Source organism: Peromyscus maniculatus, chromosome 1, assembly GCF_049852395.1.
Source record: "Peromyscus maniculatus bairdii isolate BWxNUB_F1_BW_parent chromosome 1, HU_Pman_BW_mat_3.1, whole genome shotgun sequence".
Taxonomy (NCBI): Eukaryota; Metazoa; Chordata; class Mammalia; order Rodentia; family Cricetidae; genus Peromyscus; species Peromyscus maniculatus.
In genome coordinates this window covers 29,902,865-30,155,683 of record NC_134852.1, presented here as the reverse complement: position 1 = coordinate 30,155,683, position 252,819 = coordinate 29,902,865, and the positions used below count along the sequence as shown (strand labels likewise).

General features: G+C 55.1%; 13 protein-coding genes and 1 long non-coding RNA gene across 34 annotated transcripts; 6 read left to right on the top strand and 8 right to left on the bottom strand.

Annotated features, from left to right (window-relative positions):
• The first annotated feature begins 3,121 nt into the window (after window positions 1-3,121).
• Window positions 3,122-6,174, top strand: Gemin7 (gem nuclear organelle associated protein 7). The gene is made up of 2 exons (XM_006994863.4): window positions 3,122-3,273; window positions 5,634-6,174. The coding sequence occupies exon 2, from the start codon at window positions 5,642-5,644 to the stop codon at window positions 6,038-6,040; it is 399 nt and encodes a 132-aa protein (XP_006994925.3). The 5' UTR covers window positions 3,122-3,273; window positions 5,634-5,641; the 3' UTR covers window positions 6,041-6,174.
• Window positions 6,175-9,189: 3,015 nt separating this feature from the next.
• On the top strand, window positions 9,190-40,528 carry Ppp1r37 (protein phosphatase 1 regulatory subunit 37). Its single transcript, XM_006994862.4, has 13 exons — window positions 9,190-9,717; window positions 33,753-33,850; window positions 35,425-35,470; window positions 35,579-35,679; window positions 36,077-36,196; window positions 36,486-36,636; window positions 36,716-36,871; window positions 37,024-37,136; window positions 38,251-38,392; window positions 38,497-38,663; window positions 38,787-39,525; window positions 39,743-39,829; window positions 39,907-40,528. The coding sequence occupies exons 1-12, from the start codon at window positions 9,504-9,506 to the stop codon at window positions 39,823-39,825; spliced, it is 2,130 nt and encodes a 709-aa protein (XP_006994924.1). The 5' UTR covers window positions 9,190-9,503; the 3' UTR covers window positions 39,826-39,829; window positions 39,907-40,528.
• A 7,011-nt stretch (window positions 40,529-47,539) lies between these two features.
• Window positions 47,540-54,800, bottom strand: Nkpd1 (NTPase KAP family P-loop domain containing 1). Of its 3 annotated transcripts, XM_006994861.4 has the most exons (5): window positions 54,182-54,800; window positions 53,421-53,539; window positions 52,040-52,486; window positions 50,297-50,428; window positions 47,540-49,678 (listed from the first exon to the last, which is right to left on the bottom strand). In XM_006994861.4, the coding sequence occupies exons 2-5, from the start codon at window positions 53,509-53,511 to the stop codon at window positions 47,877-47,879; spliced, it is 2,472 nt and encodes an 823-aa protein (XP_006994923.1). In that variant the 5' UTR covers window positions 53,512-53,539; window positions 54,182-54,800; the 3' UTR covers window positions 47,540-47,876. The 3 variants fall into 3 exon arrangements, with proteins under 3 accessions (XP_006994923.1, XP_076429056.1, XP_042128023.1); XM_076572941.1 differs by lacking the exon at window positions 52,040-52,486; XM_042272089.2 differs by lacking the exon at window positions 52,040-52,486 and having other exon boundaries at window positions 53,421-54,800.
• A 1,254-nt stretch (window positions 54,801-56,054) lies between these two features.
• Trappc6a (trafficking protein particle complex subunit 6A) lies at window positions 56,055-68,349 on the bottom strand. The gene is made up of 6 exons (XM_006994860.3): window positions 68,203-68,349; window positions 57,987-58,054; window positions 57,718-57,835; window positions 57,175-57,258; window positions 56,971-57,064; window positions 56,055-56,345 (listed from the first exon to the last, which is right to left on the bottom strand). The coding sequence occupies exons 1-6, from the start codon at window positions 68,284-68,286 to the stop codon at window positions 56,314-56,316; spliced, it is 480 nt and encodes a 159-aa protein (XP_006994922.1). The 5' UTR covers window positions 68,287-68,349; the 3' UTR covers window positions 56,055-56,313.
• A 169-nt stretch (window positions 68,350-68,518) lies between these two features.
• Window positions 68,519-71,587, top strand: Bloc1s3 (biogenesis of lysosomal organelles complex 1 subunit 3). The gene is made up of 2 exons (XM_006994859.4): window positions 68,519-68,787; window positions 69,700-71,587. The coding sequence occupies exon 2, from the start codon at window positions 69,709-69,711 to the stop codon at window positions 70,297-70,299; it is 591 nt and encodes a 196-aa protein (XP_006994921.3). The 5' UTR covers window positions 68,519-68,787; window positions 69,700-69,708; the 3' UTR covers window positions 70,300-71,587.
• A 12,137-nt stretch (window positions 71,588-83,724) lies between these two features.
• On the bottom strand, window positions 83,725-115,833 carry Exoc3l2 (exocyst complex component 3 like 2). Of its 2 annotated transcripts, none has more exons than XM_076572932.1 (12): window positions 115,627-115,833; window positions 109,508-110,043; window positions 104,582-105,173; window positions 100,764-100,875; window positions 98,231-98,332; window positions 98,030-98,130; window positions 97,269-97,379; window positions 94,319-94,454; window positions 90,478-90,600; window positions 89,895-90,050; window positions 87,521-87,642; window positions 83,725-85,288 (listed from the first exon to the last, which is right to left on the bottom strand). In XM_076572932.1, exons 2-12 carry the CDS (start codon window positions 110,025-110,027, stop codon window positions 84,997-84,999), a joined length of 2,367 nt encoding a protein of 788 aa, XP_076429047.1. In that variant the 5' UTR covers window positions 110,028-110,043; window positions 115,627-115,833; the 3' UTR covers window positions 83,725-84,996. The 2 variants fall into 2 exon arrangements, with proteins under 2 accessions (XP_076429047.1, XP_076429049.1); XM_076572934.1 differs by lacking the exon at window positions 115,627-115,833 and adding an exon at window positions 111,431-111,916.
• A 4,258-nt stretch (window positions 115,834-120,091) lies between these two features.
• Window positions 120,092-155,376, top strand: Mark4 (microtubule affinity regulating kinase 4). Of its 2 annotated transcripts, XM_042272115.2 has the most exons (18): window positions 120,285-120,476; window positions 127,299-127,499; window positions 130,441-130,494; window positions 130,628-130,676; window positions 131,225-131,290; window positions 132,062-132,132; window positions 133,980-134,036; window positions 136,242-136,478; window positions 141,717-141,836; window positions 142,207-142,306; window positions 143,828-143,937; window positions 144,034-144,193; window positions 146,154-146,371; window positions 148,036-148,139; window positions 150,140-150,418; window positions 150,552-150,631; window positions 152,236-152,280; window positions 154,096-155,376. In XM_042272115.2, exons 1-18 carry the CDS (start codon window positions 120,426-120,428, stop codon window positions 154,158-154,160), a joined length of 2,067 nt encoding a protein of 688 aa, XP_042128049.2. In that variant the 5' UTR covers window positions 120,285-120,425; the 3' UTR covers window positions 154,161-155,376. The 2 variants fall into 2 exon arrangements, with proteins under 2 accessions (XP_042128042.2, XP_042128049.2); XM_042272108.2 differs by lacking the exon at window positions 150,552-150,631 and having other exon boundaries at window positions 120,092-120,476.
• A 3,262-nt stretch (window positions 155,377-158,638) lies between these two features.
• On the bottom strand, window positions 158,639-168,002 carry Ckm (creatine kinase, M-type). Its single transcript, XM_076572918.1, has 8 exons — window positions 167,844-168,002; window positions 164,687-164,898; window positions 163,777-163,931; window positions 163,244-163,376; window positions 161,606-161,777; window positions 160,646-160,769; window positions 159,797-159,986; window positions 158,639-159,035 (listed from the first exon to the last, which is right to left on the bottom strand). The coding sequence occupies exons 2-8, from the start codon at window positions 164,877-164,879 to the stop codon at window positions 158,857-158,859; spliced, it is 1,146 nt and encodes a 381-aa protein (XP_076429033.1). The 5' UTR covers window positions 164,880-164,898; window positions 167,844-168,002; the 3' UTR covers window positions 158,639-158,856.
• Window positions 168,003-172,136: 4,134 nt separating this feature from the next.
• On the bottom strand, window positions 172,137-173,895 carry LOC121827422 (uncharacterized). The gene is made up of 3 exons (XR_013051486.1): window positions 173,773-173,895; window positions 173,550-173,603; window positions 172,137-172,275 (listed from the first exon to the last, which is right to left on the bottom strand). It is a non-coding gene; the product is annotated as an uncharacterized LOC121827422 (long non-coding RNA).
• A 108-nt stretch (window positions 173,896-174,003) lies between these two features.
• Klc3 (kinesin light chain 3) lies at window positions 174,004-184,239 on the top strand. Of its 7 annotated transcripts, none has more exons than XM_076572887.1 (13): window positions 174,004-174,091; window positions 178,641-178,906; window positions 179,971-180,201; window positions 180,690-180,759; window positions 181,743-181,962; window positions 182,265-182,352; window positions 182,435-182,536; window positions 182,814-182,987; window positions 183,305-183,395; window positions 183,468-183,508; window positions 183,613-183,713; window positions 183,829-183,892; window positions 184,055-184,239. In XM_076572887.1, exons 2-13 carry the CDS (start codon window positions 178,649-178,651, stop codon window positions 184,124-184,126), a joined length of 1,512 nt encoding a protein of 503 aa, XP_076429002.1. In that variant the 5' UTR covers window positions 174,004-174,091; window positions 178,641-178,648; the 3' UTR covers window positions 184,127-184,239. The 7 variants fall into 7 exon arrangements, with proteins under 7 accessions (XP_076429002.1, XP_076428988.1, XP_076428998.1 ...); XM_076572883.1 differs by lacking the exon at window positions 174,004-174,091 and adding an exon at window positions 174,245-174,336; XM_042272158.2 differs by lacking the exon at window positions 174,004-174,091 and adding an exon at window positions 178,371-178,492.
• Window positions 183,083-197,489, bottom strand: Ercc2 (ERCC excision repair 2, TFIIH core complex helicase subunit). Of its 2 annotated transcripts, none has more exons than XM_006993760.4 (23): window positions 197,370-197,489; window positions 197,049-197,148; window positions 194,982-195,059; window positions 194,844-194,906; window positions 194,590-194,703; window positions 192,550-192,666; window positions 192,346-192,462; window positions 191,863-191,986; window positions 191,669-191,765; window positions 191,445-191,578; window positions 191,206-191,374; window positions 190,550-190,668; window positions 188,541-188,610; window positions 188,397-188,466; window positions 188,213-188,314; window positions 187,075-187,138; window positions 186,549-186,670; window positions 185,518-185,610; window positions 185,359-185,431; window positions 185,125-185,195; window positions 184,887-185,030; window positions 184,632-184,775; window positions 183,083-184,407 (listed from the first exon to the last, which is right to left on the bottom strand). In XM_006993760.4, exons 1-23 carry the CDS (start codon window positions 197,462-197,464, stop codon window positions 184,315-184,317), a joined length of 2,373 nt encoding a protein of 790 aa, XP_006993822.2. In that variant the 5' UTR covers window positions 197,465-197,489; the 3' UTR covers window positions 183,083-184,314. The 2 variants fall into 2 exon arrangements, with proteins under 2 accessions (XP_006993822.2, XP_076428982.1); XM_076572867.1 differs by having other exon boundaries at window positions 197,249-197,379.
• Window positions 197,490-202,655: 5,166 nt separating this feature from the next.
• On the bottom strand, window positions 202,656-221,915 carry Ppp1r13l (protein phosphatase 1 regulatory subunit 13 like). Of its 7 annotated transcripts, XM_042272195.2 has the most exons (15): window positions 221,507-221,723; window positions 220,242-220,547; window positions 219,278-219,367; window positions 212,499-212,579; window positions 212,262-212,404; window positions 210,486-210,996; window positions 210,307-210,405; window positions 210,145-210,236; window positions 209,436-209,865; window positions 208,060-208,520; window positions 205,896-206,027; window positions 205,671-205,804; window positions 205,375-205,541; window positions 203,738-203,937; window positions 202,656-203,246 (listed from the first exon to the last, which is right to left on the bottom strand). In XM_042272195.2, the coding sequence occupies exons 4-15, from the start codon at window positions 212,551-212,553 to the stop codon at window positions 203,208-203,210; spliced, it is 2,463 nt and encodes an 820-aa protein (XP_042128129.1). In that variant the 5' UTR covers window positions 212,554-212,579; window positions 219,278-219,367; window positions 220,242-220,547; window positions 221,507-221,723; the 3' UTR covers window positions 202,656-203,207. The 7 variants fall into 7 exon arrangements, with proteins under 7 accessions (XP_042128129.1, XP_015842735.1, XP_042128114.1 ...); XM_015987249.3 differs by lacking the exon at window positions 219,278-219,367 and having other exon boundaries at window positions 212,499-212,575; window positions 221,507-221,715; XM_042272180.2 differs by lacking the exon at window positions 221,507-221,723 and having other exon boundaries at window positions 219,238-219,367.
• On the top strand, window positions 221,795-225,087 carry Polr1g (RNA polymerase I subunit G). Its single transcript, XM_006993753.4, has 3 exons — window positions 221,795-222,091; window positions 222,238-222,379; window positions 223,559-225,087. The coding sequence occupies exons 1-3, from the start codon at window positions 222,070-222,072 to the stop codon at window positions 224,754-224,756; spliced, it is 1,362 nt and encodes a 453-aa protein (XP_006993815.1). The 5' UTR covers window positions 221,795-222,069; the 3' UTR covers window positions 224,757-225,087.
• Ercc1 (ERCC excision repair 1, endonuclease non-catalytic subunit) lies at window positions 224,925-238,976 on the bottom strand. 4 transcript variants are annotated; one of them, XM_076572854.1, is made up of 10 exons: window positions 238,837-238,976; window positions 238,274-238,451; window positions 235,046-235,258; window positions 232,979-233,082; window positions 231,846-231,945; window positions 229,434-229,510; window positions 227,428-227,527; window positions 226,351-226,422; window positions 226,148-226,216; window positions 224,925-225,029 (listed from the first exon to the last, which is right to left on the bottom strand). In XM_076572854.1, the coding sequence occupies exons 2-10, from the start codon at window positions 238,442-238,444 to the stop codon at window positions 224,976-224,978; spliced, it is 960 nt and encodes a 319-aa protein (XP_076428969.1). In that variant the 5' UTR covers window positions 238,445-238,451; window positions 238,837-238,976; the 3' UTR covers window positions 224,925-224,975. The 4 variants fall into 4 exon arrangements, with proteins under 4 accessions (XP_076428969.1, XP_076428974.1, XP_076428975.1 ...); XM_076572859.1 differs by having other exon boundaries at window positions 238,340-238,451; XM_076572860.1 differs by lacking the exon at window positions 238,837-238,976 and having other exon boundaries at window positions 238,274-238,570.
• Between the last annotated feature and the right edge of the window lie 13,843 nt (window positions 238,977-252,819).

Genomic DNA, 252,819 nt, shown 5'->3' with positions numbered 1-252,819 from the left:
GGCCAGCAGCCCTCTCTGCCTCTCTCTCAAAGGGGGGGGGGGCTCTGAAATTTCCCTCAGATAAGAATTTTCTCTGAGCACTGTTGGAGGTGGCATTGACACCCTGACTGCCCCGCCTCAATCATTTATGAGTTTCTCTTTTCTTCCCGGCACCCACCACAGCCTCACAGCAGGAGAACTGCTTGTTGACTGTCCCCTCTGTCCGTCCATCCGTCCGTCGTCCCCCTCCCTCCACCCACCCACCCAAGCTCCTGTAGGTTAAGGCCACTACGTAGTGTCCTGCTGAGTGAATTCAGAGGCTGAGCTCCGGAGTCCCTCATATTGTTATTCAGGCATGGACTCAAGTGAACTCCTGAAGGCCCAGGGCCTCCCAGGCTAGCTATGTAAAGTACCCACACCCTGCTGAAAGCCTTGCAAATCACTCCGATGACCTCCATCTGTTCCCAATTCCCTCTCAGCCTCAGTTCCCCAAACTCTTGAAAGAATTAGGAGATGCTGGACCTAGAGAGTCATCCAAGGTGGCTTTTATTTTATGAGACAGGGTTTCTTCCTGTAGCCCTGGCTGTCCTGGAGCTCGCTCTGTAGACCAGGCTGGCCTAGAGCACAGAGATCCGCCTGCTTCTGGCTCCTGAGTGCTGGGATTAAAGGTGTACGGCCACAATGCCTGGCCCAAAGGTGGATTTTTAAATGGACTTTTTAAAATCATTAAATGAACTTGTTTATTATTAATCTATTTTTTAAAACCATTAGATGAACTTGTTTATTATTAATCTATTTTTTAAATGTATCTATTCCCCCCTCCCACAGAGAGCTCTGTATTTGCATATGCTGCAGCATGCAAGTGGGGGGGGGGGATCACAGGACAATTTTCAGGAGTCAGGTCTCTCCTTCCTTCCACTATGTGGGTCTAGGGAATTGAACTCATGGCCTTAGGTTTGGCAGCAAGCTCTCTAATTCACCAGTGTTTCCTTCCTTCCTTCCTTCCTTCCTTCCTTCCTTCCTTCCTTCCTTCCTTCCTTCCTTCCTTCCTTCTTTCCTCTCCTTTTTTTTTTTTTTTTTGTTTTGAGGCGTGAGGGTTAGGGTGGGTTTGCTGTTGTTGGTTTTTTGTTTGTTTGTTTTTGAGACAAGATTTCTCTATGTAGCCCTGGCTGTCCGAAGATTTGCTCTGTAGACCAGGCTAGCCTGGAACTCACAGGGATCCACCTGCCTCTGCCTCTCCAGTGCTGGGATTAAAGGCGTGCACCACCATGCCTGGCATTTCCTTCCCTCCCTCCCTTCTTTCCCTCTTTTCCTCTCTCCCAGGCTGGCCCCAAATTCACACCAATTCTCCTCCCTCTGGGATGCCCAATTTGATCAGTGAGTTTTAAACCCTTTTAACTTGCTAACATTATACCCCTTGTCCTTATTGTCTCCTGTTCTGGGGACATAAGAGACCGGAACCCAGGGCCCAGCTCTATCACTGAATGACATGCCCAGCCCCATGTCCTTCAGCCTTTGTCTTTGGTAACAGGGCCATGCTCTGGAGCACAGACTAGCCTTCAACCTGAAACCGGTTTGCTTTAGCCTCACCAAGTACCAGGTACAATTGTAGCTTTTTTTTCTTATGCTAAGGATGGAACCGAGGGTCTTGTCATGCTAAGTAAGCCAAACTGAGCCTTGTCCCCAGTCTTGGAAAGATCTTGATGTATTTTACTTATTTTTTTTGAGAAAGAGTTTTTCTGTGTAACAGTCCTGGATCTCGCTCTGTAGACCAGGCTGGCCTCAAGCTCACAGATCCACCTGTCTCTGCCTCCTGTGTGCTGGGATTAAAGGTGTGCGCCACCACTGCCCAGCAATCTTGGTTTGTCTATCTATTCACTCACCTTTAGCTTATTTTACTCCCCCAAAACAAAAGAGAATGCAGGTTTTGAGAGAGCAAGATTGGAGTGTCCAGTTCCTAAATAGAGCGACCATTCTTTCATTGCTTTTTCTCAGCGAGATAGAACTCTCTGTGTCTGGTTTGGAAATCCTCTGCCTTGGTCTCCCTGGTAACTAGGACAGGGACGTACCCCAGCACCTAGCTTCTACTTTCCTGATTCAGTCAACAAATCTGTGGGGGGCACCACTCTTTCCAGAGATTTTTGCAGAGCACCTGTGTACAAGGCAGTAAGGGGAAAGCCACAGTCCTCCCTCTGCCTAAGTGGAACTCTGGGCATAAAACCAATTCTATCTGGGCTGATCAGTGAGGTCTCACATTTTCACATGGCCCCATGCAGGGCCTCAGTTATTTTTTGAGACAGGCTTTCTCTGTGTAACAGCCCTGGCTGTCCTGGATCTCACTCTGTAGGCCAGGCTGGCCTGGAATTCATAGAGAGCTGTCTGCCTCTGCCTCCCAAGTGCTGGGATTAAAGGCGTGTGTCACCACCGCCTGGCAGTTTTTCTCACCTTGTAACCTTGGGTTGCAGGAAGGGCTGAAGGATGAATGACCTCTGTCCATCCAAGTTGCAGCACACTGTAAACCCTCTTCTTGGTATGTGAAGACTGAGAGAATAATGGGGTGGGGGCAGCTTCCTGCTAGAGGGGAGGGGTGGGGATAGGGGTACTTTCCAAGTGCCTGAGAGAAAATCGCTTGTCTCTGTGCCTTGGCTTCTTTTTTTCCTTTTCATTTCTGCCCGAACTTGCTGCCACCTTCTCCTTTTCTTTCCTTCTCTTTTTTCTTTCTTTCATTTTTTTTTTGGGGGGGGGCACTCCCTTGCTGTATTTATTTATTTTTTTTTGCCCAGACTGATCTTGAACTTTTGAAATCTTCCCGCCTCTGGCTCCCAAGTGCTGAGATTACAGCCGTGAGGCACTACTCGTTTCTCCTTCCTTTCCTTTCCTTTCCTTCTCCCTTTTTCAGACAAGGCCTTAACTCTGCAGCCCAGGCTGTCAGGCCTGGAACTTTGACAATCCTCCTGCCGCACCTCCTGAGAGCGCTGGGGATGCCAAGCCTGGGGGCCACCGTGCCCGACTTTCTGAGGCTCAGTTTCGTGCTTCCTAAAGTGGGCATCCAAGACGTCCCTAGCTCGCAGGCTGGCAGAGCTCAGCGCCGCTCCGGCGACCCCCAAGTGGCCCTCGAGCACGTGGGGGAAGCGGCGGCGGCGCGGGCGGAACGCAGGCGCGCGGGGCTCGGTGCCCGCCCGGACCCGTGTGGCGACTGCGCTGGCGGAACCCAGGCGCTCCGGGCTAGGTGCCTGCCGGGACCTGTGCGGCCGCGGCGCGGGCGGAAGTGGGGCCCCTGCAGCGGCGACCTGGGTGAGTGCGCAGCGGGCCGTCCGCCCTGGCGGCCACGTGCGGTGGGGTTGGAGCTGCGGGGAGGGGACGACCTTCGGGGGACTGTGGTCCGACGACGGGCGGGGTGGGCGGTGGCTGCCCTGGGGCGGGAGGACGCGCTTAGAATGTGAAAAGGAGGACGCTTGGCGGCCGGCGGGAATGGAAAGGAAGCTGGCCTGCCCACGGGCGCCGGGGAGAGCGGCTCCTGCCCTCCGGCTGCTGGTTCTCCGAAACGGCACCCTTTGTCGAATTTGCATGGGGGACGCGGGCGGGGTGGGGGACGGGAGTGGACAGTCATCTTACGGTGTGTGTGGACAAACACGGACCTGACTCCTCTCCTGGAAGCTCAGCCAGTTACTGTCCTGATAACGTGAGGCGGACCGAGTGCCCTCCAAGAGGACCCGTTCCTCTTTACCTTTTTTCCCCTTTGGTTTCTTTTTTTTTGAGACTAGGAGACTGGCTGGTCTTGAACTCACTGTGTGGCCCAGGATAACTTTGAAAATTCCGCCCCACCTTTCACCTGCCAAGTACTGGGGATGACAAGCCTGCTTACCACAAACAAGTTATGCTAAACTGGCGATGGAACTCCACTTTATGCTTGCCGTGCAAATACTCGACCAATTGAGCCGTATCTCCAGCCTTCCCCGCCCCCATCCCCCGTCCCCTTCCCTTGTAAGTCAGGCTGTTTGTAGCAGCGACTGGCCTTGGTCAGTTCCCGGTCTCCATTGCCCAAGTGCTGGAATTACAGGTGTTGGCCACCACGCCCAGCTCTGCTCTCCTCGAGGCCCCAAGGAAAGCCCGGGAAACTGTTGCCTCTTCACTGACCAAAGCCACGGGCTTTGGGCTAACAGATTAGCCAGGCATTGGGATGGATGGGTTTGGACTTTAACCTCTGGGCAGGGAACCTGTGGATCAAGGGCCAGCAGGGAAGATGGGTAATTCTAGCTGTCCTTGCCTTGTAGACAATAGAACGTACTCTTCCTCACTTTTCTCAAATCTTTTTGTTTTGTTTTGTTTTTGTTTTTCGAGACAGGGTTTCTCTGTAGCTTTGGAGTCTGTCCTGGACTAGCTCTGTAGACCAGGCTGACCTCGAACTCACAGAGCTCGACCTGCCTCTGCCTCCCGAGTGCTGGGATTACAGGCATGCACCACCACTGCCTGGCCTGAAATCTTTTTGTTGCCTTTTTTTTTTTTTTTTTTTGGTTTTTGGAGACAGGGTTTTTCTGTGTAGCATTGCACCTTTCCTGGAACTCATTCTGTAGCCCAGGCTGGCCTCATCCACCTGCCTCTGCCTCCTGAGTGCTGGGGTTAATATTAAGTCAGTTTTGTTTCTTAAATCAAGTCCCATGCTGTCTCCAGAATGTCCAGGGCCCACTTTGTGTTGACAGAAAGGCGGAGGAGAAAGCTCCTGCTGGCTGCCTTTCTCTGACATCTGACAGTCCTGGCCAAGTGACATCTAGCCTCATTTCTGCAGCGAGATGGCTCAGTGGGTAAAGGTGCTCACCGCCAGGCTGGCGAGCTTCACTGTGGTCCTCTCCTTGGTACCCATGTCCTCCTCTGACCTCACATGTGCACCATGACACACAAATAAATACATTCAGAAACCAAAAACCCAAGACACTGCAAACTCTTAAAAACTTTTTTGACAGGGTTTCTTTAAGCCCAGGCTGCTTTCCCTCAGTAGCTGCAGTGTGTAACTATTACTCGGGATCATCCTGGATCTGGCTGGCAGGACTGTGAGGCTAGACTGGAGAGGCTGGAATCTCAGAGTGATTCTTCTTAATGGCAGCTACTTATCCCCAGAATCACATAAAGCTGTGATAGAAGCAGACTGAAGCGGGGCTGGGGATGCGGTTCAGTCGGCAGAGAGCTTGCCTGTCATGCAGGAGGCCCTGACTTCCATCCCCAGCACGCCCGAAACTGAATGTGGTGAAGCAAACCTGTAATCCTGGCACGTGGGAGGTCGGGGTAGGAGGGTCAGAAGTTCAAGGTCATCCTTGGCTACACAGAGTTCAAGGTCAGTGTGCACTAGGGACCCTGTCTCACAAAGAAAAAAAAAAAGACCAAAAAAAAAAAAGGGCAAAGGAGTCCCATATGGTGTCACACACCTGTCCAGCACCTAGGAGATAGGGTGGGTGCCTGTATGTTCAGGGTCAGCCTGAGCTACACAGGGAGACACTGTCTCTAAAACCATCTAACCACAACAGACAAAGTCCCCTCCCTGGGGTGGGGGTGGGGGTTGGCACTGGTTTTGAACGGGAGAGCTGCAGTGTGGCCGTGAGACCTGGCCTGTTCTCTATTGGAGCTGTGTGTGGCTTTAACCCCTCTGCATTCTCCCTTAGCCTGGGCCATGCAGACCCCGCTGACCATTCCTGTGCCTGTGCCCGTCCTGCGCCTCCCTCGGGGCCCCGACGGCTTCAGCCGAGGCTTCGCCCCTGATGCACGCAGGACCCTCCCGAGGCCAAAGGCCCCCGAAGCCGAGGAAGGTCAGAGTCAAGACCCCCCCGAGTTGCGGGAGCAGCGGGCACGAGCCACTCTCCGAGAGCGCTACCTCCGGAGCCTCCTGGCCATGGTGGGGCACCCTGTGAGCTTCACGCTGCATGAAGGCGTGCATGTGACTGCGCAGTTCGGAGCCACGGACCTGGACGTAGCCAACTTCTACGTGTCCCAGCTGCAGACTCCCCTGGGCGTGCAGGCTGAAGCCCTGCTTCGGTGCAGTGACGTCATCTCCTATTCCTTCAAGCCGTAGGACGGCTGCCGTCTGCCCTGGGGGTACCGCCACAGTAGCCCAGGCTGTCCCCGGCCGCAGAGCTCTCCGCACCTTCTTAGACTCCCGAATCAAGCTCCAAGGACCTCTGGCTTTGAACTCGGGGGAACTCCAAACCCGAGACCACCCCGTGCTGTGTTCTGTCAACCCCAGCTCTCAAGAGGCTGGCTGGGGCGATGGTAAATTCAAGACCAGCCCATACGACAGTGGGAGACCACAACAGACATTCTCGATCTCCTTTATTAAAAGGAATGTTCTACCTCATAAAACTGAACTTCACAGAAATAGGGCCCCCGAGGCTAGTCCCTGAAGGCTGGGGTGTGGAGGGGGGTTCCAAGACAAACAGCCGAGGTGGGCACTGAAGAGCTTGCAAAGTTGAACCTCCTGCCCAAGAAACGATTGTCCAAGGAAATCTGGCTCTTGTTTCTTTTCTTTCTTTCTTTCTTTTTCCTTTCTTTTCTTCTTCTTTTTTTTTTTTTTTTTTTTGGTTTTTCGAGACAGGGTTTCTCTGTGTAGCTCTGGCTGTCCTGGAACTCGCTTTGTAGATCAGGCTGGCCTTGAACTCAGAGATCCACCTGCCTCTGCCTCCTGAGTGCTGGGATTAAAGGTGTGAGCCACCACTGCCAGGCTCTTGTTTCTTTTAAATTTCATTATATGTTCGTGGTATTTTGCCTACCTGGATGTCTGTGTGCCACATACATGCAGTGCCGGCTGAGGCCAGAAGGGGGCGCTAGGTTCAATGGAACTGGAGTTAGGGACAGCTGGGGATTGAATCTTCTGCAAGACCAGCCAGTGCTCTTAACTGCTGAGCTATCTTTCCCTCCCGCCCCCAATCTTTTTTAAAGACAGAATCTGGCTATGTTGCCTAAACTGGCTTGTAATTCACAATCTTTCTGTCTCAGCCTCCCAAGTGCCGGGATTTCGGGTCAGGCTACCACACTTGACTTTTCTGTTTATCCTTTTAGCTGTGCCCCATGGAGGATGGTGCCATATTAAACATTTTTGTTTTGTTTTAAATTTTAAGCATTTAGGTGCTTCGTGAGTATGGGTGCCTGTGGAGGTCAGATGAGGGTGTTCACTCAGCAGGAGCTGGGGTTACAAAAGCTTGTGAGCTGCATCAGGCTCTGTGGATCAGAGTAGCAAGTGCTCTTAACTGCTGAGCTGTTTTTCCAGCCCCTGGAGTAGTGTTTAAAAGTTAGTGGGTTAAGGAGGGGGCGGGGGAACAGGGGTTAGTATGTAAAAATGAAAAAAAAAATTAAAAATAAAGTTTGTAGGGTAGCTGGCAATGGTAGCACACGCCTTTAATCCCAGCACTCAGGAGGCAGAGGCAGATGGATCTGAGTTTGAGGCTAGCCTGAGATACACGTAGATCGAGTTCCAGGGCAGCCAGGGCTACATAGAGAAACCCTATCTCAAATCACTGCCCCGCTCCCCACCCCCAATGTAGTAATATTTGGCAATTGCTGGGAAAAAAAAAAAAAGTTAGTAGGGCAGTTATCTCAGGCGGGAACCTCTGGGGCTAAGCTGTGATGGTGAGCGGTCCAGCTAAAAGTAGGGGATTGTACTGCTCCTGGTTCCCTCCCCAGACGGCTGCTGTTCTCCGGACAAGAGGTCGGTCATCAAGTTTATTTTGTGGTAGGCAAGGATGGCCTTTTAGCAGGAAGAGGCCTTCCCTTCCCTTCCCAGGTTGTGATCTCGGGTTCCCGGGCCTCTGGGTGATGGGGCCCACTGCAGCCAGCAGCAGGTTTGATTTCCCAGGGTTAGGGACAGGGGGGTGGTGGTGGTGTTCACACGTCGCTGTGTGACAGAGCTGCCCATTGGCAGTTAGCATGAAGCTTCACCTCCTCGGTTTGCTCCGGCCTCCCGGTGGTACAGTCTGTGTGTGTCTGTCACCTGTTGCAGTCCCTTGTCCCTAGAAATCTTTCAGTAGATGGTATCCAAAAGCAGTTCCCAGCTGGGCATACAGGCACAAACCTGTAATCCACAGGGGCGAAGAAGCACGAGGAGGAGCCAGAGTTAAGGACAGCCCTCTCTGCATAGCAAGCCTGAGGGTAACCTGGGTTACGTGAGAACCTGTCAACAAGCAAAAACCAGCTAACGCATTTTAGTTCAAGTAAATGAAGAGTCACTAATTACAGGGGCTTTGGGTGCTTCTCAGGCTCCCAAGTGCCGCCACCCACAACTGTGAACAGGAGTTACCTTTAGCAGTAGCCTCCTGCCAGTACCTGCCTAACTCTCTAGTTGTCTTGGCAACGTTGTACTCGCCCCTCCCTGAGTCCCCTCTATGGCTTCAGTCCCTTGACTGGTCCGCGATGGCCTGGGAAGGCGAAGCGAAAGTCCTGAGCCGAATCCTGAGCTGTGGAATCGATTCCTTGGAGGCATGGCTCCGGCCGCTCAGGTTCGGGTCCCCTGACGCCTCTCTTTCCTTGGGAACGTCTTCCAGTTTTGTTGTTTTAAAGTCAGGTTCATGACCCCGCCCCCAAACCCGTTTGTTTTAATATTGTGATTTGCATCGGATGCGAGTCTGACGAGACACAGTGAAGCTGAAGTCTGCAAATGGAAAGCAGGGGGCAGAGAGCTCATCTGTCAGCTGCTGTCGCTTGTTTGTACTCACCCTAGAGAATCCAGCCTGGCCCCGAACTCGCAGCCTCCTGCTTCAGCTTCTCCAAGGCTAGGATTACACCAGGCGTGCCGCTACCGTGCCCAGCAGGTAGTTGTTTTATTTTTTAACCAGTGCCTCTGGTCCTTTATTTGTATTTTCCATTTTCCTTGCGGGTGCGTGTGTGGAGATCAGATCATTTTGTGGAGGCGGTTCTTTCCTGCCACTTTTCCATGGGTCTCGGGTGTCGAACTCAGAGAGCTTTAACAGCTGACAGCCGTTTCGCAGGCCCTGGTGAGAGGATTTCTACCGAATTCAGTCCCGAGTTACTTGGGATCCTGACGAATGTGCGGGAGCCCGAGTGTTGACAGCTGGGTCGAAAGACGGGCGGCGGAGCCTCGCGCATGCGCGCTGCTCCGGGAGACGGCGTCCATCTGGCCCCGCCCCCAGCGTCCTGCAGTTCTGGCGCTGCAGATTCGTCGCTCACGTTTCTCTTTCCCGTAGCCCCTGCTTCTCTTTGTCTCTGTCTCCGTGTCGCGCTCGAAACGATTCTTCCAGAACAAGAGCCCGAGTCGGTGTTGTGCTTTTTCTCGGTACGCAGCGGGCGCCTCGGCCCGTCACGAAAGTGTGGCTGCGGACGAGCAGGCAACCCGCGGAGCTAGGCAGAGGCGCGTTGGGGCTCCCGGCGGCGGCGGCGACGACGACGACGACGAACGGAGCGGACGGAGGCGGCGCCTGAGGCAGCGGCGAAGCCCATGCCCCGGGACGGCGGGCGGGCCCGGAGAGACGAGTCCGGGGCCCGGGGCATGTCCCCGGGGCCCCCGTGAAGAGGAGGAGGCGGCGGCGATGGAGATCCCGCCGCAGGAGGCTCCGCCCGGGCCGGGCGCCGACGCCGACGCGGACGCGGACGCCGAGGAGGCCCCAGCCGGAGCCGGGTCTCCTGGCGCGGCCTCGCCCCCGGCCGACGGGCGCCTCAAGGCTGCAGCCAAGCGCGTCACGTTCCCGTCGGACGAGGACATCGTGTCCGGAGCGGTGGAGCCCAAAGACCCCTGGAGACACGGTAGCTACGGCGAGGGTCGGCCGCGGGGACGAGCCGGGGGGCGGGGGGAACCGGCGGCGGCGGCGCGCGGCAGGCGGCACCTCCTGGGGACCCGAGGCGGCGGCGCCTAGGTCAGAGCCGGGGCCGGGGAGGCCGTGGAGGGAGAGTTGGGGCGATGCGAAGGACTGGGTCCTCGAACCCCGGCCGCCTGGGGCCTTGGGGGGCCGGCAGCCAGCCTTGGCGATCGCAGGAGGTCCAGCGTTAGACGGAGAGCCGGTCCCCAGTCCTGGGGGGAAAGGTAAGTGTCTGGGCCCACGGCGTGGCGACAGTGAAGCTGCTGGTCTGCACACCGCCAGGCAGAGGGTGGCATGACCATTGCTCTCCTGGCTGGAAGGAGGAAGGGGAATAAACGCGGACTGCGGAGAGAGAGAGAGAAGTCGGCAACCCCTCGGACTGGGAAAAGAGGGTCGGAGGCAGTAGGCAGAAAAGCTTAGGACGTGGTGTCCAGTTCGCTTGTGGGCCGAGGAATTAATTCCACAGCCAAGTTCAGCAGCAGCAGCAGCAGCAGAACGTAGAGCCTTCTTTTGTTTGGCAGGGCCTTCCTGGAGCAGGACTTAGGGATTTTACCTATTCGGGCGTCTCTGGTCAACAGAAGGTGAAAGCCAGGTGGCCTGTGTTGTGTGTTGGGAGATGGGAAGATCTATGAGTCTGGGCCTCTTGGAGAAGGTTGGTGGCGGGGGTGGAACCCACAGGGCACTTGGAGGAGTGCATTGGCGTCAGTGGCCAGGGCAGGTGAAAGGTTGCCGGGGAGACAGGTGGACCCCGTTGCTGTGCCGAGAAATTGTTTTGCTGGGGTGGATCCTGTGAAGCGAGGCCGTGTTCTTCAGGAGCTAACCTGCTTGTCCCGGAACAGACAGACACTATTGCCAGGCTGTGGGCAGCACAGTGGGCAGCTGGTGGCTTTGATGTGTGTGGGGGCTGGGAACTTGGTGGCAGGAAATGATACACTGGGAGCCCGCCGTAAATGCCAGTTTGACTAGTAATTATCAAAGAGCCAAGATTAATTTAGCCCGGGCCTGGGGAGCCAGCCAGGGGCCGGGTGGTCTGTTTGGGGTCCTGAACTTCTGGGAACTGGTGCTGAGGACAGGGAGAGTCAGTTGGGCCCTGGCAGAAGCCTGGTGTCCATTGTGGAGAGATCAGAGCAGGAAGGGGAGCGGTGTAGCAGTGTGGCTATTCAGAAGTGGTTAAGAAACCCAGTGTGGCCGTGGGCAGCCGTGAACCCAGCGGAGGCTGAGGCTGGAGGCAGTTGTAGGAGGGCTTGAGCACACGGTGAGACTGTTCCACTCTAAGAAAGCAAAAGGAAAGAAGGGCAGCTGGATCATTCTGTCTCCCATTTACTCTCTCAGCATCTGCAGAGAGGTTACCTAGCTCCCCTGAGCCTCAGCCCCACTCCCTAAAGTGAGTGGCAGAAGCAATGGCCTAGGTTTACTGGAGACTGAGTGAAGTCATACATGAACAGTGCCTGGTGAGGTCCAGCCCTCCTAAATCTGTGATGATGACCAAGGCAGCCTTGAGGCCTGGAGAGAGGTTGCTCTTTGCATGGGGCCACAAGGGACTGTGTCAGGCCCTTCCAGAATGAGGGTTCAGATGGTGGTCTTGGAGGTGTGGGCACTTGGAGAGCTGGGCATAGTTCTGGGCAAAGTTTCTGGCCCACAGTTTTCCTGAAAAGGCCAAGCCTTTATTATGTTTTTTAATTACAGTTTTTTGAGACTTACAGCATAGACTATGTGTAGCTAAGGGGGACTTTCACCTCCTGACCCCGCTGCCTCTATCTCCTGAATGATGGGATTACAGGTAGGTGCTGACACTCATTTTATGCAGGGCTGGGAATGGAGCTCAGGGCTTCCTTAATGCTAGGCAAGCACTCTACTTGTAGCCTCTCCATAGTTTTTTGTTTGTTTTGTTTTTGAGGCAGGATAGAATTTGGTAGTACAGGCCATCCTGGAGCTCACTGTATAGTCCAGGCTGGCCTCAAATGCATAACAGTCCTGCATCAGCCCTGTCTCTAAGACCTAGGATGGCAGGCACAACCCACCATGCCCTGCAAGCTTGACAATTGAGAAAGCTTTTTCCCTCCTGCCTCTGGTTTCTTTGTCTCCAGATGGAGGTGCTAATATTTTAGTTGTAAGCATTAAACAAGACAGCTCTTGTAAATTCCTGTCCCATAAAGCAGCTAATTGGATTGCTACTGGTAAGGGTGACAGTACAGGTGATGATGTCTGCAGGCCGGGAAGGCTGCCATCCCCCAGCTTCCCAGAGACAGCGGGGACTACTCAGGGCTCACTTCTGGAGGAGACGCTAGAGAGGCAGCCATGACTGCTGACTGGGAATGCACAGGGGAAGGAGTGTGACGGTGGCCAGTCTGGACAGAGCTCTGCAGAGCCGTCAAGCTCCTAGGGACAGGTGCCCAGGAAGACAGCAGGGTTGTCCGTGCCTGGGACCGAAGGGGTGGGAAGGGTGGTGGGCTCAGAAGGTTGGTGAGAGCCCAGTTGAGAGACAGGGGTCTCTGAGGGAGTGGTCTGGCCTGGGTCAGGGGCTTCAGAGGGTGTGTTACCGTCTCACCCCAAACAGTGCCCCGAGTGACAGGCATCGGAGGGTCTGAAGTGAGCCTCAGTTGTCTCAGATCCATTCTTCTCAGGGAGACAGGGGAGAGCTGACTGGGCCTGGGGTGCTGGGAAGTAAGGGAAGCCTGGGGCAGGGGAGCAGCTCTGAAGGAGCCTGCCAGCACCAGCTCCCACTCAGCCTCGTTCGAGGGGTGTGCTAGGCTGGGGGTAGGGATGGGGTTTGTTTGGGGGCCCCTTGACGTGAGCTGATCTAAGGACCCATCTGTTTTCTCCTTGGTGCCCCCAACAGGAATGGGAGCTGACTCTTGTCTTTTAGTCCCACTTTCCCCAGCCCCACCTGAAGCCCCGTCGCAGTGGGACCAGCCTGAGAGGGAGGTTTCGGGGGGCCCTGGCAGTGTGTGCTGTGCCTGCTCTGTGGCTTCCTCTCTAAAGCAGGGCCAGTGGGCTTAGCCCTGTGGTAAGCCAGCCAGGAGGAGGATGTCTGGAAGGATGGGGTGGCCATGGCTTGGGAGCTGGAGCCAGGTGTGGGGGTGGGAAGTGAGACTTGGGGAATAGGGAGGTGGTGGAAGTCGTGAGTGGAAGAGGCATAGTGGGCATGTGGGTACTGGGAGAGGGAGCTGGCCAGGCCTCCTCTGATGAGAGGCAGCTCTTGGGCCCTAGCTTATCCCAGGAACCCGTAGCCCTTCCAGACCAAACCACAGGGAAGTGCCCAGCCGTCCCCAGCAGGCGCTGTAGACTCGGGGCTTTCAGGCTTGTGAGAAGGACTTGTGATCCAAGCACATGACACCCTTGAGCCTGCCCGCCCTGCTCTTCCCACCCTGCAGCCCTGACTTCCCCCGAAGCTCCATGTGACGTCCCTAGCCACCTGGGACCCAGGGGAGAGGCTGGCGGGGCAGTAGCCATGCCGAGCACAGCCATACTGTTTGTTCTCTGCACTCTGCTCCTGGAACTGGTTTGGCAGGTAGAAGCACGGCTCCCGGACAACAGCACATGGGGAGTAGGGCAGAGCCACGGCCCTCCATCTGTGTGGGGAGTGCAGCTAGGTGACGTGGGACCCACAGTCTACACCTGCTGCTGCCACCTCTCCTCGCCCTGCCCGCAGTCGCCTTTCAGCCCTATACTCTTCACTCCCCAGTGCTTGCCACTGACCATGGTCCACTTCCCGTCAGACTCCCCCCTCAAGATAGTGCCCTGACTCGGGGGAGGGCTTGGCCTCCAGGCCCGTCTGTGGGCACGTTGCTCAGTCTCTCTGAGTAAATTAAGTCGAGGGTGTGGGGGGCACTAACGTGAGTGGCTGTCGGGGTACCGGGTCCACACCAGCAGCATTGCCAGCCTGCCCACAGCCTGCTGAAGACTTGGGGCCAGTTGCTGCTCCAGTCACACGCCTCCAGCTGCCGCTCTCAGGCCTGTGGACCCAGGCGGGGCCAGCTTCTTAACCCTTCAGTTCTTTTCATTTTGTTTGTTTTCTGTTGTGTTTTAGACAGGGTTTCTCTGTGCAGCCCTGGCTATCCTGAAACTCACTCTGTAGACCAGGCTGGCCCCGAACTCACAGAGATCTGCCTGCTTCTGCCTCTAGGATGCTGGGATTAAAGGTGTACTCCATCACCGCCTCGCCCTAACTGTCAGTTTTTGATATGTGTTCCCATGCTAGCCCCACTTAAAGGTGAAACAGGTCATTGCTTTGATTCCAGTCTGGTTCTGAGTACAGATGTGGGAAGGCATGAGGGGTTTTGATCTAATGCCCTGTGGTGGCGCTTGGGAGGAAGTTCTGGAGCACTTAATCCAGTTTGTGCCAGGATGGGGCTCTTTCCCCAAGGTGCCAGGCAGGTGTTGGCAGCACTCCTGAGCTGGCACTGGGCACAGCCCCTGAGCAGACAGTGCCTCCAGGGCATTGCTCCAAAAGGATTAAGATCTGGGAGCCACAGGCCTGGGCTGGACCTGCTGCAGGACTCAGGGGCGGCTTGGTTTTGCGCAACAGACCTTCCCAGGCTGTTCTGCCCCGGGTTTAGCTCCCCTGTGCTCTGCCCTCCTGAGCAGTCTGCAGGCTAGCAGGGTGACCTTGGGAGCGCTGACTTGTCTGACCCAGGTGACTGAAAGAACTCAGGTGATAGCAGCATCCTTCTGCAGTAGAGCCTGGGGCCGGGGCTGTAGGAGCTGTTTTCCATGTGACCTCGGGGCTCCCAGGTCCCTGCCTGCTCTCCAGGACAGGGTGCCCACAGTGTGTTAACCTTCTTCCTTCAGTCACACAGCTCCCCAGTGGCTAGGCAGGCGTCTGGCGGTGAGGACTAGAGACACTGAGAGGTGAAGTGACTCCCCTGCCTTTGGCTGGGACTCAGACCCAGGTGGTCCCCGCTCCTAGAGCCTGTTCTTGTGTCCCCTGTCCTGTCTGCAGGACCAAAGGCAAGTGCATTTAGGCCAGGAGGCAGTGTCGCTTCATCTAAACCAGAGGGGACAGTTGTGGCCTTGCAGGGCTGTAGCAGGACTAAGAAACAGTCAAGGGCCTTGACTTCTGGCACTCGGGGAAGCTGGCTCCTGGATGGCGTCAAAGTCCCAAGAGGGTTGGGCTGCTGCTCTGCCTCTGCTGGTGGCTTGTCCCCACCCTTGGCCCACAGGACATGCTTTTATAGTGCTGCTGCTACGTGCTCGCGTTGTCCAAGCGTCTTGGTGGCGGTCACCCCTGCCTGGTCCGTTCAGGTGCTGTTTGCTGGGAAGAAGATGACAGGAGGTCCCAGAGGGACCGGTAGACACTTAGATGGGTGCTGCGGCCTGGGGTCGGGGGTCGGGATGGGACAGGACAGGGATGTCTGCTAAGAAGTTCTCGGAGTCTGCTTGGTATGGAGCAGCTGCAGGTGTGTGGGGACTAATGACACAGTCAGCTAGACAGACAGACAGACGTGTGCAAGGACAGGGAAAACCCTGGGAGGCTATGGGCGAGGCTGCACAAACACCCTAGTAAACGGAAGAGGATGGGCGCAGGGGTGTGGGTGTGTGTCTATACAAATGGTTGTTGTTGGTTTGGTTTGTTGTTGTGGTGGTGGTGGTTTTGTGTGTGTGTGTGTGTGTGTGTGTGTGTGTGTGTGTGTGTGTGTGTGTGACAGGGTTTCCTCTATGTAGCCCTGGCTGTCCTGGAACTCACTTTGTAGACCAGGCTGGCCTCGAACTCACAGCGATCCACCTGCCTTCTTCATCTTTTCAGTGCTGGGATTAAAGGTGTGCAATGCTATACCTGCCCTCTTGTGTTTGAGCATGCTATTGTTGTAGCCCAGGCGGAGCTCAGGCTCACTGTGAACCTGCCTCATCCTCCAGTGCCACCATGCCTGGGACTTTTGTGTTTTTATTGATCTCAGGGCCTCCTGAATGCTAGGAAGTACTGTACTCCTCTTCCAAGCTGCCTCCTCAGCCAGCAAAGATTGGCTCTGATCAGAGCCATTACTGGTGAGGTGACTAGCGTACATCCACCCCCACCTCCAGGATCTCTGTGGCTCTCCTGTCTCTTCCATTCCTTCACTCTTGATCTCCAGTACAGCCCACTGAAGCCTGGGGGGGGGGGGGCTTTTTTGCTTTAGAATACTACCATATGACCTCTTCAAGTAACTCCACACTCCCTTCAGGTTACTTATAACCCTGTGTAATATTGATATCTTGTCACTCATTATCCAGAAAATTTCTTTTTTCATTTCTGCTTTTTTTGAGACAGGGTTTCTCTGTGTAACGACCCTGGCTGTTCTGGAACTTGTTTTATAGGCCAAGCTGGCCTCGAACTCACAGAGATCCACCTCCCTCTGCCTCCCGAGAGTGCTGGGATTAAAGGCATACACCACCACCGCCTTGCCAGAAAAGTTCTGGTTCAAGAATCCCTAGTAGGAAAATATGGGGGGTGGGGGTTCCTTCTGCATCTGAAAAATATCAACAGCACCAGAGGTAGCATGGGACCCAGTGAGCATCACTCTGTTGTGGCCATAGCATGTGAGCTTCTTCCCTCAGGAGCTGATTTGTTTGTGGGCTGAGGATGACATTGATCTGCACTAGAACAAACAATCATGCTGTAGGGACTAAGCTGGCCACCTGTCAGCTTGTGTGGCTCCATTTCTGAAAGTGAAATGACATCTTTGCCTCCCCTTGCTGTGAGGAAAGCAGGTGACTTGTGGTCAGGTGCAGTCTGCCTGAGGGTGACGTCAGCTCCTCCACACCCAGGCTGCATGACCTTGGACAGGTACTCTTGTGCCTCCGTTTCTCTGGTTGGCAGAGAGTCTTGGAGTTTTCTGTCAAATTCTTTTGACTTTGGGAGGGAGGAGGGCTAAGGGAAGCATGCAGCTGGTCACAGCCCACAAGTGCTGTGGGTGCCCTTCTGTGGGGTGGCTCATAGTGCCTTTAGATGCCACTGTAGGTCCAGGTCTGTCCCTCTGAGGGCTGCGTCTGCATAGGCAGTTGGTATGGGGGGTGGTGTGCAGAGCCCCCAGTTCCAGGAAGGAACTCTGAGGCTGGGTGCCAGAGTCCTTGGAGAGATGCACAAGGCTTGGCTGGGTCCCCACATTGGGAAAGCTCCTTGAAGGCCAGTTCCTCCGAGATTCTCGCCCTTCATAGTTCCCAGCCTCCGTCACAGGCAGGGCTGAGCGAGGGTGGCACACAGTCAGCCTCACACGTTGTCTTCACCTCCCTTCCTTTCTAGGCAGCCGCACGCACTGTTGCCTGAAGCTGGGGGTGGCACTGGGAAGTGTCTGCCGCTCCTAGCTGTGCTCATGTGACTGGCACGGCACCCTCACCCTTCCCAGCAGGAGCCTGCTGGCTGCTGATTCCAGCAGGGATGGCCTCCCTGCTTGGTCTGGGTGGGTGGCCCCACCTGCAAGCTGCAGCTTGAGACCCGAGGGCTCAGACTTGTGGCCACCTTACACCCACCCTCCCTTCTTCCTTTCGGTCTCCGAGGCGCAGCTGTCAGTCAGCCTTGCGTCACAGTCGCAGGGCGCCTGTCTGGACTGCCTTCCCCTCCTGTGCTGTGCAGAGGACCACTGGGGCTGGTTCCCCGAGAGGAGAAGGGAGGAGCCAGGGAAGGCGGGGCTCCGGAGTCTGCGAGCAAGCCTCCCAAGTCTGGGCGGCTTGTCCATGGTGATGTGGTGGTGGTGGTGGTGGTGTTTGGAGAGCCAAGAGAACACTTAAAGCTCCCTTTTCCTCACCCCTTACCAGGTTTTGGCTCTGTGTACTGACTTAGGTGGTCTTCACAGTAGCAGGAAGAGGGGTATGGACTCAGTGGGGGTGCCAGGGCCATGCAGCCCTCGGGGAGGGGCTAGCTCTGCAGGAGGATCTGACACTTTGCCCTGTTGTGGGTGTCTCTAGAGTTACAGGACGAAGCCCACACCATGCCCAGCCTCCAGCCCGCCCCACTGTAGCCTGCCCGGGCATCAGCTGTCTTTATAAAATAATCACTCAGAGGTTTAATATTAATGACAAACTGTTTGGTCTGTGTCTCAGGCTTACTGCTAGCTAGCTCTGACATCTTAAATTAATCCATTTCTATTCATCTATATTTTGCCACATGGCCGTGGCATTACCTGTCTGCTGGCATCTTGTTCCTTGGGTGACTGGATGGTGTCTGCCCTGACTCCACCCTTCTTCATCCTATATCTTTGCTTGGATTTCTTGCTTGGCTATAACCTGTCTTGCCATAGGCCAAAGCAGCTTCTTTACTAACCAGTGGTAGCAACACATTCACAGCGTACAGAAAGACATCCCAAGTACCCCACCATCCCTCAGACTGAGGTGCCCCTTGCTGATCCTCCTGCTCATCCTCCCCGGTTGGCCCTGAAGGCACCACCTCCCTTGAGTCCCCAGACAGAGCCCTGCCCTCCCTTCCACACCGGGTCTTGTATCCTAAGCTGGCCTTGAACTTTTAGCAGTCTTCCTGCTCTAGCATCTGTGCTAGGATTGTAGGTGTCTGGCCACACTTGGTCCTTCCGGGTGTAGGTTTGTTTTTCAGGTAGTCCTGTAGTCCTGGGTGGTCTACACTTTAGAAAGGAACTTGAGGATGGCCGTGAACTCCCATTCTTCTAGTCTCTACCCCACAGTGATGGGATTATAGACTGCTACCACCATACTTAGCCCTTCTTTTATTTTTGAGACAGTCTAAGTGTAGCCCAGGCTGGCCTGGAATCCAGATCCTCTTGCCTGAGGCTCCCAAGTGTTGGGACTCAAGGTGTGGGCCTGGAGGTAGGCTTTGTTCCCGTCTGTCTCTGTCTGTCAGTCCTTTGGCCTACCATCCTGTGTGTAGTGTAGAAGCTAGTTGTGCCCCCAGCCTGCACCCCGGCTGGAGGAGGGAAAGCAGCCGCCTGTTCTCCCCCTTTACTTCAGACCACACTTGGACCCCTTACTGAAGCTCAGGGGCTGGTAGGACCCGTCTCTGCCGCCCTTCCTGAGGCCACTGAGAGCTCAGCTGGCTTGAGCGTGCAGGAGTGCCCCACAATGCCCCTGTGCGGCTTAGTAGTCCTGTGTACACATCTGAACATAACCAACAGACATCTTCTCTCAGCTCTTTGTAGATCTGCTGATGTGCTCTCCTGCCTGAGACGGGTCAGAAGGCCAGAGGGCGTTTTTTCTGGTACTACTGTTTCTCCAAAGTCCACACCACATGGCACCATGCGTGGCTTCAGCCAGAACTTGGTAGAGCAGTGGGGGAAGGACGTGGTGTGTGGTGCTAAACAGCAGGATGGGTCAAGAAAAGCCTGTAGACAGGACCCCTGCCCGGCCTTTTGTGGCATCTCACCGTGCTGCTGAGAATGCACTTCAGAACTGAGGAAACAAGACGCAGGCCACCTGCTCTTAATTTGCCGTGTGTTGGAGGCGGGGTTGTCCACTGCAACAGGTAGTGTTCAAGGCCCTTTGCCAATGTGTGTGGTTCCAGTCCTTCCCTAGGAGGAGGGTCTGGAACTCAACCTTCGTCTGCCCACCTGTGGGGCAGACATCCAGCTCCACTGCCCTCCACTGCACTCAAGGTGGCACTGTCCAGCTCCAGCCTCTTCCCCTCCAACCCTGGCCTCTAAGTCCCTCTCCAAGCACCTCCCCTTCCCCTCAGTGACCAGCAGTGTGCGTTCCCCCTGGTCTGAATGCCCACCTGTGGGGATCCCTGTGCTGGCTCCCCTGCGTACACAGCGCCGGGGCCAGAGCCAAGCGCCAACACTGCTCCTCCACCAAGGACTCGAGTTTTCAACTCCCCAGGAGTGGACTTGTGGGCACCTAGGCAGCCATAGAACTGCTTGAGGAATGGCCACATGGTGTCCTGCACCTGCATGGTGACCTTGCCTGGAGTGTAGGAAGGACGGCAACACTGGCTGCTATCTGCCCTTCTGATTGTGGTTCTGCCCTGGGGTAAGAAATGGGATCTCACCACCGTGTTAGGTCCTGTTCTATTGAACGGGTTTGTAGCAAAGGCTGGCTTCACTAAGTGGATCCTCCTGCCTCTGCCTCCAGAGTGCTGCTGGGATTATAAGTGTATGCCACGGCTCCCGGCTTCGCTGTGGTTTGATTTGTGTTTTCTGATGGCTCGTGGTCTTTGTGTGTAGCTTTTTAAGATACTTGACCACCTTCAGTGGAGAAATGGCTTTTTCACATCTTCACCCATTGATAAATTGTATTGTCGTCTTGCTGATTTGTCCAGGTTCTCTCTCTCTATTTTGGGTGCCAGGCCCTTGTGAGGTGGGGTTGTTTCCTCCCAGCATCTCTGGATAGTATCCAGCCACAGGGAGATGCAGATGAAACTGCCGGTCCCGGGCAGGACAGCTCAGAGCGGCACCTTCTCACGGCATCGTCCATGTTTCATTTCCCCTCTGACGCAGGGTCTCACTCTGCAGCCCTGGCTGGAGACCAGGGTAGCCTCAGGGTCAGAGAGGTCGGCCTGCCTCTTTCTCAGAAGTGCTAGAATTAAAAGCACGTGCCACCAGAGCAACCTTATCTTCCCGTTTTGTTAAAAAGCATGACTGAAAGGCCGAGCATGATAGCATATGCCTGTCATCCCAGCACTCAGGAGACCGAGGCAGGGGATTACCACAGTTTAAGGACAGCCTGGGTTACAGAGCTTGACCCCCCCCCAAAAAAAAAATAATAAAACACAGAAAAGCGTGCTTTAAAATGCATCATGGGCTGTGGTAGCTCACCCAGCTGTTTCAGACTTCCACTTCCTCACTGCTGAGCCACAGAAATGACCAGGGCTAATTGACCCTAAATCTTCCTGCTCCTGAGTGGTTTTCACACAAGTTCTTAGGTGACTTTACACGGTTGAAGGGTGGGAGCATTTGAAGCCCTGGGTTCAGTTTGTGCTTCTGGACTGAGGCCGTGGGGGCCAAGGCTCCGTAGTCCCGGTCACCAAAGCAGGAGAGTAATGCTGGATTCCGTCGCCGTGTTCGGTGAGCAGGCACACGAGTGCTGTCTGCATTTGTGTGGCTGCCGGGAGGGTGGTGCTAGGGCTTTGCTTTTGGTTTCTGGAGTCTCACTCTGTAGCCTAGGCTGGTCGTGACTTTGTAGCTCTCAGCAATCCTCCTGCCTCAACCCCCTGACCAGTTGACATTTGTGACATTTGGTTAGGAATTAAAAGACACAAACACACACTCATTCATTACTAAATGACTTGAGGTGAACAAAACAGGTCCGTCCATCCATCAGGGACCCACCGTTAGGACAGCAAATGAGTCACACAAAAATTACAAGTCATAGGAAAATAAGAGCAGGTCTGGTGGCACAGGCCTGTGGTCCTAGCTGCTTGGGAGGCTGAGACAAAAGGACCACCAGTTCATGACCTACCTTGGGCTGCAGTGAGTTCAAGGCCACCCTGAGCACCTTGGCCAGACCCTATCTCAAAAACTAGTGTAAAAATGGAATGGGGGCTGGACATAGGGATGGACAATTTTGATTGGAGCACTCAGGAGGCAGAGGCAGTCGGATCTCTGTGAGTTCAAGGCCAGCCTGGTCTACATAGTAGGTTGCAGACAGCCAGGGCTGTGTAATGGGACCCTGTCTGAAAAAAAAAAAAAAAAAAAAAAAAACTAACAAATAGGCTGGGAATATAACTTAGTGAGGGGGTGCTTGCCTGGCAAACACAAGGCCTCAGACTCAGCCCCAGCTGTTTTAAGAAAGTTACAGGAAACAGGGTTGACACAGATGTCGAGTTAAGTGAGTGATTACTGAAGACCCCTTAAAAAGAAGAAAATTTAGGGACTAGAGAGATGGCGCAACTGTTAAGGTCACCTTTTCCAGCGGGACCTGAGGTTGATTCCCAGCACTCACGTTGTTTAGCTCACAGTTGCCTGTAACTGGAGTTCCATGATGATCTGGTGCCTTCTTCTGACCTGTGATCTCCTGCACATGTGTGGGGCACATAAACTCACAGCATACACATACATTTTGTTTTTTGAAACAGGGTTTCACTGTGTAGCCCTGGTTGTCCTGGAACTTGTTCTGTAGACCAGGCTGGCCTCTAATTCAGTGATCCACCTGCCTCTGCCTCCCGAGTGCTGGGATTAAAGGCGTGAACCACCACTGCCTGGCAAGTTTTTTTGTTTGTTTGTTTGGGTTTTATTTATTTATTTATTTATTTATTTATTTATTTATTTATTTTAATTTTTCGAGACAAGGTTTCTCTGTGTAGCTTTGGTGCCTGTCCTGGATCTTGCTCTGTAGACCAGGCTGGCCTCGAACTCACAGAGATCCACCTGTCTCTGTCTCCTGAGTGCTGGGATTAAAGGCGTGAGCCACCACTGCCTGGCTTGTTTTAATATTCTGGTTTGGAGTATCACTATGTACAGAAGTGCCAGTTCTGCACAGGCGGGTGGTTTGTGTTGGAGTTGTTTTCTCTTTAATGTTTATAATTTTATTAGTACAGTTTGTGTGTGTGCATGTTTGTATGGTGTGGAGATCAGAGGACGGCTTTGTGGAGTCCATACTTTGAGTGCACCTTTACCTGGCTCCTGGAGATCCAGCTCCAGTTGTCAGGCTTTACCCTTTGAGCTCCCTTCCTGGCATGTGCCACCGTATGTTCCGTTGGAATTCTGACTCTCAGCTGCAAGTGACCCCACTCAGGCTCCAGCATGAAGAGCCCCTCTCCCTTCCGTGACCCTCCTTTCCTGTCTTTCTGTGCTGCCTCAGTCCCACCTACCTTTTCTTCAGCACGACTTAGCAGGGCAACTGCTCGCCTCCGGGCGGCTGAGATGCCAACCTCTGCCCTCTGGTGGCCTGTCCTTCCTTAACCCCAAACCCTGTTAGGTGCTTTCCCAGACTGCACTGTGGCCCATCACGGACTTGGCAGTGGTGTCATAGATACTGCCTGCAACATCACCCTGTGGGGTACGTTTTCTGGTGAGGTGTGGGATTAAGAGGAAGAAATGGGTTTCAGTGTCCTGTTCTCCTTGGAGTTGGATCTGGGTCATGGAACATGTGAGCCTCAAGTTCAGCCATTTCCTAAAGGCCCTGCTGTCAGAAGCCCAGAGGTGATGGGTCACTGTCCACTTCTCACTGCCCTACCCTGGGCAGGACTGCCATCTGGAAGTGAGAGGGCCCAGGACAGAGGCTCAAGGACTGACTGGCCCTGGTATTGTTTTGAAGAGAGGAGGACAGGTTGCTTCGCACCCCCTTACAGAAGGTGAACAGGGTCAGCATCATTGCATGGGATCCTGCAGGAGCAATTAGGGCTGTATTTGGGCTGCCATGGGCCTGTAGATGACTAGCAACAGGGATTTGGGAAGGTCGGGCCAGAGTGCAACCTTAGGTGCTGGCTACCTTTTTTGGAGAAAGAGTGTTTCATTGGCCTGAAACTTGACAAGTAGGCTAGGTTGGGTGGCCAGTGAGTCCTGTTACAGGTCTGCTTGTCTCTGCCCCGGCACTGATCTTACAAAGGCATGCTACTTACCCAACATTTGGGTTTTCCATATGGTGTGTGTGTGTGTGTGTGTGTGTGTGTGTGTGTGTGTGTGTGTGCGCGCGCGCGGAGCCTGAACTTGACTCACTGAATCAATCTCACTGACTCCAGCTAGTCTGGCTGCCAGCTGGCCCAGGGATGTCCGTCTCTGCCTCCTGAGTACAGGATCACAAGTATCCATCACACCTGTGCAGCTCTATGTGAGTGCTGTGATCCAGACTCTGGCCCTAATGCTGTGAGGCGATCCCTTTGTCCACTGAGCCATATCCCAGCCCACCCCCAACTTTTGACCTGAGTCTAAGGACTGAGCTCAGGTCCTCACGCTTGCCTAGCAAGCACTTTACTGACTGGGCCACCTCCCCAGCCCTCCCAGCCCCCACATGGGTGTGAGCTGTGCACAGCTTGGGGCTCAGCCCTCTATGTAACAGTGCTAGGCATCCACATGTATAGGGTGTGCAGTTTTTGCCCCCTTGTGCAGATGAGGGAAGGTTGTAGACATGACCTGAAGACCAAGTCCAGTCTACTCTGCTTCTGCCTCCGGGGGCAGCGCGGCTGCTTTGCTGATGGACAAACTGAGGGGTGGTTCCAGTGCCACACGGAGTGGATACGCTGGCCTGGGCTGCAGCCTCCTCCTTACACGTGCCTCCCTAGCCCTGCCCACTGGCTCCCTTAGGTAGTCTTTGCTCCTACTGCTCCTTAATCCCTAGTGCTCACCCCTTCCTTGCCTATCCCCAGGTCTTCCCCTGTGCACCCTCGGCTACCCAGCCCTGGGTAAATGTTTAAGGGTAAACAGTGGGGATGCCAGCAGTGTTTCCGGGTGCAGTTGGGTTGGGACAGGCGTAGTGAGCCTCCCTCTGCAGTCGGGAGCTGTTTGCTCTGCTCTCTCGCCACCTGGTCACCAAGGTATTTGGCCTTGGACTGTGATGGTCACTGCTGCTGTTTACAAAGCTCCAGCCCCTTGCTACCATTAGAGCTGAACTGGCTCACACACTGCTTCCAGAAGTCTCTGTGTGTCATTGGTTGTTTTCTGGGTTTGGAGACCCAAGCATGAGACAAGAAGCAGGGCCTGCACCATTGGGGTCTCCTGGTCATCAGGGATACCAGGTAAATGAGAGCAGTCCATACCTTACCTTTGGGCCACACCTCACTCGTTCTGTCTCCAGAATCTGTCTCTGCTGTTACGTCTTAGGCCACACAAGTCTGGCCGTCCTCAGTAGTCCAAGTCCCTGCCGCCTGTGCAGGACTTGACTCCCAACTCTGTGTCCTCACCAGGTCATTGTTTCCTCTGTTGTGGAGGTGCATTCCTGTCACGAGACAATGTCACTCGTGTCCTATGGCGCACACATCCCCTTGAGGAGCCTCTTCCTGCTAGAGCCATAGAGGAAAGCCTGCAGAAAGCGTTAGGTCAGTGACAATGCCATGGGGACCTTATTCTCTTCCCAGCCCTGGCCTAGATGTGCCCTCACAGTTGTCCAGACATTCCTCCAACCAGATTTAAGTTCTGTGCCCGGGCCTACGCTAAGGGCACAGGAGTGGCCAGGACAGACCTGTCCTGCCTCACTGTCCAGAAAGGGAGGTGTGAGAGACAGGAATGTGGGGGAGGGCAGGGGATCAGCAGAGCTCCACAGTCATCTGAGAGGAAGATTTGGAGGAAGCCAACACATGCCACACTGTTGAACCCACCTGTGAGGGTCTCAGTGACTTTCCCAGCCAGGTGATCATCAACGATTTCAAACTCATCATCACTAGGAACCGGATAATGACTTGGGAGCGTGGCCCAATAAGGACCTGATGTTTGCCTGTCGGCATTGTTGGTGGACATTCAAGGGCACCATTTAGGAGGACCCTTTAGGTGTCCAGGCAAGAAAGCGAACTGTGAAGAGATAAGCGTGAAAACCCGGTGCAGGTTGACTTGGGGAGTCTGATGCCAGGTCGTTCATTGTCAGTATATTTAAACACAGTACAATTTGGGGAAAAGTTTCTAGGCCACAATCATTTCCACTCCAGGTGCACAGTAAAGCTTAAGGTGTATGTAACTACTTAAAAACTCCTTTACAAAGTATATGTGACCCTGAGGTCTATATAGACATCTGTAGATCATGAGGGTTCCATAGCTAAAAGGCCTAGAATCTAGTGTCGTCTCTGATAGCATAGAGGTCAGCAGTCTATAAAGTACATGTAATAACCCCGCCCCAGCATTGGGGAGCTAGGAAGGGAGAGTCTGGGATTATCATTCTGGGGAGTTTGGGTGAGATCTTATATCAAAAGGTGGGTGAGGTCTGCCACCACAGATAGCAAAAAGGTCACTCCCAGCCGTCTGGGCAAGAAAACAGGTGTTTTATCTCCTCCATTGAGGAGAGGCCCTGCATGTTTAACATTCCTGGTTCCCTAGTGCTCTGGGAACAAGGACCTTTGTGCCTCCAACACACAATGGTGACCACTCAGAAAAGGCAAGGTTTATTTTTAATTTACGTATAGATGTCTGTGTGAGTGTATGCTGAACGCAAAAAAGGGGGGGCGGTGCTCATGGAGGCCAGGAGAGGGCATTGGATCCCCTGGAGCTGGCATTATAAGCAATTATGAATGCACGTGTGTGTCCTGGGCACTGAATTCCAGGCCTCTGAAAGAGCAGTAAATGTTCTTAACCACTGAGCCATCTTTCTAGCTCCTAAATTATTTTAAATAACTTGAAAAACGAAATAAACAAAGCACACTGATGGCTCAGAGGGCAAAGTCATTTGCTGCCAAGCCCATTGACTGAGTTTGATTCTCCAGATCCACACGGTAGGAGGAGGAGAAAACCAACTCTGCAGTTGACCTCTGACTTCCGAGTGTGCACACACAGGAAATAAATGTAAAGTGCTAAATTTGCCTACTGATAGGATATGTGTATTGTTTAACACAGTACGTCTATAGCTGTGCCTCCTCCGCACCGCTGGGGACGATGCCTGGGAAGGGTTAGCTTGTTGTCCGTAGTGCAGTGCTCTGTGTCTGGCTGAGTGGAAAGCCTTGCATGTACAGTAAAAGACTCCAGTTCGCACGTGACAGTCTGGAATCTGAGCTGAGGTGTGTTTCATGGGTGTTTCCATGGCGAGAGTAATGATTGCAAGGTACACGTGTGTTCAGGGCTGAGGCTGCAGGAGATAGCTCCGGAGCGTGCTGCCACACACTCATGCCATGCTTTGGCTCTTGCAAGTTCAGAAACTTTTACTGTTTTTCATAACCTCACCTACATGCTCAGCTTTGTCCTAGGACCAGAGTGAGCCATAGTCAGACCCTGACAGGCTGGATATGTGTGCCCAGGCTGTAAAACTTCCAAGAGCAGGTGCTGGGGGAGCTGAGGCCTGAGTGACAGATCTGCTGAGGGTACAGCACACAGGGTAGGAAGGAGGCCCATGTGCACACATAGAGGAGATGAAGTCCCTCCCCAGCTCGAGCCACACCTCTTTTTGGGGAGTCAGTCTATGTGTAGGGGACTTGTTACCACAGCTGGCCATGTGCCAGCATCATGTCTGAACATAGTAATGACAAGAGGAGGTAGGCTTGCCTTCTTGGGTGATGTCCTGGGGTCTCTCCTCTTCTGAAGCACCCAGTGCGGGTGGAACCTTGGGCAGGGCTGGGGAGCTTGTGGGCAGGGTGGCAGTAGTGTTCCTGACGGTCATTGTTGGGTATGCACTTTCATTCTGCACATTTACCCGGTCTCTGACATCGTTTTTGGGGGATCATTCTCCACGGCACCTCAACGTCTGTGACACAAAGTGAGCCTTGGGCCTCATTGGTGCCGGTTGATGCCAGCAGATCATGTTGTGGTGAATAACCTTTTCATTTAGCCTGGGCAAGCGAGTCTTGAGTGTGAGCATCCAAGAGTGGGATCTGGATCAGCGGCTCTGCGCCTCTGTACCTTGGACTGGCTTTGCCAAATGAAAGGGCTTCTGCTTGTTTCCCCAGTCTGCCCAGCAGCATGGCGCCCCACCCAGCTTCTCGTTAGCCCATCCTGCAAATAGAGGTGATATGGTAGCTCAGTCTACTCCGTCTAAGTATTTGTCTTATGAGATGCAATAGCCATGCATGGAGGCAGAGGATTAGGAGCCCAAGGCCAGCCTCAGAGGCAGTGGGTTCATGGTCACCTGGACAGTCAGTATTGAAGAGACCCCCTCAGAAGGCTGGGGTGGGAGTTAGAGTCTCCCCACTGAGGAGGTGCATCCTGGTCACAGCAGCCCCCACCATGCCAGGTCACTATAGACCCAGCCCCAGTGTGTGATAGAAAGGACCTTGCTCCCACTGGGGCTATAAATACCTCCCATTTCCAGTGCCACTGGCAGCAGCCATCCTGGCATCCCCAGAGGAGACCAGCTCACAAGAAAGGCAAACACCCAGAGTCAGCGATGCTGTTGGAGACCTGGGCCCACCAGCTGGGTGTGTCACCACACTGCCAGGACTCCAGCTCGGCTGGCTATCAGTCCGCCGCCACTTCCCCACCCTGTTCTCTCCTTTCACCCTGTGGTGGGGTGGAGCCCGGGCTTTCTAACTCCCACTGCAGACCCACTCAGGGAAGAGGACGTAGTGTGTGCGCTGGACGGCTAAGGGAAGCCAAGGCCGAGGGCAGAGCGCAGTCCCAGCTTGCTTAGGAACCTGGACCTCTCCACTAGCACGGTGCCTGCCCTACTGCAGCCCGCCTCCCTCCCTCCCTCCCCCTCCCCCTCCCCCCCCTCCCCTAGAGCGCCACCATGCTCCTCCCTTCCTGTATCACACTCTCAGGTGCTCTGTCCTCTTGAAGATAGCGGCTCTGGGCTGGGCACAGAAAGCTGTTTTTTCTCTTCTCCCCAATTTACTGATGTGAGGTTGTTGATCCCACCAGCTGAGATTAGACCACTACCACAGTTGTGGAGCCAAATTTGAAGCAACGTGTTAAATACTGGTCAGGTCCATAGAGGTTTATAGAGGCAAACCCCACTTTGTCCAGTGGGGTGAGCCTACATCCTGATGTACTCCCTGCCTAGGCACCTCCTGCCTGTGTGTGACCAAGCACAGCCTGTGCGTGCAGTGAGGGCACTCAAGCTTGTTCACAGCTTGTCATCTTACTTGAGCAACAGCCCAGCATTCCACAAGTGATCTGTCCTTGGGCAGGTGGGGCTCACAGGTTAGAGATCAATTAAACACAGTCATTTAAACTAAAACACAACCTTAGCCCCGCAAAGTCTCCTTACCTCTGTAGCCTAGCTAGCCATTATTCAAGTTAATCTTCCTTCCCAGCCTCCCCTGGGCTGGATTCACTGGTGTGAGCCACCCTGGGTTTCTGAGTGACTGACTGTGTGGACCCCTGCACGGGTCTCAGTGCTGAGAGCCTGGACAGCGTGGTGGTGCACACCTGGAGTCCAGGAGTCCCAGGCTGAGGTGGGGGTCACCTGTGTATTTCAGGATAGCCAGGGCCGTAGGAAAGACAGTGAGGACGTGACCACTCCCAGGTCTGGTTGAGGAGAAGGTTTAGTGTGGATATGAAGGAGCATGCAGCCCGAGGCTTCTGGAAGAGTCCAGACTGCACATGGCCAGCTGAATAGACTGGGGCCATGGGGGTGGGGGCAAGAGAGGGAGAGGAGAGAGGGCAAAGGTGGGTCCAGAACCTCTGAATTATATAGGAATCTGAGGCTGGGGGGCGGGAAGCCCGGTCCCTGGGCTGGAAGGGGTTAGGGTAGGGGCGGGGTGAGATGTGCTAGGAGGAGCCACAGGGACGGAGTGAGACTTGTCCCAGGTTTCTGTGGGGCCTGACACTACATTGTGAGACATTGTCTTTTTTCCGTCGCTCTTAAGCGTGTCTAGCTCACCTTCCTAGAAGGCAGAGCCCTGTGTGTCCTTCCAGAGCTCAGCAAACTACAGAAGTGTCCAGTTGCTGGAGTTTGTAAATAAAGTTTGGCTCCCCACCCCCCACCCCAAGACAAAGTTTCTCTGTGTAACAACTCTGGCTGTCCTGGAACTCGCTTGTAGACCAGCCTGGCCTCGAACTCACAGAGATTCATCTCATTTGAGCGTAAAACTCAGTTTTGCCTCATGTTCCTCCTCTGAAGTGGAAGTGAGATCCTCACTTCAGGAAAATATTTGAGGAGTTGACCCAAGGGTCTGCAGAGGAAGCGCTTGATAAGACAGCTTGGCATGAGTGTGTCCATGCGCACTGTTCACCTGCTGCATCCTCAGCTGTCAGCGCAGCAGCAGTGTCCTGCAGAGCCTGGCCTTGATGCAGCTGAGCCTCAAGTTCTGGACTTGCCCTCTCTGCCCTGGAAGTAGGCCTGTTGGAGCTGCCGAGGCTTCTGTGGGGTCAACCAGGCCTGCTCCCCAGCCATGCCTCAGGCCTCTTCACTACCAGAAGTGAGGCTCACATGAGGTGGCCTCCCTCTGTCCCCGCAGAAGACAGTCTCCCGGAGCCTCAGCAGTGCGGCTCCTGCCCCCCACCCCACCTCTCCACCAAGGCCTTGAGTGTGGCCTCCCGCTGCCCCTTCCCCTGCCCTCCCTCTGTGCCTTTCTGAGGACGGCTGCTGACAGTGCTGTGCTCTCCTCTGTGTCCCACTCCACAGGGCCGGGTTTGGGTGTCTGCTAAATGCTCCAGCGGGCAGACCTGCTCCCCGTTGGGGTTGCCTGGGGGACCAGCCCCTCTCCATTTGCCAGCTGGCCTCTTCCTCTTTGTTCCATAATAGCAACACAGAATCTATGTTGCCAGGTGTGGGGGCTCTTGGGGTGGTGCCCACAGATCACCTAGGGGCTCATTAGCACCCTTGCTGGGACCTCCCAAGTGAGACAGCACTCTGAGCCTGGCCCTCCAGGTCTCCTTGTCCAGGGTGGACCCCAGGGACTGGGGAGGTTGTTCCTAGTAAGGGCAGCATGGGGTTAGGGTGCAGGTTGGTGAATAGCCCTGCCTGTGGGCTGTGTGCACCCCACCCCCAATGTTGTTTTCTGGTGGGGGCCCCACAGAATGCCCACTTCCTACCAGCACCCAGCTGCCGGGGATGGCTTGAGACGCTGCTGCCCCCTTGTGCCGGCCCACCCTGCATTTCATCCACACCCGTGCACCTGTGTGCACATGTGAGGTCAAGCCTCCTGGCTGTCACCTGATGCCCGGCATCAGGTTTCTCACTGCCTCTGTGAGAGCCGCAGCAGCCTGTCCTGGAGAGAGGCGGCCCCAGGCTGAGGCCCTGCTTGCCAGCCAGGCTGCAGTGTTCTTACGGAACTCAGGTCTGTCCCTGGTGGCCCTTCCGTGAGTGACAGGCCCATACTCCCACCCACTGCCTCTTCCGCTCTGAGTAGGCAGGTGCCCCGCCCTCTAGCAGGCTTCCCAGTATAAGATGAAGATGGAAGTGTGCTGTCTCCGGATCTGGGGTCAGTCCCAGTCCTGGCTAAATGAAGTTTAGCCTTGCATGGAATCCCAGTGCTTGTGGGGCCAGGCACAAGGGTCATGAGTTCTGGGCCAGCCTGGGCTTTCTCAGGAGTTCCTGTCTTACAAGGAAAAAGCATGAGCTCTGAAGACTGACAATAAGCCACTGCTGCTGACTCTCTCCAGCCGTGTCCCTGCTGACAGAAGGCCAGCTGCTTCTCTGGTTTCCTCCTGTCACTTATCTCTGAGACCAAAGAGGCTTCTGGGGTCATTCATCCATGCTTGGCAGGGCAAGGGTCCAAATGTGGCTTTCAGTCTAATTTGTCACCTCAGTGGGTCCACACCAGCACACACAAACACGCCACTCTCCCTTCCTCTCTGAGGACCATTTCAGTCGGCAGCGGCAGCGCCTCCCTTGGTACCCAGAAGCTGAACCTGAGCTGAGCGGACACACCGCATGGCTGCTGCACTGCGCCTCCCTGACTCCCTCATCACAGCAAACACTAGCCCTAAAGATTTATTCATTGTGTATACAGAAGAGGGCGCCAGATCTCATTGCAGATGGTTGTGAGCCACCATGTGGGTGCTGGGAATTGAACTCAGGACCTCTGGAAGAGCAGTCAGGTTCTTAACCTCTGAGCCATCTGTCCAGCCCCGCAGTTGTCATTTTTATTTATTATGTATGTATATGGGTGTTACTGCCTGCATGTATGTCCGTGTATCACATGCATGCCTGGTGCTCACAGAGGCCAGAAGAAGGCATCAGATCCCCTGGGACGGGAGTTTCAGACAATGGTGAGCCACCATGTGGGTGCTGGGAATTGGACTCAGGTCCTCTGGAAGAGCAGCCAGTGCTCTCAACTGCTAAGTCATTTCTCCAGCGCAGTGTTAGTACCATTGTTACAACACTAGGAGCTGTATCTCCAGCCCTCTTTGTAATTTTGTATTTGAGTCAGGGTCTCACTACATTGCCCAGGCCGTCCTTAGCTCCTCCTGCACCAACTACCTACATACCTTGTGTCCCCATACCAGGCTGTGCGGTCAGTTTTCTTGTTGACTATACAAGGCTAAGAATTACCAGTGATGACAAAACAGCCCATATTAGCCCAGGCCCAGCTTCACCCCAGCTAATGTCACTGGCCTGGACCTATGGCCTTTGGTTGAACCAAGTGTCTATTTGGAGCCTCACTGGTGCCCTCTGGTAAACCCTGGGACACCTCAGAGTGATCTTTAGAGGCAGCATATTAAATAGACTTAGAAAAGATGCCAGTTAGATAAAGCCAGCCCATTTAAAATTGTCATCTACTACATGTGTTTCTTCTCTTCATGGTCACCTGGATAGCCCAGTGGAAGTGTCTATAATTGCTGCTGTTTTCAAAGTAGTTGTCAGTACCCCAAATCTTCAAGTATGTATGTGATATGAGAATAGTTATTGTTTTATTGTTTTGTGGGGTTCATGGGTTACTGGAGATGTAAACTAGGACTTTTTGTAAGCCACATCCCCAGAACCTCAATGGGAGAATTCTAGGTAGGTGCTCTACTAGTAAACTATCTACTCAGTTTATATATATATATATATTTACTTATTATCTATACAGAGTTCTGCCGACATGCTAAAAGAGGGCACCAGATCAAACTATAGATGGTTGTGAGTCACCATGTGGTTGCTGGGAATTGAACTCAGGACCTCTGGAAGAGCAGTCAGTGCTCTTAACCTCTGAGCCATCTCTGCAGCCCCTGTATATTTATTTTTTCAATTATAGGTTGAGACAGGCTCTCACTAAATTGCCCAAACTGGCCTTGTACTCACTCTGTAGCTCAAGCTGCTTTTAAACTTTTGATCCTTCTACCTCAGCCTCCCAAGTAACTGCAATGCCTGGCTTAAATGTCTTTTTCTAAAAAGTTCAGAAGAAGCAAATCTGGCAGACAGGAATATAGATGGAAGTTTCTGTCCCAACCACCTGTTCCCAAATAATACTCTAAGGCTTATATTAATTGTAAATGCTTGGCCAGTAGCTCAGGCTTGTTACTAACTAGCCCTTACATTTTAAATTAAACCAAACTCCCTATTTATGCTTTGCCACATGGCAGTACCTTTATCAACATGGCAATTTTATCTCCTGCTCCCTCTGCATCTGGCTGGCAACTCCAGACTCCGCCCTTCTTCCCATCATTCTCAGTTTGGCTCTCCTACCTAATTTTATCCCATTCAGCTATTGGCAAGTCAGCTACTCTATTAAATCAATCACAGCAACATATATTCACACAGTGTAAAGGAATATTCTACAGCATTTCCCCATTTTCGTCTAAATAAAAAAGGAAGGTTTTAACTTTAATATAGTAAAATTATATACAACAAAAGAATTACAATTACAACATCTCGTCTATATTTGGCAAAATTAGAAAAAATATTCTATCTTTGTGACTCTAAGGTTTTATGCCTAATTTATCATTCATCATAACAGAAGAAAACTTTAACTATGACTATCTAGTCTTCATCTCCATCAAAGACCCCAGAAGGGTGAAATGTTACCTAACGACAGGGACCTCTGGTGGCCTGGACAGTCACTAGGTTCTTCTGTGACATTGGACCATCTGACTTTGGCCCACAGGCCTAATATATCTGACAGACTTTTTTGAGAAGCAGGGAATTCTGAAGGACTGTCCTACTTTGTCTTGGCGAAATCTGGCAGTTGCTTTCTTTTGTGTCCTGCTGGTCTGTGTTGTAAGGCAGGAGAAAGCTAGCGAGTACATTCTTCCCTCTCTGCCCCGACTGTGGGTGTGGTGTGTGACTTTGCTACAGTGAGGGATTATAACCTATAATTGAGGCTGGATAACCCCCATGGGGGTGCTTTTTGTCAGGGTGTTTCTCACAAAATGAAACTAGAGTACCCTGAGCCAGATGCCTGCCTGGCCTTGTGCTGGCCTGCAGGGGACCTGGCGGCAGCCTGCCCAGCTAGGGTTCCCCGTGTGGTAGAGGAGGGAACCCGTAAGCAGCGGTCTTGAGCTGTGTGTGTTTCTGTGACTGCCTGACAGCCCAGCGCTTTGTAGAGGGCTGGGCCAGTTTTGTGTGATGCCTGTGACCTGGAGCTCTGTCATGCTGCTGTTGGGAGGGAGGGATGAAGGGCAAGGCAGCAAGCAAGGACTGTGGAGTCTGAGCCTGCTCCTTTGCCCGCAGCCCAAAACGTGACTGTGGACGAAGTGATCAATGCCTACAGGCAGGCCTGCCAGAAGCTGAACTGCCGACAGATCCCGAAGCTCCTCAGGCAGCTGCAGGTATGAGGGGTGGGAACACTGACCAACGCCTGTGCATCCATGTGTGCATGTGTGTTTGTATGAGTGTAGGGAACACAGCCTTGGCGCCTGCCCAGCCTGCCCCCAGCCAGGGCCTGCGTAAGGACAGCTGCAGAGACCCTCAGTCCAGCTGTGAAGTTAGCAATAGTCCAGGATCACAGTGAGTGGTAACTACTGACTCTGTCAGCCCCAAAGAAATCCTGTCCTCACAGAAAGATCATCCTGTCCATTCCTTCAAGTCTGAATTCCAGAATTAATTCCTAAAGTGTGATTTCTAAGGCAAGTGTCAGCCTGGGCTCCGTACTGATGCCCAACTCAACAAACAAGGACAAAACAGCAAAAACCCAAGTCTGGACCTCGAGAGAGAGACCTCCCTGCTGTTTAGGAAGTTAACGGAGAAACCAGCACTGCCTGTCATCCCAGCACCTAGTGGGTGGAGGCAGGAGGATGGAGTTCAGGGTTAGCCTCAGCTACATGATGAGTGTGAGGCCAGCCTGGGCTATATGAGACCCTATCTCCAGAATCAGAACTAAGCTGGCAAGATGGCTCAGTGGGTGAAGGTGCTTGCTGTCAGGCCTGGCCCCTGAGTGTGAGCCGCTGGAAGCCACATGGTGGATAGAGGTAGAGGACTACATTTTCACATGTGAACAGTGATGTGTGCGTGCACACTCACATGCACGTGCACGTACACACATCAAAAGTTTAAATACAGACATGGAAAGCAAATTTGACTTCTCATCTCTCCTCCCCCCCGCCCCCATCCCGGGAGGCCCCGGAATTTGTAGAAGGGGTTGCTGGCTCAGACGCGCCAGCACCAGGCGCTGTCGGAGTTAGTGTGAATGTGGGCAGACTCTGCCTGTAGCCTTCCTCTCTGTGGTCACCCCTGGGCCCCATCTCCACACAGGGTCCTTGGGGTGCCTGGGTCATTGTTGTCTCTATGTTCCTGGACTCTTGTCTGTTCTGTAGAGTTAGCAGAACAGGGGCTTGCCCCTTCCAGGAAGAGCCTCTCAGTGTGGCATCTGAGGCAAGGATGAGGGCTGACTAGACCTGCACCTCACTGGCCAAGTATGCTGTCAAGCCAGCCTTAGCCTGTCTGTCCTGGGGCTTGTTACAGCGCTCAACCCTTGGGTGACAGTGAAGCCCAGAGACTGGCACCTGGCATGTGTGTGCACTAGGTGGACCCCACAGGAAGGGGCTGGGGAAACCCCTGAGCCACGCGTGACTGTCAGCCTACCTGTCCCAGTCCCTTGGGACAGACTTGCCCGAGTCTGGAATCTCCCCAGCAATGCTGGATACCCTCAACTTCACTTCATCAGCTGGAGTGATGGGGCTGTGGCTTCTGGCTGCAGGCAAATGCATCTCATGCTCTTTGTGCTCAGAACCAGCTCCGGTTGTCCTCTGGGCCTTTGTCCAGCTGCCCTGCCCAGTCCTGTTCCAGATGCCATCTTACTGCAGGGCATGGCAGAGCCCGCTGAGCCTTGACTGCCTCACTTGCAGGCCACCCCGGTTGCTGGGGTGTCTTACCTGCCTTGACAAGCCCCATCCTGCTTTCTTAGGAGTTCACGGACCTCGAGCAGCGCATCAACTGCCTGGACCTAAAAGGTGTGTGTCCCCAGGGATGGCAGGTGTCCAAGGGTTTGGTGGTCCTGCAGGAAACAGAGACTGGTGGTGGTGTGGACTCGCCACATAAAGGTGCCCGCCCCTTCCCAGGGGAGAAGCTTGACTACAAGACCTGTGAGGCGCTGGAGGAGGTCTTTAAGAGGCTGCAGTTCAAGGTTGTGGACCTGGAGCAGACCAACTTGGATGAAGATGTGAGAATCCTGCTGCCACCAGGCTCCTAGGCCCTCTTGAGGCTTGGGCAGGGAGAGGGCAAGGGCAGGACCTCATGAAGAGCAGAAGGGGGTGTCTGATGTGACCAGGGTGGGCCTGAGGCCCTGAAGGTGAGGCCTGGGGAGCTGGGTGAGGGGCAAGTGTGGCCGCCAGGAGCCTTCCTGGTCGTCACGCTGCAGGGTGAAAGGCACCGGGGAGTCGTGGCCTCTGTGGGCTGAGTGTCCTGAGCATAGGTTGTAGAAGAGCCCACCCTCCCGGGTCACCCAGGTCACACCTGTCATTTTGAGGCTCTTGCGGGCCCAGCACCCGTCCTGGGCACAGCCCATGTTTCCCTTGGCCATCTGACCTGAGGCCAAGCCCACGTGTGCCTGTCCCCAGGGTGCCTCAGCCCTCTTCGACATGATCGAGTACTACGAGTCGGCCACACACCTCAACATTTCTTTCAACAAGCACATTGGCACCCGGGGCTGGCAGGCTGCTGCCCACATGATGCGCAAGGTGGGTACCTCACACACTGGGAGGAAACACTGGGGAGATCTACCCCAAGCCCATCTCTCCTGCCCTCCTGCAAGGTAATGCACCTCCTCCACTCCTCCCTAGATGACCCTCAGAAAGTGGCCGTGTCTCCAGCCTGCTTTACTCAGCCTTGCAAAGACTGGAGCAGGAAGGAAGTGGACCTGTCTGGGAGGAGGAGGGTCCCCAGGGACTCAGGCATAGGCCCCAGTGTGTAAAACCCAGGTGCTAGCTGTGACCACTAAATGACCTCTCCCTCACTTGTCCCCACCAGACAAGTTGCCTACAATACCTAGATGCCCGAAACACACCCCTGCTGGACCACTCTGCACCCTTTGTGGCCCGCGCCCTCCGCATCCGCAGCAGCCTGGCAGTGCTGCACCTAGAAAATGCTAGCCTGTCCGGGCGGCCCCTCATGCTGCTGGGTAAGTCTGTGTCCGTAAGGCCTGCTGCTGGACAGGTGACCCGGACATGGGCTGGCCAGTCACTGCCACCCCTCCGCAGCCACAGCTCTGAAGATGAACATGAACCTGCGGGAGCTGTACTTGGCGGACAACAAGCTCAACGGCCTGCAGGACTCAGCCCAGCTGGGCAACTTGCTCAAGTTCAACTGCTCCCTGCAGATCCTGGACCTGCGCAACAACCACGTGCTGGACTCAGGTGTGCCTGTCTGCCGCTGTGCCGCTGAGACAGCCCTGATAGGGAGTCTAGGACTGAGGGTCGGAGGTCAGGCCAGAGCCCCTGGGTCTCCCTGGTACAGGAGACCAGAGTCTCCAGGGATGGAAGAGGCACTGACCACCCGCCTCCCCTAGGTCTGGCCTACATCTGCGAGGGTCTCAAGGAGCAGAGGAAGGGTCTGGTGACCCTGGTGCTGTGGAACAACCAGCTCACGCACACAGGCATGGCCTTCTTGGGCATGGCGCTGGTGAGTCCAGGGGGCTTGCTCCTCGTCCTCACCCTGCCTGCCTGCCCCAACGCGGGGTGTGTGTGTGTGTGTGTACACGTGCTTGCACGTGGAGGTCGGAGGACAGCTTGCAGGAGTCAGTTTTCTCTTTCCACCAAGTATAAATGGCCAGGTATAGAACTCGAGTCCTTGGGCCATCAGCCGGCCCTGGGCCATGTTTCTTTCATTGGGTCTGTCTGTCTGTCTCTCTTCCTTTCTTCTTTCTCCCTCGCTCCCTCGCTCCCTCCATCCCTCCCTCCCTCTCTCCCTCCCTCCCTCCCTCCCTCCCTCCCTCCCTCCTTCCTTCCTTCCCTCCTTCCTTCCCCCTCCAAAACAAGGTTTCTTTGTGTAGTTCTGGCTGTCCTGGACTCACTCTGTAGACCAGGTTGGCCTTGAACTCAGAGATCCTCCTGCCTCTGCTCTGAATGCTGGGATTAAAGATCCAAGCTAGGCCCTATTTCTTTAGTTGCCTTTTTGTAACAGACTACATAGGACAATGCTTCCCACAAACTGAATATGTTGGCCTAAAAAAATTAATGTTTTCTAAAAGCAGTCAGTAAGCTTTTAGTCTTTTGTTTTGTTTTGGTTTTTCAAGACAGGGTTTCTCTGTGTAGTTTTGGTGCCTGTCCTGGATCTCACTCTGTAGACCAGGTTGACCTCGAACTCACAGAGATCCACCTGGCTGTGCCTCCCGAGTGCTGGGATTAAAGGTGTGCATCACCACCGCCGCGCAGTTTTTAGTCTTTTTATTATCACATAATATAGAAAGTAATTTGAGCAGGTACAAACACTCCCAGGGGAGGGAGACACTCTTGTGGGGTGCCCTTCCACAAGAAGGCTGTTTTCAGGGTCCTTAAAGCCATTCAGAGACAGGCTCGGTGAGGGGAGACTGTGGACTCTGGTGGGGAGTGGGCAGTGTGGGCTTTGGGAAGCCCCAGCATGAGAGAGACTTGGGTTTCCCAGACCTGCGGTAGAATGTGCTCTGAGAGGCAGACAGAGCAGACCGTGCCTCGGCTCCTCTTCGGCTCCTTTCCTGACACCTTTCTAGCTTTCCTCCACCATGGCTCCCCCTCCTCACCTTCCCTGTCCCTTCCAGCCGCACACACAGAGTCTGGAGACACTGAACCTGGGTCACAACCCCATTGGGAATGAGGGTGTGCGCAACCTCAAGAACGGGCTCATCAGCAACCGGAGCGTGCTGCGCCTCGGCCTGGCCTCGACCAAGCTCACATGCGAGGGTAGGATGCGGGCCAGGCGCGCAGGGGCCAGCGGGGCTCGGCAGGGCGGCCGGCCGGCGGCCAGGCGTGGGGCCCGTGGCCAGCCCCTGCCGTCCCCCTCCCAGGCGCGGTGGCCGTGGCAGAGTTCATCGCCGAGAGCCCCCGCCTCCTGAGACTGGACCTCCGGGAGAACGAGATCAAGACGGGCGGGCTCATGGCACTGTCCTTGGCCCTCAAGGTGAACCACTCCCTGCTTCGCCTGGACCTGGACCGAGAGCCCAAGAAGGAGGCGGTGAGGGCGCTCGCTTTGTACTGGTGCTGTCTCTCTTGGGCGGGGCGGGGGGGGGGGGTGAGGCTGAGGCCACACAGGGTAGGGCCGAGGCCACACAGAGCCCTAGCAGGCCGGGTCCCACAGGTGAAGAGCTTCCTCGAGACGCAGAAGGCACTACTGGCCGAGATTCAGAACGGCTGCAAGCGCAACTTCGTGCTGGCGAGAGAGCGGGAGGAGAAGCAGCAGCTGCAACTGTCGGCCTCCATGCCCGAGATCACCATCACCGCACCCCCGCCCCTGGAAGAGCCGGGGGACCTGCCAGCCATGGGGGCGCAGAATGGGGCCCCCAGCCCTGGGCCTGACCCTGACTCAGACTCGGACTCAGACTCTGACCAGGAAGAGCAGGAGGAGGAGGAGGAGCAACAGGACCAGCAGAGGGCCGAGGGCGGCGCTGAGCAGAGTCCCCCAGCCCCCTGCCCTGCCCTCATACCCTCCGCGGACTCCCTAGGCCCTGGGGACAAGAGCCCCCCAGGCAGCCCCTCCTCCCCCACTGAGCAGCGCATTTCTGTCTCCAGCCCAGGCCGAGGCCACAAGGTGTTTGTGGTGACCCGGGTGGAGAGTCCACCCGAGAGGCCAGAGCCCCCTGTTCCCCCCACCTTTGTCTCCTCTCCCCCACCCTCCCCTCCCTCCCCACCTGCCTCTCCACCACCTCAGACCATGGACATCCAGGACCCAGAGTCATCCGAGGCTCAGCCCCAGCCGGAGCCATCTCAGGCAGGGCAGCCTCTGCCCAACGGCCTGAAGCCCGAGTTTGCCCTGGCCCTGCCCCCAGAGCCACCCCCAGGGCTGGAGGCTAAGAGGGGCAGCTGCAGCCTGGAGCACGGTAAGAGGAATGAGGCAGGGGGTGAGCCGTCAAGGAAGCACCTACCCGTGGGCGGGCGTCAGCTTCCCATTCTAGAGTGCCGTAGAGGGATAGGAGAGGCCTTGGTTGTTGGTTCCTCCCCGACCCCAGAGCTCTCCCGGGGTGGGGACGGTGTGGTCTGGAGGGGCAAGGCCATGCCCTGCCTGCCTCTGAGGGAGCTGCCACCCACTGCCTACAGCTCTGCACCGCCCCCAGGGTGCCAGCAAGCTAGAGGAACTGCTTTTAGAGGCCAGTCAGGAGGCCCCGCGGGACACACTGTGACACTGTGAGTAGGTGTCATCTGGGGGGCTGGCGTGAAGAGCTGGGGGCCTGCTGACCCTCCTCCTCACCTCTGTTCCCTAGTTCCTTAGTTCCGGCCGGTCTGTGATGAGCTGAAGCCATCCCCAAGGATCTGCTGACTCCCCGCCCAGTCCCCCAGGAAGCCAGGCGGGGACCCCAGGCCTCGCTCAAACACTACAGCCACAGGGGCACGGGGCTGGGAGTGCTTCCCGGACTCGAGCACGTATTTATGTGTCTGCCGCTCCCCAGGTCGGGGCTGGCTGGACAGGAGGGAGAGGACGGCCGGGAGGAACTCTCCAGGGTCACTGGCACAAGGCTGCTCTGGTCCTGGAGGGCCAGTGACCGGCCTGCCCTGGGAGGGCTAGGAGGCAGGGCAGATGTAGGATGGCCCTGGCCCCTTTCCAAGACCTGGCTGGTGAGCGTGGTGGTGGAGTTTGCCAGCCCCTGTGGGGTGGGGCCAGCGGGAAGGACGAGAGCTTTCTTTCTTAAGTGCAATAAAATCTATCAGGGAACTGGGCACGCAGCAGTGGGGCTCTGGGACCTGCTGCCCGGGCCACTGAGGCTGCGCCCTGGCAGGCACTACAGCGGTGGGCGGTGGGCGGGCGGGTGGTGTGGGCGGGTGGGCTGGGCCACTCCTGTTGGTGCAGCCGTCACGCCTTTTCTAATAAACGGGAGTTGGGTTGACCACCTGCCTCTGCCTCGTGCTGGGCCCAGCCGCCCGAGGGCGGGGGAGGGTGAGCGGTGGCAGACCCGCCGCTGGTTTGGTGCCAGTGGTCCCCAAAGGAGACCCAGAAGGCCAGGCAGACCTCCCTGCTTCCTCCACCCTCTCATCCACCCACACCTCCAGCGGCACACTGAGGCCACTCGCGCTCCCCCACTTCAGACAGCCTGGGGTTCCCAAGGGGCCCGGCGAAGGCATTCTGCTGGCTGAGGGAGCAGGTCCAGCCTGTCCTCTCTTGGCCCCATCTGTGGAGGGAGGGGTGTGCACAGGCCCTGGGGCCCACCTGTGCCCACGCTAGCATCTGCCTGGCCTGTGGACCGGAGAGAGAAGTGCCAGGTCTGTGACACAGGCCCGCCATCCCCGCTGCCAAGGAGTCTGAGATGGGACAATCACAAGTTCCAGGCCACCCTGGGTAACAGACTGGACGTGAGGACTTAGTTGACAGGGAAGCTGGGGCAGTGGAGAGTGGGGAGCCCTGGCCTGGAAGCCGCCAGTGAGGGACAGGTGTGCTGAGTGCATTCAGTCTCAGGCTCCGCAAGAATGAAAACTAAGGAGAGCCGTCTGTAGGAAATGCCTGCCTGTGTAGACACAGCCTCAACCTCACGGTGTCCATGTCCTTTCCTGTCTTAAACCCGGGAGTCAGGCTCTACTCAGCGGCACTAAAAATAGCCAGGCCCCCGAAAAAACAAACAAACAAAAAAGGCTAGCTGGTTGCGATGGCGCACCCCTTTAATCCCAGCACTTGGGAGGCAGAGCCAGGCAGATCTCGAGTTTGACGCCAACCTGGTCTACAGAGTGAGATCCAGGACAGCCAGAGCTACACAGAGAAATTCTGTCTCAAAACGAAAAACAAAAAAACAAAACAAAAAGTCTGGGAGTCCTCTGCACCCCACCATTGTATCTGTCAGAAACTTTTTTTAAACTAACTTTTAGGCACATGGATGTGTGTGTACAAGTTAGTGTGTGAATGTGATGCATGCTTGCCATGGCACACTCGTGGAGATCAGAGAACCCAGGGTATTATTTATCCTATACCACACTGGTTTGAGTCAGGCTCTCTTACACCAGGCTAGCTGGCCCCTGAACTGGAGACTCTCCTGTCTGCTCCTGTCTCCTCATAGGACACTGGGATACGGTGGCCACAGGACACTGTCGGGCTTTTACATGGGTGCTGGGATTTGAACTCGGGTCTTCAGGCTTCTACAGCAAGCTTTTTTTTTTAATCCACCAAGCTAGTTCCCCAGCCCAGAATCCTCTTTCTTGAAACACTAGCGGCTTGTACTTGGGTCGCCTACTGCTCCAGACAAGCTCACCACACCTTAGGACACAGCAGACACTTGTGTGGGAGTGGGGTGCGGGGAAGCCACACACAGTAACCACTGCCGACCAAGTCGCCATCTGTTGCATCCCATCCCTTAAGTACCTGGGAAATGCCAGTACAGCTACCCTGCTACCAGCCCCTTCTCAGCTAGGCTGCGGGGGAGCTGAGGCATCCTGGGTTCTGGGGAAAGCCTGCCTGGTGGGGTCCTCACCACTCTCTGTGGTCAGCATATAAAGTCTCAGCAGCTCTGGCCCAGTGGACACACCCTCTGTGAGCCTGTGCGGGGCTCCTCCTGGTCTTGGCTGTGTCTCACTTGTACCAGCTCTTAACATGGCGTGAGAAATCGGTCCTTCCCAACCGCTGCTGGGACGGATGGCCACCCTCAGAGTGATGCTGAGGAGATCCAAAGTCCCAGGAGCTCTTCACCAAGATGATCATGTGAAAATGAGTCCCTTAGGATGGGCCCCAAACCAGCGTGAAAAGGGTACTTATGAAGGGGTAACTGGGGGTCGGGGTGTGGCTCGGTGGTACAGTATTTATCAAGCACGCCCTGGTTCCACCCTCAGCACCTCCAGATGTGTGTGTGTGTATAATTTATATATCCTATGGCTGCTTGAATACCTGTAGTCCCAGTTGCTCAGGAGGCTGGAACGAGAGTCACTGGAGCCCAGGAACTCCAGGCCAGGCTGGGAAATACAGCAAGAGCCTGGCTCTTACCAAAAAAGAAAAGAAAAGAAAAATGTGGACCCAGCCACAGGGCTGGCCATGTGACAACAGGGTTGGAGTGAGGAGCGACAGGCCAGGAAAGTTCTCTCTTGTTCTCAGAACCTCCACACGCAGGAGACAATGTCTGGTGGTGGCGGCAGCCACTCGTGGTTGGTTGCTTGCCACAGCCTTTCAGAGCAGATGGGTCAGCTCTGTAGAGCTCACTGGTGTCCAGGGCCGTGGGATTGCAGCTGGAGGTGGAGGCCAGCATCTGGGCACGGAATTCTTCCCCCGGAAAGCTCAGCCATTTGTCCCTCTTTGTTGCAGCTGTGTTTTGAGACAGGGCCTCTGTTACATAGGCCGTCCTGGAACTCACTCTGTAGACGGGGCTGGCCTCGAACTCACAGATTCGCCTGCCTCTGCCTCCAGAGCGCTGGGATTAAAGATGTGCGGCGCCACCCCCACCTGGTTTGGTTGTTCTGAAGCTGTACCCAGTTCTAGTGACCCCAACAGCCTGACACTGGAAATGTTCCTTGCTAGACTTCCTGGAGCTCATCATGGAGGCAGCTGATCCCCACCACATGACTCGGACACCACCCCTGCAGGCCTGCGCTGGCAGTCAACCCCCAGGGCCACAAGCATCGATGGTCCTGGGCCGACGAGGGTCTCAGCTCCTCAGCACACATAGCACTTAGAATTCCGGTTGGTGGCCGCCAGCGCCTTGGCCTGTGTGAGAGCACACAAAAGCCCTGTGGTGTACGGGCACTAAATCCTGACATCCTGTTTGGGTTTGGCAGACACACACAGTCTCAAGATAGAGCAGGCAGGATGTGGTGAGACATCCAGGAGGTGGAGGCAGGAGGATTGGGAGTCTAAGATCATCCTCCGCTACACGTCAGTCTGGGCTACATAAGGGCTACCCTGCCCTGAAAACAGCCCTGGCAGCGGCACTCGGCCAGTTCCTCAGCTTCCGGCGATTGGTCCTCCAGCTCCAGTATATGGTGGTCTTGGCTGACCGGGGATGCACCTATCCCAGCCTCAACTTAGTGAAGAAGCGTGCAGGCAGCCTGGTAGATAGAGAGGGAGACATCCGGCCCCCGCGGCCTGTGCATCCATGGGACCCGATGGAGTTCAGAGGCCCTGTCAGTACAGTCAAGTGGCTTTACCTTCCCTCTGCAAACATCCTCTGCCTGCCTGGAAATTTTTTTGTTTTGGTCTTCGAGACAGGGTTTCTCTGTGCAGCCTGGCTATCCTGGAACTCTCTCTGTAGACCAGGCTGGCCTTGAACTCACAGAGATCCCTTTGTCTCTGTCTCCCAAGGGCTGTGATTAAAGGCTTGTGCTGCCATACACCACCCCAAAAAAATTTTAAAATACTTTTATATTACTTTTTCGAGACAGGGTCTCTCTGCATGGCCCTGGCTGGAAGTCAGAGGTCTCTCTCTCTCTCTCTCTCTCTCTCTCTCTCTCTCTCTCTATCTCTCTATCTCTCTATCTCTCTATCTCTATCTCTATCCCTATCTCTCTCTCGTGCCTCGGGTCACACTCAGGTCAGCAGGCTCAACAGCCTTTACCCACAGAGCTGTCTTCCCAGCCCTCTTTACTCTGTGTGTGTGGTGGTGGTGGGGTGTCTTAAAATTACCTTTTACTTTAGTTTTATTTTATTGTTTTCAGAGCTGAGGACGGAACCCAAGGCCTTGCACTTGCTAGGCAAGCGCTGTACCACTGAGCTAAATCCCCAAACCTTTTGCTTTTTAAATTAGGTTTTTTTTTTGTTTGTTTGTTTTTAGATTTATTTATTTGTTATGTATACAGTGTTCTGTCTGCATGTCTGCAGGCCAGAAGAGGGCACCAGATCTCATTACAGATGGTTGTGAGCCACCATGTGGTTGCTGGGAATTGAACTCAGGACCTCTGGAAGAGCAGTCAGTGCTCTTAACCTCTGAGCCATCTCTCCAGCCCCTTAAATTAGGTTTTTTTTTTTTAAATTTACTTATTTATTATGTATACAGAAGAGGGTGCCAGATCTCATTACAGATGGTTGTGAGCCACCATGTGGGTGCTGGGAATTGAACTCGGGACCTCAGGAAGGGCAGTCGGTGCTCTTAACCTCTGAGCCATCTCTCCAGCCCCTTAAATTAGGTTTTTAAATTACATTTTTTTGATGATTTTGTGGGGGTGGGATTCATGTAACATGACACATTGCTGGGGTCAGTTCTCTCCTTCCACCACGTGGGTCTGGGATCACACCTAGTTTGTCAGGCTTGGCCACAGGCACCTTTACTCACTTTACAGGCCATCCTGCAGGACTGTGGGACTGTGGGAGGGGAAAAAAGGTGTAGAGTCTGCTTCAAGCCCAGGCTGGGGGCTTGGCTGGGACCCCAAAAGGTCCCCAGGAGTCCCGGTTAGAAGGTCGTTTGACCTGCAAGGACCTCATCGAGGCCTCCTAGCCGTGGCCAGAGGCACCTGCAGGCTCAGCATGTGCTCAGGACCTTGGCAGGGCGGTGAGGAGGGAGGGCCAGCAGCTTGCCATCCTGGGCGGACAGGAGCTTTTCAAGATCGCCAAGGTGCAGGCAAGGCAGTCAACCTTAGCTCAGGGTACGGCCAACTCTTTGCTGCCTCTGCTGGCAGTGACTTGGAGGACTTCCCCCATGTACCACACAATGTGCTCCTCAGAAATGGACAGTGGTAACAGCCGCACAACACTCAAGAAAGCCTTTTTTTTTTTTCTTCAGATTTTATTTTTATTATTTATCTTGTTGCGGGGTCTCTCTTTGTAGTCCTGGTTATTCTGAAACTCATTATGTAAACTAGGCTGGCCTGAACTCACAGAGATCCTCCTGCCTCTGCCTCCCGATTTTTAAAGACTTACTGGTTTATGTGTATGAGTGTTTGTCAGCATGTATGCTGGCACCATGAGCTTGCAGGAGCCCACAGAGGCCAGGAAAGGTTGTCATATCCCATGGGACTGGAGTTATAGGTGGTTGTGAGCCACCACGTAGGTGTTGGGTCAGGTTCTCTGTAAGAGCAGTAAGTGCTCATAACCACTGGGCCATCTCTTCAGCCCACCTCTGACCCTGGCCCCAATGCCGTCTTTCAGATACGATCACCTTGGTTCTCAGTGGACAGATACTGAGACTTGAGGCCACTCACTCACCAACATGGAGATCCAACAGGAGCCCCCCTTCAGACTTTTAACTGTGTGTGTGTGTGTGTGTGTGTGGTGTGTGTGTGTGTGTGTGTGTGTGTGTGTGTGTGTGTGTGTGTGTGTTTTGGGGGTATGCATGTGAGAACAATGACCACAGGGACCAAAAGAGGGCATAGGATTCTCTGGAGCTGAAGTTACAGGTGGAAGGGGTTAAGATGACCTGACATGGGTTCTGGGAAACCAAAGATGGGTCCCCTGCAAGAGCAGCAATCTTGCTGGCGGTGGTGGCGCACACCTTTAATCCCAGCACTCGGGAGGCAGAGGCAGGCAGATCTCTGTGAGTTCAAGGCCAGCCTGGTCTACAGAGCGAGATACAGAAAAGGCTCCAAAGCTACACAGAGACACCCTGTCTGGAAAAACAAAACAAAACAACCTAGCAATCTTGCCAGCTCCGAATCTATGAGTCCTAGGGGTCTAACTCTGGTTGTCAGGCAAAGGCCTTTATCGGCTGACTGGCTGCGGAGCCATCTTCTGAGATAGTTTTGTCTTTAGATAGGGTCTCACTATGCAGCCCTGGGTGGTTTGGAATTCACAGTGATCTGCCTGCCTCTGTTCCTGGAGTTTTGGGATGAAAGGTGTGCGCCACCATGCCCGGCACTGTGAAATTCCACACCAAGGCTGAAAGACATTTCCTTACAGTTAGTGACTGCCCGAACTGTGTTCGCTCAGCCAGTAATGCTGAGAGACCAAAGAAGTCAGGGATCGATTGGCTTTAGCCAGAGACCTAAGGGATGTGAAGTCAATACCACCAACTGATGAACCACATAGCCTGAGAGTGGGTGACTTTGCCAAGCTCTTGGTTCCTGGGGTGAAGGGTACTGTCCTCTTAGTCTTCAGGGACTCTGGCTCAAAAGTCACTGATTTGGTCAGTGACTGTAAGTCAGCAGTAGAGCCCCTGCCTAGAATCCCCCAGTGAGGGGCTGGGGTGTGGCTCAGTGGTAGAGCCCCTGCCTAGAATCCCCCAGTGAGGGGCTGGGGTGTGGCTCAGTGGTAGAATGCTTGTCTATCAGGCAGGAGGGTCTTTATAAATCCTCATCACCACAAAACAAAGTCATCCCCTTGATTTCAGGTGTCTTCAGAGCTGAGCTCTGCTGTTCCCTCCCCACCACACTACAGAGGATGAGGAACCCCAGCCTGAGTGTGTGGGGACATATTTGACCACTAGGGCCTCAGGAGCCACCCATAGGTGTGACGCTCATCCCTGGTCTCTGACCATGCAGGAAAGGGCCCAGCCCAGCCACAGTTCATACTGTCCCACCTGGCTTTGCTCTGACTCTACATTCCCCTCAGGTGCCAATCCCAGTTCCTCAACTTCCCTGCTGGTGATGTGGCTTCACAGTCAGCACCCTGCCCCAGCCAGTGGCCCTGGAGTGACTCGTAAAACAGGCACATCTTCAATAGTTCCTCGGGACAGTTACCTGCCTATCTGGGGAGGGCAGTGCCACACACCTAGCTGGCTGAGGCTTAATTAGCCCACATGCTGAGAGGTGGAGCCACCTGATGAGGTCACAGGCACCGCCCTGGGAAATGCCAGTTCCTGCTCTGCCCACAGAGGGCAGGCTCGGGTGTGGGGAACAAAGGCCTGGCATCCCCGCAGGCCTGGGTGCTCCCCTTTGCCTGAGTCAACTTGGCGTCTGCCCTTCATCTCCCCTGCCCCCGCAGCCTCACCCACCACCCCCGCAAGCCTCCTCCTACCCCCTGGGATGCCAACATCAGTTGCTGGGATGCAGTTCAGAGGCCTGGCTCCCTGAGGAGGAAGTAGGTGGGGGCAGGTGGCATCCTCACCTAGCCAGAAATCCAGGACATGAAGGCCAGCCCTGGCTTTCCACAGCTTCCTTTATTGCTTTTTTGACTTCCGTATTCCTCCTCACTAGACACCGGTGTGGGAGCTCCTTACTCCAGGAAGTTGCTACCTGCTGCCCTTTTGGCTTCCAAAGTCACCAGGGTGCCTTCCATCCCAAATCCCGTTGGTCTTGAGCCCAGCCCTGCCCTCACACCCTCCTGGGGCAGGCGGGATGTGGCTGCTGGTGTTCTCCATCCCAAACCCAAGTGACCTCTACACCCCTGAAATTAAAGGACTTAGGCCATCGGCCTTGGCTTGCCCCCATTGGTCCGGTCCCGGGGGTGATGCACCTCTCTACTGTGTCCTGATCCATGGGCCACCTGGGACGTCCCTGCGGCATTACTGGCTCCACGATTGGCCTGGGGATCATCCCGGGACGGGGACTTGGGCGGGCTGGGTGGCTTGAGTGCGCTAACGGCCCGGATGAGACCCATGCGGCGGCGGATGGAATGGTCCAGGTTGACCGTGCAGCGCAGCAAACTCTGTGCCTCGGACACGGTGAAGGGGAAATCAGTGCCCAGAAAGCGCTCAAAAAGCTCGGGGTCGCCATCGAGGTCCAGCACATTCTGCAAGGCCTTGGTCATGGTGTGCAGCTCGCGACTGTTGTCGCAGAAGACGTCCCAGAGGCGCGCGCGGCCCTCGGGCGCGCCCCCCGCCTGCTGCCGGTCCTCCAGGCATTGCAGCACCCAGCTGAGGCGACAAGGCCACTGGTTGGCGAGCACGACCCAAGCCACCGCGTGACGCGGGGTGGGTCCCACGCGGTCCGGCTGCTGCTGCTGCTGCTGTTGCAACAGGCGCACGGTGATGGGCACCGTGTTGACGATGCGCCGCATGGACACTACGTTGTCGGGCACGTACTCGTACAGGCAGTCGCGCTCGTCGTGCAGGCAGCAGAGCGCCTCCTGGATGCGCCGCGCCGCCTCCGAGTCCACGCGACCCTGCGCGCGCTCCCCGTCCGCCTGCGTCTCCACCGCCAGCAGCTGCGTACCCTCGCCGGCGGCCGAGCCCTGGCTCTGCGGCTGCAGCTTGAGCGTCAGCTCCCGGAACAGCAGATCGTCGCGGCTGCGCACCGCGTCGTGCAGGAACTGCAACTTGGTGCGACGGCCCATGACCGGCACCGAGAAGGGCAGCGTGACGGTGCGGTTGAGGAACAGGTAGCCGTTGTCCGCCGTGCCCTTCATGTTGCCCGCGCTCTCCAGGCACGCGGCCAGGATGCTGGGGTCCACCACCAGGATGAAGATGAAGGGTGCGTGGCTGTCGGACAGCAGCGTGTTGATGGCGTTCAGCACGCCCACCACACGCTCCGGGTAGCACGTGTCCAGCCCGGTGACCTCGAGGACCACGCGCAGCCGGCGTCGCTGGTAGATCTCCAGGAAGCACAGGAAGTCGGTGAGCAGCTCCACCTCCTTCTTCACCTCGCACATGAAGCCCAGCTGGCTGCCGAACTTCTCACGCGACACTAGGCGCTCGATCTTCTTGCGCTGGCTCACGAACAGGTGCTTGCCCACGGAGTACACGGCCATGAGCAGCCCCGAGCCCGACAGCGTGGTGGCCGCGCCGCCCAGCGCCTTGAGCACGCCACGACCCGTGTGGCCCGGCGCATGGCCCCCCAGCGACAGGTACAGCAGCCCCACGCCCAGGCACAGCGCGGCCAGCAGCGCCAGCAGCGCCAAGCACACGCGGCGTCGGCAGTGCCACTCGCGTTGACAGAGGCCGTCGCGTGGGCCACCGGGCTTGTTGCCCAGCACCGAGTACACGCTGAAGGGCAGCGCGCCGTAGTGGTGGCGGATGCCCTCGCACAGCGTGGTCACCAGCCCCGCCCACAGCTTGTCGGTGCCCGCGTACTGCCAGGCGCTAAAGCGGATGAACAGGAAGCGCACGTTCCTGCGCCGCAGGTGCAGCTCGGTGATCACCGGCTGCAGAAACACCAGGAACCACAGCAGCTGCGGGACGCCCCAGCCGCGCACGCGCCGCGGCCGCCACTGCACGCGCTGCAGCTCCTCGCTCTCGCGCTGCGCCGCCTCCTGCTGCATCAGCGCTGGGGGAGGGGAGGGGAGGTGTCAGTGGCGATGGCCCGGAGGGGCTGGGCCCAGGTGCGTGTAAGTGGAGGCGGGAGGCCTGAAGAGAGAGACTGGGAGGGTGAGGACAGAAGTAGGGACCTCCCTGCAGAGAGGTAGAAAGAGTTGGCAAGAGGGGGAGGCACCTTGGATGTCCTATCCATCCATTCCCAATTCCAACTGGGAATGAATGATAGGTGAATGAATGAATGAAATGCCCGAGTACAAGAATATGTATGCATGCATGAACAAATGAATGAAACGCCCAGGTACAAGAAGATGAATGGATGGATAAATGAATGGATGAAATGCCCTGGTACAAGATGAATGAATGGATTATGAATGAATGGGTGAGTGAAATGTGGGAAGAGGACAGGCCAGACAAGGAAGCAGGAACCCAGACTGAGTCTGTCTCTGGCTGACTGCCCCTCCTCCGGGAGCCTACCCTGATCAGGCTGCAAGGGATGTCCCTGAGCAAGGGTGGGGGAGGACCAGAGGATGTGACTTGGAGAACAGAGAAGGGACCAGAGACCCAGTTTCCTGCCCACTCCCCCACCCCACCCCACCCCTGCCTGCCCTTGAAACACGCAGATACTCACTCATGATCTTGTCCAGCATCATATGAAGACGGCAGCCGAAGGGAGCGTAGAAGCCCACCGTCACCGGGACCGGCACGTGACACAGAGTTTTAGCCAGACAGCTGCAGTAGACATCGTCCTCCGTCAGGATGTCTGGAGGTGGCAGAGGGAAACCGAGTCAGTGGCGCTGGTCGGGTGCGGCTCTCCCTCCTCCCGTGTGCCCTCCACGCCTGCAGCCAGCCCTGCTCTGCCTGCCACCAGCACCTTGGGTCCTCCTGGATCCCCATGGTGACTCAGGTCAAAGCCCTCGGCGGAAGCGCACCCACCCCCCCACCCCCCCCACCCCCGTCTAGGATCTGGGACTGACCCAGAGATTGGCAGAACCTGGCCTTCTTGGCCCTAAATCATTAGGCCTGCCCAGCCCTTTACATGCCCGTAGTTCTAGGAAAATCTCACGGGCCTTCCTTGGGGCACAAGGCCCTCGAGACAAGGACACTCTCCTGCGCCCCAAAGCTCCATACACAGGGATCTCGGAACTGTGGCGGCTTGTGAGCCCCTTGTCCCTTCTCGTGACCAGACACTAGGGAGGGTAAAGAGACTGACCTAGTCACTGGCCAGTGCCCCTGTATCCAGTGACCACTGAGGACACAAGTTCCTCATCCCAGAAGGCCTTGTGCGCAAGCACCACAGCGTCCCCTCTAGAGGGGCTGAGCATTACTTCTTGGACCTAGACTTAGGATGTCCAAAAGGTGGGGCCCACTCATGGAAGCTGACGTGGTGGGCTGCGGGGTGTGGCTGTGACTGGCAGCAGAGCCAGGAAGGGCTTAGGATAAGGTGAGCTGGGGTGACAGTGGCCTGGGCGGACCCCAGCCATGCCTAATCGATGGGTGACCTCACCACACTAATCCTCTCTTTCTCTGAGTGTGAAATGGACTTCCCGGCCCCCGGGCGCCATGGCAGGTCGTGCATGCCCAACCTTGCTGTGCGTTCTCATTACCTGTTGCTCTACTTCAGACCCAGGTCCTGACACAGCTGTGTCCCCCACCTTTGGGGCCGCCACCCTGAACCTGGCTCAGCCCCTCCCTGCTCCGGATGGACTCTGCCTCTTCCCAGTGGCCCCTTCTCTGAGCCTACGCCTGCCTCACCTTGGCTGTCCCTGCGGCAGACCACCTCAGTGCCTAATATGACCGACCCTGCCATCTGAGTGGTACCCTGACGATGGCCCCGTTCCAAGCCCGGGGTCCCCTTTCCCGTCTCTTATTTCCCCTCAAAGTGATTGATCCCGTAACTCCTCACTGAGCTGTCTTCCTGGAACCCGCTGTACCAGGTGACCGTGCCCCCCCCCAGCGCTCTCCCCTCTCCCATGCTCTTCCTACCTCTTCTTTAACCCCCACTCTCCACCTGTGCCCCCCAGCACCACAGCTGGCCAAAAAGCTGCCCCAGGTCCTCATCACCCCCTGCCCCTTGTCCTCCCTGGCCTTGTGGGCCAGTTGAGGTAGGGCTAAGAAAAGAGAAACCAGAAGCAGAGCACCCGCAGAGAGGAGGGGCAGAGGCACCCAGCGAGTGAGCGCGGGTCTGCCCCAGAAGTCAGGGACCCCAACCGTTAAGGCAGAGACCAAGGGCTTGGGATGAGCGCTCTCCGCACAGGGACCACAGTGTGTGTGGACCGAGGACAGGCCCAAGGTGCCAGCCAGGGAGCAGAAGGCCCAGGCAGAAGCAAGGCAATGGGGACGCAGCCCCAGGGGGAAAGCCTGGGCTCAGCACCGGCGCCGTAGGAGGTGAAGGAGCCGCAGGCTGGGGGCGCAGGCAGGGGCCGCGCCTCGGTGGGCTCGCTGGGCTCCAGGAGGGCACCAGATGCAGAGGGCTGGGCTGGGCTGCTGCTGGCCGTGGCTGATACAGCTGCGGGTGATGAAGTGGCAGGCTGCGGGGCGCTGGCTGGTCCCATGCGGGCAGCGGCGACCGCAGGTGACCCCTTCTGGGCCCCGCGAACTGGACAGAGCCGCTGCCGCAGCGGACTGGGAGGGAGGGGTGGGGGTTGCCGCTGTTGCTGCTGCCGCTGTCGCTGCAGAATGAGGGCCTGGGGACACCTGCGGCAGCCGCTGCCACCCCGGTGGCTGTGATAAGCCTGCTGCCAGTGAGCCTTGGGGGGCAGCTGACAGGGCCCGTGGGCGTGAGTGGCCACCGGGTCCTGGTACCACTGACGACAGCATCCTGGAAGGAAGGAAGCGGGGGTGACTGGGACTGGGTCCCGGTCCCCCTGGGGACACTGGCTTGAACCAGGTTGTGCTATTTGTTGGCCTGGAGCATCCATGGGAGCCCCAGAGGCCCCAGGAGTTAGAGGCGCACCAAGGACCCAGGGGATGTCAGGGACAGGACACACAGGGTCTGTGCTTTCCAGAGAGGACCAAGAGAGGACAATACCGGAGATTCCTGCATCTTGGCACCCCAAATCCCGAGACTAATGTCCTGCATCCCTGGGGGAGGGGGTCCTTGCTGCAGAATCTTAGGGTGAGGATGGCTGAGGATCTAGGAGCTGGCCTGGCTGGTCGGAAGTGGCCGTGGAGAGGGGACAAGCTAAGGACTGAGAAGGCCGGTGGGTCCTGAGCTATCAGACCCCGGGAGTCTGGGACGCCTTTGACAGGAAGTCAGTGCCCCCTCCCCACTCCCCTTGGTCATTGTGGGAATCTGAGCCACTACCAGAGACGCACCCACTGGGGGCCTCCCCCCCTACTCTGCCCCTCCCACCCTGTAGCTCCTCTGGAGGTTGTCCCCCACAGCCTGGAGATGTTCAAAAGGATTTCCTGCTCCCACCCCTAGTGAATGCTCCAACTTTTGGACTCTAGAGGAGACAAGCATGGTGGTTATCAGATTCCTGTGAGCCTGGGGTAGGAGGAGCGCTTGAGCCTAGGAGGTCAAGGCTAGCCTGGGCTACAGAGTGAGACCCTGTCTCAGCCCTTTTCAGTAAGAGCAATCTCACTGTGTAACCCGGGCTAGCCTGGAACTTGCAGCAGGTCCTCCTGCCTCAGCCTGGAAAATGCTGGGATGACAGGCATGTGCCACAGCAATCGGCACGTAAATTCAGCACCCCACCCCACCCCCACCCACTTCTCCTGCCACAACCCACCCCCTCAAAATGAGCTCTTACCTTTCTGGTGCCCCAACTCAGGATCCAAAAAGTATTGCTCGTCGGGGGTCCGGGCACTCTTGGTGAAGCGGACATTGTAGTTCTTCTGCATGGCGGGCCGTGATGTCAGTGGCCCGTTCCTAGATGGAGGGGTCAGTGCTCAGCTCGGTGGGGTCCCTGGGCTGTTTTAAGATGACCCCTTGTGATCTTGAACAGGCAAGAGGCACAGTCCAGATGTGGGGGAAGGGGGCTCCCCTGGGTCACTGGAGTGGGCACTGAAGTGCGGGAGAGACAATGGCCAGATGCCAGGGGGTGACTGTGGGGCCAGGTGAGGGAGTGCAGACTGACCTGGGAAGCCACCAAGCAGAGCCAGACTAGAATCTAAGAGCAGGGAACTTCCCTGGCATGGTGGCACATGCCCTGAATCCCAGCACTCAGGAGACAGAGACGGGAGGGGCAATCTCTGCCTTTGAAGCCAGAAAGAGCCACAGAGTGAGACCTCTCACAAAGCAAAAGAAGAAATAATAAATAAATAAATGTGGGGAACTCAACGCAGGGTGGAGAGAAGGGGCATCTGGGGTTAAAGCGAAGCTGGTGTCTTCTGAGGAGACACAGGGGGGCGCGGCGTGTTTAGAGGTTCGGAGGAGTCAGAGCTGAGCTGGGAAAGATACTGTCTGGCCCAGGGCGATGGGAACCTGGGTGACTGGGGTTGGGGATCAGGACAGTGGTCCAGCCTACCACCGCATGCCCCCCACATCCCAGCCTGGGCTCTCAGTACCTACCTGGTGGTGGCCCCGCGGCCCCAGCTCCCTGCCGTGGCCCCGCGCAGGCCTGGCTAGAGCCCAGTGGCGCCCGCTCGGCCGGTTCTCCGGCGTGTGTCCCCGCCCTTTGGGCAGGCGCCTGGCCTGCTGCTCTCTAGGACTGGGTGCCCCGGACAGGATGAACCCAGGAGGGGGTGGAGAGTCCGCAGCAACCCTCACACCAGGTTTCTGGACACCTCTGCCGGGAGGGAGGAGGCAGAAAAAATCCCAACCGTCTGCTGGCTCTGATGTGGCACAGCTGTGTGACCATGGGTCAGTGACTTCATCTCTCTGGGCTTCCTCGTCGATGAATAGGTCAGGTTGGCACCTGTTTCCTGAGGTTGTCAAAAGGATGAGTCCATCCAGCCCTCAGGGCCAGCACCAGCTGCCCCACTTACCGAGTGCTGCTCTGGATGCCTCGCATAGATCCCCGGCAAGCGGCTTCTGCGCCTGCTCACTCGGTAGCCCCCTTTATCACCACAACCCACAGAAGTCCTGCCCACTTCACAGAGGAGAAATCTGAGGCCCAGAGACACAGAACGCCTTCCTTGCCCCAGACCACACAGAGCCGGCAATGAAAGGAAGTGGTGGCTGCCAAGCCAAGCCTTGCCTGTGCTTGGTCGGGCCAGGGTGGTGCTGGGGAAAAGGGCACCCCACACTGTGGAATTCTTCCCTTGCGTCAGCGGGGCCTGGACGGGGCCTGGACGGCCTCACTGCCTCCTGCCGTCAGGGCCTGGCTACTTTCCTCCAGCTGTGGTTTCTTTCCTGCCAGCTGTCCTTCCGGCCCCTTCTTTGGGGAGTGTCCCCTGGTCCATCTGGGAGGCAGGGATGTATCCAGAGGTGAACCGTGGCATGCCAGTCCTGCCCACTAGGCTGTGTAGAAAAGGCTACTGGACCCATAGAGGGGACCAGGGTGGGGCTGACCAGGCAGGGGACCATGCGTGCAAAGTGGGGTGCCAAGAGTTTAGTTGTAGGGAGCTGGAGAGAGGGACAGAACAGGGAACACAGGGGACATCTGGACCACTCTACAGAGGTGGATGCTTCAACCCTAGGGACTCCGCTGAGCCTGGTGACATTGTCAGTCATCTCTTGGTAGGCTGAGGCAGGAGGACCACCTGAGTTCAAGGCCAACCTGAGCTACATGACTAGACCTTGTTTTTTTGTTTTTTGAAGACAGGGTTTCTCTGTGTAGCTTTGCGCCTTTCCTGGATCTCGCTATGTAGCTCAGGCTGGCCTCAAACTCACAGAGATCTGCCTGCCTCTGCCTCCCGAGTGCTGGGATTAAAGGTGTGTGCCACCACCGCCCGGCTCTAGATCTTGTCTTATGTGTATGAATGTTTTGCTTGCATTTATGTGTAGATACCTGGTGCCCACAGTAGTCAGAACAGGGCTTCTCAAATCCTCTGGAAGCAGAGTTATGGATGGTTGTAAGCCACTATGTGGGTGCTGGGAATCAAACCTGGGTCCTCAGCAAGAGCAACCATCTGTCCTGTCGGGTGGGAGAGACCTTGTCTTGGGGCTGGGGGCCTGAAGCGATGGCTCAGGAGTTAACAGAGCCTGCTGCCCTTGCGGAGGACTGGATTCGGCAGACGTACACATAACTAACAAAGAGCCAGTGGCCCTTGCTCCTTCCACTGGGGTCTCGGCCCCACCTCGGTCTGCAGTCCTGGGTGCAGAGTCCAGGCCCGAGTGCAGCCTCAGATGCTACAGATACAACCAGGAGGCGGCAGGGTGAGGCTGCGTTCGCCGGGCCCTGCTGGGCCGAGGGCAGCCCCAGACTTGCTGGCTGGCAGAGCCCGTGAGCGGGGCCAGGTGTTCAGGGTGGGGTGGGTGCAGAGGGACATGCACAGGTCTGTTCCCATGTAAAGAACTTTATTGAGCACTCGCCATCCGGGTGACAGAGGCCTTAATGTCCCTCCATGCCCATCCTGGAGTCACTGGATGGTTTTGCCTCCTGGGACCCTCCAGTTCCTTCCATTCCCTCATCTGAAGCACGCGATCACCTCAGAGCCTGTGAACTCCAGCTTCAAAGCCACCTGCAAAGGTGACCAGCTGGACGGGGCCAAGGTACCAGTCTCCTGAGGCTGGGGTCAGGCAGGGCAGGCCTGGGGTCCTCAGGACTTCTGGATCACCACCTGGAACTTACCTGGAAGGGAAGGGCCACCCTGAACTGGGGCTGGGACAGGAAGCCTGTCAGCAGGCTGGCTGTTCACCTGAACCAACAGCCTGGGGCGCCTTGGAGTGGGTCGCGGGGTTACCACCCCCACCCAACTGGCCTGCATCCCAGATCATGGAGGAGCCCAGAGACGGGTGGCTGAACATGTAGGAGGCAGGAGGGCTGGCCTGAGCTCCTGACATGTCCTGCTCATTCACCGCAGGTCCCCACAGTGCCAAGGAGGGGGTGGCAGCTGCTCACTGGGGGGGGGGGGGGGGGCAGGGCTCAGGCCCAGCAGTGCCCTATGGGGTCACGATAACAGCAGATGGGTGGTGAGTTGCCACTCCTCAAAGCCTTTGGGAGCTTGACCAGGGTGTCAAAGATGTCCCACTGGGTCCTCTGCTAGCCTCTACCCTTAGAGGCACCCCAGGGACACAAACTGGGTACATGGATGTGCTCACGCTAGTGGTCTCTGGGCCTCAAATTCCATGTCAGATGTGGTTTGATAATCTGGTTTCCCTTCCCAAGACTGATGAGGGACCCATCAGGGATGGGGAAGCCCCAAAGCCTACACCACAGTTAAGGGATGCAAAGCACCCCTCCCCCAGTGACTTACAGGCGGGCAGGGCAGCCACAGAGGCGGTGACCAGGCTCTGGAAGCCCAGCGTATGGAGGGCGCCGCACAGAAGGCCGCAGGTGAAGGCCAGGAACTAGGATGGGGACACAGACCACTGTGGGAAGAGGGGAGGCCAGGCCCGAGCCCCAGGAGAGGCCTAGCAGGGGGTGGGCAGATAGGCGTGTCCTGTACCGCCCCCAATACCTTGGGAGCTTCCTCCAGATACTGTGACCCCGAGCCCATGGTGACGAGGAGGGGGAAGCTGTTGTCCTGCAGCACGTAGGTCCCCTGGTGACAGAAAAGAGGGGACGGGCTGGGCACGGACCAGGGAAGGACCCCAGTCCCCAATCCTGCAGAGCTGCCGGGCCTGGGTACCCAGGAGTGCCAGGAGAGGCCGATGCCCTGGGCCAGGAAGCAGTGACAGGGAGTGGGCGTGGCGTGGGTGTTCACGGGGACTACCACAGCCTGGGACAAGAATCATCATGTCGAGGCCACCAGCTGCCTGGGGAGGGCTCACTCCTGACAGGCGGGCTGAAGTTGCAGAAATGGCCTTGACACACCCCACCGCAGCCCTGGCTTCCCCGAGGGGCTCCAAGGAGAAGGGGCAGATGATGATGATGGCAATCTACGGCTCTTGCCTCCCAAGTCCTGGGGGGGGGGCACACTGTGGCATTCTCTTGTGGGGTCGCCACTGCCCCCAACCTGGAGGCCAGGTGCTGGGGCTGAGCCAGGCCAGCTCACACCCACCTGGTGGTTGGTGCGGAGTCCGTCCATGTGCTTTTGGAACGTGGCAGCCCACAGGTCTTTGCACAGGAACTTGAGAGCGTCCAGCTCCTCTCTAAAGGCCAGCGTCTCGCGGGGCAGCCTGGATGAGGATGTGGAATGAAGCCAGGCCCATCCAGTACCTGTGTGGGCCCACGAAAGCTTCCCCACCCTCGGTCTTGACAGCAGGAACCCCAGCATCGGCCTGCCCACCCTCCCGGCAGCAGCGGAAGGCAGGTGGGGCTGCCTCTCACCTCTCGCCCAGAGCCTGGCCCACGCGGAAGCCCAGGCCCTCCAGGACCGACAGGCTCTTCTTCTTTCCCTAGAAGGCCAGGAAAGGGAGGCTCAGGGGACGCTGCGCAGGTTTCTCTCCTTGGCCAGGAAAGCTCAGCTTCCAGATCCTTCTATCTGATCCTGGTCTTCTGACCAGGTAGAGTCCCTGAGCCCAGCCCTCTTGTCTGTCCCATGTGAGGTTGGGGCCAAGTTCACCGAGATCATCAGTGGCTGGCACAAACACCCAACCGGAGAAGGGGGGTTGGGCTGAGCAGGCATGCTGTTCCAGGTGCTCAACCTTGGGGAGCCAAGGCAGGCTGCACTCCAGGGGTGGAACCGGGCTCCGAAGGGTTAAGAAGCTGCCCTAGGCCACTGTAGACCTGTCATGGAAGGCTGAGGCGGGAAGGTCAACCGTGCGCCTGAACTACAGAGTATGTTCACGGCCAGTGTGGGAAACTTGGCCGAACTCTATCTTGAGAAAAAAATTCAAGGCAGGTGTGGTGGGGTACTCCTATAGTCCCCAAACTTGGGGAGCAGAGGTGTGAGGACCAGGAGCATGGGGTCATCCTCAACCACAGTGAGCTGAAACCAGCCTGGGCTAACTGAGGCCGTCTCCCACAGTTACAGAAGAGGGTTAGGGGCGAGGCTCACCAGGAAGGGGGGCTTGAGACCTTGTATCCAATCTCACCTCAACACACCAATCACGGTGCCAGCTCAGTGCAGGGGGCCTGGGTGAAGGGCATCTACGTTTCAAATCCAGGTCTTAGCCAGGCATGGCAGTGCCACCTATGAACCCAGCACTTGGGGGGCAGAGGCACAAGAATCACAAACCTGAGGCCAGCTGGGCTATATCCCTGTCTCAGACGCCGCCCCCAAAAGCTGGGCATGAAAGTGCACACCCTTTCACCCTTTTTTTTTTTTTTTTGAGACATAGTTTCTCTGTGTAGCCCTGGCTGTCCTGGAACTCGCTCTGTAGACCAGGCTGGCCTCAAACTCCACCACCCAGCAACAGTGCACACCTTTAATCCCAGCACTCTGCAGGCAGAGGTGGGTGGATCTCTGTGAGTTCAGGGCCAGCCTGGTCCACATAGTGAGTTCCAGAATAGCCAGAGCTACATAATAGAGAGACCTTGTCTCAAAAACAAAACAAAACAAAAACAAAATATAAAGAATAAAAACAAAACGGAACATCAAAGCAAGCCAGCAGAATAGCTCAGTGGGTAAGGTGCTGGATGCCAAGACTGACGACCTGAGTTACGTCCTGGGGTCTCACAGGGAAGGAGGGAACTGACTACCTGTAGCTGTTCTCTGACCAGGTACAGTGGTGCACGCCTTTAATCCCAGCACTCGGGAGGCAGAGGCAGCCGGATCTGAGTTCAAGGCCAGCCCGGTCTGCAGAGCAAGACTGTTTCAAAACCAACAAGCTGTGTGTGAGCTTCACACTCATGCCATGGCCTGCTCCTTACAAAATAAATAAATGTAGCAGGAACACACCACTGAGCAGCCAGGCCTCACCCAAACGGGCAGAGATGACACACCTTCCCACAGGAGGGGGGGGGGCTCTGCTGGCTTCCTCCGGCACAGCCTAGGAAGAGAGGCCGTGGTGGCGGATCAGACATGCCGAAGAGAGATGCTGCTGACCTGCAGGGTGGCGTGCGGGAGATCCTGTCACATCTGTCACCCTTGGGCTGGTATTGCACCCTCACACTTCCCGAAGGTGGAGGGACCAGGGAGATGGGGTGGCACAGAATGTCTGTGCCTCAGTTTCTTTTTGCATGAAAGGAAGGTCGCCTTAGCAGCAGTCCCCTGGGATCCTTAGCGGTGAGAGAAGGGGCCAGGGGCATTCAAACCACAGATCAACCTCTTAAGCCTTACTCTGGCACCCTGCACATGGGGTGTGCATCTGTGTCCATCTGTGTCCAGGTTACCTGGAGCAGAACCCTGTAAAGGAGGTGGCTATGTTCCAAAGTTCCAGAACCTAGAATAGCCCGGTGGTTGGCCAGCCTGGGGACCCTGGTGGCCACTGTTCCCCTCAATTCCTGGAGGCAGAGCCAGCTCTACTGTTAAGGAATAAATGTGTCCCTGCTCAGGAGTCCCTAGGGTTACAAGGAACGTCCCCCCCTCTGTGGCTCAGGCTTCCTGGTTGCAGACACAGGGCGGGCCCACCAGCCGAGCTGGGATGGGGAGGGGTCAGAGGGGTCGCTAGCAAGCTCAAGTTTTCCTTTCACAAACGTCACACTCCCAGGGATGGACAGCCTGGATGTGTGACCTAGATACAGTGGCCTCAGTTACCCACATGTGCAATGAGGCTCAAGGCCATACCCACTCAGTGATGGTGACAGACACAGCTGTTGTCACTCTGGCTTCCCTCTGCCTGTCCCTGGGCAAGGGTCAATTAAGTCGCTGCTGACCTGAACAGACCGGAGTGGCTGGGTCACGGATTCAGGGGCGAGGTGTTGTGGGATAGTTGTACACTGTGTGAAGACACATTGCTGTGATTGATTTAATAAAGAGCTGATCGGCCAATAGTCAGACAGGAGGTGGAGGCGGGACTTCTGGGCAGAGAGGACATAAGGAGATAATAGAGGCGTGCGTGGAGGATGCTCGGAGACACAGAGGAAGCAGGATGGGCTGTACATGACAGAACCTAGATTAATAGAAATGGGCCCATTTAAGTGATAAGAGCTGGTTGAAAAGAAGCCTAAATTAAGCCTAAGCTTTTATAATTCATAAAAAGTCTCCATGTAGGATGGATCTCTGTGAGTTCGAGGCCAGCCTGGTCTCCAAAGCGAGTTCCAGGAAAGGCACAAAGCTACACAGAGAAACCCTGTCTTGGGGGAAAAAAAAAAGTCTCCGTGTCATTATTTGGGAGCTGGCTGATGGGACAGAGAAAGACATTTGGCGCCCACACAAAAAGAAAAGTCACAGCAGCCAGCACCGCCCCAATCGCAATCGCTGCCTGGGCCTCTCTGCTTGCGGGGACTCTGGAAAGTGGACTCCACAACTTCCCGGAGCTGGGGCCATAAATGCGCCTCTGGCAGATACCCGCTGGCACGAGGCTAGTCTCTCCGGGAACCGAGGGGGCTGGAGCCAGCGCTAGCCACCGACTAACAGTTTAGGATTGGTCTCACGGTCCAAGAAGACAACAGACCCACCGAAAGCCAGGTCCAGACACAGAAAACCGCTAAAAAGGTGTAGTATGCTTAAAACGGTGCTTAGGTGCTGGGAAAAGAAAAAAGAAAGATATAGACATATACAGTCATAGGAAAAATAGTTTAAAAATACAAAAGTAAAATCTTTAAAGAGGGAGTAAAGTAATATTTTAAAAAGCCACATAAGGATGGAAAATATTTTAAAACAGGGAGTTTGGACCTTAAATGGTGCTTTGTTAAATTTGAATTTTTTTAATGCTCATGTACACAAAATAAGAGCTGCTGAGAGACATTGGATTATGGAAACTGCTACATTAAACCAACCTATATAGTTTAAGAATGTCTTCAAAATGGAAGTAAAAAAAAATCTTATGTTGAGGGAGAGGTTATGCCTTTGTTTCCACAGGAAACAAAAAGTTATGGCTCTTCAAAATTAATAAAGATCAAATTTGATTGAGAAAGGCCCCCTGAAAATCTTGGCCACAGACATAAAAAAGAACCAAGAAAGACTCCAAGACAGGTGACAGATATGCTGATCCCTCGACAAGGGAACAGCTTTGAGACTGGATGAGACATGATAAATACTGTTGGCTACAGAGTCCTCGTGACTTATTATACATGCCATACTTTCATATGGCATGGATGGAGATTTATATTACAGTTCGGTTATGCAGGCCAAATGGACTTAGAAAGTTGACAGATGCCTTTATCTGCTCAAACATAGAACAAAAATCATCTTTTTTTTTTTTTTTTGGGGGGGGTTTTCGAGACAGGGTTTCTCTGTGTAGCTTTGCGCCTTTCCTGGAACTCACTTGGTAGCCCAGGCTGGCCTCGAACTCACAGAGATCCGCCTGGCTCTGCCTCCCGAGTGCTGGGATTAAAGGCGTGCGCCACCACCGCCCGGCACAAAAATCATCTTTAACCGACATGCACACCACACATTCCACACTTGTGCTAATGCAGACGTATGTGTTACCTTTGAAAGTTTGTGTTTTCAGAATAAAAGGACCAGACATCAGTGAAGACAAGCAGCCCAGGCGATCCAGCCTCTCAGAATGCTGGATCTCAGAATCTGTTGTAGTTTCCTCAAATCTCTACATCCACAACAACTTCAAAGCTGCTAGCTGAGATGGTCCAGCCTCACAGACTGTCCAGCCAGGACTTCAGATAAGCCCTGCACTTTCCCACCAATGCGACGGGACAACAGTTAGCTCTCCCAGGACTTGGACATTATCACCATTGTCTCAGGGTCCCATAAAGATGCCATCACCTCAAACAACAGGAAACAGTCTAGAGAACACAGTGCCCACATTCCCAAGAGGTGGAGTGGGTGGTTTTTGGTCATTTGGTGGGTTATAGATGTTTGTCATCATTTGGGGGTGTTGGTTACAAGTTGTTATTGGTAATGATCAGGAAAAAGCTGAACAAAGGAGATTAGATTCAGGGATCTCAGTCTGAAAAGAAAAAGAGGGGTTATAGAAATGATAGGATAAAAGGGTAGATTATTGAATCTACTTTCAAACTAAAAAAGCAACTACTAGTCTCAGCTATTTTACATTGGTATGAATTTTTGTATATTGATGCAAATTTAAGGTTATTATTGTTTATGTATATATGTTTCTACTTACTTTAAGGTATTGTACCTATGTAGGTCATTTAAAAATGCAACATAAAGTTCTAGTCCTTAAAAACTATTATTATAATGCTGGGTGGTAGTGGCCCATGCCTTTAATCCTAGTACTTGGAAAGCAGAGGCAGGCAGCTCTCTATGAGTTTGAGGCCAGCCTGGTCTACAGAGAGTTCCAGTACAGCCAGAGCAACAGAGAAACCCTGTCTCAAAAAACCAAAAGAAAAATATTATAAGCCATTCACGACAATTAAGAAATACAGGTTAGTAGTTAGTCATCTATAACAATCAAACTTGTAGACATGTTAAGTATGTTTTCGAGGTCAAATAGAGATATATTTTATATAGACAGATGCTCTTCAAATACTTCAGAGATGTAAAGCATATGACATTTAAAATGGTTTAGTAACATAAAGCTTTTCATGACAGTGAGACGTATCTGCTCATAGTAGCACCAATTTACGTCATAAAATGATCATGGGCATCGAAGAACCTCCATATGGAGCTTGCTTTCACTGTGGCAAAATTAGTCATTGGGCATAGAAACTGTCCTTGCCTCAACTGCTGACAGTTACTGTCCAAACTGAACAAGAAGGACACAAAGGTGACTGCAAACTTTGCCAAGACAAGGCAGGACAGTCCTTCAAAATTCCTGCTCCACAGAAGTCTGTCAGATATTCTAGGTCTGCAGGCTGAAGATGGTGCCCAATGGTGCAGAGGCAGATGTCCAGGCAGCCAGATGTCTGTCATTTCTAAAGTTATGGAACTTGTTTGCTCTGCACTTCCTGTTTACTCAGGTAATAGTATATCCTTCTTGGGCCTCTGATGGGGTTGAAGACTAGAGAGTTACAGTTTCCACTGTTAACAAATTCAGAAAAAAAAGGCTTACATAAGAGGTACAGGGCTGGAGAGATGGCTCAGTGGTTAAGAGCACTGGCTGCTCTCCCAGAGGACCCGGGTTCAATTCCCAGCAACCACATGGTGGCTCACAACCATCTGTAATGGGATCTGGTGCCCTCTTCTGGCCTGCAGGGAAACATGCAGGCAGAACACTGTATACATAATAAATAAATAAATCTTTAAAAAAAGAGATATAAAGTGTTTAAGTTTGAAAGACATAAAAGCTTAAATTGTTTATCTAAAAAATGTTTTGAGATTTAAAAGATAGTTGTAGGATGGAAAGTTATGACAGAAAATGGTTTAGGTATAAAACTTTAATTCATCAAGATAAGATAGATAATAGAGTATTTTCTCTGAATATGCAAAATATAAATGGACTGAACATCGTGAATGTAATTCTTACCTGATAATTGTTCTCACTGTATATAATTTTACTATGTTAAGAGTTAAAACCTGGGCTGGAGAGAGGGCTCAGAGATTAAGAGCACTGACTGCTCTTCCAGAGGTCCTGAGTTCAATTCCCAGCAACCACATGGTGACTCACAACCATCTGTAATGGGATCTGGTGCCCTCTTCTGGTCTGCAGATATACACGCTGTAAACATAATAAATAAATAAATCTTGGGAAAAAAAGTTAAAACCTTTCTTCTTTACTTAGACAAAAAGAGGGAAATGTTGTGGGATATTTGTACACTGTGTGAAGATATATTGCTGTGATTGGTTCAATAAAGAGCTGAATGGCCAATAGCTACACAGGAGGTATAGGTGGGACGTCCAAGCAGAGAGAGGAAGTAGGAGGAGATAATTGAGGTGCAGAGGATACTTGGGCATTGAAATTTCCTCAGGGGTCCTGCCCTGAGATTTCTCTTAGAGTCCTGGGGAAGACGCTATGAATGGCCAGAGGTAATCTGAGGGAAAAGAATCTAAGTATGCTGAGCTCTGTCATCCATCTCCTTTATTCCTCTGAGATTAAAGTCTATCTACACAGCTTCAATCCTATGCTTATATTTAGCTCCTCTGGGTCCAGTCCCTTCTCCCCTGTCCTCTCACAGCTCTCTTTTCTGCCCCAACCTCTTCATCCTCATTCTTTTCCATCTCGGTTCCTTCCCCTCCATTTCCCGGCACTGGTCTCTGTCTCACCAGCAGCCTGACTCTTCCAATACCAAGCAAAGCTTCCAAGCTCCCTACCAGAGCAGTGATAGCCAGCTTCATCTGCAACCCAAAAGGGGAGTGAATGGAGGTGAGTGGATAAGGCCTGGAATAAGTCAGAAGGGGAACTTATGTGCTCAAAATACATTCTTACAAGTGGCTAGGTGAAATGTATGAGTCTATAATAAATGTGCTCAAACTACAATCTTACAGGTGGTTAGATAAAAGATTCTATAAGTCACTAAAATAAAACCGCCATATACCTGCAGGGCGGGGTAACTTCACTGGCAGCTAGGAAACCTGTCTCAAAGCTACACTGCACCTGGTATGCAAAAAACCCTTTTGTTCTGACTCAATTGCTCTGGAATGCCATTTAGGCTGGGAGAGAGGAGGGTCTGAACTTCATTTGCACAAGACACAAAGCTGTGTGCCTGTCTCCTAGGCAGTGTCTCTGGAAGGGTGTTTACGTTATGTTAGGAGAGAGATTGTTTGCCATTTTTAACCTAGAATGCTAGGGAAGAATTTCAGGTAAAATACACTGTTAAAAGTTCTTGGGGAAGTTATGAGCGCACAAGAAATCCATAGCAGGAAACAGCTGATAAATTAAAAAGCCGAGTAACACCAAATGTTCCTTGATATTTGACTTCCCCTCCAGAAGGATTCCTTGATCCTTCTAGATATAGCTTTATCATATAGAGCTGAATCTCTATTTCATATCCCTGTGGCCCGTAGCACTCAAGGAGACAGGGAGGAAGCAGGGCAGGTGTTAATGTGGCAGAACACAGATGAATAGAAACGGGTTAACTTAAGTTATAAGAGCTGGTTAAAAACAAGCCTAAGCCGGGCGGTGGTGGTGCACACCTTTAATCCCAGCACTCAGGAGGCAGAGGCAGGAGGATCTCTGTGAGTTCAAGGCCAGCTCAGTCTACAGAGTGAGTTCCAGGACAGGCACAAAGCTACAGAGAAACCCTGTCTCAAGAAAAAAACAAAACAAACAAACAAACAAAAAACAAAAAACAAGCCTAAGCTAAGGCCAGCCTTTGTGAGCTGAGCTGATGGCCCAAAGAAAATCCGACTACAGTGAGGAGACAACAGACAGCAGGGGAAGGGCAGGAAAGATGGTCAGAGGAGAAGCCGGCACCACAGCTGTCTCACCAGACACGGAGATGGCAGAGCTTTGCCATTGTGAGTCTCTTACTCTCCTGGAGGAGACAAAGCAGGGGCTCTCTCTATTGCCCCTGTGAACAGACGGAGCCTGGCCACTCAGCAGTTAGAAAGAACAGGAGGTGCAGGACACAAAGGACGCGGGGAAAGATGTGGTCAGCACCGGGACAAGCGACACTGTACACAGCCAAGAGCAGCTGGGTCAGGCAGACCCCTACCCCACACAGTTCTGGAGCTGAGGGACTGAGTTTCTGTTTCAACTGTCCCCAGAGACTGCGCAGCTTCCCAAACAAGGACCTCCTTCCAAAACCCCAGTCCTGAAAACCAAGGTAAGTTGTCTGTCTCGGGCGCTGTTCTAAGACCTGACCACTTAACCTCCCCAGATAGACTGCAAGTCCTTCTGATGAGATGGAGTGTGTGCACAAGCCCACACACTCCTCCACAGACCTTGCTTTATTTTGTTGTGCTGAGGATGGAACCTAGACCCTCACTGGGGGGTTCTAGGCAGGGGCTCCACCACTGAGCCACACCCCCAGCCCCTCACTGGGGGATTCTAGGCAGGGGCTCTACCACTGAGCCACACCCCAGCCCCTCACTGGGGGATTCTAGGCAGGGGCTCTACCACTGAGCCACACCCCAGTCCCTCACTGGGGGATTCTAGGCAGGGGCTCTACCACTGAGCCACACCCTAGCCCCTCACTGGGGGATTCTAGGCAGGGGCTCTACCACTGAGCCACACCCCAGCCCCTCACTGGGGGATTCTAGGCAGGGGCTCTACCACTGAGCCACACCCCAGCCCCTCACTGGGGGATTCTAGGCAGGAGTTCTTCCATTGAGCTATACACCCAGCCTTCTTATAGACTGTAAATCCTTTCCAGATGATTATAATGCTAATACAATGTCACTGCTATATAGTTATACCATACTGTTTAGGAAATAAAAAGTTCGTAAATAATCATTATAGATGTAATTAAAAAGAATCTGTGCTTCCAACCCCAGCACTTGGGATGTGTAGGCAGGAGGGTCACGTGTTAGAGACTAGAATAGGTGAGAGACCCTGACTCCAGGTGCCGCACCCCGGGATGCAGAGGCTGACTGTGCCACACTGGGAGCACAGCACACAAATCAGACACAGAAGGCCCAAGTCTGATCCAGAGGCGCTTTTTCCAAGTCAGAGAAGGAATAGAGAGTGAGGAAGTTTAGTTTGGAGTCTGCACACCTATTCCAGCACTTTCCAGGCAGAGAGAAGCAGGAAGGTCACCAGAAGCCAGCCTGGGCTACACAGTGAAAACCCGCCTCAAGAATTCCATGCTTAGGGGATAGGGGGGTGGGGGGCATCGGGGACGAAAAGAGAGAAAATAATAAAGAGGGCAGTCCAGTCTCTACACCAGGCCTTGAACTCCCACAAAGAACGATCCAGAGGAAGCCATGAGAGCTGCCATGTAGTTTAAAGTCAGGGAGGTTCCTGAGCCCTGATGCTCAGGCCTCACTCCCACCAACTCTATTATGTCAGCTGTGGGACCCCAGTAGGGAAACAGGGACGGCAGGAGGGGCTGCTAGAAGAAGGAGCCGGCAAGTTCACATCTCTGCAGACTCACGGAAAGCTATCTGTGAACCCTTTATTAAGAGTCAAGGTGATACAGAGCAGAGTATCTGTCTGCAAGGACCTCAGTGCAAGCAGCCTGTTCATGACTCAGACGGAGGGTCAGGCTGACCTCCCGGGATGGGGTGGAAGACCCAGGACAGCACAAAGGGACACGTAAGTGGTAGGGACTATTATGGGTGACAATACTTCAGTGATCCCAGCAACACCCTCCACATCACCGGGTGGGGTCTTTACTAACCATTGGAACAAAGCCTTACTACAAGACCCACGGTGTGCTGGGACGCAATGCGATCTGCACAGACTTTATCCCGGCTCACACCGGGCACACAAGAGTCGGGGTGCTGCCGGGGTGCGTTTTTTCTGAGGAAACCGAAGGACAGGGAGATTAAGATGTTGAGCTGCCCACAGAGTGGTGAGGCGTGTCCTCATCCGCGCCTAATGACAGCCAATTACCCTAATTACCAACGGCTCGGGCCCGGAACCGAGCGCCTTGCTCCGGGTCATCTCACTGCACCTCAGCAATGACCGGCCAGGAAGGCTCGATCGCACCCCACTTCTCCACCGAGAAGTCACCCCCGAGGCCACGGCGTGCCGCTCACCCCCGAGCCAGGGCCTGGGTCCGGGGCCCACAGCTCCGCCACCATCTCGGTGTGCAGAAACTCGAACAGCACCGCGTCCGCCATGCGCCTCCTCGCGCCCCGCGCCCCGGGACGACGCTTCCGGCTCCCATTGGTCCGCTCAGGGGGCAGAACCGGTCCTGATTGGTGCTCTGCTCCGGCCCCGCCCCCTCAGCCGGCGCGGGGAGCGCAGAAACTGGGGAACGCGGGGGCGGGGCCACCGAGCCCCTCCGTGGGCCGCGCACCTCAGCGTCTTCCGCCCTTACTTCGCTTCCCTCGCTATTTTCCGGGTCTTCGGACCTTCCTATTGGCTGAGTCTCTGATTCAAGTGACGGTCCCAGTTTAAAAAAATAAAAGATAAACAATTCATGTGTCCTACAGAATTATCCAAAATATAACATATATAATATATATATATAACGCAACAGACAACAAAATAAGAACACGGAAGCGACGTGTCCAAACGCTTTCCCATTGGCCGGACCTCGATCATGTGACCCTACGCGGAGCCACAGCCTCACTTCCGCCAGGCGTCGGATCGCTCGGGTTCGGAGCTCCGGAGACCCGGTATGGCCCTCTGGGTGTGGACTGTGGTGTCGGTGACCCCCGTTCGTGTCCCCTAGGGCGGTCGTCCTCTCTGTGTCCGGCCTCCCTGGCGCCTGCGCTGCCCGGGAGCTGCCCCGGGGGACGGGGGAGGGCGTGGGCTGTGCCCGAGGACTCCGGGCACTCCGGTTACGGAGCTCTTTAAGTTACTTTGGCAGGTATTATGTTGAGACAGGGACTCAGTGTGCAGTTCTGGACGGCCTGGGACTGTGGGAGACCAGGCTGGCCTCGAACTCACAGAGATCCGCCTGCCTCTGCCTCCCGAGTGCTGGGATTAAAGGCGTTATTGTTACTTTATATTTACTGTGCGTGCGTGTGTGTGTGCATGTGTGCGTGCGTGTGTGTGTGTGTGCATTGTGCGTGCGTGTGTGTGCATTGTGCGTGCGTGTGTGTGTGCATGTGTGTGTGCGTGTGCATGTGTGCGTGCGTGTGTGTGTGCATTGTGCGTGCGTGTGTGTGCGCGTGCGTGTGCATGTGTGCGTGTGTGTGCATTGTGCGTGCGTGTGTGTGTGTGTGCATGTGTGTGTGCGTGTGCATGTGCGCGCGTGTGCGTGCATGTATGTGTGTGTGCGTGTGCGTGCGTGTGTGCATGTGCGTGTGCATGTGTGCGGGGGGGGGGGGGGGGCGGGTGTCGAACTCACGGCCTCGGGCTTGGCTGCAAGTGCTTTTCCTCCCCTTGAAGCCACCTCGCAGGACCTAGTTCCAAAGCTTTGCTTGGCCGGTCCTCGGTGTCCCCGATGTGCGCACGAATGATACCGAGAGGCAGAATTCCCACCCGTGCGCACACCAGGGGACACCGAGGCCGAGCCGGAATTGCCTGGGGGTGGGCGGGGCTGGTGCTCCGGACCTCACGTCCCCGCGCTCCTCTTCTCCAAGCTGCGCGCCATGGCGTCGTCCCAGGGTCGGCGGCGGAGACCGGGGACGGTGGTGCCGGGGGAAGCGGCGGAGACCGACTCGGAACTGTCTGCGTCCTCGTCGGAGGAGGAGGAGCTCTACCTGGGTCCCTCGGGCCCGACGCGCGGCCGCCCCACGGGGCTCCGTGTGGCCGGGGAGGCAGCGGAGACCGACTCGGAACCGGAGCCCGAGCCCACGGCCGCGCCGGGAGACCTGCCCCCGCTCGTGGTGCAGCGCGAGGCGGCGGAGACGTGGGGCACCGAGGAGGCCCCGGTCGCGGCGCCCGCGCGCTCGCTCCTGCAGCTGCGCCTGGCCGATAGCCAGACGCGCCTGGACCACGACGTGGCGGCCGCGGTGAGCGGCGTGTACCGCCGCGCCGGCCGCGATGTGGCCGCCCTGGCCGGGAGGCTGGCGGCTGCCCAGGCCACGGGGTTGGCGGCCGCCCACAGCGTGCGCCTGGCTCGCGGGGACCTCTGCGCGCTCGCCGAGCGCCTGGACATCGTGGCTGGCTGTCGCCTGCTGCCGGACATACGAGGGGTACCGGGCATCGAGCCGGAGCAGGACCCGGGATCGAGAGCTTAGGCTGACACTGTGTGTCCTCCCCACCCTCCCACCCCGCACCCGACTCTGTCCGTGATCCCGGATCACCGCGGGCCCCCAATGCGTGGTAGCCTTTGGTTTGTGCCGACAGGAGCCGAGTCCTGGCATTTTCTTTGGTTTGGCCTGATTTTATTCGTAGCACAATTCTGGGATTCCCCAGCCCCAAAACTCGGTCCAGGTTTTGTGGACATCAACTCTGGTCTGTTTCCTCAATCACGCTTTACTCTGGGGCTAGGCTGGGCTTTGATTTCTCTAGTGAAACCTCCGTGGGTCTGGGCTGGGGCGCAGGGTGGGGGGTGGGGATCCCTCTAGTTTACATCCTCAAAGGATGCCACTGCTGACCCAAGGAGACCTTCCCACACACCCTGCAGACCACGGTGGCCAGATGTAGGAACCAAGCTAGGCCTTGGTCGGGGGCAGCGCCCCCTGGTGTTATGGTCGCTACAAGACATTCTGACCTCTGGCACTGAGGATCAAAGTTTCATTTTTGCTTGTTTGGGTCCTGACTTCACCTCCTTTGTCTTATCGCCTGGTTCCCTTTATCCCAGTCCCAAGCTGACTTGTAGGATGGAGAGGTAGGAGAGACACTCTGACGAGGCCATGAAGTCACTTCCGGGGTCTCCCCTTCTGAGCCGAGGGTGAGTGGAATGGGGATTTCTCCAGAGAAGGGTCCCAGAGGCACCTGCCTAGCTTGTGGAAGGTGAAGCTGGGCCCTGGAGAGGTGGTCGCAGCACTGACAGCCCTTGGAGCCGTCCCTAGGTGGTTCCCAACGCCTTGTTGGCAGCTCGCAGCCAGCTGTAACCTCAGCGCCAGTTTATCCAACGCCCCCTTTGGCCTTCATGGGTGCCTGCACGCTGATGCACATATCCCCCCCCCCAACACACATAAATAAAAATCTCAAGGTAAAGCTCTTAGAAAATCAGAGCCCAGGGATGGAGAGATGGCTCAGCACTTAAGAGCACTAACTGCTCTTCCAGAGGACTGGGGTTCAACTCCCAGCACCCAAATGGCAGCTCACAACTGCCTGTTACTCCAGTTCCAGGGGATCCAACACCCTCATTCATTCATGCAGGCAAAACACCAATGCACATAAAATTAAAAAAACTAAAATAGAAAAAAAAGAGAACCAGGGCCCTTCATGTTTGCCTTGATAATACACTTAGTATATTAGTATATTGTTAAACCACTTATTTTAGGGGTGCCTTGCTGGGGTACAATAGCAGCCCCTGCCCAGTAGGAGAGACATGAATAAAATCATCTATAAATAGTTCTAGGGGTTGACTTCTTTTTTTTTTTTTTTTGTTTTTTTTTTTTTTTTTTTTTTTTTTGGTTTTTTCGAGACAGGGTTTCTCTGTGTAGCTTTGCGCCTTTCCTGGAACTCACTTGGTAGCCCAGGCTGGCCTCGAACTCACAAAGATCCGCCTGCCTCTGCCTCCCGAGTGCTGGGATTAAAGGCGTGCGCCACCAACGCCCGGCGGGGTTGACTTCTTTATAGATATATTTTTGGCACTGTGAGTAGAGTCTTTTCTTTTTAAATATAGATGCTGAAGTGCATCTCTTTTTTTTTTTTAACACTTATTTATTATGTATGCAGAAGAGGGAGCCAGATTTCATTGCAGATGGTTGTGAGCCACCATGTGGGTGCTGGGAATTGAACTCAGGTCCTCTGGAAGAGCAGTCAGTGCTCTTAACCTCTGAGCCATCTCTCCAGCCCGAGTAGAGTCTTTTTTGGGGGAGGGTTTGTTTTTTTGTTGTTGTTGTTTTTGTTGTTGTTTTGTTTTTTTTGAGATAGGGTTTCTCTGTGTAGCTTTGGATTGGAGCCTTTCCTGGAACTCACTCTGTAGCCCTGACTGGCCTCGAACTCACAGAGATCCGCCTGCCTCTGCCTCCCGAGAGCAGGGATTAAAAGCGTGCGCCGCCACCACCACCTGGCTGTGAGTAGAGTCTTAAAGAATGGCATGCACTTGGGGGAGGTGTAATGGGCCCCAGGTGGCCTGGTCTTGGGAGAGGGTGATCACATGACCTCCCCAGGGACCTGAGGTGATGGCCCTGGAGGCAGTTGAAATGGGAGTGGGCTCAGGAGAAGCTGCGGGTCCCAGAACAGCATGGGCAAAGGTCCCGGTCCACAGGACAGCATGATTTCCTTAGCTCTGGGTCGCTCTGACAAACTGTCCCTAAAAGCAACTTCTAAAGAGGAAAGGCTGCTGGGCATGGTGGTGCACACACCTTTAATCCCAGCCCTGGAGAAGCAGAGTCAGGCAGATCTCTGTGAGTTCGAGGCCAGCCTGGTCTACAGAGCGAGATCCAGGAAAGGCTCCAAAACTACACAGAGAAACCCTGTCTCGAAAAACCAAAAAAAAAAAAAAAAAAAAAAGGAAAGGTTAAGGCTGGAGAGACGGCTCATAGGATAAGGTGACTGCCACCAAGGCTGATAACTAAGAACCCATAGTGGGAGGGAACCAGCCTCCAAACTCCCCTCTGGCCTCCACACACATGCTGTGACACATGTGTGTCTAAGCCCATACACATATAAGTGTTTTCAAAGGAAAGATTATTTTAACAAATCTTATTGTGTGTGTGTATGTGTGTGTGTGTGGCTAGGGTTGGAGACAGGATTTTCTCTGTGTAGCCCTGACTATGACTATCCTGGATCTTGTTCTGTGGACCAGGCTGGCCTTGAACTCAGATTCATCTGCCTCTGCCTCCCAAGTGCTGGGATTAAAGATGCACACTACCGCGCCCAGCTGAATTTATTATCTTTAGTTGTGTCATTTGTGTGTGTCTCTGTGTGCTCGTGCACATGAGTGAAGGATGAAGGTGCCGTGGAGGCCAGAAGAGGGCATGAGATTCCCCAGAGCTGGAGTCATAGGGCCTTGTGGGCTGCCATGTGGGTGCTGAGTCCTAGAGCAGCCAGTGCTCCTAAGCACTGAGCCGTCTCTCCAGCCCCAGCTACTACTCTGAGCATCTTTCACACCACTTGAAGTTCTTTGCTATGGCGATAAGCCATGAAAAAGAAATAAGGAACAACCAGTGCACAGAGTCTGGTAAGTGCTGTCAGGTCTACATTCAAATCACCCATCGGGGGACTCGTCACCCCTGCTACTGTACCACCACCACCACCACCACCACCACACACACACACACACACACACACACACACACCCGGCCCAAACCACCACCGTCCTTGCTTGGAGTGTCCCAGAACCTCTTAGCAGATCTCGATCTTCAAGTTCACTCCCTCCTCTGTGACTCCATCTCCTGCTCAGAGCCCTCCCAAGGCCTCAGTGAACGTCACAGGCTCTGTGGTGACGCGGCCGACTCGCCAAGCTCCTCCCTGAAGTGGTATTTCTCCCCAGCACCATCACACACCTGACACAGCCAAAGTGGCATCGTGGTGGCCTTCCTCCCACCCAGCAAGCCGTGCTCCTGACCTCAGGCCACAACCTGCTCTTTACGCTGGAAATCTCTGTTCCCAGTTACCTGTGGGACTTTATTTCTCGGCTCTGGCCTTTTCTCCATGTTGTTTGTTTGTTTTTATTTCTCAAGACAGGAGTTTCTCTGTATAGCCCTGTCTGTCCTGGAACTCACTCTGTAGACCAGGCTGGCCTTGAACTCAGAGATCAGCCTGCCTCTCAAGTGCCAGTGCTGGGATTAAAGGCGTGTGCCACCACCCGGCCCTGAGTCACTCTGTCTTAATGAGGATTCTCTGACCTTGTATGGAAGGAAATTTGGGGGGGGGGTGAGACAGTAGCTCAGAGATATTGTGTATGCCTAGAGCGTGGGCAGCCCTGGGTTCAATTCCCAGTACCCATCCTGCTCCAAAAGAAAGAAAGAATCTAGCACATTCTAACATTTCTCTGCCCCCTTTCAAGATTTTTCCTCTTGCCAGGCAGTGGTGACACACGCCTTTTAACCTCAGCATTCGAGAGGCAGAGGCAGGCAGATCTCTGAGTTCTAGGACAGCCTGGTCTACAGAGTGAGTTCCAGGACAGACAGGGCTACACAGAGAAACCTGGGGCGGGGGGAGATGTATGTGTGGCTGTGTGTGTGCAGATGTGCTTGCCCATGGATGTACACGGGCAGGCTGAAGATCAACACGGAGTATCTTTCTTCTCTACATTAGTATATGTGCTGTATGCAGGGGTGCCTGTGCGTGTGCAGGGGTGCCTGTGTGTGTGCAGGGTACCTGTGTGTGTGTAGATGTGCTCGTGTGTGTGTGTGTGTGTGCTCGTGTGTGTGTGTGTGTGTGCAGGGGTGCCTGTGTGTGTGCAGGGGTGCCTGTGTGTGTGCAGGGGTGCCCATGTGTGTGTACAGGGTGCCTGTGTGTGTGTAGATGTGCTCCTGTGTGTGTGTGTGTGCAGGGTGCCTGTGTGTGGGGGTGCCCATGTGTGTGTGCAGGGTGCCTGTGTGTGTGTGCAGATGTGCTCATGTGTGCAGGGACCTGTATATGACAGGTGCTGGTGTCCAAGACTGTCCTCCAAGCCTAACTGTCCCCTCCAGAAGCTCCACTGTGGCCTGCTTGAAAAGACAACCCCAGCTGGGCTTCTTAGCCTTTGGCTTCCCCCACAGAAGGAGGAGACGAGGAGGCCATGTGCCCCTCACCTGGTGTCCAGCAACTCCTCCCAAGCAGTTGTTGGCAGCTCTGTCCTAACTGCCCTTGTGTCGAGGAGAGAGCCCAAGCATGCAAGCTGGTAAGGACTAGGGAGGGCTCCATGGACGCAGCCATGGGGAAGCTATCACCCCTCTGCTGCAGACCTTCCAGTGGGGTGACTCCTGCTCAGAAACTGAGCCCAATTAACTCTGGTTCCTCTGGGTAAACTTTGGTGGGATGGCGTCTTGGTTTGCCACTGGGACCATAGCGGAGGGGCAGACATGTCGTCTCCCAGGGGAGAGATTTGAGCATGGGGTTGACATAGGCATGGGTTGTTTTGGGCTCTTTTGGGGGGACCCCCACCCAGCTCCCACAAAAATGCACAGAGGCCTTTTCTTACTTATAAATGCCTGGCCTTAGCTTGGCTTGCTTCTTGCCAGTTTTCCTTAACTTAAATTATCCTGTCTACCTTTAGCCTCTGGGCTTTTCCTGTTCTCTTACTTCTGTAAATCTAAATGTTTATTTATTATGTATACAGTGCTCTGTCTGCATGTATCCCTGCAGGCCAGAAGAGGGCACCAGATCTCACTGCAGATGGCTGCGAGCCACCATGTGGTTGGTGGGAATTGGACTCAGGTCCTCTGGAAGAGCAGTCAGTGCTCTTAACCTCTGAGCCATCTCTCCAACCCCCACTTCTGGAAATCTTACTCTTATTCCATGGCTGGCTGTGTAGCTGGGTGGCTGGCCCCTGGAGTCCTCCTCCTTCTCTGGCTACTTCTTATTCTTCTTTTCTCCCAGATTTCTCCTTCTATATATTCTCTCTGCCTGCTCTCCCTGCCTATTTCTTTCTCCTGCCTTGCTATTGGCCATTCAGCTCTTTATTAGACCATAAGATGTTTTAGACAGGCACAGTAACACAGCTTCACAGAGTTAAACAAATGCAACATAAACAAAGTAACACATCTTAAAATAATATTCCATAACAAGCATTCCATCCTTACAATCTGCACATTATTGGTGGCGTTGTTATTAGTTGTTGTTACTATTATTACTTAAGACAGTCTCTCACCAAGCCTGGAGCTCAGGGTTTTTGCTGGATTGGCTGGGCTGGGAGCCCTGGGGAATCCTTCTCTCCCTAAACTGGGACAAGGCCAGAGGGCAGCCAGCCCTTCAGTCCACAGGATTTTGGCTATGGGAGCATGCAGCCAACCTAGGCATCTTAGTTTTTGAGACAAGATCTCTCTCTCACTGAACCTGGAATGTGCTGTTTTCGTTAGATCAGCGAGCCATTCAGCTCCTGGATTCTCCTGCTTCTGTCCCCCCAGCACCATGCTTACAGGCATGCCTTGCTGCACCGAGATTTACAATGGTGCTGGGGACTTGAACTCAGGTCCTCATCCATAGGCATCTTCCCAGTCTACTTATTAAAGGAATTTTTTTTTCCTGTTTTGGCTTTTCAAGACAGGGTTTCTCTGTGTAGCTCTGGCTGTCCTGGAACTCTCTCTGTAGATCAGGCTGGCCTCGAACTCACAGAGATCTGCCTGCCTCTGCCTCCCAAGTGCTGGGATTAAAGGTGTGCACCACCGCCGCCTGACCAAGGAATTTTAATATAGACTTTAAGCATGATGGTAAGAGAAAGACATACAGGAGCGTGCATGTGGATGTCCCTAAGAGTTGCGGTTGATTGTCAACTTGACAGAACCTGGGATCATCCAGGAGACTCACCTCTGGGCATACCTGTGGGGGTTATCTTCATTTCCTTACCTGAAGCAGGAATATCTGCCCACTGTGGGTGGCAGCATCCCCTGGCTGGGATCCTGGACCAGGTGGAGCAAGCCTTCATCCTTTTCTGCTTCCCGTTGTGTTGTGGATGCAATGTGACCAACTACTTCAAGCCCCTACAACATCAACTTTCCCTCCATGATGAACTGCACCCCAAAACCATGGGCCAGGATAAACCCCTTTATCAAGGCATTTTATCGCAGCCCCAGGACAAGGGGCTAAGACAGCTGCCTCTGCACCTTGTGTTTATTTATTTTGTTTAGAGCTGTCTTCCTACACTAGCACACATGTAAGCTTCATGGAAAGAGGTGGTGAGGGTTTGTTTTGTTTGGAGACAGGGTGCTGATACGCCACTATGTAGCCTAAGGTGGCTTTGAATGCACTGTGGAGCCCAACTGACCACAAACTCAGAGCAATCCTTCTGCCTCAGCCTCCCAAGTGCTGGGTTATAGGCGTGAACCACCACTCCAGGAGGTAGGGAAAAACTAGGGTGCTCAGCTGGTCAAGAACAGAGTTGAGAGGGACTGAGAAAAAGGACCAGTGGCTAAGAGCACTTGCTCCAGAAGCATGCATATCTGGGTTCCAATCCCCAGCACACATAGCTGCATATGCCTGTAACCCTAGCGTAGGGGGTGGGGAAGACAGTAGAGCCCGAGAGCTGGTTGGCCAGCCAGCCAAGCAGAAAGGCAAACGTCTGGTTCAGTGGGACCCGGTCTCAAAGCAGTAAGGCAAAGGGCAGTTGGGGCAGCGGGGGGGGGGGGGGGGGGGGGCACAGGAGAGGATGTCAGCAACCTACTCTGGCCTCCTCATGAGTACATATGATTACACTGTGTGCATGTACTATTTACACACACACACACACACACACACACACACACACACACACACAGAATAGAAGTTGGGGCTGGACAGTGTCTCCAACCAGGACCTGGTTGGGTCCAAGTTGGGGGTGAACCAGCCAACAGGCAGAATCTGTAGTTGATGCAGGAATGTAGCTGGGTCTAGGGGAGGGGTGGGGGGCCACGGGTAGGTAGTGGGTGGGGACAGAGGGGGGGGCTGAGGGCCTGACACCCTTCCCCTTCTATCCCTTCTCCAGAGCAAGAGTGCTAAGTGCATGCCGACCTCCCCTGATAGCTGGAGATCTATGTACAGAACTATCAGAGGCCCTGGGGTACCCCATCTATGCAGGTGACGGCCCCATGCCAATCTCCCGCGTGGGCACAGTGTCTGAGCCGGTCTTCTCCGGACGGCTCGAGTGACCAGGCATGTCTCGCTTGCACAGTGAACCCTGTATGCATGGTTAACCCAAGGCATGGTTAAGCCAGTTCCCAGTTAAACTGTCATTAAAATGGGATACTGTGCTAGCTGCCCGGGCCTCTCCCTGGCTCTCTGCCGCCCTCTGTTGGAAATCCTGAGAAGACGGGATGTTGTTGCCTGTGGGAATTAAATCGAAACAGTAACAAACTACGGACCTTAGTGAGCGTCCTTCCACAATGCGCCGCCCCAACACCTGTCTGCCCTGAGCCTGGTTCTGACCCTTCATAATCTCCGGTTCTATTTTTTCAAAAATTACTTATCTGGGGTGGGGCACAGTACTGCCACCTGGAGCTTATGGGTGATCTAAATTTTTATTTTAAATTTTTTTGTGGTCAAGGGGCTAGGTCTCAGGTAGCCCAAGCTGGCCAGGAACTCCCTGGGGATAACCTTGAGTTTCTGTTTTCTAGGATTACAGACCTGTGCCAACGCTCCATGCTGGTTTGTTTGTTTGTTTGTTTGTTTTAGGGGGTATTATATCATTTAGGGGGGTGTTATTACATTTTATTGGAGACAAAGTTTCTCTCTGTAGCCCTGGGTGTTCTGGAACTCGCTCTGTAGACCAGGCTGGCCTCGAACTCAGAGCACTTTCTGCCTCCACCTCTGAGTGCTGAGATTAGAGATGTGCTAGAATGGAGTTTCAGGCCAGCGAGGGTTACATATAATAGACCCCGTTGCCGGGCAGTGGTGGCACACGCCTTTAATCCCAGCACTCAGGGAGGCAGAGACAGGGGATCTCTATGAGTTCAAGACCAGCCTGGTCTACAGAAGTAGTTCCAGGACAGTCAGGGAAACCCTATCTCAAACAACAAACAAAAAAAAATCTGTGTGTGTGTGTGTGAGTGATTGTGCTCATCTGTGTGTGTGAGTGTGTGTGTGTTTGTGTATGTGTGTGTGTGTGTGAGTGATTGTGCTCATCTGTGTGTGTGCAGGCACACATGTACCACAGTGCCTGTGTAGAGGTCAGAGGACAGCCTTGAGTCCTTGCCATCTACCTTGTTTGAGACAGAGTCTCCGGTTCACTGTCGCCTACACCAGGTTAGCTGACCCAGAAGTTCCTGGGAATTCTCCTGTCTCTGCCTCCCGCCTTACCAAAGGAGCACTGATTACAGATGCCTCCAGTGCCTGGCTTTATTTTTTTTTTTCTGAACATAAAAACAGGTTATAATTCAAAAGTCCAGGGTTATTTGAAACTGGAAAATATTTTCTCTGTAGAAAATAGTAAAAATGATAACATTTCCCAATAAGCCCTTTTAAGCCAAATAATAGCTATATTATTCACATATAAATATTGATTAGATTCTGGGATACAGAAGAAACCTATCTTCATCTGTTCAGAGAGCTGTGTTTTTCTTAAGTTGTTTAAGTGAGATTCCTATTTCTCTTCCCCTTCACTGTTTGATTTTCCAGTGCCTGGCTTTTTGTGAGTTCCCGGGAGGATTCGAACTCAGGACCTCACACTTGTGATTCACCCACTGGGGCCCTTGGTTCTGACATCCTAGAAGCTTGTCTCCATCTACGACTGATCAGAGATGACCCACAGGGGACATAATAACACTGATTCACACGGCACGGGAACCCCAGGAGATTGAGGCCACAGTCTCCCTGCTCAGGTTCTGCGCCTCACTAATGTGCATCGTCCTCTTTCTCCCGCCTCAGCCCCTTGGTGCTGGGGTGGATGCTCCGGCACCACCATACCAGGTGCATGTTTCCCGGTAAACAGTTCATTTTGTACGAAAGAAGCTTAGATAATTCGAAGACCGAAGGCCAGCTTATGTTTTTCACTGTGCAGATCCACATTCCCATCTGGTAGCTAGCTCTCCCTCTGGCCCCAGGCCTTCCTGTGACATTCCGTGGACTGTCACGGCAGATATGTCCTGAACCTTCGGTATGTCTGAATGCCCTGCTTTGTCTCCTGCTTTGAAAAAAAATCTTTAATTGGGCCATCCAGATGGTTCAGTAAGAAAGGGCTCCTGCCAACATGCCAGACCTGAGTTCCATCTCCCGATCGATCCCACATGGCGGAAGAGAACAGACTCTGGTCCTCTGATCTCCATGTGCACCGTGGCACACACACAGACACACACACACACACACACACACACCACACACTCACACACACACACACACACACACACACACACACACACACACACAAATAAATAAATATGTAACACAAATATTTAAAGGGTAGGGTTGGCTGGGCAAAAAGGCAAGTCGTGCCTTTTTATTATTTATTATTTTTTATTTTTTTAATATTGTTTATATTGAAATATTACAAAGTATTTTCTCTGACCACAGCGGAAATCAAATTCAAGAGGATATCTCAAAACACCACAAGTATTTGGAAAGTAAATAGCCTGGAGGTCAAAAAAGGAAGTTAAGAAAATAGGAATTATATAAGACTAAAATGAGAAGAAAATCGGAAGGTGGGGGCTAGTGAGACGGCTCGTGGTGGGTAAAGGCATTTGCAGCCACACTCAAAGCTCCGAGTTCGAGTCCTGGAACCCACATGCTGAAAAGAGAGAAATTGTCTCTGACCTCAGACGTTTGCGCACAATACATAATAAATAAATGTACAGAAAGAAAAAAAGAACCAGGCATTGAGGTACATGCCTATAGTCCCCATACTTGGAAGGCTGAGTCAGGGGAATCAGAAGTTCAAGGCCAGCCTCAGCTGAGTATGGAACACCAAAGATTCTACATCCAACAATATCTAAGCTTATAGACCTGAAAAGCAGGACCCCCCCCCCATGTGTGTGCCGTGGGGCACTGTGGGCAAACCTCAGGGGCTGTCTTTAGGGTTCTGTTACATACCCAGCTCCCCACAGATAGGGAGTTTGGGGAATATTCTAGATCAGAACAGGAAGGCCACCTCCAGTCTTTTTGAAAATATGCATTTATTTGTTTATTTCTTTAATGCAAGCACACACATGGAAGTGTTTCTAAAATTTCTTCCTCCGGGGAGTTGTAAACAATGTCTACCTCCTCCCAAGGTCCCAGCAACAAACTGAGGTACATTCTGCCAAAGTTCACCTGGGGACCAGAGGCTTGGTTAGGGGTCCTCGAAGAGCAGGGGTGAGGGGCTGTGGTCAGCCGCCACACTGGAAGGTCTGCGCCCAGCCGGAGCGATGATGCCCTCACGGCTGCATAGAGGGAGCCCCCAAGCCCCTGGTCCCTCCCCGCCACCACGTGCCGCTCCCGAGGCCACGTGCATTTAGGGCAGAATTGCATACAGCTGGCTGGGGAGGGGCTGCCGTCACCCTTGTGGTGACGTTTTTGTGTCTGTCCAGCCCAGTTCCTGGATATGGTAGTTGTCTGGCTTGTTGGACGCTCCAATAGGTAGTTCAGAGGGCCAGAGGACAACTGGTGAGGGTTATCTCCTCCTGCCCTGTGAACCTGAGGATCACACTAAGGTTGTAAGACTTGGCGGCCAGTGCCTTTACATGCTGAGCCTCTCTCCAGGCCCTGGGCTCCGATCTTTAATCTCATACACAGCGTTCCTTTGGGCCACAGAAGACTGCACAATATACCCTTTGCCCATTGGGTTTTTTTTTTTTTTTTTTTTTAGTAATTCATTTATTTTTATTTTATGTGCCTTGGTGTTTGCCTGCATATATGTCTGTGTAAGGATGTCAGATCCCCTGAAACTGGAGTTACAGACAGCTGTGAGCTGTCATGTGGATGCTGGGAATTGACCCCAGGTCCTCTGGAAGAGCAGCCAATGCTCTTAACCACCAAGACATCTCTCCAGCCCCTGTCCATTGGTGTTTTGTGATTTCCTCTAACAATTTCGATGTTACCCAAGTGCTCTACCACTGAGCCACACCCCCAGCCCCTCACTGGGGGATTCTAGGCAGGGGCTCTACCACTGAGCCACACCCCAGCCCCTCACTGGGGGATTCTAGGCAGGGGCTCTACCACTGAGCCACACCCCAGCCCCTCACTGGGGGATTCTAGGCAGGGGCTCTACCACTGAGCCACACCCCCAGCCCCTCACTGGGGGATTCTAGGCAGGGGCTCTACTGCTGACCATGGCCCCAGCCCCTCACTGGAGGATTTGAGGTAAGGGTGTAGCCACTGAATTACACCCTTGACTTGCTTCTTTGAGATGGGATGTCACTACCCCCCAGGCTGGCCTTCAACTCACAGGCCTCCCATCTCAGCCTCTGGCGTGGCCCTTCATCTACCCCCGGCTGGCTTTGGATCCTGGCTCCAGTTTGTTGATGGAGTAAATGATTGTGGTCTCAAGCCCAGTCAGAGAGTCTTCTCTCTTCCATTTCTCTTCCCAGAAGTGGTTGGGCCCATCTGAGTCAAATCCCACTCTGTATCCGGCTTCGTCCATTCACGTGTGACACTCTCAAGGCTAATCTGAACTGAGTCGGGTACCGATGCTTGATGTCTCTCTCTCTTTAGAGATTTACTTACCACTCAACAAGTTTGAAGTTTGATTTATTTACGTGTTTGGCCAGCAAGTATGTCCATGCATGCCTGCTGTCTGGGGAGGTTAGAGGGCGGCGCTGGATCCCCTGGAACTGCAGTTATAGGCAGTGTGAGCAGCCATGTGGGTGCTGGAAACTGAACCCAGGTCCTCTGGAAGAGCAACGAGTTCTCTGACTGCCAAGCCATCTCTCCAGCCATGTTCATTTATTTATTTATTTGTTTGTTTGTTTGTTTATGATTACATATCTATTTGTGTGTAACTGTGTAAGTGAGTCTGGGCGTCTGAGGATGCCCAAGGCATCGGATCTCCCCGAGCTGGAATTACAGGCAGAAGGCTGCCCGATGTACGCGCTGGGAACTGGGAACATGAGGATGATCCTCTGAAAGTGTCGCAAAGGCCTTTTACCCTGGGCCACATCTCCCCAGCCAGGCCCTTTTACTGTTTTGAGACAGGGTCTAGCTTTGTAGCCCAGGCTGACTTGGAATTCATGGAGATCAGGTTGGCCCCCAACTCATGGCCCTCCTGCCGCTGCAATGTCCCCAACTGGGTAGTACGCCTGTGCCACCGTGGCTGCCACTGGCCTGTCATTCCTCTTCACGGACATATGGCACTCCGGGGCACATATATGCACCCCAGTGTCAGGTACTGCACATTTCCGGGGTTTCACCCTGGATGAAGTGGCCCAGGTGCCGTGTCAAAAACAAAAACAAAACAAAACAAAACAAAACACCAGGGCGGTTCATGTATATAATCCCAGCACTTGGGAGCCCGAGGCAGGAGAATGGAGAGCTAGACTAGCTTAGGCTACAGGCAAGATCTTGTCTCAAAATAATAGCTGGGCATGGTGGCACACACCTTTAATCCCAGCACTCAGGAGGCAGAGGCAAGTGGATCTCCGTGAGTTCAAGGCCAGCCTGGGCTACTTGGGAAGACCTTAGCCAAAAAGGGCAGTGAGAATCTACATTCCATTTGTTATTAGGTGTGTGTGTGTGTGTGTGTGTGTGTGTGTGTGTGTGTGTGTGTGTGTTTTCTTGGGTCCAGCGGCTCACACTCGGTCTGTTAAGCTTGGTGGCAGGCACCTTTACCACAATGCCATCTCACTGATCCCACACACCCCTTTTGTGTGGGGTGTGGTCTTGAGATGCAGTCCGGTCTGGCCCTATGCCTCTGTTATTTTGCCTCAGCACCCAACCTGCTTGTCACCAAGCGTGAAGAGAAGAAGGCCGCTTCTCAGTGATGGAACAGGGACTCAGAAAACGACAAAGCATGACCACGCTGAGATGAAATACATGTGTAATTGTGCAAGCGCCCACCAACGCAACAGCCTGCCCAGTCAGTTCCCCTCTCCTGTACGTCAATGACATTGAGGTGTCACTTTCAGAAGGTCAAGGAAGGAGGCGGGACATCCTCTGGGCGTCTCACGGACAGAGAGAAGTTTAGCAATTTCCCAGGAGAGACAGGAAGCACAACCCAGAGACGGACAGCTTCCCTTCTGAAGCACACAGCCGGAGACTCGTGGAGCCTAGGGCCCCCATGTTGTTGCCAATGTCCAGAGAGACGTGCGTGAGGTTCCAACCCCGGCCCCCGGGCTGACCCCTGGCTGCCTCCTCTTTCTGACTTCTCAGGGAAAAAAAAAAATAAAATAAAACACAACCCAGGCCAGGAAGCATCCATCACAAGCCGTCCAGCTGAGGCCGGAGGGGCAGAGGTCAGCAGGGAGATGACCTCAAGGACTAAGTGGGGACTCGGATCCGGCTGGGCTCCGGCTTGAGAGGCTGGAAATTTTCCCACCCTGAGACTTTTCCTGCATCAACCCAGGAGGGCGCCCTGGATGCCGCCGGCCCAACCCCCCAGCTCCTTCCTCTCTGGACAAGGCTCCCCTCGCTAAGCATGGATGGGGAGGGCCGTGCCAAGGTGGCAACAGGGAACCCAGAGCGTCAGACACCGGGATAAATAAAATAGAGGTGTCCGGCTCAGAGCGGTCGAGCGCCTGCCTCGGAGCCACACAGATCAAGGACCCGGGATCAGCGGGCAGCTGGGCAGAGTCTGGCCTGCTGCGGCTCCTGTGCACGTTCGCTGTCCTCCCTCGGAGTTGGACCCCAGCCCTGGTGGCCTTGGGTGTGTGCAAAGAGCGCTTGGCCCCGGGCCCTGTCTGCCCTCCCCTGCGCTTGGGACTCTGCCCTTCCTAGTGTTAAATAGAAACCTCTTTATTCTAAGTATCTACCATTCCTTAGTACGTTGGATGGGGGCCAGACCTTGAGGTGAGGGAAGAGGAGGTGGGGCGGGGATATTTGTGTAGAGCCTTCCAGAAGGCTCCCCGCCATGCTGGGCTATGGGGGAGGAGGGTGCCGGGAATGACCTCGGTGGCCTGGGGGGGGAGGGGGGGAGGACTCTTCACTCATCCCGGCCTCTGTTTCCCTTCTAGGGGGGACACTCCGGGCTGGGTGGGCTAGCCAAGGCACCTCCCGTCCCGGAGGCCCGCGTCTCAGGCCAGGGGTCACGTGGGAGGGAGGAGGGTGGATCAGCAGCAGCATGGGCACCAGCAGCCTCAGCGCTGGGCTCTGGCTCGAACTGACGACGGAGGCCGTGGCCGCAGGGGCAGACAAGCCAGGCTGGGCCTGGCCAGCCGGGAGACCGGGAGGCGCCCCAGGAGGAGAGGGAGGCCGAGGCAGAAGGATGAGCGGGGCACGGGGATGTCCGCAAAGAAGGCGCGGTCCCGAGCGGGTGATAGGGCACCACCTTCAGAGAGTTCCAGGTCCCGGGCCACCGCCAGAATCTCCTGACGGGCAGCTGCGTTCCGCAGTCCTCTGATGTCCAGGAGGGCTGCCACATGCTTGCGCCTGCAGGGAGAGGCGCACAGGGGTACTCACCGGAGGGTCCCGGGATCCAGGCGGCACCCAGCCCGTCCGTGCACCCCGCGTGGACTCTGGAACCCTGTCTCATCTCCAAGTGCCATCCCTTGTTCCTGTCTCCTGTGGCCATTTCCACATTTCCCAGGTGGAATCTTCCAGAACGCTCACCTCCAAGCCCAGTCGGAACGTCCTTTGGTCCGGCGTCTCTAATCCTCATTAATTTAGCTTTCAGTCTTCACCCTAACTTACCTCACCAGTCTACTCTTCAAAAGAATTTTTACGGTAATGGAGACTGAAGCAAGGATCTCACGCCTGGAGGGTTCTAGGCAGGGGCTCTACCACTGAGCCACACCCCAGCCCCTCACTGGGGGATTCTAGGCAGGGGCTCTACCACTGAGCCACACCCCCAGCCCCTCACTGGGGGATTCTAGGCAGGGGCTCTTCCTCTGAACTGTGTCTCTAGCCTTCCTTTTAGGTTTTATTTTCAGACAGTCTCACCAAATTGTCCAGGTTTGCCTTGAGCTTCTGATTCTCTCAGCCTCCTGGCCAGCAGGCTTACGCACCTGTGCTGCTACTTCCTGACCTTGGTCCAGGCGGACTCTCACTTGGTGGACACTGCGGCACACCCAGCGGTCCCACTGTCCTCACTCAGCCTAAGAGGGTCACCCCGCTACATCCCAACCCCCTCTCTGCAGGTCTGGATCTCCCCCACCTCGGACAGCCAAACCTCAACTCACTTCATTTAGATCGGTCCAGACCCATCCCCTAGAACACACCCACTTTACTCCTGACACAGTCCCCCAAAGGGGCACCTCTGGAAGTCCCAGGACAGGGTTACAATTCACGGTCGAGTCATCCTTGAGTTCAAAACCAACTGTGTTCTGCAAGACCTCATCCTAAATCCCAGCTACTGTCTCCACTCCACCTCACTCAGCCAAAACAGACCTCCAAAACTGATGTGATAGATCGGGCCTGCGATCCCAGCCCCGAGGCAGGAGGATTGCCACACATCGGAAACCAACCAACCCAGGCTGCCTCAGAACAAACCCCAAACGAGGGCTGTCAAGATGTCTCGAGGCACTGGCCGCTAAACCTGAGAGCTGGAGTTCAGAAATCCCTGGGAATCAATCACACGGTGGAAGGAGAGAAATGACCCCTTGCAAGGTGACCTTTGACCCTCACATTTGCCCAGTGGCATGAGTGCTCCCCACCCCCACAACTAAAACCTAAGAATAGTAAACAAAGATGCCGGGGTGGCACGCCTTTAATCCCAGCACTCGGGAGGCAGAGGCAGGCGGATCTCTGTGAGTTCCAGTCCAGCCTGGTCTACAGAGTGAGATCCAGGACAGCCAGGGCTACACAGAGAAACCCTGTCTTGGAAATCAAAACAAAACAAACAAGCAAATAAATAAAAATCTTACTTTTACTATTTCTACAATCCCCCTATGGTGCTGTGGATGGGACCCAGAACTTTATGTGTGCTAGGTGAATGCTCTACCACTGAGCCATATCCTCAGGCCCTCACGGGGAGATTCTAGGCAGGTGCTGCCCACTGGCGACATCCCTAGCTGTCATTTAAGCATTTAAATCTTTCAAAGTCACTTTCTTTCTTCCTTTTTTTTTGAGTCTAGTGCTCTAGATAGCTCTGGCTGTCCTGGAACTCACTCTAGCCCAGGCTGGCCTCGAACTCAGAACTCAAGAGGTCCACCTAACTCCTGCCTCCGGAGTGCTGAGATTAAAGACGTGCGCCACCACACCGGGCTGGACTGTGCTTGTTACAGTCTGACTGCCCTAGATAATGACGACGGTGAAATTCCCGCAACCAGTCCACAATCAGGGTATCACCACGCCTGGGCAGCAGATAAGAATGAGACCCAGGGAAGGTCCCAGCCAAAGGAAGTGGCCCACCTAGATTCGAACGAGCGTGCGCCCGCATGCCCGTGTGTGTCCCCCGTCCGTGTCCCCGGCGGCTCCCTGCGTGGCCAGCCCTTCCTGCCGCCGGGCGGCCTGCGCCCCCCTTGCCCTGGGCTTCCTGTGGCCGCTTGTTTGTTTGCGAGCTCTGGTGGCGGCGGCGGCGGCCGAAGGAGGGAAACCGTATTAAGAATGCCCTGGTCCCAGCAGGAAACGGCCGTCAGACACGCTCGCCGCCACCCTGCCTTGGCGCGGGCCAGGAAACGCTGGGACGGATGCCAGGGAGACCCGGGCCGGGCTGCATCTCACCTGATGTCTGGGTAGTCCCGCACAAGCACCCCGACCTCCACCTGGATGCTCGGAGTGTCCTCCAGCTGCAGGATCTCGGCCAAATGCGGTACCACCTGGTCCAGCCAGGACGCCTGGGACTCCTGCGGGGGCAAGGGCTCCAGGGTCACCCCATGCAAGCTCTCAGTACCCCTTCCGTGCTGAGCCCTGCTCTTGCCCAGGCCCTTCCCCACGTGTAAAAGGGCGCAGAAGGCAGACTCTGGCCAGCGGGTAGCTAGACCCTTTACTTATGTAAATCCGGGGGTTGGGTCACAGGATTTAAAACCCGCCAGTTGACCAGTTGGTGGTGGCACACACCTTTAATCCCAGCACTCGGGAAGCAGGTGGATCTCTATGAGTTTGAGGCCAGCCTGGTCTACAAAGCAAGTTCCAGGACAGCCAGGGCTACACAGAGAAACCATGTCTTGAAAAACAAAACAAGCCGGGCAGTGGTGGCTCACGCCTTTAATCCCAGCACTCTGGAGGCAGAGGCAGGTGGATCGTCGTGAGTTCAAGGCCAGGAAAGGCACAAAACTACACAGAGAAACCCTGTCTCGAAAAAGCAAAAAAAAAAAAAAAAAAAAAAAGCAAAAAGAAAAAGAAAGAAAGAAAGAAAGAAAGAAAAGCAAAACAAAAACCAAAAACCCTGCCAGCTAAAGCGGCACACTCCTTTAATCCCAGCATTTGGGAGGCAGAGGCAGGCGGATCTGTGTGAGTTCAAATCCAGCTTGATCCACCCTCCAGGACAGCCAAGGCTACATAGATAACCCCTGTCTCAAAACAAAACAACCCTAACCTATGCCATCCAGGTTTGGTGGCAGATGCCTATCATCCCAGCACGTGGGAGGTGGAGGCAGTGGGATCTGGAGTCCAAAGTCATCTCATCTTCAGCCATGACGAGTTTGAGTCTCAGTTGCCTGAGGCCTTATCTCCAAAACCAACCAAACAAACAAAAATGCCAACACTAGGTAGGCAGAGGCTGGGGGGTTGGGGTTTCCATATCCAGAGGTGTAGAACCATTCCAAGTCGGGGGTCGAGGGTCAGCATGTGCAAGGATTTGGGTTGCACCTTAGACCCTACCACCAAAAGCGAAAAGTGCAAAATGTTACCATGCGCAAAGCATCGCTAAGATGTCCTGAGGGGGTATTCTGTGCTCTCTCCTAGGGCTGCCCGGAAGCCCACGACAATTATCTTGAAAATGTTTCAATAAACGCAAACTCCCAAGGACACAGGCTGCTGGTGAGTATATGCCCCCCCCCCCCCCCCCCCGCGCCCGCCCACCCCACCTATGACAACTGGGGACCAGTAAATCCTTGGATTTGATGACACTTGGATTCAGAGGTGTTTTCTTTTACTTTTTTGAGACAGGGTCTCACTACATAGCCCTGGCTGGCCTGGGATTCAATATGTAGACCAGGCTTCCTGGCTCGTCCTTCACAGTGCTGTTATTACAGGATTACCATGCCCAGTATATCTTTTTTTTTTTTTTTTGGTTTTTTGAGACAGGGTTTCTCTGTGTAGCTTTGTGCCTTTCCTGGGACTCACTTGGTAGCCCAGGCTGGCCTTGAACTCACAGAGATCCTCTGGCTCTGCCTCCCGAGTGCTGGGATTAAAGGCGTGCGCCACCACCGCCCGGCAATATCTTTTTAATAATTTATTAACTTTATTTTAGGTGCTTTGGTGTGAAGGTGTCAGATTCCCAAGAACTGGAGTTACAGACAGTTGTGCGCTGCCATGTGGTTGCTGGGAATTGAACCCAGGTCCTCTGGAAGAGCAGCCAGTGCTCTTAACCTCTGAGCCATCTCTCCAGCCCTTATGGCTTTTTGCTTTAAGGAAATATTTTAGCCGGGCATAGTGGCTGCACTCACAGGGCAGAGGAAGGAGTTTGTGAGTTTGAGGCCAATTGGGTCGACAGAGCGAGTTCCAGGGCAGCCCGGAGTGCATAGAGACCATCTCAAAAACAAAACAAAAAATTATTGTATATGTATAGGTGTTCTTTCTGCACCGTGTGGATGCCTGGAGCCCCAGAAGCCGGAATACAGTGTTGGATGAGCTGCCACGGGGGTGCTGGGAATAGAACTTGAGTTCTCTGCAAGAGTAGCCAGGGCTTTTAACCCTAAACCATCTTTCCAATCCCCGCCCCCCCTTCTTTGGGGGGCTGTTTTTCGGTCTAAAACTCGCGATCCTCCTGCCCCAATCTCCCTAATGTTGGGTGGCAGGTGTGCACCATCACGAACCCAGTTTCTGTTGAAGGTCCGTTTCCAAGAGCCTTCCCTGGTTCTGCTTTGGAAGCCTAGCAGCCCACCCCCCAGCCCCACCCCCAGCCTCCGTTTCCCAAGCCCAGCCGGGCACTCACCAGCCGCCGAAACAGCCGCTGCAGCTGCGCGGCATCCTCTCGGAGCCTCCCGGCCACGCGGCTGCGGGTCCGCGCCGAGCGGCAGCGCAGGCGTCCGCGCAGCAGTGGTCGCACGTACTCCACCAGCGCCCGGCGGTGCAGTTCGGCCACCAGCACCTGGGGACAGTGGGAGGCCGGGACACTCTTTAGATCGCTCCAACCCAGCAGGTTCATGAGGAACCCAGGTTCCCCGCCCTGCGCATCCAAACCCGGCACTCACGACGCCCGACGGGAAGCCGCCCCTTCTCACCGAGTGCCCAGCTCCTCTACAGCTAGGCCCTCTACAGCTCCCTTATGCTGTCAGACCCTGAATCAGATACCACTCTCCCTAAAGCGTGCCCCACCCTAGGCTCCCCCAAAACTCTTCCTTGCAGGACACCCAACCTGGCCCTGCACCCTAGTTCCCAGGGGCACGTCTCCCAACTGCAGCCCCCAGATCCTTGAGGTGCCTCCAGACAACCGACACCCCACTTGATAGGGTCTCCCCCAGGAGGAGAGCACTCTGGGCATCTCCACCCTCGAGCCCTCCATCCGGTCAACGCACCTGGTAAGGCTCATCCTGCATCCTGCGCAGGGCCAGGGCCTGGGCGCCGAGTGTGCCCACGATGCCATCCAGAGCCTCGGAGCTGCTCAGCCACTTCCTGCGCATCAGCTTGCTGAAGTGCGGCTGGGTAGGACGGAGGGGAGGGGAGGGAGGGGAGGGGAGGGTCACAGCCTCCTCTCTCCACCCTCCCACACACCTCTTAGGAAAACCTTCATATCGGTTTTTTTTTTTTTTTTTTTTTTTTTTTATGCACACTGTAACAGGCTGGCCTTGAACTCCCGATCGCCCGGCCTCCATGTCCCAAGGACTGGGATTACAGGTGTGTGCCCCACTCCGGGCTGGGGACACTTCATTTAAACACTCCCCGAAGGGGAGAACAAAGGCTGTGTCGGGATTGAGGACACAGGAGGAGGAGGTGGTCCCTGCCCTGCTGGGACTCACAGACTGCCAGTGTCAAAAATGGCTTCCTGAGAGGGAAATCAGGATCAGAGGACTGGAGGATGCCAGACAGGGGAGTGAAGAGGGAGGGCTAAGCGCCCTCAAAGACGTAGAATTCGGACAGACAGCGCTTGTGAGAGCCGGCTAGAGAGCAACCCGGCTAGAGAGACCATTTACATGTGTCCAGGGAGCAGCGCAAAATGAAAAGTGGGAACACAAAGCTGGGTGTGGTGGCCACGTGTTTAATCCTGACATCCGAGGAGGATCTAGGCCAGCCTGGTCTACATAGGGAGTTCCATACATAGTGAACCCCTGATTGAAAACAGCAGAAATTGGGGACCCTCCTTCCAAAACCATTCGGACTTTCAGAACTGTGCTCATCGTCTTTATCATCATCATCATCATCATCATCATCATCATCATCATCATCATGTTGGTTTCTTTGAGACAAGGTTTCTTTCTGTAGCCCTGGCTGTCCTGGAACTCTCTCTGTAGACCAGGCTGGCCTGGAACTCACAGAGATCCACCTGCCTCTGCCTCCTGAGTGCTGGGACTACAGGTGTGTGCCACTGAGTCAGGCTTTATCATCATCATTATCAGTTCAATTGCTCCATCAGTGAATAATATCCTAATCATTTTCTTTTTCAGACAGAGTCTCATGTACCTCAGGCTAACCCCAAACTCCTTCCCTTCCTCTGTCGTCTACCAGCTTTCTCAGACCTTCCAGTGCCTCTGATTTTGTATCTCAAAACATACAATATGAGTAAAGATGAAGACCACAGACTTCTCTGGGCATGGAGACTCAAGCCTGGAAGCCTGGTATACGGAAGGGTGAGGCAGGAGGTCATGGGACTTTGAGGTCAGCCTGGGCTACATAGTGAGTTCCCGGCTAGCCAGGGCTACACAGAGAAACCCTGTCCCTGCCCCCTAACCACCCCCCCCAGCTTTAATCCCACTCTGAAGAAGCAGAGGCAGGGACATTTCTGTGACTTCCAAGCCAGCCTGGGCCACATAGTGAAACTGTGTCTAAAACAAACAAAAGAAGGATTCAGTGGGGGAGAGTTGGAGATCAGTGGTAGAGCCCCTGCCTAGAATCCTCCAGTGAGGGGCTGGGGTGTGGCTCAGTGGTAGAGCCCCTGCCTAGAATCCCCCAGTAAGGGGCTGGGGTGTGGCTCAGTGGTAGAGCCCCTGCTTAGAATCCCCCAGTGAGAGGCCGGGCGGTGGTGGCGCACGCCTTTAATCCCAGCACTCGGGAGGCAGAGGCAGGCGGATCTCTGTGAGTTCGAGGCCAGCCTGGGCTACCAAGTGAGTTCCAGGAAAGGCACAAAGCTACACAGAGAAACCCTGCCTCGAAAAACCAAAAAAAAAAAAAAAAAAAAAAAAAAAAAAAAAAAAGAATCCCCCAGTGAGGGGCTGGGGTGTGGCTCAGTGGTAGAGCCCCTGCCTAGAATCCCCCAGTGAGGGGCTGGGGTGTGGCTCAGTGGTAGAGCCCCTGCCTAGAGTCCCCCAGTGAGGGGCTGGGGTGTGGCTCAGTGGTAGAGCCCCTGCCTAGAATCCCCCAGTGAGGGGCTGGGGTGTGGCTCAGTGGTAGAGCCCCTGCCTAGAATCCCCCAGTGAGGGGCTGGGGTGTGGCTCAGTGGTAGAGCCCCTGCCTAGAGTCCCCCAGTGAGGGGCTGGGGTGTGGCTCAGTGGTAGAGCCCCTGCCTAGAATCCCCCAGTGAGGGGCTGGGGTGTGGCTCAGTGGTAGAGCCCCTGCCTAGAATCCCCCAGTGAGGGGCTGGGGTGTGGCTCAGTGGTAGAGCCCCTGCCTAGAATCCCCCAGTGAGGGGCTGGGGTGTGGCTCAGTGGTAGAGCCCCTGCCTAGAGTCCCCCAGTGAGGGGCTGGGGTGTGGCTCAGTGGTAGAGCCCCTGCCTAGAATCCCCCAGTGAGGGGCTGGGGTGTGGCTCAGTGGTAGAGCCCCTGCCTAGAATCCCCCAGTGAGGGGCTGGGGTGTGGCTCAGTGGTAGAGCCCTGCCCAGTGTTGGGAGCCCTGAGCTTGGTCTCCAGCTCCTAAAGGGTCAGGAAAGCAAAGCTCTGGCATATCCTGCTGCAGTGAGTGCTTTGGGAGAGAATACTGGAATTCTCCAGGACCCCTATTCTTCCTCTTCCGGCAACTGATGGGGTAGAGCTCCTTTGGACATGTTGACTCTGAACTCCTAGGCTCAAGGGATCCTCCTGCCTCAGCTTTCCTAGTAGCTGGAAGTAGAGGTGTGTACTGGCCCCCTATCTGTCTGGGTCAAGTCACTGTCCTGTTGCATTTTATTTTGTTTTATTGAGATGGGGTCTCACTCTGTGAGTCTGGCTGCCCTGGAACTCACTTTGTAGACTAGCCTGGCCTCACGCTGCCTCCAGAATGCTGGGATTAAAAGCACATGCCACCACAGCTGGCTGGCCAAAGGTACTGTATTTTTAAAAATATTTTATTTATTTATTTTTTTTTATGTGAACATTTGTTTGTGTGAGAGTGTTGGATCTCCTGGAACTGGAAAGCTGCCATGTGGGTGCTGGAAGTTGAACTCAGGTTCTCTGAACAGACAGTGCTCTAAACCACTGAGCCATCTCTCAAGCCCAAGGAATAATCAGGAACATCTCCCTAAGAATGAAAGAAGCTGGGCAGTGGTGGCGCACACCTTTAACCTCAGCACTGGGGAGGCAGAGCCAGGTGGATCTCTGTGAGTTTGAGGCCAGCCTGGGCTACAGAAAGAGTTCCAGCACAGTTAGGACTTCACAGAGAAACTCTGTCATGAAAAACCAAATGAAAAACAAACAAAAAGATTTGAAAGAAGCGAGGAGGGACCCGGGCTATTGGAGGAGGAGCATCCGAGCAGAGGAAACCGCAAGGTTGGGGCCCAGAGGCAGGAAAGCGTGTGCGGAGACTCAGAGGTTTCAGAATAGCTGACTGAGGAGCCTGGGGGCACAGCAGGGCTTCTGGCTTTTTCTGTCTGCGATCTGGGAGTCTAGGGTGGATTCTGAGCAGAGCAAGGGTACGTAGGGTCCCTTTATACTGCTACTGAATGGCTTTTTGCCTCCATGCGGTCCACACAGGACCTAACCCACTTATTACCTCACCCCCTCACGGCATTTAAGGAGGCCCGCGGTAGCTGGAGGAGGCTCTGGGGGCATGGAGGGGCATGACTTTGGGGGACCTCAGGAGGGAATAAGCCCTCTCTGGCTGGCATCTCTCTGCCCGTCCCTCTCAGCCACATCCTCCCACCTCTTCCTTCCTATGCCCCCCTTCTCCCCCTCGAAACAGTTCCAACATGGCATTCACCCCCAGCCCTCTGTTTCCCCGAACACTGAGTCATGGGGGGTGATGCCAATCCATCCTGGCACAGCCCCACCCCAGTCCCCGGTCTCACTCACCTGTAGTTCCTGGAATAACAATTCGGCAAGGACATGATGGCAGAGTCGGGTCACACGGTCCAGAGCCATGGCTGAAGCTTCCCGAGCCGGCTCACTTTCAGGGGGCCCCACCCTGGCCAGTCGCTCAGCCAAAGACCTGTGAGCATCAACGGGGTTCAGAGCCCAGCCCTTCCACCGTCTGAACGCCCCTGCGGGGGACCAGCTGGGTCTGGGGCAGCAGATCTGTGATCCCAATTACTGAGGAAGCTGAGGCAGGGAGATGTAAAGTTCAAGGCCAGCCTGGGCTACACTGTGACTTTAAGACTAGCCTGAATGGGGCTGGAGAGATGGTTCAGTGGTTAAGCGAAGCCAGGTTCAGTTCCCAGCACCCACATGGCCGCTCACAACCATCCATAACTCCAGCTCCATGGGACCTCACACCCTCTTCTGACCTCTGAGAGGACTGTATTTACGTGCAAACACACACACAGGCGCACGCAAGTGCACACACACAAAGAATAAATACTTTTTAAAAAGAAAGAGAGCCGGGCGGTGATAGCACATGCCTTTAATCCCAGTGCTCGGGAGACAGAGGCCAGCCTGGTCTACAGAGAGAGAGTTCCAGGACAGCCAGGACTACACAGAGAAACCCTGTCTCAAACAAACAAACAAACAAACAAACAAACAAACAAACAAACAAACAAAAAAAGACTAAAGGTCCATCCAATGCAAGGATAAAACTCTTGCCCAGTCTCCTAGGGCTTGGATTGGATCGCCATCAATGGGGGGGGGGGGACAGAAAAAGAGCAATATACGTGCACACAGTAAAATATTGAAATACGGATACTGTCGGAACACAGTCCAAGAATGGAGCTGTGTGAGAAGGGTCCTGAGTGCTTGTGAGAAATCTCTAAGAAGCCAAGACAAGAGTCTTGTGACCTCAGTTTATTAAAAACACAGAATTGTTCTTGGACAATGCTTTCATGGCCCTCCCAGGCATAGTGGGTAGTTTGCTTCAGATCAGTCCTCACAACTGGCTATAGACATTTGCTTACTATGTATGCCTCTATGGAAAAACATGGTTTGCCACGTGTGGCTTGTCTGGCGACTCCTCTTAAGAGTATAAACTGAGCCGGACGGTGGTGGTGCACACCTTTAATCCCAGCACTCGGGAGGCAGAGGCAGGCGGATCTTTGTGAGTTCGAGGCCAGCCTGGGCTACCAAGTGAGTTCCAGGAAAGGCGCAAAGCTACACAGAGAAACCCTGTCTCGAAAAACCAAAAAAAAAAAAAAAAAAAAAGTTGGCTCTTGCAGACTTTAGTCTGCCTCATTTATTGGCTCCATTCTCCCAGGTTCTACCTTCTTTAGGTTTTTTTTTTTTCACCAAGACAGGGTTTCTCTGTGTAGCCCTGGCTGTCCTGGATCTCGCTCTGTAGACCAGGCTGGCCTCGAACTCACAGAGCTCCGCCTGCCTCTGCTTCCCAAGTGCTGGGATTAAAGGTGAGCGCCACCATGCCCAGCTATCTTTTTGAGTGCATTGGTAAATGTGTAAACTACCAGTCAGAATATATGTGGATAATACCAATACCATTGATTTCTCCCAAACGGGCCAGAATTTGGTGGTCAGGAGGATCATCATCATCATTATTTATCATTTTATTTACGGGGGCATGCCTGCTAAGGCACACGTGTGGAGGTCAGAGGACATCTTGAGACAGAGGACAGCTCTCTCCTTCCACCATATGTCAGGGGTGAAAGTCAGGACATCAGGCTTGGCTGCCATCAGTTTTCACCACCGAGCCATCTCACCCGCTTGAACCCCCAATTTTATGAAGGCCATTTAGGGGTGCAGCTCAGTGGTAGGGTAGTAAGCAGGTGTGAGGAGCTCGGCTTCATCTCAGCAGCGATAATTAATCAACAAAGCCTGTTATGGAGGCAATTGCCTGTGCCCTCAGCCCTCGGGAGGCAGGTGCAGGAGGATCAGAAACGTTCAGTGATACATGAGACCCGGTGCCAAAAACCTAGCCAATAAGTTAAATTTAAAAATTATATGTGGCCGGGCACGTACCATTTAATCCCAGCACTCGGGAGGTGGAGGAGAGCAGACCTCTGAGAGTTCAAAGCCTGCCCAGTCCATCTCTACATAGCAAATTCCAGGACAGTCGGAGCTAGAGAGACCCTGTCTCAAAAATTAAATGCAATTTAAAGTAAGTTAATAGAAAAGAAAGGTTTCTTTGCACGCACATGTGGGGGCCACAGGTGAATATGAGGTGTCTTCATCAATGGCTTAATTTTTTTAATTATGTGTATGGGGTGTTTTGCTGCATGTCTATCAATGTTCCTCCTTTGCATGTGGTGCCTTTGGAGGCCAGAAGAGGGCGCCAGATCCCTTGGAGTTGGAGCTACACACAGTTGTGAGCCTGAAAAAGTTGGTGCTGGGAATCGAACCTAGGTCCCACAGAAGAACAGCCAGTGTCGTTTTTGTTTTTGTTTGCTTATTTGTTTGTTTTTCGAGACAGGATTTCTCTGTGTAGTTTTGGTGCCTGTCCTAAATCTCACTCTGCAGACCAGGCTGGCCTCAAACTCTGCCTCCTGAGTGCTGGGATTAAATGCGTGCGCCACCAACAGCTGGCCTAGCCAGTGTTCTTAAGCACCGAGCCATCTTTCAAGCCTCCACCTTATTTTTTGAGAAAAGAGTTTCATTATGCCTGGCGTTTACAATGGCTGCTAGGGATCCAAACTCGGGATTCCATTCTCCGAGTATAGCCTCGATATTTCTCCAGTTCTAACACAGATACTCCCCTTGGATGGATGGATGCTGCAGTCTGGACGGCCGTGGGTCACCACCCCCACCATCCCCCAGACCCGATGCCTCTGAAGTCCCGTGTCTACGCTCCCCTCCCCCAGGATCTGTTTCCTCCGTTCTGCTGTCACTCAGACTCCCACACACTGTCCCCCACGGGTGTTCTCACCTCAGGGGGGGCCCACAGTTGACCAGAGAGATAGTCCTGCTGATGTAGGTCTCAGAGGGCAGTTCACGGATCACTGGGTTCTCGTGGAATCGCTCCACTCGCTGCTGGAAGCTGACAGGAGAGGGGGCAATGGGCACAGCAGAGGGCATGAGCTGCTGGTCAGAGCCTCTGCCAGACACAGGGGCTCCACCACTGAGCCACACCCCAGCCCCTCACTGGGGATTCTAGGCAGGGGCTCTACCACTGAGCCACACCCCAGCCCCTCACTGGGGGATTCTAGGCAGGGGCTCTACCACTGAGCCACACCCCAGCCCCTCACTGGGAGATTCTAGGCAGGGGCTCTACCACTGAGCCACACCCCAGCCCCTCATTGGAAGAGTCTATGCAAGTCTTCTACTGCTGAGCCACGCCTCCAGGATTACAATTGTCTTTCTTTTTAAAGATTAATTTTATTTTTAATTATGCATATGCGTATGTCTCTGTGCACATGCATGCTGGTGCCTGGGGAGACCATGGACATGGGATCCCCCTGGAGCTGGGGGTACAGACAGTTGTGAGCCATCTCACATGGGTCCTGGGACTGAACTCAAGTCCTTCTGTGCACACTTTCAAGCAGCTGTCTTTCTGCCTTCTGCCTTTCATCCTGACTGTCTCAGTGTGAACCAGACCCTGATGGACAGCCCGCACAGACCCCACTGCCCTCACCTCTGCAGGAACTCCGGCAGCCCCCACAGACCCATCTTCCCCCCACTGGCCCTCACCTCTGCAGGAACTCCGCCAGCCCGCCCAGACAGCAGTGTGCCATTCTCTCCACGAACTCCTGACTGATGTGGGGCGCTCTCTCTGTGTGTTCTTCCAGCAGCTGTGTGCACCAGGGGGAGGAAAAGGTTCACGGTGATTGTGGGGGTTCAGTCCCCCTTCCTCCCCTCCCATGCCCCAGGCTATCCCCTTCCTCCTCCTACCTCACAAACATCTTGGGCCAGGTTGCTGGGCCTGTAGTCCATGCTGGCCCACTTTTCCTCATCTTCCTGCAGCACTCGGAGAAGGGCTGCACGGGTCTGAGCCTGAGACAGGGGGATAGACCAGCAGGAGTCAGGTGCAGCCTGGGACCTTGGGTCTCTCACCTGAGCAGCTTCACCAAGAATTTCTGGGCTCAACCCACAAACTCCGCGGTCAAGGAGATGCTTGGAGGCTCCCCCACCTCCTCCTTCCCGCCTGCTGTCTAGGACTGAATATTAAAACCGTGTGGTGTGGTGTGGATTTTTTTAAAAAATATATAAGGCAGATGTTGGTGACGCACACCTTTAATCGCAGCACTCGGAAGGCAAAGGCAGGCGGATCTCTGTGAGTTCGAGGTTCGAGGTCAGCCTGGTCTAGAGTTCCAGGACAGCCAGGGGCTACACAGAAACCCTGCCCGAGAGAGAGAGAGAGAGAGAGAGAGAGAGAGAGAGAGAGAGAGAGAGAGAGAGAGAGAGAGAGAGAGAGAAAGAGAGAGAGAGAGATTTGATAAATTTATATTTGCTTTTTTTATGTGTTTATGTGTGTATTATGTGTTTATATGTGTGTGTATGTGTATGTGATGTGTGTGTGTGTGTATGAGGTGTGTGTGTATGTGGTGCATATGTTTGTGTGTGTATATGGTGTGTGTATGTGTGTGTGTATGTGCGAATGTAAGTGCCCACAGAAGCCAGAAGAAGGTGTCAGATTCCTAGAGCTGGAATTACAGGTGGCCATGCACTGGCTGATAAGGACGCTAGAAACTGAACTTGAGTTTCACTTAGCTGCTTAGCCATCTCCAGCTCCAACACCATATGTGTGTGTATGTGTGTATGTGTGTGTATGTGTGTGTATGTGTGTGTGTGTGTGTGTGTGTGTATGTGTGTGTGTGTGTCACACACACATATATACACACACACACATATTTGTGGGTTTTGTTTGTTTGTTTGTTTTCCAGACAAGGGTTCTCCATGTAGCCCTGGCTGTCCTGAAACTCTGTAGACCAGGCTGGCCTCAAACTCAGAGATCTGTGTGCCTCTGCCCCCCAAATGCTGGAATTGAAGGGGTGAGCTACCACGTCTGACTGCAACTTGTATTTTTAAACTTTAACAGCCAAGGGGGTTAAGTGGTGTACATGTCACCGTTTGAGGGTGGTAAGGCTCTGCTACTGGGTCCTGCCGAACAACTGGTTTAAAATGCTCCTATTGTGGTTCCTGGGAAAGGAACCCAGTGGAACGGCCTTGACCTCACACGGACAAGGCTCTGGGTTATTCATGACACCGTACACAGAAAGACACACCTAAGAGTCCTGAATTCTGATTCAAGAATGCCAAAGGGTAAATGATAGGTGTTTAGCTCAGTGGTAGAGCCCCTGCCTAGAGTCCCCCAGTGAGGGGCTGGGGGTGTGGCTCAGTGGTAGAGCCCCTGCCTAGAACCCCCCAGTGAGGGGCTGGGGTGTGGCTCAGTGGTAGAGCCCCTGCCTAGAATCCCCCAGTAAGGGGCTGTAGGTGTGGCTCAGTGGTAGAGCCCCTGCCTAGAATCCCCCAGTGAGGGGCGGGGGTGTGGCTCAGTGGTGGAGCCCCTGCCTAGAATCCCCCAGTGAGGGGCTGGGGTGTGGCTCAGTGGTAGAGCCCCTGCCTAGAATCCCCCAGTGAGGGGCTGGGGTGTGGTTCAGTGGTAGAGCCCCTGCCTAGAATCCCCCAGTGAGGGGCTGGGGTGTGGATCAGTGGTAGAGCACTTTCAAAAGGCCCCTGTTCCATCTCAGCAATGTGGAAGGGCAAAAACAAAGAACTCTGGAGGTTTGCCTCTCTGGTTCCCTAGTGCTTCCATTCAATGAGTGAGGGTAGCTTCACATGTGATGACTCCAGCAGACCCATCACTAACCACTTGTTTTTGTTTTGTTTTGTGATTTTGAGACAGAATCCCACTATGCAGCCCTGGCTGGCCTGGAACTCCCTCTGTAGCCCAGGCTGGCCCGAATTCATCCGCCTGCCTCTGCTTCCCGAGGGCTGGGATTAAAGGAGTGTGCCACCAGTCCTGGTCATTCACTGCTTTCTCTTCTCAGATGTGGGAGTGTGTTGCCCAGATGCTGACACGCTGGGCTGCTGTGAGCATCAATCGGGACCTTGCGGTGAGACTCTGGGACTGGGGTCTGAACCTAGCGAACCTTTGTGTGTTGGGGGTACACTTGGGAGGTGATACAAAATGTAGAAATGGTCAGGCAGTAATTTCAACGCTGGGAGGTTGAGGCTCTGTGTCAAAAGAAAAAAGTTAAGAATAAAGAGAAAAAGAGATGGGGAAGGAAGGGAAAGGGGAGGAAAGAGAGGAAGGAAAAAGGAAGAGAGGAAGGTTTGCTTTGGATGTCTATGTCAAAAGACTTTGGACAGAACTCAGGTCACCACAGGGAAAGGGAAGTGGAAACAGTGAGCGGGGGAGGGGAGCTTGCCAAGCCCCCCTGTGACCGCCAGAGTCCCCTCCCCACCCCAAGTGGCCAAGTACCTTCACATCTGTGACACATTCATCTTCCAAACCACGCAGGGTGCCAGCGGACAGAAGGGGCCCCAGCTCCCCATTCTCCAAGGTGACCACGTCTACCAGGCCCAGGATCTCCCTGGGATGGGGAAGTAAGAGACAGAAAGGCCCGTGAGAGGTGGGGCAGGGCCCCGGGGCCCCTCCACGTGTCCCCACAGCCTCGGTGTCGCGACCCTGGGCCACTCCCTTCCTCTCCTCTCTCAAAGGAAGTGTTTAGAATTATGTTTCCCTTGGCTCCAGCACTCTGAGTCAGCTCTCCTGATGGATGGTGTCCGGGCAAGACTTAGCTGTCAAGTTCAGGCTTGACGAGCGAGCGAGCGAGCAGATTGGAGCTTCGCGGGGGCAGAGGCTCCCTTGGGCTTCTACCCTTAGGAGCTTTGCCTCACCTGGGGGGGGATGGGGGGCGGGGGGGGCTTTCCAATCCAGCTCCTTTCGGGCGGCTCTGTAACATCATCATCATTGCCCACCCCGCACCTCCCATCACCCAACCTCACAAGATTTTTCCTCGTGGGATCTGCTTGGTCAGAAATGCCATCTTCCTCTGATTCAGACTTAGCCTGTGTCTTATCGCTTCAAAGAGCTTTCCGGACCCATATCCTGCCTCCACCTGTCACAGGTCGTCTGAGACCTCACTGACATCAATTCTAATGGCTACCAGCTTCAGCCTTCCTACTATTTTGATGACAGTATTCTGACCTTTTAGATATTTTTAGGGACTGTGTAGCCCGGGCTAGCCTGGTACTCACTATATATAGCCCAGGCTCACTTTGAACTCCTGATCCTCCTGCCTCTGCCTCCCAGTTGCTTGAGAGTACAAATTTGTGTGACTACACCGAGCACCACGGTCCTGATTTTGCTACATCCGTTCCTTCTCTGATGTGTGATTTAGAGGTGGCTAACTTATTTCCTCTCAGAGAAGGCATGATGCCCAACCCAATGAGTTATCTCCACATCATGCCCTCCAACCCCCCACAAGTATAGTCCATTTGGGGATTCAGAGGCTCACAAGATGTAAGACTCTAGAATTGGGAGGAAGGGCCTGTGGTGCTGAGCTATAACAGAACTCAACAGTGTGGGGACAGTCAGGGTCAACAGTGGCCAAGTCCAATACTCCAAAGGGAGTGGAACAGAGGTGTATGCTCCCTAGCTCCAACATGCTAGGCTGGAAGAGTTATAAACCTACCAAGCCTTTTAAAAAAAATCCCAGTACTCAGGAGGCAGAGGCAGGTGGATCTCTGTGAGTTCAAGGCCAGCCTGGGCTACAGAGTGAGTTCCAGGACAGCCAAGGCTATGCAGAAAAACCCTGTCTCGGGAAAAAAAAATTCAGGGGTTGGAGAGAGGGTTCAGCTGTGAAGAGCACTTGCTGCTCCTACAGATGACCTGGGTCTGGTTTCCAGGACCCACACTGGGCCGCTCACAATCGCCTGTCAGTCCAGCTCCCCCGGATCCACCCCCACTTCCGGCTGCCATTAGCATCAATATATGCATACACGTGCATGTGCGTGTGTGTACACACACACAAATGAAGAGGAAATAAATCTTTTAAAAACATCTGTGTGGCTGGCTTGTCTCTCTAGATACTTGGAAGGCTGAGAGGGGAAATTGGAAGTTCAAGGCTTGCCTGATGTACAGAGTGAATTCAGATCCAACCTGGGGTACAGACTAAGACCCCGTCTTAACGAAAGATAAAAGGGGCTGAGGCAGATTGCTTGTCTAGAGTGTGAGAGCATGCAAGGCCAGGGTTTAATTCCCAGAACAGAGAGACAGAGAGAGACAGAGACAGAAGCTACTCTTTCCATTTGTTTGTTTATTTTGTTTTGTTTTGAGACCAGGTTTCCTTGTGTTGCCCTGGCTGCCCTGGAACTCGCTCTGTAGACCAGGCTGACCTTGAACTAAGAAATCTGCCTGCTTCTGCTTCCCAAGTGCTGGGAGGAAAGGTATGTGCCACCACTGCCCAGCAAGAGAGCTACTTTTTTTTAACTATTGCATGTATGCATGGTCAAAAGGGGCAGGCATGCCATGTGTGCGTGCAGGCCAGGAGACATCTTTGTGGGGTCTCTTTTCTCCTTCCACCCTAACATGGGTTCCAGGGTTCCACCTCACGTAACCAGGCTTGCATGGCAAGTGTCTTTACCCCTGAGACATCTCACTGGTCCCTTACAACTTTATCTCATTTTATTTTATTGAGACAGGGTCTTTCTATATAGTCCGGGCTGTCCTAGCGCTCACCACGTAGACTAGGCTGTTCTGAAACTCACAGAGATCCACCTGCCTCTACCTCCCTAGCGTCAGGAATACAGGCGTGGGGTATCACACCCCGCTGCCTTCTGGAATTCTCTCAGACCGAGGGTCAGTGGGACAGAGATTCACAATGCTAAACTCCTGGGACTGGAAGGGTGGACAGCTGGTCCTGTTCATGTTATGAACCGTTCACCATTTCCCAGAAGGTCCACAGCACTCAGCAGCTAGCCTGCTGTGGATTAAACGGCGCTGAGAACTCAGGAGGAGAACACGCAATGGTGTTTGTTCTAGGTCTGGAAGGACTGCAGTGCTAGGATTTGAAGTCTCCAAGAGGCAAGTCACAAGCGTAGGATGTTACTATGCACAGTGCTAAAGACCTGGGGGACGATGGGCTCAAAAAGAAGGAATGAGAAGGCCCGTCTGAGGACCCCCAGGCCATTGGCGCTGAGTTTACTGAGGTCCTGGGACTGGAACAATCCACAAAGCTGGTATAGGAGGTGGTCGCACATTTGCCAGGGTCTAATGAGTCACGATGTAGTGCTCACACCCACCACTAGGGACAGCTACTTAGCCTCAACTAAGGAACTCCTCAGATCAGTCTGTGGGGGAGTGTCTTGATAGTTAACGGACTCAGGAGGGTGCAGCCCACTGTGGGCGGCCGCTTCTCTAGGCAGGTGGTCCTGAGCTCTGCAAAGAAGCTAGCTGAGATGCCTGCCTGCCTGCCAGCTGCATTCCTCCGTGGTTTCTGCTGCATTTCCTTGGCTGTGAGTTCCTTGGGTCCTAGGTGCTTCTCTGTGTGTTGAACAGGTAGCCAGCCTGCATTCATTCAAGTTCCTGCTGGAGTTCCTGCCCTGATGTCTCAAAGGGAGGGACAGTGAGGACTGTGACCTGTGAGTTGAGAGTCCTTTCCTCCCATACGTTGCTTTTTTTGGTCAGAGTGGTTTTTTGTTTTTGCTTTTTAATCACAACAAAAAGGATGAAAGAATAAGGAGGTAGAGGAGGAGGATCAGAAGGTGAGCGTGGCAAGGAGTCAGTACTGCAGCCAACGAAATGTATCTGAGGCTTGATTATTGTTATGGGGGAGGGGAAGAAGAGGAGGAGGAGGAGGAGCCATGGAGCGGGGGTTAAGAGCGCTTGCTGGAATTTTTGAAAAGGACCTGTTTGATTTCCAGCACCCACATTGGGGACTTACACCCGCCTGTTACTCCAGCTCCATACAGTGCCCTTTTCTGGTTTCTTTCAGGCACCCGCATGCCTGTGGACATACATGTGCACAGATAGGCATGCATGTAAATAAAAAAAAAAAAAAAAGCTGGGTGGCGAGGTGCTCGCTTTAATCCCAGCTCTCAGGAGACACAGGCAAGCAGATCTCTGAGTTCAAGGCCAGACTGATCTACAGAGCTGGACCCTGTCTCAAAAAAAAAAAAAAAAAAAAAAAAAAAAAAAAAAAAAAAAAGCTACATGAGACCCTACCCCCTAAATCCAAGACCTCAAACAAGGTGTCTAGGGTAACGTGCGCACGGCCCGGGGCGCCCCAGGCTCACCTGGGGTACACCTGATGGTGCCAGTGCAGCAGGGCGTAGCGATCGGCCAGCGGGAGCCTGCGGCGCGCGGCCGCCCCGAGCCACTCGGCCAGCGCCTCGTGGTAGCCGCGCAGGTAGACGGCGCCGGCGCGCAGCCCCGCGGGGTAGGCGGGCGCCAGGCGGCCGCGCACCGCGGCCACGTCCTCCAGCAGGCGCGCGCGCAGCGCCTCCAGCTGCCCCGCCAGCGCCCCGCGCGCGCCCGGCGCCGCCGCCTCCTCCAGCCGCTCCCGCGCCGCGCGCGCCACCGCCTCGGCCCAGCGCGCGCGCAGCTTGCGGGCCGCCGCGGGGCCGCGCCGCGCGTCCGCCGCCTCCTCCTGCTGCAGCACGCGGCCCAGCTGCGCCACCGCGCCCGCGCCCGGCCCCGGGGCCGCCAGCGCCTCGCGCACCAGCGCCCAGAGCTCGCGCTGCAGCGCCTCGTACAGCAGCGCCACGTCCCGCGCGCGCCGCCCCGCGCCCGCCTCGGCCTCCGCCGGCGCCTCCGCCTCCAGCTCCAGGATGTGCTCGTCCGCCCGCGCCAGCTCGCGCTTCTGGATCAGGCCCAGGATCTCCAGCACTGTGGAGGGGTTCGGGAGAGAGAGGGGGGTGTTAGGAAGCGGGGCGGGTGCCCCCAGGACCCGCACAATGAGAGAGTGGGGGATGAGGGGAGAGTCAGGGAGCGGGACACCCAAAATGAGAGGGGGCAGGGATACGGAGAAGGTGTCAGGGCTCGGGACTGGACCACTAGTTTCCCCCAAATGAGAGCGTGAGTGTGGCTGTCAACCTTGGTGACACTCGCCCTTAACATCAGCAATTGCACTCAAGAGAGCAGCCTGAGCCGGGCGGTGGTGGCGCGCGCCTTTCATCCCAGCACTCGGGAGGCAGAGCCAGGCGGATCTCTGTGAGTTCGAGGAGATGGCTCCGTGGGCAAAGGTGCCTGCTGCCAAGTTGGACGACCTGAGTTCCATCCTCAGGACCCGCATGGTGCAGCTGATGACTGCAAATTGTTCTCTGTCCTCCGCGGGGTGGGGGTGGGGGAGTAGGGGGTGGGGTGCCTCGCAGCACTGCCTATAATCCCAGCACTGGGGAAGTGGATGCACAAGGATCAAGGTCTCAGGGTTGGAGGGGGATCCGATCCCCTCTTCTGGCCGCTTTAGCACACATAGTGCACAGAAATACATGCAAAGCATATACACATAATAAGTTAATTTAAAAGATAGTTCAATTTGAGGCCATTTCTGAGATACATGAGTCTCTGTCTCAAAAAATAAATAAATAAAAATAAAAAGGAGTCAGTAATGAGTCCTCAGAAAGGACCAAAAGGAGGGAAGGAATTGGGGAAGCAGCGATTGGGAAGGAAGATGGAAGACTTGGGGCCAGGAGCTTTGGAGAGGAACCTGCCCGCGGGTGGTGTGGTCTCTCATCTGCCATCCTCGCACTTGGGAGGCCGAGGCGGGAGGAGTGAGTGCCCTTGGGTTCCAGGCTATCCCGGGCTATCCTGAGCTCCAGGCGAGGCTGAGCGGCACAGAGAGGAATATAAGGAGGAAGGAAGCAGGAGATGAGAGAGTTTGGGAGCGGCTGGAGAAGGGGACAGTTAGAGAAAGCGGTGAAGGATGGATGGATGTTCAGGTACAAGAAGGTCAGAGAAAGGAAAAAACATGGGTTTGTAGGAAGGGGCTGGGACGGGGCAGGGGCCGCGGCTTGTGCGGGTGAGAGATGTGTTCAGAGCCAGGTAAGTAATTGATGGAGATAGCCGTAGAGGGGGCAAGGGGCAGGCTGGGCAGCGGCAGGTTGTGGAGAGCAGAAAAGGGTCTTTGGGGTAGGATGGCTGTGAGGGTAAGGCCACGCTCTACACAGGAGGCACCCACGGCAGAAAGGGGAGTCAGAGGCTTGAGAGGCCTGAAGTAGAGGCCAAGGGGGAGGAGGGTCCCGTTGGCCAAGAGTTACCCTCAACACCTCCCCCCCCCTCCGCTTCCTCCCTGGCAGAGAAGCTATTTCCTGAGCAGCGCTATTTCTGCCCATCCGTTTCCAGAAGGCGGGGGCTCCAGTCACCCCCTCCTCACCTCTCTGCGCTGTGCTCTCCCAGTCCCCAGGGAGACGGGGCTGAAATAGCCTCTGTCCAGGATGTGGAGGGCATCAGAGGACAGAGGAGGCTCCGGGAAGGTCCCCTGACTCTGAAGCGTGAAGTGGGGGATGGGGCTGGACTAAGAAGGGTTGGCACAGGGCTGGGGGGGGCGACAGAGTTTGGGGGGTAGGGAAGAAGGCTGAGTGGGGTGGAGGGCATTTTAGCATCGGAGGGAGCTTGGCATTGGGATTTGCCGACGGAACAAGAAAGCCAGGCCCAATGAGACAGACATAATCCTATCTACCGGGGAGGCTGACGCAGAAGGGAACCTAAATTCAAGGCTAGCCTGGACTACTTTGCAGACCTTGTCTCAAAATTAGGAGGGGAAAAGAAAGAGCCAAGTGTGGTGGCATACACCTGCAATCCCAGGACTCAGGAGGCAGAGGCAGGAGGATTGCCCTTGAGTTGGAGGCGAGCCTCATTCACACATTTCCAGGCCAGCCAGGGCTACATAGTGAGACCTTCTCAAAAACCATACAGTGGCTGGAGAGACCACTGGAAGAGCAGAGGACCCAGGTTCGGTTCCCAGGACCCACATGGTGGCTCACAACTCAAGGTCCAGGGGATCCAGTGCCCTCTTCTGGCCTCTGGGGGCACTGCACACACATGGTGCACATACATACATGCAGGCAAGCTCATAAAATAACAATAATAAATCCAAAAAAAAAAAAACCCCAAAAAAAAAAAAACCAAACAAACAAACAAAAAAACCCCAAATACGAAAGGGTAGAAAGCCATGGGTTCCTGAAAAAGGAAAGGAAAATAATTGAATTTGTCCATTTATATTTTTGGTTGTGAGCCTAGCCTTTAATGGTTGAGCTGTCTCTCCAGCCCTTATTCATTCATTATTATTGTTTGTAAGTGTGTATATGATGGGGGGGCGCACACACCCGGGTGTGAGTATGGTCGGAGGGCAGCTTTGTGGGCTGGCTTCTTCCTTTCATCTTTCCCTGGGTTCTGGGTATGGAGTTCGGGTCTCCTGGCTTTTCCGGCTAAGGTGCCCCACAGACCCCGGAATTGAGAACAGCCTGAGAACAGGTCAGGAAGAGAGGAACGCTGAGGAAGCCCTGGAGCATGGCGTGGGAGTGGGGTTGAGGATGGAGAGGGTTGGTATTACGGGTTGGCTGTGTCCCCTCAACCAAGATGTGGCTTCTAGTCTTCCAGTATTGCAAGTGTGACCTCAGGTAGAAATACAGCCTTCCTGGACACCATGGGCACATAGGTCCTAAGCCAAAGGCTGGTGTTCTTAGGAACAGAAAATCGAGGGTAGGGAGACGGCTCAGCAGGCAGAGGTGCTTGCTGCCAAGCCTGCCAAAGTGAGTTTGATCCCCTGGACCCACATGGTGGGAGGAGAGAATTGGCTCTTGCAAATTGTTGTCACACACACACACACACAGAGAGAGAGAGAGAGAGAGAGAGAGAGAGAGAGAGAGACAGAGAGAGACAGAGAGAGACAGAGAGAGACAGAGAGAGACAGAGAGAGACAGAGACAGAGACAGAGAGGGGAATGAGAAGAGCTACAGGGACAATTCCACACAGGGGTGGAAGATTAGAAGGATGAGCCCACGATTCCAAGGCGTCCAGATTCCCAGCAACCAGCCAGAGCTGGGAAGAGGCATGGAGGGGTCCCCTACAGGCACCTGTTGGGTGCAGTGCAGAACTGACTACCTCTACTCTCTAAAGTGGCGGTAGGAGGTAACCCAGGTGCTGCGGGACGGGGGTGGGGGTGGGGGTGAGCGGCTGGGGCGGGTGTTTTGGAGAAACAAGCCTGGACAGGACATTGAAGTGGAAGGTGGAGGGTGGGGGTGGGGTCCCGAAGGAATGAGGCTGCACAACCTGAGCTAGGGCTGGGGTGGGGGTGGGGCAGAGCTCAGGGCCAGGCGAGCTGGGCTGGGGTATCGGGGAACAGGGCCCGCGTGCACAGAGTTCTGGAACATGAGGCATGCAACCTGGGCTTTTATTTGGTGTCGGATGTGGACACGAGAGGTTGAAAATGGCCTTTGCAGTTGCACACATTTATTTAGTGTGTGTGTGTGTGTGTGTGTGTGTGTGTGTGTGTGTGTGTGTGTGCCCATGTCAGGGTCAGAGGTCAACCTGGAAAGTCAATGCCCCCTTCCACCATGAGACCAAACTCAGGTCATCAGGCTTGGCCGTAAGTGCTTTGGTGGGCAGAGCCATCTCACTGGCCCCTTTTCTTTCTTTTCTTCTCTCTCTCCTCCTCCTTTGCTTATGTGATTTTCTTTCTTTCTTTCTTTTTGTTTCTTTGAGACAAAGTTTCTCTGTGTAGTTTTGTGCCTGTCCTGGATCTTGCTCCAGGAAATGTAGACCAGGCTGGCCTCAAACTCACAGAGATCTACCTGGCTCTGCCCCCAAGTGCTGGGATTAAAGGCATACGCCACCACTGCCCGGCCGGCTTATGTGATTTCTTAATAATAATTTATTTATTTATGATTGTATATGTGTGTTGGGGAAGGTGCATGGGGGGGGGTCATAGGAAAACTCTGAGGACTCCATTCTCTCTACCTTTATGAGGGTTCCAGGGATCCAACTTACGCCTCAGGCTAGTGCAGTAAGCACCTGAACCTACTGAGCCATCTTGCTGACCCAAATACGGACTTCAGGGAAGGATGGCTGGGTGTGGGCTGTGTGACTTGAGATGGTGTCACAGATGAAGGCTGGCATGAGATTAGGTAGAAAGATGGGGGACGCCCCCTCTACGGTTGATGGATACAGTGAGCGCACTCCCCCCGCCCCCGGGTCTGCATCGAGGGTCCCCACTCACTCACCCGATAGTGGTTCCTTCATCTTTGGGGGCTCCGGGACTTTGGGTGGGGGCTCAGGGGCCGCCTCGCCCGCAGGTACCACTCTCTCTGCCAGGGATGCCCGCCGGGGCTTGGGCCCACGCCCGAGTCTCAGGAAAGCCAGTCTTCGAGCCGCCTCTCCAGTTGGCTCCTCATCGCCATGGGTTCGGAACCCCTGAAAGCGGGTCAGGAGGCCAAAATCGGCTGAGCTCCTCCGTATACCCGGTGCCAGCACACGGCCCAAGAAAGAGCGGGCTTGCCCGTCCCCGGGGCTGCCTGCCCGTCGGCCCGAGGTCCAGCCCAGTCGGAAGTGGGCCAGACCGGCCAGCTTCTCCAGCGTGGCCCGCCGGCCACACGATGTCCCATTGGGCAGTGTCCCCGGCTCCCCGGCCTCTTCTTCCAGCGCTGGAGCGTCTTCAAAGGGGTTGCGAGAGGACCGCAGGGGCAGAGTCCCTGCCCGCGGCACCTTGGGGTCTCCCACCCCCAGACTCTTCAGGATTGGCATTTTGACAGGCTGGCACCTGCAGAAAATAACGAACGAGGTGGTGTTGGTGACGGCGTCCCTGTGTGCTGAGGGCTTTGATTAGAAGGGGCCAGGCACAGGTCTGGATACTTGGAGGCTCCAAGCCAGGCATCCTGACCCACCTTCAATTCCAGCATATGGGGCTGAGGCAGGAGAATTGAGAGTTCCAGGGATGTCTAATGGCATCTGATCTCAGAACAGCGAAGACGAAGCCGCATGTGGCAGCCACCCTAGGTAATCCCAGCCCCGGGGAGGTGGAGGGTCGGGAGTTCAAAGCCAGTCTTAGCTACACTAAAGTTTTTAGGGCAGCTTGAACTAAACTACAGAAAACCCTCCCTCCCTCCCACTCATTCTCTCTCTCTCTCTCTCTCTCTCTCTCTCTCTCTCTCTCTCTCTCTCTCTCACACACACACACACACACACACACACACACACACAAAGCTGACGATATTAAGAAGATAAAAGAGATGGATGTGGTGACACACCCCTATAACCCCAGCACTCTGGAGACAGAAACCGGAGGATGGACACCTGTTCAGCAGCAGCAGGGTCTGTCTACATAGAGAGTTGCAGGCCAGCAAGACTAGATGAAACCCAGTCTCAAAACACACAAGCAAACAACTAGAAGCAAAACCAAACCAAGCCAAAACTATAATGGAGGTGTGGCTCAGTGGTAGAGCCCCTGCCTAGAATCCCCCAGTGAGGGGCTGGGGGTGTGGCTCAGTGGTAGAGTCCCTGCCTAGAATCCCCCAGTGAGGGCTGGGGTGTGGTTCAGTGATAGAGCCCCTGCCCAGCATTCACAAGGCTCTGGGTGTGATACTCTGCCATAAAACAAGAAACTTAGTAGGTCTTGGGATCCACTCTTGCAGGCAGTGGGACACAGCTGTGACCCAAGGTTCACACTGTCCTGAGTCCTGTCCTTCTCTAAGTCTCCATCCTTTTCCCTCCTATCCCCCCTTCGCAGCTGGAACCTATGACCTCTTCTCTGCCCCTTCTCGGGTTTTCTTCAGACTGAAGTACAGGCTGACCCGAAACTTAGTAGGTAGCTTAGGATGGCCTCAAACTTGAGGTGATCCTCCTGCCTCTGTCCCCTAAGTGTGCCTCCAGCTGTGAGCCACTGCACCAAGCTTATTTTACTTTTGAGGCCGAAATCATGTAGCACAGGTTGGCCTTGAATTCCGATCCTCCTGCCTCCGCTTCCTGGATTACAGTGGTGCACCACCATGCCCTTTCAGCTTCTTGGCAATGGCAGCTCTGCTTTGAAGACTTCCACGTAGTATAAGCCTGATCCTTCCTCTCCCGAACCTTCCACGGCTCCTCAGTGCCATGGGCACGAAGTTCAGACCTCTCATCAGAGCTGCGGGGTCTGCAGACTGCGCACTCACCGGAGCTAATAAATCTCCTGGTTCCTTGTCTCTGGGCTTGTGTCTACGTGTTCCCCCACATGGAGCCAGGTCTCCATGCTTTAGATCTCAGTCCCAAGGCTGCCTCCTCCAGGAAGTCCTCCTGACCCTTGGGTTTCTTGTTACCCCAGGACTCCCTATGGTTCCCTCTATGGTTGTCCCTGTCTGGGGACAGGTCTGCATCTGGACTGAGAGCCTGGGGACAGCGGGGCTGGGCCCGTGTCAGTCACTGCTGCGTCCCTGGCTCAGAGCATGGGCCAGGCACTCTGGAATGGGTGCTAACAGGAAGTAAAGGAAGGAAGGAGGTGGACAGTTCATTCCTTGGGGGGGAGGAGGTCATGAGGAGCAGGGCACACAGGACCTGAACTCTGTGACAAGGGACTTGGAATGTTTCCCAAGGGAACTAGCGAGCTATGGGAGGCATTTTTATTTTACCTTATTTTCAGTATTGTGCATAGGACTCAGGGGCCTGGTAAGTGCAGGGCCCCTGCTCCAGCACTGAGATATACCTCAGCCCCGAGTCATCATTTGAACTTTATGCGTATTGTGTGTGCTTGAACACGACCACCAGTGTGCCACAGCGTTTAAGAGGAAGTCAGTTCTCTCCTTCTAATGTGGGTCCTGGGGATTGAACTCAGGTCCTCAGGATTGGCTGCAAGTGCCTTTACCCGCTGAGACTTCTCAAGGGCCCCTTTTCTTTCTTTTTTCTTTTTTGGTAAAATGCACCCTTCAGGCTCAGCAAAGATGGCAGAGGCGGACAAATCTCTGTGGGCTTGAAGCCAGCCTGGACTATATTGTGGGCTATATAGTTCAAGCCAACTAGAACCTCACTACATAGACTCCATCTAAAATAAAAAAACAAGATAACGCACCCTACCAGGGCAAAGGATGTGCCTCAATGGTAGAGCACTCTCCTAGCATGCATGAGTCCCTGGATTCCATCTCTACCACCATTAAAAAAAAACCACATAATATTTAGAAAAATATTAAAAACAAAAGGAACAATCCAGTGTGACCGCTCACATGTAATCTCAGAGCTCGGAAGGCTGAGATGAACTGTCACCCTGAGTTCAAAGCCAGCCAGGGCCACACAGTGAGCTCCCAGATAGCCTGGAATGCAGAGTGAGACCCTGTCTCACGAAATAATAAAAGCTGGAGAGGCTGCCAAGGGGTTGGCTCAGTGGTCAAGAGCCCTGGCTGAGGATCTGAGTTCGATCCCCAGCACCCACATGGCAGCTCACAACCGTCTGAAACTCCATCCCTAGGGGATCCAATGCCCCTATTTTGGCCTCTGAGGGCACCAGGCACACAAGTGGTGTATTGACATGCATGTAGGCAGAACGTGAATACACATAAGATAAAATCAAAATTAAAAAAAAGAGGCGTTGCATGTCTGTGTTTTGCAACTCAGTACTTCCTTTTTCTTTTGCTGTGTCATGAACTCGTGACGTTCACTGAGGTATAGTCGCACTGCCCTGGTTCCCTTGTTTCAAGGGCTGCCTAATATTCCAGACAAGATTGGGTAAATAAACCACTGGATATTCATTTTCTTTCTCCCCACGGGCTAGACCCCAGAGGTGGTTTTGAACCGAGCAAGTGCGTGAAGGGGGAGACTGCGGAGCTGTGGACCCGTGGCCGGGACACCTTGGAGAGAGGCTGCGGCTGTGGGTAAAGTGTCCGTTCTTGTAGTAGGAGACCGAACTAACAGGCTCTAACCCTAAACAGCCCGTAACCCCCCCACTGATGCTTTGGAGCCCTCCGGTTTCCAGACAGCCTCCAGTTTCCACGGCCCCTATCCCCGAATGAGGCGGTCACCATAGCAACCCCTTGCTTGGAGCCCCCATGGTGGTGTAAAATTGATACACGCCCCCCACGGGCACACACTATTCACACATGGATTTATTAGTCTCCCCTCTTCCGGAAGGCTCCGCATGCCTCACCCAAAAGTGGTTCCAGGGCCAGTGGGGTGGCCCGGTGGGTAGAGGCACTTGCCACCAAGCCTGAATTGGACGCCTCCTATCCATGTGGTGGAAGGAGGGAATGGACCACTAAAAGTTGTCTTCTGGCCTGCACGTGCGCACGCACCGTGGCACGTGAGCGCCGGACACGCACGCACGCAAACAAGTTAATGAAAAGTGGCTCCATCCCTCCCAGTGATGGCGCTCCCATCCCCCAAAACTACTTCTATGCCCTGTAACTGCTGGTTCCAACCGAGCCTAGCAATACCCAGACTTGACTGGCCGCTCACTCCAACGGAAAGTTAAAGGAAAGTTAATCGGTCTAACGCCTCCCAGGTACCCCTCAAACTCTTCCCAGCATATTCCCAGCACATTCCCAAACTGGCAGCAGCATTTACCCCAAACCTCCCCCCTCTCCCCCGCCACCTCTTTCCCCTTCCTGGCTCCGACACCTCCCTCGGCAACCTGGCTCCGACATCCTGCCCCCTCCAACGCCCTCCGCTGCCTCCCGGTGCCCAGGCCCCTGACTCACTTCCGAGCCGCGCGCTCAAGCCCCCAGCCTCCGGGTTCTGCAGGATGTCTAGGCCACCAGCGTTTCCCCCTCCCGGCCCCTCCTCCTCTTCCTCACTGCCAGCCTTTTCCCAAACCCTCCTTAGGAATCCTGACACTATCCAGCCCTCAGCAGCGAGCTGGGTATGGTGGCCAGCGCCTGCCCGGGAGGCTGGGGCGGGAGGACCACACGCTTTTGAGACCCTGTGTACAGACAAACCCGCAAACCTGGTGTGGTAAGAGCATGCCTTTAATCTTGGCACTCGGGAGGTAGAGGCAGGAGGTCTATCTGAGGCATGTGAGGTCAAAACATCAAAAGCCAAGGCAAGGGATGTGGCTCAGTGGTGCAGCCGGCAGACTCCGGGGCTTGCACAAAATCCCAGATTCCCAGCCCAGCACAGGAGAGTATTGGCGGTGCAGGCCTATAATCCAGGCTCTCTGGCCACGGAAGCAGAGGGCCAGAGCGTCAATACCATCCTTGGGCATATAAGAGTTTGAGGCCAACCTGGGCTACATGAGACTGAGAAAAATAATTATTTATTTATTTTTGTTTCTCAAGACAGGATTTCTCTGTGTAGCCCTGACTGTCTTGGAACTCACTCTGTAGACCAGGCTGGCCTCAAACTCACAGAGATCCACCTGCCTCTGCCTTCCGAGTGCTGGGATTAAAGGCATGCACCACTGCAGCCTGGCTGAAAAGATGTTTTTTAGAAGTCCTTAAGCCTGACTCTAACTGACAGCCACATTGCAGACCTTGATCCCATCACCAGAGGGAAGCCTCCAAGTCCAATCCTGCCTCGCCTACCCCCTCTCATTTTATCTATCTATCTATCTATCTATCTATCTATCTATCTATCTAGGTTTTTTGAGACAGAGTTTCTCTGTGAAGCTTTGAAGCCTTTCCTGGAACTCACTCTGTATCCCAGGCTGGCCTCGAACTCACAGAGATCCACCTGGCTCTGCCTCCCGAGTGCTGGGATTAAAGGCATGTGCCACCACCGCCCGGCTAATTTTATTTACTAATTTATTTATTTTGTGTGTGATGCGTGCACACGTGTCATGGTCTATGTGTGTGGAGGTCTGATGTAAACTTGCGATAGTCAGCTCTCTTTAGACCTTGTGCGTCTCTGAAACGGAATCCAGTTCCTCGGGGGGCAGCAGGCACCTTTACAAGCTGAGCCGTCTCGACAGCCCTGGCCTTTTTATGTATTTATTTATTCAGACAGCCGAGATCTCTAATCCAAGCTGGCTGGAAGTCACTATGTGATCCAAACTGGCCAACCTCCTGCCTCAGCCTCCCTAATGCCGGGACTGCAGGTGTGCGGCTGTACCGGTTTTCTGGGTGCTGCGTCCCTCATCTCTTGGGAGGCAGCAAGCGCTGGATCCCCGCTGTGCCTCCCCATCAGAGTGCATCAGACGGAACATCTCCTCTCTCCCTCCTCCTCCGCCAGTGGTCCCCAGATCTCTATGGGTCCTTCGCCCTCTCTGGAACCCAGAGTCCTCCAGGCCTCGCCTGCACTCCGCCTTCTGCCTCTCCCGCAGCAGCCTCCGAACTCAGCCATAGCCTCCCTCTGCCCACCCAGCCCTCCTGCCTTCAGGGTTCTGGGTTCTGATGAGGCACCCGTCCTCGGAAGAACTTGGGGGTGTGCGCTTTTCACCCCAGACACTCACCTCCTGTCTTCTGTCCGTGCCTGTCCCTCTGTCCCCTCTTGCTGTCCAGTCACCAGACTACTTGGGCCAGGACTGCTGAGAGCTTGGATCTGAGGAGGGGGGGCTTGGAGGAGGACAATTTCCTGTCAGGAAGCCCCTCCCTCTCTGGGGCCAGGGGCTGGAAGGCCCCATTATCTGTCTGCCCTTCTGAGCGAGGCTGTGGTTGGGCCCTGCTGTGACAAGGGCCACAGCCCCCTGTCCCCACCCTTCACCCCCCCCCCTCCGAGCTTTGCTGGAATCTGCCCGCCCTTCTGCCTGCTTTTCACGCCTCCCAAGGTAACAACACCATCCTGTGTACCCGGGGGAGACACCCTGAGCTGGAGAGGGGCCCACAGCTGCGCTCTAGAGTAAAGGAGCCCTGGATGGGGTCTCAACCCCTGCTCAGAGGGCAGGGCTCAGAGGGAACCCCGCTTGTCCCAGAGGCTGGGCCTGGGGACCCAGCGGGATAGCTCTGGTGTGGCGTTAAAAATGTAGTTCTCTGCCTAACAGCGTCTGTGCAAGGCTGTGCCCTCCTCCTCTGCCCTGCTGGGGGACAGTCTCCCCGGGACCTGGCAGTGCCCTGTCAAGTCCCACCAGTACATCCCACCAGCTGATGTGTCTGTCTCCTTTTCTTCTTCTTCTTCTTCTTCTTCTTCTTCTTCTTCTTCTTCTTCTTCTTCTTCTTCTTCTTCTTCTTCTTCTTCTTCTTCTTCAGACAGGGTCTCACTGTGTAGCCCAGGCTGGCCTCAAACTCCCAGAGATCCTGCCTCCCAAGTGCTGGGGTTAAAGGCGTGTGCCACCATGCCCGACCCTTCCTTGTGTGTGCTTGGTTGGGGTGGGGGTGCTGGAGTCCAATTCAGGGCCCTGTGCAAGCTGATCATGTGCTCTCCCATGGTACTGTTTCCCAGTTCATATCTGTCTCCTTTACCGATTCCCTGACTCGCCCAATCCAGCATGGATGCAGTGAATCTGACTCCCCAAGACAGGTTCTCTCTGTGTAGAATCTGACATTTTGTAAAAGTATAATATTTATTTATAATGAGTGTGAGTAACTACATGTATGTATGTCTGTGCATGAGACGCATGCAATGCCCAAACAGGCTAGAAGGAGACAGATCCCCTGGAACTGAAGTTACAGATGGTTGTCCACCGCTGTGTGTGCGCTGGGAATTGAACCCGGGTCCTCTGCAAGAGCGGCCTGTGCTCTCAACCGCTGAGCCCTCTGTCCAGCCCCAAGTTCACCCTTTTATGTCCTGCAATTTAGTGGGTCCTGGTGCACTCACAGGGCTGTAGCGGAAGGCGCCAGCATCTGAATCCAGAACGTCTCCATCAACTTGAAGAGAACGCGCAGACTCTGACAGCCATCTCTCTGGCCCTTCCCAAAGCCCTGGGCAACCAGGAATCCCGGGCTGGTATTTCTCGGTGGAGTTCCTTCTTTTGAACATTCCGTAGAAAACAAATTGTATGATGTGACCTTTTGTGTCTTGCTCCTTTCACTAAATGTCACATTTTCAAGCTTCATCCACTTCGTAACACTCAGTCTCTGCAACGTCTAGGAGACGCTTGTAGGAGGGATTGGAAAGTGGGAACAGAGAGACAGACCCTAAGAGTGAGTAGGAAGACAACCATCTGCCCCCTGGTGGTGAGTGTGAGAACTGCAGTTGTCAGAGCTGGTCCCGGGAAGGCTGGGGTGGGGGGGAGGCTTGTTCCACGTGGGGGACCCCAACCTTCCCTGAAGAGTCTTTGGGGGCCACAAGTCTCCTAGAAAGCCACCCAGAACTCCTCCCTTAACATTCTCTAGCCCCCACTTTTGTTATTATTATTTTTTTATTATTATTTTTATTATTGGCTTTTCGAGACAGGGTTTCTCTGTGTAGCTTTGGAGACTGTCCTGGAACTCAGGCTGGCCTTGAACTCACAGAGATCCACCTGCCTCTGCCTCTCGAATGCTAGGATTAAAGGTGTGCTCATATTATATAGCCCAGGCTACCCTGGAACTCTCGGTAGACCAGGCTAGCCTTGAACTCACAGAGTCTTTCCTACCTCAGCCTACCAAGTGCTGGGATGCTGGACATGTGCTACCAACCTGGTTTGAAGCATTTTATTTATATATGCAGTTTGATTTGTAGTTACACCTTGGCTGCATTATTATTACTGAGGAAAAAATAGAAAGAAAGAAAGACAGACAGAAAGAAAGAAGGAAGAAAGAAAGAAAGAAAGAAAGAAAGAAAGAAAGAAAGAAAGAAAGAAAGAAAGAAAGAAAGAAGTCATTGCAGGTAAGAGACCAGGGTCCTGAATTCAAATTCCTAGCACTCAGGAGACTGAGGCAGGAGGATAAAAGTTGGAGGCGAGTCTGTGCTACACAGTGAGACCATGTACAAAAGGAGAGAAAAAATTAAAGTGTTTGTCTCACACGTATCATTTCAGAATTTGGGAGGCTGAGACAGGAGGATGGCCTGAAGTTCAAGGTCAGCCTGGGACCCTGTCTCAAAAAACAAACAGCATTTACCTGGGAGGGGAGTGAGCGCAACCTCAAAGGTGGATTTCATTTCTCAGGGCGAGGCTTATCCGGATGTGCTGACCCCTCAATTTCCCCAAATGTGGGAGCTGACTGCATAATTTGTGGGAGAGGAGACTGTGTTCCTGCTCCCCCCTGTTAAAACAAACCCCAACATTCCCAGTGCTATAACTGGGTGTGGTAGCTCACCCCTGCAGGCTCAGCACGCCCTGTGGTGGAGGCAGGGGGATCAAGGGTAACTTCAGGTGGCCTGGGTCATGAGACCCAGTCTCAAAATACATAAATGCATCGGGCTGGTTCCGGAGTAACCAGCATGTTACCTTGCATGTAAGACCGACAACTCAAGGTTGATCCTGCAAACCCAGAGAGTGGGAGGAGAGAAATGACTTCCAAAAGTTGTCCTCTGACCTCCACAGGCAAACCACCCCCACATTTAATAGTTTGTTCAAATGTAATAAAGCAATAATCCCCACCCTGCCGCCCACAGTTATTTGGGGCCTTTTCTTTTATACCTTATATATTTATTTTATGCGTTGGGTGTTGTGTGTGTGTGTGTGTGTGTGTGTGTGTGTGTGTGTGTGTGTGTGTGCAGCACCTGTGGAGGCCAGAAGAGGGCATCAGGTTCCCTAGAGCTGAAGTTACCGACAGTTGTGAGCCACCGTGTGGGTGCTGGGAACCGAACCCAGGTCCTCTGCAAGAGCAGCCAGTGCTCTGCACTGCTGAGCCGCCTCCCCAGCCTCCCAGCTTGAATATGAATATACTCTGCTTGCTGGCATGCCTGCACCATTTAGTTTTTAACTGTGTTCATGCTTAAGGGTAGTCAGTCCCATAATAGTTTCCAGTGGGCTAGCTCTAGCACTTTGGTCCCTTCCCCTCATTCCAGGATCCAGCTTGCGTAGCTCAGGCTAGTCTTGAACTCACTGTGTGGTTGAGAGGATGCCCTGGGTCTTCTGAACCTTCTAGGACACCGCCATGCTTGGCACCATCTAATTTCCACAAAAGGAAACTGAGGCTCAGGAGGACTTCCAAAGCCAGCGAGGCGGAGACCTTCCCCGGGGGCACCTGCCTCTGCACCGGGACTCTGCCACCCCCTGCTCCCTCCCATCGCACAGTGGCACTGTGTGACCTCAGCACAGCCCTCGCCCTCTCTGGTCCGTCTGCCCCTGCAGGCCTGTACCTGTTTGGGCTCCCTCTCCGTCATTGTAGACTGGGAACGTGAGGCCAGCACGGGCTGCCTGTCATCCACCAGGCACTGCACCGTCTACCCCGGGTCTGAAGCTCAGGATGACCTCGAACTTCTGACCCTCTTCTCTTCACCCCATGGCTTGGCTTCTATTTTGTTTTTTTGCTTTTTTCTGAGACAGGGTCTTGCTGTGTAGTCTAGGCTGGACTCGAACTCACAGCAATCTACCTGTCTCAACCTCCCGGGTGTTAGGATGACAGGCACACAGCCACCATATCTCTCTCTCTCTCTCTCTCTCTCTCTCTCTCTCTCTCTCTCTCTCTCTCTCTCTCTCTCTCTCTCTCTCTCTCTCTCTCTCTCTCTCTCTCCCTGTCCCCTTTCTGTCCTCAGTCCTTTTGTCTCTGTCCTTGGCTTCCCTGTCTCTCTCTTTGTGACTCTGCTTCTTCCCACCTCGTGTCTGTCTGTGTCTGTGTGTCTCTTCCATCCCTCAGCATCTCCCTCTGCGCCCTGCTCCTCGGCATCCCTCCGCCCTCCTCCTCCTCCTGGCCGGCGACTCCCGGTTCTCCTGTGGGAACTTGCCGGAGACCCGGCGCGCCCGGACCTGCCTCCGCCCCCAGAAGCCCCCGAGCCAGCCCGGGCCTGTACCTTTAAGAGCCGGCGGCGGGGGCGGGGTCTCCGCCAGCCCCGCCCCTCCCGCCCCTCCCCCTGACGTCCCTTCCTCCCCGGCCCCTCGGTCGCCTCCCTCTGCCGCCGCCCCGGGCCGGCTCCGCGCCCCCTCCCCGGCCCCCGCCCGTGCACCCCTCCCGCTTGCCCGTCGCCCAGATGGCGCCCCGGGTTCCCTTTGCACGGGGCCGCTAGGACCCCCGGCGCCGCCTCCCCTCCCCCGTCCTGCCCTCGCTCGCTCGCTCTCCTCTCCGCTCGCTCGCTCAGCGAGGACTCGGGCGTCCACGGCGCCCAGCTTTTCTGAGCTCGCGTCCCCAGGTCGGCTGGGGGGGGAGGGGAAGAGAGGGGACCCCGCGATCCCCACCCCCCCCCACCCGGCCGCCCCTGTCCCCTTCCCTCTTGGGACCCCCGGAGAAGATGTCTTCGAGGACGGCGCTCGCCCCGGGCAACGATCGGAACTCGGACACGGTGAGTGGGGCCCAGCCCCTCGGGGGGACCTTGCTCGGGTCCAGCCCCGGAACCCCTCACCCCGCCGGGGCAGCGGCCCGGCCGGCGCTCACCCCCTTCCCGGGCTCCGCAGCCCCCACCGACGTTGCCCATGACTTTGAGGCCTCCCGGCTCCCTCCTCCCCGCAGCCCCGGCCCAGCCCGACCCCTAGGGGCGCCCCTGTCTTTGGACCCTTCTCTTGTCCCTCTGCAGAGCGCTTCCGCCCCGTCCCTTCCCTCCAGGAAGCCCCCTCCCCTGCCCGCCGGAGCCCCTCCCTTCCCCGGCTGCCGCGTCGGTCCCCTCCTCGCTCGCCCGCGGCGGCTTCGGCTCGACCCTTGCCGGCTCGGCCCGGCCCCGGGTCCCCGAGGCGCAGCCCAGGCTCTCCACCCCTCCCCCGCCCCGAGCAAGGCCCGAGCGACCCGGCCTGGCCCTGCCGTCCTCCCTGCCTCTTGCTTGTCGGGGTGCTGGCTCCCGCTGCCACCCCTAGCCAGTCCCCAGGAGCCGCCTCCCCCAGGAAGCCGAATGCCACCTGGGCCCAGGGCCCTGCCTGGGTCCTTCAAGGTGTCTCCGCTCCCCCGCTTGGCCCTGCTCGGCCCGGCGGCCCCGTCCTTGGACCCTTGGCTCTGCTGGGCTCCCCGAGATGCGACCCAGACACGGCTGGTCTTCCTACAGGAAGTCTTGGCTTCCAAGCTGCGGGCTTCCACCCCGGGCTTGCGTTTCCAGGCGCTGGACCAGGCTGACTCCCGGCCGCCTCCTGAGCCTCTCAGCTCGCAGGCAAGCCCCAGCCGAGCCTCCCAGCCTCACGACCCCTCCGCACCCCCCTCCCCATCCTCCTGCTAACTGGAGCTCCCCCCACCCCACGCCCTCCCCCGTTTCCTTGCTAGGCTTCTAGGCTCAGCTTCCTGCCCTCAGATCTGCGCCCTCAGGCTCCTGGACTGGACCCCAGGCTCTAAGCCTCCCCCCTAGGGTTGCTCTGCCCTGGCCTTTGACCTCCCGTGCTGTGGGCCCTTAGCCCTGACTTCTGGGAGCTCACTGGGCCCGCAGCATCTGGTTCAGGGACTCCTGGCTGTACCCTGTCTCCCATCCCAGGGCTTCCTTCTCTCACAGCACGCCCCCCCCCCCTCCGCATTTCCCATAATTCTGACAGCTTTCCAGGTCCCTCAGAACCAACTCTTCAATCCATTCCCACTAGGATGTGGGTTCCTCCACCCCCCTCTCATCTCCCGAGCCAACCAGACACTTTTTGTTCAGAGACAGGGTTTCTCTGTGCAGCCCTGGCTCTCCCAGAACTCACTCTGTGGACCAGGCTGGCCTCGAACTCGCAGAGACCCACCTGCCTCTGCCTCGTGAATACAACCAGAGGCTTTTATCTCAGTCTCCAATGCATGTCACGGATACTTCCCTCTGCCCCTCTCTCCTACTGGCCCAAGTTTCAAGTTGGAGATTTCAGCCAGGCCCACCCACCTTGGTTCCCCAGTCACCCCAGAGAGGTACTCGGTTCCCGGGTCTTGGGTTCAGATGCTGCCTCCATGTGCCAGATTGCACTGTGTCTTCAGGCCACTGGCTTTCCCTCTCTGAGCCCGATTCCTGCCCTGGGAATTATGTGTGTGTTGGGGGGGGTGGGGGGTAACGACTTGAGTCCCGCGAAGAATTACCGGAGACATGTGGGTGAAGGCTGGTACATAGGCGGCACTCATGGCTGTTGGCTGCTGGCATGATTGTGGATCTGAGTCAGAAGGCGGTGCGTTCTCAGACTCCAGCTGTCATTAGTTGTCAGGCAAGCTCACGGAGCCTGCTCCAGCCTCAGTTTCCTTCTAGGTGGGTTGGTGGTGGCACCTCCCTGACAGGGACTTCCTCAGGTCACTGTGTTGTGGTTATTGCTACCTTAATTATTCACATAGACTCAGATTCACATCACATTGCTGTGTGACCTCAGGCCAGTGACCTCACCTCTCTGAGCCTCGATTTCCAAATCTGTGCCATAATTGGGCTCCTAGCGGGCTTTGCTCTTCCCTGCGTTCCTAAGATTGTTGGCGCGTAGTAGGGATCACCCTAACCCTAACCCCTGACTCCAGTCTATAAGGATGATTTTTGTCTTTCGGCAGCCTGAGGTTTCAGACCCCTCCCCTGCTACAGCCACATGCGGGGGCATTCTCTTCTACCCCAAGTTCTAGGGCACTAGACCAGGGGCCAGCGAGTGTCCCTGTTCCCTAGCAACGGGCCTGGTGTTAGGGCACTGGTCCGTCAGGAGGGATCCGGGCCAGCTGGTGGTGCTGGCCAATTTTAGCTCCTGCCTCTGACCCCTGGGGGGTTTCATCGTCCTTTGCCCCAGCTACCCCTCGCAGGGGTCCCTCCACACACAGCCCTCGCAGACGGCTTCTTGTGTTAGAGGGAGCCCCTGGCAACACCCAACAGGGATTCTTCTTCAGGCTGTTGGCTCAGCAGGGATCAGAGACCTTATCTATCTTCCCTCTCCACCACCTGCCTGCCCCTGGGGGTGGGGGGTGGGGGGTGGGGGTGAGCGCCGCCGCTGGCATCTGGGAGGATCAGCACTCAGGAGCCTGGAGCCCAGGACTCGGGCCAGAGTCCCCGGCCTGCTCATCCACACGCCCTGTGCCCTTGGGTCTGAGCCTTGGGGAAGCTCGAGTCTAGGCTTGAGCATGCTCACTGTGGCTGGACCCACAGTGGAGCTGGGGTGCAAGTGGTGTGAGCAGGGACAGTGGTGAGGGCTGCAGGGGTGGAATTCGGAACGACCCGGCCTGGGGTAGTCTGTTTCTTTTAGCAAGGACTGGACCGCAGGCCCAGGGCGCTGCCTACCACATCCACAGTACAGTACTGAGGGTTAAAGCCAGGGCCTTGTGCATGCTAGGCAGGGGCTCCACCACTGAGCCACACCCCAGCCCCTCACTGGGGGATTCTAGGCAGGGGCTCTACCACTGAGCCACACCCCAGCCCCTCACTGGGGGATTCTAGGCAGGGGCTCTACCACTGAGCCACACCCCAGCCCCTCACTGGGGGATTCTAGGCAGGGGCTCTACCACTGAGCCACACCCCCAGCCCCTCACTGGGGGATTCTAGGCAGGGGCTCTACCACTGAGCCACAACCCAGCCCCTCACTGGGGGATTCTAGGCAGGGGCTCTACCACTGAGCCACACCCCCAGCCCCTCACTGGGGGATTCTAGGGAGGGGCTCTACCACTGAGCCACACCCCTAGACCCTGATTAACAATGCTCTACTGCTGAATTATTTCTCAGCTCTTTCGCTTGTTCCTCAGGCAGGATCTCAGGAGTTGTCCAGGCTGGCCTTGAACTCCCCCCCACCCCCCAACAGATCTTGAATTTAAAACCCGATGGCCGCTGCTTCCCAAGTAGCTGGGATGACTGACAGGCCTGGTAGGCATCAATCTCTTGCCTCTTGTGAAGAAGCTGGGTGAACATGGCTGGCCCCTGTCCAGTCCCACCCTTTGTTACTCCCTGGACTGTGGGGGCGCAGGGGCCTCCCTCACTGGACTCCCTTGGGAATGGCGTGTGGGTGTGGGTGAGGTGCCTGTCTGCACAAGACTTGGCCGATGGTATCATCCACCTAGTAAAAACCACGTGGAAGCAGGCGTGGTGGAGTAAGCTAGCGAGCTCAGCTACTTGGGAAACCGAGGCAGGAGGATTTCAAGTTTGCAAGCCCTTATCTCAAAATTGAAATGAGAGTTGGAGGGTGGGATGGGGAGGTGGCTGGGTCAAGTGCTTATTGTGCAAAAATGAGGACCTGGGTTCAGATTCCAGCACCTACGTAGAAGCTGGGCATGGCAGAACACACCTGAAGCCCCAGCACTGGGTCCGGCCGTGGGGCGGGTACGGACAGGCCGATACTAGGCACTTGCTGGCCAGCTGGTCCAGCTCTAGATTCAGTGAAGAAGGCGTGTCTCAAACACTCAGGTGGAGAGTAATAGAGGAAGATACCCAAAGCTGACCTCTGACCTCCACAGGTGAGCACACCTGCACACACACACACAAAAAGAAGGGGGTACTGGGGACATAATGCACCCATGGAGCCCCTGCCTAGAATCCCCCAGTGAGAGGCTGGGGTGTGACTCAGTGGTGGAGCCCCTGCCTAGAATCCCCCAGTGAGGGGCTGGGGTGTGGCTCAGTGGTAGAGCCCCTGCCTAGAATCCCCCAGTGAGGAGGGGCTGGGGTGTGGCTCAGTGGTAGAGCCCCTGCCTAGAATCCCCCAGTGAGGGGCTGGAGTGTGGCTCAGTGGAGGAGCCCCTGCCTAGAATCCCCCAGTGAGGGGCTGGGGGTGTGGCTCAGTGGTAGAGCCCCTGCCTAGAATCCCCCAGTGAGGGGCTGGAGTGTGGCTCAGTGGAGGAGCACTCCTGTAGTATATGAGAACTGAACAAAAACAGGTGTAGAATTATGGGTCAGACTTACGTGATACCTGTAAAAAAATACCAGTTTGGCAAAATCGCTGGGTTCGGATCCCAGCTCCAGGCCTCGGTTTCCCTTACCTGTAAAATGGGGATGGTGATACATAGACTGTCCGTGCTTGTGAAATGCTGGTTGTTGCTATGGGGTGGCCTGGCAGAGCTTCCCTGACACAGGCAGCCCGGGCCTCAGCTCTCTGGCCTGTCCATCTTCTCCCTTCCTCCCTGTCCTGGGTCCTGCTTCCCCTCAGCTGTGAGGAGGACATGGGGGGAGGTCTGGCCAAGAAAGGAAGACCCTGTCCCTGGAGGTTTCCAGTCAGGACAGCGCAGCAGGGCCAGAGGAGCTGATGGCGTGGGAGATGCCTGGCCGGGCATGTCACACTTGGGCAGGGTGGTGGAGGGCGGTCAGGATGAAACAGTGTTTCGCGGAGAGGTGGACAGAGTGGCCAGCACGGGATGTTTAGGCAAAATAAAGAGCTCTGTTGTTTGCAGGAGAATCTAGGACAACAGTGGCCGTGAAACAGCCCCCCCCCCCATCTAAGACCCTCCCAGAAGCCCCGAGTCTGTACCCATTCCGAGCTTGATTTCTCTTCTCATATAGACGTGGGCTGATCAGGAGGGTCAATTATAAACTAGGTATAAGCTGGGCATGGTAACACAGACTTGTAATCCCTGCACTTGGGAGGCCGAGGCAGGAGGATCAGGAGCTCAGGGCTAGCCTGGGCTACATGAGATTGACCCTGTCTCAACTGTAACGTAAAACCCGACATGGATGTAATTCCAGCCCTTGGGAGGCAGAGGCAGGAGGATTATTATGCGTTCCAGCCCAGCTTGGGCTACAGAATGAGACCCAGTATCAAAAAAAAAAAAAAAAAAAAAAAAAAAAAAAAAAAAAAAAAAAAAAAAGAAGGAAGGAAAGGAAAAATACGTCAATAAATAGGATATCACGAAAGAGTAACATCATTTCTGTACTAGAGACATTCTAGTGATAGGGAGTTTAAGGTCATCTCCAGTTACATGGTAAGTTCAAGGCCAGCCTGGGCTACATAAGGCCCTGTCTCAAAAAACAAAAACAAAAACAAACAAACCCACCACCACCCCCCAAAAAAACAAAAAGAAAATGCTGGAGTTTTTTTTGTTGAGGGGAGTGGTGGTTGTTTGTTTGTTTGTTTGTTTGTTTTTGGTCTTTCAAAACAGGGTCTCCCTGTGTAGCCCTGACTGTCCTGGAACTCACTCTGTAGACCAGGCTGGCCTTGAACTTGAACTCATGTGCCTATGCCTCCCTTGTACTAGGATTAAAGGTGTGTCCACCACCTCCACCTGGCTGATTGCTAGAATTTTCAATGTAACATTTTCAAGCCATGGGAAGCTGGGCCTTGGGTAGCCAGGAGACTACCTTGAACATGTCTGAATGGTCAGCTAGGAATGAGGTGAGGGATGTGTTTTGGGGTACAGAAATGAGGGTCTGGAAAAGGCTGGGGTGTGGGGACTGCAGGCCTGTAATCCCAGCATTTGGTGGGCCAAAGCTGGAGTATCAGGGATTCGAGGTCAGCCTTGGCTACATAACCATTTGGGGGTAGCCTAAGCTACTTGAGACCCTCTCCCACCCTCCCCATTCCCTTAGCCCAAGAAAAATAGACTTGGGGCAGGCCCAAGCGTGTGGATGAAATAGGGTGTTTGGGATTTGTGCTGGCCGGGAAGTGAGTGTTGCGTCTGGATGGGGGTCACCATTTATGGGGGTTGAGGTTGGCAGCATTTAGAAGAGTGTAGCCCGAGGATGGTGGTGGTCCCAGGCGTGAGAAGGGGAGGGTGGGGGGTCTCAGAGGCCCCCCCATTTTGTGCATTGCTTGGCACAGAACCCTGAGCCTTGTGCCAGGGAACCAAGCGCTCCACCCACCACTGAAATACTTCCCCGGTGCTTGGTTTTTCTGGAGACCATGTGCAGCCCAGTGTGTGTGGTGGTGGTGGTTCATAGTTATCATCCCATCCATTGAGAAGTGGAGGCAGGAGGATGGACATTAAGGCTTCTCTCAGCTACATGATCTGCTGAAAGCCAACCTGGGCTTCAAAAGAGCCTGTCTTAACAAGACAAAAGGAGAATCCTGCTATGTAGTCCAGGCTAGCCTGGAACTCAGTGTGTAATGGAGGGTGACTTTGTACTCTCAATCCACCTGCCTCCACCCTCCAGAGTGCTGGGCAAGCTCGCCACCATCCGAGCACAGCCCCTGTGGGAGGGGGAGGTCCCAAAAGCATCATTTTCCTACGGCCCGCGTTCGGAAAGGGGCAGGAGGGCACAGTGGCCAGAGCTCCAGAGAGCCCCCCCCCGGCCCTCAGGTGCCTCTGGTGGGGAGGGCCTGGAATGGCTCATAGGCTTCTTCTCTCCGCTCAGCATGGCACCTTGGGCAGTGGTCGATCCTCAGACAAAGGGCCATCCTGGTCCACCCGCTCCTTGGGTGCCCGTTGCCGGAACTCTATCGCTTCCTGCCCGGAGGAACAACCCCATGTGGGCAACTACCGCCTGCTGAGGACCATCGGGAAGGGCAACTTCGCCAAAGTCAAGCTGGCCCGGCATATCCTTACGGGTCGGGAGGTGAGTGCGTGTGACCGAGGGCTGGGGTGGATGGCAGGCCTGGGGAGTTCGAGAGGTGTGAGGTCAGAACTGGTCCTGGCTGGCCTTCTAACCCTGGGGAATTCCCCGACTTGCTCAGAATTTAAAGTTGGTTTTGTTTTGTTTGGAGATAGGGGTCTCTGTACATAGCCCTGGCTGCCCTGGGACTCCCTATATAAACCAGGCTGGCCTTGAACTCATGGAGAGCCACCTGCCTCTGCCTCCTGTGTGATGCGATTAAAAGTGTGTGCCACTATGCCCAACCTAAAACCTATAGTTTGTTTTTGTTGTTGTTTGTTTGTTTTTGATTTTTTTTTTTTTTGAGACAGGGTTTCTCTGTATAATAGTCCTGGCTGTCTTGAAACTCACTCTGTAGACCAGGCTAGCCTTGAACTCACAGAGATCCACCTGCCTCTGCCTCCTGAGTGCTGGGATTAAAGGCGTGCGTCACCACCGCCCGGCAAAGGATTTTTTTTTTTTAATTTATTTTTTAATTTTTTTTGCTTTGTTTTTTGAGACAAGGTTTTTCTGTGTAATCCTGGAACTTACTCTTGAACTTGGAGCTCTGCCTACCTTTACCTCCTGAGTGCTAGAATTAAAGGCATGTGCTTGCCACACCTGACTTTAATGTTATTTTTAATTTTTAATTTGTGTGTGTGTGTGTGTGTGTTTGTGTGTGTGTGTGTGTGTGTGTGTGTGTGCATGTGAGAGCAATGCCCACAGGGGCCAGAAGAGGGCGCCAGATCTGGAGCTGGAGTCACAGGCACTTGCGGGCTGCCTGATATGGGTGCTGGGACAAATACTGCCCTGTGGAAGAGCAGCAGCAGCAGCACTCTTAAGTGCTGAGCCGGCTCTCTAGCCCCTGCTTGCTCAGATTTTTCCAGAACAGTCCTAGTAGGAAAGGAAAACCAGTTAGAAGGTTCCCTGGATTGTGAGGAAGTCTCAGGTCACAGGCGTGTTGTCCGCCTTGCTCTTTGGGTTTTGCGTTTTTTTATTGTATTGTTTGCTTGTTGTATATGTATGCATGTATGTGAGGGAGGGACCAGACAGGACATCAGGTGTCTTTGCTCCTCACCTGTTTGCCTTTTGATGGGTTCTCTGACTAAACTGGGACAAGCTCCCAGCATCCACTGTCCTGCCCCCAAGTCTGTCCCAGTGCTGGGCTGTGAGGGGCTGGGGTGTGGCTCAGTGGTAGAGCCCCTGCCTAGAATCCCCCAGTGAGGGGCTGGAGGTGTGGCTCAGTGGTAGAGCCCCTGCCTAGAATCCCCAATGAGGGGCTGGGGGTGTGGTTCAGTGGTAGACCCTCTGCCTAGAATCCCCCAGTGAGGGGCTGGGGTGTGGCTCAGTGGTGGAGCCCCTGCCTAGAATCCCCCAGTGAGGGGTGGGGTGTGGCTCAGTGGTAGAGCCCCTGCCTAGAATCCCCCAGTGAGGGTCTGGGGTGTGGCTCAGTGGTAGAGCCCCTGCCTAGAATCCCCCAGTGAGGGGCTGGGGGTGTGGCTCAGTGGTAGAGGGAGGTGCCTGGCTTTACAAGGCCTCGAGTTTGATGACCTGGACCACATAAAGCACATAACCCAGAACCCTAAGAACCAGGTGTGGTTGTTCACACCTTTAATCCCAGCACCCAGGAGGCGGAGACAGGTGGATCTCTGTGAGTTTGGAGGCCAGCCTGATCTACAGAGTGAGTTCCGGTCCATCTAGGGCTTTTTAAAAAGCAAAACAAATCCTAAGAAACAGAATGGCAGGCTGGTATTACTCATCAGTGTAAATACAAATTAAAACCCTTTTCTTTCTTGAGATACGGTTTTGCTAGATTGACCAAGGCTCAAATCAAAATCCCCTTTTATTTTTATTTTTCCATTTATTCGTTCTGTGGGTGCGCATATGTACGGAGGTCAGAGGACATCCTACAGGAATTCATTCTCTGCTTTCACCCCGTGGCTTCCCAGGCTCAAACACAGGCTGTCAGGCTGGGCGGCGGCAGCGGCGATGCCTTTACCGGCTGAGCCGTCTGCCCGCCAAACCCCCCATCTCCAACACAATATTAGGGATGGAATCGGGCAAACGAATTAGCATCAGCCATGTGACACCAGCGCTGGGCCCCTCCCAGGAAAGCAGAGTTCTTTTCTGTGCCACAATTTATTCCTGTGCTTCGTCACATTCACAGATGAAGGGAACCATATGATCGTCTCAACACTGGCATGCAAAGTGCCTGACGAATTTCTCAAAAATCCGTGTGTGAGAATCCGGCAAGGGCACAGGGCCCGCTCCCCATGGAGCGAGCACAGCCTGTTCCCCATATGTGGGGTACGGACTCCATTCCAGAGGTTGCTTTCATTTCCCCCCCCGAGATTTATTACATATTTTTTTAAATGTATATATTTTTGAGGTAGGGTCTCGCTGTGTCGTCCTGGCTGGCCTAGAACTCACAGAGATTTCCCCTGCCTCTGCCTCCCAGGTGCTCCGCCACGCCTGGTATAAAATTCATTGATTTATTTAAATTACGTGTCTGTTTCGGTGGGTGGATATGTGCACAGCGTGCAGGGGGCCACGGAGGGCAGGGGATAGTATTGGATATCTTGTCACTGGAGCTGCTGATGACTGCGAGCCCCCAGGTGGGTGCCGGGGACTGAACTCTGCAGGGCCCTCTGCAAACCCAGCCACTGAGCTTAACGTCTCTCCACCCCCTTGAGGGCCTGGAACTTGCTGTGTAGACCAGTCTGGTCTCTGCCCCCCTCGGCCTCCCCATGGGGGCATTACAGGCACAGACCACCATACTTCGCTCAATTAAGATTTAACATTCAATAAATACTGAAGAAAATTTGAGAGAACGTTTCATGTGTCTCACGTAGCCCAGGCTGGCCCCAAATTTGCTATGTGATCTGAGGTGGGGGATTTTGACCTTCCTGCCTTCTTCCACCTTTAGGTTGCTATCAAGATCATTGATAAAACGCAGCTGAACCCCAGTAGCCTGCAGAAGGTGAGGCCCAGGGGAGGGAACGTGGTGGGTCCGGTGCCGGGTGAGAGCTGGGACTTAACCAGGCCTGGCGGGAAAGAGATCCCCCAACCCATCCCCTCACTGCCTTCTCTTCTTCCTCTCTGGCCTTGCCCAGCTGTTCAGAGAAGTCCGAATCATGAAGGGACTCAACCACCCCAACATCGGTGAGGAGAGGACGGAGCCGGCCCCGACGCAGGCCGCGGGTGGATCCTCGGGCGGGGAGAGTGGGACTGCATAGGGACCCCGTCCCTGGTGCTGCTGTCCTCCTGGTGTGACTCTGGGGGAGTGACATGGCTTCTCTGAGCCTGTGTTTGGTCTTCTGTATCACGGTTGTAGCGAGCGGCTGAGATGAGCCGTGTGACCGACCACGGCACTCGGGTTCACGTGAACCGCCGCGCACGGTCGGTCGGTCACTAAGCAGAGGTGAACAGAGGGTGGCGACTGAGAGGAACGCAGCTTAGCCCCCCCGGGTGACATGTATTTGCTCCGTCACTGCCGATTGCCGGCACCTCGGGCGCGGGTCCCAGGCTTCACCGAGCTGAAACTCTGGTGTAGAGGAAGGGGGGCTGAGCGAATGGAGAACCTGGCCACGCATAGGGAGCCACCGAGGGATCTGCTGGAAGGCGGGTGCTGGTTGGCCCATGGCTGTGGGGTCTGGTGGAGAATGGCGGCTCTTCCAGTCTCACCTAACCCTCCCCTCCCGCCCTCCCAGTGAAGCTTTTTGAGGTGATAGAGACAGAGAAGACGCTGTACCTGGTGATGGAGTATGCCAGCGCAGGTGAGGCCCTGCCCCCACACCCTGCTCACACCCCCCTGCACCCCCACACCCTGCACCCCCACACCCTGCTCTCACACCCCCTGTACCCCCACACCCTGCTCTCACGCCCCCTGCACCCCCACACCCTGCTCACACCCCTGCACCCCACACCCTGCTCTCACACCCCCTGCACCCCCACACCCTGCTCTCACACCCCCTGCACCCCCATACCCCCTGTACCCCCACACCCTGCTCTCACACCCCCTGCACCCCCACACCCTGCTCTCACACCCCCTGTACCCCCACACCCTGCTCTCACGCCCCCTGCACCCCCACACCCTGCTCTCACACCCCCTGCACCCCCACACCCTGCTCTCACACCCCCTGTACCCTCACACCCTGCTCTCACACCCCCTGCACCCCCACACCCTGCTCTCACACCCCCTGCACCCCCACACCCTGCTCTCACACCCCCTGCACCCCCACACCCTGCTCTCACACCCCCTGTACCCCCACACCCTGCTCTCACGCCCCCTGCACCCCCACACCCTGCTCTCACACCCCCTGCACCCCCACACCCTGCTCTCACACCCCCTGCACCCCCACACCCTGCTCTCATACCCCCTGTACCCCCACACCCTGCTCTCACACCCCCTGTACCCCCACACCCTGCTCTCACGCCCCCTGCACCCCCACGCCCTGCTCTCACACCCCTGTACCCCCACACCCTGCTCTCACACCCCCTGCATGCCCTCTGGCTCCAGCCTTGACCCCTCTGCCTCCCGTCTGCAGGAGAAGTGTTCGACTACCTCGTGTCTCACGGCCGCATGAAGGAGAAGGAGGCCCGAGCCAAATTCCGACAGGTGAGAGACCGGTGCCCCGCCCCGGCTCCTGGGAAGATGTGCAGGGACTCGGGCGGGAGGAGGCTGTTGGGGACCTCGGGGCGCAAGTGATGGAGGTGGCCTGCGCCCATGCACACACGAGCGTGCAGAAACACACGTACACAATCTCATAGAAGATACAGAGAAAGGGATGTGGTCCTTGCTGAGGTGTGTGTGTGGGTGTGTGATAGCTGCGTGCATTGGAGTGCCAGGTGGGGGTGGGCAGGATCTCACCTCAGGGTGGCAGGATCTGTAGGCGCTGGTATGGGGTGTGCCCCGGTGTGCAGGATTCCGTGAAGGGCACAAGTTGGGGTGTGGATCTTGGTGAGTGAGAGTATATATGGAGATGAGAGGTGAGGGTATGCAGTGTGAGGCCCGGGTGTGAGGTGAGGGTATGCAGTGTGAGGTGAGGGCATGCAGGTGTGAGCCCAGGTGTGAGGTGAGGGCATGCCGTGTGAGCCCAGGTGTGAGGTGAGGACATGCAGTGTGAGGCCCGGGTGTGAGGTGAGGGCATGCAGTGTGAGGCCCGGATGTGAGGTGAGGGCATGCAGTGTGAGCCCGGGTGTGAGGTGAGGGCATGCAGTGTGAGGCCCGGGTGTGAGGTGAGGGCATGCCGTGTGAGGCTCCGGTGTGAGGTGAGGACATGCAGTATGAGGTGAGGACATGCAGTGTGAGGCCCGGGTGTGAGGTGAGGGCATGCAGTGTGAGGTGAGGGCATGCAGTGTGAGCCCAGGTGTGAGGTGAGGGCATGCCGTGTGAGGCTCCGGTGTGAGGTGAGGACATGCAGTGTGAGGCCCGGGTGTGAGGTGAAGACATGCAGTGTGAGGTGAGGACATGCAGTGTGAGGTGAGGACGTGCAGTGTGAGGCCCGGGTGTGAGGTGAAGTCATGCAGTGTGAGGTCCAGGTGTGAGGTGAGGACATGCAGTGTGAGGTGAGGACATGCAGTGTGAGGCTCGGGTGTGAGGTGAAGTCATGCAGTGTGAGGCCCGGGTGTGAGGTAAGGACATGCAGTGTGAGCCCAGGTGTGAGGTGAGGGCATGCCATGTGAGGTGAAGTCATGCAGTGTGAGGCCCGGGTGTGAGGTGAAGTCATGCAGTGTGAGGTCCAGGTGTGAGGTGAGGACGTGCAGTGTGAGCCCGGGTGTGAGGTGAGGGCGTGCAGTGTGAGCCCGGGTGTGAGGTGAGGACGTGCAGTGTGAGCCCGGGTGTGAGGTGAGGGCATACAGTGTGAGGCCCGGATGTGAGGTGAGGACATGCAGTGTGAGCCCGGGTGTGAGGTGAGGGCATGCAGTGTGAGGTGAGGACATGCAGTGTGAGCCCAGGTATGAGGTGAGGGCATGCAGTGTGAGCCCGGGTGTGAGGTGAGGACATGCAGGTGTGAAGAAGAGATTCAGGGTGAAAAGATCCATAGTTGTCGTACGGGTGTGAGAGGTGTGTTAGCATGCGTGGCCTGTGAGTGGGCGCCACTATATGTAGTATTGGTGTGAGGTGTCCTTTGTGTAGGGTAAGAACCTCCTTCAGGGACGGAGAGAACTGTAGCCCACACACCTGTTTCCAACAAGGGACACTCGAGATTCCAAACATGGGCTAGTCTCAGGTGTTAGTGCTACAGCCATGGGCGGGTGTGCGTGCGTGCGTGCGTGCGTGCGTGCGTGCGTGAGAGAGAGAGAATATGAGGTGTCAGGGTGCTGAAGCCTGCCTGGCTCCCACGTTCTCTGACCCTGCCTGAGCCCCCAGGGCCTCAGCTCGTGCCAGGCGAGGTAGTGGGTGTGGCGGTCGGCCGTGGGTGGTGGCTTCGTGGGCTGGTGACTGTCTTCTGTCCACTGTAGATTGTGTCCGCCGTGCACTACTGTCACCAGAAGAACATTGTCCACAGGGATCTAAAGGTAAGCCCCTCCCACCGTGACCCCAGGCACCCCAGCCCCTCCCACTGTGACCCCAGGCCTCACCTTCCCCAGCTGCCACCCGGTACCCAGGGTTCTCTCCCTGGTGGGAGGTGGGAGGACCTTGGGAGCAAGTGTCCCGGGGTGGCTGCTGGGAGGACAGCAGGCGGAGATATGATATCAGTGTTCGGCCTTCAGGGCCTTGCTGTATCTCTGACGTCTGCTCCCTCTGGACCTCTGGAGCCTGTGAGAACTTGGCTTTCAGGCCAAGGTCACTCCACAGAGTCTTGGAAGCCCAGGGTCTTAGGGTGATGCAGAGGCCACAGCGCCAGCACCAGGGACGGGAAATTGACCCCCTGCAGTCCAACCCAGCCACCTGCCACAGCCAAGCTCAGTGGTCTCTCTGGTGGTTTGTCCTCAGACCCCCAATTAACGAAAACACAAGTCTAAGACCCGGTAGTCTGTAGTCTGGGTCATCCTTCGTGAGCACCTGCTGTGTGCCGGGCACACCTGCTGTGTGCTGGGCTGGGCACCAGGGGCTTTGAGACAAGCTCTGTGCCTGAAGACCAGCGTTGTTTCATTGGTTTTTAGAGCCCTTGGTGGTGGTAGCGGCGGGGGTGGGGGTGGGGGGGCGTGTCACTGGGGCGACATCGTGTCCAGAGGTGGCTTAGTGGATGAGGGTGCCTGCCGTTCCAGCCCATCGACCTGTGTTCAGTTCCTGGGGACCCACTTGGTGAAGGAGAGAGAATTGACTCTCCAGTTAACCTGTGACCTCCAGGTCATGTGCACCTCCCATCCCACTTCTCAGTCACACACATATAATTAATAAAATAAATAAATAAAGGCTGCAGAGATGGCTCAGTGGTTGAGCACTGGCTGCTCTTCCAGAGGACCCAGGTTCAATTCCCAGCACCCACACGGCAGCTCACAACTGTCTGTAACTCCAGTTCTGGGGGATCTGACATCCTCACACCAATGCACATAAAATGAAAAAAGTTAAATAATTTTTTAAATTTATTTTTATTTTATTTGCATTGGTGTTTTGCCTTCATGAATGTCTGTGAGGGTGTCAAATCTTGGAGTTACAGACAGGTGTGAGCTGCCATGTGGGTGCTGGGAATTGAACCCGGGTCCTCTGGAAGTGCTCTTAACCACTGAGCCATCTCTCCAGCTCCTAAATAAATTATTTTTAAAAATTAAAAAAGAAAAAAAAGCCAAAAAACAACCACAGGAACCTGGGGCTAGCCCAGTGTGGTGCATGCCTGTAATCCCAGTACTTGGGAGGTAGAGGCAGGAGGATCAGGAGTTCAAGACCAAGGGCTACCAGTGTAGTTTGTAATAGAGTGCTTTGTTTGACGCTTACAAGGTCCTGGGTTCAGTCTCAACCACAGAGGACAAAAGAGGATCAACAGAAGCTTAAGGCTAGCCTCAGCTACACAAGACTCTGTCTCAAAATAGCAACAATCACCCCAAAACCTGGGGGAAGTTGGGTGTGGTTGGTCTCACTTGTAATTCCAGCTCTCTAGGATGAGGCAGGAGAATTACCATGAGTTGGAAGCCAGCCTGGGCTAAAATGCTTATAGCCTCATGCCAGCTATAAGCCATGGTCCCAGCACTTGGGAGGTGATTGCCATGAGTTGGAGGATAGCCTGGGCTATGTAGTGAGGTCCAAGCCACCTTGAACCACATAGACCCTGTCTCAACAAAAACAAAAAAGGAAGCCTCGATGTAGACATCTTAAGTAGTTTTCAAAGACATGACGACCACTGAGGAATGGCTGTGGAAACTTCTGGATATGTGCTCTGTCTGTGACTGGATACTTAGGAGGCAGGCACTTGGCCATCACCGCCTGCTTGGTGGATGGGGAGAATTAACCTGGAGGTTGTGCGCCATCTGGTGTAGGAGACTGGAATTGACCAGAGTGGTTTCCCAGGTCCTGGTGGCGGCTGCAGCATCCGAGACCATCAGAACTCAGGGGAAGGCTGGGCTGTGGCGCCTCAGATGTCAGGAAAGAAAATGTCACCAGGCTGCGGGCATGGCGTGTACAGAATCAAGGGCTCTATCTATTACCGAGTCCACATAAACTGGGTGTGGTGGCACATGCCTGTAACCCCCGCCCTGGGGAGGCAGAGGCAGGAGGATGGCAAGGTAGGTCAGGAAGCTATAGTGAGCCTCTGTCTTCACCCTCTGGCCTCCCTTTCCTCTCAGGCTGAGAACCTGTTACTGGATGCCGAGGCCAACATCAAAATCGCCGACTTCGGGTTCAGCAATGAGTTCACGCTGGGCTCGAAGCTAGACACGTTCTGTGGGAGCCCCCCGTACGCCGCCCCAGAGCTGTTCCAGGGCAAGAAGTACGATGGGCCGGAGGTGGACATCTGGAGCCTTGGGGTCATCCTGTACACGCTGGTCAGCGGCTCCCTGCCCTTCGATGGGCACAACCTCAAGGTACCAGAGACACAGCGGGCAGGTCAGGTGGGCTTGAGGTCACGTGGTCAGGCAAGGAGCAGGGGTCCTTGAGTGCCCACTGCCTGGGGGACAGCCCACGTGACCAGTGCTGTGGGGGCCAAGCTGTGAGCTGCACAGCTGGTGGATTTGGGTTCTAGTCTTGACCTGCTCCAGGGGGGAAAGACTCATTAGAAACTTCTGGGTCATGCCCCACTTAAGGCTTCTCAAATCTACCATGTGTAAGAGAGACAGAAACGTGGGAGGAGGGGTGAGCCTCAAAAACAGTGACAGAAGGCCGGGGCGGGGTTCCATTCCTGTGCAACGCCCAGAACAGGGAATCCACAAAAAGCAGAAGCAGACGAGTGGTCAGGATGGGGGAGGGGAGAACACCTAAAGGGCTCAGGGATTTTGCTGTGTGTGTGTGTGTGTGTGTGTGTGTGTGTGTGTGTGTGTGTGTGTGTGTGTGTGTGTGTGTAGTACTAGAGATGGAATTTAGGGCCAAACAGACTACCACTGAGCCACACCCCAGCCCCTCACTGGGGGATTCTAGGCAGGGGCTCTACCACTGAGCCACACCCCAGCCCCTCACTGGGGGATTCTAGGCAGGGGCTCTACCACTGAGCCACACCCCAGCCCCTCACTGGGGGATTCTAGGCAGGGGCTCTACCACTGAGCCACACCCCAGCCCCTCACTGGGGGATTCTAGGCAGGGGCTCTACCACTGAGCCACACCCCAGCCCCTCACTGGGGGATTCTAGGCAGGGGCTCTACCACTGAGCCACACCCCCAGCCCCTCACTGGGGGATTCTAGGCAGGGGCTCTACCACTGAGCCACACCCCAGCTTTCATAGGGCATCTTTTTTTTTTTTTTTTCCTTTTATTTTATTTTACAATACCATTCAGTTCTACATATCAGCCACGGGTTCCCCTGTTCTCCCCCCCTCCCACCCCCTCCCCTTACTCCCAGCCCAAACCCCATTCCCACCTCCTCCAGGGCAAAGCCTCCCCCGAGGACTGCGATCGACCCGGTAGACTCAGTCCAGGCAGGTCCAGTCCCCTCCTCCCAGACTGAGCCAAGTGTCCCTGCATAAGCCCCAGGTTTCAAACAGCCAACTCATGCAATGAGCACAGGACTTGGTCCCACTCATAGGGCATCTTTTAAAATGATAAAATATATTCTGAAATTAATAATGGTGGTGATTGTGCACTTACCAGACACACTAGAGCTCCTCAGAGTTGTGCATTTACAGATTGTTTTTGTTTTAAACGCTGTGTAGAATGGGACGTGACTGTCATTCTAGCACTGAAGAGGCTGAGGCAGGGGGATGTCAAATTCAAGGTCAGCTTGGGCATCTTAGTGACATACTGTCTCAGAAGCCAAAGGGAGCTGAGGTTACAGCCCGGTGTTCAGGAAGTCCTGGGTTCCACCCTTAACATCACAAAAAAACCACAAAAGGCACACAGAAAGATTCCATTCACGTTTACTGGACGTTTCTACAGTGGATCCAGGCAGAAAACAAAAGGGATGAGCAAACTAGAAAATTTTTATTACTTGCTGCCCGGCGCTAGGGAGGAGCCCAGAACCCAGATAACTGAGAGTTACTGGAAGTGTGTGGGGGGGTGTCATCAGCTTGATTTGAAGGTGGGCTTTTTGTTGTTGTTGTTTTTCTTTGAAGTTTTTGCTTTGAAACATTGCCAGTGCACAGAAAAGTTGCGAGGAGAGAATAGAGACACCCAGTACTTTTCAGGAGGTTCATGCTGGCTGACATCCAGCCCCCCAGCATACGCACGTAGCCGTGCCATTATTGATGGCCTGCTGGACAGTTTATTGTAGACACTGTGTCCCTCTGTCCTTAAAGGCTGAGGTAGTTATCTCCTGAGACCAGGGACGTTTTCCTGTGGCTGTTCACACACAGGAAATACAACATTGAAACAGTGCCGGCCTCCACCCTACAAGCCACAGTTAGACATCATTTGTCTGAGGGAGATTGAGTCGCGCCCCCAGCCCCTCACTGGGGGATTCTAGGCAGGGACTCTACCACAGAGCCATGCCCCAGCCCCTCACTGGGGGATTCTAGGCAGGGGCTCTACCACTGAGCCATGCCCCAGCCCCTCACTGGGGGATTCTAGGCAGGGACTCTACCACTGAGCCATGCCCCAGCCCCTCACTGGGGGATTCTAGGCAGGGGCTCTACCACTGAGCCACACTCCAGCCCCTCACTGGGGGACTCTAGGCAGGGGCTCTACCACTGAGCCACACCCCCCAGCCCTTCACTGGGGGATTCTAGGCAGGGGCTCTACCACTGAGCCACACCCCCAGCCCCTCACTGGGGAATTCTAGGCAGGGGCTCTACCACTGAGCCACACTCCAGCCCCTCACTGGGGGATTCTAGGCAGGGGCTCTACCACTGAGCCACACCCCAGCCCCTCACTGAGGTACTCAGCGATTTGACCTGTGGCTGGATTCAGGTCAGTTTATTTTCAGTGCCCCTCAGTCTGGATGGTCTCGTGTCCCCTGGTGGGTAGTTCCCGGAGGAATTCCTCAGCCGCTCCCTGTGCCCGGGAGGATTGGCCAATGCAGGAGAGCATGTAACGAACAGGAAATGCCTTTTACTTTTTGTCCTAGGGTAGAGGGCTGGGCCCTTTGACCCGCGGGAGCCCTCCTTTCGTCCAAGACTGTGAACAGCAGCCTTCATGCTTGTTGAGGCCAAGCTGTGAAGCAGCTGAGATGTCCCGGAGCACAGAGAGAGGGGCTCCTGGAGTGGAATAGTCTCTGGGAGTTCAGGTGTAACGCTGTGATCTGTTCAAAGGCCCGGGCTGATGGCTCAGCGGCCCCAGGCCCTTGTCATGCCGTTGTACCGGTTCCTGCCAGAGTCTGCATTCTGTTGTGTTCTCTTATTTACTTATTATTTGCATATATGTGTGTGCATGGTTATTTATTTATTTATTTATTTATTTATTTATTTGTGTGTGTGTGTGTGTTTGCCCACATTTGTGTGGGTGCCCACAGAGGCCAGAAGAGGGCTTTGGATCCCCTAGAACTGGAGTCACCTTAAGGAAGGTGTGAGCTGCCTGATGGGGGTGCCGGGAACCCACACTTAGGTCCTCTCCAAAGCAGCAATCGCTGTCAGCCCGAGCTCATCTCTCCAGCCCTGTATCGTCGTGTGTGTGTGTGTGTGTGTGTGTGTGTGTGTGTGTGTGTGTGTGCGCGCGCGCGCGCTGTGGGGGCCGAGGTTGCTGCTGGAGATCTCTCTCAGTTCTTCCGTATTGCTCGGTGAGGCTGCGTCTCTTAGTCACACCCGGAGCTCTCTGATGTGGCTGCCCTTGCTGGCCCGCTTGCTCTGGTGACCCCATCTCTGTTTCAAGGCTGGACTTACAGGCATCTGCCGTGCCCTCCTGGCGTTTAGGTGGGATTTGGGGATCCCAGTCCCTGTCCTCACGCATACATGCTTGACAAGCACTTGGCCCCTGAGCCGTCCTCCAGCCCTGCCACGTTCTTTTTGAATCCCTCAGGCAAGTCCCTGTGTGGGGGGATGTTAACAGTGTCCTCTTGGGCTGGAGAGGTGGCCCAGAGACTAAGAGCGAAAGGGATCTCACGCCCTCTTCTGGCTTCTGTGAGCACTGCACACACATGCCCAGATAACCTCATTCTCTCACACACACACACACACACACACACACACACACACACACACACACACGTTTAACTTTAAAAAATTTATTTTTAAGAAAAGTTATCTCCTTGAATGAGGCATGGTGGCACACACCTTTCGGGGCTGAGAGCTCATGGCTAGCCTCATCTATAGATCAAGATTCTTCCTCCCAAACCCCAAAATAAATAAACCCATGAAGATCGTTCTTGGAACAGCATGGCTGCTATGGAGACAGACACTAGGTGGGGGACAGTGGCAGGGTCCCTTCCCATCATAAGCCCGGTCTTTACGTGCTGGCCTCTCTGGCTGAGTGTGGCTTTCCTTGGTAGAGTGCTGGCCTAACTCATCCTAACCTCAACCCCACCATTGCACAAATGGAGTGTGGTGCCCACGGCCTGTAACCCCAGCACTCCAGAGTCAGTGGCAAGATCATCAAGAATTCAGGGTCATCCTTGGCTATACAACAGGTTCAAGGCCATCCTGGGCTACATGAGATTCTGTCTCCAAAATCTGAAGGGGAAAAAAAGTTAGCCTGTTAAAAGAAACTTCAGGCTGGGTGTAGTGACACATTGAATCCCAGTGCTTGGGAGACAGCCAGAGCTACAGGGAAACCCTGTCTCAGTTTTTTTTTTTTTTTTTTTTTTTTTTTTTTTTTTTTTTCGAGACAGGGTTTCTCTGTGTAGCTTTGCGCCTTTCCTGGAACTCACTTGGTAGACCAGGCTGGCCTCGAACTCACAGAGATCCACCTGGCTCTGCCTCCCGAGTGCTGGGATTAAAGGCGTGCGCCACCACCGCCCGGCTCCCTGTCTCAGTTTTTTGTTTTGTTTTTCCAGACAGGGTTTCTCTGTGTAGCCCTGGCTGTCCTGGAACTCACTCTGTAGCCCAGGCTGGCCTCGAACTCACAGAGATCCACCTGCCTCTGCCTCCCGGGTACTGGGATTAAAGGCGTGCGCCACCACCACCCAGCCAAAAAAGAAACTTTTTAATTAAAAAAAAAAATTAAAACCAGAAATATTAAGGGCCTGGGGAATGTGGCTCAGTTAACTGCCTGTGGAGATGCAGAAGCCTCCATTCCATCCCCAGGCACCACATAACCTGGGCATGGCCGCTCACACCTGTCACTCCAGCGTTCTCGAGGTGGACGGAGGGTCAGAAGCATGGGGTTGTCCTTGATTAAACAGCGAGTTCCGAGTCTTGTTCTGTGAGACCCTGTCTTGCAGTTGGGGAGGACTTTTAAATGGCTGCCTCTAGGGTCCCCCCATTTCACAGATGAGAAAGTGTGAGGTCAGGAGAGTGGAGCTAAGTTTTCCTATGTTTGGGCTGGAACTTCGGTCATCTGTCACTTCTTCCAGAAGGTCTGGACATGGGGGGTGGGAAGCAGAGCTGTTTGCAGAGGAGGGGTGGTTGGGTGAGCCCTGTCTGCAGAGGTGAGGTTGGGGAGGGGAGGCGAGGCGAGGCCTGTCTGCAGAGGTGAGGTGAGATGGGGGGGTGAAGCCTGCCTGCAGAGGTGAGGTGAGATGGGGCAGGGGTAGGGGAGTGAGACCTGTCTCTTCAGAGGCTAGCATGCCCTGTCCTGTCCCCCCAGGAGCTGCGGGAGCGAGTCCTCAGAGGAAAGTACCGAGTCCCCTTTTACATGTCTACAGACTGCGAGAGCATTCTGCGGAGATTTCTGGTGCTGAACCCGGCAAAACGCTGCACTCTAGAGGTGAGCCCCAGCCCCGCACCCTCTGCGCCCTCCTGTCTCCCGATCCCTGTGGCTCCCCCCATCTTGCCTGGGGCTGGGGCCCGGCTCTGACGGGAGATAGACAGCAAGGAGGAGGCTCCTGGGCGGTCCCCGCCACGTCGGTAATTAAGCTAATAAACTCTTAGGATGATTACAGGGTGCTGGGGACCCAGATGATGCGGAGGAGGGGGGTGGCAGGGAAGACTTGGGGGTAGGGGGTGGACCGGCTGGCTAAGTCTCAACAAGCCCTCAGTGTGGGGGTGGTAGGCTCTGCGGGGAGCCCCGCTTGGAAGCTGGGAAGCTCTGTGTCCCGTCTCTGGTCCCTCCTGACGCCTGTCTCCCTTGTCCTCAGCAAATCATGAAAGACAAATGGATCAACATCGGCTATGAGGGTGAGGAGCTGAAGCCATACACGGAGCCCGAGGAGGACTTCGGGGACACCAAGAGAATTGGTGAGGGTCAGGGAAGCGGGTGCCTCAGTCCCAGGGGTGCGGTGCCACAGAGCCAAGGCTGGCAGCCGCGGCCTCTGCTCCTGACTGACCGCCAGAGTCTTGCTACAGCTCGCCACCCAGCCAGGGAGAGCAGCTGAGGAATGTCTGTCCCTGCTCCACATTCGAGCTGTGTGACCCCAAGCGAGTGTTTGCCCTCTCTAGTCCCTCACCTAGGAAATGGCAGCATTCACACAGGCCAGCTCAGCACTGGACATATCAGGGGAGGGGGCTGATCTACATACACACTTACCCCAGTGCCTGGTGTGTGGATGCTCCCGGCGGGCACAATGGGGCTTTGTTTATAAAGGTAAGAAAATGAATCACAGGCTGGAGAGGTGGCTCAGAGGTTAAGAGCACTGGCTGCTCTTCCAGAGGACCCGGGTTCAATTCCCAGCACCCACATGGCAGCTCACAGCTGTCTGTAACTCCAGTCCCAGGAGATCTAATGCTCTCTTCTGGCCTCCTAGGGCACCAGGCACACAGGTGTGCACAACTATCCATGCAGGCACAGCATCCATACACATAAAAGAAATAAGTAAATAAATAAAATAAGCCATAGATCAATCCAGCATGGTAGTGTGTGCCTGTAATCCAAACACTTGGGTCATCCTTAACTATGTAATGACCTGAAGGCCAGCCTGGGTGACCTGAGATCCTGGATTTTTAAAAAGCCAAAAAACAAAAAACAAAACAAAACAAAAAAAAAACAGCAAAAATAAATCTAAGAAACTTCTGTTCCACAGCTGAATGGACTACCATAGGAATGTGGCCACATAGTCAGCTTTTATGATTGCAACTAATAGAAATTATCATTAGAATACTAATACTTTAAGGTTGGGAGAGTGGCTCAGTGGTAGAGCCCCTGCCTAGAATCCCCCAGTGAGGGGCTGGGGTGTGACTCAGTGGTAGAGCCCCTGCCTAGAATCCCCAGTGAGGGGTTGGGGGTGTGGCTCAGTGGTAGAGCCCCTGCCTAGAATCCCCCAGTGAGGGTCTGGGGCGTGGCTCAGTGGTCGAGCCCCAGCCTAGAATCCCCCAATGAGGGGCTGGGGGCGTGGCTCAGTGGTAGAGCCCCTGCCTAGAATCCCCGAGTGAGGGGCTGGGGTGTGGCTCAGTGGTAGAGCCCCTGCCTAGAATCCCCCAGTGAGGGGCTGGGGGTGTGGCTCAGTGGTCTAGCCTTTATGTGACTGTGGCCTTGGGGGCGGAACTTTTTGATTAGTCAAAACTTGGTGGTGTGCATGTGTTGACCTCACCAGTGTGTCTTTGTAGTTTGAACAATGATTGGCCCGACCTGGGTCACACACCTACTCTGGGTAGGAGCGGGCAGGGGTTCGCAAACTGGTCTCATTAAGGAAGGAATATTCTTCCCAAAAAATTCATATGCTGCTGGCAGAGGGGAGAAGAGCAGACACTGCTGATGGATAGCGGGGGTGGAAGGTGCAGCCTGGGGAAGGAGACTGACCCTTCTCTCCATCCATCTCCCAGAGGTAATGGTGGGTATGGGCTACACACGGGAAGAAATCAAAGAGGCCTTGACCAGCCAGAAGTACAACGAGGTGACCGCCACCTACCTCCTGCTGGGCAGGAAGACTGAGGTCAGAGGTCGTGGGGCCTCAGGCCTGGGGTGGCGGGACTTGGGGGCCGGCAGCTTGGACGGAGGGCTGAGGTGCCTTTTGTGTTTCCTCTTGTAGGAGGGTGGGGACCGGGGTGCCCCAGGGCTGGCCCTGGCAAGGGTGCGGGCACCCAGCGACACCACCAACGGGACGAGCTCCAGCAAGGGCAGCAGCCACAACAAAGGGCAGCGGAGTTCCTCCTCCACGTACCACCGCCAACGCCGGCATAGCGACTTCTGTGAGTGCCCCCACCCCGGAAGTCTGGCCCAGCCTTGACCAGCATCTAGAGCCAGCTGAAGCCACCTACAGATGCCAGGGAAATAGATTGTGTGAGGAGCCGGGAATCTCGCTAGATAACCCAGGCCAGCCTCAAATTCACCATCCTCCTGCCTCAGCCTTCCAGGTGGTGGGATGAGGAGTGGGCCATGTCACCTGGCGCCGGGGTGCACCGTGTAGCATAGGTCAGTTGAAGAAAGAAGGCACTCCAAGATGAAATTTTAAGACCTGTGTGGCAGCCTCTCCGATGGACTGAACCCCGAACAGCAGCCATACAAAGGCGTGTTTACTGAAAGTTACACAAAGTATTTCCTCACACCAAGGTCCATAATCTAATCTACATGTCTTACTAAAGGAGCACATCGCATGCCCTTGTGACTTTAGTTCTTTATTCTGTATCGTTTGCGATACACAGTGAGAACCTCAGTGTGCTGAGGCGTTTGTGGCCAAAGCCATGGGTTGGCTGCAAAGAACGCCCCCTCAGCAAAACAATCCCTGTTTTCCACAAAGATTCTTCAAGGTCAGAGTCCTCCCGAAAAACAGCTGTTCGCTCTAATATCTACCCCTACAGTGATGCTCCTAAATTCTCACAGCTTGGTTCAAGAGGGAAGTAGGTGCCAGGTGCCATGTGGGTGCGGGGAATCGAACCTGGGTCCACTGAGCCGACTCTAGTGCCAGGCACCTTGGACTGCGTGAGAGCCTGCCTCATAAACAACATGGGTCCAGAGGCGGGCCGGGAAAGGGCTGGCATCTAGGAAAACATTCGGACCCCACGCAGCAGATGATAATCTTTCTTCCGTCCTCTTAGTTTTTCTGAGTTTGTTTTCATCTAGGCTTTTCCTTGTCCTCTGAGTTCACTGATCTCTCACACTGTTAGTGTGGTCCAATGGTAGCCGGACTCCTTAGCCCGTTTGTCAGAGAGGGAGCTTTGGTAAGAGTCTGGTTAGGATTGGCACTCTAGCTGGAGCACAGGACACGTTGCACAGTGTGGCTGCCGAGAGTGTGGTGCCGAGAGCCTGTCTTCTTCTTACTCCAAGCTGATAGGGCCTTCCACGCAAGTCTGAAACTTAGTTTCTTTACTGTTGCTGTGAGAAAGTGGCTTTGGAAAGCAGCGGAAGGAAGGAAGGAAGGGTTTATTTAGCTCCGGGTTACAGTCTGTCATGGTGCGGATGTCACAGCTTCAGGAGCTGGCCACATTGTGTCCAGTCAGGAGCACGGAGCAGCGAATGCACACGTGGGTGTGGGTGTGTGTTAGCGCCCAGCACACTTTCTCCGCTCTTACACACCTCAGTCTGCAGCTTCGAATCCCAGGGACTGGTGCTGGCCTCCCGGGGCGGGGCTTCCCACTGCACTTAACAGAATGAAAGTCTCTCTCTGTCTCTCTCTGTCTCTGTCTCTGTCTCTGTCTCTCTCTCTCTCTCTCTCACACACACAAACACACACACACACACACACACACACACACACACACACACACACACACTGACATGCCCACAGGCAAACTAATCTAGACCGCCCCTCCCTGGACTCCCCAGAGTTGTTCTAGATTGTAGACACTGACCATCAGTCACTGTTACCAAAACATTTTTTTTAGAAAATGTAGCCAACCAGGCATGGTGGCGCACCACTGAGGCAGAGGAGAGAGGATCTCAGAATTTGAGGCCAGCCTAGTCTACAGAGTGAGTTCCAGGACAGCCAGGGCTACACAGAGAAACCCTGTTTGAAAAACACCCCTTCCCCCCAAAAAAGGAAAAAACCCTGCAGCTATTATGAAGTGTCCTGAGGTTCTGGGGACCCCTAGGATCCTGTCCCTGGTGAGCTCGGCTCTAACTGGTCCCGCCCCCCCCCCCAGGTGGCCCGTCCCCTGCCCCCTAGGATCCTGTCTCTGGTGAGTTCGGCTCTAACTGGTCCGTCCCCCCCAGGTGGCCCGTCCCCCGCCCCACTGCACCCGAAGCGCAGCCCAACCAGCACCGGGGAGACGGAGCTCAAAGAGGAGCGGCTGCCGGGCCGGAAAGCCAGCTGCAGCGCGGCGGGGAGCGGGAGCCGAGGGCTGCCGCCCTCCAGCCCCATGGTCAGCAGTGCCCACAACCCCAACAAGGCAGAGATCCCCGAGCGGCGGAAGGACAGCATGAGCACCCCTGTGAGTGGCCGGGGCGGTGGGGAGGGATGCAGGGGCCACCCCGACCTCCATTGCTGAGATCCTGCCCTCATCGCAGGCACCCCCACTCTGTGATCTTGGTTTATTTAACATACGCGTATGCACCACACACAAATGACACACGCACACATGTACGGTGCTCCCTCGCCCTTCCTTCCCTCCTACACACGCACGCACACGCACGCACTCACGCACGCATGCACGCACTCACGCACACACGCACACCCCATGCCACAGAAGTCGTCCCCCAACCTGGGCCCAGGGCGCGTGCCTATCATCCCAGCACTCAGGAGTCCAGAAGCAGAAGAATTATGGGTTCCAGGCCAGCCTGGCCTAGAGAAATCTGCCTCAGAAAAAGGAAAAAAAAAATATAAATACAAAAAGAATAAGGAGAACGTTGGAATTCTTGTTAACTTTTAAAGAATTAACCTCAGGGTTGAGGGCATAGCTCAGGGCAGAACACATCCCTGCAGTACCAGAATAGGCCAGAAGGGGGCGTGTGACAACTCCATCCCCACCACGCACACCCAGGAGCTGGAGTGTATTCACAGTTGTGAGCCACTGGGGGTGGATGCTGGAATCAAACTCAGGTCCTCTGAAGGAGCAGCAAGGGCCCTTCACCACTAAGCCAACGTATCCCAGCTTTAGGCAAGCCTTGGAAAAGGGTATCGGATGGCAAGGCTGATCCACAGTGCCTGCTGCTCCGTGGGGGGAGGGTGGAGAGGGGCGCCCCTGAGCTGGTGCTGGCAGCCGCCGGGAACAAGGTTCTGTAGGAGCGTGTTGGGGAAGCAGGAGGACTGTTCTGAGCAGGTGACCAGTCCCGTGGAAGTCCTGGAGAAGAAAGTGGAAAGAGCTGGAAGCGTAACTCAGCTGGTAGCTGCCTGCCTAGCCCACAGGCAGGCTGCACAGACCTCTCATCCCATACCTGGCGTGGAGGCAGGAGGATCAGAAGTTCATTCTCAGCCTGGGGTACATGAGCCACTGCCTCTCACAAAAGAGGCTGGAGAGAATGGTTAAGAGCACCAACTGCTCTTGCAGAGGACCTGGGTTGGATTCCCAGCACCCACATGGTGGTTCACAACCATCTGTAACTCCAGTTCCAGGGAATCTGACGTCTCCTTCTGGTTTCTTGAGGGCACTGCATGCAAAACACTAGTACACATAAAATACAAATAAACCATTTGAGCCAAGTGGTGGTGGCGCACGCCTTTAATTCTAGCACTCAGGAGGCAGAGGCAGGCGGATCTCTGAATTTGTCCAGGCTAGCCTGGTCTACAGAGTGAGATCCAAGACAGCTAGGGCTACACAGAGAAACCCTGTCTCAAAAAAAAAAAATTAATTAAAAACATAAAACTCATGCTGGAAAGATTACTCAGTGGTTGAGAGCACTGACTATTCTTCCAGGGGTCCTGAGTTCAATTCCCAGGAACCACATGGTGGCTCACAACCATCTGCAATGAGATCTGGTGCCCTCTTCTGGCCTGCAGGCAGACATGCAGACAGAACACTGTATACATAATAAATAAATAAATCTTATTTTTTAAAAAAAATCTTTTAAAAGAAAAATATGTCGTGGCAGAATGCAGGAAGGTGTGAGGAGGCTGGGGGCATCTTCTCACCTCTTGTCCTTGCTGTGTCTCCCACAGAACAACCTCCCCCCCAGCATGATGACCCGAAGAAACACCTACGTGTGCACAGAGCGACCAGGGGCTGAGCGCCCGTCCTTGTTGCCAAATGGCAAAGAAAACAGGTACGTGAGGCCGAGGCCGGGGATGAAAGGGAACCTAGGGAGTGGGTGAGCCACCCCCGACCCCGCACACACACACTGATGATCAGAGCCGACACATGGCCGTGTGGGTGTGCCCAGCAGCATCCCCTTGCCCTTTATGGGCAGATCTCACCGCCGAAGGTGTTCCCACGTGGTAAACCAGTCCTCAGTGCTGAGGAGGTAGGCCGCCCTGACCTCCACCCACGAGCGTGGGAACCAAGTGGAGTTTGAATAGAAAGTGAGTAGCCACACACACACACACACATATGCACACACACACACACACACACACACACACACACACACGCGCGCGCGCGCACACGGCATGGTGCCAAGCACCCGAAGGAAGAGAAGGGAAAATCAGATTTCAGGATCACCCTTGGTTACACAGGTAGTTCAAGGCTAGCCTGGGCCACATAAAATCTGTTTCGTTTTGTTTTAACTGAGGAAGTGGCAAAGTTGGTTAGCGCTTGCCTGCCATGCCCAAAGCCTTGGATTTGGTGCCTGCCCTACACTGGAGGGTGGGGATTGGGGGGAGTGCCACATGCCTGTAACCCCAACTCTGGAAGGGGAAGACAGGAGGAGGATCAGAAGTTTAAGGCCAACCTGGGCTACGTGCGATCCTGTCTCAATATAAAAAGAAAGGGGCAGGAGAGATGGTCCGTGGTAAGAGCACTGGCGCTCTTGCAGAGGACCCGGGTTTAATGCCTGGTGCCCACTGGTGGCTCAGGACCCTCTCTAACTCCAGTTCCGGGACATCCGATGCCCTCTCCTGACCTCTGCAGGCCCCGGGTCCACGTGGTGCCCAGGCATACATGCAGGCAAAACACCCAGGCACATTAAAAAAAAAAAAATTAAAAATAACTTTTTTTGAAGGACAGGCAAGGGGAAAAGGGAACATGGATTGGCTCCATCCAGACCAAACACAGTTCTCACCTACCGAGCTTTGGGCACACTGTTGGCTGGTACCCAGTGCATTCTGGGACTTGCTCTGAATGCATGTGTGTTATGATTTGGTGGGTGTCCGTATGAACCTGGGACTGCTCGGCACTGGATCATGGGTTAACGGGGGACATTTCACGTTTCTCTTCTCGCAATGGGACTGGCACTAACTGTTCCCAGGTCCCATAATCCTTTATCCAGGATTTAGTCTGTAGATCACATTTAATGACAAGGAGATTATTTGGTAGTTACTAAATTTAAAAAAAAATACTAACAACGGGGATTCATCAAGCAGCAGCTCTCTGGCTGACCCGACCATGTCCAGAGACCGGCTCATCACTGCCAACTGCATTGCATTCTGGATAGGTCCTAATCCCTCCATTTTGCAGCTGAGACATAACAAAGTACAGAGAAGTTAAGTGGGTTGTCTGAAGTTACACAGCTGCGCGGGCGAGTCAAGGAGCCAAGGATTCCAGGATCCTTATTTGTGGTCAGCCTAAGATGTTGAGTTCTGACAGGGAACAGGGCTGAGCTGTAGAGACGGCCGTGGCTTCAGAACGGTGGAGGTTCCGATTTCTGAGACACAAATCTAAGAACAGATTCTCCCGAGCCTGCCCGTGTGCGTGCGAGCCCCGCTCAGGGTCCGAGGCGGCTGTGCCAACTGCCAGTCTCCCGGCAGTGCCTTTGAGGGCATGGCCCAGAAATGGTACAAACAGCTGCCGGCAACCTCCCGGGTGGAGGCAGTCACGTGACTCCTTGCAGCCCGAGTGCTGGAAAAGTCTCCAGCTGGAGGCTGTGTGTGTGACTGCTGCTGCGGGCCTAAGGGTGTGGATGCAGAGAGAAGGAGCAGGTGCATTCTAGGGGAGGCGAAGTAGCCTCTGAGATCCGGGCTGAGTTTGAGGGCCCCGGGGACCCACACATTGCAAGTCTGGTGTTACAGTTCTGGAAGCTAAACAGGGTCGGGTCCGGTTAGAACTTGGGTGCGAGAATCTGGAGGGTGAATTTGGGCCCCACCCTGACTGGTCTTTCTCTGCCCACAGCTCCGGTACCTCACGGGCGCCCCCCGCCTCCCCCTCCAGTCACAGCCTGGCTCCCCCATCGGGAGAGCGGAGCCGCCTGGCTCGGGGCTCCACCATCCGCAGCACCTTCCACGGGGGCCAGGTCCGAGACCGGAGGGCAGGGGGCGGGAGTGGCGGGGGTGTGCAGAATGGACCCCCAGCCTCACCCACGCTGGCCCACGAGGCCTCACCCCTGCCCTCCGGGCGGCCTCGCCCCACCACCAACCTCTTCACCAAGCTGACCTCCAAACTGACCCGAAGGTGAGCTGCGGCAGATGTGGGGTGTGGGCGGGGCGGGGGGCGGGGCCTAACCTGTCTTCTCTGCTTCGCCTCCTACACCTGACCTCTTGGTCCTCTGCGCCCCCTGTCACCCTCCCACCTCCGTACCCCACAGGGTTACCCTCGATCCCTCTAAACGGCAGAACTCTAACCGCTGTGTCTCGGGCGCCTCTCTGCCCCAGGGATCCAAAATCAGTAAGTCCCGCTCTGCTCTGTCTCCACCTCTCTGTCGCACGGTAGACTGGGTGTGTGTGTGACCTCGGGAGGAGCCCTGTGGGTGGGAGCGAGGTACAGAGTCTATGTGGAGTGGAAGAAAGCAGAGGTGTGGGGCAGTGTCAGCTCGCCCGAGGGGCCTAGAGCGAGCTTTTCTCGTCTCTGCTGCAACATGAGGCTGGTGACCACAGAAACAAGGGGGTCCTGGGGACCCGGAGAGGACCTCGCGGTGGAAATGCTTTTGAGAGTGTCACTCAGACGTGGATTGTCGTTCCCAGTCTCTGTTACTCCTGAGCACCTACTGTGTGCCTCGCATGGCACAGCTACCCAATGTGAAATACCCACACGCTGACAGAGCCGCCCTTCTAATAGGGGACAGAAGGTGACACACGTAGGCCATGAGTTACTGAGACTGACAGGAAGACTTGCAGTCTCAGCACTGGGGAGGCTGAGGCAGGAAGATCCCAAGTTCAAGGCTAGCCAGGATATAGAAGGATAACATGTCCGAAAACTGCAAAAAGAATAAAGCCAACAGGGTATTTGAGGGGAGGAAAGATGTGACTCAGCTGTACATCACTAGCCTAGAACCCCCCAGTGAGGGGCTGGGGTGTGGCTCAGTGGTAGAGTCCCTGCCTAGAATCCCCAGTGAGGGGCTGGGGGTGTGGCTCAGTGGTAGAGCCCCTGCCTAGAGTCCCCAGTGAGGGGCTGGGGGTGTGGCTCAGTGGTAGAGCCCCTGCCTAGAATGCCCCAGTGAGGGGCTGGGGGTGTGGCTCAGTGGTAAAGCACCTGCCTAGAACCCCCCAGTGAGGGGCTGGGGTGTGGCTCAGTGGTAGAGCCCCTGCCTAGAATCCCCCAGTGAGGGGCTGGGGGTGTGGCTCAGTGGTAGAATCCCTGCCTAGAATCCCCCAGTGAGGGGCTGGGGGTGTGGCTCAGTGGTAGAGCCCCTGCCTAGAACCCCCCAGTGAGGGGCTAGGGGTGTGGCTCAGTGGTGGAGCCCCTGCCTAGAGTCCCCAGTGAGGGGCTGGGAGTGTGGTTCAGTGGTAGAGCCCCTGCCTAGAGTCCCCAGTGAGGGGCTGGGGGTGTGGTTCAGTGGTAGAGCCCCTGCCTAGAATCCCCCAGTGAGGGGCTGGGGTGTGGTTCAGTGGTAGAGCCCCTGCCTAGAATCCCCCAGTGAGGGGCTGGGGCGTGGCTCAGTGGTGGAGCCCCTGCCTAGAGTCCCCCAGTGAGGGGCTGGGGCGTGGCTCAGTGGTGGAGAGCTCACTAAGGAAGGTGTCTGTCTCTTGAATGCCTGTGTGTGTCTGTGACTGTGAGTGTGTTTGCACCTTTCTCTATGTAGGTGTGTCTGCCTTTTTTTTTTTTTTTCATCTTTCAAATCCTTCAGTATTTCTCCTCCAACCTACACTAACCATTTACATGCGGACCCCACTCTGGATGGAAGGGATCAAATCCAGACTACAGCTTTCCCAGCAGCCAGCAAGCGGGAGAGCTGAGCTGCAGCCAGGGGGCTGCTGGAGTCTGGTGGCAGTGGGTGGGGGAGGGGTTTGCTTATGTCCAGATTTACATTCTGCCCCTCCCCCCTCCGCTAGGGTCGCAGACGAACCTGAGAGAATCGGGGGACCTGAGGTCACAAGGTGAGTGTGGTCCCCACCCTGCCTGCCTGCACACACCCTAAGGCCCCATCTCATGCTCTGAAAGCCAACTTGCTGGAATGTTCTGGGGCCCTTCCACCTGTCCTGAGACTCATTTCCACCGCATCTTGCCTCTGCACCTTCCCATAGTTGTCAGTGTTTCGAGCTGTGTCCCACCTGCAGCCCAAGGTCCCTCCAGTATCACCACCTTTTATCTGTTACCCACATCTTTTATCCATTGCCTGCAGGATGTAGGCAAATCCAGCCATGGGATAGCTAAGTGTCCACACAGACCCAGCCTGTGACATTTTTGGAAGCCTCTCTCGGTCACTCCTCCTGGGTTTTGCCATTCTAGGACAAAGGAAGCCTCAGCTTCTATAAAAACAAATAGATACCACTATGTCATGATAAAACATTATATCCATGCTGGCTGTGGTTACACAGGCCTGCCAATCCCAGCACCTTGAAGGCTGAGGCAGGAGGATGCAATTTCAAAGCCTACTGAGACTATAAAGAGCTCAAGGTCAGCCTTGGGCAAATTAATACGATCATGACTCAAAATTTGGGGATAGAGGGCTGAGATGTAGCTTATTGGTAGAGCCCCTGCCTAGAATCCCCCAGTGAGGGGCTGGGGTGTGGCTCAGTGGTAGAGCCCCTGCCTAGAATCCCCCAGTGAGGGGCTGGGGTGTGGCTCAGTGGTAGAGCCCCTGCCTAGAATCCCCCAGTGAGGGGCTGGGGTGTGGCTCAGTGATGGGTACTTACCCAGCCTGCCAGAGACCCTAGACTCCAGCCCCTACAATGAGAAAAGAATAAATTTCTACAGGTATATTCCAATAAAACTTTATTTACAAAGCAGGCAGCATTACTTTTGCACCACTCTGCTTAGTTTGACACACCACCAGTTCAGAATCCTCTAGGATGTCTCATTGGCTGGGTGTGGGTGACATGTCTGTCTGTAAACCAATGCCTGTGGCCTGAAGAGTTCAGAGAACTGATTGGTCAGCTTTCATATGCTCATACCTGACATACACTTATTGGCCGGAACATTGACTGTCCCAAACCACAGGAAGATGAGAGGGCCCTGCTAGAAGACACCTGTGAAGCCATTCCATGGCTCAGGAGGTTGAGGCCAGCATGGGCTACACAGTGAGATCCTGTGTCAAAAAAAATAAAATATAGCCACGCATGGTGGCACATTCCTTTAATCCCAGCACTTGGGAGGCAGAGGCAGGCAAATCTCTGTGATTTTGAGGCCAGCCTGGTCTACAGAATGAGACCCTGTTAATCTGTGGTCTGAGTGAGAATGTTGGTCCCTTATGGAAGCTGTCACCACCAGAAAAATGATATTGGTTAGGATGCAGGTGCAGCAGCACTTGGGAGGCCAAAACCACACAAACTCCTCTTCCAAAACATGGGACACAGCTAAGGTAACTGGGTCACTTGTCATCTGAATCCATTTCTTACAACCCTGTCCCTTAGAGGCCAGTTGTCTTTTGACCCATGTTGTTGCTGATATGAGTCACAGGCCCACCTAGTCTTGTGAAGGAAATGATAATAATTTCTTCCTCTTAGCCCACAGATGGTGTGTGTGTGTGTGTGTGTGTACCTAGCTGCAAGGGAGGCTGGGAAGTACAATCTTCAGTGTGTGCACCTAGCTGCAAGGGAGGCTGGGAAGTACAATCTTCAGTGTGTGCACCTAGCTGCAAGGGAGGCTGGGAAGTACAATCTTCAGTGGCACTTTTGTGTCCCTGTGCATGTAGGGGTAGGGATGCATGACCCCTCCTCTGCCCTGTCTGACCACCCCTGTCCCCTCCTCAGTTGCAATCTACCTTGGGATAAAGCGGAAACCGCCCCCCGGCTGCTCCGATTCCCCTGGAGTGTGAAGCTGACCAGCTCTCGTCCTCCTGAGGCCCTGATGGCTGCCCTGAGACAAGCCACCGCAGCCGCTCGCTGCCGGTGCCGTCAGCCGCAGCCGTTCCTGCTGGCCTGCCTGCACGGGGGTGCGGGCGGGCCCGAGCCCCTGTCCCATTTCGAAGTAGAGGTGTGCCAGCTGCCCCGGCCCGGTCTCAGGGGCGTCCTCTTCCGCCGAGTGGCGGGCACCGCCCTGGCCTTCCGCACCCTCGTCACCCGCATCTCCAATGACCTCGAACTCTGAGCCACCACCACCACCGCCACCACAGCCGCCATCACAGCCTGGGTCCCTTCCTCTATCTCTGGGACCTTTCACTTCCCCAAGAGGGGAAGGGGACAGAAGAGGGGGAGCCCCGTTTCTTCACCTCAGTTTCCCTGGATTAGATTGGTGGACAGAGACAGTCCTCTTGGCTATCGTGGGGACACATGACAATGATAAAATACGGCTCGGCAGGGGGAGCTGGTACCCTCCTGGGGCCTCTAGTGCCCCCCACACCTTGCTCTGCTGCAGGGAGCCTGAGGAGACTTTGGGGACAGGAGTGAAAAGGGAAACTGAGGAAATTCTCCCATTCAGGGAGACCTGCCAGGCATAATGACTGGAGACAGAACTTGGGGGTGCAGGGAGTGGGGGGGTCACAGGCAGAACTTTCCCCTCCCTCCCCTTATGCTCGAACCCCCTTCCTGCCCCAGGCTGGCGCGGGGCACTTTGTACAAATCCCTGTATATACTCCTGTCCCTCTGCAGAGGTCTCTCGGGGAGCTGCCGCTGTCACTCCGGTTTTTAAGTTATTGCCCCCCCCTTCTGTCAGCTCCTCATCTGCAGCCTGTTACCCAATAAATAATAGGAGAGTCCCTCTGGCCCCCGAACCCCTCCCCGGCCGACCTGGGGTTTTGCTTCCCGGCCCTTGGCCTGCAGGTGAGCCAGGGAGCTGGGGACTTGACCCCAACCTGTGGTTCTGCTTGCTGAGCCTTGGTTATCTCATCTGCAGAATGGGAACGGTGGGGTTGGAGGGTCAAGGGTGACCGAGGAAGAGGGCAGGGCAGAACTCTGTCAGACCCTCCTCTCGGCCACCTGCCCGCCTCCGCTGTATTACACTGGACTCAGCCTCTTCCTACTCAGTAACACATGTATTCAATAAACACTCGATGACTGGTGCCCACTCCTCGCCAGGCCCAGTTCTGGACACGAGTACAGAGCCCGTCTGTGGGGGGGGTGGGGCTGGTGTAACCGGAACCCAGACGGCCCAGGGGAAAGGGTTCGCGAAGGCACTCCATGGGTTGTAGCTGTGGCTCGGTTGGTGCCGTGCTTGCCTGGTGGGGTGCCAGATTCCATCCTTATTCTGCAAAAGTCAGCCCTGTTGACAGGGCTGGCCCACGCCTTTCATCCCAGCTCTCCGGAAGCAGAGACAGGTGGATCTCTGTGAGTTTGAGGCCAGCCTGGGCTACAGAGTGAGATCCAGGACAGCCAGGGCTACACAGAAAAACCTTGTCTGTGTCTGGCCTATAATCCAAGCATGGTGGAGACAGGATAAGGGGCATCCTGGGATACAGAGTTGAGGCCAGCCTGAGATACGTGAAACAACTGTACCAAACAATGTTTTGTGAGTAGAAGTTGAGCAGGCTTCTGTTTTGCCCTGGCAGCCCTGCCGGATGTCCACCAATTCAGCGGAAGTGGTGATTTTTGGCTTTTGACACTTGAAAGCATCAGGCTCGTCTTACTATGTAGCCCAGGCTAGCCTTTAACTTGCAGAGTGTCTTCTGTGGGGACAGCCCCAGTCCTGCCTTGGTAGGAACTGCATCCCAGAAGAGGGCTGTCTGGATATTGTGTTCAAGGGCAGTGGGAAGCCGTGGTGAGATTGTCCGCATGGCAAGATGCTGGGAGCTGGGCGGGTGGGGAAGGGATGGGGTGGGCCAGCGGGGGGATGCTGAGAGGGGCTCAGGAGGCAAAGCAGACTGGTGACAGACGAGACCAAATTCTCTTGTCTTTGTCCTCAGTAATGACTGAATGCTGGGGTCAGTGCTGATGCACGCCTTTAATCCCAGCTCTCTGCCAGTTCAAGGCCAGCCTGGTCTACAGATCAAGTTCCAGGACAGCCAAGGCTACACAAAGAAACCCTGTCTTAAAAAACAACAATATAATAATAATGATGGCTGTGAGTGGAGCCAGGACCAGCAGTGAGGTTTTCAAATGGATGATATTGCCCAGGACGGTCTAGTATCTGGCAGGCTGTCTTATCACCTAGCCTCTATCTCACATATCCTATGAGGTCTTGGGGACAGACAGCTCCGGACCTCAAGCTGAAGGCAGAACATGAATTTTTTTTTTTTTTTCGAGACAGGGTTTCTCTGTGTAGTTTTGGTGCCTGTCCTGGATCTCGCTCTGTAGACCAAGGTGACCTCGAACTCACAGAGATCTGCCTGGCTCTGCCTCCCGAGTGCTGGGATTAAAGGTGTGTGCCACCACTGCCTGGCTGAATTTCTTAATCTCTAATGACTTGATTTAATTTTTTGAAGATTTAATTGTTTTGTGTGTCTCTGTGTGAGTTTCTTTGTGCTGTGTGCAGGCAGGTGCCGGGGAGGCCAGAGGAGGTGTTGGAGACTCTGAATGGAGTTACAGGTACCTGTGAGATGTGATGTTAGTGCTGGACTGAACCCATGTCCTCAGCTGGACAAGCAAGTGTACTGGACAGCTGAGTCACCCCCCCCCCCCCCGACAGCGTTTCTCTGTGTAGCCCTGGCTGTCCTGGAACTCGCTCTGTAGACCAGGCTGGCCTCGAACTCACAGAGATCCACCTGGCTCTGCCTCCCAAGTGCTGGGATTAAGGGTGTGCGCCACCACAGCCTGGCCAGCTCTCTTTCTCTAAGACCTGGTCTTACTATTTATCTCTGAGTGTCCTTGGACTTTTGGCAATCCTCCAGCCTCAGCCTCCTGAGTGCTGGGATTACAGGGTGCTACTACTGTGCCCCCCTCTAGGGGCTCTCTACCCGCATCCTTTTATTTTGAGAGCGTCTCTGTGACTCCACAGCTTCTGTTCCAGATACCTGCTGCAGTGCCTAACTTTTGGGTTGTTTTGGATCCCATGTAGCCCAGCCTGATCTCAAACGCTGCACTGCCAAGGCTAGCTTTGAACTCCTCATTCTCCTGCCTCCACCTCCTAAATTCTGGAATTATAGGTATAGGACATTCGCTATGTAGACCAGGCTAGCCTCAAACTCACAGAAGTCCAACTGCATCTACCTCCTAACTGAGGGGCTTGGGGTGAGTCGCCATGTCTGGCAATAATTGACTTCTGTTACCTACCCCTTTCAGTCTCAAAATCTTGCCCTCCCACGTGCCCTCCGGCTCTTCCCTAGGACCAAAGATTCCCAACCTGAAGGACTTTCTAGTGAAGGTCCAACCCACACCCTCCACCTGGAAGCAGAAACTCGGGCAAAGACCTGTAGCCAAGGTGGGAGTGGATGAGCATGGAGAGCAAGAGTCCAAGGTCATTTGGCAGAGGGTTCGCCTGGCAAGCAGGAAGCCCTGGATTAGGTCCCCAGCAGGGCATGGTGGCACACGCCGTAATCCCAGCATTCAGGGAGCGAAAGCCAAATGATTAGAAGTTCAAGGTCAACAGGGTGGTGGTGCAAGCCTTTAATCCCAGCACTTGGATGGCAGAGGCAGGCAGATCTCTGAGTTCAAGACCAGCCTGGTCTACATTGTAAGTTCCAGGACAGCCATGACTATGTAAAGAGACCTTGTCTCAAAAAACAACCAAAAGTTCAAGGTTATTCTTGACTCTAGTGAGTTGGAAGTCAACCTGGGCTACATGAGACACTGTCTTTGAAGGAGCACCAACCACAGAAGGGGACTGTGGCAGATGAACTATTCCACTTTATGTATTATTTGTGTATACGATGTGGAAGGGAACACCTTTGTCAAGACAACTCAGTTTGGGGAGTTGGTTCTTTCCTTCCCCCTTGACACGGGTTCTGGGACCAAACTCCCATCATCGGGCCAAATCAGCGAATACTTTTCACCTGGCGAGTTCACCACTAACTGCCAGCGAAGAGGGCATGGTGAGTCTGCCTTGCCATCCCGGATTCAGGAGGCTGAGGGAGGAGGTTAATGCAAGTTTGAGTCCAGCCTGGGCTACATAGTAAGTGCATATAACACACACACACACACACACACACACACACACACACAGCGCCAAGTATAGTGGTGCACTCCTCTCACCTCAGAACTTGGAAAGTGGAGGCAGGAGGATTAGAAATTCAAAGCTATCCTCAGCTACGTAGGGAATTCGAGGCCAGCCTGGACTGCACGAGAGGCTGTATCAAAACCACAAAAAACCGTGCAGCTAGAGAGGGCGGAAGACAGGGCAGGAAACCAACGAGACGCCTAAGTGGGAAGCCACGGCCGGATACCTGAGTCCCCGCTCCCTCTCCCGCAGTAGCTGTCACACAGCTAAGGCCACCACGGACTTTTATTTGAGGCTGGGCATGGGGAAGCAGCGTGCGCTCCAGATGCGCTCGGGAGCGCCCGGGCGGAGCTCCAGCTGGTGGGCGGGGCTCCGGAGAGACGGGTTCTCATTGGCCAGAAGCCAGAGGACAAAGCCCACTGATTGGACTTCCGGGGGGCGGGGCTCCAGATGCCCACCGCTGGCCGGTGAGGCAGGCGCGGCGCCTACTTCTGGGCAGGGATCATGTCGTCGATGGCCTGGCCCTTTTCCAGCTTCTTCTCCATCTCCACCATAAGCTTCACGCCGTCCACCACCAGCTGCACCTGTTCCACCTCGGACGAGCCCAGCCGGTCGGCGTTGGAGATGTCGAACACCGCGCCCACGGCAGCCGTGTCCACGCCACCTGCGCCGGAGCAGAGGCCACGGAGGCATGAGCAGGAGCAGAGGTGCGGGGACGCCCCTGTGCCCCACTGCAAACGCCTCGGGGATTCGCTGTTCACAGGTCACCGGCTCTCAATTCTGGGAACCACAAGCCTGGATTTTATGGTGAGGTCCTCGCTTGACCATCCAACATGAAATTATAGTACAGGCCAGAGAAATGGCTGCGTAGGTAAAGATGCTTGCTGATGAGACTGACGACCGACCTGTGTTCAATTCCCAGGACCCACATGGTGGAAAGAGAGAGCTGAAGCCGTGCTCTGACCTCGCACAAGTGTTGTGAAATAGGACTCACCTCTCTCACACAGATAAATGAATTTAATTTTTAAAATACGCCGGGCGTGGCGGTTACGCGCCTTTAATCTCAGCACTGGGGAGGCAGAGGCAGGAGGATCTCTGTGAGCTCAAGACCAGCCTGGGCTACAGAGTGAGTTCTGGGACATAGACTCTATGACTTGGAGAGTTTGAGGCCAGCCTGGTCTACAAAGCAAGTTTCAAACCAACCACAGTGACTGTCTCCGTGTGTGGGGTGGCCCCCCGGGGGCGGGGGGGAGAGAACATGATGGTTAACAGTGAGTGGCTGCCTGTGGTCCAATTAGCCTCACTCCATTTACTGGTTGGGAATCAGAGGCCCCACGGAAGGGTCAGGGACCTATGTAAAATGCACATCAAATAGCTTTGACCCCGGAACTTGCAGGGGTGCCCCTCCCCAGATGCGGCCCATACCTGTGCCGCGCTTTTGCAGACGCAGGCGGGTGAGAATCTCTTCGAATTTGGCATGCTTGCTGAGGTTCGCCAGCTTCACGTGCACGCCTCCGCGCAGCCCGGTGCCCAGGTTGGAGGGGCAGGTGAGCACGTAGCCCAGGTGCTCGTTCCACATGAAGGGGTGACCAGCCTTCTTGAAGATTTCCTCAATCTGGGGGAGGGGGAGGCGAGAGGGCATCGGGGGTTGGTGCCCGGGGGGTTTCTGAGGGACAGGTGTTAGGATGTAGGTGGGGGTGGGGTTACCAAGGGGTGGGCGTGGAGAACCAACCCGGAGGAGTTCTGGAGAGAGGCGGAGGGCAAAGGTGGGGGCAGGCTTCAGACCCTGGGTGTGGGGATGGGGCTTACATTGGGCACGGGGTGGGTGGTGCGGGGCTTCGAAAATAGGTGAGGTGCGTTCTGGAAGGTGGGGTTCAGGCTAGGGCTGGGATTAAGAAAGTTGGCAGGATGGGTTAGGGGTGTCTGAGTGTGGGGAAGGGTTGGGGCCTTCTTGGGGAGATGGGTAGGGTGGAATCAGAAAGAGCAGAGCTTGGTCTCTGTGTGTGTGTGTGCGCGTGCGTGTGTGCGTGCGTGTGCGTGTGTGCACGCGCATCTGTGATGTGCGTGTGTATATGTGTCCGTGTGTATGTAGGTAAGAGGTGGAGATTGGAAAGTGGTGGGGAAAAGCCTGTTGATACCCGAGGAAGGAGTCTTGGGAACTGGGCATGGTGGCTTGGAAGGGCAGGGCTGGGTCTAGGACGGGGCGTGACTCTACAAAGTGGGTGTTGCGGTCAGGATGTAGTCCCAGGTCCCCGAGGAGGGGCCGACACCCACCTTCTGCAGGCCCACGCAGAAGCGGCGGAAGACCTCCTTCATGTTGCCCCCCTTCTCCATGGAGATGACGCGGAGGTGGTCCTCCTCGTTCACCCACACCAGGAAGCTTTTGTTGTCGTTGTGCCTAAGAAGGGGCAACCCGAGCCCCAGAAGTTAGCAGGAGTTCCACGGCCCCGGAAAGTAAATGCATTCCTTTGTCCAAACACAGTCCCTCCCTTTGGGCACTGGGGGACATGGATGAGGTGCACCTGGTTCCCAGTCACATGTCTGCAAAACTTCAGTCTCAGCTTGACTCCTCGCCTTCCGGGCACCCAACGGGTATCCTGGCACCCAGAAGGCTGAGGCGGGAAGAGCTGGTGTATGAGGCCAGCCTGGGCAACAGAGTGAGTACGAAGCCAGCAGAGGATACGGTGGCAATGCACCTCCTGTGACCACAAGGTCATATCGACAATGTTTATCTGCAGAGCCCAAGCTTCGCATGCCAGGATTCTGAGATTTCAACTGTCTTCAGGGTTGTTTTTTTTTTTTCTTTCCCCAAGCCAGGGTTTCTCTGTGTAGCTTTGCGCCTTTCCTGGAACTCGCTTTGGAGACCAGGCTGGCCTCGAACTCACAGAGATCCACCTGCCTCTGCCTCCCAAGTGCTGGGACTAAAGGCGTGTGCCACCACTGCTTCTTTTCAATTTTTATTTTGAGGCCCAGCCTGGCTTCAAACTCACTGTAGTCTGGCTGGCCCTGAGCTGGGAACCTCCTGCCTAGGCCTCCCCAGCGGCTGGAATGAGAGGCCTACGCCAGGAGGCCTGGCTGATGTAAGCGCCTCACTGTGCTTCTTTGGTCCGAGTTTTCTGAACCACGACACCTGACCAGGGCTAGGCAGGGTTGGAAGGCAAGGTCATGGGCTCACTTGATGGAGAAGGGCCGGGGGACTGGAAAGAAAGTGGAGGGGCCAGGAGAGGGACTCACCAGATGCCACGGGCGTCAGGCCAGTCTCGGGCCATGCCTGAGGCCAGCAGCAGAGGGGACACAGGCTTGTCAAACAGGAAGTGGTCATCGATGAGCTGCTGCTGCTCCTGCTCCGTCATGCTCTTCAGAGGGTAGTACTTGCCTTTGAATTCGCCTGTCAGGCTGTTAAGAGCTGAGGGGCGGGCCACAGGAGAGCGATCAACATCCTGTCTCGCCTCAGCTGGGGTACCAAGGACCCCACATTGCTGCCCTTGACACCCTGAGCCTGGACATCAGAGGGGTCTCCAAACTACCCACACTCCACATCTAAACCATGTCCCCCCATGTGCCCATGTCCCCAAGGACATAAAGCAGACCCTCCCACCCAGTCTACCTGCAAGAGCGTGTGATTCCTGGACCTGGCTTTTGATTTTTGTTTCTGAGACTAAGCCTCATCTTGTCGCCTAACCCGACCTCAAACTCTCTATGCATGGCTCAATCACAGAGGGCTTAAGAATGGCCTCTCTGGGGATGGGCGGCAGCAGCAGGTGGAGCTCTGTAACTTTGAGGCCAGCCTGATCTACATAGTGAGTTCCAGGACTCTGTAGAGAGACCCTACCTCAAAAAAAAAAAAAAAAAAAAAAGCCATTGTAGAATTTATACCTTGTGCCAGCTAAGGGCACACACTTGTAATCCTAGCATCTGAGAGGCTGAGGCGGGAGGTTCACTAGTTGGAGGCCAGCCAGGGCTACACTGGGAATCTCTGTCTCAATTAGACAAGAGAAAGAGAAATTTACAGTGACTACTATAAACATTTGATTTTGGGTTTGTTTTTTTTTCTTTTCTTCCTTCCTTCCTTCCTTTCTTTTTTTTTTGTTTTGTTTTGTTTTGTTTTTTGAGACAGGGTTCCTTTATGTAACAGCCCTGGCTGTCCTGGATCTCACTCTGTAGCCCAGGGTGGCCTTGAACTCACAGAGATCCACCTGCCTCTGCCTCCCAGAGTGCTGGGATCAAAAGTGTGTGCCACCACCACCTGGCCTGCACAGATTACTTTCTTTCTTTTTTTTTTCTTTTCTTTCTTTCTTTTTTGTTTGTTTGTTTGTTTTTCAAAACAGGGTTTTTCTGTGTAGCCTTGGAGCCTGTCCTGGATCTCGCTCTGTAGACCAGGCTGGCCTCCAACTCACAGAGATCCGTCTGCCTCTGCCTCCTGAGTGCTGGGATTAAAGGCGTGCGCCACCACTGCCTGGCGATTTCTTGTTTTTGAGGCAGAGTCTCACTATGAATCCAAGCTGGCCTTCAATTCGCGTTGATCCTCCAGCCTCAGTAGGGTGCCAAGCCCAGGCCAGCTAACAGGAGCAACCCTCTGTGGGTTCTCCGCCACACTTGCCAGATTCCCGGTTTTGTCGCCTCACCCATTTTGAGAAATCTCAGCTGCAACAATGTTTGCTGAATTAATGAATCATCAAGTAAATGAGTGAATGAGTGATGCGTGAACAATGAGTATGAAGACTCCGGGGTAGCTGAGTGCAGGACTTCCCCGGCCGCCTCAGTGAGATGCCCCCAAACCCGGAGCACGGGTAATGCAGCCAGCCTCCTAGTGCCGAAGCCAGCTCTAGCGGAACCGGAACCGGAACCGGGTGCAGCTGTTGGGGACCTCACCTTCCACGGAGAGCTTCTCCACGGCGCGGCGCTCTCCACGGGAGCAGTGCGGGGGCAGCGTGTAGCCCTTGATGCTGCGGCCAGTGCGTACGCGGCTGCTCAGCACGTAGTTGGGGTCCAGGTCGTCGCCGCCCTGGGGAGCGATGGGGTGTCAGGGAAGGCAGACCTGGCCAGCCCTGGTCTCAAGAATCCCGTGGGTGGGGCTCTCACTCCAGGTGCTCTGAGTCTCACTGCAAACCTTCCAGGGTGTCCCCAGCCCTCCCGGGTGTTCCCCATGTCCTCCCGGATCTCCCCACTTCCTCCTGGGTCTCCCCAGGGCCCCTTGGACCTCCCCTAGACTCTTCCAGGTCCCCAAGTTGGCTCTGAGCTCCTTCCTGCGCCCCACCCAGCCTCACTGCCCACCACCCCCTCCTACCCTCAGGATCCTGGGGTCCCATTTCCTGGGGGTGTGCATATCTCTCCGGCCCTCCCTCTGTCTGTATTTGTCTTCCCCACCTCTGTGCCTGCCCCCCCACTTCTTGGGGGTCACTGACCTTGAGGTTCTCGTGGTTGAGGTCGGTCTTATGCTTGTCTGTAGGTTTGTAGCCGCCATGGCGGTCCTGGATGATGGGGTCAAACAGGTCCTTGAAGACCGTGTAGGACTCCTCATCACCGGCCACACAGCCCACCGTCATGATGAAGGGGTGACCTGTGGGGTGGGGTGAGGTCAGTGCCGGGAGCTTAGCCATGTGACGGATGTAGGTGTCCAATATGGGAAAAAGAGCCATCTCAGGGTCCAGGTGAATGGGACCAAAGATGTTAGTGCTCCTTGGAGTCCCTGAATCATAGTATCTCAGCCCAAAATGGAGAAAAGCTCAAACAATTCACCTCCACAAAGGATCCAGGTAAGAGGCTTGAATGACCCACTCACGGGTGGGGACTGCAGAACAGTGGAGGAGACCCTGCCTAGAACCCCCCAGTGAGGGGCTGGGGTGTGGCTCAGTGGTAGAGCCCCTGCCTAGAACCCCCCAGTGAGGGGCTGGGGTGTGGCTCAGTGGTAGAGCCCCTGCCTAGAATCCTCCAGTGAAGGGCTGGGGGTGTGGCTCAGTGGTAGAGCCCCTGCCTAGAATCCTCCAGTGAAGGGCTGGGGGTGTGGTTCAGTGGTAGAGCCCCTGCCTAGAATCCCCCAGTGAGGGGCTGGGGGTGTGTCTCAGCGGTAGAGCCCCTGCCTAGAATCCCCCAGTGAGGGGCTGGGGTGTGGCTCAGTGGTAGAGCCCCTGCCTAGAATCCCCCAGTGAGGGGCTGGGGCGTGGCTGAGTGGTGGACTAGTTACCTACCATGCAGGAAGTCCTAGATTTCACTCAAAGGAAGGGAGGGTGGGAGGGAGCCCAGGTTCCCGGGAGAGGCAGGAGTCTGCCCAGTGGCCTCCAGCCCTCTGGTCTGTCCGTCCCAATATAGGCTCACCTGGGTTGTCCACCCCAGTCTGGATGACATCGTCCAGAGTGAAGCCGGAAGGGGTCTCCTTGTCTCGAAGCTTCTTATAGAGGTCGGGGGTCAGCACCTTGGCCATGTGGTTGTTGTGCTTGCTGAGGTCGGGGTACTCTTCCTCAGGTTTGTAGTTCAGCTTGAACTTGTTGTGAGTGTTACCAAACGGCATGGTGGCGGCTTGGGGGACCCTGCACAGGCGGAGGGGATGGTGAGCTCAGACCCAAGAACCCAGCTGCTGGGGGCTTGAAGCGGGAGGAGTCCTCTCCCCGAGAACCCCAGCCTAAGTTGGCCTGATGTGGCCACGTTCTGACTGTGTGACCGTCCTAGGGACCCAGTCTCTCTAGCTGGGAAAGAGGGTGAGACCTTTTGTCCGAAGCCAGAGAAGTATGGTGATAAAGAAAAAATTTAGAATCTGGGGGCTGGGGCTCAGTTGGCAGAGCACATGCCCAGCATGCACAGGACCCTGGGTTTGGTTCCCAGCAAAACCGGATATGGAGGCTCGTGCTTGTAATCCCAGCACTTAGAGGATCAGAAGTTCAAGGTCATCCTCAGCTACATAGAGAGTTGGAGGCTGGTCCCAGCTATATGGGACTGTCTTAACCCAGAGGGACTGAATAGAAAGAGGCCTTGGCTGGGCATGATGGCCCTGAAGCTGAGGCAGGAGAATTGCAGTGAATTCAAGGCCAGCCTGGCCTACAGAGTGAGACCCTGCCTTTCCATAAATAAAAATACATAAATAAAATGGATAAAAAGAGCAAAGGATCTGGAATCTGATGGCCCAAGTTTGCATCTCAGCTCTTCGTCTTGCGACAAGCTGTGTGGCTTTGAGCAACTTGTTTGAGTCTCTGTTTCCTTATCTATAAAGTGGAGACTGTGACAGTGCTCACCTCTTTGGAGGGATCTGAGGACAGGTAAAGCACCTGGGCCAGTGCCTGGCATATGACACACATTGTCTTATTCAGTTATTGCTCTGGGGTTTGTGATGGTTTAGATGAGAATAGTTCCCACACGCTCTCATTTGAATGCTTGGTACCCAGTTGGTGGGACTGTTTGGGAAGGATTGGGAGGTGTGGCCTTGTGGGGGAGGTTTGTTAGTGGGCTGGCTCTCTTTGCCTCCTGGTTGTGGATAAAGATGGACACTCTCCGCAACTGCTCCAGCACCGTGCCTGCCTGCCTGCCTGCCTGCTGGTACGCTCTCTGCCGTGATGGCCATGGACTCTAACCCTCTGGTACTGTGAGCCCTAAATTAATGCTTTCCTTTTTAAATTGCCTCGGCTGCGGTGTTTTTTCACAGAAGTTGAAAACCAATGCCAACAAGCTGTGAGGTCCCGAGGAGAGATTATATGTGTGCCCCTGAGAGAATGGATAAAGGCTCCCTTGAGATTCCCAATCCAAATCAGTCCAGGTGAGGGCATAGGACAGGTCCAGGATGCCCACCTCTGAGTCCCTCTGCCTCTGAGTGTCTACAGGGCCCCTGCTCCGAATCCACATTTCTAAGTCACTGCTGTGTGGCCCCAGGCTAGTGACTGGACCCCTATGACATCTGTATCCTGGGGACCGAGGCTTTCCCATGGGACTGGCAGATCTCTGAGTTGGAGTGGCTGGTAGGATCTGGCATCTGGCATGAAACCACAGCCGGGACTCTAGCGGCTACTGTTATGTGTTCATTTGTATGTGGGGTCATGCCTGTGCACGTTCGAACGGTGGCTAAAAGGTGACCTCAGGTGCTGTCAACTTTGTCTTTTTGGTTTTGTTTGTTTATTTGTTTTGAGGCAGGGTCTCTCATAGGCCTGGAACTAGGCTGGCCGGCCATCGAGACCCAGGGATCCATCTGTCCCATCTTACCAGCAATGGGATTACAGATATTCCAGGCCACAGCCAGCTTTTTTTTTTTCCCGTTTTTTCGAGACATGGTTTCTCTGTGTAGCCCTGGCTGTCCTGGATCTCACTCTGTAGACCAGGCTGGCCTTGAACCCAGAGATCTGCCTGCCTCTGCCTCCCCAGTGCTGGGATTAAAGGCCTGCGCCACCACTGCCTGGCTCAACTCTGTTTGTTTTTTGTTAAGAGTTGTGGATTCTGGTATTTGAACTAGGTCCTGCTGCTCACAAAGCAGACTGTATGCTGCTGGAGCCCCGTCTCCAGACTTACCACTTTTATTACAATTGTTATTATTTTATTGCCTTTTTATTACTAGACCCCTGCAGGTCTGACAATGGGGGACATCCGTGCCTCTGATCAGGGCTGGAAGGCAATGGGGAAAGGCGGACCAAGTTGAGCGAGGGGGGTGGGGCAGGACAGAGACCCAAAGCCCTTGAAGCTGCAGCCTGGTGGCTATTTTTAGATGCTCCCCATCCCCCACCGCACCTGCCCCTCCGCTCGCCTTGCACTAAGTCAGCATAGAGACAGGTGGGCTGGGGTGGCCAGGACACAGGGCCAGGCCCCGGGGCTCAAGGACACTCTGGGCTTCCAGCCCAGACCGCTCCCTTCAGAAGGTGCCCCCCCCCATAGCATGTCACGGACACCCCAGGAGACACTGAGGCCAGAGACAGAAGTCCGAACACCCTTGGATCCCCCAACACGACCCATCACAGACTCCCTAAGATCACAAGGTAAACTGAGTCATGGTGTCACACCCTCGAGATCCCAGAGACAGCCAGACAAAGGGACTCAGGAGAGCCAGGGGACTGTAAGACAGCTCATCACAAGACACTGACAATTTGAGTTTGATCCCCACACGGGGTGGAAGGAGAGACCCTCTGACCTCTGTCACATGGGCATTGTGACCTGGTCCCCCACCCCACACACAAAATAAACGTCATGATCCTTAAAACCTAACAACCAACGAGAGAGCGTCGGGGACAATGAGGCCCAAGGTCACAGGGACGAAACACAGACCCACAGGGCGACAGAGTTGACAGGTATCATGGAGACACCCGCCTCCTTTCGAGGATAAATTCTGCTCAGCTCTGGTCCCAGTCGATCCTGCCTCGCAAGCGGGGGACACTTGGCAGCTGCTGAGACCTCGGTGGGGTCCCCACAACTTGTGCTGCAGAATTCACATGCATAACACTACCAGGCGAGCGGACCCTGGGACTCCCCGCCCCCCACCCCCGTGGCTCCCCGCAGGCCCTACCTGGCTGGGCGGCTCGGGAGAGGCTGTCGCTGTCCTGGAGGGAATGCTGACCCGGGGGCAGAGCCCGCAGCCCCTGGGTTATATAGAGGGGCCGTCGGGGTGTGGTTGGCCAGGAGGGGCTGTCCCCAGGGGGGAGCCCCCGAGGGCAGCTGAGCTTTCAGCTCATTGCCCGGGCACCATGCCCATCCCCATCCCAGGCGTGCTGTGTGCCCGGCCCCATGGCCTTGTATGGGCTGCCCCAGGGGCTGCTGGCCTGTTCCCCGGTTCCCAGACCAAGTGCTGAGTCGAGCTGGCCGGGGACAGCTGGCCCCCCGCCGGGAACATGGAACGGGAATACTTTGAGTGTCCCAGGCACGTAGGAGCCCTGGCCCCCTGAGCCTCTTGTACCGTGCCTCAGGCCCCTGCAGCTGTGGAGGCACCCAGCACCCTCCCCTGGACCCTACTGCTTGCTGAGGACCAGCAGCTGGGAGAACCATTCCAGTTTGGTTTTGTGTTTTTGAAACAGGGTCTTACTCTGTAGCCAAGGCTAGCCTGGAACCCACTATAATATAGTCCAGGCTGGCCTCAGACTTGTGACAATCCTCCTGCCTCAGCCTCCCAAGTAGGATCACATGCCTGACTTCACTTTCATATTTACTTATTTTGGCTTTTTGAGACAGGCTCTTACTATGTGACTTTGAACTCATGACAAACCCTGCCTCAGCCTCGCAAGTTGCTGGGATTCCAGGTGTGCGCCATCTTTTGTAGTTGTGAGTTCAGAACCCGGGACCTCATGCGCACCAGGCAGGTGCTGTGCTGTGCTGTTTCCCGGGGAGCCACATCTCTATCCTGCAGCACCTGGGGGGGGGGGTTTTGCAGTGAGAGCCAAGGGCCCCCGGACCCTGGGGAGGACACAGGCCTGTGGTCACCCAGCTGCAGAGAAGGCAATGACCACGGCCAAAGTTCTAGAACCAGGTGCAGTTTCACCCCAGGAGCCCCGGCACCGGCCGCTCCCACCATTGTGGAACTGACAAGGGAAGAAGCCAGCAGAAAACCTAGTCAAGGGGAGGCGAGCCTGGGCCGAGGGCAAGTGGTGGTCACCCTCGGCCTGCCCCCGGCCCTGGATCCACCGGGGACAGGGTTATTTTTAGAGCGAGCTTCTCTGCCGTGTCTATGGAGCCCAAGACCCGGGCACTGGGATGGGGGGGCTCAGGCAGCAGGTGTTGGGGGGGCCACCACGTGTCCGGGTTAATTATAACCAGGCATCTCGGGTGTCCCCAGGCCTTGCCTCCATACATGGGCAGCTTGGACCCCTGGTGGCCGCTCCCATCCCCAGGGAAAGGTAGGCTGGGTGGTCCCAGAGCTGTGCAGGGCAGATGGAGCAGGACGTGATATGACGGGAGCCTTTTGCACCTCAGCTGTGACCAAGGAGGGGACATATGGAAGTGGGACCAGCAAGGAGGAAGCTTCCTCCTCTGCCTGGGAGGCGCCGGGATTGCAGGGACTGGACCACCTTCTTCAGGACTGCCTCAGGCTCCTTCTCTGGATTCCTGCTGGGGTATCTAACCAGGCTTCAGTCCACTCTCCCCCATTTCTGCCCAGACTGGCAAGGGTAGCCTGTTCTAGGGGCAGAGAAGGGAAGAAGTGCTTTTAAAATGTACTTGAGGTTCAGCCTCTGGCCCTGGCACCCCATGTTCCTTGCCGGCCCGGTCAGATGGGCAAAGATCTCCTCCAGGGTCGTAGAAGGTGATGGCCAGAGAACCAACAGGAACTAGGATTCAAGAGTTCAAGGCTAGCCTGGTCTATAGAGCAAGTTCCAGGACAGCCTGGGCTACAACACAGAGAAACCCTGTCTCGACAAAACAAAACAAAACCCCCAAAACAAAAACGTAAGTTTATTGAATACTTGCTGGGAAAACAAAGGGTGTTCCCTGACCCCTCCTGGCCGGTACAGACAGGTCATAGGCCTTTGAAGGGTGGCAGATCACAGCACTATTTCAGACAGGGTAAATCAAGGCAGGCCTCTGAGGAGGGGATGTGACATCTGATGTGGAGAGAGCCAGCGGTGCAGGGAGGGAGCTGAGGGAAGAGCAGGTGCCAAGGTCCTGAGGCAGGAGCCTTGAGGGTAGACGGGAACAGACACCGCTGGGAAAGGGACCCCTGGGGATAGTTTCTGCTGTATCTATTCGCATCTGATGGGAGCCACTGAAGGTTATAGGCAGGGAGAGGCGGGCTGCAGCCACGTCATGCACTCCAGGCCCCTGAGACCCCTCATGGGTGAGGGGGAGAGACCCCGTGGAAGTCGGAGGACAATTCCTGGGAGTCCGCTCCTTCCTTCTGTTCTGTGGATTCCAGGAATTGAACTCAGGCTGTCAGGCTTGGCTGCAAGCAAGCGCCTTTACCGCCGAGCCACCTTGCCAGCCCCTTGGCGTTCTTTTTCGGCTACATGTAGATTTTCTACGCCTTGGGTGGGGGTGGGGGGGTCCTGTGGTTCTGTGTCACTTGTCTTTTGAGATGCATGCCTAGGATATGGGGGACTCAGTCTCCCAGAATGACTTGCAGTCACGGGCTAATCATGTGACCTGGGATGAGCCAAAGCTAAACTCTTCCTGCAAGAAGGTCAACTGTGGGGGGGGGGGGGAAGGCTAGTGTGGGTGCTGATGCTAAGTACTGCTCTGAGTACTTACACAGTAACTCAGTCTCTCACCGGTGAGGCTCAGAGAGGTCAAGCAACCAGCCCAAGGGCAAACAGCTAGGAAGGGGTAGAGCTGCTGATCAGAGGGGCACAGGGCGGCCAAGAGGGTGTCGAGTTTTAGTGAAAATGACGTCCTGGCCTCTCGGCGTCATCAGGCTGTGTCCTCAGCCCTAGTCCTTCAGGACTGGTCATGTCTGCCCCCTGCCTGTGTCACGCTGCTGCCCCCTTGCTAGGGTGTGAGAGTTAGTGGGTGGAACTGAGATCGGTCAGGAGCCCCAAGTCTTGAGAAGGTTGGGGCCCAGGCTGTCCTGGACCCCACAGAGACCTTCCTGCCTCGGTTTCCAGAGTGATACCACCACAGGCAGAAGCCACCAGGCTGTATTTTGTTCGTTAGCAGTTTTGAGGTCTTACAACCATGTAGCCCAGGCTAGCTTGGAACTCCTAGACACTTGTCCTATCTCGGTATCCCAGTTGCTGGGATTAGAGGCATGAACGGCCTTCTCAATTGAGGTCTCTGCAAACATTTCTGCCTCTCAGGGCCTCAGTTTCTTCATCTTCACGTGGGCCTGGCCGGGGAGCCTACCTCGGGGTATGGATAGCTGAGTGGCTTAAGGATGTCTTGAGGCCTTGGCTGTGTGATCTTGAGAAGGCACTGGACCTCTCTGTGCCTCGTCATCCTCTCACAGTGGAGAGTGGACGGCAGTAATTTGCACGGAGGATTTGGTAAAGGCCCCGCTTGGGGTGTGCAGCCTGCTGGGACCGAGGCCAGCCTAACCACGGTGCCTCCCTGGTGGTTTGCTCCTAATCTTTATCTCCTGTAATCCTCGGAGGCTGCGCGTGTGCAGATAAGGAAACCGGTCACGTGAGGAGATTAGGATGTGGACACAGAGCTACCCATCCCAACTCACGGAATCAGGTCTCTCCTTCTACCAGATGAGTTCCAGGGATCAAACTCAGGCTGTCAGGCTTGGCAGCAAGCTCCTTCAGCCACTGAGGCTTCTCACCCACCCCACCCAAAGACCTCTGGAGGAACTGCTTACAACAGGTTCCAGAAAGTAGGTTCCCTCTCTGGATCTGGTTCTGTAGACCAGGTACCGGAGGCCAGAGATTGTGTGTGTGTGTGTGTGTGTGTGTGTGTGTGTGTGTGAGAGAGAGAGAGAGAGAGAGAGAGAGAGAGAGAGAGAGAGAGAGAGAGAGAGAGAGATTGAGAGAGAGCCAGCAAATGACACAGCTGGGATCTGCATCTGCTTCAGGATGAGCTGGTGGCAGATCCATTGTTAGTGTCGAAGACCAAAGACCAAAACGAACGATGGGGTGGAGCCCTCTTCAGTCCTGGGCCCTAGAAATAACCAGAAAGGTTACAACGTGAGTTTGAATTTATGTCCAGGCTTCAATCCACACTCAGGCTCCAAGGAGGTTGCCCTGCGCTGGGTATTTACAGTTTCCATGTGGCAGATGCCTAACGACCCGGAGTGTGCAGGGGTGAAGACTCTGGGACCCACGAGGCTGCGAGCCCCGGGAGCGGGTGTGTGTGTGTGTGTGTGTGTGTCTCACAGAGGACTTCTTGGGGAAGGACACCCCGGCCTGGGCTCCCGAGGATGCTCGCGCCGCGGGCTGCTCCGTGGACCTGCAGCACCCTCTTGCGGCATCCTCGCGCACTGCAGGGACTTTTCTTGACAGTTCTAACCCGATTCAGTCAACCAGTCACCCTGCAAATATTTCTTGTGCACCTACGTCATGCTGCGATGCAGTCTTGGCCTTGAGAAAAGCAAAAGAAAGACAAGGCACTACTTGTAGAATATTATAGACCCAAGAGCCAACATTAAGGGATTCTTAGCTGCTGGGCCCCGAGAAGCGCAGCGTGGGGGGCATGGGTCTGCACTCCCAACTCTTCAAGAGATTGAGGCAGGAGGACTGTGAATTTGAGCTCAGCTGAGCTTCATAGGGAGACACTGTCCCCCCAAAGTAAAACAAAGATAACTTAGGATATAGTGGCTGTAATTCCAGCACTAAGAGAACCAAGGCAGGAGGATGGCCATGACTGTGAGGCCAGACTGGAATACATAGTGAGATCTTGTCTCAAATTTTAATAAAATTAAAAATTACCAGGCAGTGGTGGTACACGCCTATAATCCCAGCACTCAGGAGACAGAGGCTGGCGGATCTCTGAGTTCAAGTTCTGGTCTACAGAGGAGTTCCAGGACAGCCAGGGCTACACAGAGGAACTCTGTCTCCAAAAACCAAGATAAATAAATAAATTTGATATTTTTATTTTTTTAAATATATATATGAAAAAAAAAACCTGGGGTGGCTGAATGGTGTCTTCCCTAGTGTTTACATGGCTCTGGGTACCATCTCCAGTGATGCACACACACTACCGTTCATGTGAGCCAATTCAATCCCGCCCCCCATCCCACCCCCCAGATAGGGTTTCCCTGTGTAGCTTTGGCGCCTTTCCTGGAACTCACTCTGTAGACCAGGCTGGCCTCAAACTCACAGAGATCCGCCTGCCTCTGCCTCCCGAGAGCTGGGATTAAAGGCGTGCGCCACCACCGCCCCAATCCTTGAAGCCTTTTATTTATTTATTCTTCCTTGAAGCCTTTTAGAAAGCTCTTATTTGGGGGCTGGAGAGGGGGCTCGGTGACTAGGAAGGCCGGCTGCTCTTCCAGAGGACCAGGGTTTATTCCCAGCACCCATATGCTGCTACATAGTTGTGATCTGCAGTCTGTTCCAGGGGATCTGACGCCTTCACCCCAATGCACATAAAATAAATTTAAATAAATTATAAAATATTAACTCTTATTGTGTGTATGTATACACAAAGGCACACGTGTGGGTGCACATACTCCATGCATGTGGAGCTCAGAGAAGCAGTTGCGGGAGTCATTTCTCTCCTTGCTCCATGTGGGTCTTGGCGATGAACACCAACCAGGTTGTCAAGCGTGGCAGAATAAGGGCCTTTACCAAGTTCTGAGGTTGTGATTATTAAAACAATGTTTTGTGAGATTTTTTATCTTCATTGGATGTTTTACCTGCATGTCTGTGCGTCACGTGCATGCTGTGTCTGGAAGAGGGTGCTGGATCACCTGGGACGGGAGGTACAGATAGATGGCTTTGAGCTGTCATGTGGCTGCTGGAAATCGAGCCCGGATCCTCCGCAAGAGCAGCCTGTGCTCTTACCTGCTGAGCCACCTCTCCAGCCCTTCATAGAAAATATAAATTACACTTTTACGTATTTATTTCGTATGCACGCACCTACGATTGTACCCATGTGGAAGTCAGAGGATAACTTGTGGGAATCGGTCTCCTTCCTCCACCCTGTGGGTCCCAGAGATCGAACTCAGGCTTGGTGGCAAGCGCCTTTACCGACTGAGCCCGCTCGCGGGCCCCAAAGAAAGTTTTGGGAAGTTCTCAGACTGCGGGTAGTGCGGCGGCCGGGGGCGTGGCCTGCGCACCTGCGTGGGCGTGGCCCGACCCCGCCCCGCCCTCCCGAGGAGCCGCCCGGACCGGCTGCGGCGCAGCGGGAGCCGCGGTGTTTCCGCGCAGCGAGGCGGTTTGGACAGGCGATCGCCAGGTGGGTACGGGGGGATCGGCGGCGACGGCTGCGGGGTCCCCGAGGGGGCCGCGGGCCTGGCGTCGGGGACGAGCCCGGGGGTCCCCGCGGGCCGCGCCCCGCCCTAGCCGGCTAGGAAAACAGCAGTGGGCGGGGCGGGGCCTTGTGACGCGGAGTCGGGTGCGGGGTCTCCGCGGCCGCGGGGAGGGCCTGGCCGGGCTGTCAGAGGGTCACCCGCTACAGCCTAGGAGTGCAAGACACGCATGGTAAGGGACCCTCCGCGGCGTGTGCAAAAAAGAGGGTGTCAGGCAGGGCGCACTGGGGAAACTGAGGCAGGAGGCGCAGAGTTGGAGGCCAGCAGGGGCTATGTAGTGAGACTCTTTCTCAAGCGAGAGCGACAAGGAGGACAGGTTGTGGGTACCCGTGTCAAAGAGAGAAAGAAAAAGACAAGGAAAGAAGGCCAGCGGATGGCTCAGTGGGTCAAGGTGCTTGCTGCCAAGCCTGACTTTTTAAGTTTGATCCCCAGGATCCACAAGGTGGAGGAGAGAACTGACTTCCTCAAAATTGCGGGTTGTCCTCTGACCTTCCGTGCACGTCCGCACACAATGAATATATAAAGGAAAAGACCAGGCATCACGATGCTCGCCTTTAATCCCAGCACTCGGGAGACAGACAGGTGCATCTCTGAACTTGAGGCCAGCCTGGTCTACAGAGCGAGTTCCAGGACAGCCAGGGCTACACAGAGAAACCCTGAATGTCCATACACATATATAACTTTTGTTGTTTTTTGGGACAAGGTTTCTCTGTGTATCCAGGACGAGTTCTATGTCCTGGATCTTGCTCTGTAGACCAGGCTGGCCTCAAACTCACAGAAATCCGCCTGCCTCTGCCTCCTGAGTGCTGGGATTAAAGGCGTGTGCCACCACCGCCTGCCCAGTTTATATATAATTTTTTAATAAGGAAGAGAGTCAGACTGTGGGTACAAGTGTAAAAGGGAGATGAGCTACCATGTCACCCTATAATGGGGACAGACTGAGTGAATGTGGGTGACCCCTGATTGTGTGTGTGTTAGGTGTGGGCTGTACACACTGCTTAGCATGTGTGACAATGAGATGCCGGATCTGTGGTCAGCTCTGTACTTGTGGCTGATTGATGTGTGTGGCCATGTGTGTGTCAGGGAGTGGGGTCTCTTTCGGGGTTGAGCTGGGTGTTGTGCAGCGGTGGGAATGGAGTTTGTAGAACTGTGTCGGTTACATGGGTGATATGTGATGGTCATTGACTGGCTGTTGACACTCTGGTTGTGTGTCCCTGTCATGGAGGGGTGTGTGTGTGTGTGTGTGTGTGTGTGTGTGTGTGTGTGTGTGACTGTGCCTACAGGCTGGGGTTTGCATAGGTGGTGTGCATGCAAGTGTGAGTGCGTGCATGTGTGTGTGTGTGTGTGTGTGTGTGTGTGTGTGTGTGTGTGTGCATGCCTGCTGTATGGACTTGTATGTGGGGGGGGAGTTGGTATGGCTGAGATGTTCCTGTGCAGGGTGATGGCATGGAAGGCCGGCTGGGCCATGCTGTGCCGTGGTTATCACTGGACCGGCTCTGCACTTGTGCTGAGGCTCTGTCTGTGGGGCTCCTGGGAGTGCCGGGGGACAGCCTGAGTGACAGATGGCTGTGGCTAAGCCGTGGCTGTCCCTGTGGTTGCTGATGTGGGTATCTGGCTGGGGTGTGGGGGAGGCTGCGTCTGGGGCTTTGGACTCCGCTGGATTTGAGATTGTGCTGTGGGGTGGGAAGGTGACACTGGCCGTGCTGGGGACCACAGAGACTGGCCACTCCTGTGGCTTGTGAGGTTGTGCCTACCTGGGCTCTACACACACCCCTGCGCTTTGTGTGTTTGTTTTGGGTTTTTGAGGCAGGGTTTCTTTGTGTGGCCTTGGCTATCCTAGAACTGGCTCCATAGACCAGGCTGGCCTTGAACCCACAGAATTAGGATTTTGACTTAAAATGCTTGAAAAATGACACTCACCAAGTAGAAACTGTATTTCAGAGTTTGTAGTTTGGTCTCTTTCTGGGCACGAATCCTGCAACATGACCCGCTTGTGAGGCTGGGATGTAGAAAAGGCTGTTTTAGGTGGCCCCAAGGTCATCAGAGGAAACTGGGGCGGGGGAGGGGGGACATGCACTGTCCATCAGAGGATTATCTCTTTTAAAATTATATATATTAATCCAGGTGGTGGTGCACGCCTTCAATCCCAGCACTCGGGAGGCAGAGGCAGGCGGATCTCTGTGAGTTCGAGGCCAGCCTGGTCTACAGAGTGAGTTCCAGGACAGTCAGGAATTGGGGCACACCTGTCATCTTAGCAGTTGTGGTGTGAAGGCAGGAGGATTGCTTCTACCATGAGGCCAGTCTAGGCTACATAATGATTTTTTAAAAAAAAAGATTTATTTATTATATGTACAGTCTTCTGGCATGTGTGCATGCCACCAAATCTCATTGCAGATGGCTGTGAGCCACCATGTGGGTGCTGGGAATTGAACTCAGGACCTCTGGAAGAGCAGCCAGTGCTCTTAACCTCTGAGCCACCTCTCCATCCCCTACATAGTGATTTTGAGGCCAGCTTGAGCTGCATGAGACCCTGTGTAAAAACAGATCCCTGGAACGGTGCTGTCTGCCTGTAGCCGGTATTTGAGAGCTGGAGGCAGGAAGGTTTAGCCAAGGATGGCTTTGAACTCCTGATCTTCTGCCTCTGGAGAGCTCAGATCTCTGTCTGCAACACATGCCCATGCCTCAACATTTTTTTTTTTCCTTTTTGTACAAGGCATGGAGCCCAGGGCCTTGGCCATGCTTGGCCACCCCTTACCAGCATCCACCTTTTCTTTTTAAGATATTTTATGTACATGAGTGTTTGTCTGCATGCATGCATGTGGACCATGTGTGTGCAATGCCCAGAAGAGGGCGAGATCCTCTGGAACTGTAGGTGTGGTTGGGAGTCACCATATGGGTGCAGGGTCCTCTGCAAGAGCAATAAGGGCTCGTGACCACTGAGCCATCTCTCCAGCCCCTAGATTTTCTTTTTTAAAGCAGAGTTCATAGCTACTCAACCATGATCCTCCTGCCTCAGGCTCCAGTGCCAGCATCACAGGTATATGCTACCACACCTGGCTCTGAGCTGTGTTTTGAAAAGGAGAGAGTGCAGTGCATTTTGTGTTTCTAAGATGAGAAATAAGTATATTGTGCTGTCTTTCTTTTCTGTTGTTTTTTTTATTGTGTTGTATTTCCAATGAGGTCATACATGTCTGCGTGTTTGTTTAGAGAGGGTGTGGGGGTGTGTGAAACAAGGGATTTCGTGTGCTGAGCTATGTCTGAGATGCGATTCTGTCTGCCATCCTGTCTTTAAGAAGGGCCTGGGCTGGGGCTCGGTTGATAGGAGTGCTTGCCTGGCACGCCCACCCTGGGTGTGCTTAGCATGTCCAGGACCCGGGTTCATCCCCAGGACCCCATCCACCGAGTGTGGTGATGCCTGTTGTTTAAGGCCATCCTCAGCCATATAGCAAGGTCAAGGCCAGTCTGGAGACAGAAGACCCAACTTCAAAAAAGTTTAAAAAAGGCTAGGTGTAGTGGCACATCCCTCTAATCCTAGCACTCTGGAGGCAGAGACAGGTGGATTGCTGTGAGTTCTAGACCAGCCTGGGCTACATAGTGAGACCCTGTCTGAAAAAGAATAAATAAATAAAAAAGGATGGAGAGAGAGTTTTGCGTGTGTTTCCCGAGGCGTGCGTGTGTCTACGAGATTCACCGTCCGTGCCTCTCACTCTGTTACGCGCACGCACGTATATAAACACACAAAACCCCACATGGGGGACGCTCACCCCTTGCCAGCTTCGCGTCTCATCAAAACCCCAGGCTGTTGGAGCTTGGCTGCTGTGGTCCGGACCCCCGGTCCTGGTCCCTGCTGTGGTCCGGACCCCCGGTCCTGGTCCCTGCTGTGGTCCGGACCCCCGGTCCTGGTCCCTCCAGGTCTTGCCAAGAGGAGCCAACTTTCAGGCCCCTCTCAGACATTCCCCTCCCCACCCCACCCCGCCTCCAGGCCCTACGCTCTACTTCTCTGCTTTCAGGGTTCCATCCCTCAACCCCCCCCCCAGTGGCCTGACTGGTTCCTGACAAAAACACCCTAAGAATGAGCTCACCGGGAGCCGGCCGCCTCCACACGCCCCGCCTCCCCGCCTGGCAGAGGTGGCGCCTCCGGTCCCAGGGCGCTTAGCAGGCTGGGAGCTCTGAGCTAGGGTGTCTGGGGACCTGGGTGGGGGGGCCGGGCCAGGTGAGCGGAGTGCAGCGGGGTGGAGGGGGCCCTGGAGCCAGCTGCTAGACCTGGTAGCTAACTCCGCAGAGTTTAGAGTTGCGCTCAGGGTAGAGCCCTGCCTGGGTTTACCAAGGTAGAGGAGAATGCTCCCCATGAAGGCTGCCTGGGATGGAAAGGGCCCGGGCAGGGAGCGAGCCAGGATGGGTGGGCAGGGGGGTGGCTGGCACGAAGAGAAGCTGTGAGTCCCAGATGGTGACTCCCTCCACCTCACTGCCCCCCAGGAACAGCCATGTCTGTGCAGGTGGCAGCCCCGGGAAGCACAGGGCTGGGCCCAGAGCGCCTGAACCCCGAGGAGCTGGTGCGGCAGACGCGACAGGTAGTCCAGGGGCTGGAGGCCCTGCGGGCTGAGCACTACAGTCTCGCCGGGCACCTGGCCGAGGCCCTGGCTGGGCCGGGTCCCGTGGCCGGAGCGGAGCTGCTGGAGGAGAAGCAACAGGTGGTGAGCCACTCGCTGGAGGCCATCGAGCTGGGGCTGGGCGAGGCCCAGGTACGTGGGACCCGGAGGGGCGTGGGCCTGAGCGGGAGGAAGGCCAGGGATGCGGGGTGTGTGTGTGTGTGTGTGTGTGTGAGAGAGAGAGAGAGAGAGAGATCAGGCCTGGTGGGGGAGGCCCAGGAGAAGGACCAGGGATGAGGGGTGTGTGTGCGTGTGTGTGTGTGTGTGTGTGTGTGTGTGTGTGTGTGTGTGTGTGTGTGTGTGAGATCAGGTCTAATGGGGGAGACCCAGGAGAAGGACCAGGGATGAGGGGTGTGTGTGTGTGTGTGTGTGTGTGATCAGGCCTAATGGGGGAGACCCAGGAGAAGGACCAGGGATGAGGGGTGTGTGTGTGTGTGTGTGTGTGTGATCAGGCCTGGTGGGGGAGGCCCAGGAGAAGGACCAGGGATGAGGTGTGTGTGTGTGTGTGTGTGTGTGTGTGTGTGTGTGTAGGGTCAGGCCTGGTGGGGGAGGCCCAGGAATGAGGGTATCATAATACAGGGGAGGGGGTATAGGTAGTAGGAGATCTGAAGGAACCAGGCCTGGAAGGAGGGACTGAAGGTCAGAGACTCCCTAGGAAGCATTAGGGGTGAGATTTTATGTTTGCCAGATGTGGTCCTCCTGTAGAACTCGGTCCTGGAGGGAGTTTGAGGTTTTCATTATGAATGGTCCTCTGGGTTTTGCTCATGGTAGGCAGGGTCTCTACCACTGAGCCACACCCCCAGCCCCTCACTGGGGGATTCTAGGCAGGGGCTCCACCACTGAGCCACACCCCAGCCCCACACTGGGGGATTCTAGGCAGGGGCTCTACCACTGAGCCACACCCCTGTTACTTGCAGGTAGATTTTAGGCAGGCGCTGGGTTAAATAGATGGAATAGGAATTAACCGTATGCATATTTTGGGTGAAATCAGGGGTTGCTGGAAAACTCTTATTATCAGAGCCACACTGTGGGTTATCTTCAGAATCTGGGGGAGCCTGTGTAGACTGGGTGTGTCTGGCCTGATGTAAAGCCTGGGCTGGGGCTGGGGCTGTCCGAGGGATGTGTCCCCTCCTCCTCACGGTCCCGGTGCCTCTCAGGTGCTGCTGGCCCTGTCCGCACATGTGGGTGTGCTAGAGGCTGAGAAGCAGAGGCTGCGGGCGCAGGCGCGGAGGCTAGCCCAGGAGAACACGTGGCTGAGAGAGGAGCTGGAGGAGACGCAGAGGCGACTGCGGGCCAGTGAGGAGGCTGTGGCCCAGCTGGAGGAGGAGAAGAGCCACCTCGAGTTCCTGGGTCAGCTGCGGCAGTATGATGCACCCGAGGAGAGCCAGGTACCAGGGGCAGGGTGAGGAGGGGGGACACAGTCCTTCATAGAGCCCCCGATACCCTCAGGCCTTTCCTAGTACCCCATAACCCTTCAAGCACATGTGGGACCCCCAAAGCCCCCTCAATGCTCCCTCAAGCTCCTGGGTCTTCCCCAGCCCACTGAAACCTCTCAGGCTGACCCACACCTCTTCAAACTCAGAGCTAGTGTAGCCGAGGCTGGAGGATTCTGTGTTTGAGGTCAGCCTGGGCTATATAATGAGATGCTTATAAACAAAACCAGTCCTGAAGCCTGGCATGGTGGGTGGTGCATGCCTTTAATCCCAGCACTCTGGAGGCAGAGCCAGGCGCATCTCTGTGAGTTCAAGGCCAGCCTGGGCTACAGAGTGAGCAAGCCCCTGCTCTAGATGACAGAGAGCCACACAGGGAGGGCAGAATTAGCTTCAGGGCACTGACACTTGCCGTTCCGGGAATTACTCTTTCCTGTTCCCCACAGAGGCCCGAGTCCCCCCCTCGCCGAGACAGCCTGGCTTCTCTGTTCCCCAGTGAAGAGGAGGAAAGGAAAGGTGGGTGTGTGGGAGCCCTGGGCATGATATCACAGGGTAGCCGCACAGGACTACAGGCTAAGCCTGGGGCGGGAGCCTTGACCGGAGGGACGCCAAGGCCTCTGAGCAGGGCACAGGGCTCAGGAGGGGAGGGCAGGGTCCGGAAGATGAAGCAGGTGGCCCTGGTTAGCGGGGAGGTTAGAAGCTGGAAGTTAGGCAGCCTGTGGCCGAGGCAGGCTCGGTTCCGGCGCATCCCGCTGGCCGGTTAGATTCCTATAATCCCTGTGTCCGACGACAGCACAGGGCCCTAGTGCCAGAGGTGGCTGCGGGGTGTGGGCTGCGGGCCGCGGGGTGCGGGGCGCGGGGTGCAGGCCGCGGGGTGCGGGCTGTGGGGTGCGGGCCGTGGGGTGCGGTCTGCGGGCCGTGGGGTGTGGTCTGCGGGGTGCTGGCAGTGGGGTGCAGGCCATGGGGTGCGGGCCGTGGGGTGCGGGGTGCAGGATGCCGGGTGCAGGCCGTGGGGTGCGGTCTGCGGGCCGTGGGGTGCAGGATGCCGGGTGCAGGCCGTGGGGTGCGGGCTGCGGGCTGTGGGTTGCGGGCCGTGGGTTGCGGGCTGTGGGTTGAGGGCCGCGGGGTGCAGGCTGTGGCGTGCGGGCCGTGGGGTGCAGGCTGCGGGGTGCGGGCCGCGGGGTGCGGGCTGTGGGGTGCAGGCCGCGGGGCTGCGGGGTGCGGGCCGTGGGGTGCGGGGTGCGGGCCGTGGGGTGCAGGCTGCGGCGTGCGGGCCGCGGGGTGCGGGCCGTGGGGTGCGGGCTGTGGGCTGTGGGCTGTGTGGTGCAGGCTGTGGTGCAGGCTGCTATGGCGTGCAGGCTTTGGGGTGTGGGCCGTGGGTTGCAGGCTGCGGGGTGCGGGCCGCAGGGTGCGGGCCGTGGGGTGCGGGCCGCGGGGTGCGGGCCGTGGGGTGCAGGCCGAGGGGTGCAGGCTGCGGAACTCCACGCCACCTCCCCCAGGTCCCGAGGCAGCTGGAGCTGCAGCAGCGCAGCAGGGTGGTTATGAGATCCCAGCTCGCCTGCGGACCCTGCACAACCTGGTGATCCAGTACGCCGGCCAGGGCCGCTACGAGGTAGCGGTGCCCCTGTGTCGCCAGGCCTTGGAGGACCTGGAGCGGAGTTCGGGCCACTGCCATCCTGACGTGGCCACTATGCTTAACATCCTGGCACTGGTATACAGGTGAGGGGTGTGGCTGATTGGAGGGGCCCCGTCTGTGGTTGTGGGGTACCCTGGCGATCGTCTGGCCAGATAAGGCACCTGGGTGGGAACAGAATGGGAGCGAGGGACAACGGAAGGAACAGAGATCTGGGGAGGTGGTGAGACCCAGAGCATGGGGCACCAGGGTGGGCAAGGGACAGGAGACCCGATTGACAGATTTGGCTGTGTGGGAAGACAAGGGGTCCCCTGAAAGATACCAGTCATTCCTGGCTAGTCCAGCCTGTGACCCCGGCTTAAACCAGCCCTCTATCCCTTCTCTGCAGGGACCAGAACAAATACAAGGAGGCCACGGACCTTCTTCACGACGCCCTACAAATCCGGGAGCAGACACTGGGTCCTGAACATCCCGCAGTGAGCAGCCATGCCGGGAGGGCGGGCTGGGGGGGGGGTGGTGTTGCCTGGCCTTCCTCCTCTGCCCACTCTCCCCCTGCAGGTGGCTGCTACCCTCAACAACCTGGCCGTCCTCTATGGGAAACGTGGCCGTTACCGGGAGGCAGAGCCCCTATGCCAACGTGCCCTGGAGATCCGTGAGAAGGTGCTGCGCCCACCCTTTGCCTTGTCTGGTACCACGAGCCATAATCCTGGTGTACCTTGCGTTTGGTGGCAGGTCCTCCCACTTGAGCCGGGAGCACCCAATCTCATGATCCTCCACCCGGATGAGCTTGTAACCAGAGCCATGACCTCTGGCCTTGCTGACTCCCACCCACCACGTTCACTTCCACTTTGTTACTACATTCCCAACCTGCGACCTTGGTGTGACTGTGGCGTCTCATGGGCCACCCTATGTGACAGATGGCTTGTGTGCCCCCCAGGTCCTGGGAGCCGACCACCCTGATGTGGCCAAGCAGCTCAACAACCTGGCCTTGCTCTGCCAGAACCAGGGCAAGTTCCAGGATGTGGAACGGCACTATGCGCGGGCCCTGAGCATCTACGAGGCCCTGGGGGGGCCTCACGACACCAACGTAGCCAAGACCAAGAACAACCTGGTGAGGCATGGTGGGTTCTGTCCTGGGCCGCTGTCCGTAGGGGGGCCTCGGGCTCCTGCAGTCCTTCAGTACAGAGAACCGGGAGCCAACTGCAGTTTACAGTAGCATGTCAGGCTTTACTGTGACAGCAAATGCCCCCGACAGTTCAGGCATTGAGGTAGGAGTCCGAGGCACAAGGGGCCGGGGCAGCCTGGTTTTCTGGGGTGGTGGGTCTGCACTGTGGTCAGCTAAGGCAGGATGCTGGGGAAGGCGGGCGGGTCTGCGAAGTTCCCAGGCCTGAGCAGGATGCCCACACCCTGGCCCTGCCCTCCCCGCAGGCCTCGGCCTACCTGAAACAGAACAAGTACCAGCAGGCAGAGGAGCTGTACAAGGAGATCCTCAGCCAGGAGGCTCTGCCCGCCCCACTTGGTGAGCCCCCCTCCCTCCTGCCCCCCTCTGTGTGGCGCCCGTCACCCCACCTCCGTGTCCCCTCTTCCACAGGAGCCCCCCATGCAGGCACAGCTGGTGACGCTCAGCAGCAGGTAGGCAGGCTCCACCGGGGGCCTGGGCGGGCCCGGCGGGGGTGTCCCCACCGTGTCCCCACCGTGTCCCCACGTGTCCCCACATGTCCCTGTGCCCTCCCCAGGTCCTGCGTAGGAGCAGCTCCTTCTCCAAGTTCCGCGAGTCCATCCGGCGGGGCAGTGAGAGGCTGGTCTCCCGCCTCCGAGGGGAGAGCGCGGCTGCCGGGTGAGTGAGTGCTGGGCGAGGTCAGCAGCCTGCCAGCCTTCCCGGGGCCTCTCCATGACGTCGGTCAGAGCCGGGCAGGCTGCAGCCTTCCTCACCCTCCCGTCCTCCTCTGAAGGATGAAAAGGGCCGTATCACTCAACATGCTCAACATGGACGGTCCACGGGCTGCCAGGACGCAGGTGAGGGCCAGTGGCGGAGCGGGAGCTGCCGGCGGGCTCAGCAACTGGGGAAGGGGGGGCTTCCTCCTGGGGACTCAGGATAGGGGTGAGTGGCGGGCAGGAGATGGCACGGCCCCAGTGTCAGCTGGGAAGGACCCCAACCACTGCTGTGCCCGCCCCCAGCTCTCGACGCGGCACCTGAGTGAGGCCCCTCGGACCCTCAGCGCCAGCACCCAGGACTTGAGCCCGCGCTAAGTGGACTGGCTGCAGTGGCCGCCGCTGCTCAGGAAGCGGGGAAGCGGGGTGGGTGGCACCTGTGGACCGGGATCCTGCTGTCCCCTCCCTGTGATTAAAGGCTGCACACTGGACTGGGTGTTCGCCTGAGGCCCGGGGACCCTCCGGCACCCCGGGGAGCCACAGGTGTCCCCGCCGCCGTCCCGTCTTCAGAGCTGCTGTGCGATCTGCTCGATGCGCTGCAGCGTCTCCTCTGACTGCAGCTGCTCCAGACTGAGCAGTGACAGGCCCAGCTGATCTTCCTGGGGGCGGGGTAAAGGCAGGGGGTCAAACTGCACCCATCCACCTGACCCATGTCCGGAGACGGGGTGCTTGGCTGAACTAGGGGAAGGGCGCCAGGCTGTCCCATCAGTGCCCCGGGCTGTCCACTCTGCCTTCCCTCCTGGACTTGGGGGCCCTGGGGTGACTAGGAAAAGTGTGCTGTGCCCCTGGGAAGGAGGGAGGAGGGGCGGGGCCCAGGGCTTACCTGGTGGAAGGGCTGGGCCATCTGCCGCAGGAAGTACTTGGCAACCTGCACGCCCTCGTCCACGGTCAGGTTGAGGTTGGAGTCGGTCAGGTGCTCCTGGATCCATCGAGGCAGCTTGCCGCGCTTGTCGGCCCGAGCGAACCGCTGTGAGGGGGGGGGAGCACAGTGGACCCCAGGTTGGAAGCCAGGCTGCCCACCGCCCGTCCCTGTGAGGAAGTGGGACCAGCTGGGAGGCCCAGAGGCCCTGAGCCCCACCTTGTCGGCGAAGACCATGAGCCCATAGTCTGTCTTGCCCCTGATGGCACGGCCCACACACTGGGCTGCATGGCGCATGGCGTCGAAGGTGAGAAAGTCATTCTCGCGGATCTGGAACTGGTCCCGCAGGTACTCTAGCCGGGCCTGGGGTGAGGGAGGATCTAAAGTAGAGGGCCAGCCCTTCCCTCACGCCAACGCCCCCCCCACCCCCACCCCCACCCACTGCTTCCCCACTCACCTTGAGAATTCGGCTCTGGGTGTAGACGTAGGGGACGCCAAACATGATCACAGCCCGCCCGTAGTGGTGCACTGGGGCAGGAGAGCATGGTCACACTCCGGGCCGGCCAGGCTGTGTGCTCGGGGTTGCCCCGGGTACGGAAAGGGGACGGGACCCCTCTGCATGCCCGTGGTCCCCAAGGGAGCAGCCACGGTAGGGTGGGGGGCCTCTGGGCTGACAGCCGGGTCCACTCACCAAAGTCAATCCCTTCTGACACTTTGCCCCGAGCCACTGAGAGCAGAATGGCCCCCCGGCCGTTCTCGCAGGCCTAGGGAGGTAGAGGCAGGCGGTCACTCCTCAGCCCTCTCCCGCTCTGCCGGCAGCTGGCATCCCCTGCCTGTCCCAGGCACCCACCTCTTGGTACTTCTCCAGGGCCACACTGGTCTCCGCCCCGTCCTGGGTCTCAATGAAGAGCAGCTTGTTCCTCTGGATGTTCTCAAGGATGCCCTGGGGGTGACAGGGGTTCGGACAACGGGCCACACAGGCCCAACACTCCTGTTCCGGCCCCACTGCTGTGACCCCCCAGGGAGGTCCTTCTCTGGGCCCCAGCTGACCAGCCTCTTTGGCAGTCCAAAGTGGGGAGCTGATCACCACCCAGGAAGGTGGGCATGGGGCCCAAAGGGGCCAGTGCAGGTGGAGGGCCTGACCACAATCCAGGCAGGACCAACCAGGGGTTACCCTGAGTTCAAATCTGTCACTGCGATGATAAGGAACTGAGACACAAGTCGGGCCACCCACCGGGACAAGACGCAGGGTCCAGAGGCACCAGCCAGGGTCACTTGGGCAGCTCAGTGAGCAGAGATCCTCACAACAGACACCTCACTGAGTTCAGAAGACGGGACCCAGGTGCCTCATAGACACAGCCAAGAGTCTGCCCGCCCATGCCCTCAGGCCGGCAAATCTCCTCTTTTTCAGTACTAGGGATCGACTGTGACAACGGTCTGTACATGTCACGCACACGCTCTACCATTTAACTAAACCTACAGCTCCTCACTGGGGAAGTCCACACTAGGTACCTGCCTGAGGCACACCCAGTCTTCGGGGCCTGTTCGAACCCAGGCCTGAGAGCTGGGCTCACTGCAGTCACAAGACAGAAGGGCACCAGAACCCCCACGGCCTCATCCACACACGAGAGCTGGAGCGGGAGTTCTGGTCCGGCCTAACTCCCCGGAACCTTACGGTCACAGCACCGCCCCTGCCCAGAGGGTGCTCCCCTCTGGTGGAGGGGGGCACTGAAGAGCCTGCAGGCTTCTGGTGGGGGTGGGGCAGGGGTGCTGCTGGCGCCACTGTCCTGTGCTGTGATGCGTGTGACCAGTGGAAACGGGGCGTGGAGCCCCGACAGGGAGAGCGGAGATGAGGGTCTGGGCAGCGGTGGCTAGGCGTACCTGCTCGTACCAGGAGGCCACAGTGCTTTCCATGTACTGGTAGCTGGTGAAGAAGGCCACAATGCCGTCGGGGACCACGGCAGACATCTCCAGCAGGAGGTTGCCATAGTTGCGGATTACAGCTAGGGAGAGAGGGGGTTAGGGACTGGATCCTCCCCTGGCACCCGCTGAGGCTCCTTACCCATCCCCATACCAGCTCACCCTCCCAAGCCTATTAGAGGGCGGCCCGCCACCCCGAGGTTCATCAAGGCCATATGACACGTCACAGCACAAGAAACATGCAGCAGTGGCTGTGTCTCTTCCAGACGATACTCAGAAGCCAACGCCCCATGTCCCAAGGGCCCTGTGCTATGTACTGAGGCTCAGTGATGTGCCTGGTGGCGCAGCTCCCACAGTGAAGAGACCCAGGGCAGGTCTAACCCGCAGCGGGCCACTGAGGGTGGGGGGAGGCCCATGTTAGCCACAGAGGCTGGGGTCCCATTATGGGGTCCCTCACCCACCCCAAGCAGACCCATAGGTGACTCACCAATGTCTTCCCTGGTCTCAAATTTGGAGCTGATGGCCACCTGGTCATTACCACGGCCAATAATCTGGAAGAGCAGCGTGAAGGTGGTGTGACACACTTTATAGCTGAATGCCCCTTTTTGAGATGGTGTCTCATGTAGCCCAGGCTGGCCTTTAGACGAGGAGCCTCACTGAGGCTATCCATCCTTGCAAGCCCATAAGAAGGCTGTTCCCCAGCCTCTGAAGTTCTGTGTAGCCAAGGTGCTCCTGAATAACTCCTGGTCCTCCTGCCCACATCCCAAGATCACAGGCCTACCTCACCACACCGGGCATGCACTGCCGGGCACGGAACCCAAGGCCTGCTGTGTGCTAGGCAAGCACCCGACCAGATAAGGCCCGAGCTCAGGAAAGCCTTGTGTGGACAGTGGATTGGACAGCCCTAGGCCTGTGGTTGGCACTGCTTAGGCAAATGCCTGGTGCTCAGCCGTGAGCCACCAGCCTGCAGCCACACAGCAGCAAGCCCCAGGGAAGGGACCGCTGGGCTCTAAGCAAGGCTCCACTCCAGCCTTGGAGTACAGGTCACCCACAGCACACACCCGTCAGCAACCCTCCCGGTCCACCACGCCAGTCCCCGGCTCTAAGAACAACCGTCTAACCCCGCTGGCGAGAGGGGAGGCCTGCACCTGCACACAGACCCACCCTCTGGCACCCACCACCCTCTACAAGTTCCTGCTCCACAAGCACACAGCCGGGCTACAAACCCTGATAAGGTTTCAAGTGTTTCGGATCTTGTGCCAGGCAGCATCCCCAGCCACAGTTGGCTGCCTGTGGCTGTGGGGTGAACATGGTTAGCAACCTGCTGGGCTCTAAACTCCAAAGCAGAGGCCAGGGGCTGAGAGGACACAGCTCTGCCCAAAGCTTCACGGGGAGGCTCACTGCCCAAGTCACAGCTGGGTGACAAATGGCAACCCACCCTGACCAAGATGGCGGCCGAGCAGCCCTGCCCTGCCCCGGTGCGCACTCTGCGCGGCGTCCCTAAGCACGACGCCCTCCCATGCAGGCATCATCTGGTGGCTTGCTGCACCCACCAGGCCTGAGCCTCAGCTGAGCGGCCGACACAGAGGCCAGGAGGAGGGGCCCCACCTGTCTCGCCCACTCACCATTGGGCAGAGGCAGACTCGGGCTAGCGTCATGGTGAAGGTTGCCATTGTGATGGGGTGGAAGTCCAGGATCTTGGGGTAGATGTCCAGTGGGGACAGTGTCTGCAACAGAGACAGCAAGGGAGCCTTCAGCAGGACGGGGCAGGGACCGGGGCCCCATGGAGTGACATCACGGAGTCCTCACCCCAGAGGTGATGATGACAGACTGGAAGCGTTCAAACACAGGCTTGATGGCCAAGGAGGCGTCCATACAGCTGCAGGACAACACAGGGGTCACACAGGGCAGGCGGGGTCGAGGCTGTCCCGCCCACACAGCGCCGCATCTCACCTGAAGTGCAGGATGGGGTTGGCGATGGTGGGGGTCCTGTCATCGAAGGGCTCGATGATAATGGTGAAGCCTGGCGGAGGAGGCGGCTGGTGAGTCTCACGGTCACAACATGGCCCGTGTGTCACCCCAGACGCTCACCGTCCAAGTGAGACCCAGGCACCAGGGCGCACAACCGCCCCGACCTGCCCACTTCTCTGCAGGGCTAGCACGTGGCTAGACTGCACAAATGTGGGGTCAGGACTTCACTGCATGGTCCTGCAGGGAGGCCGGGCCTGCCCTTCCCAGGCAGCTCCGCACCCCGCCTCTCGCCCCTGCTCCCCACATGCAGCCGGGGAGATGCTGTGGCACCTCAAGCTGGCTGGTGTCCCCACACTCCTCCCGTAACCCACAAGTGTGCCCGTGGACTGTGCGCAGCCACCCACAAGTGTGCCCATGGACTGTGCGCAGCCACCCACAAGTGTGCCCGTGGACTGTGCGCGGCCACCCACAAGTGTGCCCGTGGACTGTGCGCGGCCACCCACAAGTGTGCCCGTGGACTGTGCGCGGCCACCCACAAGTGTGCCCGTGGACTGTGCGCGGCCACCCACAAGTGTGCCCATGGACTGTGCACAGCCACTCCTGCTCCCGGCTGCTGTGCCGGCTTCATCCCTGGGGAGGCTGGTGCTCCTGCTCCCCGCAGCATGGCCACACTTCCAGTATCACCTTCTGGAATGATCTTTGCTCCTGGGGGGGCTAGGAGCAAAGATCACTCCAGAAAGGCTGTGACTCCTGTGTGTGTGTGTGTGTGTGTGTGTGTGTGTGTGTGTGTGTGTGTGTGTAATGGATGGAGGGGGGCAGGTGAGGCTGCTTTAGATCCTACTGTTTCCACAGGGCCAGGTGTGTGTGTGTGAGAGAGAGAGTGTGTGTGTGTGAGTGAGTGAGTGGGGTGGGGGGTGAGGCTGCCTTAGATCCTGCTGTTTCCACACGGCCCGGCCTGGCCCATTTGTTGACTGAACAAATACATTCACAGATTGTTTCACTTGGCAGGAAACTGTGCCGAGGACTCAGCAGTGACAACAGAGCCTTGGTCCCATCCACAAGGGCTCCCCTTGCACTGGGGGACGACAACGATCCAGAGACCCAGCCGGGACAGAGGACGGGCAGGCCCAGCACGGAGTGGGGGTGCTTTCTGAGAGCTGAGGACTCCGGCAGGGGATGGGGCGCAGGGAAGGAGGTTCAAGCCAGAATGTGAGGGACGGCAGGAGGGGAGCGAGAACAAGGAAGGCCAACTGGGCCAGGGCTGACCGCAGAAGGAAGCGGCAGCTGCCGGTAGCCCTGGGGTGGGGCTGGCGGCCGCGGGGTATCCTCCTCCTTCGGAGGCTGACACCGCAGGATGCCAGCTGACCTGGTTTCCTGACTACGGTAGTAATCCCCAGGGATAGGCTTAGAAACTCAGTGTAAAGCTGGGCAGGGGTGGGGGTGGGGGTGCACACGGACCCAGCAAAAGCCTCCAGAATGTCTCCCTCTGCATCAGCCTACATCCCTCTCCCTCAAGGCCTTCATGCCCAGCACCATGCTTCTACACCCTGGCCTCTTCCTCCAAAGGCTCTCCCAAGCCCCCTTCCTGTCCCCACAGTGAATGGCCCTCCCTCTCCCTGCTGGATGAACCGGGAAAGCAATAATCTCACTAAGTGCATCCCTCGCTCAGAACCTGCCATGGCTCCGCAGTACCTCAGTCACACATGGGGACTCCTCACCCAGCCCCAGGTGAGCTGACCCCATAGCATCCCTTGGGTCAGTGTCACCCCTCTGCCCACTCCATTTCTCCGCTCTGCACCACATGGAACCTCTGGACACACGCATCTGGACAGGAGGCCCGCTCACTCAGGAACACTGTACAGCTCCCAGGGCCCTCAGAATAGCTCAGACTCTCGGAGCCTTGCACGCCCCAAACTCCTGCTAATACCCCGCCCGACTTGGCCGGGCCCCCAAGGCCTGCTGTCAGGGCCCAGTGGAGGCAGAGGGCTTACCCTTGGCGTAAGTGCTGACGAGGGTGGCGAAGTTAGCGAGGAGCGTGAGCGGGGAGAAGTCGGCTAGGTCCGCAATCTCCAAGGTATGCAGCAGGGAGCGGAGCCGCTCAGCACAGAACCTGGGAGAGAGGCGGTGGGGTCGGAGAGGGGGCAACAACGGGCTCTTGGCCGCGCGTTCCCTGGGTACCTGGGCATGTCTGCGGCCAGCCTGTCCACGCTGTGCAGGACACCTAGAGCCCCCACTCCAGGACGGCACAGAGCACCGCCCCACGGGACACAGACTCACCGTGACACGAGACCCATGGCCACCAGTCACCTGCCTCTGCCCTGCCACACTCCCCCTAAGCCAGCGTCATGGACCCCAGTGCTCAAAGAAGAGCAGCCACAGTTTCCCAGGTTCACAGAGGCTGTCACCTGCACGCCCCCTACACACACACACAAACGCGCGCGCGCACGCACACACGCATGCACGCGCGCGCACACACGCACGCACACACACGCACGCGCGCACACACACGGCTGAGGAAGCACATGTAGTCCCGCAGCACTCGCAGCCAACCGACCTCAGAGTCCCATGGGCCCCCCACATCCAGCTCTGACCTGACCCCCTTATCACCAGCGACAGTCTGGACCCGTGGTCCCACTGCGGGCCGCACCTGAGGGGTTTGCGCTGGATGCACACGCGTTGGGCCAGGCCGCTCAGGAAGGCGGGTGGACTCTCCTGCACCACATGCTGCACACGCAGCCGCCACTTGACGTACTCCAGCAGGCGCCGCAGGAAGCCCAGGAAGTGCTCAGCAGTGCGGATGGAGCCTGGCACAGCCTCTGCGGGGAGACCGAGTCAGCCGGGACAGGGAGGGGTGTGAGGGGCGGCGGTGGGCGGGACATGGCTCACCCTGCAGTATTTCGTCGGGCAGCACAGGGTTGGCCAGGTGGGCATCCGTCTCCCGTGCCACACTGGCCTCCCGCAGCCCCTCCACCAGGCGCCGGTACTCATCCCGCAGCCGCTGCTCATCCGTCTCCTTGATCCTGATGGGGACACGGGATAGGAGCTGGAATGGAGTAGGTGTCCAGGGCCACCGAGGCAGGCAGACCCAGCACACGGAGCAGAGTGGGCACCTGAGCACGGTCTTCTGCAGGGTGTCTAAGTTGCTCTGGCAGCGGTCCAGAGTCCTGCGGGTGAGGTTGACACTCATGGAGTCAATGCAGACATTGTCTAGGGAGGCAAGTGGAGAGAGCTGGGCTCAGCTGGGCTTCGGGGGGAGCGGGGGCAGAGGGCTGCCACTGTCTGCACACCCTGGCACCCTCCTCACCGATGTTGTGGGCTTCATCGAAGACCACCACAGCCTTGCGGGCCAGCTCTTTGGACACCAGGTCCGCGATCTTGGGGTCCAGGAGGTAGTGGTAGCTGTAAACCACCACGTTGGCATGCAGGATCTGGGCACACAGAGGGAAAGGTTGTCCGGGGCCCTGCTGCCTGCCCCGCCATACCCCACTCCATAGATGTGACACAAAGACAGACATAGCAGATGGACGGAAAGACAGACGGGATCGGCCCTCAGTGGAGACCACAGACAGACAGGACATAAACAGAGGTAACAGGCTGGAGACAGACGGCCTAGACACCAGGTCAACAAAGATGCAGGCAGACAGATGGGCTGACAGACGGGTGGGCACTGTGGCTCATGCCTACAACCCCCACAGCTGGGAACTTGAGGTAAGGTTTTTCCAAGTTTGAGGCCAGCCTGGGCTACAAACGAGATCCTGCCTCAGAAGAAAACAAAACAACTCTTCACCGAGTATCGAGCCAGGAAGTAGGGGCACCAGCCCTGCCGCTGCCCCAGGGCCTTCAGGTCATCCAGGTTGTAGATGCCCGCAGCGAGGGGCACCTGGCGTCCATGCGTGTCAAACTCCTGGGGCAAGGGCAGAGGATGGCAGGGTCAGGGCGAGCTGCTGTCCAGAGCGTCTCTGCCCTCCCCGGCCCGGGCCCTTCCCTGCACCTCGTAGAAGCGGCAGTGCGGCAGGCTGGCGTCCTGCTGGTACTGTGCCCGCACGTACGAGGCTGTGAGGCTGTGGCACTTGCCATCCACGTCCTTCCCAAAGCGCAGGGGCGTCACCTGAGGGTTCAGGGGACAGCTTTCAACAGAGACAGCAGACAGTGCACGCCAGCCATGCCCACCTGGGTCTCCAAACTCGGACACCAGGAAGAGCATGTCAGCTGGGGTTTCTGGGTAACGAACCTCACCGGAGTCACTGGTAGGTAAAAGGACTTACCAGTGCAGGGATGTCAGAGTCGGAGCACAGCTAAGACTCAAAACTGTCACTAGAGCTGGGCATGGCAGCGTGTGCCTGTAATCCCAGGTACTCAGGCAGCTGAAGCAGGACTGCACACCCAGGCCAGCCTGGGCAACTTACCAAGGGCTACCTCACAGTAAAATGTGGAAAGGAGCTGGGGGTGTGTCTCAGTGGCAGGCAGAGTGCTTGCTAGCACACACAAAGCCCTAGGGGCAATCCATAGTAAATCATAGTAAAACCAACCAGAGGGCCAGCTGGACGGCTCAGTGCGCCTGATGATCTGAGTGCACTCCCCGGGATCCACACAGTGGAAGAGAACAGACTCCCACAAGTTGTCTTTTCACTCACACATGTGCACTGGGACACATGCCCCCACTTCCCAGCATGCACATACCCACATGCACACACACACCCACATGCACACGCACACACAAATAATTTATACACACAAATAATATATAAATGTTTAAAAAATAAAAACCTAAGCTCTCTAAAAATCAAGCCAGACAGGGCTGGAGAGATGGCTCAGTGTCCTGATGAATTCAGGTCCTGAGTTCAATTCCCAGCAACCACATGGTGGCTCACAACCATCTACAGTGGGATCTGATGCCATCTTCTGGCATAAAGGTGTACATGCAGATAGAGCATTCATACATAATATAAATAAATAAATCTTAAAAAAAGAAAGAAAAAAAAAAAAAAAAAACGCCAGGCGGCGGTGGCCGCCTTTAATCCCAGCACTTGGGAGGCAAAGCCAGGAGGATCTGTGAGTTTGAGGCCAGTCTGGTCTACAAGAGTGAGATCCAGGACAGGCACCAAAACTACACAGAGAAACCCTGTCTTGAAAAACTTAAAAAAAAAAAAAAAAAAAATCAAGCCAGACAGTGGTGGTGCATGCCTTTAATCCCAGCACTCAGGAGGCAGAAGCAGGGGGATTTCTGAGTTTGGGGCCTGTAGCTCGTTTTCCTGTGTCCCGCCTGGTCCTGCAGCCATTCAGACCCAAGCAAACACACAGAGGCCTATGTTATTTTCAAACTATATGGCCTAATGACTCAGGCTTCTTGCTAGCTAGCTCTTACATCTTAAACTAACCCATTTCTACAAATCTATACTTTACCACGGGGCTTGTGGATTACTGGTACTTCACATCCTGCTTCTCGGGTTGGAGCGCATCTTCTCAGCTCTGCCTTTCTCCTCCCCCTCTCTCTCTCTCTAGTTGGAATGTCCTGCCTGACCTGACTCTGCCTCATCATTGGACCAACAGCTTTATTTATCAACCAATCAGAGCAACACACATTCACAGCATACAGAACGACATTCCACAACAGGGGCCAGCCTGGTCTACAGAGTGAGTCTATAAGTGAGAGCCCAGGAAAGACAGGGAAACCCTGTCTTCATTGAATAGCCCTTGGCTCAGCTGTGTTTTGGGTTCTGGATGCCTGTGGGCTTTGGAATACCTGCATACATATAATGGACACCGTCAGCTAGGACCTGAGGCTGCCATGAAGTTAACTTACGTTTCCTGTATACAAAAATCCCAATATTCCGAGTAAGCTACCATTTAGACTTTGACCTATCCCATAAGGTCAAATGTGAAATTCTGAGGCACCACCCCAGCACTCAGGCAGTTTCTGATCTTGGATGAGCCAGGATCTAACAACTGGTGCTGGTGACTTCATACTGGCCAAGGCTTTTCTCTGGGCCTTGTAGTGGGTAGCCCAAGGCTGGGGGAGGCCGGGTCTCACCTCGGGATGGATGCACAGGTTCTTCCTCGAGCTCAGAGCCAGTCCCAAGAACGGCAGCTTCTCGCCCTCCTGCTGCTCATAGAAGCTGAGCAGCTTGCGAAGCTCTTCTATGACCTGCTTAGACGATGGGGACATTTGGTGGGGACCTCAGGACAAGCATAAGCTCCTGCCCACCAGACCAGTGAGGGCAGCAACTGGGGACCACCGCGGCCCAGGGGAGGGGACGGAGGGCAGGGGCCATCTGCACTGCCCACCTTCTCAATCTCCGGCACTGTCCGTGAGCAGTAGATAAGTTTGGTGACCTCCAGCGGAAAAGCCTGTGGGTGACAATCAGCTCAGCCCATCCGGTCCCTCCCCGCTTCCCAGTCCAGGCACTCAGGACGCTCACTCACCCTCTGGTAGGCCACGATCAGGGCCAGCAGGGACACTGTCTTCCCGGTGCCTGAGGGCATCTCCAGGACTCCATGACCCTGAAAGTTGGGCACACACGGGCTCTCAGAACCTCAGGGACATGAACTCTGGGGACCCTCGCTGATACGCCACTATCTGGGAACACAACACACACAATGGTGGAACTGCCATCAAGGCCTCCAGAAGAACTGGCTTCATTTCCAATTCTCCTTTTTACTGGAGTTTTTTTAATTTTTCATTCTTAATTTTCGCCCCAAGGATATTGCTATGCGGCCTTGGCTAGTCTAGCACTTGCTATGTACCTCCAGCGGGCTTTGAACTCCTGGCAATCCTCCTGCCTCCACCTCCTGAGTACTAGGGTTACAGGCTGAGCCCTATTTCTCTGTCCTTGCTGAGCAGCAGAAGGAAAGAACCTTTACCTCTCTGCATCACATCTGGGTCACAGCATCCTTGCTTCTACGTGGCTCTATAACCTTACTTGAAGCAAGATTGTGAGGGCTGCCAGGCAGTGATAGCGCACACCTTTAATCCCAGCACTCAGGAGGCAGAGGCAGGTGGATCTCTGAGTTCGAGACCAGCCTGGGCTACAGAATGAGCTCCAGGACAGCCAGGGCTACACAGAGAAACTGTGTCTTGAAAAAACAAAACAAAGCAAAAAGATTTAAAGGACCAATAGAATGTGGGCTGTCGAGACGTCTCAGCAGGTAAAGGCACTGTGGCCATGCCTGATCACCCAAGTTCAATCCCCAGGACCTACATGGAGCAGAAGAACTGACTGCCTCTCAAGCTGTCCTCTGACCTCCACATGCACACACATGTATACACACACTCTAAATAAATACAGTTAAATTTTTTTAAAGTTCACGTTCAAGGCTGTCAAGACGGCTAAGCATGTAAAAGTGGTTGCCACCAAGCCTACCAGCCTGAGTCTGAACCCCAGAACCCACATAGAAATGGAGACAACCAAGTCTATACAGTTGTCCTCGGACCTCCTTCCCTCCGCTACTGTGACTGCAAACACGCCAAATAGAGCCTCTGCGTGTCAACACCAGTCAGTTCGTCCAAGGCTGTCACCCAAGCTACCCAGGAACCCAAGGCAGGAGGATTGCTAAGATCAGTGTCAGCCTGGGGAACTTAGTGACCTCCTACCTCACACAAAAAGGAAAGAGGGCTGTGATGTAGCTCGAGGTGCAGGTACTTTGCCTGCATGTTAGTTGAATTCCTAGCACACACACACACAAAACAAAATGCCCCCCCCCCAATCAGCCTGAGTAGGAAACTGCTGCCTTTCATGTGTCCTCATGACAACCTAGAAAGGCTGTCACTGGCTAGATCTTAAAGAACATTAATTTGTGTGTGTGTGTGTGTGTGTGTGTGTGTGTGTGTGTGTGTGTGTGTGTGTGTATACTATGCGCATGCAGTGCCTGCAGAATCAGGAAGAGGATGCTGGATCCCCTGGAGCTGGAGTCACAGCTCATTGTGAGTGGCGGATATGGACACTGGGAATCGAACTGGGGTCCTCTGGAAGGGCAGTAAGCCTCCTTAACCACTGAGCCACCTCTCCAGAGTCTCCTTTTTAGGCAGAGTCTCATATACCCCAGGATGATCACCAACACATTACTGTGCTCCTCTTCTTCAAGGCAGGAGGGTTGTTAAATTCAGTGTGGGCCTGGATTGCGGAGTGAGTTTGGGCAAGTTAGTGAGTTCCTATCGCATTACAAAAGGTAAAGAGGGGGCTTTGATGTAGCTGGAGGCACAGGAACTTGCCCAGCACACTGGTTCGATTCTTTCTATGGAACAGGTTTTCTCTCTATAGCCCAGGCTGTCCTGAAACTCCATATGTAGCCCAGGCTGCAGACAAAGTCACAGGGCTCCTCCTGCCTCTGCCTCTGCCTCTGGAGTACTGCATTTTGATCCTCCTGCCTCCACGTTCTGAGTGCTGGGATTGCGGGCTCGGGCTAACGTGCCCGGCCCCCGACAGGACGTTAGCCCGAGGGAGCCACGGGCGTGCACGGAGAAGAGCAGCCGCCCGGGGCCCCGCCACCCACCTTGGCGTCCAGAGTGCGCTTCAGCTCCAGCATGTAGGAGAACTGCTCCGGGTAGATGTAGTCGTACGGGAAATAGACCAGCAGCCCGTCCACGTTGAGCCTGGCGGCGAAGGCGAAGCGTCGGTGCCCGGTGCTCTCGGGCCGCCCCGGCTTCCGCGCCGCCCGCCCGCCCGCCCCCGCGGCATCTCCCCGCCACGGACCCCGAAGCCACCCGGGCCGGTCTCCGCAGCCTCTCCACGCCGCGCCCCGGCCCCGGCGCCGCGCCCCGGCCGCCCCATCGCCCACCGCCGCGCTGGCCGCTCTTCCCGGACCCCCTCTCACTTCATGGCGCCTTGCTGGGGCCTCCGCTCCACCGCCTCCTGAATATTCAACGAGGGGGGCGTGCGCCTAGAGCCCCGCCTCCCTCGCGACGCCATTGGCCGAGCCCGCCCGCCACTTCGCCAATCCGGGAGGTTGGCGCGTGCGCACGGAGGCGGGAGGGCGGGCCCCGGAGAGAGGCGGCGCCCGAGGCATCGCTGAGGACCGCCGAGGACTGCGAACGGCATGTGGAAGGAAGAGAGCCGAGAGAGTCGATCCAGCTCGTTGACGTTCGTTAGCCCTTCCTGGTTCGGTCCTGGTGGTCCAAGCAGTGAATGGAATTTAGGGGAGAAACAGAGAAATTGGAGGCCTTGAGGAGCCCTTCAGTTACAATGGTTTAGTTGTACCCGACAAACACGGATTTATTAAAATACTGGTGTCCAGACTTAACACAAGAAACCTAAAAACAGCTTCTCCCATTTATTTGAGCCCCCACTCTATTACGTGTTTTTTTTAAAAATTCATTAAGGGGCTGGAGGGACCGCTCAGCGGTTAAGAGAACTTTCTGATCTTGGAGAGGACTCCCAAGATCGGTTGGGTTCCCAGCCTCCCACATCAGGCAACTTACAATCGCCTGTCATGCCAGCTCCGAGAGATCCCGCACCTCTGTGCACTCAAGTGCACAGACACACTCTGGAGGCAGAGGCAGAAAAATCATCCTTGGCTGCTATAAATCTCCTATGGGCTAGTGTAGGCTATATGAGAACATTGTCTCAAGAAAGAAAAAAACCAGCCAGCCACCAACAATAAATATATACATTAAAAAACAAAACAAAAAAACCCAAACAAACAAACAAACAAAAAAACACTTTACCAACTGACCTATCTCCCTCAGTGCCTCCTTTTAATCACGTTTTATTATTTATTTATTTTGGTTTTTTGAGACAGGGTTTCTCTGTGTATTCCCGGCTGGCCTCGAACTCAGAGATCCACCAGCCTTTGCCTCCTGAGTGCTGGGATTAAAGGTGTGCGCCACCACCACCGCCGCCCGCACATTCTATTTTTTTATAGTGTGGGTATGTGTTCAAGGTAGAGCATGTAGAAGAGCACACGCGGAGGGGAGAGGAAGCCTGAGAAGTCAGTGTGGTACCTTGCACCATATGTGGGACGTGAACTCAGGGTCATCTCAGGAGGCCCCCACCTCCATCCCATCCCACTCTGTTGACAGTCTCAATATGTAGCCCAAGCTGGCCTGGAGCTTGCTATGTAGCTCAGTCTTGTGATTCATTCACCTTAGACTCCTGAGGACTGGGACGACAGGGCAGGAAATGCGGTCTGGTATTGCTCCTCCCTGGAATGCTACTTCACTTGATGTCCCCAAGTCACTCAGACCCCTTGCTCACACGTCACCTTCACCTTTTCTTTTCTTTCTTTCTTAGCGCTGGCTGTCCTGGAACTCACTCTGTAGCCCAGGCTGGCCTCAAACTCACAGAGATCCACCTGCCTCTGCCTCCCCAGTGCTGAGATTAAAAATGTGTGCTATAATGTCTGGCTAGTTTCTTTTTCTTTCTAATTAATTGTTTTATGTGTAATAGTGTTCTGCTGCATGCATGTTATGTTATGTTTGGTGCCCTTGGAGGTCAGAAGAAGCTTTGGAGGGCTGTGGGCCACTATATGGTGCTGGAAACCAAACCCAGATCGTCTGTGAGAGCAACAGTGCTCTCAACCACTGAGCCATCGCTTCAGCCCCTTTCCTTTTTAAATTACATTTCGTTTCTTTATTAGCTGCCTGGGCATGCGCTGTGCGTGTCAGAGAACAACTTACAGGAGTTTCTTTCCTTCCACTGTGCAGATCCTGGGACTGAACCCAGGGGTTCTGGGCGTGGTGAGTATGTGTACATGCTGAGCCATCCTGTCAGCTCATAGATACCATCTTCTAAATGAGGCTTTCTCTAACTCTAACCTCCTCCAAGTTCCCATTAAAACACACACACACACACACACACACACACACACATGCCACACGCCAGTCAGTGAAGAAACTTGTCTCTTGGTTTGAGATTTCACACAGTTCTTTTTTTTTTTTTTTTTTTTTTTTTTTTTGGTTTTTCGAGACAGGGTTTCTCTGTGTAGCATTTCACCTTTCCTGGAACTCACTTGGTAGCCCAGGCTGCCCTCAAACTCACAGAGATCCGCCTGCCTCTGCCTCCTGAGTGCTGGGAATAAGGCATGCGCCACCACTGCCCCGACTGAGATTTCACACAGTTCTTTCTTTTTTTAAATCTTTTTTCCTTCATTTTTATTTATTTATTTATTTTTCTATTATCAGCTTGATACAGTACAAATTCTTATCCTAATAATGAAATGTTTCATTGAGGCTTGCCCAGCGATTGAGAAAAACCAAAACGTATTATAAGCCACAGTCATCCTAGGGTCCTCCCTGCTATGGAGCCTCCCTGGTTCTGTGGGTTGCAATCTGATTGTTCTTTGCTTTATATCTAGAATCCACTTATGAGTGAGTACATACCATGTTTGTCCTTCTGGGTCTGGGTTACCTCACTCAGGATGATATTTTCTAGTTCCATCCATTTGCCTGCAAATTTCATGCTGTCATTGTTTTTCTCTGCTGAGTAGTACTCCATTGTGTATATGCACCACATTTTCTTATCCATTCTTCAGTTGACGGGCATCTAGGTTGTTTCCAGGTTCTCGCTATTACAAATAGTGCTGCTATGAACATAATTGAGCATGTATCTCTGTGGTATGATTGAGCATTCCTTGGGTATATGCCCAAGAGTGGTATGGCTGGGTCTTGAGGTAGATTGTTTCCCAATTTTCTGAGAATTCGCCATACTGATTTCCACAGTGGTTGTACAAGTTTGCATCCCCACCAACAGTGGAGGAATGTTCCCCTTGCTCCACATCCTCTCCAACATTGACTGTCATTAGTGTTTTTGATCATAGCCATTTTGACAGGTGTAAAGTGGTATCTCAGAGTTGTTTTGATTTGCATTTCTCTGATGACTAAGGATGTTGAGCATTTCCTTAAATGCCTTTCAGCCATTTGAGATTCTTGTTTTGAGAATTCTCTGTTTAACTCTTTAGCCCATTTTTTAATTGGATTGTTCAGTATTTTGATGTCTAGTTTCTGGAGTTCTTTATATACTTTGGAGATCAGTCCTCTGTCAGATGTGGGGTTGGTGAAGATCTTTTCCCATTCTGTAGGCTGTCTTTTTGTCTTATTGATCATGTCTTTTGCCCTACAAAAGCTTCTCAGTTTCAAGAGGTCCCATTTATTAGTTGTTGTGCTCAGTGTCTGTGCTGTTGGTGTTTTATTTAGGAAATGGTCTCCGGTGCCAATGCGTTCAAGAGTACTTCCTACTTTCTCTTCTATCAAGTTCAGCGTAATTGGATTTATGTTGAGTATTTGATCCACTTGGACTTGAGTTTTGTGCATGGTGACAGATATGGATCTAATTGTTATCTTTTACATATTGACATACAGTTATGCCAGCACCATTTGTTGAAGATACTTTTCTTTTTTCCATTGTATAGTTTTGGCTTCTTTGTCAAAAATCAGGTGTTCATATGTGCGTGGATTAATATCAGGGTCTTCAATTCGATTCCATTGATCCACGTGTCGGTTTTTATACCAATACCAAGCTGTTTTTATATAGTAGAGCTTGAGGTCAGGGATGGTGATGCCTCCAGAGGTTGCTTTATTATACAGGATTCTTTTGGCTATCCTGGGTCTTTCATTTTTCCATATGAAGTTGAGTATTGTTCTTTCCAAGTCTGTGAAAAATTGTGTTGGGATTTTGATGGGGCTTGCATTGAATCTGTAGAATGCTTTTGGTAAGATTGCCATTTTTACTATGTTAATCCTATCTATCCATGAGCTTGGGAGATCCTTCCATTTTCTGATTATCTTCTTCAATTTCTTTCTTTAGAGATTTAAAGTTCTTATCAAAAAGTTCCTTCACTTATTTAGTGTTATCCCAAGGTACTTTATATTATTTGTGGCTATTGTAAAGGGTGATGTTTCTCTGATTTCTTTCTCAGCCCTTTTATCATTTGTGTATAGGAGGGCTACTGATTTTTTTTTAGTTGATCTTGTATCCTGCCACTTTACTGAAGGAGTTTATCAGCTGTAGGAGTTCCCTGGTAGAGTTTTGGGGGTCACTTATGTATACTATCATATCATCTACAAATAGTGAAAGTTTGACTTGTTCCTTTCCAATTTGTATCCCCTTGATCTCCTTTTGTTATCTTATTGTTCTAGCTAGAACTTCAAGTAGATTTCCCCATATTGAATAAATATGGGGAGAGTAGACAGCCTTGTCTTGTTCCTGATTTTAATGGAATCGCTTTGCGTTTCTCTCCATTTATTTGATGTTTGCTGTCGGCTTGCTGTAAATTGCTTTTATTATATTTAGGAATGTTCCTTGTATTCCTGATGTCTCTAGGACCTTTATCATGAAGGGGTGTTGGATTTTGTCAAAGGCTTTTTCAGCATCTAATGAGATGATCGCGTGGTTTTTTATTCGTTCAGTTTGTTTATATGGTGGATTACATTGACAGATTTTCGTATGTTGAACCATCCTTGCATCCCTGGGATGAAACCTACTTGGTCATGGTTGATAATTTTTTTGATGTGTTCTTGGATTCAGTTTGCCAATATTTATTTTTATTTTTTTATTTTTCGAGACAGGGTTTCTCTGTGTAGCTTTGCGCCTTTCCTGGAACTCACTTGGTAGCCCAGGCTGGCCTCGAATTCACAAAGATCCACCTGCCTCTGCCTCCCGAGTGCTGGGATTGAAGGCGTGCGCCACCACCGCCTGGCCTTGTCTCAAATCTTTTAAAAAGCTGGACATGAGCAGGAGATGTTTGCACACTCCTTTAATCCCAGCACTCAGGAGGCAGAGGCAGGCGGATCTCTGTGAGTTCGAGGCCAGCCTGGGCTACAGAGTGAGTTCCAGGAAAGGCGCAAAGCTACACAGGGAAACCCTGTCTTGAAAAACAAAAAACAAAACCAAACAAAAAGCTGGGTATGGTAGCTTTCATCTTTAGTGCCAACACTTGAAAGGAAGAAGCAGGCTCGAGGCTAGCCTGATCTACATAGCAAGACCCGGGCCAGTGAGAGCCATAGAGTGAGACACTGTCTCAAACAACCGAGAGTAAAATAAAAACATTGGACTTACGTGTGACTGACACTCTGTGAGAAGTATCGTGTCTAGGTTTGTCAGGTTGACAAAAACTAGCCAGCACAGGCAGCATTCTTGGCGTGGGACAGAATCAAAGCGATGCTCATTTCTGTGCAAACTACCTTTATTCATAAAGGAAACAGTTCCCCGTGTCGTTATTAACCTTAAGCCACACGGGTGTGAAGGCACTTGGTTGGGGAGGGGGGGCAGACATCCTACTGAGGAGCCACGCACCTCACCCGGGCCCCAAGGCTGCTGGGAGGAATGGGGGCCGCTGGGAGGAATCCGGGAGGAAAGGACTCCGAGAGGAATGACGGGGTGCGTCACCCTCCCGGGCTCAGCTGTAACAATACGCGGCTTGCCTGCTGGCGGCAGGAGGCTCTTTGAACCAGATCTGATTTGGCAAGTGTGTGTATGGGGTCTCCTGCCCACAAAGGTCCTCAGCCCCACCTCACCCCAATGCCTAAGACGGCTTCCTAATCGTAAGTCTGGGGCTAGCCCTCCCTCGAGCCTCTGGGGGAACCGAGAACTTCCGGTGCGGGCTGCACCCCCTGGAGATTCGGGCGCAGGTAAACGCAGCAGCTGACCGATCGGGACGGTCCAGGTGGAAGGCAGGCTGGCTTGCACTTTTCTCCTCGACAACCGTCCTTCATTCCTGCTAGATTTTGCTCCTCTGAGACTTCACCCTAGGGAAGAGCTGAGGGGAGGGGGCGGTCAGACCCCAGGAACCCAGCCCTACTTCTCCCAGCCGCAGGAAGAGAGGCTGCCATCCAACCACCAGCCACACCCCTGCAAGGAGCAGGAAGACGTGGGGGAACCCGCACGCCGCTGCCATCCGCTTTCCTGAGAGAAAGGGAAACCCTCGACCCGTACCACAGCACACCCAATAATGGATTCTTCCAGACTCCCTCCCCTTCACCACTGTAATAATGGATTCTGTGTGTATGTGTGTGTGCAGATGTGACAGAGACAGCAGAGTGGGGGAGGCCCATTTGTAGCTTAGGCTGACCTAAAACTTACTATGTAGCCCAGGCTGGCCTTGAACTCTTAGCAATTCCCATGCCTCAGCCTCCAAAGTACTGGGATAACAGGAAAGGTTATCATCTGGCCTGGCTCCTTCTCTTTCCCCAGGGCAGCCTGGCCAAACCCACTCATAGTGGGCTCCCACCGGGTCCCCTCCGGACTCACCCCAAAGTAGTTGCGTGGCACATAGCCCTCCTGGCCATGCAGCGCCGCCCACCACCAGTCGGTCTCCTCTGGCCCGTCCCTCCGAAGCACCGTGACCGACTCGCCCTCCCGGAAGGACAGCTCGTCCCCAAACTCGGCGCTGTAGTCCCAGAGCGCATACACGACGCCACTGTGCATCAGCCCCATGCTTTGCTCCACGTCTGGAAACATATGAAGAACGCGGCAGTCAGGCCAGGGCCCAGGAACAGAGCCACCCAGAGGACCAGCACGGCCCCTGCTGCAGCAGGCGTGAGCCACGGGGAAAGCTGCCCGCGCCTCTGCCTGTGGGGGGAGTGAGGGGCTCTGACATTAGAGGACTCTTGGTGTGTCAAAACGGCAAGCTACCTTCACTCAGAGCCAACAGATGGTGCTGTCTCCTTTTTGGGGGGGGTAAGATTTGCTTATTTATGCATTTTATGTAGATGGGTGTTTTTTTTTCTGGAGCTGGGGACCGAACCCAGGGCCTTGAGCTTGCTAGGCAAGCGCTCTACCACTGAGCTAAATCCCCAACCCATAGATGGGTGGTTTGTCTGCATGTACATCTGCACACCAGAAGAGGGCATCAGATGCCACGGAAGTACAGAGAGAGCCGGTTGTGAGCCGCCAGGGCAGTGCGGGGAACTGAACTCAATACTCTTAACTGCTGCAGGCAGTCTCCAGGCCCTCACCTCCCTCTTTAAAGATAGGCAGGGTCAAATGTAGCCCAGGCTGGCCTCAAAGTAGGCATACAGCCAAGGACGACCCTGAACTTTTGGTCTTTCTGGCTCCACCTCTCAAGCTGCGGTATTACAGGTGTGGCCCACCACAGCCAGTGTGTGCAGTACCGGGGATGTGAACCCAGAACCTCATCATGCTAGACAAGTACTCTACCAGCTGAGCTACACACACACACACACACACACACACCGCTTTTAAATGTATTTACTTTTTTATTTTACGTGTGTTGGTATTTTGCCTGCAGGTACGTCTGTACAGGAGTGTCATATGGAGTTGTAGACGGTTGCCATCCACACCCCACTCCCTTTTTTGAGACAGGTTCCTTCTAGAACTCCAGCTGGTCTCCGACTACAATCCTCCAGCCTTAGGAATGGGTCTGCATGCCTGGCCCCCATCCCCACCCCATACAATGTTAAATCCTTCGGCTCCTCGACCCCTAATGCCAACCTACGACACCATGAGAGAGGATGAGGATGCGCAAGCCTCTGGTGCAATCTATCTTGACCGTCCCCACTCACGCAATTCAGCCTGGTCGCTGGAGACACCTGATGTGAACGCAGCCATATCTACAAGTGTCCCAGCCTCTAAATGACTTCAAAGCAGTCTGGTCAGGGTGCCGTACTGCCCTTCCTTAGACCAGGCTAGCCTTCAGCTCACAGAGCTCTACCTGTCTCTGCCTCCCTAGCGCTGGGGTCACAAGTGTGCGGGGCCACGGCAGCGGGATGGTTTATTTGGCATCTCGACGGCTCGCCCCTGAGGTGGGATGCATGTGAGCTGTACAGCCTGCAGCTCCCAGGGCCCCGCCCAACAACATGCATCTGCCAAGAGGGTCGCCCAGCGCCCACCCTCCACCCGCACCTCAGGCACAGCCTCGCTCGCACCTGCCAGGTAGGTGGCGCAGTCCGCGTAGCCCTCTCGGTAAGGGTCGCACTTTTCGATGGCAGTGGCGCCGTCACTGAGCGTGGTGGCAAAGATGGCCGCGCCGTGCTGCACCAGTGCGGTACAGATGGCCGTGTCGTTACACGATGCCGCGCAATGCAGGGGTGTCCTGGCGGCAGAAGGGCGAGTGAGAGGGAGGTCCCAGCCCGCTGCGCCACCCTACCGCCAGTGCGCCAGTGCGCCAGTGCGCGCGCCAAGGCCCCTCCCACCTCCCAGCAGGGGCGCGTGGAGGACTCACCAGCCATGGCTATCAGGGGAGTTGACGTTGGCGCCCGCAGCGATGAGGAAGTCCACGATGGGGTAGTTGGCGCCGCAGATGGCATTGTGCAGAGCGGTGATGCCCTCCTCGTTGGGCTGGCTTGGGTCATTCATCTGGGAACAGGGAGAGGACGACTCAGCACCGCCCGTCACCTGGGCTCTCCTTATACTATCACCTGGGGTGCGGATGGGGGGACCACCTCACCTCCTTCACCGCCTGCTGCACCACGTCCAGCTCCCCAGTCAGCGCCGCGTCCAACAGCAGCACCAGTGGGTTGAGGCGCGCACGCCGGGCCTTGCGCGGGGAGCCCACTTTGCGGAGTACTGAGCGCATCTCCTGCAGGACAGGGCGGGGCTTCAGTGAGACTTGCCCACCCACATCTCAGTGGGAAAAACAGACCCAAGGCACACACCGGGTCAGGAGGATTCACACCGGGCAGCGAGGTGTGAGGGTGGGGAGGGCTGGCCATGCCCTTGTACATTCATTGTACATTGGTCCTTTACAACTACGAGGTCAGCCTATGACTTTGGAATCTGGAAGCCTGAGAGCTTAGAGCAAGCTAGGAAGGCATGGAGTCGGTGGTCTACAGCAATTACTTCTGCAAGACAGGTGTGGTAGTGCATGTCCATAATCTCAGCAGTTGTGTGGTTGAGGCAGGAGGATGGCAGTGAGTTCAAGGACAGCTTAGAACCAGGTGATGGCAGCACACACCTTTGATCCCAGCACTCGCCAGCCAGGCAGAGGAAGGAGGTTCTCTGTGAGTTTGAGGCCAGCTTGGTTTACAGAAAGAGATCCAGGACAGCCAGGGCTGCACAGAGAAACCCTGTCTTGAAAAATGAAGAGGAGGAGGAGGAGGAGGAGGAGGAGGAGGAAGAAGATCAAGATCCTCAAGGACAAACGTGGGCTATATAGTGAAACCTTTTTTTAAAACAAAACAAAACAAAGAAACAAAAAAAAAATTCTATGAAACCACTGTGATTGTTAATTTTGATTGACAACACCTCAAATCCCAGTACTCAGGGGGTAGAGGTAGGCAGATCTCTGTGAGTTTAAGGCCAGCCTGGTTCCAGGACAGCCCAGGCTACAAAGAGAAACCTTGTCTCATAAAACCAAAAAATAGCCAGGTGGTGGTGGTGGCTCACACCTTTAACCCCAGCACTTGGGAGGCAGAGGCAGGCGGATCTCTGTGAGTTCAAGGTCAGCCTGGGCTACAGAGTGAGTTCCAGGAAGGCTCCAAAGCTACACAGAGAAACCTTGCCTCGAAAAAAAAAAAAAAAAAAAAAAAAACAAAACAAAAGAAAAAAAAAAAAAGAAAAAACCCACCAAAAAATAGATTAAAAACAACACATGTAGAATCACCATGGAAAGAAATCTCTGGCTAGGTCTGCAAAGGAGTATCTAGATTGGGTTAATTAAGGTGGGCCCACCTGGATTGGTGCCACCATTCTATGGGCCAGGGTCCTAGACTGAATAAGGAGAAGAGAGCCAAAATCACCATCATGTATCTGTCTGCTTCTTGACTGTGGAGACAAGGTAACCAGCTGCCTTCTGTTCCTGCTGCTACCCTTTCCCTGCCACAATGGACTGTACCCTCAAACTGAGCCAAAAATATCTTTCCTGGACTTGCTATTGCTAATAATATTATACACACAATGACAACAAACAAACAAAACAGCACCAATGAATTCCTGGGTCAGTGTTAACAATGGGAGGGTCACAGTTACATCCCAGGAAGCAGTCAATCCTCACAGCAAACCTATCAGTTGGCCATTGCTATTCTTACCCTCATTTCATAGACACAGAGTGGCTAAGTGCCTGGCCCTAGGATGTACAGCTGATTAAGTGGCATGGGGACAGATGGAAAACTCTGCAGTTGGTGCACACAAACCTTGATGACCAAAGTCTTGGGGACCAGAGACTCTTACTTCACAAGGAAACAGAGCAGATGCCCAGAAAAAGTAGGCACCATAGACTGTCTTGTCTCCAGGTCTCAGATTAAACCCATGGTCACACTGAAAACTCACATCAACCACAGGTATAAAATTGAGATTCATGAAAGAATGCTGGGGGTAAGGCATAGACAAATGAAGCCAAGGTGCCAGGTCACCCCTCCATCTATCCAGTCTCTCCCTTTTTCCCTGAGCCCAGCCCTATCTATACAAAAGACTACATTTCCCAGGCTCCATTGCAGCAAGATGGGTGCCATCTTGGGTCATGAAGTCAGGCTAATCTCAATGGATGTGGTGTAGCCAGGGGATAGCGTGGGTGCAACACTAGGTTTCATTTAAACCACTATATGGTGAAGACTTTTTGTTAAAGTAACTGTATCAGAGATGAGCACACACCGTCCTGTCCTCCAGTGACTTACCATGCTCTGAGGCTGCTCTGGAAGACTGGTCTGGGGTGGGGCTGGGGGTGGGATGGGAGCTGGTGGGGCGGGAGCAGGGGGCCCTGCCCTGGCCTCAGATCCCTCTGTGATTGTGGACAGCTCTGGCTCAGGCCCGCCAGGCCCTGGGCCACCATGCCGATGGAACAGTCTGTTGATGATCAGTTGGTATTGTTTCTTGTGGGTGGGGGGCAGGGCCACAGCAGGGCTCTGCTCCATGGAGCCTCTGCGTTTGAGGGGCCGAGGAATCTCTGCCAGCACTCGGGCCACCTCCTCCAGCTCAGGCACCGTCTGTGCCTCGGGCGGCAACGCTGGCTGTAGCCTGGTAGGGCTGAGAGGCCGAGTGACGGTGCCTTCATCTGTGTCCCCGGCCTCCAGCACGGGAGCCAGTAGCCCCTCTAGCTCTGGCTCTGGCTCCAGCTCGGCAGGGGGTTTGAGGAGGCCTGGAAAGAACAAGAGCCCCATCAGAGGAAGAGTAACCAGGAGTTTCCCAAGATCTGTAACTTCCAGGATGTAACCAGCTCCTGCGCGGTGTGACCTCTCTAGACTACACTTTACCTGGGCTGTACATAATATAATGTTAAGGTATCCCCTATATGCCAGGTTTATTTATTTATGGCGCTGAGCATTGAACCCAGGGCAGATGATAGACATTCTATGCACTGAACTACCACCTCGGCCCTACATACCCATCACCCTTCTACATTGTGGAGATGAGTGATCATCTCCATTTTACAGAAAGGAATCTGAGGCTCAGAGAGGGAAAGTCACTTGCCCCAAGTCACACAGCTGGAATCTGCACTCCCACAATAAACTTGGTTTTCTAGGATGCTAAGAATTTCACTCCCTAACATCTTATGCAGAAAATTCCAGAGCAGAAGCCTAGTGTTCCAGGGTCTCTTCTCTGTTTTATATCCCCTCCCTCCACAGTGGTGCTTCAGAAGCAGGTGAAAACATTAAACTGGTCTTTATCCACCATCGCAATGTCTGGCACAAACCTACAAGGTAAATACTGCGACGCTCTTTTCACAGGGCAACCTGCACTTACTGTGCACTGGGCCTTATTTTCAAGACTTGATATGGCTTTAGTACCATGTCCCAAAAGATAGGGCTTCCTCGGGATTCAGCTTTCGCACTCAGGGGACACAAGGTTCAGAGAGGTTATTAAAGTGCATGCCCCGAGCTTCCCAGCATGGGACTTGGCTCAACCTCCACGTAACCCTGGCTCCTGTGTGCATTCCAGGTTTATCTGGCCTGGCTCTCTGCAGGGACAGTGTCTGGACTCAGGCTTGGCTGCCCTGGCTGCCCAGCTGCTCTGGTCCCCATCATTTGTGGTGGGACCCCTTCAGCTGACTCACCTTCATTCACGGGAGGCCAAGTCTGTTGAGGTGCCGGAGTCTGAGGCTGGGCCTGGGACTGGGGGGGCACCTGAGGTTGGGGCTGGGGGGGTGGCTGAGGGGGTGGCTGGGGAGGCAGCTTAGGTGGGGGTGCTCGGGAGAAGATGGGGGATCCCGGGAGCACAGCCCTGCTGGCTCCATGTTCCCAGAAAGCATTCTGGAGCTTAAAGATCATGCTGAGGGGTATGGGGCGCTGGCGCAGTGTGTTGCGGGGCTGGGGGCTGGACGGGGGCATGGGGATGCGGCTGACGGGCTGCCAGCTGCGGGGCAAAGTGCCTGAGGGCCCTGCCGAGCCCATAGAGCGGCGGTAACTGCCGATGTCAGAACGCCTGTCGGTGGCCAGAGGGGACACCTTGTAATTGCGTGGCAATGTGGCGCTGGTGATGTTGTCCTGCGGCGGGGGAGAGAGAAAGGGGAGAGGAAGGAACTTAGGTTCGGGGCAAGGGGGTGAGGGAAAGGCAAGAACGTGTCTGTGATGGCCCACACCAGTGGTCCCAACAGGAGAGGCTGGGGCAGGAGGACTGCCTTGACTGTAAGACCAGTGTGGACTATAGAAAACACACACACACACACACACACACACACACACACACACACACACACACGCACACACACACGCGCACGCACGGACCCTCCACCTTCACATCTGTGCTGCCCACCTGCCCCTCACCTTGCCACTGCCCCCCAGCCCATCCAGGCTGCTCTCTCTCCAGGGTAAGAGCTGCAGGCCCGGCGAGGCAGGCCGTGTGAAGACATCCAGCCCTGCAAAACACACATCGTTAGGATGGACTCCAGACCCGTCCTCCAGGTCACCCCATACTCTGTCACTCACGTTCATAGCTCGCTGTCTGTGAAGGCTTTTTCTCATAAGCTACGTCTAAGTCAGACTCGTTCCAGGCTTTCGGGGGCCTCCGGCGCAGCGTCAGGTCGTCTGGGGGGACGGGGGCGTGAGTGAGGGTGTAAGCATAGACTAGACCCGGCCAACCTCCCTAAGAGCGGGTCCCTGTGCACCTTGTGCGCGGAGCGGCGGGGCGAAGGCGCTGCCACCCGCGCCCAGCAGGGGGCTCCCGAACGCAGCCGGTGCGTCGTAGCCTGCAGCGGGTGGCCGTGGGGAAGGTCCCCGTTCTGGGAAGAAGGCTTGGGGCCCCTCGGCTAGAGGGCTGCCCCGGGGGGACCCTGAGCGGCCCAGGTAGTCGAAGGGCGTCGGAGGGCCCGGCTGGCGCAGTGAGCCAGTCACCGGCCGCGGGGACGGCGCCCGGCCATGGGGACTGCCCGCCCCGTCAAAGGCGCGGGGTCTGGGCGATGGCGCGCGCTCCAGGCTGCTGTAGGCATCGGGCTGCAGGTAGATGGGGGTGCGTGGGGAGGACGGCCGGCCCTTGGGGGACAGAGGGCTGTAGGGGTGCAGGGACGGGGCACTCTCCGAGCGTCCAAAACGGGCCTCTGTGCCATCGGTGGATGTCTTCTGGGGGGACCCTCTGCTACCAAAATGCTCCGGGATGGGGCTGGTGCTGTACCGGGACATCTGTGGGGAAGTCGGGCATGGAAGAGTCAGAGGAGACAATAGGGGGTCAGTGGGGGAGATCAGCGTAGGTGATGGAAAGTCAATGCAGAGACTCAGATTGGGCCTGCTGACTTCGAGCACGAGGTACCGAGTGTGGGCAAAGCCTGGGCACAGGGGGGGGGGGGGTCTAGCTTGTTACTGGTTCTTTCTATGACTTAAGAAAAGGCCTTTTGCTTCATGTGAGTTTTCACTTTTTTCCCCCCACGTTAATCCCAGCACTTGGGAAGCACAGGCAGTGGATCTCTGTGAGTTTGAGGCTAGCCTGGTCTACAGCATGAGTTCCAGGACAGTCTGGATTGTACACAGAGAAACCGTGTCTCTGCCTGCCTGCCTGCCTGTGTGTCGGGGGTTGGGGTGGGGTGGGGAGTAGGCAGGCTCACACCTTTAATTCCAGCATTTGCAGGTGGATCTCTGTGAGTTCCACGCTAGCTAGGGCTACATACTGAGACTCTGTCTTTTTTTTTTTTTTTTTTTTTTCTGAGACAGGGTTTCTCTGTGTAGCTTTCCGCCTTTCCTGGAACTCACTCTGTAGTCCAGGCTGGACTTGAACTCACAGAGATCCGCCCACCTCTGCCTCCCGAGTGCTGGGATTAAAGGTGTGCGCCACCACCGCCCTGGCGAGACTCTGTCTTAAAAAATAATAAACAATGCTGGGCGGTGGTGGCGCACGCTTTTAATCCCAGCACTGAGAGGCAGAGCCAGGCAAATCTCTGTGAGTTCAAGGCCAGCCTGGGCTACAGAGCGAGATCCAGGACAGGCACCAAAACTACACAGAGAAACTCTGTCTTGAAAAAAACCAAAACCAAACAAACAAATTATTTTTGAGACAGGTTCTCTCACGAAACTCAGGCTAGCCTGGAGGTCTCCATGTAGCTGAGGGTGGCCGTGAATTCCTTATCTTCCTGCCTCGGCCTCTCCAGTATAACAGGTGTGTGCCGCAAGCCTTGATTTTATACCGTATGGGAGACGGAACCCAGACCTTCACTCATGCTAGGCAAACATTTTACCAATTTAGCCAGCCTCCTTGAACTCACTACGAAGTAGAGAGGCTGGCACTGAATTAATTGATCCTTCTGCCTTAGTTTCCCTAGTGCAGGGATTACCAGCCTGCTCTCCACGCCTCTCTTCTAGATGGCCTTGCATACCTCACAACCTGCACACCCTTACAAACTCAAGCCTTCCCTGGGGCATGGAGAGCAGCTGGCTTTGGGGGTCACCACGCTCACCCTAGGGGGAACTCCAGCCTGTGGGCCAGGAGGCGCTGGCGAGTCTGACCACAGGGACTCTAACTGCTTGGTCAGTTCGTCCACTTTGGCGGCCGCGGTGTCCAGCTCCATCTGCTTCAGATCCATGTGCTTCATGGCCAGCGCTGGGTGGGTGGGAGCGGAGGTCAGGACCGCGCCCCCTCCGCCCCGGCCCGCCCCTTGCCGGGCCCCGCCCATCCGCCCCTGCCCCCAGCTCACACTGGAAGTTCAGATCCAGAAGATCCCTCGCATTCTGGAATGCTTCGCTGTCCATGGTGCCGGCCGGAGCAGGGTGCCTGCCTGGATGGAGAACTTGCTCAGACCCTTCAGGCCACGCCCCTCCAGGCCCCACCCTCAGGGAAGCCGGGACTCTCAACAGCCATTAAGGCTCCAAAATACCAATTCCTTCAAAACTCTGTCCACGTCCATAAGCTACATAGAAGTCCGAAGCCATTCTAGAAAAGTTTGGGATAGCCAGGCAGTGGTGGTGCCCGCCTTTAATCCCAGCACTGGAAAGGCAGAAGCAGGCGGATCTCTGTGAGTTTGAGGCCAGCCTGGTTTACATAGGAAGTTCAAAGCCGGCTAGGGCTACACAGGGAAAGCCTGTCTTGAAAGAGAAAAAACCAAACCAAAACAAAAAGTTTGGGACAAAGACTCTTTCCATCGCCTATCATGTGATATTGAACTGAGGCTGAAATAATTGTTACTTTAATGAATGTTTACTAGGGATCAGGAGACACCACCAGATGTTTTGTTGTTGATTTTTGTTTTGTTTTGTTTATTGCTGTAATGAGGATTAAAGAAGGTGCCACATACATGCTAGGCAGGGGCTCCACCACTGAGCCACACCTCCAGCCCCTCACTGGGGGATTCTAGGCAGGGGCTCTACCACTGAGCCACACCTCCAGCCCCTCACTGGGGGATTCTAGGCAGGGACTCTACCACTGAGCCACACCCCAGCCCCTCACTGGGGGATTCTAGGCAGGGGCTCTACCACTGAGTTACTCCCCCAGCCATCATTTTACTTTTCATGTTGACACAGGGTCTTTTTAAGTATGCAGGGTGGCCTGGGAAACTTTATGTAGCCTAAAACTACATAGGCTTGAAACTCACAATCTTTGGCTTGCCTTGGCCTCCGGGACTTTTGGACTACAGGCCTGTACCTGCACAATAAGTATGTTGTTGTTTGGTTTTTGTTTTGTTCATTTTTAGATTATTTATTTTTTGTGTAGGAGTGTCTACATGTCTGCATGCTTGGAGTCCACGGTGATCAGAAGTGGGTATCAGATCCCCTAGCAATATAGTCATAAATAGTTGTGAACCACCATATGGGTGCTGGGAACTTAACCTGGGTCCTCTGCAATAGCAACAAGTGCTCTTAACTTCTGAGCCATCTCTCCGACCTGTTTTTGCTGTTGTTGTTTGGAACAGGATCTCATGTAGCCCAGGCTGGTCTAAAGCTTGTATTTAATTTAGGTTGATCTCAAACTTCTGATCCTCCTGCCTCTACACCTTGAGTGCTGAGATTATAGGCCTGGAGCACCAAGTGGATTGTGTGGTACTGGGAATGGACCCAGGGCTTCATGCACATTACGTATGCACGTGACCAACTGAGCCACATCCATAGTTCCTGCTCCACCTCTAAACAATAGTCATGAGGCAGGCGTGTGTCATTCGCCTGTAATGTTAGCTCTCAGGAGGCAGTTGTAAAGGATTTCTAGCTCCAGACCAGCCTGGGCTACAGAATGCATTCAGTCTAGCCTGGGCTACAGAGTGAGCCCTGCCTTAAAAAACAAAACAAAACAAAACAAAACAAAACAAAACAAAACCCTCAACCAATTGTGGTAGCGCACGCTCGTAGGAAGGCCACACAAGTGAGAAGCTAACCTGGGTTAAAGGCTTTGGGCGAGCTGGCTCAGTTGGTGCAGGCCTTTCTATATAAGTATGAAGAACTGAGGTCAGCCCTTAGCACCCTGGTAAAACTCTGAGAGAGCAGGTGCATGCTGGGAGTGCCAGCTACAGGAAGCAGAGACAGGCAGTGGCTGCTTAGCTACTCTTGCCAAATCTATTCAGAAAGAGACCCTGTCTCAAAAACTAAGGTGGGGGATGGAGAGATGGGTCAGAGGTCAAGAGGTTGGATTCCCAGCACCCACATGGCAGCTCACAACCATCTGTAACTCCAGTTCCAGAGGATCCAACACCTTCTTCTGGCCTCCATGGGCATCAGGCACACACATGGTGCACAGACATGCATGCATGCATGCAAAACTCATACACATAAAACAAAAGAAATAAATCTAGAAAAACAACCACACATAAGGCGGAGGGTATGTGATATTGACCCCGGGCTATAGATGTAACCAACGTCTTATTAAATAAGAAACACAGAAACAATGCAACACACCGGGCTTCCATGTGCAAGGACACACCAACACAGATACATAGCAACATATTTCACACACAGAAACACTACACACTACCACATCACACACAGAGAGACACACACACCCCACCCACAGGAGCACACATACATACTCCATACACAGCAGCATACACACAAAAAGCCTTCTTGCTAAGAAGCAAGAAAATACAACTCAGACAGCTTGGCGCCAAGGCCACGTCTGTGCACCCCTTCATCCCAGCACTTGGGAGGTGCAGGGATCATGAGTTAAGACTCAGCCTTGGCTACTCGGCAAGTTGGAGGTTAGCCTAGAAAGTACAAGACCCTGTCTCAAAAAGCAAAAAGAAGGAATAAAAGGTAAGAAAAGAAAGAAACCTGGGGTAGGACTGTTCAGCAGCTCTGGGCACTTCCTACTGTTTCAAGGATCCTGGGTTCAGTTCCCAGCACTCATATGGAGCGGCCCACAGCTGCCTGGAACTCCAGCGCCAAGGAATCCAACAACCTCTCCAGCCTCAGAGGGCACCTCCACTCATGTGCACATACCAACATACTTAAAAATGAAATAAATCAGCCAGGCAGTGGTAGCGCGTGCCTCTAATTCCAGCACTCGGGAGGCAGAGGCAGGTGGATCTCTCTGAGTTGGAGGCCAGCCTGGTCTACAGAGTGAGATCCAGGACAGTCAGGGGCGGGGACATCACTGCCACTGTCTACAAGAGGCCCTGTTCACACTGGTCTATTGTTAAGAGAGGAACAGGGGGCTGGCCAGGGCCAGAGAGGCAGCTGTGGTCACCAGCCAGCAGGAGGAAGCTAGGCCGCTGGGAACCGGTTACACCAGCCATCTTTATCCCCATGACAGCCGCCACGCCCGCCAGCCCTGTCACCTTTCAGCTTTGGCGGTAAAGGTGTAGGCCGTGGGGCCAGCTGGGACATGTTGACACCGGCCTCTGCCTGGGAAGCCACGAGGAACAGAACCTGTTGGGGCTGGTGGCTCATCTGAGCATGCGTGACCTTGAGTTCTCTCCACTCCTTGGGCCGGAGACTCCCTGACTCCTGAGATCCCCACAAGCAGGAGGATTTAAACTACGTATTCCGAAAGGCCCTTCTGATCTCAAAGAGGGCTCCATTCTGAAACCTGATGTTGTATTTGGTCTCACTGTGTAGCCCAGACTGTCCAGGAACCTTACTAATGGTTCCTCCTGCCTCTCTGTGGCTGGAGCTGCAGACAGTATCACCCCACCCAGTAAGGACTCTGAGATGGGGAAGCTCTACAAAGATGGACCTGAAAGCTTAAGTGTCTACTGAGAGAAATTTCTGAACTGGAAATGGGGATCTAGCTCAGTGGTAGAGCCCCTGCCTAGAATCCCCCAGTGAGGGGCTGGGGGTGTGGCTCAGTGGTAGAGCCCCTGCCTAGAATCCCCCAGTGAGGGGCTGGAGGTGTGGCTCAGTGGTAGAGCCCCTGCCTAGAATCCCCCAGTGAGGGGCTGGAGGTGTGGCTCAGTGGTAGAGCCCCTGCCTAGAATCCCCCCCCCCAGTGAGGGGCTGGGGGTGTGGCTCAGTGGTAGAGCCCCTGCCTAGAATCCCCCCCCCCCGCCCCCCCCAGTGAGGGGCTGTGGGCGTGGCTCAATAGTGGAGCTCTGACTATCTTTAGTGAGGCCCCAAGTTCAATCCCTAGTAGAAAAATTAGGATCCATGCCAAGATTCTATCTCTTGAACATTCTAGAATTGATTTGTTTTGCCCACAATTTCTAGTTTTCCTGCTGTGCTGTCTGTCTGTCTGTCCCAGAATTGCACTCTCCTGGAATCCACCACAAGCCAGAAACCAGAGATAGAGAGGTGAACTCTGGAAGGCCCCGAGAAGAGTGCCTCAGTTGCTTAACTTGTAAAACAAAGATAAATGGGTTACCTCACTGGACCAGTGCAGAGATCTATCTAGACAGAAGACGCGAGAGGAATCAGGGCCTCGGGAAGTAGACAGTACAGTCAGGCCTGGCCGCACACACCTGTAATCCCAGCTTACTTAGGAGGCTGAGGAAGAGCTCAAGGTCTGTCTGGGCAGCAGAGTACATTGAAGGGGCCAGCCTGGGCAACCCTATCTCAAAATCAAAGTTTAAATAAAGGGCTGGGCATGGTGGCACACGCCTGTAACACCAGCTTTCAAAGGCAGAGGTCTGAAGATAGCCAGGCTTGTTTACATCTCATGGTCAGGCCAACCAGAGCGGAAAAGACCTGGTCTCCAGGCTGGAGCGATGGCTCCGCCCTTGAGAGTATGGAGGACCAGAGTTCCAGTTCCCAGTTGCACATACCAGCTCCAGCTGCGGCCTCGACCTCTGTAGGCATGTGTGCACAGAGGGCTGAGACATGGCTCAGCAGGCACGTGCCTGTTCTTCCAGAGGACAGGAGGAATTCAGTTCCCAGTATCCGACAGGAAGAGGATCCTTTGGCAAATGCACCATTTGCCAAGACCCTCATTTCTGGTTCTGAGCAAAGCTGTTCCCAGCGCTGTTGTGGGTGGCAGGGACACTTTGACCGCCAGGGGGCGCGCGTCCCCCGCGGGCCCAATGGCTGAGCTCAGGCCCGGGGAATGCGAGGCGGGCCCGGGCAGGTGCACAGCTCCCCGGGGCCAGGGAGCGGGGCGAGCCAGGGGAAGCAGAGCCTCTGTTCCCAGGCTCCTGTCCCTGCCCTCCACCCTCAGGTCTTCTTCCTTGGGCTCCTCTCCAATTCTAGCTTCCCCTTCAACAGGCTGCCATCTCTGCTCCACCCTTAGGTCTCAAGACCTTGCCCGGCCTCCTCTGCACCCCAGCCAGGCTCTCAGAGTTGAAGGATCTTATTGGGCTTCCTGAAGGAGTCAGTGGGATCCAGGTCACGAATCGGGATGGGCTGGGAACACCCAAAGTGTAATCCTCCACTCTAGCCGGGTCAGACTTGATGTTTGCCTCTGTGGAATGGGCTAGGGACTTCCCCTAGCTAACCCTCGGCCTTGAGCTAGTTATTGTGACATCTTCTTTCTCCCTCGGTTTCTGCGTGCGTGCGTGCGTGCGTGCGTGTGAGTGTACGTGCGTGTGTGTGCGTGCGTGCGTGTGTGTGTGTGTGTGTGTGTGTGTGTGTGTGTGTGTTTGGGGGGATTAATGCCTTCACCCAGAGGAGTTGTAAGTGTTGGAGGACCTAAATTATACAGTGTTTACAACAGTGCAATTTAAGGACTGAATGTCTCGCATCTTGTACTGTTATTCTACCAGCCTTCCTCCATGGTTCTCTAGGGTAACACAGATGAGCACTCAGGACACTGAGGCAGGAGGATCTCTAGTTCAAAGCCACCCAGGGCTACATAAGCGACACTGTCTCCAACAAACAAGAGCTGAACTTCAGCTCCCAGCAATAGAGTGGCTTATGTAGCTCGCACACGGGCAGGCTCAGAGCCAGGGACGAAAACCCAGGCGCTGTAGATTCTTCCAGAGACTTTTCTGTGAGGGCTCTTGGTTGGTTGGTTTGTTTACATAGCCCTGGCTTGTCTGGATCTATGTAGACCAGGCTGACCTGGAATTCAGAGATCTGCCTTTCCCTGCCTCCCTAGTGCTAGGATTAAAAGTACCACCACGTCCCACAGTGGTTCTGGTTTTGTTTGTTTGTTTTTGTTTCTCAGTGTACTCTGAGCTGTCCTGGAACTCACTCTGTAGACCAGGCTGGTCTCGAACCCAGCGATATGCCTGCCTCTGCCTCCCTAGTGCTGGGATTGAAAGGCGTGTGTGCCACCCCTACCCAGCATCCATGGTATACTTAAACTTCCAATCCTCCTGCCTCCACCTCCCAGTGCTGGAAATACTGACATGTAACATGACAGTCTGGTTTATTCAGTTCTGGGGACCGAACCCCGGGGATTCCTGCATGCTGCATGAGCGGTCTACCCTCTGAGCCCACATGCCAACAACCCCTTCTTTCTGCGATTCTAAGAGCCCTGGCTCTGTTGCCAGTGGTCCCAACTGCCTGAGTTTTGGACCACAGAACCCTAAACTTCCCACCGGCAACAGTGATTTCCCCAGGAATGCAGGGCTCCGGCAGGGTGAGAACCCTGGAAGATTCCAGACAGAAACTGGCAAGATCCCAGGGTGTGGGTGGTGTGTGTTTGCCAGCCTCAGTTTCCCCAATGCTAGGGAGGAGTCCTCCCCGGGGTCAACAAACTGAAGGTGGAACTCGGTGTTCCTGCCTTTGGGAGCTTGCCAAATGCTTCTGTGGACGGGGAGATCCATCCCGACCTGAACCCGGCAGGACTGTGCTGGCAGCTGGGACTATTATTTTTTAATTTCATTTCAGGCTGTCAGCGGGTGTCCTTCCAGGCATTAACCCTCCCTCTTCAGATCCTTGTCCCCCACTGGGCTTCTAAACACACACACACACACACACACACACACACACACACACACACACACACACACCCCACGTAAGGGCCCAGAGGTGGAGAGACAGAGGGAATCGCCTGCCTGCTCCTGCCCTCTCCCAGGCTCAAGGACAGACAAACACCTCCAGAATTAGCCTCCATCCCTCCCTTATCTCCCACAATACCTCAGGTCAGACAGATGGAAGTGGAGGTGACATTTCTCACCTCTGGGTCAGAGGGAGGAACCCCACCCCGGGAGGAAGAAGGCCAATTAGAAGGATCTGGTGGGAGTGAAGGAATTCTTTCCACAGACAGCTGTCAAGGAGGGAAGGAGATCGCAAACTCAGCTGCCTGTATGGCCCACCAGCCTCGGTTTACCCCTTTAGTTCTGTGTAAATGCAGCAGTACGCGGTCACACAAGCCTCCCGAATCCAGCCCCGCGGTCCTGTTATTCTAGCCTGGGCTCTACAATGACCTCAGCAAACCCCAGTTATTTCCCACCCCAGTGGGGCAACAAGAGGTCCGACCCCGTCTCCGCTAGGGGGCGCCTTGGGTCGGATGTGCCTCTCTGGTTAGGCAGGTCTGACGCCCCGGTTAATGACATGTTGGGGATTCGCTCAGCGGCACAGAAGAGCTGCCCCGGTTTCTCATCCCCTGCCCCCACCCCAAAACCAGAAAGTGGGGTGTAGCGCCGGGACATAGCCTCAGAGGGACCCACGTTCCCCCCGCTCCGTGCTCGTCCCACCCTTTTCAAAAACCAGAATCCACCACCAGTGCCACTATTTGACGCAAAGATCTAGTGGCTCGGTGCTGAAGGCAGCTGGAGGGCGCCCGGGCGCCCAACCCTCCTAGAACGTCCTAACCTCCCACATCTACCCAAAAGTCAGAGACCCGAGACCCCCAACATCCCCCGACACACTTCCAAGAGCCCCCCAATTAAAGTATTCAAGAATTCCAGCTCCAGTGGCTCCCCAGGACTAAAGGCTCCGAGTACTCCTATGATCTCAGGAGCCCGAGACCCCATCCATACGCCCGGTGAAGCCGGCACCCCAGATGCCTCTTTCCAGGGACCCAGGCGTGAGCGCCCCACATTTTGCCCCGGGACTTAAGGTCCGAGGTCCCACCAAGTGCTCCCAGGGACGCGGTGTCAGGTTCTAGGGTGGCAGACCCCAGGTGGGGTGGAACTCACGCGTCCGGGGCAGATCCTGGCACCAGATCCTGGCACCGGGGGGCTTTTCCTCGGGCTCCGGCTCCGGCTCCAGCGGCGGGGAGCGGAGGACGGGGCGGGGCAGTCGCCGGGGAACAGGTTAGACGACGTGACTCTGACTGGAGGGGGGCGTGTCCCGCAGGGGGGGGGGAGAGCTGCGGTCGCCTCGAGCACCCTGGGATTTGTAGTCCCGGAGGGGCGGGGCGCAGCCTGGGACATTCCCTTTTGGAGTCAGGCACGATCCATTTCACAGACAGCAAGAGCGAGGACCAGAAGATCGAGGGCGCCCTGGCGGGGAAATGCACAGGAGTCCAGACCCCCACTTCACTGCGGGTGCAGGGGAAGAACTCCTGAGCCCTTCCCCACTCTCCAGGCTCAGTTTCCCAGGCGGGGACAAAGTCACACGACCCAATACTATGGCGAGAAAAGGACCCGAGCCCCGGCTTACCTGTCTACATAAAATAAAAATAAAAGTAAGGGGCCTTTAATCTTAGCACTCGGGAGGTCAGAGTCAGGGGCATCTCTGCGCGTTAGAGGCCACCCTGGGCTACACAGGAAGACCATGTCTCAAAAACAAAACAGCACAAAAACCCGCGTTGGCGCTTTACTGGCGTGCCTAGCAACAGGCTGGACTACAACCCCCAGCAGCAATCCCGAGCCAAGTCCCCCTCCGGCCACCTCTGGGAACTGGAGTCTTGGAGCCCTCAAAGGGCGAGCCCCAGAGAGTCCAGCCCACGCGCGGGGAGGACACACAGCCTGGGGATCCCGGGCCGAAGGAACCCTCCCCTGTCTCCTTGGCCCCCTCTGGGTTCCCGAGAGCCGCAGGAGAAGGGGGAGCATCCCAGTTCTGGGGGAGTCTCCGAAATCTCCGCAGAGGGGGCGGGACGCGACGCTGACACACCGGCCAGGAATGCAGTCGGGTCACCCTGTCTCGCCGCCGTCCCGCGGCTCCACCCGCCGCCCCACGCGCTGCAGGACTGCTGGGAAGGGGCGTGGGCGCGTCCCCCAAACCCCGCGTCCACGTGCAGCTGTTTACTTGGGCCGCGGGCCGAGGAGGGGTCGGCCAGCTGCACCTCTGCCTCCCCCGGAGCGGTGGGGATCACTTCCCGCTCAGGACGCTAAGTCCACACCCTCGGGTCTCACACGACCCACTAACCCCCACTCCGTCTGGAGCCGAGCTCCGGGCTCTGGGGTCCGAGACTCCTCCCCCGACCCCGAGGACTCCTCCCCCTCGGTTTCCCGCTTACCCCAGACACTCCAGAAACTCCGCCTCCCGTCGGTACTTTAAATGCTCCGATGGTCCGCACTCCTCTATTTTCTCGTCCACTCGAGCCTTCCGCTCTCGCCGTGTCGGGGACGTCCCCAAACACACTCTCGCTTTGAAAGCACAAGCCTGCCAACCGGAATTCTCACCTGGCTCCCACAGGAATGTCTGCACAGTCGGCCTTCTGTCTCTTTAAGAGCCGTGGCCTGGCTGGGTCACTGCCCCTTTAAGACGGTGTTGGAAGAAACCACGTGAGCAAAAGTGGGGGGGGGGAAGCGGGTCCTCCGAGACCCGACCTGGCTTGCTCTCCCCACACCGAGTGACTTGATTCCCCCCGGTAGTGGATCGTCGGGAAATCAGTCATTCCTCCGCTGTGTGCCGTTCAAAAGTGGAGACTGGCTCGGTTCCGTAGATGGAGTGACAGGGGCCGAGCCACGCCCCCACCCTCCCACGCGACTTGGACGCTTCCGGTGTGACTCCACCTCCGGGGTCCGCGTGGTGGGCCGCGATCGGCGCAGGTCCGGCGTGGGCTCCTCCCGAGTGGGGATGGCGGGCACCCCGGCCTCCGGTGAGTGCAGCGGGAGCCGGTGCAGGGGAAGGGGGCCCGGGAGGATCCGGGCACAAAAGGGACTGGGTGGGGGGCCCGCGGGGAGGGGACGCCCCGGGAGGCACCTGGCAGTGTCGAAAGGACCTACACCCCGTTTCTCCTCGCAGGTGCCGCTCCGTTCTCCTGCCCCCCCAACTTTACGGCGGTTTCTCCAAACTCGGGTTCCCCTCGTTTCTCCTTGGAAGCTTTGACACTTCCAGACACGGAACTGTGGCTCATCCGAGCGCCTGCAGACTTCGCCCCACAGTGGTGAGTGGTCGTTCCCAGGACACCTCCTGGCAGTACCCCCCACCCCACACACACCCTAGGGGCTGGACCCACCCCAGGCCGTGAACGTACAACTTAAGACAGCAAATCTGAGCAACGCGGAAGTGCTACTTTGTGTTAGCCTCATTCTGTAGCCCATTCCCACAAGCCGGCCACCTCCGATCCCTGCCGGTTTTCGGCCTTGGTTCTTGAGTACTGGGTCTACAAGTGGGTGTCATATACTCCCTTTTGTTTTGGAGAATCGGGTTTGTTGTTGTTGTTGTTGTTTGGTTGGTTGTTTTTTTTCGAAATAGGGTTTCTCTGTGTAGCTTCAGAGCCTGTTCTGGAACTCCCTCTGTAGACCAGCTGACCTCGAACTCACGGAGATCGCCTGCCTCGGCCTCTCAGTGCTGGGATTAAAGGCGTGCACCATTACAGCTCAGCTTGTTTTGGAGAATCTTATGTCCCATGCAGTAATTAAACTTCAGATCCTCCTGCCTCCACCTCCCAAGTACAGCCACCGCACCCCGTTTTATGCAGTGCTGGTGATCAAATCCAGGGCCCATTCATGCTACACACACACACACACACACACACACACACACACACACACACACACTCACACACACTCCACATCTGAGGCTCATCCCGTATCCCTGCTCACCTTAAATATTCCTTAGCCAGTAATGGGGGGCAGTAGGCTGAGGCAGGAAAATGGTAGGCTTCAAGGCCATCATGAGTACACAGAGTCTGTCTCAAGAAACAGCCAGGAGCCCAGCAGTGGCGGCACACGCCTTCCACCAGCACTCAGGAGGCAGAGGCTGGTGGATCTCTGAGTTTGAGGATGGTCTTGAGCCTGGTCTACAGAGTGAGTTCCAGGGCAGCTCAGACTACACAGAGAAACCCTGTCTTGAGAAACCAAACAATAAAAAGAAAGCAAGCAAGCCGGGAGTGGTGGCCCATGTCTATCTGAAGTCCCTGGGAGGCGGTGCAGGCTGGTTAGGAGTACTAGACGTCACGCAGACCCCACACAACACAAGTTGATTAGTTAGTTGAGGCAGCAAACAGAACTCGGGGCTCCAGGGCGGAGCTTCACCCTCGCCCAGAAAAGCTGCGTGGGGCCCCAGCCTTCCGCCCTGCAGAGGATGCAGTCAGCCCCTGCCTTATCCTTTCTCTCCTCAGCCTCAATGGAAGGCACGTGCCTCTCTCTGGCTCCAAGACTGTTAAGGGCAAACTGGATGGCCAGAGGTGCCGATACCGGGTCCTGACCAGCAGCCCCCAGGCGGGAGAAGCCACCTTGCTGGTGTCGTCATCGGAGGCAGGAGGTAGACTCACTTGTGCCCCAGCCCCCCATGGAAGCTTAAGGATCATGGAGGGTCCTCAGAAATACCTGATCTCTCGGGTCCCTCTGCAGCCCATCCCCACCAGCCTGCCACCTCAGATCCCTGCCGGCCTCCGGCCTCGGTTCTCTGCCTTTGGAGGCAGCCCTCCGGTCACGGGGCCTGGGTCGGTCCTGGCTCTGAGGTCGCCCACTTCAGGGAAGAGGAAAAAGAAGAGAAAGGTCGCAGAGGCCTCAGCCATTCAGGAGGCAGTGAACGGGCATGGGGCCACGGAGGTAGACACGGCCTGGGGTGGCTTAGAAGTGGGTATGAGGAAAAAGAAGAAAACGAAGCATCAGGTGGGTGAGGTAGAGATGATGGAGGCCGAGGCGATGGAGCCCGTGGCAGAGATGGCAGAGCCTCTGGGACTGCCAATCCCATCTGCCACCAGCAGCAAGAAGAGGAAGAGCAAGTCCAAGGGGGCAGAGACATGCCAGCCGGAACCTGTGGCGGAAACACAGCCTGCTGATGGGACCGTCCTGTCCCCCACCAAGAAGAGGAAGAGACAGAAGGAGGCCGAGGGGATGGAGGCAGCCGAGGGCACCATGGCTGGCTCTCAGCCACAGGCCGCTGAGGAACCCCAGGAGGAAGCCATCCCACTGCCTCCCACAAAGAAGAGGAGAAAAGAAAAGAGGCAGAATTTGGTGATGGAGCCAGAGATGGGGCTCCCTGGAGTGATCATAGAGCCTGAACTTTCAGAACAGGGGCTTCAGGCTGAGGCAGCGCCTGTGTCCCCCAAGAAGAAGAAGAAGAAGAAGGAAAAGTGGCGGGGTGAGGCACTGGCCTCGGGGGCAGAGGTGACAGAGGCTGCGCTTCCAGCTGACTTTGAGCCGCAGGTGGCTCCAGCACCCAGCAAGGAGAACGAGAAAGGAGAGGAGGCGATAGAGCCCCTGTCGGAGATGACTAACCCAAGAGAATCTGAGGAACCTGAGGCCGGAGCAGCTCAGGGATCCACAAAGAAGAAGAAAAAGAAGAAAAAGGATCAGGAACGTGGGGTGTAAGGACCGTTCCCCACTGAGAGATGTCTCCCACAGGACAGGAAATAGAGCCGAAGAGCCCCAATAACACCCTGGGGAACCGAGGTGGCCTCGGGAGGGCTGTCAGGAATTGGCTGCGGGGAAGAGATGAGCCCTTCCCTCACGCAAACACGCCAGTACATCCAGCAGGAGCCTGAGCCTGGAAAACGCTTTATTGTGACTCTGGAGCCTGGGTGGCAGTGGTCATCGGGGCACTTTGAGGAAGGGCTCGTGTAGGACGTCGAAGAGCCTGCGGGCCTAAGGGCAGGGAGGGAAAGGCTTGTCATTAAAGAGGCTGCTGCTTACTTTTCTTAGAGTGCATTGTGGCTCTTTTTCTCCTAGGGTGGGGCTTTGCAGGTCTGGGTTCTACTTGAGACTAGCCAGGAGGCTGGGCTCTGCCACCCTTTGGGCCTCAGTTTCCCCATGTGTGAGAGGGGCAGATGCAAACGGACCATTTAGAACCGTAAGACTAGTCCATTGTGGTGGCCGCATCTTAACTCCCAGCACTCTGAGGCAGACACAGGTGGATCTCTGAGTTCCAGGACAGCCTGGGCTACGCAGAGCAACCCTGTCTTGAATAAATGAATAGAATAAGGCAGGAGGGTGGCACACATGGCACACACCCTGTAATCTCAACATTTGGGAGGGAGGCTGAGTCCGGAAGATGAGAAGTACAAGGCCAACCTCAGCTATGTATTAAGCTACATAAGAAAGTCTCAAAAAATCAAGTAAAAGAAACAAAGCCTTATTTGCCTGGGCTGGCCCAGCTAGCTGTCTAGCCAAGGATGACTTTGAACTTCAGATCCTTCTGTCTTATCCAAGTGGCCACCATGCTTAGTTTAGGCAGTGCTGGGGATCCATCAGGGCTTTGTGCATGCTAAGAAAGTGCTCTACCAATCCAGTTACATTCTCAGCCCCCAGAAAAACTTTCACGGAGCCTTTAAACCAAGCATGGTGGCTCATGCCTGTGATCTCAGCAGGAGAAGCCGGGGGAGCTGAGTCCAGGCCCATCCTGGTCTATAGTGAGACCCAGGCCAGCTAGAGCTCTATATTAAGACCATGTCTAAAAGCAAGTCACTTAATACAGTGGTTCTCAACTTCCTAACACTGTGACTTTGAATACAGTTCCTCATGCTGTGCTGACCCCAACCATAAAACTATTTCCTTGCTACCTCATAACTGTGCTACTGTTGTGAATCACAGTGTAAATATATGTGTTTTTCTGATGGTCAGGTGACCCCTGTCATTTGACACCATCCCCCCCAAAGGGGTCACGACCCACAGGTTGAGGACCACTGATTTAACAGACTTTCCAGGTTCACTGATTTGGGGCTCATCCCCCCTCCAACCCCTGTATCCTCCCCCAGAGTTCTCACCTTCTGGGGGCCCAGACCCGGGCACAAGGCTAGATCCTCCCGTGACGCAGTGAAGAGCTGTTCGAGGGACTGAAATGTGGAATCGAGGGGTTAGGGGCAGTGCGCTCCACACTCTAGCCTGTCCCTGCTGCAGGGGCCCCAGGATGTCCCCGGGGAGGTGTGGGACTGTGGGGAGGTCAGGGGACGCCCAGGGGGCCTCTTACTCCGAACGTAGCCAGGAGGGTCTGGCTGTCGGTCTTGTTGACTGACTTCACGGTGGTCAGACACTCGGTGGCCTGGAAGAGAAAGAGACAGGGTCTTTCCTTGGGACCTGGGTGTCAGGACAGCCTATGAGCAGTGCTTGGAAGGCAGGTGCAGGAGGATTCCCGAAAGACTGAGGCCAGCCTGGTCCACGGCCGAGATACTGACTCCAGAAGCAAAAGGAGGCTGGAGAGATGGCTGGTCGATTAAGAGCACACTCCGCCCTTCCAGAGGACACAAGTTCAGTTCCAAGCACCCACCCTGGGTGACTCACTTTTTGAGACAAGGTCTCCAGGTGTATCCCTCCCTGACTGGCCTACAACTGGGTAGCCCAGGCTGGCCTGAACTCCTGGAGATCCACCTGCTTCTGCCTCTCTGGTGCTGGGGTTAGAGGCGTGGCCCGGACTGCTGGCTTTTCACATGGCTGGACGGGCAGGGCCGGGTGACACCAGCTCCCTGTCAGGTAAGTCTCTGTTCCCTCTGCTTCCCCTGGGAAAAGGGGAGCACCTTCCCCAGGGTTACACTCGATGTGGAGCCAGTGTAGGAAGGGTGGGTGCAGCTGTGGACGCAGCCCCTCGCTGCCAGTGGGCCCTGTGGCTGGACCGCTTCCCAGGGGAACACCCAGAAAGATAAATGCAGAATCCCTCATAAGCGCTGGAAGTTATCGATTCGTTTACAAAATAACATCCAAGAGGCCGCTGGGTGCTGTTGCAGTGACAGCAGGGTCAGGATGCTTCCAGCCTGGTACTCTGGGCTACCAGGCTGAGAGGACGAAGGAGGGCTTCCTGGAGGAGGCAGCATCAGAGCTGGCATGGGAAACAGATTCTAGCAGAGGGAATGGGGTGGTAGATGCCGAGGGCAGCCTAGGAGTCAGAGCTAAGCGGGACAAGGTCTGGTTTGTACTTGAAAGACCTTTCGGGCTGGTAGGAGAGGATGAGGAAGGGCTGGGCAGGGAAGGAGGGTGTCAGTGTGGATGGACTTGCTTTGAACAGGCCACTTCAGGGTCAGGAGGTGCAGAAGAACAAGGGAGGCGGTCTCACCCGGGACAGGAAGTTCTGCTCCAGCTTCTCCATGAGGAGGTCGGCGGGCTTCTGCTCATAAGCCTTGTAGGTCTCCAGGTACCGCCCTGCTTCCTCCGCGCTGGGTACAGGACACAGGTCAGCTGGGGTGGGGGCTGTCATTCAGGATTCTCCATCATAGGACTACTAACAATTCCAAAACTAGGCCAATCCCAGCCCCAAATCCTGACCTCAGCAGTGACCCCTACAGAGTAGGTTCTCACACACTTCTTACCTAGTCATGCTGGGGACAGAGCCCAGGATACAGTAGAGCTACACACTCCACCACTGAGCCACGCCCCACCCCTCACTGGGGGATTCTAGGCAGGGACTCTACCACTGAGGCACACCCCAGCCCCTCACTGGGGGATTCTAGGCAGGGGCTCCACCACTGAGGCACACCCCAGCCCCTCACTGGGAGATTCTAGGCAGGGGCTCTACCACTGAGCCACACCTCCAGCCCCTCACTGGGGGATTCTAGGCAGGGGCTCCACCACTGAGCCACACCCCCACCCCTCACTGGGGGATTCTAGGCAGGGGCTCTACCACTGAGCCACACCCCAGCCTCTCACTGGGAGATTCTAGGCAGGGGCTCTACCACTGAGCCACACCCCCAGCCCCTCACTGAGGGATTCTAGGCAGGGGCTCTACCACTGAGCCATACCCCAGCCCCTCACTGGGGGATTCCAGGCAAGGGCTCTACCACTGAGTCACACCCCAGCCCCTCACTGGGGGATTCTAGGCAGGGGCTCTACCACTGAGCCACACCTCCAGCCCCTCACTGGGGGATTCTAGGCAGGGGCTCTACCACTGAGCCACACCCCCAGCCCCTCACTGGGGGATTCTTGGCAGGGGCTCTACCACTGAGCCACACTCCAATCTCCCTTTTTCTTGCATTCTCTCTACCACCACAGGATCTCACTATGTTGAACTGATCCTCCTGCCTCAGTCTACTGAGTGCTAGGATTACAGATGTCCACCACCACACCCCGCCTAAGACTTTCTTTCTGAGACAGGGTCTCATGTATCCCAGGCTGGCTTTGAACTGCTTACTTAACTAGATTGCACTGCCCTCCTGATTTTCCAGTCTCCACTCCCTGGAGTGCTGGAATTACAGGTGTGAGCCGCTATGCCAGGTTTACGCAGTCTAGCGACAGAGCCCGGGGATTCTCGCATGCCGGGAAGCGGGAAGCGCTGCCAGGGGAGCCCGTCCCAGCACCCCAAACACTGAAGTGTCTCTAAGTCGAAAGCTGTTCATTTACCAGCTTTAATTTTACTTATAGTGTGGGGAAGGGGTGTCTTTTTTTTCTTCCCCAAAAAGACTATCTATTTGTGGTTTTGTTGGTGAGCCAATTAAATGACCTCTAGAGATCTAGAGATTGACACCAGGTATGGTGGCACACACTCAATCTCAGCACGCAGGAGGCTGAGGCAGGCAGACTGCTGTGTTCTAGGATAGCCTTGGCTATGGAGACTTTGGGAAACAGAACAAACCGGAAACACTAGATACAAAATTCCTTCAGTCATCTGGTCTAAGCTGGACACGCCTGGCCTCTGTCACCTGCCTTGGTACTTACAACTACAAAAAAAAAAAAAAAACTTGCTGGGCGGTGGTGGCGCACACTTTTAATCCCAGCACTTGGGAGGCAGAGGCAGGCGGATCTCTGAGTTCGAGGTCAGCCTGGTCTACAAATCGAGTTCCAGGACAGCCAGGACTGTTACACAGAGAAACCCTGTCTCAAAAAACAAAACAAGAGAAGACCCCATCTTACACACTGAGAATGTTAGGGCTCAGAGAGGCAGTGCCTGCACCAGGCACCCAAGGAGGTGGGAAACCCCAGGTCTCATTAGCCCAGGCTGGCCTTGAACTCTTGACACGCCTGCCTTGGACTCCCGAGAACTGGGATTGTGCCACCATGCCTGGCTTAGGATCCGCCTCACAGGCTGGACAGGCCATGCGGTGGGTGGGTGGGAGGGGTCTCTCTCACCTCCAGGCCAGGACCAGGGTACAGTCTGCTAAGATGCACATCTTGGCCAGCTCCTTCAGGGCCTGCTGAGGGTCTTTCTAGAGGAGAGGAAAGGCAGAAGTAGAGACCTGGGAGACCGCAGGGGTTCACAGTGTGAGAACCCAACAGCTGGGAGGGGAAGATGGCACAGCCAGGAAAGCCACAGCGGCTGGCATGGGCCAAAAACCTGGGTATGGTGGTACGCTAATCTCAGTGCTGTGGGCCCCAGGTCCCAGTGAGGAACCTTGCCTCAATCGATCAATCAATCAGTCAATTAATCAATCAATCAATCAATCACAGTGGATGTGCAGGGCTTCACCGGCATCTCCACCCTCGGGGGCTGAAGGTGCCAGTCTTCAGACCGACCACCTGAGTCCCATCCCCGAGGTCCACAAGAGAGGAGAGAACCACCCCCCAAAAGTTGTGTGTCCACAGGTACGCACCCACAAACAAATAAATAAATGTAAAAAGTACTTCTCAAGTACTTTAAAACAATATCCAATAAAGAAGCTTAGATGTGTCGGGCGGTGGTGGTACATGCCTTTAATCCCAGCTCTTAGGAGGCAGAGGCAGGTGGATCTCTGTGAGTTCAAGGCCAGCCTGGGCTACAGAGTGAGATCCAGGACAGGCACCAAAACTACAGAGAAACCCTGTCTCGAAAAACCAAAAAAAAAAAAAAAAAAAAAAAAAAAAAAAAAAAAGAAGAAGAAGCTTAGATGTGAGTGTGGGGAACCAAGTGGAGGTCACGTCTCTCAGGCCCTCACTCGCCGTAAAAGGGAGGAGAACGTGGTGGTGGTGGTGGTGGGTCTCTGGAGCTAAGAAGAGTTTTGAGCAAGAGGAGGCCGACAGGAGATCCAGGCATGGGGACCCATCCAGCTGCTATTATGAAAGGAGGGTTAGGACTGAAGGCCAGAGAGGTGAGCATGCTGGGCTCAAGCTTTAATGCTAGCACTCAGGAGGCTGGGGCAGGAGATTGCCGTGACTCATAGGCCAGCCTGTGTTGTGAGACTTTGTCTTAAGGAAAAAAAAAAGAATGAGCTGGGTGGTGGCGCATAACTTTAATTCCAGCACTAGGGAGACAGAGGCAGGGGGATCTCTGTGAGTTCGAGGCCAGCCTGGTCTACAGAGTGAGTTCCAGGACGGGCACCAAAACTACACAGAGAAACCCTTCTCAAAACAAACAAACAAACAAACAAACAAACAAACAACAACAACAAAAAACCAAAATAAGGGCTGGAGAGATGGTTCAGCAGTTAAGAGCACTGGCTGCTCTTCCGGAGGACCCAGGTCCAATTCCCAGCACCCACATGGCAGCTCACGGACATGTAACTCCAGTTACAGGGGACCTGACACCCTCGCACATACATACATACAGACAAAACACCAATGCACATAAAAATAAATAATCTTTAAAAAAATAAATAAATAAAGGATGGTGGCCAGGTCTGCCTGCAGGGAGAAGCTGTGGATCTGACAAGAACAAGACCTAAGAGATACTTAGGGAAGTCATGGAGTGGTGAAGAGGCATGGAGCAACCTTTTACTCTTACGATGCTGTGGAACAAACCTAGTGCACGCTGGGCAGATGCCCTACCGCTGAGCCACACCCCAGCCCCTCATTGGGGGACTCTAGGCAGGGGCTCTACCACTGAACCACACCCCAGCCCCTCACTGGGGGATTCTAGGCAGGGGCTCTACCACTGAGCCACACCCCAGCCCCTCACTGGGGGACTCTAGGCAGGGGCTCTACCACTGAACCACACCCCAGCCCCTCACTGAGGGATTCTAGGCAGGGACTCTACCACTGAGCCACATCCCAGCCCCTCACTGGGGGATTCTAGGCAGGGGCTCTACCACTGAGTCACACCCCAGCCCCTCACTGGGGGATTCTAGGCAGGGGCTCTACCACTGAGCCACACCCCAGCCCCTCACTGGGGGATTCCAGGCAGGGGCTCTACCACTGAGCCACACCCCAGCCCCTCACTGGGGGATTCTAGGCAGGGGCTCTACCACTGAGCCACACCCCAGCCCCTCACTGGGGGATTCTAGGCAGGGGCTCCACCACTGAGCCACACCCCCAGCCCCTCACTGGGGGATTCTAGGCAGGGGCTCTCCTGTTGAGCTAGGAATCCTACCTTTAATTCTATTTGAGTCAAAGCCCCCTCTGTAGCCCAGTGCTGAGATCGGATGGCAGGGATGCGCCACCACCTCTGGTCTAACAACTTTCCTCCCCACCCTGTAGCCCATGCTGTCCTTCCTGCGGCAATTTCAGCTGAAAATCCTTTCCTCGATGAGGTTTTAGGTGTTTTGTCTTAAGAGGGATCCGGCAGCCCATGCGTTAACTCCACGCCGCAGCTGCATGGAAAGAGGACGGCCAGCCGACAGCCCTGCTTACCACATCCACTTGGACCAGCAGCACGCGCAGGGCAAAGGTCTTCCCCAGGCCCTGCAGCCGTTCGTGGATGTAGTCTGGATGGAGGTTGTGGTAGCGGAGGCTGTGGAGACAGGGAAGGGGACAGGTTGAGGGTCTCCATGTCCCCGAGGCCCCAGAATCCTTTGCACCTCCTCGGCATGCAGAGGTTGGGACCCATTGGCACAGCAAGGGGGACAATGGGGCCAGGGAGTCAACCCAGAAGACGGACTTCAGGGAAGGGTCATAGCAGGGAAGGGCAGCCTGGCTGGAGTCTTCTGGGAGGATGGACACTCGGCTTCTTCCCTCAAGTCAGGACCCCGCCCTTCTCCCTCCAGCCCAGGAATATAGACCCCAGGTCTCCTACCTCAGATACAGAAGCCCAACCTCCCTCCCTCAGACCCAGGGGTCCAGGCCTCTGCTCTCCTCCCTCAGACCCGGGGGTCCTGACCCAGCCCTCCTCCCTCAGACCCAGGGTCCAGGCCCAGCCCTCCTCCCTCAGACCCAGGGTCCAGGCCCAGCCCTCCTCCCTCAGACCCAGGGTCCAGGCCCAGCCCTCCTCCCTCAGACCCAGGGTCCAGGCCCAGCCCTCCTCCCTCAGACCCAGGGTCCAGACCCAGCCCTCCTCCCTCAGACCCAGGGATCCAGGCCCAGCCCTCCTCCCTCAGACCCAGGGTCCAGACCCAGCCCTCCTCCCTCAGACCCAGGGATCCAGGCCCAGCCCTCCTCCCTCAGACCCAGGGTCCAGGACCAGCCCTCCTCCCTCAGACCCAGGGTCCAGGCCCAGCCCTCCTCCCTCAGACCCAGGGTCCAGACCCAGCCCTCCTCCCTCAGATCCAGGGGTCCAGGCCCAGTCCTCCTCCCTCAGACCCGGGGATCCAAGCCCAGCCCTCCTCTCTCAGACTCAGGGGTCCAGGCCCAGCCCTCCTCCCTTACAACCTGGGGTCTAGCCCCAGCTATTCTTGCTCTGGACAATTATAGGCCACAACCCCTTCTTCAATACAGAGCCATGCACATGCCCAGAGCCTACAACACTGACTCATAATTGTCCCACAGAACGGCTCAAAATGCATAAACTACGGGACAGGACTCGAACCTTCAAAGCACCCGGAGCTCACCTGAGGAAAAGGGCGCAGGTGCTCTGGCCCAGCACATAGTCAGGAGTCACCTCACTGAATTCCCAGGGCACGTTGCGCACGAACTTCAACACAGGGTTGCCCCTCTGCCAAGGGAGACAGGCAGAAGCCACTTATGGGGTGACCCTTGAACTAAGATGAAGGCTAGCCCCTGCCCCACCCCTTCTTCCCACCCTAAGGCCTGGAATCTGAATGTTAGCTCTCTCCTTCCACCCCATACACACGCGCGCGCGCACACACACACACACACACACACACACACACACACACACGCGCACACACACGCACACACATACACCACACGCATGCACACACGTGCGCGCACACATGCACGCACCCACCCACACATACCTCTGTCCCAGCATTAACCAGTCCTCCTAACTGCTGAACGTCGGCCCTCACTGCAACCTCAGCAACATCCACACTTGCCCCTCCTGGGGGGGGCCCGGCTTCCAGAACCCCAGGCCTGTCCTGCACCTCTCTTTCCCTCCTCTGGTGGAATTTGCACCTTGTAAACACCCCTTCTCTGCCACCACAGCACCTCCCTGACCGAGGCCACCATCATACAGCCTCGTGGCCACCCTGCAATGATAACCAGAGGCGTCAGCTAAGCTCCTTCATGGCTCCCCGGTGCCCCCGGGAGGAGGCCATTGAACGTGTCCTCCCCAGCTTCCCTCCTGTGCTGCCGACAGTGTCCTCAACAGCCCAGGACGGAAACTGTTCGGGCAAGCCGAGCTCTGATCCATGCCGGGGACACAGCAGTGACCAGGCTCTCGTGGTCACCGGGACTCTGCCCCCTGGTTCCAGATCTGGCTCTCCTGAAGCCCTTGTGGATGGGACAAAAGCAGCCTTTGGTTCCTCTACATGTACCTTGACCCCGATTCTTAAGACTTCTGGAATTTCCTGAGTGACAGATAGCATCTGTCATGGACTTCCGAAGCCCTGTGGATTCCTGAGGGACGGGAACACCTTGTGCTGTCCCGGGTGACTCACAGTGGCTCCTGTTTGGCCCAGAACAGATATTGGTACACAGAGGGCCCAAGCTCACAATTCAGGATTGGGACTGTCTGCCCAACCCCCACCTCCACCAAAGGCTGAGGGTTCACCAATACCTAGGGATGGCACCAATGCCAGCCTATGATGTAATCTAGCATAACCCAAAAGGACCAAGTTCAAGAGCTTCCCTGTGGCTGGGTGCATGGGAGGTCCCAGAGGGCGGGAGTGTGGAGGAGAGTGTGGAGGCTGCAGGCAATGTCCCTCCTATGCCATGACACCCCAGGCATTAAATGCATGGACAGATGAATGAATGAACATACAAAGGAATGAATGAATGCACGAGGTAATTAAGCTACCACAGAAATCAAAATCCTTCATTATACAGCCGGGTGGTGGTGGCGCACACCTTTAATCCCAGCTCCCAGGAGACAGAGTTTGAGGTCATCCTGGTCTAAAGAGTGAGTTCCAGGACAGCCGGGGCTACATAGTGAGAACCCTTCTCTAAATAAATAAATAAATAATTGTGGGGCTCATTGGTAAAGTGGTAACATCAGTAAAACACAGCCCTGAGTGGGGATCCCCAGCACCCACATCAACAGCTCCTCCTCTGCCTGGGCAGCAGTTCACTGAGTGTTCTCCCTGGGGACAGGAGCAGAGTGACAGCCCTAGCGGGAAGGGCCGGGCCACTCCCAACCCACGAGCCATCGCTGAATACGTGAATGGTGGGGAAGGTATATAAAGAATGGATGAACGCATGAATGAAGGAATGAATGATGGGATGTATATACGAATGAAGGAACAAATGAATACATACAGGAATTTATGCACCAATAAAGGAATAAGTGAACGCATGAATGATGGAACGTATATATCAATGAATGAATACAGGAAGGGATTAACACATGAAGTGATGAATGAAGGAATGAACAAACTACTTCTGAGAACAAAGTGTGTGAACCTCAGACCTCCTTCCACTGATCCCAACACTAATATCTGTAACAGGGTTTCCCACCAGAGCCCCCCCTCCCCCGCCCCCTCCATCTCCCCGCTCACCTGCCGGGGGCTCACGAGGATGCTACTGGATTTCGCTCCTGTTTTCAGGGTCTGGCTGGGGTTCTCTCCCTTCACAGGTTCAGAACCTGTGGACCCTGTGGCCCCAGCGCCTCCTGGAGGCTGGGCAATGGCGTACTCAGCATATGACTGAGGGGCCGCCTGGGCTGGGGTTGCCGTGGTGGGGTTCCGTGAAGATCTGAACAAGGGCTTGGCCTGTGGAGAGAAAGGAAGGATGGGGTTGTGAAGGAACACTAGGACCCTCGACCTCCCCAGACTCTCGTCCTTCTTCCTGACGCTTTCCAGGGCCAAGAACTCAAAACGGCAGCTGGGTTCTGGCTCGGTTGGTGCAGTGCATGTCTAAGCATGCGCAAAGCTCTGCGTGGGCCAGGCAGCGTGATGTACACGTGTCCTTCCAGCCCTGGGAGGCAGAGGCAGGAGGATCAGAACTCCAAGTCATACTCACTTACATAGTAAGTCTAAGGCCAGCCTGGGCTACCTGAGACCCTGCCTAAAAGAAAAATAAAACCGAACCGTGAGGCCTAGATCTGTGCATCCCTTCCTCGGGAAGCACACCTGTGTGAACTGCCCCCCACCCCACCTCCAGGCCTTTGCAGAGGCTTCCCCTCCACTCAGTGGTCCTCATGGCCCATTCCCTCACCTCTCCTCACGGCCAGATTCTTCACTTTACCCAAAGACATCAGAAATGAAGTTTTGCCAGAATTTTTTTTTTTTTAAAAAAACAAGGTCTCTCTGTGTAGCCCTGACTGGCTTTTCAGCCCAGGCTGGCCTTAAACTCAGAGATCTGCCTGTCTCTGCCTCCGGAGTGCACCGCCACACCTGGCTTGTTTTGCTTTGTTTTTGAATCAGGGTCACACACTTACAGCTCAGGCTAGCCTGGAACTTGTGCTGGTCCTCCTGCCTCAGTCTCCCCAGTTCTGGGATTACAGGAACTTACTACCATGTCTGACTCAGATTTATTTCTTTTTTCTTAAGATTGACTTATTTTTATTTGTGTATGTATCTTTATATGTATGCCGTATATGTGCAGGTGTGGGTGCCCGGAGAAGCCAGGAGAAGGTGTCAGATCCCTGAAGCTGGACTTACAGGCAGTTGTGAGTTGCCTGACATGAATGTGTGAACGAAACTTAGGTCTCCTGGAAGAGCGGAAAATCCAATGTTTTTTGTAGTTGTTGTTTTGTTTTTAAAGATAGCAGCAAGTGCCCGTAATGGGTGAGTTGTCTCACCAGCTTCCACATTTCCTTTGAAATTTGTTTGTTTTGTTTTTGAGACAAGGTTTCTCTGTGTAGCCCTGGCTGTCCTGGGACTCACTCTGTAGACCAGGCTGGCCTCGAACTCACAGAGATCCACCTGACTCTGCCTCCTCTGCTGAGATTAAAGGCATGCGCCAACATCGCCTGGCTTCTTTTTTAAATTTATAGGTTTATTTTTATTTTATTTGTATTGAGTGTTTTGCCTTCGTGGATATACATGCACCATGTACATTCCTGGTGCCTTCAGCATTCAGAAGAGGGTGTTGGATCCCCTAGAACTGGAGTAATAGATGGTTGTGAGCTGCCATGTGGGTGCTGGGAACTGAACCTGCATCCTCTGCAAGAGCAGCCAGTGCATTTAACTACTGAGCCACCTCTCCGGGACCCTGATTTCCCTTTCTTTTCTTTTTTTTTTCTTTCTTTTTTTTTTTTTTTTTTTTGGTTTTTTTCGAGACAGGGTTTCTCTGTGTAGCTTTGCGCCTTTCCTGGAACTCACTTGGTAGTCCAGGCTGGCCTCGAACTCACAGAGATCCGCCTGCCTCTGCCTCCCGAGTGCTGGGACTAAAAGGCATGTGCTACCTCCGCCCGGCTCTGATTTCCCTTTCTTAAAGTATAAAAGTTCAATTCTTAAACATCAGCTCTGGGGCCCGGGAGATGGCTCAGCGGACAGCAGCACCTGACCACCTAAGCTCGATGCCTGAGAGCTATGTGATAGGAGGAAAGAACTGACTCCCAAAAGCTGTACCTTGACCTCCACGTAAGTGCCATGGCAAGCATACCCTGACACACAGAGACATAAATAAATGGAAACACAAAACAACAAAAAATGTGAGATCCAAATTCATATCTTGAAAGTCAAAAAAAAAAAAAGAAAGAAAGAAAGAAAAGAAAGAAAACCCAGAATACTGGTCATACACAAAACCCAGCAGAGATTACTGTGTTGATTACACCTGTAATGCCCTAGCATGTGGGAGATGGAGGCAGGAGTATTGTTGCAAGTTCTAGGTCAGCCAGGCCCACCATAGCAATGCTCAGGAAGAAAGGAACAAAGGAAGGAAGAGAGAAAGGCTGGCAAGATGGCTGGATGGGTAAAGGCGCTTGCCACCAAACTTCATGACCTCTGTTCAGTCCCCAGGACCCAAACAGTATGACGAGAAAACCGACTCCCGTAAGTTATCTATTTCACCTTCTTCACAGGAGCCCCATAGCACACACCCTCACTTACATACACACCATAAAGAAATGTTTTAGGGGCTGCAGAAATGGCTTGGCAGTTCACGTCACTGGCTGCCCTTCAAGAGGATCTGGGTTCCATTCCCAGCTCGAATATGGTAGCTCAAAATACTTGTCTCTCCAGTTCCAGGGCATCCAATGCCCCCCTCTGGCCTCTGCAGGTACATGCATGTAGTACTCAGACATACTGCATGGAAACTACACACATATAAAATAAAATAATGAATGTTTTTTAAAAACCAGGATGGGCCGGGCAGTGGTGGCGCACGCCTTTAATCCCAGCACCCGGGAGGCAGAGCAGGCGGATCTCTGTGAGTTGAAGGCCAGCCTGGGCTACAGAGTAAGTTCCAGGAAAGACGCCAAAGCTACACAGAGAAACCCTGTCTCGAAAAACCAAAAACCAACCAAACACATAACCAAAAAAAACCAAGATGGCCCATTACTGTAATCCCAGCACTTGGGAGGGATAGGCGGGAGGAACAGAGTTCAAGGCCAACCTCAACTACATATCAATTTCAAGGATAGCCCAGGAAACATGTGGCCCAATGTCAAAGACCAAAACCAACCAAACAAAACCACCACTGGCCAGCCTACAGCTTGTGACTTAGCCCTCTCTTTACCACCCTGCCGTCCCATTTTACAGCCGGGGAAACCGAGGCTTGTAGAAAACAGCAGGCAATTTTTTCCAAAGCAACTCAAACCTCACAAAGTTGGCTAAACTCACACCGCGATCTCGGAGCTCCCTTGCTGTCTCCTTCACTCCCAACAGCGCCCACGTCCTCGCCCTTACCCCTGCGGGAGGGGTCTCGTCTTCCTCCAGTGGGATCACAAACTTCTTCCTGGTGGGCGGCCCTGGGGGCTGCGGCCGACCTCCCTCGTCCTTCGCGGGGTCCATCGGGGGCCTGAGAGGCGTGGCGACATGGACGTTAGCATTTCCGGGGCCCAGAGGGAACCTCGGCTCCCAGAGGTGCCCCCCAAACGGTGCTGGGTTCCAGAAGCGTAAGCCCAACCCGTGAGCCCGCCCCTTCCAGCCTCCCCACTTCGGATTGGCCCATGGGCCCTGCAGCCCCGCCCACTGGCCGACTACCCCGCCCCACGCCCGCTCCGGGACAGTCGGCCCCGCCCCCAGGGGCCCACCTGGACGTGCTCGCCCCGCCCAGTCTCGGCCTTGTCTCATCCTCGGCAACGATTGGCCTCTTCCTCTGCCAGTCATCATCCCGCGACCCCCCCTCTCCGCCCGCCCCGCCCCTCTGCCCGGCCTCTGGACCCGAGCGCTGTCAAACTCACCTGGTCTTCCCCGAGCCCTACAGGAAGATGCCACAAAGGGAGTAGAGGCGACGCACCGCCAACGCGGCCAGCGCGACCCCTGGCTGGACTCACTTCCGGCCTCTCTGGCCCGCCGCTCGTCTCGCTGCTCCCTAGGAGAGTAGAGCGGGGAGGCGCCGTCTTCGCGCTGCTCTCTATGGTCCTGGAGGACCGTGGGAGGTTTCGGGCGCATAGAGGCGTGGACCTTGGCAACCCGGAGTCTTTGACGCCGAGGGGTCCTGTTACAATGCCCAGTGGAGCGCTTCCTGTGTTCCCAGATCCCGGACGGGGCTTAGTGAGGAGATCAAACGAGAGCGGGGGAGGGGAAGGGGAAAAGAGAGAGAAGAGGGAGGCGAGGTATAGAGGACGCCCTCCCCGTCCGTCGGGGTGGCTTGGTCTGAACCTCAGCCCACTGACGCTGACTCACGCATTGCAAGCCATTCCCCACCTGCGTGCTGAACAGCGGCTGCCAGCCACCGCTGTGGCTTCCCCAAGGCTTACAGTCCAGTGGGACCGGCAGACGTGTCCCCACCCCACCACAGGGGCCGCCGAGAGTGGGCAGGGCCGGCACGGGAGAGGGCAGAGGACGTGGAGACCTGGTTGGGGAGAGCACCTGACCCAGCCCGGGTGTCAGAACGGGCTTCCTGAAGGAAGGGACATCAGAGACCTGGGGCCCGGTGGATGACTTAGTATTACTCATTTCCTGAAAGGAGAATTTCACCCTGTTCCAACTTGTAGTTCTCTGATTGCTAAGGAAATAGGGCATCGTTTTGTGAATTTAATGGTCTTATATATTTTGTGTTCTTGCTCATTTCCTTTGCCCATTTTTTTTTTAAAGATTGGCTCATATCCTTTGCCCATTTTTTTTTTCAAAATGAGCAATTCAGTTCACCAGTTTTTAAAATTAAAAAGGGGGAGGCAAAGGAGATGAGCATCTTTTTATTACTGCCTATTTATTGGAGGGATGCTTGTGTCGAGTCTGTTAGTCACTTCCATAGATTGCTAATGTTTCCTCCTGGTTCATACTTTGGGAATTCTCCGGTTTTCTGTGTATTTACCAACGTGTTCTCCACATCCCTTTGGTCCTGGTGCTTTGAGGGAGGACTTACCCTAAGGTTACAATATGTAATCCGCTATGTATTTTTAACATTTTCCTTGTTATGGGGTATGGTGTGTGTGTGTGTGTGTGTGTGTGTGTGTGTGTGTACAAGCACATGCCTACACTGGGCATTCTAGCCAGGGGCCCTACCACTGAGCCTTGTCCCCACACCCTTGGAAATATGATACACAGCAGAACATATTAACAATTAATAGCTGAGCATGGTGGCGCACACCCTTAATCCCAAGCACTCAGGAGGCAGAGGCAGGCTGATCTCTGTGATTTCAAGGCCAGCCTGGTCTACAGAACAAGATCCAGGACAGCCAGAACTACAAAGTGAGACCCTGTCTCAACACGGGGGGGGGGGGGGGGTTCGTAGTAAGTAGCCCTTGGCCCTACTTGTACAGGAAAAGAAAAGGGCTCAGTGGCCACCTAACCAGAGCGCCCTTCACAAGCCTGGCCTCCAGAGGGCGCGCCTGAACCGTGCGTTGTGTGAAGGAGACGCAGAAACCCAACTTTTGCAACGCGAGTCTCCCCTGCACTCCTTGGTTTCTCTACCTGGAGTCATTTGCTGAGGCTGGAAGGATACAGTAAGACGGCGGGGTGTGGTGGCAACCACCAGCACACCTTTAAACCCAGCCCCGAGGAAACTGAGGCAGGAGGGATGCCGCAAGTTCCAAACTAGCTTGTGCTACATAGTGACTTTCAGTCCAGCCTGTGCCACAAAGCAAGACCCTGAACAACAACTACAACAACAGACCCTGACGTACTGGCGTGCGCCTTCAATGCCGGCACTCGAGAGGCAGAGGCAGGCGGGTCTCTGTGAATGTGCAAGGCCAGTCTGGTCTACAACAGTGAGTTCCAGGTCAGCCAGGGATACAGAAGAGGACCAGGGACTGGAGAAATAGCTCAGCGGTTAAGAGCGTTGACTCCTCTCTCTTCCAGAGCATCCACAGGGTGGCTCACAGCCATCTCCCGTTCCAGGGGACCTCCACAGGCACCACCAGGCACACAAAACACTCATGCACATAAAACAAAATAGAATTCCATGCCATTTTGAAAATAAAGCACCAGGACACGTGTCTCTGAATCCAAACGAAGAGTCAGAGAGCGTGCCTGAGTTGTCAAGCCAAGTAGGCTCCTAACTCCGTTTCTCCCACGGAGGGGGAGTGGAGGGAATCCCAAGCCTTGAGCCTGCAACTCTCGGCTCTACCGCCCGGGGTCGCCGGCGGCCCGCTAGAGGATTCCCCCGCGGGTTGGGCTGGACCACGCGGAATGCTCAGGACCCAGCGAGAAGGCGATGCGCATCCCTACGGCAGCCAACCTGCGTCCCGGCCGCCCACGGCTGTGACTTGGAGTCGTTTGCATTAGTCAAGGGCGGGAAAAGTTGCTCTTAGTTCTTCATCATCCCTAAGTTTGCTTTCTGTGTTCAATTTCCGCACCGAGCCTTGCATGCCCCGATCCAGAACCTCCCCCTCCTGGGGCTTTGAGTTCAAATGATCCCACTTTCCTCACTCAGCTATCCCAGTCCAGCTCTCCTCCTGAGCTTCCACCTCCTGTATCAACTTGGGGGTCTCCTCTGGACTACAGAAGGGATGGAGAATTGGGGGTTTGGACCAAAAAGTAACTGGACAGCTGGAGACCCTCAAAAGTTCCGCCCTCGGCGGTGGGGAGGTGGGGGTGGGGGCGCGCGGTGACCAGGCCGGCGTCCCCACCCGCCTCTAAACTTAGCCGTGGTGACGGCGATCGCGGCGGGCTGGGGACGCAGGGGGCCCGAGCAGAGAGGGGGGCGGCTCGCCTAGGCTGTGAGAACCTCTATTTATAGCGCCCGGAGCCCGAAATAGCGTGGAGCAGAGCGGCCGGGATGACGCGGGAGCCGCCCGGGGCTGACTCACCCGGCCCGGAGTGGAGGCCCCGGGATGGGGGACAGTGGAATATGCCGGACCCGACCCCGTGCCTTCATGGACACCTCTTCTACTAGGCCATCCCAGTGTGTCCCCTGGGACAGGTGGATGGATAGATACACAGCAAAAGATGTCAGCAGCTTGGGACACTGCAGTTGGATTAGGGGTAGGACTTCCACCAAAGGAATCGGACGAGGTATGCACACCCGCTTCTCACCAGGAAGAGAGTACTGAAATGTTTTAGAGAGGGAGGCACGGACTCATTGACCACAGCCGGCCATCATTCCATAACGTGTCTCCTGTTCTCCCCCACCCCTCACCCCGTCTCTGCCTGGAATGCTTGTCCCTGCTTCCAAAAGACCTGAGAACTCATCCACTTACTTTAGAGCGCTGTCTGTCCCCCGTGACCTACTGGCCTGGGATAAATGAGTGGTACCCAGGGTAGCCAAGACGGAGCTAAATATAGATTCAATTTAGCTGATTAGCGTGGATTAAAAAGTGTTTGGCAAGAAGAGAAAATGGATCCAACAGCAGCTCGCTTTCTGTTCCGGAAGCAGGTGCTGCGGGCAGGTATGGCCTGGGAGCCTCGTTTCAGCCCCAGGAGGGGCGCGCTGCAGTGATTATTGGGGGAAGCCCAGCTAGGCTGACAGTGCCACACTGTGCCACCTACCCTGGGCCACCTGGGCAACCTGGTCCTCAGGTGATGCCGGCCCCAGCATCAGGGCCTTAGGGAGCCCAGGAGAGGTGTGGCGACCCCTCAGGGGCCCCCTGGCCTTTCAGGACATCGAAATGACTGCTGTAACCACACGTGGACACTGGGCAGATTTCATTGTATTCCCCGCCTCCCCCCCCCCCCCCCCCCCCCGCCCCCGAGTTTAATGGAGCCTGCAGGGAATCACAGAAGACCAGACAGGGAAGTAAATGTGAGGGAGAGGGGTGATGTCTCACTGAAGCCCCACTGGCAACTTGTAACAATTTAACAGTGCTAAAATGCGTGTGGAGGCCCAAACCCAGATGCCAGCCCTCCAGGGGCTGAAGCCAGAGGATGAAAGGTTCGAGGCCAGCTGGGCTACTCAGCAAGGCTCTGTCCTTATAAAGTGTAATAATGGCGGTAGACTAGCTCTGTTGGTAGGGCATTTGCCTATCATCGACAACATCCTGGGTTCGATGCCCCCATCACTGCATAAACCGTGCATGCTGGTTCAGGCCTGTTATCCCAGCACAAAAGAGGTGGAAGCTGAAAGATCAAGAGCCCAAGGTCACCTGGGGTCTGGGGCTACTCAGAGAGTTTGAAGCCAGCCTGAGCTACATGAAACTGTCTCAAAAATAGACAGGTAAATAAGGAAACAAGTAAAGAGTACTATGACCTTGGTTAGATCTATAGCGTGTTAAAAACATCAAAAACGGGCTAGAGAGATGGCTCAGTGGTTAAGAGTGCTGACTACTCTTCCAGAGGACCCGGGTTCAGTTCTCAGCACCCACAAGGCAGCTCACAACTGTCTGTAACTCCAGTTCCAGGGGACCCAGCACCAATGCACATAAAACATAAAAATGAGTTAATTAAAATATCAGAAACAGTGACGCCATCTTCATCTAACTTCTGAAGAATATTTAATTAATTAGAATTTAATTAATAAGAATTAAATATTCTGAAGAATATTAAACTGTACAACACAGGTTAACATGAAATTTGTTTACCATTATGATGTTAATGAGATTATACGTCCCTTAAATTTATCCACTTTCTTTCTTTATCTAGTTGAGACAGAGTCTCTCTATGTTGCCCAACCCAGCCTGGAACTCACTATATAACTCAGGTTAGCCTTGAATTCACAGAGATCCGCCGCTCTCTGCTGCCCAAGTGCTGGGATTAACGGTGTGAGCTGCGCACCATCACACCTGGCTCAATTTCTTTCTTTTTTTAATTCTTTTTCTTTCGTGTGTGTGTGTGTGTGTGTGTGTGTGTGTGTGTGTGTGTGTGTGCAAATGATACAGGGATGGAGGTCAGAGAACAAGTTTGTGGAGTCAGTTCTCACCTTCCATCTCTACACGGGTTCCAAGGGTAGAACCCAGGTTGCCTGGCTCGCATGGCGAACATCTTTGCCACTGGGACATTTTACTAATCCAGCTTCTCCTCTCTCCCTCCCTCGCTCACCCTCTCTCTCTCCCACTCTCTCTGCCCAGTGTCTAACATAAACCAGTCTAGCCTCAAACTTACTATGCAACTGAAGATGATTATCAACTCCTGATCCTCCCGCCTTCACTTCCCCAATGCTGGGAAGACATAATTCAACCACCACATCTGGCTCTGCAGTGCTGGGGATGCTGACAGGGACGGGACCCAGGGCTTTGTGCATCCTCACCACATCTGGTTCTGCAGTGCTGGGGATGATGACAGGGACGGGACCCAGGGCTTTGTGCATCCTCACCACATCTGGTTCTGAAGTGCTGGGGACTGGGACAGGGACGGGACCCAGGGCTTTGTGCATCCTCACCACATCTGGTTCTGCAGTGCTGGGGATGCGGACAGGGATGGGACCCAGGGCTTTGTGCATCCTCACCACATCTGGTTCTGCAGTGCTGGGGATGCGGACAGGGATGGGGCCCAGGGCTTCTCACATACTAGGCTAGCACTCTGTCCACTGGGCCTCATCCCAGCCTGGGACTTCTGATTTTGTAGGTTAATAAACTAAGGCTCAGAGGGGTAAAGTCACAGCTGGGCAGCTCCAGGGCTGATCTTAGAACCAGAGCAATCTGCCAGACTGTGGTCTTCTGTCAGTCATAACATAACATAACTTCTGACATGCTTGTCGGATGTGGAGGCCATTGACCAAAATGTGGTTGTTTTTGTTGTTTTATAATAATAATTATTAAATTATGTTTGCGATTTCTTTTACATTTACTTGGAAGGGGAACACGTGCACAGTATTCATATGGAGGTCAAAGAGCAACATTCAGGAATGAACGTTTTTCTCTTTCCTTCCACGTGTGGTCCTGGAGATTGAAGCCAGGTCATCTGGCTTGGTAGCAAGTGTCCTCACCCACTGAGCAGTCTTGCTGGCCTAGTGATTTTTTTTGTATTTAATTTTAATCCATTCATTCATTAGGGATGGGGTCTCTTTGTAGCTCAGGCTGGTCTTAACTCTTGGTCCTCCTGCCTCACAGCCTGGCTGGGATGACCGCCATGGGACATCAAGTTTTGTGTGTTTTGTTTTGTTTTGCAGCAGGGCCTCCTTATATAGGCCAGGCTAGCCCAGGAAAAAACCAAATCCTCTCCCCCAAAATGTAGCAATACACCTGCCTCAGTTTCCCAAGAGATGAGGTTATAAGTGGGAGCCACCATACTTGGCTAGAGTGTTGGAGTTTCTTTTATTTTTTAATATTTATGTATTTGCTATGTATACAGTATTCTTTCTGCATGCCTGCACTCCAGAAGAAGGCACCAGATCTCATTACAGATGGTTGGGAGCCACCATGTGGTTACTGGGAATTGAACTCAGGACCTCTGGAAGAGCAGTCAGTGCCCTTAACCGCTGAGCCATCTCTGCAGCCCAGAGTGTTGGGGTTTCTTGACAATTTACTTGTTCTTAGGAGGGAGTGGGGCACACGCATGCCACAGCACACACATGGGGGTCAGCAGAGGACTTCAGGGGGTCGGTTCTCGCCCATGTTTACAAGGGTTCCTGGGATCCAGCTCCGGTGGTCAGGCTTGAGGCAATCACCTTTTCCTGACGAGTCATCTCGCCAGCCAGAGTCTGAGGTTTTAATTTGCTCTGCTTCCTCTCCACACACCCCCATCCCCGCCCAAAACAGGGTCTGGCTGTGTAGCCCAGGTTAGGCAGGAACGGGGGCAATCAACCATCTCTCAGGCTCCTGAGAATTGGGTACAGCTTAATTTTTATTAAGTCACATTAACAAATGTGATATGTTGAGAATGTTACAGAAACTAACAATGCTGAGTCTGCCAGGCAGTGGTGGCTCTCGCCTTTAATCCCAGCACTCAGGAGGCAGAGGCAGGCAGATCTTTGTGAGTTCAAGGTCTGGTCTACAGAGCGAGATTCAGGAAAGGTGCAAAGCTACACAGAGAAACCCTGTCTCGAAAAACCCAAAGGAAAAAAAAAATGCTGAGACCCTAGGAGGTATAGCTGAGTGGTGGAGCCCCTGCCTAGAATCCCCCAGTGAGGGGCTGGGGTGTGGCTCAGTGGTAGAACCCCTGCCTAGAATCCCCCAGTGAGGGGCTGGGGTGTGGCTCAGTGGTAGAGCCCCTGCCTAGAATCCCCCAGTGAGGGGTTGGGGTGTGGCTCAGTGGTAGAGCCCCTGCCTAGAATCCCCCAGTGAGGGGCTGGGGGTGTGGCTCAGTGGTAGAGCCCCTGCCTAGAATCCCCCAGTGAGGGGCTGGGGTGTGGCTCAGTGGTAGAGCCCCTGCCTAGAATCCCCCAGTGAGGGGCTGGGGTGTGGCTCAGTGGTAGAGCCCCTGCCTAGAATCCCCCAGTGAGGGGCTGGGGTGTGGCTCAGTGGCAGAGCCCCTTCCTAGAATCCCCCAGTGAGGAGCTGGGCGTGTGGCTCAGGGTAGAGCCCCTGCCTAGAATCCCCCAGTGAGGACTGGAGTGTGGCTCAGTGGTAGAGCCCCTGCCTAGAATCCCCCAGTGAGGGGCTGGGGTGTGACTCAGTGGTAGAGTCCCTGCCTAGAATCCTCCACTGAGGGGGATCACAACCTCTCTAGCAAATTAATCAAATCACTGGCGAGGGGCTGGGGGTGTGGCTCAATGCCTATCTTGCTGAAAACTCTGAGTTCCACCCCAAACACCATAACAAAGAAAGGAAGGAAGGAAGGGAGGGAGGGAGGGAGGGAGGGAGGGAGGGAGGGAGGGAGGAAGGAAGGAAGGAAGGAAGGAAGGAAGGAAGAAAAAAAGAAAAAAAAAAAACAACCAGAACTAGGGAGCCAGAAGCCAGCGGCTCTCTGTGAGTTCAAGACCAGTCTGGTTGACTTACCCAGACCCTGTCTCAATAGGAAGTAAGTGGCTAGTGAAACTGAGGCCCAGGGGAGCAGGGCACACCTCTAATCCTAGCACTCTGGAGGAAGAAACAGGAAGCTCAGCTATTCAAGGCCATCCCTCCAATGGCTGGCAAGTTCAAAGCCAGCCTTGACCACATCAAAATAAACGAGTAAATGAAACTAATGAATAAAGGAACTGATAGAACGGTGTGGGAGAGTGGACCAGGCAGGCCTTGTTGGGAGCCATGGCAGGTAGCAGAGACAGTCTGAAACCTCCCGCTTCCCCCATCACATCCCTCTGGAGGGAGACAGAGAAGGGCTGGGCTGGCGGCAGACTGTGGAAGTGTATGTGAGCTTCCATCTCAGGCTTGCTCAGCTTCGGCTTGGTTCCCTCCTGAGCCGGGGAGCTCATGACCTCTCGGCTTGTATGCACCTCTCAGGAGCAGCAGAGGTGGCTGTTTTTTAAAGTGGCAGCCGCCTGTCACCCAGCACCCGCTCCGTGCCAAACTGTGGGCTGAAATGCCTCCGCTGCAAATGCTCACCCTAACCCTAGAAGGGAAGGTACTGTTTGTTCTCACACATTTAACACAGGAGGAAACCTGTCCGCCTCCCCCTGCTCCCAGCCACACGGGCGGGCACGGATGCTCAGGCTGCCTTCTGTTAGCATCATCCAGCTCGTCAGGAAAGGCTCCCATTCCAAACCTCAGCTCACAGGGGTTAGGTTGAGTCTATCTCTTTTCAGGAGAATTCGCCCCATCCAGGCCCAGCCCAGTCCTCTGCCGACATGTGACCATGATTGGTTCAGGGGCAGGCATGTGACCCTGTTGGGGGCCAATGAATGATGGCTGAGGCAGGAGGCTTGGATAGCTAGGCGCCCGCTTGGACAGCATAGTGAACTCTTTGCTAAAATAACGTTAACATAAATAAAATAGGGGCTGAGGAATGTGGCTCAGTGGGTAGATTCCTGGCCTACCAACCGTGAAGACCTCGGTTCAATCTCCAGCACCAAGCGGCACAAATCGGTTCTGCCATCACTTGGGAGATGGAAGCAGGAGGATTAGAAGTTCACAGTCATGGTTAAGAATACTGGCAGTGGACTGGTGGTGGTGGGCGGTGGTGGCGAACGCCTTTAGTCCCGGCACTTGGGAGACAGAAGCAGGCAGATCTCTGTGAGTTCCAGGCCAGCCTGGTCTACAGAGTGAGATCCAGGACAGTCGGAGTGGTTACACAGAGAAACCCTGTCTGGGAAATAAACAAACAAACAAAAAGAACATATATTTGAATCTTTGGTTTCTAGTTAGTGGAACTGTTTGAGAAGAATTAGGAGGCGTGGCTTTGTTGGAGGAGGTGTGTCACTGGGGTGGGATTTGAGGGTTCAAAGCCAAGCCAATCCTGTTTTGCTCTCTGGATCAGATGTGATCTCTTAGCTTCTGCTCCAATGCCATGCCTGCCTGCCACCACACTCTCTGGCATGATGGTCATGGGCTCTCACCCTCTGAAACTGTAAGCAAGCCCCAATTAAAGGCTTCCGTCTACATGTTGCCTTGGTTATGGCGTTTCAACACAGGGATAGAGCAGTAACTAAGACAGATCCCAGCACTGACGTGGCGGCTCAAAACAATCCATTACTCGCCGGGTGCTGGTGGTGCACACCTTTAATCCCAGCACTCGGGAGGCAGAGGCAGGCGTATCTCTGTGAGTTCGAGGCCAGCCTGGGATACAGAGCGAGATCCAGGACAGTCACCAAAACTACACAGAGAAACCCTGTCTCGAAAAACCAAAAGAAACAAACAAACAGAAAGGAAAAGGAGCAACTCCACAAAGCTGTGCCCTGACCACCACACACATGTGACACATGTACCCCTGTCATGCACAAGCACATGCAATAATAAATAAATAAATGAATGAATAAGTAATATATATGGAGAGCCTGCCTTGGGGGAATCACAGAGAAATACGGAAATGTGGACACAGCTTCATGACGTCAAGCTGTGACTGAAGCGATATTCACTTGTTTCTCTTTTTCTCCCTCCCCCACACTCTCTGTTTTTTACTTATTTGGTAAGCCAATACATCTTCCTAGTACAGTGTGTTGTGTAGCCAAGGCTGAGACATTCCTGATGAACCCCCTGCTTCTCTCCAAGGCCTCCCAGAACTAGCCCGGGACTCGGTTACTCTGAGTCCTGGGGAACAGCATCATATATTCTCAGCCTGAGAGCTGGGACCTGGTGACGCCTGGGTTGCATGATCCTCCATACAGGTCTGGGTGCTTGTCCACTCCCTCACAAGGCAGGCTGCCTGTGGGGACCGGGAGGATCACCTCCATGTCCACAGAGATAGACTTGAGCCAGACCCTGGCCTGAAGCTTCTCCTTGTGATCCTGGCTGGCTGATGGGCGCCTCTTAGCAGCCCTTACCATGCACTGAGGATGACGTACCGGATGGGTTCTTTCCGTCTCCGGTACCATCAACAGCATGAAGTTCAATGCTGCATCCCCAGGGGGCAATCCTGACACATAGAAGAGCCGTAAAAATGTATGTCGAGGGTCCAGCAGGTGAAGGTGCTTGTCACCAAGTCTGAACATGGAGTTCAATCCTGGGGACCCACTCCACAAAGCTGGCCTCTGACCTCCACATGACCTCCATAGCCCACAAGGCCTTGCATAATAATAAACAAACAGGTTTGGGGTTTTGTTTTGTTTTTGGTGCTTCTCTCTCTCTCTCTCTCTCTCTCTCTCTCTCTCTCTCTCTCTCTCTGTGTGTGTGTGTGTGTGTGTGTGTGTGTGTGTTGAAAAATGGTCTCATTACAAAGCCTTGGCTGGCCTGGAACTCAATATGTAGACCAGGCTAGCCTTTCTTAGAGATATCTGCCTGCCTCACTTCCCGAGAAGACCTGGGGTGGTGGTGGTGGTGGGTTTCTGGGACTAAAGGTGTGCACGGCCCTGCTTGGCAAATAAATAAACTTTTTAAAAGTGTATGATGGGATCAAGATGGCTCAGTGTTGGTAAAGGTGCTCTTGGAACCCATGTAAAGGTGCACACATACACACATACACACACACACACACACACACACACACACACACACACACACACACACCTTAAAAAAAGTAAAAGCCACTTTTGATGGCACAAACCATCCCAGTACTTGGAGGTCAGAGGCAGGCAAATCTCTTGGAGTTCAAGGCCAGCTTGGTCTACACAGAGATTTCCAGGCCAGCCAAGGCTGCGTAGTGAGACCCCATCTCAAAGGGAGGGAGAGGGAGACAGGGAGAGAGACAGAGACAGAGAGACAGGCAGAGGAGGGGGAGGGAGAGAGACAGAGAAAGGGATAAAGAGGTCAAGGAGGCAAAGACAGGCAGATCTCTGTGAGCTCAAAGAGGAGAGAGGAGAGAGGGGGAATGGGAGACAGACAGACAGACAGACAGACAGACAGACACACACACACACACACACACACACACACACACACACACACACACACACACACACACACACACACACGGGGCGGGGGAGCGGCCCTGAGAGGCAGAGAAATACAGACGGGCAGACAGACAGACAGAAAGACAAGCTGAATCTGCAGGATGCTACCTTGCAGTTAGCCCCTCGGCCACATTGCAAGCACCCCGCCCCGGGGGTGGGGGGTAGGGGGTTCGGCATGCCTCGGTTTCCTCCTTCCGCGATGCCCGAGCGTGGAGGGCCCCCTCCTAGCCGCGCTCGAGACTCCTGGAAGGTTCTGCGCGGCGGTGACTCAGGCGCGTCCCCGGCTCCCCGGGCGCGCACGGCCTCGGCCACCCGCGCGCGCGGCGGCTCCATTTTTACCCGAACGCCGCTAAAAATAGTCCCCGCGCTGCGAGCGGAGCCCGAAATAGCGGCCGCCTGATAAGGCAGCGACGACTCAGCGCTTCCGGGGAGCGGAAGGCAGCCGGGAGGCGGCCCCGCGGTCACCCCGGTCGGCCCAGCCCGGATCTGCTCCCCCCTCAGTCGGGGCCCTGAGTCTGTCCGTCCGACCTCTGCATCTGTCCGTCCATCCCAGCCCCGTGGCCGCCGCGGGTCCCGGGAGGCAGAACGCTGGGAGAGGAGGGTCTGACCTCCTTCTGTGCTGGGTGGGTCTCCCGAGAGGGCCGGAGCTGGGACTCACCCTGGGCCTGACTCAGGTCCCTATTTATTTATTTATTTTTTATTATTTGTTTTTGAGTCAAGGTCTGGCTGTCCTGCAACTTGCTCTTTAGACCAAGCTGGCCTCGAACTCAGAGATCTGCCTACCTCTGTCTCCCAAGTGCTGGGTTTAAAGCCGTATGCCAACACTGCCCAGATTGTGTCATTTTTTTAAAAAAATATTTCTTTGTTTATTTTTTAGACAGGGTCTCAAATATGTAGCCCTGACTCGCCTGGAACTTGCTCTGTAGACCCGAGATCCCATCTGCCTCTGCCTCTGCCTCCGGAATGCTGGGATTAAAGCGTAGCATGCCTGGTTATTTCTTTCTTTCTTTATAGGTTTTAAAATATCTTAAATATGCACTTACTTACTTATTGTGTATGTACACCTGTGGAGGCCAGAGGTCAAGGTCGTATCTTCCTCAATGTCTTTCCACCCTGGAGCTTGCTCACTGTCCACACCGGCTGACCACAGAGCCCCAGGGACCCTTCTGTCTCCGCCTCTGGGGCTAACACCGTGGGCAGCCACACCCTGCTTGGGCTCAGGTACTCATGATCAAGCCTTTGACCAGTCTGAGCCAGCTCCCAGCCTCCCCACTCCCCACTCTTTTGGGGGGCGTCTTGCTATGTAGTCCTGGCTGGCTCGGTACTTGCCAGCTTACTTTCTATTTTTTTTTTTTTTTTTTTTTTTTTTTTTTTTTTTTTTTTTTGGTTTTTCGAGACAGGGTTTCTCTGTGTAGCTTTGCGCCTTTCCTGGAGCTCACTTGGTAGCCCAGGCTGGCCTCGAACTCACAGAGATCCGCCTGGCTCTGCCTCCCGAGTGCTGGGATTAAAGGCGTGCGCCACCACCGCCCGGCTTACTTTCTATTTTTTAAAGGACGTATTTATTATTTTTATATGGGTGTGCGTGCCTGATTGAGTTTATGGGGTGTCCTCCGGAGGCCAGAGGATGGCGTCATATCCCCTAGAATTGGAGTTACAAGTGTTTGTGAGCCACCATGTGGATGCTAGGGACCAAATCTGCAAGAGTAATAAACATGCTCAATTGCTGAGCCATATCTCCCCAGCTCTTCATTTCTATTTTATTTACTTTTTTTCTTGGATGGATTGAAGAAGCTCTTGTTTTGAAGCCCCAGGCTAGGCTTAAACTCTCTATCCTCCTGCCTCAACCTCCTCTGTGCTAGCATTACAAATGTGTAGCATCACACCATGCCTTATTTTCTTTACTATTTTCTCTCTCTCTCTCTCTGTGTGTGTGTATGTGCTCGCGTGTGCACATGAGTGCCAGGGGTGGTCCATTGTCATGCCTCAGCCTTATTTATTTAGATTTTATGTGGATGGGTGTTTTCCCTGCCTATGTGCTGACACCCGCGTGTTCAGTGCCTTTGGAGGTCAGAGAAGGGCGTGAAACCCTCTGCATGTGAGCCGTCATGTGGGGACTGGAATTGAACCTAGGTCCTCTGGAAGAGCAGCCGGTGCTCTTAACCACTGAGCCATCCCTGCCAGGCCCTTTCTTTTAAGACTGGGCCTCTCAGTATCCTGAAAGCTGCCACTGGGCTGGCCAGGGAGCTCCAGGGATCTGCCCGTACAAGCACACACCACCAAGCCCGGCTTTGTTTGTTTGTTTTTAAAGCGGGTTAGCTCAGGTCCTGCCTCCCTCCTGCAAGGCAAGCACTTTACCAACTGAGCCGCCTCCAGGGCCTTATTTACTATCTTGGCTGACGTCATATTTATACATATTCATGAGGTACTATATCTTTTTTTTTAAACTTCACTTGTATTGGACAATGATCAGCATAGACTAATTAGC

What these genes read in the sequence shown, in the direction of transcription:
- Gemin7 (XM_006994863.4), top strand. Translation starts at nt 5,642, where the DNA reads ATGCAGACCCCGCTGACCATTCCTGTGCCTGTGCCCGTCCTGCGCCTC.
- Ppp1r37 (XM_006994862.4), top strand. Translation starts at nt 9,504, where the DNA reads ATGGAGATCCCGCCGCAGGAGGCTCCGCCCGGGCCGGGCGCCGACGCC. An exon ending in CTGCCCACATGATGCGCAAG is followed by an intron (nt 36,197 to 36,485) that starts GTGGGTACCTCA and finishes TGTCCCCACCAG; the next exon opens with ACAAGTTGCCTACAATACCT. An exon ending in CCTTCTTGGGCATGGCGCTG is followed by an intron (nt 37,137 to 38,250) that starts GTGAGTCCAGGG and finishes TGTCCCTTCCAG; the next exon opens with CCGCACACACAGAGTCTGGA.
- Nkpd1 (XM_006994861.4), bottom strand. Translation starts at nt 53,511, where the DNA reads ATGCAGAAGAACTACAATGTCCGCTTCACCAAGAGTGCCCGGACCCCC. An exon ending in TGAGTTGGGGCACCAGAAAG is followed by an intron (nt 52,487 to 53,420) that starts GTAAGAGCTCAT and finishes CCTTCCTTCCAG; the next exon opens with GATGCTGTCGTCAGTGGTAC. An exon ending in GATGCTGGACAAGATCATGA is followed by an intron (nt 49,679 to 50,296) that starts GTGAGTATCTGC and finishes CCCCTCCCCCAG; the next exon opens with CGCTGATGCAGCAGGAGGCG.
- Trappc6a (XM_006994860.3), bottom strand. Translation starts at nt 68,286, where the DNA reads ATGGCGGACGCGGTGCTGTTCGAGTTTCTGCACACCGAGATGGTGGCG. An exon ending in GGCCAGGCTCTGGGCGAGAG is followed by an intron (nt 57,836 to 57,986) that starts GTGAGAGGCAGC and finishes ATCCTCATCCAG; the next exon opens with GCTGCCCCGCGAGACGCTGG. An exon ending in ATCTGGAGGAAGCTCCCAAG is followed by an intron (nt 57,065 to 57,174) that starts GTATTGGGGGCG and finishes TCCCCATCCTAG; the next exon opens with TTCCTGGCCTTCACCTGCGG.
- Bloc1s3 (XM_006994859.4), top strand. Translation starts at nt 69,709, where the DNA reads ATGGCGTCGTCCCAGGGTCGGCGGCGGAGACCGGGGACGGTGGTGCCG.
- Exoc3l2 (XM_076572932.1), bottom strand. Translation starts at nt 110,027, where the DNA reads ATGCCAATCCTGAAGAGTCTGGGGGTGGGAGACCCCAAGGTGCCGCGG. An exon ending in CACCATCAGGTGTACCCCAG is followed by an intron (nt 100,876 to 104,581) that starts GTGAGCCTGGGG and finishes TCCCCATCCCAG; the next exon opens with GGAGATCCTGGGCCTGGTAG. An exon ending in CTGGCGGAGTTCCTGCAGAG is followed by an intron (nt 97,380 to 98,029) that starts GTGAGGGCCAGT and finishes CTCTCCTGTCAG; the next exon opens with CTTCCAGCAGCGAGTGGAGC.
- Mark4 (XM_042272108.2), top strand. Translation starts at nt 120,426, where the DNA reads ATGTCTTCGAGGACGGCGCTCGCCCCGGGCAACGATCGGAACTCGGAC. An exon ending in CCCGAGCCAAATTCCGACAG is followed by an intron (nt 132,133 to 133,979) that starts GTGAGAGACCGG and finishes TGTCCACTGTAG; the next exon opens with ATTGTGTCCGCCGTGCACTA. An exon ending in AGGACAGCATGAGCACCCCT is followed by an intron (nt 146,372 to 148,035) that starts GTGAGTGGCCGG and finishes TGTCTCCCACAG; the next exon opens with AACAACCTCCCCCCCAGCAT.
- Ckm (XM_076572918.1), bottom strand. Translation starts at nt 164,879, where the DNA reads ATGCCGTTTGGTAACACTCACAACAAGTTCAAGCTGAACTACAAACCT. An exon ending in TCAACCACGAGAACCTCAAG is followed by an intron (nt 163,377 to 163,776) that starts GTCAGTGACCCC and finishes ATCGCTCCCCAG; the next exon opens with GGCGGCGACGACCTGGACCC. An exon ending in TCTGCGTGGGCCTGCAGAAG is followed by an intron (nt 159,987 to 160,645) that starts GTGGGTGTCGGC and finishes CCCCTCCCCCAG; the next exon opens with ATTGAGGAAATCTTCAAGAA.
- Klc3 (XM_076572873.1), top strand. Translation starts at nt 178,649, where the DNA reads ATGTCTGTGCAGGTGGCAGCCCCGGGAAGCACAGGGCTGGGCCCAGAG. An exon ending in ATCCTGGCACTGGTATACAG is followed by an intron (nt 181,963 to 182,264) that starts GTGAGGGGTGTG and finishes CCTTCTCTGCAG; the next exon opens with GGACCAGAACAAATACAAGG. An exon ending in GGCTCTGCCCGCCCCACTTG is followed by an intron (nt 183,396 to 183,467) that starts GTGAGCCCCCCT and finishes CCTCTTCCACAG; the next exon opens with GAGCCCCCCATGCAGGCACA.
- Ercc2 (XM_006993760.4), bottom strand. Translation starts at nt 197,464, where the DNA reads ATGGCGTCGCGAGGGAGGCGGGGCTCTAGGCGCACGCCCCCCTCGTTG. An exon ending in ATCCAGCGCAAACCCCTCAG is followed by an intron (nt 190,669 to 191,205) that starts GTGCGGCCCGCA and finishes CCTCTCTCCCAG; the next exon opens with GTTCTGTGCTGAGCGGCTCC. An exon ending in CGTCAGCACTTACGCCAAGG is followed by an intron (nt 188,611 to 190,549) that starts GTAAGCCCTCTG and finishes CTCCTCCGCCAG; the next exon opens with GCTTCACCATTATCATCGAG.
- Ppp1r13l (XM_015987250.3), bottom strand. Translation starts at nt 212,553, where the DNA reads ATGGACAGCGAAGCATTCCAGAATGCGAGGGATCTTCTGGATCTGAAC. An exon ending in TCTGGATCTGAACTTCCAGT is followed by an intron (nt 212,405 to 212,498) that starts GTGAGCTGGGGG and finishes CCACCCACCCAG; the next exon opens with CGCTGGCCATGAAGCACATG. An exon ending in TTGGCCTCCCGTGAATGAAG is followed by an intron (nt 208,521 to 209,435) that starts GTGAGTCAGCTG and finishes TGTTCTTTCCAG; the next exon opens with GCCTCCTCAAACCCCCTGCC.
- Polr1g (XM_006993753.4), top strand. Translation starts at nt 222,070, where the DNA reads ATGGCGGGCACCCCGGCCTCCG. An exon ending in GGCGGGCACCCCGGCCTCCG is followed by an intron (nt 222,092 to 222,237) that starts GTGAGTGCAGCG and finishes TTCTCCTCGCAG; the next exon opens with GTGCCGCTCCGTTCTCCTGC. An exon ending in GCAGACTTCGCCCCACAGTG is followed by an intron (nt 222,380 to 223,558) that starts GTGAGTGGTCGT and finishes TTCTCTCCTCAG; the next exon opens with CCTCAATGGAAGGCACGTGC.
- Ercc1 (XM_076572854.1), bottom strand. Translation starts at nt 238,444, where the DNA reads ATGGACCCCGCGAAGGACGAGGGAGGTCGGCCGCAGCCCCCAGGGCCG. An exon ending in GGGAGCTCCGAGATCGCGGT is followed by an intron (nt 235,259 to 238,273) that starts GTGAGTTTAGCC and finishes TTCTCTCCACAG; the next exon opens with GCCAAGCCCTTGTTCAGATC. An exon ending in CCCTCCTGGCTACGTTCGGA is followed by an intron (nt 226,217 to 226,350) that starts GTAAGAGGCCCC and finishes TCCACATTTCAG; the next exon opens with TCCCTCGAACAGCTCTTCAC.